A 269,925-nucleotide genomic window follows, 5' to 3' on the forward strand; every position below is an offset into this window, starting at 1 on the left:
TGGTAACTCGTTAAACAACTTCTTCCATGGTGCCCCAAATTCCTAATTAGTTAATTGTTACACGAATAATTTAATCGAGTGACAATTAAACATAGTTAGGTGATTCAATAAATAACAGTCGTACATTAAAGTAAGTCACGTCACGACACTGTACACTACTTGGAGGAGGATGACAAAACTTATTGGCAAACAGACACATTCATTCACCACACTTCTGTTTTCCCTGCACTGCCACTATGGCATCTGGTAATCAATAAAAAATATGTTTAAAAAAGCAACAAACTCAAGTAGCCACAGATACCAATCATTCAGCCAGCAGCCAGCAGAGGAATGATACATCAGGCTATCTTTCTGTTTGCACTGTGTAGTAAAAGCTAGATGTGCTATCTCTTCCTCTCTTGCTCTCTTGCTCTCTCATCCCTCTCTTCCTCTCTTCATCTCCGTTAGAAACCATATAGGTCATCTTCTCTGGTTAAGGCCATCAGCCACAACTCATGTTGTTTTCACTTCCCTCATCAACTCATCCCTGACCACTGACTGTGTCCCCTCTGACTTCAAAATGTCCCGAATCGCTCCCCTCTTCAGGAAACCAACACTCGACTCATCTGATGTCAAAAACGATAGACCTGTATCCCTTCTTTCTTTTCTTTCCAAAACAATGGAGCATGCTGTCTCTGATCAACTCTCTCGTTATCTCTCTCAGAACGATCTTCTTGACCCTAACCAGTCAGTCTTCAAGACTGGTCACTCAACTGAGACTGCACTTCTCTGTGTCACGGAGGCTCTCCGCACTGCCAAAGCTGGCTTTCTCTCCTCTGTTCTCATCCTCCTAGATCTATCCGCTGCCTTCGACACCGTGAACCATCAGATCCTCTTCTCCACCCTCTCGGGGCTGGGAGTCTCAGGCTCTGCACACTCTTGGACTGCATCCTACCTGGCAGGCCACTCCTACAAAGTGATGTGGAGATCTGCTCCTGCAGCTGTCTGCACCACGTACTCACACTACTGGTGTCCCCCAGGGCTCTGTTCTCGGCCCTCTCCTTTTTTCTCTATACACCAAGTCACTCGGCTCTGTAATATCCTCACATGGTCTCTCCTATCATTGCTATGCGGATGATACTCAACTACTTTTCTCCTTCCCCCTTCTGACACCCAGGTGGTGACACGCATCTCTGTGTGCCTGGCAGATATCTCAGCTTGGATGTCGGCCCACCACCTCAAACGCAACCTCTTCCTCCCGGAGAAGGCCTGCCTGCTCAAAGACCTCTCCATCACGGTTGACAACTCCAATGTGTCACCCTCCCACAGTGAAAACATTGGCGTGACCCTGGACAACACCCTGTCGTTCTCTGCAAACATCAAAGCAGTGACTCGCTCCTGCAGGTTCATTCTCTACAACGTCCGTGGAGTACAACCCTATTCACACAGAAAGCGGTGCAGGTCCTAATCCAGGCACTTGTCATCTCCCATCTGGACTATTGCAACTTGCTGTTGGCTGGGCTCCCCGCTTGTGCCATCAAACCCCTGCCTGGTTTTCAACCTTCCCAAGTTCTTCCATGTCACCCCGCTCCTCCGCACACTCCACTGGCTTCCAGTCGAAACTCGCATCCACTACAAAACCATGGTGCTTGCCTACGGAGCAGCAAGAGGAACTGCCCCTTCCTACCTTCAGGCTATGCTCAAACCCTACACCCCAACCTGAGCACTCTGTTCTGCCACCTCTGGTCTCTTGGCCCTCCCACCCCTACGGTAGGGCAGCTCCCGCTCTTCCCAGTCCAAGCTCTTCACTGTCCTGGCACTCCAATGGTGGAACCAGCTTCCCCCTGAAGCTAGGACAGCACAGTCCCTATTACAAATTCCAAAAGGAGTGAGGAGCTAGAGAGCTGACATGCAACAGTGTGTTTTATTGCAGAGCAACATGTCCACAAGAAACAGTTGAACCCAAGGAGTGTTAGATTGATACTCAAGCAGTATAGCATGAGTACTACTGATCTTAGATGAGGGACCTATGGTACTGGGAGAATCATGTTATGGCACCAGCGAGCTGAAAGGTCATCCCTTACACTCACAAAAGGCCAAGAGAACCATTATCTCAAGACAGAGCCGTGCTGTGAGACATTGTGCAGGAGGATCCATCTCTGGTGTATGATGTAGCTGGCATAATGGTGATGCCTTTGTCATGAGCAAAATGCTCAGTTGATTCTCATTGGCAATGGGTCTCAATCTGCTGGTCATAATCTGCTGGAAATATTTTATTGTACATAAAACTACAGAGTCATACGCTGCAGGGAGAGGCCCCTTGAAAACTGTAGCTTCTGAGATCTGAGAAGCATAATACAACATTGAAATTCAATTGTTATAGCAGTGTTTCCCACACCGAACAAGCCAGAAAGTTCCAGTCTAACTGTGCTCCCAAACCATTCGCGTGGCAGAAAAGTAGGCTGCAGTACCATTATGTAAAACATGGAACTCTTAGCTACAACAGGAGCAGGGGACTACAGTATATAGATGAACTATCTCCAATTGAAGCTAGGTGGGCGGCAGGAATATTTACAGTGGTAGGCCTATTGTTCCATCTGCTGTAATGAGTCTGGCTCAGAGATTAGGTTAGCACTTCAAAGCTACTGTCAACTCTGACCTTTTTTGTTGTTGTTGAGGGAATGAGACTTTACTGAATGGTAATAATAATGAACCATTCTAACAGCATACATATCTGGTACAGCCGTAAACTGTGGCCATACTGTAGATAGACAAATGCAATAGCACAGGGGATAAATTGTGTGGAATTTTGCGTTGTGGTTTGGCCTAGGCTACTCTTCCCATGTGTTCATTTCTGTATGTGGAGATTGCACATGCAGTACAGTACTCTGAATGATTTTTGTGTTTGAATAGGCCTACTTATTTTGACTGACAGATTATACAGTGCAATTGTATGTTCTCATACAATCTTCATAATTTCTGTTGTCAAAATGTTCACGGTAATTACATTTTGCAAAGTGCAGAATTCAATTCAGACCAATAGAAGCGCTGGCATATGCAAACAAAAACAAACAAAAAAGATGAGAGAATATACAATGAGACATGACACAAATAATGTCACCTGGCAATCCTTTTACTATGCTTATTACATAGAAGTGAATGGCCTCTGCGCTAACAGCCATATTGCACAAGTTCACATCTCCCTCTACTGGGCATGTTCAGAATATATGGTTCCTTTTTGCTCCTCCCTGTATTTTACACTAGTAGTCGCTGTAACACAAGGTACAACCATGCCACACTACTCCCTTTGGAATTGCATTTGACAGTCTGTCAGTGAAAAAAAAAAAGTGTAATCTCACTTTTGATCTAGATTTATGGAATTTGTAGAAAAGTCATAATCTGCATTTGAAGGGTCCATTGAAGCAATATTCTACATGACTGAATGTTAGAAGTATTCTTAACCCTCAAGCTACCAACATATTTTACATACATCGATTACCAACTATTGGAAAAAGCAACAATCACAGCAAAATATCAACTTATTTCTTATCAAAACATCATTATACATGTAATTAATGGTATCTGAAAAAAAGACCAAAATAGAAAATGTACTTTTTTATTTTATATAATGTGCATTTGTTTTCTCCAAAGTACAATAAACATTCATATTATAAGCTAATTTACCATCATTTGATTATAGTATAATTTAGTATTCAGAATTTTAAAGAAATTATAAATGTTGTCATATTTATGTAGTAAAAACTACTGCCATTTAAAGGGGCAGTACACCAGAATTTGAAATATACTTAATTTTATTGACAAAAAGTGATTCAATTCACTTCAAAAAGTGATACTGAGTTTTCTTTATTTACTTACCCACAGCCAGCATTAGCATCACTGTTAGTGAAACAATGAGAGTGGTACTGTAGGGGCTATCCCACTGGGCTAAAACTGGTTGAATCAATGTTATTTCCACATCATTTCAACCCAAAAAATCTATTTGATGATGTTGAATCAACGTGGAAAACTGATTGGATTTGCAAAAAGTCATCAACATAAGGGTATTTCGTATTTTTTCACACAACTTTTAACCTAAATCCAATGAAGTGGTTACATTTTTTGTTGATTTCACGTTGAATTCACGTAAGTTGACAACTCAAATGTAAATCAAAACTAGACGTTGCACTGACGTCTGTGCCCAGTGGGATGGCAGCATGCTTAAAAAAGCATATCCAAATCCTTTAAGTTGCTTTAAACCAAATGGTATAGCACCCAAAATATCATAAATTGCAAATAAAGAATACTGGAGGATATTATAGGAATTCTGGTATTTACAGTATATAACATTTTCAGTATAATTTTTCTGATAATACACACCAATACAGCACTATGTGTACATTCAGAGGGTAGCTAGTTTCTGTACTACAGTTCTACCAAGTATTCATACCAATGACAGACTTTTATGAGCTGTTTTGACTGCAACTAAGCATATACAGTGGGGTCCGAAATTATTGATACCCTTGATAAAGATTAGCAAAAATGACTGTACAAAATAAATAATTCAAATACTGAGCTATATTGTATGCTAAAATAAATGGATAAATTATATATTTTTATACTAATACAATTGCTCAGAGAAAGAGATTTTGTTTAACAAGTAATATTTCTTCTGAGCTCTTCAATTCAAAGCACAGGTTTTCAATGGGTTTCAAGTTCGGAGACTGAGATGGTCATTGCAAAATGTTGATTTTGGGGCCAATTTACAATTTCTTTGCAGATTTTGATGTGAGTTTGGGGTTATTGTCTTGCTGGAAGATCCACTTGCGGCCAAGTTTCAGTCTCCTGGCAGAGGCAACAAGGTTTTTGGCAAAAATATCCTGGTACTGGGTAAAGTTCATAACAAGGGCCCCAGGACCAGTGGAAGCAAAATAGCCCCATAACATCAAAGATCCACCACCATATTCTACAGTAGGTATGATGTTATTTTCTGCTAATGCATTCACATTTCGATGCCAAACTCACCACTGGTGTGCGTGGCCTAAGAGCTCTATTTTTATGTCATCAATCAGTTTGCTAAACAGCATTGGCATTTGGATTAGAACCGGTGCTTTGGTCAGATGACATGAAAATAGAGTTCATCATTATAGCGCAATAGAAATGTAAAGGTAATTTTCGATTGAGTTGACATATGCAGCCTTTAATGCGTAAACAGTCTCCTCTAACATGGCATTCAGTTTTTAAATTCAATTTCAATTTAATTGAATATTCAAATTTAATATTTGTATATTCAGTTTCAATATGGTAGATTGCATTCATTGTCTGTGTATCAAGTTTACAAACTATAATTTAATATATTCAACTTCTCAGATGTATTCAGATTCAGTTTTCAAATTCAGTTCTCTAAATTCAGATTAAAAACCAGAGACAACATCCTGGTAAAAAAAATAATATATATACCTTAAGGAGTCTTAAAATTCAAAATCAAATAGCTGAATAATCCTTGGTATGACCATCTTAAAACAATTCCATATGTTAGCTTAGAACCCCCCCAAAATGGCATGTTTAATATATTTTCTTCCTATGAATTTGGCTCTAGCGTTTGAACCGTTTGGGCAATAAGCTATTATGACCCCATTCCTGAATGCTGGAACATAGTCGTGCCTTCTGTTCCCCGCTCTATGACGCTCACAGGATGAGCAGGACACATTAGTAGGGAGTTTTCAGGAAGCTAACACAAGTCTTTAAGTCTCTAGCAAGGTTACTCATCAAAAGTGTGGACCTCGGTTACATTTCACCCTTCTTTGATTTCATACTCTTACCCAGACAATGTTACTTTTCAGGTCTCTACATTTTCTGGCGCATAGGAGACCTGGGTAAGAACCCCATGAGTCAAACTAACACGTATTCAGGTCTCAGGCAAGGTTGCTCATCACATGCATTGATCACCAAACCACCTCTGTTGCACTCTCATTAAATGGGGTGCATAGATCCTTCTGCTTCTGAAAGTGTTGATGTTGTGCAGTAGGCCTCAGTTTGAACCCAGTGAGTTATATTGGTGCCGTGGTCTCTGAGTATGAGGTCAAAGGGGGGGTGAAATGTAACCGAGTTCCATGCTCTTTTGATGAGTAACCTTGCTGGAGACTTGAAGACTTGTTAGCTTCCTGAACTCATCCCTATTGGCTTTAGCTAAGTGGACTAACACAGTCTTGAGACATGCAGGAGATCCGGTTCGAACACAGTCAGTCACAAGAGCTAGATTAAATAGGGAGTGGAACAGCTATCCTCAGAAGGGCTATGACAGGGCTATTCAACTACCGGTATATTGTTATGGGGGCCAAATTGCATTTTGTCACACTCCCTTCTAATGTGTTCTATGAGCATCATAGAAGGGAACAACAACCATGTTCAAGAGAGTCCAAGCTTTCAGGAATGGGGTAATAATAGCTTATAGCCCACTGTTCAAACGCTAGAGGCAAATTCATAGGAAGAAAATAATGTAATATACCACACCGGCTTCAGAAACCACCAGAAACCTGTTTAAGAAAGAGAGCATTTGATTCTATCTGTACTCTTCTACCATTCCTTGCTGGCAAAGTACCAGGATGTTGTCTCTGGTTTTGAATGTGAATTTAGAGAACTGAATTTGAAAACTCAATCTGAATGCATCTGAAAAGTTGAATATATGTAACTTTGGTGAACTTGAAATTATAGTTTGTAAACTTGATGCACAGACAATGAATGCAATACCTACCATATTGAAACTAAATATATAAATATTGAATTGGAATATTAAAACTGAATGCAATATTAATTCATTCAATTCAGTTTTAAGTCATGAAATATAAGTTCAATGTATGAATTCAATGATTCAATTTGTGCATTACAAATTCAAAAATATTGAATTTAAATGATATATCTTAATACAAATAAAAACATATTTTATTCAAATACAGCTTCTGTTGGCACTGAAATCGCTCCATACTATAACACTAAACAATAATTTAGATTTATTAAGAACAGGTTGATTGACAGTCATAAATGTGAAGAATTTAATAAACCACCTTTGGACTATGATAGAAAATATGCCTCTGGGGTCAAAATGACCACAGTTGGAAGCTTGAGGGTTAATAATGTTTTATTTTATTTTGATTAAACATGATTTGACATCCCATTGGTAAACTCTCATGGGACGTTCATTGATGGGCTGCCATGGAGACCCTGAAGAAGGCACAGGGAGTTTATACATAGAGTGTGCGACACTCTTTATTTGTTTTTACTGGCATAGAGACCTGACAGCAGACATTGCCATATTTAAATTTTCAAAGTTAAATTTAAGGATATAATTAAGGAAAATGCATGAAATGTTGACATAACAATGTAGGCAAATGTATGTATTCATAAGGGATCATTTATGTATTTCTACATAAGTCTATGTTAATTAAATCAGATGTGGAGGCTAACTAACTTCTCCACAGTTTAATGTTGTATTTGTACACGTCTTACCTACGTGTGTTACCTATGCCTGTAAGCCCTGCAGGAAACTGACTAACATCTATGAGTGAGAAAATCATGCAGGTCTTTGAGAAGTGTGTCTGCCACTGGACAATCCCAACATTATTCAACACCAACAGACCATCACTGTTGGTCAAGGGCCCTGACATTTTTATAGAAGGAAATTCTGGTTTCTGAGTAGTAACATACCTGACCAGTCGTTAGCAAGCTCTGATAAGCACAGAAAATGTACTATTGATGGCCATTGACAATCGTATAAATGTCTGTTTTACATTAGTTAACTTAATTACTTAAATTTAAATTAGTTTTTAAATGGTTGTTCCTTAGCTCTTAAGGTTACTTTAGAATTCTAAAAGGTTCTTGAAATGTATGGAAGCCTGTGGATGTGTCCATTTCATAGCACACAGCAAATTGGCCAGTGTTAACTAGTGTTGATTTTTCAGTGTAACATTTCTAGTGTTGATTCAAGAGTTAAATTAACATTGTAAAGAGTGGTGTAAAAGAACCCAAGTGTTGGTGTTAATAATCAGAGTTTAACCAAAACCATACCCATTATTATCACATTTCACAGCATGCTCTATTGCAGGTAGATTTTTAGAATTGTTTCAATATACAGTATATGTTTTTGATTGAATCATTAATCTTATGCTACTCTAATATAAATAACATATATTTTTCTAAACTATTTTAATCTGTTACTTGGACTTATTGTACTCGTCACTGAAATGGTTGTTCGAGTTTAGATGTTTAAGGTTGTCTCATATCTTAGTCTTCTCAACCCTAGCAGTCACTTTGAATGCAGGTTGCAGGTCAATAAAAATTCCAAATGTTAGATATCCCGACTCTGGCTAGATTCCAATAGGAATTACACATCACCTTGCAAGCCAGCATAATGTGACTTGCAGGCCAGATGTGGCCTGTAAACTATGAGTTTCAGGCCACTGCATTAGGGTAAAACTAGGCCCTCAAAGCAGGCCTCATGAAATATGTATTGTATTGTCTTAAAGAATAACATTTTAATGACAACATATTAACTTAGGATCTCACTTGGTGAACGCCACAGGACTGGAAATGAATGAATGCAACAACCATGTCTCTGTCACAAGCAAACATAGTCACGGATGGTACTGGTAACTCTAAAATTAACTCGAAAGGCACCCTGGAAAATATGCAAATAAGGCTTAAAACACTACAGCAGGGCTATTCAATTCCGGTCCTGGAGGGCTGAAACATATATAGTTTTGGATTTTTGTATGGTTCTTTTAAGAACTATCCCATTTTTGGTTCTTCAGAGAACCTAAAATGGTTCCCCTATGGCATCGCTCTCAAGAACCTTCTTTGGTTCCAACTTGCACCTTTATTTTTAAGAGTATCATACCAGGCACACGAATCAGGGACAGATTTTTCTATTTAATTTTAACTGAAAGTGACATTGATAATGGTTGTGTATTATCAATTTGGCGTAACTAAGGCTAACTCAATACAGTCTACTGAGTCTAGTAATGACATCAGAGTGTAGTGAATGAAATTCCATTCACATTAAGGCTCATGTTTTTTTGTTCTGGGTCAATCTCACACAGTCAATCAGTACTATAGCAGTCTGACCTCATTATTACCCCATTTGGAGAGAAAGGGCACATGAGTCATGGGCCACAGCATATCTCTAAGAGTGGGGTGAAAAACACTAATCTAGCAGTCCATCTAACCCACGTGCTGTGTTTTTTCATCCACGCTATGAGGTCATAGGCAGAGACTTCCTGAACACAGGGTTCATTCACAGAGTCCTCCAGTACTTCAGCCACCAGAATTAGGCTCCAAACATGCTGTCTCCTGGCAACAGGGCTTACAGGGCTATAGTCAACTCCCTTGTTGTTATTTGTTTGAGGGAGGGGTGGGGTTGTGGGGTTGTAAGTGGGTGTGTGTATGTGTGTGTGTGGTGTCACTGAGTTTGTATGTAATAGATGAAGCTGTGGTAAAAACGAACATGAAGAGAAGATAACAGAAACGGTCACCCCATTGATGTGCCAGGCAGGGGGTACAGGTATGGGGTAGTGTAGCATGAGTCAGTGACTGTTAGGGTCTCCCTCACAAAAACCACAAGCAGTCTAAAGACAGACATCAGTGACAGTATTACCTTGCCAACAACCAATGGAGGAAGCAAACATAAGGAAAATCATCAATAAACTTCAGGATAAGGATGACTTGGAAGTATTAAAATGTACCTACTGTACATGTCAAATTAACTGCAGAAAAGCCTTACACAAAAATGGCAAGAACAGTAGTTTTATTGTTTTATGATTTATTGCTAGTTTAAAAATACAAGTTTTGCTTCTGGAAAAATAGATCAGAAAATTACACCGTTTTAAGGAACATACATACATACATCAGATATAGAACAGAAAACGTACAATATCGATTATTAAGCAAAATGAAGACTATGGGGGAAATGATTGCCTGCACTCAAGATGCAGAGATGTGTAAAACATCTGAAACATAAATATAACCTGTTTCTCAAATGCAAACTTCATTTCAACATCACTTATATTAACACAGACAGAGTATAATACCACGTTTAGACAGCTATTTATGGCTTTTTGTATATTAATAAGACACTGGATTAACAAAACAAAAGAAAAAGCAAGAAAACAACTGATGCAGTTCATAAAACATATTTTCTACCATACTCTATAACTTTGAAATTAAAAAAGAGGTTTAACAGAAGCATTTATACAGTTGTAAGCAATTATCTATTTACAGTTAAAGGGGGAAAACTATTCCTTAAAGTATACATTCAGGATATTTCAAACATACTGTATGCTGTACATTGAGAGAATGGCTCGTACAGGCAGATTCAGTCTCTGGATCATTAACTTTTAAATCTCAGTACAAACAGCAATGGCGTGAATGACTGGACACTGTTCAGGTTTACACTTTTTAAAATATATATAATCTAAGTAAAGCATATTTTCTAGGTTTTCAATGGGGTTCATGTCTGGAGAACGAGATGGCCATTGCGAAATTTAGATTTTGTGGTCAATTAACCATTTCTTTGTGGATTTTGATTAGTGCTTGGGCTTATTGTCTTGCTGGATGATCCACTTGCGGCCAAGTGTCAGCCTCCTATTAGAGGCAACCAGGTTTTTTTTGGCTAAAATGTCCTGGTACTTGGTAAAGTTCATGATGCTGTTGAACTTAACAAGGTCCCCAGGACCAGTGGAAGCAAAACAGCCCTACAACATCAAAGATCCACCACCTGATTTTACAGTAGGTATGAGGTACTTTTCTGCATATGCTTCTGTTTTTCAACGCCAAACCCACCACTGGTGTGTGTGTCCAAAGAGCTCTATTTCCTGTCATCTGACAGTAGCACCGGTTCCAATCCAAGTGCCAATGCCGTTTATCAAACTCCAGTCCAGACTTGATCCCCATTGATAATCTGTGGTTTGAATTGAAGAGGGCAGCCCATTAGAGCAAACAAAGCATATCAATGATCTGAAAATATTCTGTATGGAGGAATGGTCTAAGATCCCTCCCAATGTGTTCTCAAATCTCATAAAACATTTTTGAAAAAGGCTGTGTCATTATCCTTGCAAGGGGAGTGTGCTAGAGTATTGAAAACAGGGGTGGCAATAATTTTGACCTGTCTTTTTATTATTTTTTATTATTATTTGTTAAACAAAATCTCTTTCTCTGAGCAATTGTATTATTATAAAATAATATCATTTCCAAAAATGTTTAGCATACAATATAGCTCGGTATTTGTATTATTTATTTTATAACGTCTTTTCGCTCAGCTTCATCAACGATGTCAATAGTTATGGACCTGACTGTACATGCAGGAAATCCTATTGATTATTATGCAAAACCCACCATTTTGCTCAAAAAAGCCTTTTCATGTTTGAATGTACATCAAAATACACGTATAATGACACTGAACAAAGAAATCACAACTCATCTTCGAAATGTAGGATTATCTTGGAAATGTAAGGCACAGTATGTACAGTACAGGTATGAATACTTGGGATGTTATTGTATAGGCAGACACTTATTAGCACTGCCTATACTGTATATTGTTGATTGTCATTGCGGAAAAACAAAAAATTATATAAATTACACAAAAAACTATAGAAATAGGTAGGCAATAATATATGTTATACACATATTATGTACATTTTTCTCTCTGTATGAACCAAAAATGCAAAATATTTTGATAAATGTTACAATCAAATAGGCTACTAATAAGTTGGGCACCCATGAGCAAGCATACAGTGCCTTCAGAAAGTATTCACACCCCTTTTTCCACATTTTGTTGTGGTACAGCCCAAATTTAAAATTGAGATGTTGTGTCACTGGCCTAAACACAATACCCCATAATGTCAAAGTGGAATTATGTTTTTAGATATATATTTTTTTAAATTAATTAAAAATTAAAACCTGAAATGTCTTGAGTCAATAAGTAATAAGAGTTTTTCAGGATAAAAAATTAAGGGAATGGAGCTAAGCAGAGGCAAAATCCTAGAGGAAAACCTGGTTCAGTCTGCTTTCCAACAGACACTGGGAGATTAATTCACCTTTCAGCAGGACAACAACCTATTCAGCAGGACAATAACCTCGAACACAAGGCCAAATCTGCACTGTGTTCCTGAGTGGCCGAGTTACAGTTTTGACTTAAATCTACTTGAAAATCTATGGCAAGACCTGAAAATGGTTGTCTAGCAATGTCCAACAAACTATTTGACAGAGCTTGAAGAATTATGAAAAGAATAATGGGCAAATGTTGTACAATCCAGGTGTGGAAAGCTCTTAAAGACTTACCCAGAAAGACTCACAGCTGTTATCGCTGCCAAAGGTGCTTCTACAAAGTATTGACTCAGGGGTGTGGATACTTATGTAAATTAAATATTTCTGCATTTAATATTCAATACATCTGCAAACATTTCTAAAAACATGTTTTCATTTTGTCATTATGGGGTATTGTGTGTAGATGGGTGAGATTTTGTAAAATATTTAATCAATTTTGAATTCAGGCTGTAACGCAACAAAATGTGGAATAAGTTGGGGTATGAATACTTTCTGAAGGCACTGAAAGACTATTGTAATCAAATGTATTGTAGGCATACACTCAAAAACAATCCTGCTTAGACATCTTTATAACCTGCTAATTTTGTAACTGGGAACAATACGCAATTCAATTCCCCCTAATTCTTTCCTGTGTAAGGATTCGCATTTAACTATTTGAATTTAAGCCTTTTGAGGCTAATTCAATATTCAATAATTAATTGAGAAATGTGTAATCCTTTTTCTCTATGGAGTTCAAAATAATAACCTGTATTAAAACACTGGCCCAGATAAGGCCTCTTTGGCAAATCAACTGCTTATACTGTAATATACATTTTAGTTACATTAAGTTCATCACATGACCCAAACATAATGAGGAAAAAAACATTAAACATTGAAATAAAGACAACACACCATGTAAGAATACACATACACAAATATTCCCCTACTAAACAGTGCATATAATAACTTTGAAAAGCAAGAATATGGGGAGATGAAAATTCAATCAAATATTTTTGGGGTTATTAGCATGGCATTGTGCATCTCCTTTAGAGTAGCGAGATGAGATTATCAAAGTAAGCTCAAGAAGAATTTCAGTCGTTAAATTTCAAAACACAATACACATATCACAGTGTAATGCTGACATGTTGGCATATTTTATGAATGGTGTCATTGGTTGAAGTGTCAACAAGATGGATTAGAGGGTGAAAGTTCATTGAACGGTTTGCATAAGGTTTTAACACCGAGTATTGCCACAGCTACTGCAATGATTGTGACTTGCTTATGAATTTTCACCCTCTTATACATTACACCAAAAAAACAAGGCACAATCTAGTTTCTGATGACCCTAAAAACTAAGAAGATTGTCTTTGGTAGAACGTTCTTTGGCATTGGATAAAAGGCACTGGATTTTTAGCTGAGAAACAGTTATTTGAAGGAAAGGGACTGAACAGCCACACTGCTGGTAGCTGATAGCTGGCGTTGACAGTTGATATGGAGATGGGCAGTTGGGAACACAGGGAAGAAGAAGTTTCCTTGGCGACACAGAGCGAGCTGCAGCTGTCCACGTCCTGTTTCCTGTCGTCTATGTCTGACCTCTGGCCTGCACGCCAGTCAGATCCTTCCTTATGATCTCGTTTACTACAGGGAGGAGAAGAGAAACAAGTACAGGGTGTTAGTTAGTCAGAGTATAAAAGGTATTTGATGTAATACTGTACTGTCAGCTGTTCTTCCCAGGCAGCATTTCACAGCTCCAGAGGGCAATTTTCACTTCTCTTACAACAAATGCTTACAAAGGTATATTACGTCGTAGAAAAAAACATACTGATCCTACAGTAAAACATCACCAAGGGAAACAATACCAAGAACTACTGATTACTCTGTTTCCAGGTTGGCTGTAGCAGTGATAACAGAAGATGCCACAACAGTTCATGAGCTGCATTGGCACAGAGTGTCCACTAGGAGGAGACCCTCATTGTTCCATTCTACCACTCTTTTTATTCCCCATTACTTCCTGTTGTTCTGCTGACAGCCAGGTGACACACAACACAGTAAACTTTCACAGCTTCAGCGTTCTAAAAATAGACTCAGTCAAGGTGTGTGGAGATATGTGTGGAGTGCTTACACACGCACCACGTCGTGTATAAGGTGGGGGAAACACATTTTACACACATTGTGATGTGATGAAATCTGTCCAAAGTTAATGTCTGGGAGCTCTGTGATGAGGGTAAATAAATATGTATTAAATACAGATGACCATCATTAAAGGCCCAGTGCAGTCAAAAACATGATTTTCCTGTGTTTTATATATATTTCCACAAAGTTTGGTGATAATGTCATTTTAGTGTAGGAGCTGTTTGAATTTCAACCTGTTTTGGTTGGATGGAGTTTTGTCACCAGGCGGTAAATTAGTTAATAGACCAATAAGAAAGAGAGTTCCAAACCTCTCTTGCAATAACAGCTACTGTAGTTTTCAGTTTTCCCCTCCCCACTCAAGACCACTCCCAGACAATTCTAGAACAATTCTTGCTTGAGAAATTGCTCTTTGCTAAGAAGCTATTTTTGTTTCTTTTTGACCATTTTATTTGAAAACAATCATAGTAAAGTACTTAATTGTTACCCAGAAATGATTTGATATTGAGATAAAAACAGCTGCATTGGACCTTTAAGTAATTCAGATATATTACTATTTGAAAAAGTCTACAAACATTGATTGTAAGGTTTCTCATTTAGCTTTACATGATCAGTTTGTATGGGGACCATTACAACATATTTATAGGCCTATCGTGAAATATAAAAAATTATGCCTATACTGTGGCTATTCTAGCAAGGTGTCAAACTGAATAATAGTGTCAGACTGCTACTGTAGCCGTAGCTTACACTACAACAGTATTTGATCACACTTTGATTCACATTGACAATAGGGAAACCTGTAGTAAGCTCAGAGGAATGTCCAGCATGATGAGAATGTACTCTGTCCAGATAGGCCACATCCTCCGTACTGCAGTCTGTCTGTCTTTATCAGTAACTAACAGCTCCAACAGGCCTGGAAGCACACTGTGTATACTGGCACTATGACATAAGAGCCTGGTGCCATGGCTTCTTGTTGTGACTTTTAGGGAACATTTTAAGGCATGCCCAAAATGGAGGAATAATAATGTGAAATTGGTTGACAATGACATCAACTGAGTCAAAATGCCTTTTATTCTAGTAGATCCTTGATTTTAAAAGCTAACCACATTCATGTTTATGTGTGGTATACTATAGCAAAAAATGTTGAACATTCACAGGGAGGTTGGGTCTCAATTAATACAGTAGTTTCACTGATATGAAGCATCCTAAAAAAAACTTTTCACTTAAAAGGGATGAATGAGGTAACATAATAAGCAGCACCATGTTCTGTATTGTTTTAGAGTCGGGTTTAGGGGAACTCAATATCCAACAGGCTTTTAGGAGGCCTTTTTAAAGCCTATATAGTGGGATAAGGGAAAGGGTGCTGCCATTAAACAGCAAGTTAAGCGAAAACAGACACCGTCAACCAACCCACACAGACACACTCATCCCTGGCTGAGCAGTGGTGTGTACCAAAGTAACTCCCTCAGAGACTCACAACAGCCCTCACCCTAACTAATACTCAGTGAAACTGGTTGCAAAGTATCCACTAATACTGGCACCCTGTTTGTGTAGTTACAGTTGAGATAAAACAGGTACAGTTAAGATAAAACATGATTCTGTAGTTTTCAATAACATTCTCATGTTATTGCAAGTCACTGAGTTATCTATCAGAGATGCATTTTTTGCCTGACAAACAATTCAGAAGCTGATCTAAAACAGCTTGCCAGCAGAGCAAACTGTAGCCCCACTTCTATCATTAAAAGTAGCTGCTAGTCTATCCTCCTTCCACTCCTCTCGACTCCTTCTGTCTCTGATCATCTGAAAGAGAAAATAAACCATAGCTGTTTACAGCAGCTCAACACTAAGCACACTTTATGGAGCAGAGCAGAGCTGCATCTGAAACAGGGAGGGAGGGCAAACCAACTAGAGCAGCCAAACCAGCCCGGTTGCTCCAGCTCTCTCTGCTGTCGTCAGAACCTCAACGTCCATGTTTATTTGATCCTCTAGTGGAATTCCCTTTGACACCTAATGCCTTAAAGAAACGTTCATCTCCCCAACGGTGCCACAGGATTTTCCTGAGTATAAAAAAGATGGCTTAGAGAGGCAAGTGGTGCTCCAGAGCAAGGCATGCTGGGCAGTTATACAGTAGAGAGCTTTAACTGAGCCTCATGAAGGGTTGGCACGGCCTGGCCATTTGAGGCTGGCCCAGGGAACACTCAGACTTGACCATACAATAGGTGAGTGTCTGGCTTTAGAGTCCTGTACCAATAAACATGTTTGTTTACCAACCAGGGGTGGGAGAGAGACACACGCAGTACAGTAGCTGACTCAGTCACTTCACACTGCCTCCTATGAGGTGGTGGTGGTGGTGTGTGAGTGAGTGAGTGAGTGAGTGAGTGGGTAAAAAAGGGAAATTCTCAGAATACAGTACGCTATAACCCAGTTTAGTTTCTTAACTCTGGTTCTCTGTGTGGGCATGTTGCTATTGTTGTCGTTGATCTGCTCGCTCCTTAGTGGGACGTAAGTGACCTGAAACGAATGTGTGTTCACCAGGCTGTTATTGTGTGCTTTATCTTTGAACAGTAGCTCGCTCTCTCCTTTCAGCTGCTGGAATATTTTCACCTGCTCCGCTGCCTCTGTGGTTAATTCCAGTCAGTTTCACTACAACAACAGCATGAGGAGGCATGGAAAGATGCAGGTACAAGAGTGTATCCCGACTCCCATCCTTCACAAGTAAATCACTTTCTAAGTTGTAGACAGCACCTTCACAGTATAAGACAGTGTAAGCCTTTATCTCGGTCACACCACAGAGAGCAACATTACCAAGATGATACAGTTCTATAATCGAAACCACAGAATCATGACACTCCAGAGTTTAAACCTTTTCGAAATGAGCAAGGTGTGAAAGAGACATCTGAGTGACTCATTTGAGAATCTTATTTCTCTGAAAACGTCTTTGTGAGGTTCAAATAAATGAATGTTTAGGGCATAAACCACACCTTGACATCTAAGTAGTGAAAGACAATGGGACTTTTTGCACTCTCCATCTTCCTGTGCTTTGTTTGTAGAAAGGGTTTGAAGGTGGAGCGGGGGTGGCCCCTAGGTTATGTGTACAGCTACAGTACGTAACTACAAGTGGCACTGGGTGGGTGAATTCACACCCTACAACTGAAGGATGTGTTTGAGAAAAAGTATTCTACTGATGCTCTCTCAAAACTGCACCTATAGCCAACACACTATCACAGATTATCGTGAAATACAGTAGACACAAATGACTTATTCAAAAGTCTTGACAGGCATGCAAAAAAAATACAAGTGTCCACCACACGATTTTCTAAATAACAAAATGTTTGTGTCCACCACACAGTTTTCTTCTTCATAATGCATTCGTGTCCAGTACACGATTTTCTTCATAACGAATTCCAATTTGTTGTGGCTAAAGTTAGCTAGGTTAGCTAAGTGGCTAACGTTAGCTAGGCTAGGGGTTAAGGGTTAGGAGCTAAGGTTAGGGGTTAAGGTTAGATTTAGGGGTTAAGGTTAGGGTTAGGTAACATGCTAGCTAAGTAGTTAAAAATTAGAAATAAGCTAAACCTGAGATATGGCTTCATCCACCTGGCAAAACTCATCTTGACCTTCCAGAATACAACACACACGTTTTCTACTGCCAAGTAGGCTCAAAACTTATTCGATAAGCACATCAAGTCCAACACACAAGGGGAAGAGGTGACAGATCTAGGCTAACCCCAATTTGGCTGGCTCAATATTCAGGTATGCTATCCACGCACAATCACACAGCCTATGGCTGTGATGCTGCCCTCAGCATAAGACAATGACGAGAAAACCCTCTCAATTGGGTAAAAGGAACACTATTATTTTTCTTGCTGAACATTGGACTTCGTTATTATTATATTGCCTATGTTCCTGGACATTTAGACATTGATGACTCCATGCCAATTAATGAAAAATTGACAATATATTGAAGTGCCATACATTGAAGTGCCATACAGACTGGGGTTGCTTCCTTACGGGGCAACAGCACATTGCATCCCTATGGGCTAAACTGTTCAAGATAGATGGCCAGTCCCATATGGGCTTCCACACAATTCCTTTTTGCTAGTTTTTTTTCTTCTCCCCTATGTTTAAGGTAATTTAGAGCATATTGCTAATAATAGTGAGGATATCTGACTGTTTAGGCTTGCATTTCTGTTGCTATATTTAGTCCCCAAAAAATCTTCATTACCCACCCTAATTTATCAAGTCTGCAAACTCAAATGTAAAGGTCTGAAGGAGTAAATGATTAGTTATTTTATCTTTTATTTAATTTACTTTTTACAATACCTTAAGACCCCCCAAAATATATGCTTTTAAGAAATGTAATAGATAAGGGGAGGGAAGGGGGAATGACCATTTGCATTTCTAGTTATAGCCTAATGTTAGCTAGCTAACATTTAACCTAGCTAGTTGGTTAACTTTAGCAACCTGTAGATTCATGCAGGGTAGTAACGTTACAGTATAAATTGGGATTATGGTTCATTGTTTAGCTAGCTAGCTACCTATATGTCTAAACAAAAGACTCCAATATGCAAGTAACCATTTCAATGTACCGTTTACACCTTCTGTATCCTGTGCATGTGACAAATACATTTTGATATAGTGTGTTTACCAGAGACGGTAATGTGAAGAACAACATGACCTGCACCAAAGTCAAATTAGGATATAATGTTAGGCCAACGAGACAGGTTCTAAAATTCTCAGGTAGAAAACCCTGCTTTTATTTCAAAACACTCACAACCATAAGCTATTTTCTATAATTAGCTCGCAATTAACTTGTAAATAATGATCTTGTTGTGAGTTTACTTTCCTGTAATAATGAATACAAATTAGCTAAAGTTAAGACGTTGTCAGCTATATGATATGGTCATTATTTTAACTGGCTAGCCAGTTAACTTAACGTTTGTTAGCTCGCTAACAAGCTAGAAACTAACCAAAACATTGTTTAGAAAGTTGCTTTTAGTTGCCTGGTTTGCTAGATTGACACATACTAAATTCATTTTTAAAAGGATGGGTTTATTGTTGTTAAAATACACCAGTTATGCTATTTTGGAACACCAGGCAGCTGATGTCATGCAGCCTGTCGTTTTTGTGATTATACTTTTTCATAACGACAATGACAAGTTTGATGTCGGACGACAATAGAATGTTCATGATGTCACTGCGACAACTGTATACAGACATGTCAAAAGACGTACAGTTGAAGTCGGAAGTTTACATACACCTTAGCCAAATACATTTAAACTATGTTTTTCACAATTCCTGACATTTAATCCTAGTAGAAATTCCCTGTCTTAGGTCAGTTAGGATCACCACTTTATTTTAAGAATGTGAATGTCAAAATAATAGTAGAGAGCTTTTATTTCTTTCATCACATTCCCAGTGGGTCAGAAGTTTACATACACTCAATTAGTATTTGGTAGCATTGCCTTTAAATTGTTTAACTTGGGACTTGTGGAGGTCTACAATTGTTTTTTCTGAGGTCTTGGCTGATTTCTCTTGATTTTCCTATGATGTCAAGCAAATAGCCACTGAGTTTGAAGGTAGGCCTTGAAATACATCCACACCTCCAATTGACTCAGATTATGTCAATTAGCCTATCAGAAGCTTCTAAAGCCATGACATCATTTTCTGGAATTTTCCAAGCTGTTCAAAGGCACAGTCAACTTAGTGTATGTAAACTTCTGACCCACTGGAATTGTGATACAGTGAATTATAAGTGAAATAATCTGTCTGTAAACAATTGTTGGAAAAATTACTTGTGTCATACACAAAGTAGATGTCCTTACAGACTTGCCAAAACGATCGTTTGTTAACAAGAAATTAGTGAAGTGGTTGAAAAACAAGTTTTAATGACTCCAACCTAAGTGTATGTAGACTTCCGATTGAACTAAATTAATTCATAATGATCAATACAAATTTGGTAGATGACCCCCGGATTCTATGGGATGCCGCCAAAGATTAAAAAAACAATGCAACTGCATTTGCATCTGGGTTGAATAAATAACAATTAAAGAAGATTGCAGAATTGGAAATGTTTTTAACCGTGTTAGAACGTTCTCAACAAACTATTTTCAGACCAAGTAGCTATAACTCTTTCCAAAGTCAAGACAGAATTTAGTTTATTGATAAGACAGAGAGCAGAATTTGCCATCCTTCGAGTAAGACTCAACCATTACTTCTATGGTAATTGTCCCAGTCGTTTACTGGCCAACAAGCTAAGCTGTAAAGATCAATTAGCTGATATAGCAACTATTGAAAAAGGTAAGGATGCCACCCAGTGTTCTCACTATCACCCCCTATCTTTGATAAACACAGACATTAAACTGTTTCCCAAAATGTTGTCGTCCTGTCTCGAGACTTACCCAAATTGATCCACACGGACCAAAGCAGGTTTGTTAAAAAGCATTTATCCTCGCATAACCGTTGACTATTACATATCACAGATGCTTCATCAGAAACAACAGCTCCTTGGGCTGTTTTATCTCTCGATGCAGAAAAAGCTTTTGATAGATTAGAATGGACATACTGTATCTCTGGTCTGGAACATATGGAAATTGGCTCCAATTTCATTAATATGATTAAAATACTATATGCCAATCCCTCAACCATAGTTATAACAGGCAATATCTGCTCTGCTCCATTCAGAATCACTAGAAGCAGCAGACAAGGAGATCCAATTTCACCTATGCTATTCTTATTATCGATGGAACCTCTGGCGCAGGAAATTTGTCAATCGAAGGAAATAACACAAATTATCTCATATCATTATACGTAGACAATATTTTACTATATCTAGACAATGTATCTCAATAGCTCCCAAACGCATTGAAGATCATAGATAAATTCAGTTTCCTCTCAAGTTATAAAATGTATCTAACCAAATCAGCACTACTGTCTCTCAAAACCCAGATGGAGGACTTCATCCCAATCGTTTCCCATTTTAAATATTTGGGAGTAGATCTACTTCTTTAGATAAAACCATTGACAGAAACTTTAACAGAACGCTTAAATTAATTCAATGTGACCTCAGTAGATGGAATAATATCCCAGTTGCTTTAACCAGCAGAATATCTATTGTCAAAATGAATATATTGCCACGGCTGAATTTCTGTAGTTCAATGCTTCCCATGGCTCCCCCTTCCGGCTATTGGGATAAGATTCATAGTGCGTTTTCAAAATGTATATGACAAGGTAAATGATCCTGGATAAAATGTATACATTTACAAAGAGGGAAAGTCATAGGAGGACTATCCGTACCAAACTTTAAATTGTATTTCCAGGCTCTAGCATTTCGCCTCATCCTAAATTGGTTTAGACATGATTATTCTGCCCCCTGGCTGAGTATAGAGAGAAATATGGTGTCTCCTATTGCCCTGGAAGAGGTGGTCTTCACTGATATATCCCTTAAACAATGTAAACTATGCGTTGGTCCTATTATTACTCACACAATTTCTATTTGGCACAAAATTGAAAAACAATGTAACTAGGAATCAAAATGGCATGCACATACTCCAATATTACACAATAATGCCTTGTGATCTGGAGGGCGGACTTTTGCAACCCCCTCAATGGTCCAAATGTGGAATCCATACCCTTACCGATATTATGGACAGTAATGGTTTGAGAACATTCCAAGATTTGAAAGATACATACACATTACCAGGCAACTCCTTTTATCAATATTTACAATTTAGGTCAGCTATGCTGGCCTATGGAGTCCCTTGGGAAATCCAACTACCTAAACATCCAATGATGGGATTTATAAATAAATTATCTGGGGCTCCCTAAAGGACAACTTTTGTAAAGCTCATATTCTGAGCTAGCCATTAAAGTATGGTCCACAGATGTAATTGAATCTGAACCACGCTTTAACTGGAACAGAATATGGAAAAAAATTACTTCATGCATCCTGTAATCTGAACCATCAATTTATACATTATAAGTTTGTTCACAGACTGTATTTAACACCAAGTAAACGTTTTACGATGAAAGCATGGTTTCCGGGTGGGCAGGGAGGATGCGGGTGGGTGGATTGGGACTGTCACGACTTCCACCAAGGCTACCCCCCCTCCTGGTTTGGGCAGGCTTCGGCGTTCGTCGTCACCGGAGTACTAGCTACTGCCGATCCCATTCTCATCACTCCACTTGTCATTTCTTGTCAATCACACACACCTGGTGCTCATTCCCCTAATTAGTATGTGTATAAGTGTTCCCTCTGTTCCCCTTGTCTTTGTGAGTGATTGTTTGTTGTGAGAGCGTGTAGCTCGGTTGAGCTACTATTCTTAGTGTTTATGCCAAGGTGGATGTTTACCCTTGTTAGTTTCGTTTTGACGCTTGGAGGGTTTGATTTATGTAAACGGAATAAACTCTGGACTTCGGTATTTTACCTCCTGCGCCTGACTCCTTCCTTCACACCTCGTCACAGAATCACTCACCCGCTGAATGGAGTCAGCAGGAGAAGACCGCATGCCTGGAGTTGTGGCAAGGGTCCAGGAGCACTCCTCGATGCTGGCCAGCTTGGGGGAAGCGATGTGGAACGAGGGTGGTACCGCGTTGGAGGACTACGGGGAGTTTGCTCGCCTCTTTTGGGCAGTTTTTGATCACCCGCCTGAGGGTCGAGAGGTGGGCGAAAGACTGGTTCATCTGAGGCAGGGGACGAGGACCGCTCAGGACTACGCGCTGGAGTTCTGGCCGCTGGCAGCGGGGTCCGGGTGGAACGAGCGGGACCTGATCAACCATTTCCGGTGCCACCTAAGGGAGGACGTCCGACGGGAGCTAGCCTGCCGGGATGCCATGCTATCGTTCTCCCAACTGGTGGACATGGCCATCCGGCTGGACAATCTGCTAGCAGCCAGAGGACGTCCTGGTAGGGGTCTGCCTGTTCCCACTCTGGACGACTCTGACCCCAAGCAGATGGAACTGGGGGGAGCCACCGGTCGAGAGAGCGCAGGAGGACAGCGACAGTGCCACTCTGGTGGCACGAAGGGACAATCCACCTCACGTCGCAGTCAACGTTCTTTTGGGTCTAGAGGCGGTAGGCAGGGTACTCACGCATCACCCCAGGTAACGAACACCCAAACGTGTTCAGAGCCCTTTGCGGCGCACTGTACTTTATCTATCTCCTTTCCAGATCACCTGAGGCCGTTTGGACGTACTGCCAAGTTGGAGGCGGCTTTTGATAGAGAAATTAACATGAAAAGATCTGGCAACAGCTCTGGTGGACATTCCTGCAGTCAGCATGCCAATTGCATGCTCCCTCAATCGAAGGAAATAGCACCAATCTGTGGCATTGTGTTGCAACAAAATCTGTGTCCCCAGCACAAGGTGCACCTGTGTAATGATCATGCTGTTTAGTCAGCTTCTTGATATGCCACACCTGTCAGGTGGATGGATTATCTTGGAAAAGGATAAATGCTCACTAAGAGGGATGTAAACAAATGTGTGCACAAAATGTGAGATAAATAAAGTTTTTGTGTGTATGGAACATTTCTGGGAACTTTTATTTCAGCTCATCTGACGTTGTTTCAAAGGTACAAATTCAATATATTTGTCTATGTTGAAAATTCGTTACCATGATGACATAATCCTGTGGTTAAAATTTCACACTCAAAACAACAGTTTACGTAGACTTTTTCAAATCCAGTGTATTTCCCACATAGATTCCACATCACAATACGTTGACAAATTACGTTGAAACAACATCGATTTACCAGTTTGTATGTTTAATGAGATTTTTAGGGAGATGGTGAATTGTTCTAGTAGCTACCAGAATAAAAGTCCAGAATAGAGGGAAGACATTAGAGAGAGAGATCTTGGTAGGGAGCTCTCAGATCAACACCTTGTAATAGGGAGGAGCAAACACAATCCACCTCTCCCAGTTACTCTGTGTTAAATCAGAAACAGTAAACGGTGTTGCTGTTTACCGAGGGAAACCCTGTTAGGCCATCGAAAACAAAATTCAACTCGTCCACTGCTGGCCCCTATTCTCAGTTACATTTTTTCCATCCGAACTCAGCCCTTTCCTTTTTCCTGCTGCTGCTGCCTCCCGACTCCCACCCTTAGCGCTATCTTATGGAGATCAGACCGGATTTTCTGGAGGAGAGCAGCTGCAAATAGGATTTTCTTGTGCCAGGTTGGCAGAATCTTGGGCCAAGGATGGAAAAAAGCAAATCCTCCAGTGGGTTCCCCACAGAATTGAGGGGTGTGGGGCCAAGGGAAACCCCAGCCAAGTATAACAAACAAAGAGGCTTTCCTGGGCTCTCTGAAGCAGCCCATTCCACTGTTTGACAATGGTTGCCATGGAACTTGTTTTTCAGATCATAACAGTGTCAACCCATCCAGGCGGTCGGTCCAGAGAGCTGGCTGCTTAATTTTGTCATTTTCTTCTGTGTCAAATTTAAAAAATATATAAATCAGAAGTCTTATTTCCTGGTGTGTGGTGATGCCAGAGAAATCCCCCTCTCTCTCTCTTACTGGGTTGTGCTGAACTGAACAACAGGATGATCCTTCAAACCACAGATCACCAGGGTTACAACACTTCCACATGGTCTGGGACATGACCTGTCACTGACGAGGACTAGCTACCTCCCCAACCAAAGAGTGGTTTAAAGGGACAAAATTATCAGGTCTGGCGATCACACTGCAACAACATGTAGTATGGATGTGGTCTGTTATTCTGATCTCACAGGGTAATAATGGGGCTGACATGGGTAAGTATAAATATATGATTCATAATCCATGTTATTTCCACCTTGAGTGGAAAACTTAAGAGGGACATACGTAACTACATCTCCTGGCCTGGCAACTTGGGAAGGATTGTTGTTAAAGTGCACGTGATTAGTGAAGAATTTATGTTTGTCCATAATTTGAACAGGATTGACCTGTTATGTGAACCAAACTTTCGTTTTATGGTGAAACAATTTCTTTAAAAATATTTTTTCCTAAAGAAACATTGACATCTAATAGTCAAATCATAGTGTAAAAGCAGGTGAGCTGCTTCTAATATTTTTGGCCATTTTCTGGTAGAAAACTGAGCTCGTCAAGCATAACACGTCAACCCTTCTAACCATAGATAGGCTAGGATGTTATTCTTTTAATTTTTTTGTATGCTTGCATTCAATTGTCCCTCCCTGTTGCACACAACAAGCTTCCATTCCCCCTGTCACAACGGGATTAATGGCTGAATTAAGATGAAATTGTCAACCCTGTTACGGTAAACCTTGTTACGGTCAACCCAGTTTCTTTAATTGCCACTTAATTGGCACATACTATAGTATTTTTTTATTTAATAATTTTTTACGCTACAGAGGTTTTGTTTAATTTCAGTGTGCCAGTAGTTTTTAAAGTAGCGGTCACGAGCCAAAGCGGGTCTCAGAAAAGTGTGCACAATTGTGTACAACGTCATCCATTTCATATGATATGGTACGGCCTGAATTTTTTTTACATAAGAAAATGAATATATTCCTGCTATTCGTATATGTTATGAATTCCAATTCATACAATAGGTTACACTTTTGTAAGTGCTTAACAAACGTTTGGACACACCTACTCATTCAAGGGTTTTTCTTTATTTTTACTATTTTCTACATTGTAGAATAATAGTGAAGACATCAAAACTATGAAATAACACATTTGGAATCATGTAGTAACCCAAAAAGTGTTTAACAAATCAAAATATATTTTATATTTGAGATTCTTCAAAGTAGCCACTCTTGGCATTCTCTCAACCAACTTAATGAGGAATGCTTTTCCAACAGTCTTGAAGGAGTTCCAACATATGCTGAGCACTTGTTGGCTGCTTTTCCTTCACTCTGCGGTCCAACTCATCCCAAACCATCTCAATTGGGTTGAGGTCGGGTGATTGAGAAGGTCAGGTCATCTGTCATCAAGGCAAAGGGTGGCTACTTTGAAGAATCTCAAGTATAAAATATATGTTGATTTCTTTAAAACTTTTTGGATTACTACATGATTCCATATGTGTTATTTCATTATTCATTATAGTAAAAATTAAGAAAAACCCTTGAATGAGTAGGTGTGTCCAAACTTTTGACTGGTAATGTATATATATTTTTTATCAAATTACACTACCCAAAAGGCACTCTATTTGTGGAATGACCCGAATACTGTATATGAGATTTAGATTTTTTCACTGGGAATATTTCACAACACTGACCAGACGGGAAACAGGGCAGAGATTACTACACATGTCTCATCTCACATTCAGCTTACATGTGTTTCAATATTCAACAGCTACATACAATTAATTGGTTACAACCTATGCTGTTGTGATTCAGATAATAAAAATAACATGGATGTTACACTACCATGCATCATTCAAGAGCATTAATTATATTGATGTATAAAAGCCTGGCACTAACTTACACTCACCGTCATCAAGGTACATCTGATCCAGGTTCTCCTCCTTGACTGTGACCCGTCCTCCAGGGAGGCTGGCTCTCTGCTCCTCTCCAGGGGGGCATCTCTGGGCCTCCATCCCACCAGGGGAAGACCTGCCCTTGGGCACCCCCTTGGGCACGTAGGGCTGCTGCTGGATCACCGTGGTGGGGTAATGTTGGGGGGAGTGGGCCGAGATAGGGGAGTGAGCTTGGGCTCCAGACTGCTGAGGGTAGCCATCACAGTAGATGATGTGCTGCTGCTTGTCAGGCTGGAGAGGTGGAGGGTCGCCTCCCCGGAGCAGGTGTTGGTTGGTGGGGGAGAACTGGATGATGGAGGGGTGCTGGCCCTGGCCCCCTCCATGCTGCTGCTGCTGGGCCCCCAGCGGGGACGACTGGGCTGGGGAGCCCGTGTGGACCAGGACGGTGCGGTGTGGGTCAGGCATCACCCCCATCTGCTGGTAGAGCCCTCCAGGACTGCCGCTCAGACTCTTGCCCCCACGGGAGTACACAATGGCTGGGCTCTGCTGCTGGAAGCAGGTGTCTGGGACGGGGGTGGGGAGGCCTGAGCGGACCTGCTGGCAGGAGGCCATGCTGGAGACCAGGCCGTTGTCTGGGTGGATGATCCCACGGAACCCAGGGCTGTGGTGGTAGTAGGACTGGGGGGACACACCCAGAATCTGGGTCATGGATAAAGGATAGTCATCCACAGGCTCTGTTTTAATGGACGGGACTGTGGGAGAGATGGAAGACAACAGAGATATGAGTGGGGGTTAAGTTATACTGCTTAAAGTAACTATAATATACTACACCATGCATATATCTTAGTGACATATTACTGACATGGAATAACATATGACTTGATATCATTCCTACATCATTGTATTGCTCTTTCACAGAAGCACCTAAAATAGCACACAGTTCTCTCAGAAAGTCACAGTCACATGATGGGTATTGCCTCCTTATTGCTGATGCTTATGGTACCATACCTGCCAGTGGAGTGAATGTGAAGTGCTGTGGCTGGCTGCGCTTCCTCTTTCCGTTGATGACATAGAAGTTCACTTTGGCAGAATGGCAGATCGACAGGTCGCGATAAGAGGGGATCTCAACAAACAGCAGACTCTGCAAAATGACATCATTTTCATTTCATAATAATCTGTCACATTATTATTATAGATTATATTCAGAGTTTAACCACTGTAGATGTGCAAACAATGAAATTGGTGACAAAGTCTGACATTATTATCATAAAAAAATAAGAAAAAAATAACAAACAATCCACTCAGTATAATCAGTGCACTGGTTTGACCACTGTTTCAGACATTGAGAAGTGGGACATCTGTAAAAGGACTGATACTTACAGGCTGACATTTATCTTTGTCAACGGTTGCCTCCATCTCCCAAATCTGCTGTCCATCTGCAGGGACAGAGAAGGGAAGGGTTGTTTCAGGTCATATACATAATTCAGGGTGAATTACAACATCATGTTGGACACAGCAAAAACAGGAACACAGTACAGGGAGAGGTTATCTAAAACCAATGGTGAGAAAATGTGTGCCATTGCTACTATGCTTTTGATTAATTGCAAACATGCTAAGTTGCAAACCAATTAAAAATTAATTCTAACCAGTAAGAATGTATATCTCAGATGTATCAGTGTGTTTATAGTGAATTAATGAGCTCTATTGTCTCTTCAGCAGGTTGAGCCTGCGTGGGAGGGGATTCTCCGCTTTGTCTCAGAACACAATGCCTTGTTTCAACCTTCACGTCACTGTCTGCCTGCCACTAACCCATAGGCCATATGATTAACATGCAAGAGGAGTTAGAGGAGACTCTTTGTGTCACATAGATTATATATCTACTCTCACCACTTCCTCTTTCACCACTCTGCTCAGCTACAGCCAGAGACAGCTACAGATTTATCATGAAGTGAAACCATTACCTGAACCTATATTTACCATAATATATTGTAAGAAATCATACATAAAATCACATATTTACTGTGTGTCTAGTAATATTGGAATTATTTTAGAGGTAAAGAAAAGTTAGATTCTAAAAAGGTACACTGCTGGAGAGCTTTGGCCCAATGGTTGATACGCACTGGTGATCAAAAATAGGCCAAACCTGTCTGGGTATGAAGGGATTTAGAGGATACTACCCCACTTTTATTTATTTCATTTTTTATTTCACCTTTATTTAACCAGGTAAGCCAGTTGAGAACAAGTTCTCATTTACAACTGCGACCTGGCCAAGATAAAGCAAAGCAGTGCGATAAAAACAACAACAACACAGAGTTACATATGGAATAAACAAAAACAAAACGTACAGTCAAAAACACAATAGAAAATCTATATACAGTGTGTGCAAATGTAGTAAGTTATAGAGGTAAGGCAATAAATAGGCCATAGTGCAAAATAATTACAATTTAGTATTAACACTGGAGTGATAGATGTGCAGAAGATGATGTGCAAATAGAGATACTGGGGTGCAAATAAGCAAAATAAATAACAATGTAAATAACAATATGGGGATGAGGTAGTTGGGTGGGCTAATTACAAATGGGCTGTGTACAGGTGCAGTGATCAGTAAGCTGCTCTGACAACTGATGCTTAAAGTTAGTGAGGGAGATAAGTGTCTCCAGCTTCAGAGATTCAGTCATTTGCAGCAGAGAACTGGAAGGAATGGCGGCAAAAGGAGGTGTTGGCTTTGGGGATGACCAGTGAGATATACTTGCTGGAACGCATACTACGGGTGGGTGTTGCTATGGTGACCAATGATCTAAGATAAGGCGGGGATTTGCCTAGAAGTGATTTATAGATGACCTGGAGCCAGTGGGTTTGGCGACGAATATGTAGTGAGGGTCAGCCAACGAGAGCGTACAGGTCACAATGGTGGGTATTATATGGGGCTTTGGTGACAAAACGGATGGCACTGTGATAGACTACATCCAATTTGCTGAGTAGAGTGTTGGAAGCTATTTTGTAAATGACATCGCCGAAGTCAAGGATCGGTAGGATAGTCAGTTTTACGAGGGCATGTTTAGCAGCATGAGTGAAGGAGGCTTTGTTGCGAAATAGGAAGCCGATTCTAGATTTAACTTTTGATTGGAGATGCTTAATGTGAGTCTGGAAGGAGAGTTTATGGTCTAACCAGACACCTAGGTATTTGTAGTTGTCCACATATTCTAAGTCAGACCCGCCGAGAGTAGTGATTCTAGTCGGGCGGGCGGGTGCAAGCTGCTTTCGATTGAAGTTGGGCTCCCGAGTGGCGCAGCGGTCTAAGACACTGCATCTCAGTGCTTGAGGCGTCACTACAGACCCCCGGTTCAATTCCAGGCTGTATCACAACCGGCCGTGATTGGGAGTCCCATAGGGCGGCGCACAATTGGCCCAGCGTCGTCCGGGTTTGGCCGGTGTAGGCCGTCATTGTAAATAAGAATTTGTTCTTAACTGACTTGCCTAGTTAAATAAAGATACAATTTTAAAAAACAGCATGCATTTAGTTTTACTAGCGTTTAAGAGCAGTTGGAGGCCACGGAAGGAGTGTTGTATGGCATTGAAGCTCGTTTGGAGGTTTGTTAACACAGTGTCCAGTGAAGGGCCAGATGTATACAAAATGGTGTCGTCTGTGTAGAGGTGGATCTGAGAGTCACCAGCAGCAAGAGCGACATCATTGATATACACAGAGAATAGAGTCGGCCCAAGAATTGAACCCTGTGGCACCCCCATAGAGACTGCCATAGGTTCAGACAACAGGCCCTCCGATTTGACACATTGAACTCTATCTGAGAAGTAGTTGGTGAACCAGGTGAGTCAGTCATTTGAGAAACCAAGGCTATTTAGTCTACCAATAAGAATGCAGTGATTGACAGAGTCAAAAGCCTTGGCCAGGTCGATGAAGACGGCTGCACAGTACTGTTTTTTATCGATCGCGGTTATTATATTGTTTAGGACCTTGAGCGTGGCTGAGGAGCACACATGACCAGCTCGGAAACCAGATTGCATAGCGGAGAAGATACAGTGGGATTCAAAATGGTCGGTGATCTGTTTGTTAACTAGGCTTTCAAATACTTTCGAAAGGCAGGGCAGGATGGATATAGGTCTGTAACAGTTTGGATCTAGAGTGTCACCCCCTTTGAAGAGGGGGATGACTGTGGCAGCTTTCCAATCTCTGGGGATCTCAGACGATACGAAAGAGAGGTTGAACAGGCTAGTAATATGGGTTGCGACAATTTCGGTGGCTAATTTGCTTTACACCATGTGATATGTACAGTATCACAATAATCTCACTGTATACCAAAACTCTCATAGTATACTGTAGGACATTGCTTTTTTGTTTGATATTTTTCAAACAATATAAACCATACATAGACAAAAGACAATAGGCAGACACACACAAACATTGATAAAATCTATAGAATTAGTGAAATGTGTCTCTTGCATAATAAATTATGTACATTAGTTTATACTGGATAAGTGTACGTTTTTGTTAACTGTAATTTCGTTAGTCATGTTCCAACACTCCCTCCATCTTGTGCCAATATCAGTTATTTTTAGGTCTTGGTTCCAAAAGTTTATAAGAGATTGTCAGTTGGATAGGCTTTCTGCAAGGTTTTGTATATCTTACCTTTCATGTATCATTTCTGACTCAAATAAAATTCCCTCAACAAGATTTCAGCTCGAGATTTCGTGATATAAAACTTTTAAGTTGCATGTATTTGAAAATGTCTATATTGGTCAGTACAAAATTGCTGTTTAATTCTGTCATTTAAGTTTCTATGCCTTTAGTCTCTATGTGGGCCAATTTATCTGTGAATTCTGAAAAGCTATCCAAGGATTGTTCCATAGGGGTGTGTTTTTAGATAGTGATATTGGTTCTTGTTGAATACGTTTAATTTTCTTCCATATTGTTATAGTGTTCTTAACTATGAAGTTGTTAATGTTCTTAGCTACATCCTTTCAAAACAGACACATTAAAATATTCTGGGGAGGTGCATACACATCTTCGATAGGTACCCATTGTTCCTCTTTAGTGCATTTAACAATATGTCGCAAGTAAAAGCTTTGGGTGGTGAGATACAAATCCAAGTTTGGAAGGTTAAAACCACCTTCAGACTTAGGGACATGTAAAACGTTCTTATTTATTCTATGAGTTTTATTTGCCCATATAAAGTCTTATGGCCGAGTATACTTTTTTAAAGAATGTCTTTGGTGGGGTGATTGGTATTACCGAAAATAAATATAAAAAGCATGCCATTCTAAAGAGTTTTATTATACATGTAAGATTTATGGAAAAAGTGCTCCATTTAATTAGATCTGCTTTCATGCTGTTGAGTAATGGGATAAAGTTATCTTTATATATTTGTTATCACTTATTAAGCTTCCTAAATATTTAATATTTTTTGTGGTCCACTTGAAGGATTGCTATAGATCATGAGTTATTATTTTTCCTATTGCCATTATTTAAGTTTTTCCACGTTCATTTTATATCCTGAGATTTTAGAGTATTCTGAAAATATTTTTAACAAGGGGGGCATTGAGTTTTCAATATTAGTCATTGTATATCAAGAGATCGTTGGCGAATAAGTTTAGTTTATATTCATGTTTACCAATACTGATACCTGTTAAGTTTGGGTCCTGCGCAAACAGGAGGGGGGAGAGAGGACATCCCTGTCTCGTGCCCCTTTCTAAAACAATTTCAGCAGATTATATTCATATAATATTTTTTATGAAATGTATTATTTCACAGGAAAGTTAAAGGCTTCCAAAGTTTTGAATAGAAAAGGCAATTCAAGGCTGTCTAAAGCCTTTTAGGCATCAACAGCCATTAGTGATAAATCTACATCTTGTTCTTTAGCGTATTGTATTATATTGAAACTATTTTTTATAAACCCTGTTTGATTAATATGTATCAAGTCCGGTAAGACTTTTGCCATTCTGTTGCTTATGAGTTTTGTTATTATTTAATTGTTGAAATGTATTATTAAACTTATGGGTCTTGTAATCTGCAGGGGACTCCCCAGATTTTCCTGGTTTTAATATAACTGAAATAACCGTTTGATACATTTAACTTGGAAGCACTAAACTGAGTGACATGTGTGTTGTCATTTGAGTAAATAGGGGTGCTACTTTGTCCCAGAAAGTCAAATAAAATTCTATGGGAAAGCCATCCATACCTGGAGATTTTCTCGGCGCAAATGTTTTAACAATGGTTAATATTTCATTTCAGGTGATTTCTATTTTTAGTGATTATTTTTTGTCTGCTGGGTTATTGAGTCTAAGAAGGCTGTAGGATCAGTCCAACTGTTATTTAATTCTGATTTATATAGATGTTCATAGAAGCTTTTAAAATAGTAATTAATAGTGTTGTTGTTTCTATTTAAAGCATGTCCCCTTATCTTTTAAAATTAAAACTGGTTTGGCATGTATTTGTTTTGTGAGGGCTGTTTAACAGGTTTATTACATAAATAGTATGCTTTTTTTTGTTGAACCTGTAGTTGTTGGCTCTCTTCAAAAGTAAATGATCATATTCTTGCTTAAAGGAAAATTGCACCCAAAGACTATATTTTGGTATTTGTTTCATTAGTACAAAATGTTGTGCTTGTCAGCAATCAAGTTTTCAAGATATGTAACATTCAAAATAAAGAAAGCATCCCCGTACGATGCATTTTGCATCATATGATGCAAAACGCAGAATCATATGATGCAAAATGCTTCATACAGGGATGACTTATGTATTTTGAAAGTTACATACAGTGCCTTCGGAAAGTATTCAGACCCCTTGACTTTTTCCACATTTTGTTAAGTTACAGCCTTATTCTAAAATTGATTAAATAAAGAAATGTCCTCATCAATCTACACACAATACCCCATAATGACAAAGCAAAAACTGTTTTTTAGATATTTTTGCACATTTATTAAAAGTAAAAAACAGATACTTTATTTACATAGGTATTCAGACCCTTGCCATGAGACTCGAAATTGAGCTCAGTTGCATCCTGTTTCCATTGATCATCCTTGAGATGTTTCTACAACTGGTTGGAGTCCACCAGTGGTAAATTCAATTGATTGGACATGATTTGGAAAGGCACACAAATAAAATAAAATGTTATTTGCCAAATGCGCCGAATACAACAGGTTTAGACCTTACAGTGAAATGCTTACTTACAAGCCCTTAACCAACAATGCAGTTTGAAGAAAAATACGTTTTAAGTAAAGAAATGGATAAGTAAAAAATAATTAAAGAGCAGCAGTAAAATAAAGTAACAGTAGGGAGGCTATATACAGGGGGTACCGGTACAGAGTCAATGTGTGGGGGCACAGGTTAGTCGAGGTAATTGAGGTAATATGTACATGTGGGTAGAGTTAAAGTGACTATGCACACACCTGTCAATATAAGGTCCCACAGTTGACAGTGCATGTCAGAGCAAAAACAAAGCCATGAGGTCGAAGGAATTGTCCATAGCGCTCTGAGACAGGATTGTGTCGAGGCACAGATCTGGGGAAGGGTACCAAAACATTTTTGCAGCATTGAAGGTCCCCAAGAACACAGTGGCCTCCATCATTCTTAAATGGAAGAAGTTTGGAACCACCAAGACTCTTCCTAGAGATGGCCGCCCGGCCAAACTGAGCAATCGGGGGAGAAGGGCCTTGGCCAGGGAGGTGACCAAGAACCCGATGGTCACTCTGACAGAGCTTCAGTTCCTCTGTGGAGATGGGAAAACATTCTAGAAGGATAACCATCTCTGCAACACTCCACCAATCAGGCCTTTATGGAAGAGTGGCCAGACGGAAGCCACTCTTCAGTAAAAGGCACATGACAGCCCGCTTGGAGTTTGCCAAAAGGCACCTAAAGGAATCTAACCATGAGAAACCAAGATTTAATTATTTGGCCTGAATGCCAAGTGTCACGTCTGGAGGAAACCTGGCACCATCCCTACGGTGAAGCATGGTGGTGGCAGCATCATGCTGTGGGGATATTTTTCAGCTGCAGGGACTGGGAGACTAGTCAGGATCGAGGGAAAGATGAACAGAGCAAAGTACAGAGAGATCCTTGATGAAAACCTGCTCCAGAGTGCTCAGGACCTCAGACTGGGGCGAAGGTTCACCTTCCAACAGGACAACGACCCCAAGCACACAGCCAAGGCAACGCAGGAGTGGCTTCGGGACAAGTCTCAGAATGTCCTTGAGTGGCCCAGCCAGAGCCCGGACTTGAACCCGATCGAACATCTTTGGAGAGACCTGAAAATAGCTGTGCAGCGATGCTCCCCATTCAACCTGACTGCGTTTGAGAGGATCTGCAGAGAAGAATGGGAGAAACTCCCCAAATACAGGTGTGCCAAGCTTGTAGCGTCATACCCAAGAAGACTCGAGGCTGTAATCGCTGCCAAAGGTGCTTCAACAAAGTACTGAGTAAAGGGTCTGAATACTTATGTAAATGTGATATACATTTGCCAACATTTCTAAAAACCTGTTTTTGCTTTGTCATTATGGGCTATTGTGTGTAGATTGATGAGTGAAAAAACCCAATTTAATCAATTTTAGAATAAGGCTGTAACGTAACAAAACGTGGAAAAAGTCAAGGGGTCTGAATACTTTCTGAATGCACTGTATCTTTGAGACTATGTCAACAATGGAATAATGAAACAAATACCAGTTTTCCTTTAAGTTCAGAAATGTTATTTTCTTCTTTACCTTCTAAGATAGAAATTAAAATTAAATAAAATGTAACACTAACTCAACTTTTGCAGAGTATGAGATTATCATTCCGTGTTTTGAAGATGCGCAGTAGGGCATTACTTGATACCTCAAGGTTAGGTCTTGCTCAACAACGTAACATTAATTACATTTTAGTCATTTAGCAGACGTTCTTATCCAGAGCGACTTACCGGACGCAATTAGGGTTAAGTGCCTTGCTCAAGGGCACATCGAGAGATTTGTCACCTAGTCGGCTCGGGGATTAGAACCAGCGACCTTTCAATTACTGGCACAACGCTCTTAACCACTAAGCTACCTGCCGCCCCATTAATGTGTTGAACATATTTGATGTGCTGGGAACATCCCAACACAGGTGTTGTTGCTGCTATCTGCATTTAGCTGTGTCATTTAATGTTATTACATTACATTGCAGTCATTTACAGTTAACTGGAAAAATAGTATAGGTCAACAACTCAGGTGTTAGAAATTACGCTGATGATGACTTCTTGTCATTGATGATCATAAACTTTCAAAAGCAAGATAACAAACTGACATGTCAACCGAAACACACAAATAACCCCAAATGTTTTTTTGTTATCATCACCATTTTAGACATTTAAACTAGATTTGCTCTCTATTAAAAAGAAACAGCCTAAGTATTTTCTCAAAAGGAAAGAAATTCACTGTTTAGCAGCCTGATATCTGTTTAATGCTATGTGGGAAACTTTTATGTCAGACTGCAAATGAAACGCATATGGCTGAAATGAGTCAGAAAGAGAATGGGGGATTCCATACGTCTTGCCAAGATTTCTTTATTTTATTTTTCTCTCGTTTTATGATCAACTCGCTCCATTTCAGTACACAGTAACGACAGGTGATGACTGTTGCTTTCTTGGCGTTTTACATTTGTTTGTGTTTTGTTCCCAAACTACTCTACGGGATACCCCTTGACTTTTCTTTTTTCTCTGTTAATTAGGAATGGAGGCAGCCAGAAAAACTTGAAGAGGCCCAGCTTGGCTTGACTGGGGGAATCCTCGGTAACACTTTATTTTAAGGGTCCATAATAAACCATGTATAAGGCATTTACAAACCGTTTGCTCACCTTTTATTAATCATTACTCCCTAATTTGTAAGTGTTAGTAAGCTAGTTATTCATATACAGTGGTGTGAAAAAGTGTTTGCCCCCTTCCTGATTTGTTATTTGTTTGCATGTTTGTCAGACTTAAATGTTTCAGATCATCAAACAAATTTAAATATTAGTTAAAGATAACACAAGTAAACACAAAATGCAGTTTTGAAATGAAGGTTGTTATTATTAAGGGAAAACAAAATCCAAACCTACATGGCCCTGTGTGAAAAAGTGTTTGCCCCCCCTGTTATAACACAACTCAGCTGTGGTTTATCACACCTGAGTTCAACTCCTCTAGCCACACCCAGGCCTGATTACTGCCACACCTGTTCTCAATCAAGGAATCACTTAAACAGGACCTGCCTGACAAAGTGAAGTAGACCAAAAGATCCTCAAAAGCTAGACATCATGCCGAGATCCAAAGAAATTCAGGAACAAATGAGAAAGAAAGTAATTGAGATATATCAGTCTGGAAAAGGTTATAAAGCAATTTCTAAAGCTTTGGGACTCCAGCGAACCACTGTGAGAGCCATTATCCAAAAATGGCGAAAACATGGAACAGTGGTGAACCTTCCCAGGAGTGGCCGGCCGACCAAAATTATCCCAAGAGCGCAGCGACGACTCATCCAAGAGGTCACAAAAGACCCCACAACAACATCCAAAGAGCTGCAGGCCTCACTTGCCTCAGTTAAGGTCAGTGTTCATGACTCCACCATAAGAAAGAGACTGGGCAAAAATGGCCTGCATGGCAGAGTTCCAAGATGAAAACCACTGCTGAGCAAAAATAACATTAAGGCTCGTCTCATCTTTGCCCGAAAACATCTTGATGATCCCCAAGACCTTTGGGAAAATACTCTGTGGACTGACGAGATAAAAGTTGAACTTTTTGGAAGGTGTGTGTCCCATTACATCTGGCGTAAAAGTAACACTGCATTACAGAAAAATAACATCATACCAACAGTACGATATGGTGGTGGTAGTGTGATGGTCTGGGCCTGTTTTGCTGCTTCAGGACCTGGAAGACTTGCTGTGATAAATGGAACCATGAATTCTGCTGTCTACCAAAAAAACCTGAAGGAGAATGTCCGGCCATCTTTTCGTGACCTCAAGCTGAAGCGAACTTGGGTTCTGCAGCAGGACAATGATCCAAAACACACCAGCAAGTCCACCTCTGAATGGCTGAAGAAAAACAAAATAAAGACTTTGGAGTGGCCTAGTCAAAGTCCTGACCTGAATCCTATTGAGATGCTGTGGCATGACCGTAAAAAGGCAGTTCATGCTCGAAAACCCTCCAATGTGGCTGAATTACAACAATTCTACAAAGATGAGTGGGCCAAAATTCCTCCACAGCGCTGTAAAAGACTCATTGCAAGTTATCGCAAACGCTTGATTTCAGTTGTTGCTGCTAAGGGTGGCCCAACCAGTTATTAGGTTGTAGGGGGCAATCACTTTTTCACACAGGGCCATGTGGGTTTGGATTTTGTTTTCCCTTAATAACAAAACTGCATTTTGTGTTTACTTGTGTTATCTTTGACTAATATTTAAATTTGTTTGATGATCTGTAAACATTTAAGTGTGACAAACATGCAAACAAATAACAAATCAGGAAGGGGGCAAACACTATCACACCACTGTAAGTATAGTTTCTTAAACATCCTGTGTTGTGTGCTTGTTCTTTTACCAGGTACAGCAGGAATGTCTGCCAATGGCATGCCCATCTTTTTGTGAGAAATTACACTGGTCACGCAAAACATTTATAGTATAAATAGCACTCACTTTAGATTAGGGACTGCAAAAATACTTTACGAATGATTAGTAAATGGTTTATGTGGGAGTAACGATCAATAAATGGTGAACACACAATTTATTAATGCCTTATAAATGGTTTATTACGGACCTTCAAATAATGTCTTACGGAACCCTCCTCTCCTCCTCTCGTGGAGCCATGTCCATGAGATGGAGCCAGAGGAGCCCCAGCCGAAGCCAGCTGTGTGTGTGTGTGTGTGTGTGTGTGTGTGTGTGTGTGTGAGAGTGTGTCTGCTAGAGCCAGAGGAGGCCCCAGCCAAAGCCAGTTGTGTCCCATTCAAAGGGATTTCATAGTCTCACTGTTCCAGAACTCTGGGTCACATGGAGAACCTCTCCAAAACAATGGCAATCCCTATTCTACGCAGATAGAATTTTTTTATTTCCGTCTCCAATACTAGCCATTACTGCAGTGTGTCGTAACCCGACAGTAGGGAAGCCTTGATTTAAAAAAATACTCTGGACAGACACAAGGTCCAAGTTCTAGCTGAAGCAGCCCTCTGGAGAGCCCACGTATCATAGCTCCCCACACTCAGCCCCCTGGAGAGCCCACGTATCATAGCTCCCCACACTCAGCCCCCTGGAGAGCCCACGTATCATAGCTCCCCACACTCAGCCCCCTGGAGAGCCCACGTATCATAGCTCCCCACACTCAGCCCCCTGGAGAGCCCACGTATCATAGCTCCCCACACTCAGCCCCCTGGAGAGCCCACGTATCATAGCTCCCCACACTCAGCCCCCTGGAGAGCCCACGTATCATAGCTCCCCCACACTCAGCCCCCTGGAGAGTCCATGTCTCATAGCTCCCCATACTCAGCCCCCTGGAGAGCCCACGTATCATAGCTCCCCACACTCAGCCCCCTGGAGAGCCCACGTATCATAGCTCCCCACACTCAGCCCCCTGGAGAGTCCATGTCTCATAGCTCCCCATACTCAGCCCCCTGGAGAGCCCACGTATCATAGCTCCCCACACTCAGCCCTCAGACAGGCCATGGATGTAATGAGTCACAACCATATGCTAACAGACTAGTAACAGATAAAGCATCTAAACACTAGGCTACTCTGTTGACGTCCCATGCAGTCCAGAGACTTCTGAGGGCTATTAACAACAACAACTAGAGGCAAACTATCGAGAACCACAAATAAAAACCTAGATGTGATTTATGGAAGGTTATAAACAAAACCTGGATGGCCAAGCTATATATAACAAAAACATAACACAACAGCTAACCAGGAATAAATAGTTACATTAAAACAGTCCCTAGGTTGTGCATCTGGCTTTATAAGAGCTGGTGTTATGGTTAGTGTTTGGGTGACGACTGCCAAGGTAAACCAAGTAGCTGCCGTAAGTGCTGTAGATGGATCAATGAGGGCCACTCTTCCCTCTGGACTCAGTATTGAGGATATTGAGGTGCAATGAGGTGACATAAATTGTACATCCCTCACTACACAGACAGTCTGCAAAGAGCAGCACAACAAAGACTGTACTGAAAACTGTGACTGACAACTATGACAAAGTACATGGTGCTTGCCTACGGAGCTGTGAGGGGAACAGCACCTCCTTACCTTCAGGCTCTGATCAGACCCTACACCCAAACGAGGGCACTATGTTCATCCACCTCTGGCCTGCTAGCCCCCCTACCTCTACGGAAGCACAGCTCCCACTCAGCCCAGTCAAAGCTATTCGCTGCTCTGGCACCCCAATGGTGGAACAAGCTCCCCCACGACGCCAGGACAGCGGAGTCACTGACCACCTTCCGGAGACACTTGAAACCCTACCTCTTTAAGAAATACCTGGAATAGTATAAAAGTAATCCTTCTACCCCTCCCTCCCCCACCCCCCCATAAAAAAAATAAAAAAAATAAAAAAGTGGTTGTCCCACTGGCTATCATAAGTTGAATGCACCAACTTGTAAGTCGCTCTGGATAAGAGCGTCTGCTAAATGATGTAAATGTAAATGTACATCTCCTCAGCATACAATCCTGTAAGCTGTCAATGAAGCACATGAACAATCTGCACAAGATACTAATACTGTAGTAAGCTTGCTGAATAATTGGGTGATGTTCTAAAATAAACCTACAATAAAACCTCTGTTGCTGTGATAAGCTTCTTATCCTAAAAAGGTTGGCACTGTTTAGTATCAGGAGGAATTGGAATGTCATGCAAATATCTGAGTGGTGGGTGAGGAGGAAAGGTCAGGATTCAAATAACAGATCGAAAGTATGGTGTCCTTTGTCACTATTACTCAGTCACATTGATTAATACAGCAATATCTGAGACTATCTCGTAATGGTGATTCTGCCATTCCATTGTACAAGTTAAATAGTTGTGTCACAAGGCCGAACTATGACTGGATAGAGCAGACCAATAAGAATGCAGTAGTACACATGAGTTAACGCGCACTTTAGGTAGAATTCTGGTACTGTGATTTCACAAGTAAGCTTAGTATCACATTTCTAGTTTCCTAATGTACTGAGGTATTTGAAGCTGTCTACAGGTTTGTGTAGGGAAAGGAGATACCTAGTCAGTTGCACAACTGAATTAATTCAACCGAAATGTGTCTTCCGCATTTAACCCAACCACTCTGAATCAGAGAGGTGCGAGGGGGCTGCCTTAATCGACGTCCACATCATCGGCACCCAGGGAGCAGTTGTTGTTGGGGGTTAACTGCCTTGCTCACCTTGCCTGCTCTGGGATTTGAACCAGTGACTTTTTGGTTACTGGCCTAACTCTCTTAACCACTAGGTCCTATTCCACTAGGTCCTATTCCTTAACAGAAGTCCTATTCCATGCACAACAAAAGAAACAGCATAATGATAACATAACACATGGATAACAGGCGGGGAGGAGAGGGCACAGGAGACTGAGGCTGCTGCCTTATCTGATGGATCATGCAAATTATTCATAGGTAAAACGTAGCATGGTAGAGCTATACATTCAATTCAAAGTGGTGCTGTGGCACTAGTGAGATTGAGAAACTGTGTAGCAGAATTTGTGGAGGCATGATCAACCAGCGTAATAATAATAATATAGGGCTGTAAAGTAAATTGCCTCCAAATGGGCATGGGTAATAACTGTCTACATCTGATTATCATGGCTGGTTTATGAGGGTAAATACTGGCAAAAATTTAAAAAGTGAATAAATTCCCATATATTCCTATGTAAAGTTTTCCACATTCCCACAGTTTTGCAATGGAAAATTCCCAAAATGCTTGCAACGCTACTGGCACATATTGTATGAGGTTGTTTTTTTCAACAGAATCTAACAACGGTCAGAAGAATACTGGCAAACATTTCACTCTAGCAAAATAACCGTAACATTTTTCATAGATGAGGCGGCACATCATACAGAATATCGTCCATACCACCATCATTCACTTCCTCCCCCAGAGGTGTTGACTCATATTGAGTAATACTCACCATGGGTTTTCTCCATAAAGATGACCTTGGAGTCGGAGCTGAAGTTCCGTCCCGTCAAGATCATCTGCTGACCTCCCAGGACAGAGCAGCTGTCAATGTCTTGTTTATCCACCATGGGCAGCTCATGGGCGGACCGCTGGGCTGTGAGATGGAAGAGAGAACATGACATTATGACATGACGTTACACACTGTGGTACTGACAGCTCATGTTGGCGTAGTGGGTAGAGGACTGGCTGTAGGACAGGAGATGGAGCATGGCATTATTAGAACATAATGTTACACACTCTGCGGTAGGTCCTTTTGAGGTAGTCAGTTTGATCTCCGGTTGATGTTTGCTTTGAAGTCACAAGGTAATTGTTGACTGATTAGAATGAGGCTCGAACCGACTAATTTAAAAAACATATTTCCTCATTGTGTACTTTAAATATTTGTCTGAATATTAGATTTGTGTAGATATTAATATGGGGCAATTACTTGGTACAGTACAGTAAACCTGGTAGAGTGGGGGGATATGAATGAAGAGATTTTATTTGAATTTGAGGTTGTAATGTAAATTGCGGCTACACGCTACAGGCCTGGACAAACAGAGCACATCATGGAAGTGGGACTCGGTCCAGTGGAAACATATGACAGCGTGCGGTAGCCTACAGTACAGAAAGGGGCGGCGGGAGGAGGGGGAAGGAACATGGAGGGTGGACCTCTCCAACACTTTCATCATTACGCAATGGAGTGTATGTTGGAGTATGTTCAACAAACCCTGTGACCTGTCCATGAAGTAGACACTGATTGGCTGCTGTACTGTATTCTCTCCCGGTACGGTAGATTTCCTGGACTGATAGCTTAATCGAGGCAGTGGGCCTGAAGTTGCAGCCACAGAGACAGAGGCAGCCATAGAAATATAATTACTAGAACGAGCAAGCTCCTCAGACCATGGCAATTCAACTGGAACACCTTTGGGTGCACTCAATATGGCCACCAGTCCACCCATTACAGACCCAGTGACTTAAAAGGGAATTTCAGTTCTAGTAATTATATTTATATGGAGGCAGCCATGTTTAGGGAACCAATACCCGACTACAGCAAATCAAGGCTTGACTCTCTGCTCTTATCTTTTAGTGACTGACCTTATTATTGGGGATCGACTGTCAGCAATGCCAGCATAAGGGGTTACATAAAGGCCAAATGAATCACTTGGGGAATGGACGGCAGATCATGTTTACTACTAGAGTAGTGTGTGGCAATTAAATCTAAAAACATTTTGTACACATGATGAGATTGAGACCAAATGAACGAAAGTTACTTCCTCAAGCTTATCATTATCCCGCCTGAAAATCTATCTCCAGTGAGGCGTGTGAAGTGTAGACAAACAGTTGTGACCTTTGGACAGCCTACTATACTGTGAGTCAACACAGAGGATAATACCTGGAGGCTAGTCTCTTCAAACACACACACAACTGACACAGTTTAGTTTGCTTATTGGCCATTTTAACAGATGTGTTGGGGGTGTTCTATTATGACTGTGCAAACACAATTTTGCACTTGACTGCATGACTGCATACAGTATTTTTATTTTGCTCATCAGACGACAATGTTCTGACACTCCGGAGTGAGATTGCATCTGAGTGTTGGACTGCACCCATTACATAATCTTGCATAGCACAGTGAAGTGCAGTCAGGGTAGGCAGGGTAGGCAGTGCTTACCCTGTGATAATCTAATAAAAAGCCAAATAAAATATATAATTCTATAAATAATTGACATTCTTTTTTGTTATCTAATGTTGTTGTTTTTGTTATCTAATATTTTTTCATAAATGGTTTTTATGCTCAAAATCAACAAATCTGCTAAAACTGCATCAAAACATCAGGACCGGCGCCAGGGTATTCATGTCTTCCTCTCCATCCATTCAAATAGTGGACGCTGCGGCCATTCCTGACTCCAGTCACTGTTTATGGACAGGGTCTAGCTTGAAGTAGCTTCATTTATTGCATTGAGCCGATTTCATATTTTGCGCAATGCGTATTGCCTAAACATGTTGTGTGGGTATTGCCTGGGGTAAGCTACATAATTTGGCGCTCACATCCCTTGAACTGAACGAACTCAAAATGTAGCTACCAAAAACAAACTGACAAATGGACACTATACTGCACCTCAAACAACATTCCAAGTTGGAATACTGTAAGGCGCTCTTTGGAGGGTTTGAAGAGTGGAACGTCAACAATAATGAAAGTTTAGACCAAACAGAGGCAGCATACCTCTACGACGTGACTTTATTCATGACAGGCAACCACCATCTCCCTTACTGCTAGCTGTCGGGCAGGCGAACAGTGAGTACAGGACTGTCCACTTGTCTGAAATGTCATTATGAATTAATACTTTTTACCCAGACTTTTACACATCTTGGACATTTACGCGGTCACTGAGAGGTTCACCCTAAAGTAAAGGGTAGGCCTAAATGCATTTTCCTTTGCAATTTGCGGGTTGTACTGTTGAATCATGAGAATAGACAGCATCCCCAGGTAATGTAATAACACAATGTTCCGGTAATGTTCTTAGGGACTGTCCCGGGATCACGCTTCACATTTCCCGAAAAAAACGTGACAAGACCTGGGAAATTACAACATTTTCCCCCAATGTCGCACTAATGCAATTCCACAAAATACACAACATGCACAGCAGCAGATTGGCAAAAAATAAAATAGCACATTATCCAAACAGATTGTTGCATGGAACCTAGCATATTTACTTCAAACAAAGTCACCATAAATTCAAAGCAAACACATAATTGACACTGTCAGACTGCACACGAGCCCCGAATGCAGTTTAGAGTTCTCATCAGAATTGAAAATTTGATCCTGGTCCGACCCAAGCCTGGTGAGCTGAAGCGTGAGCCCAGGCCTAGTCCGACATCACAAAAATGAAATGAGCCCGAACCCGAAAAAAAGCCTGATTTCTAGAAAACAGTAGGCTATATTGATTTAAACTGGTGTTGAGAACAACGCGGCGGAGGCGGGCGGCAGTGGAGTGAGGACATGAGGAAACAGTGATTGGGCCTAGAAAAAGCGCAGATAGAGGAAAAATATTGGAATAAAGTAATGCAATTGAAGGCTTGTATCAAATTCTTGCTTATACTGAAACTCCCAACGTCATATCCAACCGTTATACTAATTTAAAGCAATACTCGTGTGTGGTCACCTATATTATCATTTAAGCACAGTTTTGATTGGGACAGCGCCATCACGCTGCTTTGAGACAAGCGTGGGGGACTCGTCGAGATAAATCAATCAATGTCAGATTTTACTTTTCACTGAATCTCAGTTTGGTAACAATTAGGCTGGGGAAATGTTCGCTAAATTGAGGTGATTGCTCATTATCATCTTTATTCTAGTTTGCTCATATATTAGCTGATCAGAACATTTTGCTAGCATGTTATACCTGTGGATTTTGCTCTTCATTCGTGTAGTAGCCTGTCTTACTCCCGATCAAAAGCCTGTGACTTTCAATCAATGTGATTTTGTATATTTGGTTAATTGATCTCTGGCTGGACAAGTGGAAGTGGTAGCTCATTTATTCGTTTGCTCATCTATCACTGATCAGAAACATTTAGCGTGCAATAATGTAGACTAAATCAAGTGTATTATTTATCTATTGACTCACGTAGTAGTCTTATATAGCCTTATATAGAGCCTAGGCTAATTTCCTATCGTCCCAATCCCACTGAAACCCAAAATCCTGATTCCTGTCTCACATGGAAATTCCTAACTTTATTCTGTAATCCATTATTAAAGCACGTCTGGCCTATGCATGTAAAAATACCGCTATAACATTTCCCCCGCTTCTCTGCAGTCTCTTATTGCTGTCCATATGAGAGCGTCGGTAGAGAATGCGTGATCAACAAATGGTATGAGAGTACATATGGATTATTATTTTTTAAACAGAGTTGGTCCCCGTTAAGATACATTGATATTTAAACAATTTCCTCTTTTCATCTCTCCGTTATTCATGAGCTGATCTGTTATCTGTATAATCGTCAACTCAATTTTGCCAAATCTGAGATATTCTGTCATTTGATAGTTATCTATCAAGCTTAGCAACTTTGGTCATTTGGCTTTTGTTTGACTGCCGTTACAAAGTTTGTATGATTCGACAACACTACAGCCTACTCGGGGTGCGCTCTGTGCATCCTGAGCGCGCTTTGTGTCGAGATAGCCTACTGATGAAATGCGCTGAATTAATTGAGAAAATTGATGATGCTCTGAATTTATGAACGGCCTGTTTCGCAATTCACAACAATGTCATTGGCAATCAAAGTTACTCTATCATTACTACATATCAGTTTCACTTGCTGTGAAACCTTTGCATAGTGGCGCAGCCAAGCCGGCAATGTGGTGCAGCAACAATCTTATTTTGGGAGAACCCTGGCATAGTGACCATATCTTGGTTTTAAACGCTTTAAATTGGCGGTATTTCCCGGGACTCTCTGGATAAATAGGAATTATTCCCGGTATTGAAACTTGGTAGATTTTCGGGAAAATAGTCATCCCTACTGGACACCTTCTTGCAACGTCAGGCAAATGTTTTATACAAACATTGTATAATAATCAGCACAACTGGACAGTGTTTGTGAAAATGTGTGTTTGTGAACATTTGCTGCCAGCAAACGAATGTTCTGGACATTTTCACAGAACCAATGTTAGTTTGCTGGGTTATTTATTATATACAGTGCATTCGGAAAATATTCAGACCCCTTGACTGTTTCCACATTTTGTTACGTTACAGCCTTATTCTAAAATTGATTAAATTCAATTTGTTCCTCATCAATCTACACACAATACCCTATAATGACAAAGCAAAAACAGATTTTATAAATGTTTGCAAATGTATTAAAAATAAAAACAGAAATACCTTATTTACATAAGTATTCAGACCATTTGCTATGAGAAATTGAGCTCAGGTGCATCCTGTTTCCATTGATCATCCTTGGGATGTTTCTACAACTTGATTGGAGTCCACCTGTGGTAAATTCAATTGATTGGAAAGGCACACACCTGTCTATATAATGTCCCACAGTTGACAGTGCATGTCAGAGCAAAAACCAAGCCATGGGGTTGAAGGAATGTCCGTAAAGCTCCGAGACAGGATTGTGTCGAGGCACAGCTCTGGGGAAGGATTGAAGATCCCCAAGAACACAGTGGCCTCCATCATTCTTAAATGGAAGAAGTTTGGAACCCCCAAGACTCTTCCTAGAGCTGGCCGCCCGGCCAAACTGAGCAATCGGAGAAGAAGGGCCTTGGTCAGGGAGGTGACCAAGAACCCAATGGTCACTCAGACAGAGATCCAGAGTTCATCTATGGAGATGGGAGAAACTTTCAGAAGGACAACCATCTCTGCAGCACTCCACCAATCAGGCCTTTATGGTAGAGTGGCCAGATGGAAGCCACTCCTCAGTAAAAAGCACATGACAGCCTGCTTGGAGTTTGCCAAAAGGCACCCAAATGACTCTCAGACCATGAGAAAGAAGATGCTCTGGTCTGATGAAACCAAGATTGAACTCTTTGGCCTGAATGCCAAGCGTCATGTCTGGAGGAAACCAGGCATCGCTCATCAACTGGCCAATACCATCCCTACGGTGAAGCATGGTGGTGGCAGCATCATGCTGTGGGGATGTTTTTCAGCGGCAGGGACTGGGAGACTAGTCAGGACCTCAGACTGGGGCGAAGGTTCACCTTCCAACAGGACAACGACCCCAAGTACACAGCCAAAACAACGCAGGAGTGGCTTCGGGACAAGCCTCCGAATGTCCTTGAGTGGCCCAGCCAGAGCCCGGACTTGAACCCGATGAAACATCTCTGGAGAGACCTGAAAATAGCTGTGCAGCTACGCTCCCCATCCAACCTGACAGAGCTTGAGAGGATCTGCAGAGAAGAATGGGCGAAACTCCCCAAATACAGGTGTGCCGAGCTTGTAGCGTCATACTCAAGAAGACTTGAGGCTGTAATCGCTGCCAAAGGTGCTTCAACAAAGTACTGAGTAAAGGGTCTGAATACTTATGTAAATGTGATATTTCAGTTGTTTTTTTATATATGTTTTGCAAAAATGTCTAAAAACATTATGGGGTCTTGTGTGTAGATTGATGAGGGGGAACAATTATTTAATCCATTTTAAAATAAGGCTGTAACGTAACAAAATGTGAAATAAAGTTGAGACGTCTGAATACTTTCCGGATCTACTGTATGTGTGTGTAATTATATTTCACATCATAATATTATTGTGTGTGTGTGTGTGTGTGTGTGTGTGTGTGTGTGTGTGTGTGTGTGTGTGTGTGTGTGTGTGTGTGTGTGTTCACCGTGCATTGGAAGAATTGTACATCCAACGTGAAAAGTTATGGAGTTTGCGTTGCGAATTATTCGGATGAAATGTGTCCATATATTGGAATTTTAGTGCCACCTTTTAGTTGTAACTGTGGATGCTACATTGGTATATGGCTGAGCTGAGTTGAGCAGTGTGTTATTTTGTCAGATGATATGAAATATCCTGCCATTGGAGGCTATCGCTTGGCTACATTGGTATTTACATTTGGTGAAAATTGTTTGTCAATTTTGGTTAATAGCATATGTCACTCTGGTTGTTGGAGCTATCTGTTGTATGGTGAACTTGGGCTTCAATGTTTATTTGCGAATAAATCGGGCTTTGATAATAGCCATTGCCTACAAAGCCACCAACCTCAACGCACGTCACTGGCATAGCATATACAGGTACATGGACTTCATGTTCCCTGGACATGTTCGCCTACATGTATGTAATGTTTAGCTTTTAACTAGGATTCAGACACACACACAAACACACACCCACTAAAAGAGTTGAGGTTTGAGAGCTGCCAGCCTAATCATAAAAGAGTCTTTGTATGTCCATGTGCCTGGACTATCAGCTCTACTCCAAGCTTTAGCCATGTTTATTCATTCTGTGTGTTACCTCTGGTTAACATCAGTGCAATGAAAACGGGGAAGAGGAAACATAAATGGAAATGTACTGCATTGTGTAAAATGAAAATGCAGTATAACCACATGTTAAACCTAAACCACATTATAAATCGGGTACTTTGGGTCCTGGATGCTGATTGGCTGAAACAGCATTTCAGCCATGTGTATATCAGACAATATATTATGGGTATGATGCAAAAATACCTGTTTACTGATCTATTTAGGTTGGTCTCCAGTTTATAATAGCAATAAGGCACCACAGGGGTTTGTGGTATGGCCAATATACCCCTCAGACCTTATTGCTTTAATTATAGCACATCTATAGAAGGAAAGACACCACATAGAATCACAGACTATATGTTTATCACACTAAAGAGCACAGGTAATATGTCTGCCTTTGAAAATAGGTATTCTGGTCTCAATGGGACCTGGTTAAATACATTTTAAATAAATAACTATTACAGTGTTGGATGTACTTACAGCACTCAATAGGATGGGAGGCGGTTTGCAGTGAGATGTGTTGCCCATTAGGTTGGGGTATATGCACACGGAACACTAGACGCACACGAGTGTTCTTCCGTCCGATGTCCGTCTCGCCTTTCCTTAGCTCAATGTCAGCATTCCTGAGCTTCAGGATCCCAGCACAGTCGATTCTGTGAGAAACACACAAATAGGAGAATTAACTACTGTAAACCCTGTACAGGTACGCATGTGTTGCATTATGATTATAACTGATATGGTTAATGAGATCAGACCTGGGTTCAATTAGTATGAGTTTTATTTCAAAAACTTGATTGAGCATGCCTTGCACAATGGAACCAATGGAATATTCCCATCAGTGCAAATCCATCCCGCCCATCTGGTGGCACTGGAGACAGGCTCAGTAAACAGGCTCAACGAGTTTAAAAGAAAACAAATACCGTTTGAACCGAAGTCTGCAAAGGACACTGCTCCGTATGAGTGGTGTTTGGCATTAATCACTACTGTAGCTACTCTCACATTGCTTTCATGTCGTTCTTGGGCTCCAGAGGGATCTCCAGGACTTTGGTGGAGTTGATGATCTTCTCGTAGCTGGTGGTGGTGACCGTCTTGCCCGTGATGCGGTGAACCTGGTAGAAGGCGTGGGGCTTCAGGATCCTCTCATCTGCTGTCCCGATGAAGATCTGCAGGCCCAGTGGCTCCTTTCCCCTGTAGCCATGCAACTGGAAGAAACACCAGAGGAAACTCCACTAAAAAATTGTTTTTACATGAAGTCAAGATGTTCACACTTTTCATAATGCGTAATTTTTCAAGTTTCTATTCTGCCTGTTCCACCCCTCCCCCCTTATATATGCCCATTGGTAGGTAACCAGTGTTTCATTGCATAGTTGAATTTATATAATGATTGGTATTTGTCATTATTTTGCCTATAGGGTCATTCAATTTCATTTCAGCAAGCTATGACACCCATCATCTCAGATTGTCCTGAAATGGTTTCTGTAGTTAGAAATAAATACATTTTGTTGAAAGACAATTTGCATCCAGATTGGCCATTTCAATTTATCAATTCATATAATATTCAATAAATATAAAACCCAACATCCGATTTGAACCAAAACTCTTCTTAAAAATGATTTTTAAAAATGACCTGAGGAATCCACCCCAATGTCCAGTATACAGTATCAGTTATCTATGTTTGACAAGTAGTATGAAGCCGCGGCTTGGAGTATTGTTTATTCATACTATGTAATGTATTCTCAGTGAATTTTGTGATATCTTTTTCCCCTGTTCAGGGATATCAGCCATTGAAGTAGCTCACATTTCCCCCATAAATGAGTGTGAATGCCAGGTTTTGCCCAAAAGATGATGCTGTTCCTTCTACTGCCACACCCTTTTATCAAATTCAGCTGGTTTCTTGTGTTTACTAAATGGATCACAATATTTATGTTGCAACTTTGAGTAGAAAACCAATAGCAATTCAGTTGGTCCTTCTCTTAGGCTTAATCTGTGTCCAGGAAACAGACCCTGTGTGTGTGGTTTATTCCCATCCAAAAAAGTCTGGATTAGACCATTCCTGTTGAACAAGCAAACGATTAGGCTACAGCAGTGCTAATGGTTTCAATGTTATGTTCTCTAGCTAAGGGTCTTCAATGTTAAAATTCCCAAACACACACTGTATGGTTTTTTGCAAAGGTAACGGAATTGGGTTGGATTTAATGGTAAAGATGTTTTCTAATAATTTTATTGACTGCCATGCAATGGTTTAGAATTGTATTATTTTATTAGGATTGTCACAACAGTCACTAGCTAATTTCTCCATAAAAAAATGGGGCTTGTAGGAAAAGTCTTCATATGAGAATTTCACCATAGGGATAGCCCTCTCAGAGAGCTGCTATTTGTTGGACTATTCAAGGAGAGTTGGATGAGGCATTAGTTGCTAAGAGAAGGACAAACTGAACTGCTTTCATGGAGGACTGGCTTAGTAGCTTAGTGGTTAAGAGTTAAGAGCATGCCAGTAACTGAAAGGTCGCTGGTTCTAATCCCCGAGCCGACTAGGTGAAAAATCTGTCGATGTGCCCTTGAGCAAGGCACTTAAACCTAATTGCTCATGTAAGTCGCTCTGGATAAGAGCGTCTGCTAAATGACTAAAATGTAAACACAAGAGACCAGAAAAAGGGATAATAGGGTGGCAGTAGCATGAATAGCGGCCTCTAGTGGGCAAAACCTGGTACTTTCACACTAATTTACTTTTCTTTTTTTTTTTCTTTTTTTTTTTGTCATTTAGCAGACGCTCTTATCCAGAGCGACTTACAGTTAGTGCATACATTTTTCATACTGGGGGAAAATGCAAGCTACTTCAATGGCTAATTTCTCTGAACAGGGGAAAAATCCCCATCAAATTCACAGAGCATACAAAACATAGTATGATTAAACTGTACTCCAAGACGCAGCGTCATACTACTTGTCAAACATAGAGAACTGATACTGTATACTGGCCATTTGGGTGGGCTTGGTGTGGGGTTTTGGGGTGTCTGTTGGTGGCTTTTGAACATTTATTTGGATTTCTCAAGCCTTAATCATTGTTAAGAAGAGGTTTGGTCAAAATCAGATGTTGGGTACTATATTTATTGAATATTATATTAATCCTATACATTTAAATTGACAATTTGGGGCCAATCAATTAGCTTAATTTCTCAGAGTTCAAATTATCTTTCACCAAAATAATGTTGCAGGCATGCTCATATTATCTGTTATCTCGAAACAATCTGAGATGGTGGGTGTCGAAATCCTCTTTCTTTAGCTTTTTGAGGTGGAATGACTCTATAACTATGTCTTCTTTGACGGTTTTCTGCTAACAGCTTTGGCTAAACATAAAGCTAACCCCCTGGTAGGATACCTTAGCCTGGTGTAGCCTGGTGGGCTCCCGTGTGGCTCAGTTGGTAGAGCATGGCATTTGCAACACCACGGTTGTGGGTTTGATTCCCATGTGGGACCAGTACAAAATATATATAAAAAATGAAAATGTATGCACTTGCTCTGGATAAGAGCGTCTTCTAAATGACTAAAATGTAGATGCTAGCTTAGCAGACACACTCACTGCTGGAAACATTAGTGTCCTCAACCTTGAATATCAGCCAGCAGCTGTTTGTTCTAAAGTAGCCGTCTTTGGAATTCAAAAGAACTCCATAGGAATCACTATCATTCATTGGCACGCTTATTAGAATGTGACTGCCAAAGCCTTAGTTTGGCCACATGTGCCACGGATACCTTCAAGACAAAAGAAAGACTAGGTCTACGTTAATTCCAGTACTTCTACAGTGGAGTGGTCTGGAGAATTGGATGTGGCCGCATACTAAATGTTTATAACATGATGGGAAACGCCTAATCATAAATATTCATCAAAATCATTGCATACAACTGCAAAGTAGGCGTAGTTGTCGCCAATATTCAGTTAAATAATCAAAGTATGCTTGCAACCTTGTCAGGCGTCTACACTTTACATAGTTTTCTTATCTCACCACTAAAACCCTCTGTCTGTCTCTCACACACACACACAACATTTTCAAGCTCATGATTTTTCAGACAGATAGTTTTATTTGCAAGTTCACGCTTTGTGGTTTTTACATGCTTCCTTCCGAGGTAGTCTCTGGTCTCTCCACTAATCTACGTTTGTTTGTCTCTCTCTGTGTGTGTGTGTGTGTGTGTGTGTGTGTGTGCGTGGATGATACTTTAACAGATACTTTTATTTTCAAGTTCACGCTTTGTGGTTTCTGCATGCTTAATTGTGAGATAGTCTCTGGTCTCTCCACTAATCTCGTGTGTGTGTGTGTGTGTGTGTGTGTGTGTGTGTGTGTGTGTGTGTGTGTGTGTGTGTGTGTGTGTGTGTGTGTGTGAGTTTTACGACAGCCGAACAGGTGAGAAGAGTATAGTGAGGGGGCAGGGTTTGGCTGAAAGAGGCACGGCAGAGATCACATCTCATCTAATTTCCTTGTTGCTCAGACAGACAGACAGCCACAGCAGAGAAACAGACGTGGAGGGACTGACTGAGAGAAAGAGGCACATCCTAGGAAGCTGAGTAGCCTACAGCATAGTGTGCGGTTCCTCTCTAAAGTCAAGTGAGAATTACAAATATTCACATTCACTGTTGTAGAACAGAGCTTTTTCACTGGTGGAACTCCTTACAACTGTTGAATGTAAGCAAAAACTAGAGTGGTGTTGAACACAGCTAGCTGAGTCTGACACAATGAGTAAAATAAAGGAAGTCTATAAGAGAACAGGCCATCTGAGAAGCCGGTTGCCATGGTTGCAGTGAGTGAGTCAGAGCGAGTGGGACTAGGAAAATTAAAGTGGAGGGAGTTCAGAGTCTGGGACTGAGAGGGAGTAGTTTGGCCGTGCCTAGCCAGCCACGTGATCGGACGACACCAGGCACAGCTCACTGACCTCAGCGAGAGCCAGAAAATGGAAAGTGAGAAATGCTTAATTTCTACCCGGCCAGGTTCTGACTATCAACAACAACAAGTAAGCTTTCAAGACGTTGCCTTGGAAACATTAAAATATGAACTGAAAGTTCTATTCCCTACTTAACATATACGAAACGAAGTGGAAATGCCTTCTATTAAGTTCAGCTTAGATTGAACATGTAAAGAAGTGATACTAGCTCAATACAGCATGTATAACAAAACTTAACATTTCTGTTTTTTATATGTTCATATGAGTATGCCTGACTAAAGCTCACCACTCCTGTCTCCAGTGATCACTGGAGTCATGGGACCTGTGTGTATATAGCCAAAAAAACTGAAATCTGCTTGTGGTTAAAACATTGGGCTGTGAGGGGCAACGCAGTGGTGTATTTTTTTGAAAGAAGACAAGCGTTCTCATGACACTTGGTTTGAAACAATTAACACAAAAGCTGTTGCTCATAGTAAATGAAGGCAAAAACAATAATCTGCAAGGGGTTTACTGTAGTAATGGCTGGAATTCAAGTCTGGGAGTTGACTTGAGGAAACAGTAGCTGCCATGCGTAAGATATCAGTGCACATTATACCTCATTTCAGTGAGTTTGGCAGGCTGCTAGGAAGAAGAGCGAGGAGGAGGGAGAGAGATAGGGAGAGATAGAGCGAGAAAGGGAGAGATAGAGAGAGAAAGGATGAGGTAAAGAACATATACTGTAGAACATACACAGTAACACACAGTAGTCATTTTCCTAAGCCAGGCCCTGGGGTAGTAGTAGCACAGCTGTGTATTGACTAGGAAATACCATTACACGCAACAGGCCTTTCTATTAGGGCTGTCCTACACTAAAAGGGGCTACCTAGAACCATAAAGGTTTCTTCGCCTGTCCCTGTAGGATAACTCTTTTTAGTTCCAGGAAATGTATTATCCTTTTTGGTTCAAGATAGATTCCTTTCACCAAAGGGTTCTTAAAAGGTTATTTGAGGGTTCTTCATTTGGTGAAAAGATTCTACCTAGAACCAAAAAAGATTTCCATAAATCAACTCATTTTCTAAGAGTGATACAGAGCCATTCCACTGGGCACATACTGGTTGAATCAACGTTGTTTCCATGTCATTTCAATGAAATGACATTGAACCAAAGTGGAACAGACGTTGAATTGAAGTCTGTGCCCAGTGGGATGCAGCATACCTGGACGACAGGATGACCACCAGTGGGGGTTTTGACCGCACCTCTGCTCCCCTCTGTCTCATAGTGGGCTCGGTGGTGGGGCTTGGGCTGCACGTCAACGTGGAGCTTGTACTGGTCTGTACAGCTGGGGACAGGCCATTCCAGAGGGGGCAGAGAAGACACTGGGATGCTACAGGAAAAAGTGTTAATTTGTCTTGTGCAATGATTAGGCTAGCTAAATTGTGGGTCCTAATGGGTCATGAAAGCTTGGTCATATAAGTCATGTAATACAATGTAATAAACAGATTAACAACTAAATCAGATTCATAATAAAACTGCACGATACACCTATACAGTACAGGTTTCCTACACCATTCACCTGCAGAGGTTGGGGACCAGCTGCTTGGTCCAGATGGGAGGGATCACAAAGAAGGATTCGGCCCCAGTTTTATTCTTAGCATCTTGCTCACAGGACACCAGGTAGTTGACCTCCCTGTGGTTCTCTGGGTAGAAGGCATACGCCTGGTTGGCCGTCTTCACTATCTTGGTGGGGACTAGACCAGGCTGGACAGTGCCGTAGCCGTTCATAGCCTCAGCCAGACTGTTGGGGGTCCCGTAGTGGGCCCCTGCGTTCTGTTGGGGGTGCTCCTCGTGGCCCCTATGGGGGGAGGGACTGCGGGAGCGGATCCCGGTGACCAGGCTGGGGTTCCTGTACATGTCGTAGGTGCGTTTTCCCTGTGGGGAAGCGGAGCGGGATCCTGGCCTGAGGGATGGAGAGGGCGAGCGGGGGCCGAGGCAGCCCTCCTCGGTGTGGGGGGAGGTGCCTGGGGAGGTGCGGGGGGAGCCGGTGTGGATGTTCTGGAAGCGGGGGCAGAGGTCCCCGGCCCCGGTCTGGCCACTACTAGGGGACACGCAGGGGGAGGCCCAGGGGGAGTAGCTCTCCGAGTGCCAACTGGTGGAGGAGTTGCTGGAGGCCGGGCTCAAGCACTGGGGCTCACGGTAGGCCAGGCTGTCGTGGCCCGGGACGGTCAGGGTGGGCCGGGGGCTGATGTTCAGAGTGTGGTTCTGCAGGGAGTCTCGTCCATGGCTGTAGTGCTCACGCGACGGTGTGATCTCGATCCTGGGGCTCAGGGCGATACCCCCAGGCCTAGAGTGGTCCAGGTAGTTTTTGGCCTCCAGGTGCTCATAGCCAGAGAGGCACTCTGGGTTGTGCTCGCTACACTTAATGCTGTAGGGGGAAGCCTCCTCCAGGGTGTAGGCCAGACCAGATGCAGGGCTGAGGACTCTCTGTGAGGAGAGATTTGGCTCATCTACAGAGGGAGGTAGGGAACAAGGAAGAGAAAACACATGAAAGTACAACAAAAAATATAATTTATAAAAGGGACTGTAAAATAATTTCTCACTAAAGATATTCACTTTCCTCAAAAATCTCACATCTTACAAAATGTCCATGTTTTCAATACACATTTAATTGAAATTATGTGTTTATTGAATTAATCAAATAACCATTTCAAATAACCATATTGTTAAATCATTTTTATTCAATCCCTTTGATCAGTTTGATTAACAATCATAGAAAACAAAAGGCTTAGATTTGGGAAAATTACAAATTCATGTTTGATCAAAACCACTCAAAACCACACCCATCATTATCATATTTCCCAGCATGCTCTGTTGCAGGTTGATTTTCAGAATTGTTTGTTTCAATACCTGTGTTTTTGCATGTACATTGATTGGTTGATTCATCTTATGCTACACAAACATAAATAACATACATTTTTCTAAACCAATCCAATCTGTTAATAGTTTGACTTATTGCACCCGTTGCTGAGATGGCTGTTCCAATTAATATGACTTATGTAGTCTCAAACCAAACTTTCCTATCTGGGCAGTCATTCTCAATGCATGTTGCAGCCGATTGATAGTTCCAAAAACAGGTGGCTGGTGGCTCCTTAATTGGGGAGGATGGGTTCAATGTAATGGCTGGAATGGAATAAATGGAAATGTATCAAACACATACCCACTGGGCAAAAATTAAACGTTGTTTCCATGTAATTTCAACCAAAACAATCAACGTGATGATGTTGAATCAACATGGAAAACTGATTGGATTTGAAAAAAAGTCATCAACGTAAGGGAATTTCATATTTTTCCCCCCTAACTTTTAACCTAAATCCAATGACAGTGACATTTCTTATTGATTTCACGTTGAATTCACGTTAGTTGAAAACTCAACCAAATGTAAATCAAAACTAGATGTTGACTGACGCCTGTGCCCAGTGGGTAGTTTCCATGTGCTTGATCCCATTCCATTTATTCCATTCCAGCCATTATTATGAGCCGTCCTCCCACAACAGGCTCCTGTGGTTGCAATTGTTGGATATCTTCACTCTGGCTGGTTTCCAATAATGTGACTTGCGAAGTGATGTGGCCTGTAAAGTAGTGATGGGAAGTTTGGCTCTTTTTATTGACTCTGATCTTTTCAACTCGTTCAGTCAAAAGATCAAATCTTTCAACTCATTTTGTTCATTTGATTCAGTAATGCCCAGATCACGCAGGACCCCCTACCGGTGAACGGTGAACTAAAAACTAGAAAGAATCATGATTCTACAAGCCTCTCGCTCACCATAAGGGGCTTATTGGAGCAGTAATTTGTGGCTATTGGAGCGGTAATTTGTGGCTGAGACTGTGTGCTTCAAACAATGTACATTTGTGATTGCTAACCACTGGACACACCACGTAATTTCAGCGTGGAGAATTGGGTCATATTTGGTTGATATGTTGATCAATGAGATTCCAACCTCAAAAAGACAGTCAAAAGTTTGTTAAATTCCCAATGCTTTCAACCATCTAAAAGCACAACCAAATTCCAATTGAAAATCAATGTCTGATTTTTGGTTTAGTTGTTACCTAAATGTGATATCACTGTGCTTTCAAAAATTGTTTTAATGGGAATACAATGTCAGATATTTTGTTTATTTATACAACAACTTAATGTGTTTTCACTGTGCTTCATCTACTAGCACAACCAAATTACCTGGATTGATTATTTAAGTACATGGTGCAAGTGGTCAATACCGTTTGAGATTCTGTGCAGATTGTTTTATCAGTTGTGAAGATCTCCACAGACCTGCGACATTTCCATGCTATCTTTAACATGCACGGTTTCTATTATTACATAAGAAGACATTTATTGTTACAGTAACCTCAAAATGTGTCCAGGGATGTGTTACTCATTTTAAAGCTGAATAAATACTGTAAGACTTTAGGCTATTTACTGTATTACAAAAGTAATATTGAATTGGTGTTTTGTTGACAACGCAACCAAATATCAACATTTAAAGAAGATGTATCTACTGCTTGGAAAGTTTTATCTGAGCCACTGGCTTAATCCTATTCTTTAACTTTTATTTTAGGTTGAGATGGTTCTGAATCCAAACGTATCATTTATTGACTGGTCAACACGTTAATAGTTCACTGAGCAAAAACTGGTTGAATCAATGTTGTTTCCACGTCATTTCTATCAAAAAAATCTATTTGATGACATTGAATCAATGTGGAAAACTGATTGGATTTGCAAAAAGTCATTAACGTAAGGTCATTTCATATTTAACCTACAGTGCTATGAAAAAGTATTTGCCCCCTTTCTAATTTTCTTTACTTTTGCATATTTGTGATACTGAATGTTATCAGATCTTCAACCAAAACCTAATATTATATAACAAAACAAGGCTATGCCATTGCGTAGGCTTCTACAAGCAAGTGCCACTGCTGAGGTTACTGTCCCTTTTTTAAAGATTGTGTTCCACAATATATTATAATCAGTTGATATTACAGTTTCAATAAATCAATCTTATGCCTGGAATTCATTGCGGCCAGCAGGTCAAACAAAAGACTAAAATTAACGAGTCACTCAGCAAAAAGAATCAAGATTCTAGAGTCAGTAAAAATAGTTGTTCAAAAAAATGAATCGTTCGCGACCTGCACATCACTACTGTAAACCAGTAGTGAAACTTGAACCAGGAGTTTCAGACCACTGTGTTAGGACGCACAGTGAGGGGAAAAAGTATTTGATCCCCTGCTGATTTTGTACGTTTGCTCACTGACAAAGAAATGATCAGTCTATAATTTTAATGATGGGTTTATTTGAACAGTGAGAGACAGAATAACAAAAAAATAATCCAGAAAAACGCATGTCAAAAATTTTATACATTGATTTGCATTTTAATGAGGGAAATAAGTATTTGACCCCTCTGCAAAACATGACTTAGTAATGGTGGCAAAACCCTTGTTGGCAATCACAGAGGTCAGACGTTTCTTGTAGTTGGCCACCAGGTTTGCACACATCTCAGGAGGGATTTTGTCCCACTCCTCTTTGCAGATCTTCTCCAAGTCATTAAGGTTTCAAGGCTGACGTTTGGCAACTCAAACCTTCAGCTCCCTCCACAGATTTTCTATGGGATTAAGGTCTGGAGACTGGCTAGGCCACTCCAGGACCTTAATGTGCTTCTTCTTGAGCCACTCCTTTGTTGCCTTGGCCTTGTGTTTTGGGTCATTGTCATGCTGGAATACCCATCCACGACCCATTTTCAATGCCCTGGCTGAGGGAAGGAGGTTCTCACCCAAGATTTGACGTCCCTTTGATGCGGTGAAGTTGTCCTGTTCCCTTAGCAGAAAAACACCCCCAAAGCATAATGTTTCCACCTCCATGTTTGACGGTGGGGATGGTGTTCTTTGGGTCATAGGCAGCATTCCTCCTCCTCCAAACACGGCGAGTTGAGTTGATGCCAAAGAGCTCCATTTTGGTCTCATCTGACCACAACACTTTCACCCAGTTCTCCTCTGAATCATTCAGATGTTCATTGGCAAACTTCAGACGGGCATGTATATGTGCTTTCTTGAGCAGGGGGACCTTGCGGGCGCTGCAGGATTTCAGTCCTTCACGGTGTAGTGTGTTACCAATTGTTTTCTTGGTGACTATGGTCCCAGCTGCCTTGAGATCATTGACAAGATCCTCCCGTGTAGTTCTGGGCTGATTCCTCACCGTTCTCATGATCATTGCAACTCCACGAGGTGAGATCTTGCATGGAGCCCCAGGCCGAGGGAGATTGACAGTTATTTTGTGTTTCTTCCATTTGCGAATAATCGCACCAACTGTTGTCACCTTCTCACCAAGCTGCTTGCTGATGGTCTTGTAGCCCATTCCAGCCTTGTGTAGGTCTACAATCTTGTCCCTGACATCCTTGGAGAGCTCTTTGATCTTGGCCATGGTGGAGAGTTTGGAATCTGATTGATTGATTGATTCTGTGGACAGGTGTCTTTTATACAGGTAACAAACTGAGATTAGGAGCACTCCCTTTAAGAGTGTGCTCCTAGACACCTGGGAGCCAGAAATCTTTCTGATTGAGAGGGGGTCAAATACTTATTTCCCTCATTAAAATGCAAATCAATTTATAACATTTTTGACATGCGTTTTATTGGATTTTTGTTGTTGTTATTCTGTCTCTCACTGTTCAAATAAACCTACCATTAAAATGATAGACTGATCATTTCTTTGTCAGTGGGCAAACGTACAAAATCAGCAGGGATCAAATACTTTTTTCCCTCACTGTAGCTAGGCCCTCAAAGAAAGGCCATATGTAATGTAGCTAGGCCCTCAAAGAAAGGCCATATGTAATGTAGCTAGGCCGTCAAAGAAAGGCCATATGTAATGTATTGTCATAAAGAGTTTAATTGTAAAGATAACATATTCACTTAGACACTCACTTGGTAATGCTACAGGACTGAAAGCCATTGTCTCTGTTGCTAACAAATACAGTCATAGGTGGTAAGTACAATTCACTCAAAAGGCAAGGCACACTGGGAAATATGCAAATAAGGTCAAATAAATTCTGAAGTTGAATTGTATGGTCACTCAACCTAAAATTATAAGTAGATTGACCATACAATTCAACTTGAGAATGTATGTTGGTTCAGCTATATGTCCAAATGTTGAGCCAACTCACAATCCTGTTGCAGCTGGTTGCCTTACAATTTAATCAACATCTTATTTTACAGTGTGATTATACAATGTATACAAACATGCATAAGAAATACAGGCTCAATCGTATCATTTTTGTCAACGTTTTTATTTATTTTTAGTAATGTTTACTAGAACCACACTACCGGTCAAAAGTTTTGGAACACCTACACATTCAAGGGTTTTTATAAATTTTTAGTACTTTCTACATTGTAGAATAATAGTGAAGACTTCAAAACTATGAAATAACACATATGGAATCATGTAGTAACCCAAAAAGTGTTAAACAAATCAAAATATATTTTATATTTGAGATTCTTCAAATAGCTACCCTTTGCCTTGATGACAGCTTTGCACACTCTTGGCATTCTCTCAACCAGCTTCACCTGGAATGATTTTCCAACAGTCTTGAAGGAGTTCCCACATATGCTGAGCACTTGTTGGCTGCTTTTCCTTCACTCTGCCGTCCGACTCATCCCAAACCATCTCAATTGGGTTGAGGTCGGGGGATTGTGGAGGCCAGGTCATCTGATGCAGCACTCCATCACTCTCCTTCTTGGTAAAATAGCCCTTACACAGCCTGGAGGTGTGTTGGGTCATTGTCCTGTTAAAAAACAAATGATAGTCCCACTAAGCCCAAACCAGATGGGATGGCGTATCGCTGCAGAATGCTGTAGTAGAGCACGGCGCTTGTAACGCCAAGGTAGTGGGTTCGATACCCGGGACCACCCATACACAAAAATTTATGCACGCATGACTAAGTCGCTTTGGATAAAAGCGTCTGCTAAATGGCATATTATATTATTATGCTGGTTAAGTGCGCCTTGAATTCTAAATAAATCACTGACAGTGTCACCAGCAAAGCACCCCCACACCATAACACCTCCTCCTCCATGCTTTACGGTGGGAAATACACATGCAGAGATCATCCGTTCACCCACACTGTGTCTCACAAAGACACAGCGGTTGGAACCAAAAATCTCAAATTTGGACTCCAGACCAAAGGACAAATTTCCACCGGTCTAATGTCCATTGCTCATGTTTCTTGGCCCAAGCATGTCTCTTCTTCTTATTGGTGTTCTTTAGTAGTGGTTTCATGAAAGCCTGATTCACACAGTCTCCTCTGAACAGTTGATGTTGACATGTGTCTGTTACTTGAACTCTGTGAAGCATTTATTTGGGCTGCAATTTCTGAGGCTGGTAACACTAATGAACTTATCCTCTGCAGCAGAGGTAACTCTGGGTCTTCCATTCCTGTGGTGGTCCTCATGAGAGCCAGTTTCATCATAGCGCTTGATGGTTTTTGCGACTGCACTTGAAGAAACTTTAAAAGTTCTTGACATTTTCCGAATTGACTTACATTCATGTCTTAAAGTAATGATGGACTGACGTTTCTCTTTGCTTATTTGAGCTGTTCTTGCCATAATATGGACTTGGTCTTTTACCAAATAGGGCTTTCTTCTGTATACCACCCCTACCATGTCACAACACAACTGATTGGCTCAAACGCATTAAGAAGGCAAGAAATTCCACAAATTGACTTTTAAGAAGGCACACCTGTTAATTGAAATGCATTCCAGGTGACTACCTCATGAAGCTGGTTGAGAGAATGCCAAGAGTGTGCAAAGCTGTCATCAAGGCAAAGGGTGGCTATTTGAATAATTTCAAATATAAAATATATTTTGATTTGTTTAAGACTTTTTTGGTTACTACATGATTCCATATGTGTTCTTTCATAGTTTTGATGTCTTCACTATTATTCTACAATGTAGAAAATAATACAAATAAAGAAAAACCCTTGAATGAGTAGGTGTTCTAAAACTTTTGACAGGTAGTGTAGAAGTGGAAGGAAAATAACATTCTGTCAAAATTACTTCCTGTCTATTTGTTTTCAATGACGACATTGAATTAAACGTTTTTGAGAGAAGAACATAGTGTAAGAAGTAATTTTCGTCATTAAAGTACTAAAACGCATATAAGCGCGTGGGAGACTTGACAAACCTTGATGTTCCCCGGGAATGTTGTGGCAAGGTGGTTCGTATTCAAACAGGTAATCAAACTCCAACTCATCTTGGCAGTTCACTTGACTCAGTTCCTCTTCCAACCCTAACTCACTAGGGTATTTTCCGTCGTAAAACGAGCTCATCTGTCTTATTGAATCAGTTTACTTATGATAAAAACAAAAGGAAATATAGATCGTTTGTAGAATCAATGAAGTTACGCTGGCTGTTGTCTTTATCCACTAAGGCCATGCGATGTCAGAGGCGTTGGAGGTGGAGAGGCTATGGGAGACTATTTACTTGCTCGATTGAAACGATGATGCGCCCCTGATGCATCAGTAAAAAGCTTTGAAAAGTACGAGCAGAAACTTAATAGCAGCTAAAGCTTCCTGTTTCAAACTTTAACCGCATGTTGAGATAAGGCGTGTCTATTTTCATAACATAAATAAATACGATGCAAGGTGTCAAAGGCGGTGTGATCATGCCTCCCTATGATCACTGACAGAACAGCTGCAGGTGCACAACTTCATAGTGACGAGTTGCATCAGTAATGTGCTGCTGCCCCCGGGTGTTTGGCACCAAGCAATTACGCATGACATATATAGGCTATGTATCTTACTGTAACTTTGAATTCAAACTGTAAATATATTGTGCCCAAGTAGGCAAGTAGCTATACTGTAGGCTATTATTGTGCACAATATATTTACAGTTTGAATTCAGTTACAGTAAGATACGATAATTGCCATGCGTAGGGGTTTACTGGATGAGCATCAGAGCATTTTCACCCATCAACACAGATGCTGTATCAATGAGTCAATACATAAAATGAATTATGAATTACTTTTTTTCAGTATTTTTATGTTTGTTCACTGGTATGGTCTATATTCTAATGAATAAATTAATACATTAATTACTTTTAAACCCTTTATAAACTACACTGAACAAAAATATAAACGCAACATGCAACAATTTCAAAGATTTTACTGAGTTACAGTTCATATAAGGAAATCAGTCAATTAAAATAAATTCATTAGGCCCTAATCATGGATCTCACATGACTGTTGGTCACAGATACCTTAAAAAAAGGTAGGTGCATGGATCAGAAAACCAGTCAGTGTCTGGTATGACCACCATTTGCCTCATGCAGCGCGACATGTCTCCTTTGCATAGAGTAGATCAGGCTGTTGATTGTGGCCTGTGGAATGTTGTCCCATTCCCCTTCAATGGCTTTGTGAAGTTGCTGGATATTGGCGGGAACTGGAACATCCCAAACATGATCAATGGGTGACATGTCTGGTGAGTATGCAGGCCATGGAAGAACTGGGACATTTTCAGCTTCCAGGAATTGTGTACAGATCCTTGCAACATGGGGTCGTGCATTATCATGCTGAAACATGAGGTGATGGCGGCGGATGAATGGCACAACAATGGGCCTCAGGATCTTGTCACGGCACCTCAAATTGCCATGGATAAAATGCAATTATGTTCGTTGTCCGTAGCTTATGCCTGCCCATACCATAACCCCACCGCCACCATGGGGCACTCTGTTCACAACGTTCACATCAGCAAACCACTCGCCCACACGACGCCATACACGTGCTTATAAGGACAAGGGGAACGGATCCTTGATTAGCACGTCGATCCTTCTCTCAGACGCTTTATGCATATGGGCCCTGATCTAAATTAAATTGAGCGAGCTGGCCTGCTGGTCCTGGATCAGTTTGTGGTTTGGCATGACAATGAACATTGGAGATTGTAAAACAGCACAGAAAGATCTAGCTAGGGCTAGAGAAAAGTTGACAGATTGCCATAATTTAAACCTCAACCTATGCTCCTTCTGTCTAAACAAGTGGAACAAGCTTAAGACCATGTGTAGTTATTACCCCTGCAAACCCTACTGTATCAGCTATAACAACCATTGTATAGTTATAGCATTGTAATAACATATTGTCATAACACCATACCACAATAGCTATATTGTGAACGTTTAGTGGGGGTCCTAATTGCTCCTAACAGGAATACCTGAACAAGAGTACCATGCAAAAATGAAGGTGCACCCTAATAATGCCTTGATAGCAGAAATGTGTCAAATGGCTTTAAAAAAAAAATAGCCTACACATTTTTATAATTTATGACATGAAGGGCCCGATTCAATCAGATCTGCTTTAGCCCAAATCCGCATAGCTGATGTTTTGAAAGTGTGGGAGGTGGAACTGCGTAGAGCTGTCAAATCTACAAGCTACTCCCGCATTATATTGCCATGTCTGCACCGAGTAGCATTGAGAGAAATCCCATGCAGCCTTGTTTATCAGTTCGAACACTGGAATGTGAGATGTAATCTACACATAATTTCATTTAATTATTTTCCATTAGAGGGTCATTATTTCTATATAGCCTACACTTTCTCGTTGTGAACTTCTAACGCGAGTGGGATGGGTATGGGTTAGAGACAGCGATCACACGAGCAGCTGCTCACCGATTTGACAGCTCCGTCCAAAGCAGTTCCACCTCCCGACACCGCCAAAACATCAGCTACGCAGGTTGAATCAAGTCCTTAATCATCCCAAACCAAACTGTTCAATAGCCATACACACCTTGCCTTGGTATTGTCAACATAGAAGATGAACTCCACAGGACGCACTGAGCGCGTGCACATATCAGTCACAATTCATAATGCAAATGTTTTACCATGTCCGATCCCATAGACTTTAGGTAACGTGTAACAATGCCTATTATACATATTTAGCTTATAGTGTTAGTATGAATTTTGATACCTTACTGCTCATTATAGCCTACAGTTATGAACGTTTTATTTTAATAGTTATGTTATAGCCAATACTGTTCATAAATGTAATCTATTACAACCTGAAGCCTAATTTTCATGTGACTACGATGACGTAAAGCCTACAACTGCAGTAGCGTAGCCTACCTTACATAGCGCTAGTGTTCCCCTCACGGCGGTCCAGGGCAAGTAGGCTAATAGCGGAATCACCATGGTATAGGCTGATCAACTCATGTGCATAAATTAGATACTCAAACCACTAACTGACTGTCAGATATACCACATACGATATATACAACTACACAGTCAATATACCTTATTTTGTGGATTATACAATGTAAAATTATACATCAACACATGTCCAGGACTAAGCTACTCGAAAATCAATAGGTTTTATAAATTACCAGCTTATCACAATTCAGCACGCGGCATCCATACCTTGATCCATCGACCTCATGGTGTGGTACTGTGCCCGTCTCCAAGATTCTCTAAACATTTGAAAATAACGTTTAAAAAAATCTATAAAAATGAAAAACTATTCTCCTATCATATCAGTAGAAACCCACTTGCATAAAACAAAGGCAAAATAAAAATGAAGTATTAGACTTCAAATACTCCTTTATAAGTTAAAAAACATGGAGCTAAAATAGACTCCAGCAAGCTATGGTTATGGTTTGAACTTCTTTTCCTTGCTCTAAGGATTATTTGAGTATCAGGAGCGGCTTCCTTCCCTGCTCTGGGTGTTTATAATGGTCCAATGCTGTAAAATAACGGGATTCCCTCAGTGTTTCCTCCTGTTTATGCGCTTTGCCATGGAAACCTGGAATGGCTCCATCTCGGAGACTCAGGGCTTTCCTGCAAAGCCCACACTCAGGAATCCATGACGTCTCCTGCTCCTGCCCAAGGCATTTCTGTGGCTTCTCGCAGACAGTGGCACACAAGAACTTCATTGTAGGGATGTGAAAAAATGACTGTAGGACAGGGACTAAAAAAAAGAAAACAGTAGGCCTATGTATACTATATACAGTAGTACATAACTTTTTTAGGCCACAATGTTATAATGTTTGCTGGTCACTTTACTATAACTTGTGCCTTAACTGAGTTTAAAAAATAAGCAGTAGTCCAGGTAGAGGTCTTCTCAGGTCAAAATAGTTGGATATTGACCTGAACGGACCCGACGACAACCAGACCTAGACACGACCCAAACCCTAACGGGTCCGGATGTAAACCAGACCTGATTGGACCCGAGTGACACATTTATTTTTATCAGCCAAGTTGCTCTTCTGGTTAACGAATAGGTCTTTATATGTTGGCTAGGCCTTCTATAAGTCAATAAATTCACTGTATTAGCGTAAAATAAATATGCTATATTCTGTGCAGCGCTGTGGTCGGGTCCACTTGGGTCTATCTGCTGTAGTTACATAGACCCTATAGCCGCAGTAAGTAGGAGTACAGAGGGTGCCGCAGCACCCCCTGAAAAATCAGAACAAAACAAATAAAAATAAACAATTTGAAAAATTAGTGCACTGGGCCTTTACTAGTCCTGTATTAGCAGACCGATATAGCCATCTGTAGCGTCAGCAAAACATTTTTTTCTGCGGTGCCCCATCTTCCCGCCCCTATGATAGACCCGAGACCTGATGACAATCAAACAGGACCCAACCCAGACCCGAGGGGAAAGTTTGAATTTTGGACCCGGTCCTGGGTCGGGTCTCGGGTATTCGGGTTCGGTTGGACCCGTGAAGACCTCTAGTCCGAGGCTTCCCAAAAACTGGATGAATCAACGTTGTTTCCATGTCATTTCAACCAAATGAATCAATGTGCTGACGTTGAATCAACGTGGAAAACTGACTGGATTTGCAAAACATCATCAACATCAGCATTTTGTCTTTTTTTCACCCAACTTTTTACCTGAAACCAATGACATGGTGAAATGTTTTGTTGATTTCACGTTAGTTGAAAACTCAACCAAATGTAAATCCAAACAAGACGTTAAACTGACATCTGTGCCCAGTGGGTTATGCCTTAAATTCAGTCTGGTTGAATGGCCTGCTTGTCCTGTTGAACATGGAATATTTTTGAGGAATTCTCACAACCACTAATACTATACATTTTCTATTGGAAACTTGCTGTTAATAAGTTGTAGTCTTGTGTCTTGAAGTCACAAATGAGGTGATATAAGACTGGAAAAATTACAAAATCATAGACAGCTAAATTGACCACAGCAAAAATTCCCATTGCAAATAAATGTGGCTTAAGTTACCAATGGAAATAAATGTTTGACTGGAAAGCATCTTACAAAAAACTGAAGATAATTTATAACAGCTAAATAAGAAGAAAGATTGAACTTTTACAAAACATATACAATTCACAGGCACTTGACAGATTAGCCTACATATTACATACATTTCCCTTATGATAGCATATTTCATTTAAGAACAAGACCCTATACTGGCTTCTATGCCAATGGTCAACAATGGCATGTCATTGTTTGGATTGGATGGGATTTTGGCAACACAGTCAGCTCCAGGGGCATCGTCCTTTTATGGACTTTTATTCTGTACATTTGCTACTGTAAGTCTATTCACACTCAATACACAGTTACACACACTGCCAATTAATCACATAATCAAGGTCTAACTGATGCATTTATATCTTGGAAAGGTTTAAGTCATGGGGACCGGGTAACTCAAACCAATAAATGTTTCAAGAAAACCTAATTCAGCGCATTAACAAGTTCACTGTGGTGCCCAGTGGAGTAAGCTGAGGGATGGGACAGAGAAGCCAAGGTAAACTTAGTGGACATAAGTTACAACAACATGCAGGTCTGTATCAGCACTTAATCTCTTGCACACTTCAGTAGCTTGATTCCTTGGCTACATAATACAAAGATAGCTGATTAGATGTAATAATACCTTGTAACAGGATGCACCCAGAGTAAATGGATTACCGTTCACTCATATGGTTGATATACAGGGTAATGTAGTAGTGTATAGCTCTGGGAGGACTTACTTGCCACCATGTACCTGTACCTGAACTCCACCAATACATTTATGGTCTCTCGGGCACTCTTTCAATTGCCAAATGTAACTATTTTCCCACACTCTATAATGACTGTGAGATCCTATGGAGGCCTTCAGAAATCTTTTAAAGTTCTTGTTCATTTAAAGTGGGACTTCCAAGTATCTTTATACCCAATGTGGTATACGTTGTACATTATAGAGAATTAGGCTACTAATTCAGTGCTGACATCAGTGACGTGAGCAGCAGAGCTATCCATAGGAAAATCTGTGTATTATAAGGGACATAATCAGGGATCTGTTTCGAGTTCTGACTTGGATTTAGATGGGTGACTGAAAGGATTTGGGTGGTAGACCCAGACTATCGGGTGAACTAAGTGGCTGCAGTCAGTGACTGTGCTGTAAACCACATAATGCAGAGCATTTATTTTGGGGGTAGCCTAACTCTTCGACCGTCCGAGTTAAATCCCTTGTCTACCAGATGTAAATTCCTCCACAGTTACGTGACTCTTATGTAACTCAAATTATGAATGAGTAAATGAATATGGCATAAGTTTGAGAAGGGAAAACTGACTAAGCCTGTCCAGACGGCCGAGTTTGCACTTCCGTTTTTTTGCCATTAGAACCCACTTTTTCCAAGTTCATGCAGGATTTTCCATCACTGTAAAACAGCTAATTTAGGGAGCGTTGTCTGGGTTATAGCATTACCCCATTTTAGTTTTCCTAGTGCAACATGTGTGTTTCAGTTTTTAAACTAGTGGAGCAGTGGAACTTTGACATGGAAATGCATGGCACATTATAATCATGTCTCATGGAAAGCTTTCGAAGGAAATTCAGATGGCTAAAGGGATGTGTAGACATTTGGCTCCATTTTAGATTCTCCCTAAGAAATCCATAATTCAATTGTCTTATTAAAGGTAGACTCAGCAATATGACATCATCATCGACAAGACTTCTTGCTTACAGACATCAACAACAACAAAAATCCAATCTGCCAAGACTGCCAGCACCCTCTCCCCTCCAATATTGGCAGATTATAATTGTGTTATTGATTTCTGTAAGCAGGAAGTCGCCCCAAATATGATGATGGCAAATTGCTGAGTCTACCTTTAATGTGTTACTTATAGAATTAGGAATTAGTATACTAATAATTACTAGTAATTTAATAATATCTCTATGGTGGTACTGCTGTTTTGTCTTGAGCTTCATTATTTACATAGTTGTAGTGTGTAGCACATTACAATTTACACTATATAGATGTACTAACCAATAGAGAAGCCTCTTGTAAAAAATCCACATTCCTAATTCATTTAGATTTCTGTTTGGACTTCCTGCTCCCTGTTTCAGCCAGTGTTTAGAACTTAATTCCTAAAACCTTCTAAAGTTCTATAAAACCATTCCAAGTTCTTAATGTTGCTGCTTTGACAGAACACTAGTTAACTTAATTAAAATGCTTGGATAGTAGAACCGGGCAGTATATTATGTCATGTGTAATAAGGAATCCTGTTTCTGTTCTGCCACAACTTGTCAGCTCTGGAAAACATTTCCTTATTTATTTTTCCAACTCAATGAACTAATAAGTTCCGTATCAGTATGGAAACTACATGTCCACATCAGATGAAACAATCCACTTATGTAATAGGAGTTTGATCGATACTCTATGTTTGTATAACACATTTCTCTGCTTTAGTCCATAGCTCATGGATTTTTCCCTCTTGAGTACAGGCAACGTTATGAAATCCCATGAAACAATATCCCCTCAGAAAACACTATTCAGTGTCGTAGTACCAAATTTCCGATCCTAACTCATACTGTAACTCCGACATCCTTCGATCACCCATTCGTTAGAAATGCAGAGGGATGACATGTTTCTCTGTTTGTTTCCACGGTAGCCCAGAGGTGTGGAGTTCTTTGGATCAATGGTGAGACTTCTTTATTCAGTGATACATGATAGAGAATAAGCAGCCAGAAACCAAACGTTCAGTCACCTCTGTGCTGTGCCCTGTGCCACTCCTCCACTCAGGCTAACACCCATGGTAGACACCTGGGACCTTGAACTGTCTATCCACCCAGCACCTCAATAACAATAACAACAATGACTACAATAACCTCTGACTCCTATAGGAAGAGCTGCATCTCCTACTTGTAGTACAGTACTACTTCTACCAAAGATGGTGGATAAATGAAGATAGTTCCCTCAGGCATTGTTTGTTTAAGTGGGTGGCTCTCCCATAGACACCAATGTGATAGCAGTCTGCTTAGTTCATTGACTTCCATTGAAACAGGTGTTATAGAAGATTACAATAGGAGGGAATATACAGCAGCTCATCCTTTGCAGTAGTAGTAGGTGCTTAGACCAATCAAAGCATTCCAGTCCTGCCAGGCTATAAATAGCTGTTGAAAAGGGTGTGTGCATGCTCAGCACACTTTCCTATGGTATGTCATCACCAAAATCCGTTGTTTACACTGGGCCAAATAGAATGTGTAGTTGATTGAAGTGCATTGACTGGTTTGTTATGATCTGTCACTTCTGATTTATCCCCACAGTACAGCGAATAGGGGTTTTACATATTTTAAATGAGCTAGGTCGTCCTGCTAATAAACATTTTTTATTTATTAAAATGCTTATTATGCAACTAGCTTCACATCATTGTTTACATGTATTGACTCAAGCCAAAGTAGTTCCTTGGCTTAATATAGTAATTAAAAAGACATTGAAATACAACTGACCTTAACAAACTGCTCCAACAAGGGGCTCTGTTGAACGCTTGAAGCTCAGATGAAAGAGTTCTAGGGGGCATTGCTGTTGATTCTGGGGTGGAATTTCAGTTTTCATGTGGCTGATTAACTTAAATGGTTTATTTTAATTGTATAACCTACGCATTTAGGCCATGGAACAAGAAAAAGTTGGACAGAGAAGCAGGATTTTATTATCCATGTTTTACAGGTTGGACTGAGGCTTGGTTCCAACTAAAACCATTTCTTGAAATCTTGGGAGATTCAATACATTTTAGCTTGTGCATGTTCTAATTTGGTGTGAGGTTTTTCATAAAAAGAAACTGAAAAATGTATTTTATACTAACTGTATTTTATCAGATTAAATCAATCCCATATAACTCCCTATTATGATAAAATCCCTATCTGACATTACATGGTCAAAGAGACAGGCCATAGACTCACCCTTCCACACTGATTGCTACAGGATCTGATTGTCAGAAAGTGTGGCTGACTGTATGAGGACAGCAGCTTTTATTGAGTGTCAGGGACTCCCTCCTCTGGTGAAAATGAGACACACACTGATTTACATAAGGAAGATTTCCTCAGCAGTACAGCCCCAGTCCAGTCTGAGTATACTATAGGCCTAGTTTTACTGGAGGAAACTGTTCTGCTGTACCAAAACCAAGTACTTCAACTAACTCACACAAAGCTAAACATATCAGAAAAAAATTACTACAAAAAAGGATTTCAGAGAAATGACAAGTGGTTTGGTAACTAGAAAGGAAAACAACATGAGATTTATTTTATCACCACCAATATTCACAATTCAACACGATCCTCCCTTTTTGTTCTGCAATTATACCAACACAAAATGATCAAGGTTAATAAATAAAAACGGATTATTTACAATTATGCAAGGCAAAATACTTTAAAAAACAAAACTTTAGAAAGTCAAATAATGTAGTGTCATTCTATCACAATTGAAGGTTTGAAACCTCCAAAGTCCACATTCGAAGAAAAAAAGCATTTCAAATTCAAAGGGTTTGAATAATGTTTGAAATGTCAACTAAAATAAGGAAAGATGAACAGTAGGTCACACACTACAAAATGACTGTAATTCCAACTGAACAAGAAAAGCAGTGAATTGGTAGTTATGACACACTGTATGTAGTCCGACACAAATTATTCACTAATCCTAACAGTAACCCCGTCATGGTATTAGGCTACATCTTTATAATACGCCACATTAGCGAACATAATAGAAATGGGGACATTAGCCTACAACACAATTATTTACACTTTTACACTTTTTGTACCAGTCGTCTCTGAATGTACTGTATGGTAGGAATTGTGAGGAATAGTATGTGAGGAATTCATTACATATTTTTCTTTAAAATGTGCACTAATACGTATTGAAAATCAACACATTCTACTGGGCCATTCACTCTGAGCAGGTGAAAATTGTTCTCTTCTATTCCAGACATGTCTGTGAGAAGAGAAGCACAGGGAATTGTGGGGGCTCAGCTCTAGGTGAGGGGAGAAGGCAGCCGGACAGTGGTCAGAGTATTTTCAGCTATGGCTTGAATTGGCTTCATATCACAACTAAAGTGAATCATGCAATGATACAGTGTGGCCAGAACTGGCGTCAGGAGTGGGCAGTGACCACATGACAGTGTAGCCTACAGACTCCCTGACCTAGTGGACATACAGCTAGTCCGGGGGCCAAAGTGGAACATACGGCTTGGCTACAAAAAGCATCCTGTTAGTGGCTGAATATTGACCATGCTCTTCAGTTTAGACACAATCTATTTTACCATTCACCGTCCCAACGTACGAAATGACAAAGACACACCCTTTGACATCTGAGACAGTGGGTCATCATGCTATAATAAAGAACCAAGCCACCTCCACTTGGCTGGGTTATAGTCGTTGAGTGACGCACAAACAAATACACAAACAGAACCTGATCAGTGCACTGGTTCACTTTGAACCACAGAACTGTTAACATAAAATTGCATCAAGTCCTTGAGAAACGCTACTTCAATGCCAGTGTTAAACATTAACATAATGTGCGTAAAAAACCTTTGAATCTGTAATGCAACTATTATGTTGTTGTAAAAAAAAAAAATATGTATTTCACACTATTTTCCAATGTAACTATAACGATTACTGTTATAAATGTACAATTAAAACATAATTACCAATTCAATGCATTTCAGACTGACAAGCTTGTGTTGTTTTTTATGCAAGTACTGTATGTTAGTCAAATCCAATCAAGCGTTCCTTGTTAGTTCTCTAGGCCTGATGTTTAGATATCAAACATGATTTATATTGTTAATGAGTCCCTGATTAAGAAGTACACAACCCTCTGTTAGATCATTTTGGCACATATTTCCTGATGGTATTCACACATTTTAGACCTGCGACCATGATAAAACACAGAATTCCGGTTACGGTAACCACCAATCCAATCAGTCTGTAAACATACTCAGTCATACTTGTCAGTCTTTACATCTAAACAAGGAAAATAATGTAGACTTACACAACAACTTTCTCTCTTCTCAAATCAAACATTTTTTCTTCCCACACCATCTCTTCCAATTGCACATGAACCTTTAAGAATAAATTAAAGGGGAAGGGAACCCTTTAGGTTCTTATAAAGCGCAGGCTCTGTTAGATGAGAGAAGTACGGAGGAGTTCGAGCAGAGACCTCTCTCCCCATGCACAGAAGCAGGGCTGGGGTTACTGTATGATGGTGGTGGGGACCGTTGCCTCCTCGTCCCTCTCTAGGAGGTGAGCTTGGAGTAGTTGGGCGGTGAGAAGCGTCTGCGCAGGTACTTGAGGATGTAGAGGGGTAGACAGCTCACCAGGGTGATGACTGTCACCTTCCACAGGAACGACAGCGTGGCGATGAAATATACATCTAGAAACAGCCAAGGAAAGAGAGGGCAGGATGGTGGGTCATTTAAGCAAATATGTTTTATATATGAGGAATTGAGTATGTATGACTTAATGTAATCAGGTTAGTATGACTACTGTTTGTATTTCAGTTGCCACTACTCAGTTCATTTAGTGACTAGGGGGGAGACCTAGCATCTAAATATATATGGCAGATGAGGGAAATGGCTTGCCATGTAACTGACTTGCATTCAAGCTGTTCCATTCAAGGACATAATGTACCTTTGGTGTCACTTGTGACGTTAAAAGTTTAAATGGCCTCTCTTTTACGATAGAGAAGGATGAGAAGGGCACTTTTGACCACGTTCAAGTCATAATGCTCAGTGGTCTGAAATTGACCTTCACACCCCACAAAAAGGTCTAAAATAGCATTTGGAAAAAGCAAATAGAGACTGTGGAGTAAATTATTGGAATCTATGCAACTACTGCATTTGTACACAGCCAGCCTAAGAACCCAAATCTGATTTTCTTTCTATATCAAAATATTTTTTTCTGACTGTCCACACTCAGTTTTACATGTGACCCATATCAGATTTGCGCATTCACACAGATGTAGCCTCTGAAGTAGCACACAAATGCAATGCTCATTTCATGTCACTGTTCCTTTACATTTGGGGTGGTTGTCATGGTAACAACAGGTCATGTCCAAAAAAACAACAACACTTGAGCAAAAAAATCTTATCCGAGTGCCAGACAGAGGTCACATATGGAGGATCCGGTTTGTATCAGGATTCAGATCCACATATGGAGGTGGTGTAAATCGGAAGTCAAAAGATCAGATTCCATGTGGTTTTTCACTATTTACCCATTAGGGAAAATATCAGAAAGGTATCAGATATGCAAATAATTGGCAAAATATCTGAATTAAGCTGCCTGTGTAAACAAAACCTTAGGCTTTTTAAGTGACAAACCACGGTTTGCATAAATAAAACACTCAATTATAGCTTTATAAAATTCTATAGAAAGCAGAGTGTGATGTTCGACATGTGGTACAGTAGTTTCTGAGCTACAGCCTCTGTTTGGTCATAAACACAAAGACCTTGGCCAGTGTGTGTGTGGTAGCTGAAGCAGGAAACTAACATGAGACTTTGGCATTTCCACTTCAACACTCTAGCATGCCGGTGGCTGGCTGCGCTCCTCTGGTACTATTTGTTACTTTATTCACCTTTAGCAGGACTTCCTACTGACAGTACATTCCAGGTCCCAGCCAGCCCAGGGCTAACTGGACACCAGAGGCACTGTATACATGGAGAAGACCCTGTCATCACTGAATGCTGACGTAAGAATCCAAGGGCAGGGACTCTGGGAAAGCCCATTACAATCAATCTATCACTGAGTACAGGTAAATACAATTGTGGCTGCATTATTTTGCTTCATCAGTATCAAAATTCCTGACATAGGAATTCTTTGGCCATTAAAAGTGTGGGGGTGTACGCATGAGCGTTTACCCACATATGAACTTGTGCAGGAAGACGAGCAAGGCAACGTAACAGGCTACGCTGAAGAGTCTGTGTGTGTGTGTGTGTGCATGTTTGAGCACAGTATGTATGTTTACGCACCTATGAATTCGTGCAGGAAGACGAGCGAAGCGATGTAGCAGGCCAGACTGAGTAGCTCGGCTACGATCATGAGCCAGTGCCATGTCTGGATGGTGAGCGCCACCATCAGCAGCTCAGTGAGGATCAGTGAGGTGAAGGAGATGGCCACGATGTGGACAAACTCTGACTCAAACAGCAGCAATGCCCCATACATGATGATACTGCCTAAGGAGCACAGAGAACAGGCAGCACAATGTCAAGAGCACTGCCATTGCATTGGTGTGTAGCTGTATATATGTTTGTTAATTGTCGAATAAATGAAATCAATCAATCAATAAATCAAACAACCGGCAGACACTTTGGAGCCATTAAAAAGCTGATTGAGTGGCTAAATATGTTGGATCATAATTTGACCAGTTTCTCACAGGAGTAAAATGACTCCTGCAGCAGGAGGATTTGATTATAAAAAAATAAGTGATAACTACCGGGAAATTCGTTTTGATAGGCTACAGTAGGCTATAGTTTAGGTGTTAGATCTAGTGAGAGAAATGATAACTGCGGGTTTTCAGTAAATGTATGTAAATCACAAGGCTCATTTGAATTCATGCGGCACAAGAAAATTCTCTGCGACAGAGTGACAAAATTAGATACAACACCTGTAACTGTAATGTTCAACATGAACCTTGGCTCTGCTTATTCTGTTATCTTATCAAGAGCAATGGACAATTGAAATACAACTAAGAAAGTTTTCAACACAGTACAACCAGATGTATATATTTTGCATTAAAAAAATAAGGGAATCGATGTCAAGATTTCTCACAGTTTCCCATGTCAGGAAGAGGAAAAGGAAGTTTTTCACTTTTCCATCTTTTTTTAACACTTCCATAACCTCTCTGATTGTTAATGTGACCTTTAAAACGGGACGTAAAACCCCACTTCCTGCGATTGAAAATGTAATTAATACCAACAGACCTAACATGGGTTGTATCATAGTTATGAATTGAATACAGCAGCATTCTCATCACTGAGTAAAAATTGTGGAGGGGTCAGGACCAGACAGAAGTAATTTTTCTGTTAGACATTCGTATACATTTGACAATAAAATAATATTTTTCTCATTATTATTATTTTAAAAAAGCATACAAAACATTGCCTCCGTGGAAAACTGTAATGGAATAAATACCAAACAACCCACCAATGGCCTTAAACACAGAAACCAGGCCCACTCAATGGCAAATAAGAATCAAAAAGGATCATGGCTAAGGATCTTCCATCAACTGGAATATTCTGCCAAACAAACTATTTGGAAAGGGAAAGGTGGGAGGTAGGGATTGAGCACTGAGCGGTAGACAAAAGGTTTAGGGGTGTAGCTTTGGATGATTCTGGCAACGCCTTTGCAACACAAATGGCCTGTGTTGGAAAACAACCTTAGGTTATTTAACATTTACAAAGCACAGACATAAATAAACTCTACTACTAGCAATTAAGAAGAAAATATGTGGGCTGGTGGGGAGCATCATGGATCCTCCACCACAGGGCAGGGCCGTTTCTAAAGTAGTAACTGTGTGAGAGAGGCCTAAGGGATTAGTTGTTTTCCAACAACAAAACATAACAAAATCCCTATCTATAGGAATGCATATCAACAAATACTCAAGCTACCTAATGTATCATTATTTCCACAACCAACTTACCTTGATAAATACTTATTAGTACCCATATCAAAAACGTCTTAAAGGACAGAGGTCGACCCTGAAAGGAGGAATAATAGAACGATTTGAACAATTAATCCACACACAATAACTAGTAAAGATTTAATGAAAACTGAAATATGTGCAAATATGTGTTTGTAAAGTATTCTCGAGTGTGAAGAGAAGTTTATGCAGTATGTATTAAAACAATTTTTGCCTGCTATAACACAATGCAAATGATACAGCCAATAAAGACATGAATTACCTTTAGGAGATCCTTATATAACTCAGGATAGAGCATGGCTACTTCTGACTGCACATCTTTATCCAACACAAGGGAGAACACAGGGAACATGGTGTAGATGGTGGAGTAGCTAAAATAAAGAACATTCACAAAAAGTATTTGCAGATTGCAGACGATAGTAGAGAATTTGAAATGCTATTATTAATTTTTTTACAAAAAGAACATGAATTTTCTCAGGCACCTCATTACCAGACATTAACTGCCATAGAACATTAACTGTAGAATGTAAAATAGTTTACTTTAGGATTGAAGCTTCACGTATGGTTATGTGGCTACTAATATCAATTGTCACATATTTCAGTACAGTTCTCTGACCTCCATTCTAAGGCTGGACAGAGAGGGTTTTGATGAGTCAGTAGGGTTCAAGTCATCTCATAGTAGTTTCATAGCAACACTACGTCAACACAATCTAAATATCAACAAAACATGGAGCTAACACATAGCTGAAATGCCATTGTGAAGATCAGCTCACCCAATAATGAGGAATCCTTGGTAGAGGGGTACAGAGGCAAAGTAGAAGACAGAGGAGAACACAGCCTGGGGGAGGAAGAAGAGATCATGAATGAGTAATCATTACTGTATGTAAAACTTGTGTGCTTAACTTTGTATTGAGAACTGTAATACACAACACCATTGACACGATTTGCCCAAACTATCTACACGTTACTTTAATCTAAAAATGAGTTAATTGATTGAAGTAATAGCCCTAAGAATAGGTTATAAAAGTGAAGTAGTAAACCTAGTATTATCACTCTGTCGAGGCACTACTTCTACTACGTAGTTTAGAACACTGACTAACACTGAATACTAGTATGATGCTACATGGTTGGAACAGCAGCCAGGCATAGAGCTGGGCCAGCTCATGCCCTATACCAAACAGTTAACAGCTGTGGTTGTGGGCAGCGTTAATCCGAGACACATGGGGGCCTCCCCTAACTAGTGAGTCTATGGCCTGGTGACTCACATGGCTTTCCCTTTTTCCTTGGTCTGGCAGACTAGCAGGCTGAAGAGCTGGGGCTGGATGCTTGGGCTGTGGTACTCACAAGGGCTGAGGCTGGGGGTTGACACTGAAGGCTGGGGCCTCCCAGAAGAGCTCCTGGGGTCCCCTACTCTGACTCACTCTCCACTCTGCTCCAACTCACTATGCCTGGCCCTAGGTACCCTCACTGCCCACTGGAACTGGGGCTCTGGGGCTGGTGCTGCAGGCTCACAAAGAAGCTTCTGGCACTCCGTATCCTGACTCACTCCACAACCGCTCCACCCTTTGGTACCCTGGTCCTGCCTACCTGCATGGTGCTGATGCACAGGCTCCGGTGGATGACAAACTGGGAGAGGCCGGCGGATCTCTTGTAGCTGTTTCGCCCGTGGACCATGAGGAGTCGGCCCAAGTGCTTGAACTGAGTCACAGAGAAGTCTGCAGCCAGAGATGCCTGCTTCCCTTCCTGTCAACGAACAACATGGTGGTGGAAAATAAGATACATTTTCAAAAGGTTAGCAAAGGTCTTCTTTAACCAGAATAACACTTTTTACGAGTGTATATAAAGAGTAGTTGGTCCAAAAGTTTAGAGGAAAAGTTTAAACTAAGTGATCAACTGAAAAGTGGAATGCCAAACTGCCACTTTGAGTAAATATAGTTCCCTATTTCTGCCAATAATTACCAACTATTGAGTTTATGTGGAGCTGTTGTCTGTATTTGCTGGAGCAATCTGTCAATGATGTAGGAACTCTGCATGGTTGACCTGTCAGCACTACAGTTCATGCAGTCCCAATCAGAACAGAAGACAATACCACTCTGTCACATTCATTTCCTCTACACCCATGACATGCTTTCACACAGTCAAAAAGGAATCATCTGTGCATGATATGACATAAACAAGTGACAAATGTATGTTAAAAGATGCTCTGGCCAGATGGAAGCCAACTCTCAGGAAACACACAACACATTCCGATGGCAGAGAGAGAGTGTGTGTGTGAGTGAAAGCAGAGCATCAAGGCGACAGGGACAGAGAGATTCTTACTTTGCCCTCCACTCCCACGCCACAGTCGGCTTCCTGGATCATGCTGACATCGTTTCCTCCGTCCCCTAAGAGAAAACAAACAGATATCAGTGGAGGTGTCAGGAGGAATACGTCTGTTAATGTGACTCACAAGAGAGAGGGCTCTGTGTGTGTGTGTGTGTGTGTGTGTGTGTGTGTGTGTGTGTGTGTGTGTGTGTGTGTGCGCGACTCCCTCGATCTGACGTCTGCAAACTGTTCATCAAGTTTATATCATGAAAACAATACCATTCAATATCTTTAACGTACAGATCAGTAACCCTGCAGTGAAATGTAATTGGAGAGTTTCAGTGAGCTGAATTGTTAACTCTGTAACTCTGTAATGTCCCAATAGAGAAAAGCTTGGGGCTGACACTGGGGAGACTCACCTACAGCACAGGTGAGTTTGCCTGTGCGCTCCTGCAGCAGCCGGACTATCTGGGCCTTTTGGGTCGGAGCGCAGCGACAACACACCACCGCAGGACACTGACACGCCAGCTCCATAAACTCATACTCATAGAACTTCAGACACACCTGCAGGAGAAGCAGAGTATGACAAAGGAGGTTTGAACAACAAGCCAGGGGCCAATGACCAACTGTAGCTTATGTCTGGATCTTTATCAATGATATAGGTTCCTTCCTCAACGTCTGCTACATTTATGTAGGAAGTTGTCAATTGAGACCCAAAACAATGCAGCAGTGTGATTGGATAAGACTCAAAACAAGTTGAGGTTTCTCAAGTGTTTCAAGTGAGACTTTTTCCCATGTTAGACTGACTCTTACCAATACCACAGCCACCACTAAAGGCCTCTTCAGTAACAGTGCTTTGGTTTGGTTTACACAGACAAGGTCAAATGTTCAGAGTGAGGACGGTGCTCAGCTTACCTCCAGTGAGTCCCCTGATATGACCAGAGCACAGTCGTGTTTCCTCCTGAAAGCGTTGAGCTCCAAGTGGGCCTCTCCTCGCGTCGTCACCTAGGACCACAGACAGTACAGGGCTTACCATCACGGTCACAGACACACAGACATACAGATGGCTATCTAACCCACAGCAGCAGGAGTAGCTGCTCTCCTTACTGCAACTGTCATCCACACTCCAGATTAGCATCAGGGTGAACTGATCAACTGTCAACTGAGCATACAAACCATAGCCATAACTGTTGAACATGTGATTTGAAATGCCAAAGTAAGTTATAAAACCATAAGGAGAACCAGGACATGAACCAGCTCAACCATGGCTCATTTTGTGGGTTTCTATAGACTACTATTTATTATCAAATATGGAGGTTGATTGTGCTGACATTGCAATAGGGCACATTAACAAGAAAACATCCCATTGTTTCTGCAACTCTGTCAAACTTATATGTGGACTCAAAATACCAGAAATGTGGAACTGGAAATGACCACAAGACATCAATCTGTCAACCAATGTTCTGCACTGGTATGGCTATATTCCTCTCCTATTGCCTGTTCATACGGCAAGTCGTCAACCCAGGTGCCATTTGTGTCAAACCAGGAAGCCAATAGCAGATGCCCTGGCTATTGGACCACTCAACAGTCACAGCCCCTGCCCTGCTCCGCTGGGAGAAGCAAGGGGACTGTTTTCATGCTGTGCCAGCCATTGTTATCCTCTTCCAGTAACAACTGTTGTACACAACTCCTAACATTCCTATTTCAGGCAAGCTCTCCTTTTCTGCAACTGGAGATCAGCCAAAAGGGAAGTCAAAGGACTATCAAAGCAATAGTGCAGTTTGAGAGCTAAGCCTGCAAAACAAATTAGGAAGTTAGGTTCTCTGTCTTTGTGTTCCCCCAGGGAGTGGTTCAGCTGGTCCTTACCGGCCTGTTTCCAGACCTGGGTTCAAATACTGTTTGAAATCGTTCAAATACGAGTGTTTGCTTTAGCCTGCCTGGAGCGTCGGGTTGGCAGGGTTTGTACTTCTGGGACCTATCTATTGGTTATATTGCAACAGGGAAGATCATTCAACCAAAGCTAAAGTATATTAAATGATTTCAAATAGTATTTGAACCCAGATCTGGAGAGCTCAGGTCTGTTTTACACTGGCTTGGATTGGATGCTTATTCCTGTGTGAGGTATTTATTGTTGGGCCTGCCAGTTATCCAACGGATCTTGGCTGGGCTGGGGGACTACATTACCACCGCTCTGGGCATTCACAACACAGAGGATGGATGTCCCAATAAGGTCAGGGCAGACAGGAAACTGTGGATGGCCCTGTGAACTAGGAATTACTCTTTATGCTAAAGCTATTTATTCTAATCCACAATATATATGATATTCAATTTACAGTTATTAAACAGAAAAATGCCCTCTACTGCTTCTCCACTCACCGATCTAAAGATGTGAATGTCCTGGTTGCGGGTCACCAGATGGGCGTTCTTAGCCGTGCACGTGGCTGTTTCCAGCTTGTCTCCAGTTAACATCCACACCTACACAGGTAATAACGTTTTTAAATGACATTTCTGTGTGATTAACATGTTTTACTTTTCTTATCCACATTCAAACAATGACACAACACATAACAACAGCTACAGAGGCCACAAAGCCCAGGGATAAATAAAGTGTATTGAAGTGAAGTGCTAAGTGTTGTTGCTATGCGTCAGTCTCCCCCTGCCCCGGTGACCCCTGCCCCCTGACCTTGATGCCTGCGTTGCGTAGGATCTCCAGGGTGGGCCGTACATCAGCCTGAAGCTGATCCTCTACCCCCGTCAGACATAGCAGCTCCATCTCCATCTCCAGGCTCTCGATCACTGTGGCAACCTTCAGAGACCGGTCGTGCACACTCAGCTTGGCCTGGATGTATCGGGCCTGTGGGTGAAGAAAGTAACAGGGGAGAAATATGGAGAAAAGATTTGGATTGGATGCCTAAAATATGTGAATATAGCATGTTGGAGTTTAACTAGATTGATTTATCAACTGTCAGACATACAAATTCGTCAAATGTAACATGTTCTGGGTGGTTAGAGGAATAACAACAACATCGATCAGCAAGTAAACGCCCAGCAGTCTCCAGCTCAGAAGGCAATTTTCAGAGTGAGATAAAGCAAAAACTATCTGAGTGACTCACTCAGGAACACAAACTCTGTGTGTGAGTCACTTAGATAGTGAGTCACCACCGCCCACCAGCCAGCTCACAAAATTATACACTCCAGCAATGGGGCTGGGGCTGCATGGGAAACACTGACTGCCCAGCTCGCCCTGAGAATGTGTGTGTGTGTGTGTGTGATCTGAGCACCAAACAACACACTGACATTTGAAGAACAATGGTGAAAGTATCTGTGGAAACTATTTCGTTTTTGTATTTGTTGTTGTTGGCAGGTACTAGGTTGATATTCAGGACATTTTTTTTATTTTACTTTTATTTAACTAGGCAAGTCAGTTAAGAACAAATTCTTATTTACAATGACGGCCTACACCGGCCAAACCTGGACGACGCTGGGCCAATTGTGCGCTGCCCTATGGGACTACCAATCACAGCCGGTTGTGATACAGCCTGGAATCGAACCAAGGGGTCTGTAGTGACGCCTCAAGCACTGAGATACAGTGCCTTAGACCGCTGCGCCACTCGGGAGTCCTAAGGAAGGACATGACAAAACCTGTACAGTGCGTGCTTTGTTGAGGAATATAAATGAATTAGTTATAAATTGAGTGTACAAAACATTAGTTACACCTTCATAATATTGAGTTGCACCCCCTTTTGCCCTCAGAACAGCCTGAATTAGTCGGGGCATAGACTCTACAAGGTGTTGAAAGCGTTCCACAGGGATGCTGGCCCATGTTGACTCCAATGCTTCCCACAGTTGTGTCAAGTCGGCTGGATGTCCTTTGGGTGGTGGACCATTCTTGATACACACGGGAAACTGTTGAGCGTGGAAAACCCAACAGCGTTGCAGTTCTTGACACACTCAAACCAGTGTGCCTGGCACCTACTACCATAACCCGTTCAAAGGCACTTACATATTTTGTCTTGCCCATTCACCCTATGACTGGCTGGCACACATACACAATCCATGTCTCAATTGAATCAAGGCTTAAAAATCCTTCTTTAACCTGTCTCCTCCCCTTCATCTATACTGATTGAAGTGGATTTAACAAGTGACATCAATAAGAGATCATAGCTTTCACCTGGATTCACCTGGTCAGTCTGTTTTGTACACTCAGTGTATATTATCATCCTACAAAAAATTATTTGACTGAAATCTCCTCGAGATTGTGAGGAGTGGTAACCAACACAATGATTAACTGGGGCACAACAACACAAGAAGAGAGAGTTGCATCAACTAGTAAAAGTTAACAATGAATGTTGTTATAACTGCTATAACACACCCGGTATCATCTTACATTCTCAGAAATCAAAATGAATTCCCCTTCTGTTTATGACCCTGTCATAATAAAACCAATACCATGTAGGAATTAACCTACTGAGTCCTTTTGACCTGCTATGTGGATGTGCATACAGAAGCCAACTTAAACCAAGATGGATACCCTGGGCTTCAGTCTCACTAATGAGTTTGCCAAATGGATATGAAACACTGAAATGTCAAGGTCGCTGACGGTGGGCTTGGTTACTCAGGACAGTCAATTCATTCTCCATCTAAACAACATCCTCCTTCTGTTGGCTTTGGTTATGGCACAGTCCCTACCATTAAGTCCCATACCCTATGGATCAACGTGATGACAGTTACATTTAAGCTCATTCAAAGACAGAGAGGGAATGCTACTAACCTCAAAGTCTTGGTACTGTTCCTCTGTTAGAGACTTCTTAGAAACAACCAGGACCCTCAGACCTTCCCTGGCCATATTTCCACACTGGAAGAAAGCAAAAAGCAAAAGCATCACCAAAATATTAATATCAGAACAAAATGTTCAAAACATACACAACGTCTCTGAACCATCCCAATAAAAAGGGTAAATTGACAGCTACCGCTATAGATGACCGCAACACGATATATAAAAATCATGGTGGTCTTTTATTCAAACTAAAATGACTTGTTCTAGACTAGAGGAAGGAAAACATACCTCTTCTTCCAGCCAATCGTTATACTGGACGATGCCAGCCATCACCACATCTGCACCCTTCATGTAGAAGCTAATCTCTCCTGTAGACTCATCCTGTAAAACAGACCATTCACTGTCATTACCTTAATTCCATGCTTGACAAACAAAATAGAAGAAAAACATTCACATCAATCAATAAGGTACACTCCGGGGTTTCCCCCTGACTCTCAGCACTTGTGTAGGGATGCACATAAAATATGAGTTTATTATTGTCGGTTGGTTGTTTAGAAAGGGAAACTTATTTTGGTGTTGATGATCACAAGGGGTCTCAGACGTGTTTGAAAATATTTTCTCGAGGAACCCAAGTTCAATCCCATGCTTCCTGAAGTAGAGTTATACCATGTCTATCCAAGCCAACAACAATAGTTAGTCATGCAGACAGCACAGAGACTTAGTCATAGGGTTCATAGCCGGGTAAAGTCTTTCTCAGATCAGTCTTCGTCTTGATGGATCACTGGATCAATGCCCAGGTTCAAAAGCCATAAAATGTATCTTTCAAAAGAGCAGTTGGCCCCAACCAGTTGGCCCCACTGGTTTCAGCTATAGAATCGATCTTTCAAAAGAGCAGTTACGTCCAAACACTAACAGTTGGCTGGCAATCAAGCAAAATACAAATCATCTTCCACAATACATTAGTTGACCTCAGGAATGCAAACACCTCTGGCAATTGTAAATGAATGACTCAAATTTGCATTTTCAAACCAAATTCATTTCCCAGTCAGCAGCACTCACTCGAACTATGATTCCCATCCGCTTGCTCTCATAGGTGAAGGGGAATATCTGCAGGATGGTGAAGTTCAGGATCTGTCCACTAGGAGTCCTCAGCTGCATGGAGTTGTGGTCCCGTCCGACCAGGGTCAGTCCAACACTCTCAGTCCACTGCACCAGCGACACCTAGCAAGGCAAGGCAGAGGAGACAGTTTGGTGAATGGGTGGTTATAAAAATAGATCCGTTGGTGAGGTAAATGGAGACTGGACCATTTTAACATGATGTACCTTTTCACAGGAAATAGCAATAAGCAGGAAATATTAAACTGAGCAAAGAGCACAGTTCTACTTCTGCTCAAATCAATTATAAAAGCATTTTCTGCACTCAAAGAAAATTGATTGATAAATTGATTGACAAACTAGGAAGATAATCATTTTAAAAGCCACATGCTGCATGTTCTTTCTGGTTTCTTTTGAAGGACACATGACGATAAAGCCAGATGACATTTAGAATCATTGAAGGAATCATTTCCGGAGGGTCAGAAGTTATTATTGCCCCATAACTTCCAGACCACCAGATATTAGCACAAGATCAAAAACACAATTCATCCCTCATGCCTACACTGACAGGTCTCTAACAGTGTACAAAACATTAAGAACACATGCTCTTTCCATGACATAGACTGACCAGGTAAATAAATCCAGGTGAAAGATATGATCCCTTATTGATGTCACTTGTTAAATCCACTTCAATCAGTGTAGATGAAGGGGAGGAGACAGGTTAAAGAAGGATTTTTAAGCCTTGAGACAATTGATACATGGATTGTGTATGTGTGCCATTCAGAGGGTGAATGGGCAAGACAAAAGATTGAAGTGCCTTTGAACGGTGTATGGTAGTAGGTGCCAGGCACACCGGTTTATGTCAAGAACTGCAACACTGCTGGATTTTTCACACTCAACAGTTTCCTGTGTGTATCAAGAATGGTCCACCACTCAGAGGACATCCAGCCAACTTGACACAACTGTGGGAAGCATTGGAGTCAACATGGGCCAGCATCCCTGTGGAATGCTTTCGACACGTTGTAGAGTTCATGCCCCGATGAATTGAGGCTGTTCTGAAGGCAAAAGGGGGGAAGGTGTTCCTTATGTTTGGTAAACTCAGTGTAGATCTCAGATGGACAGAACGAGGCATCAGTTGGCCCCTAAACACCCAGAGTCCAGTCCCAAACCAAGGCTCCTCCAGCTAACAAATAATCCTTATTTTATGCTAATATTTGGCCTGAGGCTATGCTTGGCCCTGATCTGAACTCCATAAACATCAACACAGCTCTGACTATCTTGTTGGTTTCGAAACATCAGGATTAAAAAAGATTGCACTGTCATCGGCATCGCGCCAACTACTGTGAATGGTTCAGACTTCACTGGAGCTGGTGATCAATATGGACATCCTGGGGATGAACTGTGGTGGGTTTTACTGATCCCTGTCCTGGTCGTTTGCATTGGCATTGCTTGCTGGTGTATCAAGAAGCGCAACAGAAGTAGAAACTATGTCATACAGGCCTCCTGTAGCTCAGTTGGTAGAGCATGGCGCTTGCAACGCCAGGGTTGTGGGTTCGATTCCCACGGGGGGCCAGTATGAAAAATGTATGCACTCACTAACTGTAAGTCACTCTGGATAAGAGCGTCTGCTAAATGACTAAAATGTAAATGTAATACAAGTTGGGGAGAATGAGGAGTTTGACTTAGTCATGGTAACATTAGAAGGCTACATTCACTGTGGAGGCATGCAGTAAACCAGCCTCCACCACAACAGCCCCACTTGGTAAGGGGAATGTCTGGGCCTGCTACTGGCAAATGGCTGGAGTCAAAACCACAGCTTGGCATAAACTAAAGTTCTTATTGGTCCTGCTTGGAAGTGGAACCGTCAAGAAATACTTGATACTCTTCTGGCTTTTTGTTATAGGAACACACTTCTCTTGAGTAGATATCACAATCAATATGTTAGACATAATATGTATGATATACTAAATAAGCAGATGTAAAAGCATAAGCTGTGGAAAAATTACTCCACACAACAACCAGGACTCTTCATTTTGATTTTATCAACAAAAAAAAAACGAGTTCATGTCTGGCAAACAGGTATCACATCCAACACAACAAAACAAGTTAGATAAATGGCTTGTGAATGGATTCCTACCAAAAACCACACATTCAACTGTCACTGGCATTGTGACCACTTCAACTGGCAGCCAACACCATATCTATATAAAGACTTCCTGAGAAGCCATTGGAAAACAAACTGAATTTGAGTCTAGATCATATCAAGCTGATAAAATATACCTATAGTAACAACAGCAAAAACATTCAATCAAGAAAGGAAATAACTACACATTGACTGATATTGTAACCTATGAGAAATGTTACCCACAATTCAATTTCTGGAAAACAATGCTCGTATTGCATGAAGTTGAGTATACACTAGGCCTCAACTCTCTACAAAGCAACATCTGTGGGCCATATCAAAGTATCTACAGTGAAGGTAGGAGATTCAAAGGGTGGATAGGGTAAGCCCAATGGACTGGGGAGCACATTAAGGAAATCCGTATTTACACTGCAGGAAATGGATCAAGCTGAATTCCCCCTCAGCCTTTTTCCTGGAGTTCAAAGGATTCATAGTGATCCAGGACACAGCTAGGTACATGTGGAATGTAATTTGTCTCCTCAAGGTTTCCTTCAAGGGTAGCAGGTAGTCCACTGCATGGACCGATAAGGGTTCAAACTGCAAAACCATTTGAAGTGACTCTCTCCATCTTTTAATCTGGATTCCATTCTTCTACTGTCACCATACTGTAATGGCGTAGTGACAATTCCCCTTAAAATTTCTGAGGCTGTTGAGTAGACAACTCACAGGCTATTTTGGTATATGTGGGTCTATTTTTAACGAAGGAGTATATTATAACTGCGCAGAGCAAAATACTAACTACCTCCGGTTGCTGTGTTTATGGACAGCTATGTCTAGTATTGAGGGTGAGCCGTTGTGTACCTCATCTGGGCTGGCGGCCTGGTAAACTCTGCAGGTGTCCTCATAGTGCTGCTCCGCCTCGGCCTGGTCCGTCACGCCGTTGGCCTCGTACACAGGCGTCACACAGTGCACCAAGGCGATGGCCTTCACTGCCTCATGCACACGGCTGCTGATGGTCTTACGAACCTTAGTGGCTGCCGGAGCTCTGGATGCTGGAACGTCGTGAGAGGGCTGTGGGGAGGAAGGTATACAAAAGAAAAGTTAGCCAACTGAGTTGGAGTTGGATTATAAGCATCTATCTACCTGCAAGGTTTTCAATCATTGGTAGAGCGTTTAGTTAAACCTAACTTTTTTCCCAGCTATTCATTGATTGACAAACAGTCAGTGGTGGAAAAAGTACCCAATTGTCATACTTGAGTAAAAGTAAAGATACCTTAATAGAAAATAACTCAAGTAAAAGTGAAAGTCATCCAGTAAAACACTCACAGTATTTTGTTTTAAATATAGTATCAAAAGTCAATGTAATTGCTAAAATATTCTTACGTATCAAAAGTTAAATAATTTCATATTCCTTATTTTAAGCAAACCAGGCGGCATGGTTTTCTTGTTTTTTTTTTATTTATGGACAGCCAGGGGCACACTCCAACACTCAGACATCCTTTACAAACAAAGCATTTGTGTTTAGTGAGTCCGCCAGATCAGCGGCAGTAGGGATGACCAGGGATGTTCTCTTGATAAGTGTGTGAATTAGACCATTTTCCTGTCATGCTAATAAGTATAAGAAATGTAACGAGTACTTTTGGATGTCAGGGAAAATGTATGGATTAAAGTACATTATTTTCTGTAGGAATGTAGTGAAGTAAAAGTAAAAGTTGTCAAAAATATAAATAGTAAAGCACAGATACCCAAAAAAACGACTTAAGTAGTACTTTAATTTACTTTACACCACTGCAAACAGTCATCAGATAAACACATTATTTGTGGGAAAAACATGGATCTACATGTGCCTGTGAGCTGTCTTATCACTATGGTAACCTAGTCAAAGTATACGAAATATGTGTTTTGTAGTGCTAAAGAAATAACACTTCTCTGAACTGACTCAGTTCTAAAATGACTACCACACAAAGCCATTTGACTAACCCTTCCCTATACATTCATACCATCCACAGAGACACCGACGGCAAGTAAACACAACCAGATGTGTGAAGAAAGAAGAAATACAGTTGAAGTCGGAAGTTTACATACACCTTAGCCAAATACATTTAAACTCAGTTTTTCACAATTCCTGACATTTAATCCTAGTAAACTTTACCTGTCTTAGGTCAGTTAGGATCACCACTTTATTTTAAGAATGTGAAATGTCAGAATAATAGCTTTTATTTCTTTCATCACATTCCCAGTGGGTCAGAAGTTTACATAAACTCAATTAGTATTTGGTAGCATTGCCTTTAAATTGTTTAACTTGGGTCAAATGTTTCGAGCAGCCTTCCACAAGCTTCCCACAATAAGTTGGGTGAATTTTGGCCAATTCCTCCTGACAGAGCTGGTGTAACTGAGTCAGGTTTGTAGGCCTCCTTACTCGCACACGCTTTTTCAGTTCTGCCCACAAATCTTCTATATGATTGAGGTCAGGGCTTTGTGATGGCCACTCCAATACCTTGACTTTGTTGTCCTTAAGCCATTTTGTCACAACTTTGGAAGTATGCTTGGGGTCATTGTCCATTTGGAAGACCCATTTGCGACCAAGCTTTAACTTCCTGACTGATGTCTTGAGATGTTGCTTCAATATATCCACATAATTTTCCTTCCTCATGATGCCATCTATTTTGTGAAGTGCACCAGGCCCTCCTGCAGCAAAGCATCCCCACAGCATGATGCTGCCACCCCCGTGTTCCACGGTTGGGATGGTGTTCTTCGGCTTGCAAGCATACCCCTTTTTCCTCCAAACATAACGATGGTCATTATGGACAAACAGTTATATTTTTGTTTCATCAGACCAGAGGACATTTCTCCAAAAAGTACGATCTTTGTCCCCATGTGCAGTTGCAAACCGTAGTCTGGCTTTTTTATGGCGGTTTTGGAGCAGTGGCTTCTTCCTTGCTGAGCGGGCTTTCAGGTTATGTCGATATAGGACTCGTTTTACTGTGGATATAAATACTTTTGTACCCGTTTCCTCCAGCATCTTCACAAGGTCCTTTGCTGTTGTTCTGGGATTGATTTGCACTTTTCGCACCAAAGTACGTTAATCTCTAGGAGACAGAACGCATCTCCTTCCTGAGCGGTATGACGGCTGCGTGGTCCCATGGTGTTTAAACTTGTGTACTATTGTTTGTACAGATGAACGTGGTACCTTCAGGCATTTGGAAATTGCTCCCAAGGATGAACCAGACTTGTGGATGTCTACAATTTATTTTCTGAGGTCTTGGCTGATTTCTTTTGATTTTCCCCATGATGTCAAGCAAAGAGGCACTGAGTTTGAAGGTAGGCCTTGAAATACATCCACAGGTACACCTCCAATTGACTCAAATGATGTCAATTAGCCTATCAGAAGCTTCTAAAGCCATGACATCATTTTCTGGAATTTTCCAAGCTGTTTAAAGGCACAGTCAACTTAGTGTATGTAAACTTCTGACCCACTGGAATTGTGATACAGTGAATTATAAGTGAAATAATCTGTCTGTAAACAATTGTTGGAAAAATCGCTTGTGTCATGCACAAAGTAGATGTCCTAACCGACTTGCCAAAACTATAGTTTGTTAACAAGAACTTTGTGGAGTGGTTGAAAAACGAGTTTTAATGACTCCAACCTAAGTGTATGTAAAGTTCCGACTTCAACTGTATGTGTCACGATCGTTGAACGGAATGGACCAAGGCGCAGCGTGATGAGCGAACATACTTTATTATCAAAAGTGATAACACGAACAAAACAAATAAACGATAACGTGACGTCCTAGGTCTAATACAACCAACACGGAACAAACCAAAAGGAACAAGATCCCACAACAACTGTGGGAAAACAGCCTGTTTAAATGTGGTTCCCAATCAGAGACAACCAGCACCAGCTGACACTCGTTGCCTCTGATTGAGAACCACACTGGCCAACATAGAAATGAAACAACTAGAACTACAACACAGAACACAAACACATAGAAACTACACACCCTGGCTCAACATATAGAGTCCCCAGAGCCAGGGTGTGACAGTATGAACAATCAGCATTAGCATCTTGCTGCGGTTATTTTTAGGCCAGGCGTCATGTTTCCACAGGGGTTAATGGTGGCGCCATTAAACTAGGGCCGGTCACTGTTAGTGGGCTCTGGGGCTAGTGGCTAATCCGGTTTCCTGCTCCACTAACCTCTGGTGTCAAAGGGACAAAAACTGTCATTATTGGTCGGGAAGCATTCAGCCAAACAATAATCATATAAAACAATATGCCCCTAAGACAAGGGTTTTTGTTACTTGTTTTGACACAGAATTTCAAGCATCGACTGTCCCACCGATTAGTGATACATTCGTTACACACAGCCCATATGGACTGATGCAGAGCCATAGGTCTACATAGAGAGTTTGGCCATTGCCGTTTCTGTCAATTACTTTCTATGTGTGCCACAACTATCCCTATATTAGTGCTGACCCCAATTATTCGACTGGTCGATTGTTTGGTCGATAGGCTGTTGGTCGACCAAGATTATTTTAGTCGAGCAGTAGCAAATATAAATATATTTGCACCCATCTCAGTGAACTAATCTATTGCAGAGACTAAAAGCCAAATTATGCTTGATCTGACCACATTGGAGGCTCCATATGGATGGTGTGCCGCAATTCCGGAGCCTCTGGAGGCATGCAGAGGCCATATCGAGCTCCGTACCGCAATGTGGAGGGCTCTGTATAGCTCCGCATTGACATAATTGGTTGACGGTAGGTGGGGGCGGTACATCCTGTATAAACACAAACTCACTTCCTTGACAACTTCCTTTACAACAGCTCTGCACTGCTCCGCGAAGCGCAAGAAGTATGAATGCCCTTACTTCTGCCACCACTAATGAGCTGTGGAGCTTCTCAAAGTAATGTTTTCTTCACCTCAAAAAGCAAGCAAATAAAGTCTGTTTTTACATCCACTGAGAATGACTATAGTTCTCTCACTTTCGATAACCACTCAGCATGAAAGGGAAACATGTCATACTCTGATCCAGTGGAAACGTAATAAAATAGGCCTACCGTTATTACTTCTAATCAGTGCTTGACTTGGACTGAAATAGGTTCTGGTACTCATTTTGGGTGCTGGTTCTGTTTACATTTAGGTGTAGGAGCTCCACAATAAGTTTGAACTAATATGCTATAAGAGGAACAGGAGCTCAAGCAGTAGATAATTTGAGGTGCCGGTACTCAGCTCCGGTGAACTCCTTCCCACGTCAAGCACTGCTTCTTATCCCTTGCGCAAATAGCCTACAGCTGTGTCACGAGCTCACTGGCACGGGAAACTCTGAGGGCCCAGAATATTTAATACAATGTCGCTAGAGCAAGCTTCGGGCTGGACCCAAGTTAATCGTTGATAAAAATGTTCACGTTTTTTGCAGAGAGGCCATGCGTAGCCAATGTGATTTATAGGATTGTATTTTTTTCAGGATATTTTCTACCTACAGGCTGCAATGTTTTTATCTGTTGGCTTTATGTAGTGTTTTTACATAGTTGGCAAAGGCAATAGAAGTTACTTTTTAGGTTTGTATCATTTTCATTTAGATTTGAATAGAATTTTGATTAACCACATGACAATGATTTTCAAATATGAAGACGTTATTATAAATTAAATGAAACTGTTCCATGAAAATTTGCATATGATCGGAAGAAATGGTAAGATAAATTTGGCATTTCACATGAGAAAGGTTGCCAACTCCTTGTGTAGCCTATTACCGCCAACTTCAGGAGAGTAATGGCCGAATCTGCGAAAACCAGCAGGAGCAGGAGGAAAATGGTTGGGTCAGGTTAAGTTTTTTTTTCTTCCTCTAGATCTCTGGCTCCCTCGAGTCATTTGCGTCTTACTTCATCAAACAGTAAGCTTAAAGCATCAGACAAGCTCAATGCATATAGTTGATTTTATTAAAACACATAGGGTGTGTCTATATATGGAAAAATACATGTTAAAAAATTTGGTCGAAAGAACAGACGACTTTCGGACTAGCAAGTTTTTTTGTTGTTGTCGGGGACAGCCTTACTCTATATGGTTGGTGGTGATGGTTATTGTTTACCTGTGTGTAGGCACTGAACACGTGGCTCTGCACCTCATCCATGGAGTCCATTCCATAGGCCACCGTTCCAAGATGGAGGCGACGGAACACCATCTCATTCTGGGTGAGAGTCCCTGAATCAAACACACAACCACAATGTATTCTATTTGTAACATGTCTACTGAAAGTGGGGTTATACTCATTGGTGTCAGAAGTGCTGGAAGCCACATGATAGTGTTGGTGTTAAAATGATTATAATAATTTAAACTTTGATTTTTAAACAGTTTACAACACTCACACTAAGTCGCTGCTCCTGACACCATTTCCATGCTTTCAGTGTCCTGGCTGTCCTGACACTCACTTTAAAAGCCCCTCTCTCTGTAGGTAGTATTTCAGGATGACCGGAGAGGCCCCTACAGCACATACATTAGACTGACCTTTGACCCCTATCGCCCTGATCACTATGTGGGAAAATCCAGTATAATTTTATTGGCGGTCAGGGTCGTAAATTGAAGAGGGGTACAGGCCAGTTCCTGAGGGTGTGTGTGTGCGTGTGTGCATGCATGCGTGAAAGTGTATTTTAGCTGTAAGGAGTGTGTAGAGACAGGAGACTTCAGGCCCGTTTTGATTTAAAGCTACAATAATTAGCATGTCTCTGAGAGTCGCACACAGCCCAAAGCCCTAGGGACGGGTCAGCCCTAGCAATGTCATACTGGACACAACCTTAGCACATCTTCAACACTATCATCTCACATACAACAGACTAAGATGTTGGGTCAATTTCCTCTTCTGACCACTAAAGCAAGATACATACATTTGGCATTCTCATTATGTAGCCACTATACTCTTCCTGTGCACTACAACATTAAGTTGTTTTATGCAAACATTAAATACTACACTCATGTTTTATACCACAGTTACGTCTGATGTGATATTGAGGACAGTTACATGCACACAATAATATGATTATTGTGGATAGTCAGATTCATATAATAGTTTGTTTAAAACGTTTACATGCTTTGCAAGAAGAACGATTTCCCTAATAATCCTGTTTACATGGACACATCTGAAATCAGGCTACTGATGGGCCTTTTGATAAATGCAGAAAATCGGCAATAAAAATACACGTTCTACCACAGTGACCATGTTATTTTTGCGAAGACCAGGGTTGGGTAGGTTTAGGTTCTAAATGTTATTCCTTACAGTTACTAGTTGCCCATCCAAAATTGTAATCAGTAACATAACTTTTGCATTTCCCAAACTCAGTAATGTAATCTGATTACTTTCAGTTACTTTTAGGTTAGTAGCTGGCACAGCCACAAAGTCATTAAATCTGATTTTAAACCTAACCTTAAACACACTGCTAACCCTAATGCCTAACCCGAACATTAAATAAAGACCAAAAAATACATTTTTGTTTTCATACATTTTTACAATATAGCGCATTTTGACTTTGAAGCTGGCCCATCTAGCGGAAATCACTCAGTTCTGCCTCAAGGACCAATAAACATCAACCTTGCTTCGAGTTGAAAAATAAATGCTGCTCTCGGAATGGCATGCTTTGAGCACTACCAAAAAGTGCTATTTGCATTTTAAAAATGTATTCCATATGCTGCATTTGCTATAGGCCTATTGTTTAAGTTTTTGTTGGTGACACTTTGATATCTGGATAATTTGCAGCTGTTTGTCTACGAAAAGTGCACGAGTTGAGCATGTGTCTGTTCGGCCTATGGTAAAACAATTATAATCAGAGTTTCTATTGGACAAATTCTGGTAGGTCCCCCCTTATTCACTACACCGATTCTGTTGCAAAATGTTTCTTAAACGGAAGCAAATGGAACGAAACGGGGAGGGACCTACCAGAATTTGTCAAATAGAAAGTCTTGTTTTGCTCTGTTTGCTTCCGCTTGGTTCTTAAACGGTAAACGGTTTCCGTAATGAATACACCTCTGGTCTCAAAAACAATGATTAATAGGCAGCTTAAACTTCTACAATTCAACCATTATTGGGTTAGAATACACATATACATTTGTGAACAGCCATCCACAACAACCACAATCCGTAAGGCGCAAATAGCTAAATGAGAGAGCAGCAGTGTGATTCACATTAATGCGCTATGTAGCCTATAATAGGCTTAAGTGATATCCGTGTCACCCGTAGGCTACACCACTGCTGTCGTCCTTACCTCCAAGCGTTTAATCAAGTTCGATAATCTTTGGATGCCAACAGCAGTCGCACCATTGGAAGACATAGGTTGGACTGTAGCCTACAAAAGCCTATTCCTGCTCTTTTCCCACGATCCATCAAACACATTTGGTGTGCCATCAGTGGTCTCTGACTCAACAAAGGCACAACAAACTTAAACTTGTGCCTTTTTTTAATGCTGATTTGAACATCATTGAGAAAACAGAAAGGTGTCCAAAAAAAATTGTGCAAACATCCTTTCTGAATGTCAAAGTATCTCGTTTTTCAAAAGTATCTGTAATCTGTTTACAATATTTTTGCATGTAACGTAACGGATTACAGTTACAGATGTATTGTAATCCGTTACATGTAATCCATTACTCACCAACCCTGGCGAAGACTATTTGATTCTGAGTTTGAACATATAAAGTTTGTATGTGAAAACTATTTCTAAGATGCATCACCTCCCGAGTGGCGCAGTGCTAGCTGTGCCACTAGATATCCTGGTTCGAATCCAGGCTCTGTCGTAGCCGGCCGCGACCGGGAGACCCATGGGGCGGCGCACAATTGGCCCAGCGTCGTCCAGGGTAGGGGAGGGAATGCCCGGCAGGGATGTAGCTTAGTTGGTAGAGCATGGCGTTTGCAACGCCAGGGTTGTGGGTTTGATTCCCACGGGGGGCCAGTATGAAAATAAAAAAATAATGTATGCACTCACTAACTGTAAGTCGCTCTGGATAAGAGCATCTGCTAAATGATGTAAATGTAAATGTATAAATGTATGCATACTTTTCTGTTTTTCCAAACTCTCTTCACTCGCGCATAAGATGGAGGCTTGCGCTACCAGTGCTGGCACATGCGCAGATCAAATACACAGCTGGAACGCGATTAAGCCGTTTACATGCCCTAATAATGTGAAAGACTTCTCAGAAAACCAGGTGCTTTAATCCGCGTATGCTTACTTCGATTATGACCTAATGCCGATTAAGATAAGCAGAATAAGATGTTTACATGACTAATGCCATACTCTGCCTTCTGCCATAATCAGTTTAATATCGAATTATTAGTGTGCATGTAAACGTACTCATTGACTAAACTGACAGTTTATGGAAGCACTCTCACCTCATAAGATCAATACAGAGTCCACAGCCACATAGCCATGATAGTCCGGCGGCCCGTAATTACATATTTATGTCTATAAACCACAAAAGTAGCAGACTCACCTGTTTTGTCAGTGAGCAGGTAGGAGATGCGTCCCAGTTGTTCAGGTATAGTGCTGGCCCTGACCACAGTACCTGGGATCTTAGAGTCTCTTCTGATCATCCAGCTGAACACCATCTTGCCCATGTCCAGGTTCACACGCAAGCTGGACACAAGGTTCACATTTTATTTATTTAAAACAAGACTCCCAGTTACATATTTTGGATATCAATGGTTTTAGGTTGTCCATCAAACATATTCATAAGCATATGTAGAAACAAATAAGCAAGGATAGATGTTGATGTACATAAACCCCAATTGAAAATACCACCTTTTGGTAACACTTACTGTGCTCAGTTATTACAAGTGTAACAACATGGTTACATATTACCTTATTAATTGCTTTAAAATTATCTAATTTAAATGAGATAGAAAGTGAGTTAAAACGCCTACCTGATGGGGACGATGTTAGAGAAAAGCAGTAGGAAGCGGAAGATCTGCAGATACCAACGGCCGGCAAAGTGTTGGAGGGCCACCATGACCAGAGACACCACCACCAGAGCCCCAAACAGGATCTTGGTCAAACAGTTCACTTCCAGGTCAAAGAGGCCAACCTAGAAGAACCACAAGGAGAACATCATCAGGCAGTACAACTCTTTTGAAACACTCTTAGAACAGTCTCAGTACTATATTACAGAAAAGAAATTGACAGAAATTATACTAATATTAGTAGCACTTTATTTTATGGTACAGCATTTACTAGGGTATTTACTAAGAAATTACATGATAAAATGATAACCTATTAACCCTACAGATAATGTACATGTCTTTATCTACTAAAGGAAAGCGCCATGTGCAGGGTGTTTTACTGTGGCTAACACTAATATACCTTGTGCCTTGGGTTTGAGGTGTTCATCACACTCCGGAGCTCCTTGCCTGTGTAGATAACTACTCCCACCACAGTGCCTACAGAGAAAGAACATTATAGTAATTGGCTGAGACTTTTAAGTCTGGAATCATAAACCATAACATGTAATATAGCATATAGCAGCAAGCATATTTTGAAATATATAACGACAGTAGGAATACGTGAGACAGACTGCCAATTTGCCAAATGACTACCATTTGTTATATAGGTTAGACTCTGGAATCTCTATGTAGTGTTTTTTTCCTTTAGGAAAACGTTGTCTCTTATGGTTAACTGCCCCTGAACTGTTTCTAAATGACCAAATGTTTGATTGCACCGGTGTGTGTGTGTGTGTGTGTGTAGGAGGACAAATCATCAGTACATCAAGTGTGGAGGAAGCAATGCCTCATCACAGCTCTAGGGATGGAGGGAGGGAGAGAGAGATGGAGGGCGGGCTGGTACTAGTTACTTCCATGTTATTAGCTGCTTCAGTGGAGAGACAGAGCACACCACTGGGCGAGTTGGTATTTACCAGAGGCGATGACAGTGCTGGCCCACAGGGTATTCTCAATACTGAGACTCTCGTTGACTGGAGGGTCTCCATCCTCCTAAAGCACAGCACATAGGACACAAAAAACAGAGTAAGGGGCATTACTCTACGAAAACAGAAGGCAGTCTTTCTTCAAAGTTGACTAGATATAGTGGCAATTATCTTTATGTGAGTATTTAGCAGGTCTTATTCAAGAAAAGTCAAATAGAATTGTCCGGGTAAACACTCACCCTGGTGAAAGTGCCAATAAAGTTGTGGATGTCAATGTTTGGTTCCTCTGCATACACATAGGATCTGATCTGGAGAAGGTCCTGGAGGAGCAATCACAACATGGTCACTTGATAACCGATAACAATTCTAAGAACATCCCCAAAAAACATGAGATGTGGCATTACTTTACTAAAAATGTCTGTAGTCAGTGCAGTGCCAACATTGCACTCTACTACAGATATAGCGGAGCAGCCATTTGGTCTGGTGACTCACAGCAGCAGTGGGCAGTCTCTGAGTACAGGCCACTGGGAGGCGTAGTTTCCAGTCCGTCTCTCCATCCAGCTGGTCAGTACGCAGGAAGCAGGAGCCTGGGATAAGGGAGGAGAAGAACTGATGATCTAGAATGGAGTCACAAACACCTCCAGGGGGCTCTACTGTATAAGCTTTAGAGACCGCAGACGCATTCAGAGTTTTAGGGTCTCTGTGGTACCAATAACTTATTTCTGTATATCTAAAATAAAAAAGTAAATATGTCTTACCCTATCAATTTTGTAACTTGCTTCAACTTCTGGCCTTATTTTATTTGGTGCATCCTTTGTTCCCTCTATCTTTCAACATAAACATATCTTACCGAATGACAAAGGTCATCTTATTACAAAATAGTGTTCATATATGAATTGTGCCCAACTGCACATTACTCTGGGGATCAACAAGTAGAGGCATCCATGCCGACCCAGCCCTCATCCCCCACAGCCTCCAGTAACCCAGCCCCCAAACCTCAGCCCGCCCTGCGTCATCCTGCCTGCCTGTCTGTAGCTGAGAACACTGAGCATAGCTAGGCCCTTCATAATTGACATAATGGCCTCCATGTGTTATAGAGATAACCAACCAACCACTCTTTCCAGTAAAAGAAACGTGTTTTTTCCATAGAAAAGCACAACCAAGTATGCTTCATTTAGTTTGTGTTACTCCAAATCAAAATGATAAAAGTGTAAGGTTATGGTGTTTTACTGCACATTTTCAATGGATCCCAACCGCTGCTAGTTATCGAGGGGGCAGTGCTGTATTTGTTGTGTACAAGACAATAAGCCTGTCGGAGACAGCATTGTTTTGCATGGGAGCAATTCATTGTGTTTCTGTCATCACTCTTCCAAATCTCATTCAATTCCACATTTGTTTATTCAGATTAGGCTCCATCTTTGTACCTTGATTCCCCCATCTTCTCTTTGCATTTGATATGTTCTTTCTATTCTACACTTTGCATATCTTGGTGATTTTCCTTAGGATGCAACTTGTAATTTGAAAGACAAAAATGGTCAATCGAGATCTTAGGGAAAATACATGGCCCATGCTTCTTCTACCACACCCCGTCATCACCATTCAACTTAAATGGAAACAAAAAGGAAGCAACCCCCCCAAAAAAAAAAAAAAAACCTGGTTCTAGACTAATCCCTTCACCTCACCACCCTTTTTAAACATGCCAATTCCCCAACTATCTTGTTTTGGAGATTTGGATGAATGACCAGCAGATGTTTACCGTTTCTTTCAGAGGTCCTTAAGAAGATCATGTCAGCAGGAACTCGCTGGTTCTACAAAGAAAAGACAGAGAGAAGAAAAACATGACTTCAACTTGCATCCTGTTATAACCCCCCTCCTCCTCCTTCTCTAACTGTAGACGTTCAGACTTTTGCCTTTAATGTACATTACCTGCATTCAGCTAGTCATAATAATAAGCCCTGCAGCAAATCATCCAGCCTTACTTACCCTAACTGGGAGCCTGACCGTGCTTTACCCTCTGTTTGACCTAGACTTCACTGTGACTGAGTCCTGGTAAGAGTTATTGGAAGATTAATTCTCAATGCTATTTAAGTTGACAGACTTCAAAACATTGAGCTGGACATGGATTATTTTAAGTGGTCGATGGGTTTAATAAAGATTTACTGTGGCACTTCAGATCCATGCGGCGGTACAAATTTGGAATGTTATATATTTTGATATTTTAACAAATTTCATATCTGAAGATCATAACAACAATTCAGAGTTTGATTTACTTTGAATGTCTCTCAGTCATGGATAAAATATATCAAATGTATAGAGAACATGACCTATCCTTCAGCTGTGTTTAACTGAACCTTTCAGAAAGAAGTGGCCAGTTGGTAGCTGAGGACTCCCGTCTCATATTTCATGTACAAAGACTCCCAGAATCTACTCTTTCTACAATAGCCAGCAAAAAAGATGATGAGGCAACTGGCCAAACAGATTGGGAAGTCTGTTAGAATTACTTAACATACTTTTAACAGCAACAGCATAATGTTACCAGTGTTGTGACATTCAAATTAGCCTCACAAATGGCATCAATAGTATCCCAATTGATTGCTTTGTTTTAACTTTCCTACATGGATATGCCAAATTAACTTAATGTATTTTTAAGTGCAACTATCTGATAAGACTTTATTGGTATTTTATGGGTTGTCTATATCCTACAAGTTTAGCCTACATTTTTTTTGTCAATGGCATCAATAATCAAAATGTCACATAATTTGGGGTTTTCTGATCCAATTAAGAGCATTTCAAGTTTGCGTCAGTTACGTCTGCATTGAGTTTGACATACTCAAGCTCAGCAGCATTGATCACAAGATTACAAAATCTTTACTAACTCCTTTCACCTCAAGTCACCAGTCTAGCGCAGCAGATTAACAGGCCGTCATTAGTCTTTGTCATATAAATAGCAACTTGACGGTAAGTAGTAGGCCTAATTCATTGATGCAGTTGAGGCGAAATCTATGAAGTGATACAAACCTTGTCCACGATTATAAGGTCTCCAACTTGAATGCCACTGCTTTTCACCTTCACAGTGCCTGAAATAAAAACAAATGTAAAATTAATATTCAATAAGTATTTTTAGATTGCAGAATGTTGAGTTGAGGTGCCCAAATTCATTTTGATAATCATAATCGTATTGTGGTTAGACCAAACAAAGGATGAACAGATATGTGTATACAGTGAGGGAAAAAAGTATTTGATCCCCTGCTGATTTTGTACGTTTGCCCACTGACAAATAAATTATCAGTCTATAATTTTAATGGTAGGTTTATTTGAACAGGAGAGACAGAATAACAACAAAAAAATCCAGAAAAACGCATGTCAAAAATGTTATAAATTGATTTGCATTTTAATGAGGGAAATAAGTATTTGATCCCTCTGCAAAACATGACTTAGTATTTGGTGGCAAAACCCTTGTTGGCAATCACAGAGGTCAGACGTTTCTTGTAGTTGGCCACCAGGTTTGCACACATCTCAGGAGGGATTTTGTTCCACTCCTCTTTGCAGATCTTCTCCAAGTCATTAAGGTTTCAAGGATGATGTTTGGCAACTCGAACCTTCAGCTCCCTCCACAGATTTTCTATGGGATTAAGGTCTGGAGACTGGCTAGGCCACTCCAGGACCTTAATGTGCTTCTTCTTGAGCCACTCCTTTGTTGCCTTGGCCGTGTGTTTTGGGTCATTGTCATGCTGGAATACCCATCCACGACCCATTTTCAATGCCCTGGCTGAGGGAAGGAGGTTCTCACCCAAGACTTGACGGTACATGGCCCGTCCATCGTCCCTTTGATGCTGTGAAGTTGTCCTGTCCCCTTAGCAGAAAAACACCCCCAAAGCATAATGTTTCCACCTCCATGTTTGACGGTGGGGATGGTGTTCTTGGGGTCATAGGCAGCATTCCTCCTCCTCCAAACACGGCGAGTTGAGTTGCTGCCAAAGAGCTCCATTTTGGTCTCATCTGACCACAACACTTTCACCAAGTTCTCCTCTGAATCATTCAGATGTTCATTGGCAAACTTCAGACGGGCATGTATATGTGCTTTTTTGAGCAGGGGGATCTTGCGGGCGCTGCAGGATTTCAGTCCTTCACGGCGTAGTGCGTTACCAATTGTTTGCTTGGTGACTATGGTCCCAGCTGCCTTGAGATCATTGACAAGATCCTCCCGTGTAGTTCTGGGCTGATTCATCACCGTTCTCATGATCATTGCAACTCCACGAGGTGAGATCTTGCATGGAGTCCCAGGCCGAGGGAGATTGACAGTTCTTTTGTGTTTCTTCCATTGTCACCTTCTCACCAAGCTGCTTGGCGATGGTCTTGTAGCCCATTCCAGCCTTGTGTAGGTCTACAATCTTGTCTCTGACATCCTTGGAGAGCTCTTTGGTCTTGGCCATGGTGGAGAGTTTGGAATCTGATTGATTGATTGCTTCTGTGGACAGGTGTCTTTTATACAGGGATGTAGCTCAGTTGATAGAGCATGGCGTTTGCAACGCCAGGGTTGTGGGTTCGATTCCCACGGGGGGGCCAGTATGAAAAATTAAAAAATAATGTATGCACTCACTAACTGTAAGTCGCTCTGGATAAGAGTGTCTGCTAAAAACAACTGAGATTAGGAGCACTCCCTTAAAGAGTGTGCTCCTAATCTCAGCTCGTTACCTGTATCAAAGACACCTGGGAGCCATAAATCTTTCTGATTGAGAGGGGGTCAAATACTTATTTCCCTAATTAAAATGCAAATCAATTTATAACATTTTTGACATGCGGTTTTCTGGATTTTTTTGTTGTTGTCTCTCACTGTACAAATAAACCTACCATTAAAATTATAGACTGATTATTTATTTGTCAGTGGGCAAACTTACAAAATCAGCAGGGGATCAAATACTTTTTTCCCTCACTGTACGTTGTTTTATGGACATTCCATTCCTTTTAGAAGGGGAGGAATAGAGAAAAATGACCCAAACAAGTAAAAATCTAAAACGTCCATGTAAATGTTCACATAGCTCAAACAGGATCTATGGTAGTGAGACATCCTGGTATCATTAACGTCATTCAAAGACACAGTAGTTAAAACCCTACTCTTCAGACTCCCTACTTCTCTTCTCATGGCCCTACATACAGAAATACTTTAAATTTGATTGTTTATGTCCAACTGTCTCCTCCTGGTTGCCTAGCAAATGTGGACAACTGCTGTTATAGATTTCCTTCCGCTAAATTTTGGGAAAGTAATTTTCCATGTAGGCCTAGATCTGAAAGCATGTTGGGAGAGCCTTTTCTTTCATTCCATTTGGAATGAACAGGCAAAAATAGTTTGGAGGGGGTCACTGACCCATGACCTTTGCTGTGACCTCATGTTTTTGCATATGTAAGACATTAAAGGACATTAATTTTGCTATGCATTTAGGTTTATGGGACTCTAAAAACTGTTCTGTTTCACAAAGATAATTAAACTGTAGGCTAGCTTGCTATTTACAAATATCTGATGGAGGGCAGCTTATCAATATTTAAAAAAACGTCCCAATACATTTCTGTAATAATCAGTCTGAAATCAAAATCCTAAACATAAATTAAGAATGATCTACTTTAAATGATGAATACTGCAATTATACAGGATGAAACAAAAATCCTGGGTAAACAACAGTTTGTTTTTGCTTTTGACAAAGTACTTGATCAGTCAGAGCAGAACAACAATCTACAGGCATCTCATGCCATTGGCTCTCATTCCCCAGACCCCATGCAGCAAGTCACTGGGGGCACTATCATGGAAGCAACCATTAATTGTGTTTATGAGTAAAACAAGCTGCCAGATCAAAGGGGAAAAGTGATGGAAACCACAAGAGGTCTCTTGGTTTTTATTGCTGGTAGCACTTTATTCCAAGCCCTCTTACGTGTACACTTTTACATCTCTGCTTTGAATTAGGCATCACTCCCCTCCCAGTTTAAACAGGACACGACCAACCTTCATACAGTTAACTGGAGACACCCACTATTCAAATTCAACTAGGCATTTACATTAATCTGAATGGGTGCATCAGAAAACTTGGTGGTTTTGATTTGTATGAGTGGTTACTTTGGACGTTTTGTTGATGGTATTTATGTTATTGTTCAGTCTCCATATTGTGTGCAATGACTGAAAACAAATCCTTACCTCTTGTTGAGAGCTTGCTATATATCTGTGAATTCACTTCTTTGTCTCGACAATAACATCGGATCTCTTCAACTGCTTCTCTCATGATGGTTATGATCAAAACAAATCCCTGAAAAGCAAAAATAAGACAAACCCAATTAAACAATATTGTATTATTAGCAAGTGAGTAGTGGATCACGTGAAAACGTAATGCTACATGACTTGACATTTAAAAAACGCTGCTTACCAAAGGAACCCAGTAGGTGTACAGAGCACCTAGCCTGAGCTCATTGACAAACTGAGAGCATGCCAGGAGCAGAAAGTAGAAGTTGAAGAAGTACTTGAACTGATTAAACAGCACCTGAAAACACACAAATGAACAATATGATTTCGCATGAACACAAGAACCAATCATCAATGTGTCTTTACACTATAGGAGTCTAGAAATATATGCATGATGTGTTAATCAGGGTCATGTTCATTAGGCACAAAAACTGAAGACTAAAATAAGCTTATAGTTTGCAATTGTGTGATTGTTATTTTGTTGCTTGCCATATGGTTCCACATACATATCCACACACAAATACATTCTATATGATACACTACATGACCAGAAGTATGTGGACACCTGCTCGTCGAACATCTCATTGCAAAATCATGGGCATTAATATGGAGTTGGTCCCCCCTTTGCTGCTATAACAGCCTCCACTCTTCTTGGAAGGCTTTCCACTAGATTGGAACATTGCCGCGGGGACTTGCTTTCATTCAGCCACAAGAGCATTAGTGAGGTCAGATACTGATGTTGGGCGATTAGGCCTGGCTCGCAGTCGGTGTTCCAATTCATCCCAAAGGTGTTCGATGGGGTTGAGGTCAGGGCTCTGTGCAGGCCAGTCAAGTTCTTCCACACTGATCTCGACAAACCATTTCTGTATGGACCTTGCTTTGTGCACGGGGGGCATTGTCATGCTGAAACAGGAAAGGGCCTTCCCCAAACTGTTGCCACAAAGATGGAAGCACAGAATCGTCTACAATGTCATTGTATGCTGTAGCGTTAATATTTCCCTTCACTGGAACTAAGGAGCCTAGCCGAATCATGAAAAACAGCCAGAGACCATTATTCCTCCTCCACCAAAGTTTACATTTGGTGGTAGCATTCTCCAGGCATCCGCCAAACTCCGATTGGTCCGTCGGACTGCCAGATGGTGAAGCGTGATTCATCACTTCAGAGAACACGTTTCCACTGCTCCAGAGTCCAATGGCGGTGAGCTTTACACCACTCCAGCCGAGGCTTGGCATTGCGCATGGTGATCTTAGGTTTGTGTGCGGCTGCTTGGCCATGGAAACCCATTTCATGAAGCTCCCAACAAACACATATTGTGCTGACGTTGCTTCCAGAGGCAGTTTGGAACTTGGTAGTGAGTGTTGCAACCGAGGAGAGACGATTTGTACGCGCTACAGCACTCAGTGGTCCCATTCTGTGAGCTTATGTGGCCTACAACTTCGCGGCTGAGCCGTTGTTGCTCCTAGACGTTTCCACTTCACAATACAGCACTTACAGAGATATGACGAACTGACTTGTTGGAAAGGTGGCATCCTATGACGGTGCCACATTGAAAGTCACTGAGCTCTTCAGTAAGGCCATTCTACTGCCAATGTTTGTATATGGAGATTGCATGGCTGTGTGCTCAATATTATACACCTGTCAGCAACAGGTGTGGCTGAAATAGCCGAATCCACTAATTTTAAGGGCTGTCCACATAGTTTTGTATATATAATGTATGTCTTAACACAGATGGACATTAACTTTTTCAGTGCCACCCACAGTCAAGTATAGATTTAACAGTCACACTACACCTTGGCTGAATTTCATTACCACCAATGTGCAAGATTAGTACAAAGGGAAAGCTTATGTTCTCTCAATGCTACCGTGAGACATTTCCTCAACTACTGACAAGTGACAGCATACAACAACAATAATGTGTTTATTTGAGACTTTGACCTCCATATCTATAAATTTCATGACATCATCTAAAGTAAATAGATATTATCATAATTTGCAATGCAAAAAAGGACTGGTCTTTGCTTTTGTTATTCCAAACAAATCTGGACTACTTTTAATGCGCGACCTCATATCCAAAAAAGGCACAATGTTTTAAGACTAGCAAATGTCTGAAAAGCTAATTCATATGAAAATTAGGCTCTGAAAATCTGAAAGTGAAACAAAAACGCTCCTTAGTATTTTTGCAGTGGTTTCGCTCCACTTGTAATGAGAAAACAATAAAGAGACTAAGCAACTAGAGCAGTAGAGGCTGCTGAGGGGAGGACGGCTCATCATAATGTCTGGAACTAAGCGAATGGAATGGCATCAAACACATAGAAACCATGTGTTTGATAACATTACACTTATTCCGCTCCAGCCATTACCACAAGCCCGTCCTCCCCAATTAAGGTTCCACCAACCTCCTGTGAACTAGAGGCACATAGGCTACACAACACAGGCTAACATGACTGCTCATTTGATTAGAATAAGAGTCCATCAACCAACTATTTTTTATATCTGAATCTATGGGGTCAGCCCTACTGCTCACTAAGTACTTACTCCACTTTGCCACTGAACTAATTCAGGCTTGTTGTGTTGTGTATGAGGAGCAAATTACGGTTGCTTGGTTGACCCGGAGTCCCTGACACTCACCCCTGGGAGGAAGGTGAAGAAGTTGTACTTCTGGTTGTTAATGACATTCCGGGGGTACCTCTGCTCCCTCTTCTCTGGGTGGCCCAGCCACACTGTCCGCGGCCGAAAGTCCCCCATGCCGCAGCACCTTGACCATGGGCAGCACCTGAGGAACACCAGTGTAGTACATTATTAGGGCTGGTTTCCTGGACCCAGGTTAAAGGGATACTTCAGGATTTTGGCAATGAAGCCCTTTATCTACTTCCCCAGAGTCAGACGAACTCGTGGATACCATTTATAGGTCTCTGCGTGCAGTTTGAAATAAGTTACTAACTAGTGTTAGCTCAATCACTAACTAGCGTTAGCACAATGACTGGAAGTCTTTGGTAACTGCTAGCATGCTAGTTAGCATTGGCTTGCAAACCTACCTCTAACTTCCTTCATACTGGATGCAGAGACATACAAATGGTTTCCATGTGTTCATCTGACTCTGGGGAAGCAGATAAAGGGCTTCATTGTCAAAATCCCAAAGTATCCCTTTAAAGATTCACTATGCAGAAATCGCTCTGCCATTTTCTGGTTGCTCAAATTCTAATAGTCCCCTAATTTCTGTTTATGTGACAAAACAAGCAAGTATAGTGTAGAGAATCATTGTACAATCTAAACCGCTGTGAAATATATTTTCATTAACCAATTGTTTTTATTTTCAGCTGGTGTACAAAACCGAAAGTAAAAGATGCAAAAATGAAACTGAAGAATGGGAAGCATAGAAATAGCGCACATAGAACAAATCTACAGCTTCTTAGACTTGCTTTCAATGAGAATGACAGATCTATAACTCACATTTCTATGTGAATTTAGTCAGGTCGCTCAAAACGCTACTTGCACCAAACGCACGTCAAAAAAACAACGTAAGTGGGATATTGTTTTTCAACATGAAAAGTTAAATAGCTGGAGTGTGTCTAATGGCACCCTATTCCAGCACCCTATATCAGCTTTAAGCCTACTCCTGGACCTCTATTCACAAAAAGTCTCAGAGTAGTGCTGATATAGGATCAGTTTTGCCTTTTAAATCATAATGATTATATGGACGGGGGGGGTTTGATCCTGGATCAACATTCCTACTCTGACACTTTTCAACACGGGCCCTGGACTAAAAAGCATGCTCAATTGAGAAATGCCATTACAGTGCTTTTTAGTCCAGAACTAGGCCTAATCTGTGTCCGGGAAACTGGCCCTTTTAGAGTTTCCCTCTCACTGAAATGCCACTACAAAAGTACGCAAATAATATGTTTCTTTACTATGGTGATGAGCAAGGCTTCAGTCAGTCAATAGGACCATTGAGGTGGGCCCCGACTCAGTAAATATTGGCTTTATGTGCTAGGCAGCAATACCCTAGTTTCATACACCTTTCTCAAACAAAGCATTCCACTTCATCTAGGCAAGCAGTCAGCAGCTGACCTAATCTTATGGCTGCCATGTGTCATAATGTTCTATGCCTTTTACAGATCACATATTCTACACATATTGTAGGGACTGAATACCTGGATAATGAATACTTGACTGCGGATTGACTGTGGACATAACTGCGGGAAGTAGTTTGGGCGATGCAGATTTTTTTTTTACCCGCGCTACGGACGGCTATATTGGTCCGCTAATACAGGACTAGTAAAGGCCCAGTGCACTACACATTTTTTCAAAAAAATATTATACAAAAACAAATATTAATATACTTGTTTTATTCTGATTTTTCAGTAGAAGGATGCATGAGCAGAAAATAACCCCATACCTACTGTAAAATATGGTGGTGGATCTTTGATATGGGGCTATTTTGCTTCCACTGGTCCTGGGGCCCTTCTTAAGGTAATTTTAGCCAAAAACCTGGTTGCCTCTGCTAGGGTGCTGAAACGTGTCCGCAAGTGGATCTTCCAGCAAGACAATAACCCCACGCACACATCAAAATCCACAAAGAAATGGGTAATTGACCACAAAATCAACATTTTGCAATGGCGATCTCAGTCTCCAGACTTGAACCCCATTGAAAACCTGTGGTTTGAATTGAAGAGGCAAGTCTATAAGCGCAGACGAAGGATATCAAGTATCCGGAAAGATTGTGTATGGAGGAACGGTCTAAGATCCCTCCCAATGTGTTCTCCAATCTCATAAAACATTTCAGACAAAGGCTCAGTGCCATTATCCTCGCAAGGTGAGGTATTGAAAGGTATTGGAAACAGGGGTGCCAATCATTTTGACCCCTATCTTTTTTAGAAAAAAAGTATTGCTTGTTAAACAAAATCTCTTTCTCTGAGCAATTATATTAGTATAAAATAGAATTTTCCCATTTTTTGGAACATACAATATAACTCAGTATTTGAAATATTTATTTTATACAGTATTTTTTGCTCATCTTTAAGGGAGCCAATAATTTGGGGCCTGACTGTATATATTTTGTTGCATATCTTAAACCTACTCATTTGCAATTTATTTCAATCCTAAAATTGAAATGCTCTGACAAGCACCATCTCTGAGATTGACTTTTCCTGTCTGAGGGGATGATGGGTACATAAGGGGATGCCCAGACATGTGTGCAGGCTAGTCTTGTGTAGCCTGTATTATGACAGATGCATATGCGTTTTGTTTTGCCAGATGTCTACCCTGCATTTTCAGTACTTGAAGCACTTGCTTCGCTTTTCAAGTAGCTAAAAGCCACCTAGTTGGATTCTGTGTGTACTTCCGTTTGTACCACCGCACCGTAAAGCAACGCAACCCCCAACGTAGCATTGCGGACTGCTCCATTGACAATGAATGACTTCCACCGGAACACAAAGAGTTTGATGCATCTGGTGGACATGAGACATTAGGCTTTACAATTGGTGCAATTCTATGACGCAATATTATCATTGCATATGATATCAGCAATATGAAATATGTGCCGGTACTCAATTTGGGTGCCGGTATACTGTTTATATTTAGGTGGAGGAGCTCCACAATACTTAACAAATATTCTGAGGTGCCGGTACTCAACTCCGGTGAGCTCCTGTCCAAGTCAAGCACTAGCTGTCCCCCAATTCTCATAAGGCCTGCCCTGTCTGGGGCTGGGTCAACGCAATTGCATTTTAATCATTTAGCAGACGCTCTTGTCCAGAGTGCATACATTTTTTTTTTTCATACTGGCCCCCCGTGGGAATCGAACCCACAACCCTGGCGTTGCAAGCGCCATGCTCTACCAACTAAGCTACACGGGACTATGACACAACGAATGCCTGTCAGCCATGCTACCTTACCCCACCTTATTTTTTTAGGCATAATGATTGGGGTGTTGTTTTGCCGTCCTATAGGCCTATCTAGTCCAGATACTAAACAAACAAGACGATTAATAGTGTAACGTTAGGCCTACTAGCACAGACAGTACAGACAGCACCCGGAACAAGGATGTCAGTCATCCCTTTCGCTACAATGAATGACTCATTTTCGATTACACATTTATTTCCACAACCAAGGCAAATCCCGTAAATTCGTTATGAAAAAGGCCATTTATCGTTAACGTTTAGAATGAACGGTTACAATGTAGCGAGTATATTCGTCCGCGGTTTTGTAAACAATTCATTCTGTTATTAGCCAACGAGCTAAATAACAGCCTAACATCCGCCTCATATCGTTGTTGTCATTTCTACTTACTGTGTAAACGTTTTTTTTGTTCTTACCCATTCCTGTTTTTATTGTCGTGTCTTTTTTTGTGTCTTACTGGTTGTAAAGGAATATTGTCCGTCATTCCTGCAGCCCTAGTTGACGGTGACGCCAGGCAAAAATCCACCTAGCCGTCTCTGCGGGTTGTGACTAGATGGAGTACAGCTATGGACGGAAGTGACTGTCAGTCCAAGGTCCACAAATATTGGCCTAGGCTTGTCGAGAGAACTGAATCAGAAAACTTCAACCCAGTAGCCAATGCTTGAGTCTTGACCCCTGTCAATATAGTATACCGTCACCCTGCTCTCCATGTCAAGAGACCCACATTGGAATATGTCTACACCTGCAGGACATGGGGATTATGTCATTTTAAAAATGGTTGGATAAAGTAATTAGGCCACACAAAACCGATATTGTTAGCTTTGATTGTGGGAAGAAAATGAGAACAGACATATGGCGAGTTGGAAATGCAAATTAATTTAGTTGATGCAAAATGATCTGGGACCAAACATTTATTTCTGGGACACATGTGAGATCAACAACCAAACCAACAACTCCAAGAAAGTCATCTGAAGGAGACAAGATGGAAATCAGGGATGTGCACAATGCAAATGAAAGAAAAGTAGCAAGAACAAACCCATGAGGTAATTAATCCACAAAGTCCATGCTGAGAGGACAGAGCAGATAGTTACAGTCCTGCAACTGAAATGCTAACTGTTCCAGACAGAACTAAATAAATCAACTTCAAACAATTAAATAAAACACTCAGAAACACATGATTTTCAGAGTAATTCATGGCATGCTGGGAACTGACAAAGGAATGCAAACCAAAGTCGGAAAGGTCACCCTGATTTCTATTTTCATAAAGACCAGAAAGTAACATTTAGGTGATAAGGAAACATAATGAACAAAGAGAACATTTACATTGTAAACAAGCCTACACAGGCTCAACATTTATTGAATTGTATAGACAACCTCAAAGCAGTTCTGATGCATGGTTTGATTTCTAAAACAAGGCACAACTTGGTAAATGCATTTCAATGGAAAATGTACAGCAGGATTATAGAGTTAATCTGTGCATTCTGAGTTATGCAAAGAGTCCAGTGATACATTCATTACTTACACAACTCAGTAGATTGTGCGAAGAATGAAAGCATATCATTGCTTACTCAGAATGTATCAGAGAGTGAATGTACCCATTGCGTTAAATTTGAGGGTAGGTGGAGGATAAACTAATATCTAAATGAGGTAGAGAGAGAGTTGCCCCAAAAGCTCTGGCATCGTACACAATATAAATAACAAAACAAAAAAGTTTAAGATTCCACAGTTGATAAAATAATGTATTGTAGATTCCCAGTCAATGGAGAGAATTATTGAAATATGTCAAACTTAACACGGTTGGGAATTGAGTTAAATAGAGTAAAATTCTGAATTCAACGTTTCCACGTCCTCAAACAAAGAAAAGATGATGCAATCGCTGATGTGCCCTCTTATATGAAGATCAAGGTATATGTCAATATGATGGTTTTGAAATGTAACCATTAAAATGACAAGCTTACCAAAAATTGTGAAGAAATAAAGTGCAGGCATGATTGAGAGCATTCAGCATTATATGGGTTGTGTCCCAAATGGTATCCTATGCCCTATATGGTGCACTACTTTTGGCCAGGGCCCATGTATGTAGAGAATATGGTACCAATTGGGACATAAACCCTAGCCTTCAGAACAAAACCACCAAAAGACGCAGAAGCTCTACAAAAATGAATATTTGGAGCAAAAATATGGAAGCAGAAAAATATTTCCGGAAACAATGCAATATGGAAAAATATAGTACCAGTCAAAGCACATACAGACAAATATAACCTTCATTACAATCTTGTGGTGCTTTAAAAAAAGACAATACAGCAACAATTCAAATTCAAGCTAGGCACTTGGCATGAGGTTTTTCAGTTTTAGAGAGAAAGGCAAATAAACTACTTTGTCTCAGCATGTGTAAACTACCTGGAAACATTATCAACATCCAAAATGGATGACTGAGCAAATCAGTAGGCCTGTCTGGATCAAACAAAAGTACATGACACCCGACAGATAACTCTCAGCAGACCACCTCAGAGCATCTCCAAACAACTTGAAATATCAAACTCTTTCCTATGAAATATCATTACAAGACAGTTGGCCATGTTGAAACTATACAAATGTCATAAAATGTATGGCACACAATAGGAGGAGAGCCAAGTAGTTATGTACTGTAGAGGAATCAGGACAACCACTGGTTTATCGGCACTAAAACAATGGTGTCCACAATCGGTCATACACTGAAGCTTTTCTAATGCTAGACAAAATCCTTCAAAGTACAGTTTCTTCCGTCAAGGAGAGAGACATTCTGAATCAAAGCGGTTTCAAGAAGGCCATACATTCAACTTCTGGATACAAGACTAAAAAGTGTCACACAGAAATACCCGCATATATTATGGAGAAAAATATATATATAACCGTAAATACAACTACAGTAGTTATATCAACTTCAACTAAAGGGGTGAATTGTTCAAATGAAAGGAAGAGCAGCACCATTTAAGTTACTGAGAGTTCCAACTAGGCTTTGCAAAAAGCAGTAATATGTTCAGCAAGGGTTATGGACGATCTCTTGAAAGTATTGGAATAGCACGTGTTGATTGTACCCGTCAAGGACCAAGTGGCAATGTTAGCTAACATTGCTACTATGAACATTCAAAATCTGTACACAATAGATGAAAAAACTATAAGCAAAACAAAAACAGATAAAACTGCCTTGTTCTTCCATTTTACTACTAGTTCACTGCAATTTTCCCTTCCTCCATGAAATGTTGGAACTGAGATCTGGCCACGCACTCAGAGCCATTCCTTTCCATCTCTGCCATGGTGGCAGGCAGGCCAGAGTGGGAGCAATCCATTTTCATCAGGCCTCCAGTAGAGCGGACCATAGGACCACCGGCCAGGCTACCAGGCATGGGCATTCCGCCATTTTGGATCACAGAGATCTCGTTAGTCTTCATGGACAGGCCGTTGGTGAAAGCAGCAGTGTACTGGTTCCACAGAGACTGGTCGAAGTTCATTGGCGGAGGAGGACCCAGTTCCTTGGGAGGAGGCATCATATCTGGCATCATGTTGCCAGACTCTGAGCTCATCGCCATCAGGGCCATGGGGTTGTCCAGAGAGAGGCGCTGGCCGCGCCTCGCAGAGCTGTTCCACATGTGAGTACCAACGTGCACCTAAAACAAGCATGGCATAGATATTACTACAGAAAATTAGGTCAGACTTATTTGGACAGTCCAATATAGATGGTCATACTATTAAACTATCTGTTGATAAGCAAATGCTTGCTAAGGTTAGGGTAATGTTTAAGGTTAGGGCTAGGATTGAGGTAAGGGTTAAGTTTAGGGTTAAGGTTAGTTAATCGAAATGTTGACAGTTATTGAACATCTACTTGGGACAATCCAGCCACGTAGGCATGGGTGGGCCCAGACCCAGCCAATCAGATTAAGCAACAAAAAAATATAATGATCTCTACTCATGTTCCAAACAGGACATTATTTGTATTTTTACCTAAACATCAGATAGAATTCATAGCAAGCAGTGCACTGGAATGACATTCACTCATGGGATGGGTGGACATAAATAACTGAAAGCCACACCCCCAATTATCCATGAATATGACTGCATTGAGGCATATGTCACTGTGCTTCTATGGCTATATGCACCATGCCACCGCCTACTTCATTTGTTCATTTAGCAAATACAGCTCATAATCCAGTGCATTTATCACAGTCAACACACCAAAGAAATTCTCAGCCTCATGTCAAAATGTGTAGAATTGCATGAGATTAGCTACAGTGGGGAGAACAAGTATTTGATACACTGCCGATTTTGCAGGTTTTCCTACTTACAAAGCATGTAGAGGTCTGTAATTTTTTTATCATAAGTACACTTCAACTGTGAGAGACGGAATCTAAAATAAAAATCCAGAAAAACACATTGTATGATTTTTAAGTAATTAATTTGCATTTTATTGCATGACGTAAGTATTTGATACATCAGAAAAGCAGAACTTAATTTTTGGTACAGAAACCTGTTTGCAATTACAGAGATCATACGTTTCCTGTAGGTCTTGACCAGGTTTGCACACACTGCAGCAGGGATTTTGGCCCACTCCTCCATACAGACCTTCTCCAGATCCTTCAGGTTTTGGGGCTGTCGCTGGGCAATACAGACTTTCAGCTCCCTCCAAAGATTTTCTATTGGGTTCAGGTCTGGAGACCAAGATTTTGCGATACATGGCCCCATCCATCCTCCCCTCAATACGGTGCAGTCGTCCTGTCCCCTTTGCAGAAAAGCATCCCCAAAGAATGATGTTTCCACCTCCATGCTTCACAGTTGGGATGGTGTTCTTGGGGTTGTACTCATCCTTCTTCCTCCAAACACGGCGAGTGGAGTTTAGACCAAAAAGCTCTATTTTTGTCTCATCAGACCACATGACCTTCTCCCATTCCTCCTCTGGATCATCCAGATGGTCATCGGCAAACTTCAGACGGGCCTGGACATGCGCTGGCTTGAGCAGGGGGACCTTGCGTGCGCTGCAGGATTTTAATCCATGACAGCGTAGTGTGTTACTAATGGTTTTCTTTGAGACTGTGGTCCCAGCTCTCTTCAGGTCATTGATCAGGTCCTGCCGTGTAGTTCTGGGCTGATCCCTCACCTTCCTCATGATCATTGATGCCACACGAGGTGAGATCTTGCATGGAGCCCCAGACCGAGGGTGATTGACCGTCATCTTGAACTTATTCCATTTTCTAATAATTGCGCCAACAGTTGTTGCTTTCTCACCAAGCTGCTTGCCCATTGTCCTGTAGCCCATCCCAGCCTTGTGCAGGTCTACAATTTTATCCCTGATGTCCTTACACAGCTCTCTGGTCTTGGCCATTGTGGAGAGGTTGGAGTCTGTTTGAGTGTGTGGACAGGTGTCTTTTATACAGTTAACGAGTTCAAACAGGTGCAGTTAATACAGGTAATGAGTGGAGAACAGGAGGGCTTCTTAAAGAAAAACTAACAGGTCTGTGACAGCCGGAATTCTTACTGGTTGGTAGGTGATCAAATACTTATGTCATGCAATTAAATGCAAATTAATTACTTAAAAATCATACAATGCGATTTTCTGGATTTTTGTTTTAGATTCCGTCTCTCACAGTTGAAGTGTACCTATGATAAAAATTACAGACCTCTACATGCTTTGTAAGTAGGAAAACCTGCAAAATTGGCAGTGTTTCAAATACTTGTTCTGTATAAAAATGCACATTTTTATTTTTGCCCCATGGGAAAATGTTTAGAATTGCAGGAAGTTAGCCATTTCATACCAGGCCACAGAGTCCATGAAAGACAAAGGCTTTAATAGCATTTATTTTATATAAAAGTCAGCCTTACCTTGAGGTTGCCTTTAGTGGTGAAGGCCCTGCCACAGATGGTGCAGCCGAAGGGCTTCTCGCCAGTGTGGGTCCTCTCATGGATCTGCAGGGCGCTGGCAGAGGAGAAGTTTTTGCCACAGGAGTTACACAGGTGCTGCTTGCTGGATCTACGGTGAGCACTGGAGCCATCCTGTGGTTGCCCTCCCGCTCCCTGGGGCATCTGGGAGACAAATAGAGGGCCCATGCCCATGGATATCTCTGGCGGAATCTGCCTCTCCAGTTTGACCAGACTGGGAGGCACCCTCATAAAAGGAGGCAAATGGCTGGGAGCTGTTGAGAATAAAAACAAATCCAGTTAATAAACAATAATCAAGATTACTCCAAATCCTACAGGGGATGTGATTGATTTACAATACAGCACATTCTAATCAAAGGGGTTTATACACTTACCATACTCCCCATTAGTGAAGAGCAGGCCAGGCTCTTCTTTGATGGTTTTTGGGGTGAAGCTGGGTGCCGTCAGGTCCAGAGCTCCATTGGCATCCTGAGAGCTGCTGTCAGAGTCTGTTCTAGGCCCATTTTGGGTGTAATCCTCAGGGATGGCTGACTCGGGGGACTTGGACTGGCTGCTGCCTACATGGCTGTTGACTGGTGATGAGGAGTGGAAGGAGACAGAGTCTGAGATTGCAGGGCTGCGGCCGTTCTGGTACTCTTGCTCCCGGATGCACTCGGAGGCTGAGGGGGACTCTTTGGGGGGCACTCCATCACACTCCGCGGCAGTGCCGCTTTGGCGTTGCAGGTTGAGAGCCGAGGGGAGGTTCTTCATGTGGATCTCCTGAGCAGCTATGCTGGAGAACATAGAGGATGGAGGAGCCTGATTAGGTTGGTGCAGTTCCTCAGAGGAAGATGGTGCGAGAGAATCTGAGGTGTTGCTTGGCTTTTCTTGAGAGTCAAGCTCTGTGTCTTGGTCTTCCATGCATGCAAAGCCATTGGTGTCCATGGACTTCTCATCGGGCAGAGAGGAGTCAATTTCTTCAAAGGCCTCAAACTGGGTCTCTGGCATGGGGGTGTTGGGGATCTGGCCTCCCATATGCATGCGGATGTGCTGCTGAAGAACCACAGCATTGGTGAACTTCTTCTGGCAGATGGGGCAGGAGTGCTGCATCTTGAGGGGCGTGTTGGCCCGATGGACACCGTAATGAGCTTTGAGGTTGCCATTGGTAGAGAAGGCACGGCCGCAGATCTTACACTTGTAGGGCCGCTCACCCGTGTGCGTACGGTAATGCATCTTCAAGGAGCTCTGGCAGCTGAGCACCCGGTGGCAGATGTAGCACTCGTTTGGGTCATTGGTCCTCTTTTCCAGCCCATCCACCATCTGCTGTAGTTTGGCAGTTTCAGAGCTGTTGTGGTCGCCAGGAAGGCAATTGCCATTCATGTGATGCAGCGCTCCCAATAGCTCTTTAGATACATGGTGGTCCTGATCAGAGCCCATTTCGTGATTGAACATGTTTGAGGAAATTGATGCGCAGTCACTTCCTGATGACGCTCTTTGGGAGAATGGGTCACTCCTGAAACCATCAAATGAAGGCTTGAACCCCTGCAGTGCTGATGGGTGGAAACCTGGAGATGGGAGGCAGAGCATTGGCTTCATGTCCACCATGTTGGATTCTTCAATGGGCATTGACATGCCGTAGGGGATGCCGCTGCTGGTGGGAATGTTGTCAAGGTGTTCTGGCACCGGGTGTGGGTTCATCCTGATGTAAGGGTACTTCTCCTTGTGTCTCTGGAAATGCACTTTGAGGTTTCCTTTGGTTGTGAAGCGGTTTCCACATATGTTACATTTAAACGGTCTTTCTCCAGTGTGTGAGCGCAAATGGATCTGGAGTGCGCTGTCGTTCCCGAAAGTTTTCCAACAGTACTTACACTTGTGCTTGTACATGCTGTCGCCACCAGACCCGTTTTTAGACTCCGGCATATTTGGGATCTTGCTCTTTACTTTCTTAGAGGGATCCATCCCTGATGAGAGGCCAGTGAAGGGACTTTGGAAGGCCATGGAGCCTGGTGAGTGAGGCAGTAACGCTGGTAGGTGGTTGGCCAGGTCTGGGAGCCCCTTCAATATCTCGGCTTTGGAGGGCATCGGACCCAGGCCTTGAGCCAGTGAGGTGGGAATGCAGTTGGACGGAGGTAGTTTACCCTGTTTGAGTGACTCTAGTGAGAGGCTCTGGTTGCTAGTCCTCTTGCCGATCAGGGCTGCTGCAGCAGAGAGCTGCTGGGAGAGATGAACTCCTAGGGCTTTGAGGGGGTCGACTGCTGCCCCTAGGGCCGAGTGGAGGCTCTGTGGAGCCATCATTGCCACCTGGATACGTATCTGCTCAGTCAGTTGGATCTGCTGGAGCTGCTGCTGCTGGAGGGCCACCAGCTGTTCCAGGATCATGGGGATGGCCTGCAAGGCCTCCTGGGTGGCCTGTGGAGACTTGCGGTTGTTCGACCCACTGTTTGATGAATGCTGAGTGACGGCCACTTTGGTGCAAGGCATTGACTCCAAGGTGACGTTTGAATCTTGGGGTTTGGCTGAGGCTTGGTGCTGATGGCAACTCATCTCAGGCCTGGGACTGTCAGACATCTCCACCTGGTCTTGTTTGGATGGTTGTTCCTCACTGTTTGATTTTGGTTCTTCCTCCATCCTTTCCATAGACACTGCATTGGACTTTGATAGAGTATTACTGCAGGACTGGCAGTCACTGTAGTCACTCTGGAAGTCACCGGGGGAGCCTCCTTGTGAGAACTCTTCTGGTACTTCTCTCCCCTCTCCATCTTTCATGATGACCATCTCATTACTTTTAGTGCAATTATTCTGATGTTTGAAAAAGTCAGCCTCATCGATGAGTTCAGCACAGCATTTGTTGCAGACCTTCGTCTCATCCATTCTAAACCTCTTCACCTCATTCCCATCCTCTTCAGTTTGACCGTCTTGTAGAACCCCTGTAATGATAATAAGCAGGAAAATATCAGGTTAAAACCACTTAAATAACAATAAACCAACTAAAGTCACCAAGTATAAATAAGTCTGGATAATTAAACATAGCCAGTATAAGTACATTCTGTAGAATTGAAATTCAATCATTTAGAGTTATCTTTTTCAATTTCAGTCAAACAATACATTTCTATATATATCCCTTATCAAACTTTAATATATATACACATACACTAAAGGTGGTATTCAAATACTTTAATAATTAGGTTAATCTATATTAGAAATTAATATTGCTTGGTGGGCAAAACTTGAATAAGTCATTTACATTCATGAAAAGCTTTTCTCAATCACATTTCCATTCAATGCATTGCTAGCATGAGGGTTTCGTGTAATTTCGGCTCAGTGCACAACTGAGCCAGCAGAGGGCAACATTGACAAAAACATCAGGGGCAAGCGACCAAGGTCTCCTGTAAAATAAAAAAATGAAGACAAAGACCAGCCTGGCTCTAATGACACTCATTTCAATTTAGAAACTGAAATGAATCCCTATAACAGAGCATACTTTATTATAAGGCCACATGTAAACCAACATTCATATTGTGTGGGCCTGTAATAAGCCTGAATTTGCCACAATAATTCAAGTCTGGGAAGTATGGTGTGAACTATAAACAAAGATGTAGTCTACATTACCTGTACTTGAATGTAACTTCACACCAAAATCTATATAAAACAAACGACTGTGTGCCTATGCTCACAATAATCAGTCAGAGCAGCGGCTTTATATAGAAGACATCAATCGATTTGCCTTTAAAACCCAGAAAATATCAGGGGCAATCGTCTCGCATATCAACTTCTCATTTACATGAAAAGTACATTCTAGCAAAATGGAACATGTCGGACTGGAATAAATGTGATTATTTTAATTTGTCTGCCCACCGAGAGGCCATTTCACAACCAGTCGCATTGTCAAACGCTAATGTCCTCTCTCTGTGGGGTAGACCACCTGTCTGCATTCTTCCAACGAAACTGTTGCTGGACTTGTTAATCACCAGGCAACTGGAGTGGGGTGGAAAAAATGGCAAATGGCATTGTATTCAGAATCCGTTAATTGTCAAACAAGTTGGCAATGTTGTTGCAGTGCATAATAACGCAGTAGGCAGAGAACGTTACCTTATGACTCCATATGCAAAAAAGTGGGCGATTTTGAGAGACGCAACTAATCAAGAACAACCCGCAAAATGAAGGGAAAACAAGTGAAGAAATATATATATAAATAACATGACTGACTTCCCCACTTGTGTCAGGTATTCATTTGACCACTTGGTGGCACATAAATTGTATCAGATCACCAATATGGCACGGGGTGAAACTACACAAGGGTTGCCACTTAATGAGTACATTGATAGCCTGTATTAAATGGGACATGTCACCATTCTCAGATCAAAGAAACACCGACAAGAAGTTATCGAACATATGCACGTTCCCAATCAAGCAGCGTAGCCTAAATGTATGTAGAATCAATATATATATCATTCCTAAAGTGATGTTCATTACCATGGCATGCTTTACATGGCAACACAAGCCGCACCCCCAACTCTTGCTTGCCTACAAACCCCCTCACCTTAAGTCAGCTTACTTCTGAGTCACATTTCATACTACATTGTCGGACACCTTTGTTATAAAATTGCTCCCAAAATACAGCACAAAAATATATGCCTTGTGTTTGAGCACAAATAAAACTTCTACAGTCAAAGCAGGAGAAACAACACATGCAATCAAATTATGATGCGCAACATGGATAGTTGTTCAATTAGGCCTATGTGAAAAGATCAAAAGACGTGCAACTGATTTGTCTACAATTATTTTTAATCTTCTAAAAGACAGCCAACCAAACATTCACATATTCTAAAATAGCCCACAGCAATAACCACGTTAGTGATAGTCACCCAGCTATTCCAGTTTCGTATTCCATAGGTAACACTTTCGAAAAACTTAGATAAAAGTTAAGGCATCATGTCGTTTACAGTGGACTTTCTGGCTCACTATCAAACAAAACGCAATCGATTGATCAATTGATGTTCAAATCGATTAAACCGTATTTTATTCACACGAATGTTCACGAATAAACGCAAAAGGTTTCTAATCAAGAAACTCGCTTATACAATTTCAAAAAGTCAACTGTATTTTGGCAAAAATAGTAAAACTTCACACAAACTCGCAGGTTTATTCATAAAAAAGCATGGTCAGTTCCAAGGGTCATGATCCAACCAGGTCAAAGTGCAAGGAGAAACAACGTATAACTTTCCAAATAAAAATGTTGCTATCTTGCAACATTGTATAAATGTAACCCTGCGCGACTCTTTCCAAAAGTGGTTTATCAGTCCAAAAACTCACCATTTTCTGACGAACCGGGCTCATCGGAATTGATTTGCTGTGGCTTAGCTTGCTTGCGCCTCGACATGGTGCAACCATCGGGAGCAAATAGTAACGCAATTTTCTTCCCTTCTTTACAAATTCTTCGGGTTGGAAAATTAGCCCCTGAAGTGGAATTGCGCATGTCAAAGTAATTATTATTATCAATAATGCATTGCGATTTATCATGGTCCTCTGACAGCTGATTGGCTCCACTCCAAGTGCTTACACATTATTCAAATAGGGCCCATTGATGAGAAAAGCAGAATGCCATGAGGGGGCGGGAGATGCGATACTAGTGGATAGGCAGCAATGGAGGGAGGTAAAGGAGTTACAGAACTACCTAATCTGCTATACTTTATCTATGGACATATTGTCACTTGAATAATCATTTCATTCAACTCAAAGTTTGTTTAGGGTACTCATTAGAAAAGTTAACTTCATCATGTAGAACATTTTTAAATACCTTTGAGAAATTAATAATCCCATGCAGACATTTTAGTTCATTTTAATCTGTCCTTTTCTTCCAATATCCAGTCAAATATTTTGTTTATGATCCATAAACCCTGCACTCTATCCTTTGAATTGAGATCTAGGTGAGCTGAATTAAAAATTATTATTGTGAAATCATTATTTACAGTGCCTTCAGAAAGTATTCACACCCCTTGACTTTTTTCACATTTTGTTGTGTTACAGCCTGAATTTAAAATTGATTAAATTGAGATTGTGTCTCTGGCCTACACAAAATACCCCATCGTGTGGAAGTATGTTTTTAGACATTTTTACAAATTAATACAAAATGAAAAGCTGAAATGTCTTGAGTCAATAAGTATTCAACCCCTTTGTTATGGCAAGCCTGTGTGCAATAATAGTGTTTAACATGATTTTTGAATGACTACCGTCTCAGTCGAGCAGTGAATTTCAAACACAGATTCAACCACAAAGACCAGGGAGATTTTTCAGTGCCTCGCAAAGAAGGGCACCAATAGATGAGTTAGCTGACAACGTCACGAAAACAAAAAAAGTTGTTGTGATAGCTACCAACAATGACAAGAAACTGCCATTTGGGGAATCGTATGTGACTAGTTTCAGCTAATTTCATATTGTTCTTGATACCATGTCTTGTTTTGGTTCTTGATACCATGTCTTGTTTTGAGGTGTTTTGACTGATTTCATGCCAATGCTAATATGGCTCAAATTCGCTAGCTAGCTAACCAATGACTGTAACGATGTATTTGAAAGACGTGTTCATTGTGCAAATGTATTTATGTGTTCAATAAACATTGGAGATGAAATATAGTTAACATGTTGTCAACAATCTAAGCCAACCCTGTCTGTTTTGCACCATAGTTGATAAACAACCAACCCGTCTATTGGTAGATGGGTAAAAAATTAAAGCAGACATTGAATATCCCTTTGAGCATGGTGAAGTTATTAATTACACTTTGGAGGGTGTATCACTACACCCAGTCCACTACAAAGATACAGGCGTCCTTCTTAACTCAGTTGCCGTAGAGGAAGGAAACCGCTCAGGGATTTCACCATGAGGCCAATTGTGACTTTAAAACAGTTAGAGTTTAATGGCTGTGATGCGGAGAAAACTGAGGATGGATCAACAACAATGTAGTTACTCCATAATGCTAACATATTGATAGAGTGAAAGAAAGCCTGTACAGAATTCCAAAACATTCATCCTGTTTGCAACAAGGCACTAAAGTAATACTGCTTTTCAAGCATAGTGGTGGCTGCATCATGTTATGGTTATGCTTGTAATCGTTAAAGGACTGGGAAGTTTTTCAGGATAAAAAAAGAAATGGAATGGAGCTAATCACAGGCAAAATCCTAGAAGAAAACCTGTTTCACTCTGCTTTCCAACAGACACTGGGAGACAAATTCGCCTTTCAGCAGGACAATAACCTAAAACATAAGGCCAAATATACAGTGGAATTGCTTACCAAGGCGACATTGAATGTTCCTGAATGGCCTAGTTACAGTTTTGACTTAAATCGGCATGAACATCTATGGCAAAACTTGAAAATAGCTGTCTAGCAATGATCAACAACCAACTTGACAGAGCGTGAAGAATATTTAAAAGAATAATGGGCAAATATTGTACAACCCAGGTGTGCAAAGCTCTTAGAGACTTACCCAGACAGACTCACAGCTGTAATCACTGCCAAAGGTGATTCTAACTTGTATTGACTCAAGGGTGTGAATACTTACGTAAATTAGATATTTCTGTATTCATTCAAAAACATGTTTTCACTTTGTCATGATTGGGTATTGTGTATAGATGGATTAAGTAGATATTTTTATCTCCCATTTTGAATTCAAGCTGTAACACAACAAAATGTGGAATAAGTCTAGGGGTATGAATATTTTCTGAAGGCACTGTACATGATCGGTTTTGTCATTGATTCAGTTACCAATAACTTCTGTGAAGGTGTTTCTGGTAACTGAAAATATAATTATTCTTATTAAAATTATGAAAATACATTTACATATCACATGTATATTTCAAGGTTGGTTTAAATCACATGCAAGAGAAGTACAGACAGACAAGACTCTTCCTCAAGAGAGACACCTTTGGCCCAGACGTCCAATCACTGACTTCCCAGCATAATAGTCAGGGTCAAGATCCCTACTGTCCAGAAACTGTAGAATATCATTGTAGAAACTGTGTGGTGAACCATACTGTAATAATTATTTAAATGCTATAATATACAGTATATGTGGGGGATGTCTTTAAGCTGCATATACTTTATGTATAACATATATATCTCCTATACAATGAGAGGATATCCAGATTGTAAAAAAAAAAGTTCAAGAACGATTCAATTTTATCTAGAATTCCCTCTCAAAAACTCAAACACATGGTCAGAGCTGCAATCCCTGAAGCTCCTCCCATATTTGTCATTAGACCATTCTGGTAAATGGTGAGGTGAGAAATAATGTATTACCCACTGTACTCAGAAGAAAATAGGCCAATCTATTTTGCCTACTCAACCCACTGTCAGCCATCTTCACAAAAAGGGGACTGCTCTCAAATAAAATGGGATGGGGGGGGTAGGCATTCAAAGCAAAAATGTAAAACTAAGTAAGGACATGGGTAACTCCAGATTTCAGACCACCCCATTGGCCTCGATGTTGTTGTGTGCATGTGGTGGAAGGTGTTCAAGTTTTCCATGCAGTGAGGACATGTAATTGATTCCATTCTGTAGAGAGATGACAATCACACCAAGCAGCTAAAAGGCTATACACATTTTAGCCAAGGTAAGCTTTAGCCACAGCGGAAAGAAAAAGGTTAATTTCACATCCAAAGCTGCATTTCCCCCTGAAATATAGTAAAGTTTAATTACAGTAAATAAAGTCTAAATCGGAGTGAAATTTGAATTTGAGGGACATCGAAATTCAGTAGGTCCAGTCTATGATTATGTGTCGTTGCAGCTCTAACAGCAACTGTCTAATGAAAGGGAGTTTTAAAAAATGGCTTTGTTGATAGTTGTGAGACAAAGAAAAGTCCATATATCCCGAAAAACAAATGCCTTTTACTTAGAGACCGACTGAAGGTGAAAAAGAAGGGAGGGTTGTCTAGACGCTTTATAGCCCCAATAATAAACTATAATTGAACACAGTGTTTCTGCTGTTTTCAAACTAAACAATTCAAACTGCGGGCTCTTGTGTCATAAATCTGAAATGGTGGGAACCAAAGGGATGTAACCTATAGCCCCTTCTTTTGGAAAATGGACAGATGTCATGTCTTATCTGAGATGACTCAAATGGTAGCATTGAAATCGCTCTATAGTCTATTATACACCCTGGACTAGAAAGTACATGGAACTGGGACAAACGTTTCAAGAGTAATTATCAATTTCCACCATTAAATGTTGTAAAATTGAATATAATAATTACATATTTGAATATTAGAATATACGCCTATTCGCACAAGCTTTTATAACTGAATGCAAAAATAATCCCACACGAAGAGCTATCACACAATATGTGAGAGAAATATTGATGTTTGCTGTTGTATTGTAAAATTTGAATTGGCCAATGTCAGCAGTGTTATTTCTTTTAAAAATGTGTAGAAGGTAGCATAATGGCAGTGACATAGATATTTGACCAGGTCAAGGTTTTCTATCAATTGTACGTTTGTACATAGGGCAACTCTGAAAGACAGTGTCAACAGATGGTCTTTGTATAAAATCTGTGAAGTGGCAAAAGTAACCATTCCTTCACATTTCTAGATCCTGATCATTTTAATCTATAAACATGTTGCTAGGGGTCATATAAAACATATCAAATAAAGTTGACTTTAGGAAGCATTATCTAAATGTAAAAAAAAATCATACATTAGTCAAAAGCTGTGAATGCTACTATGCTTAAATGTGAGAGATGGAGAGATATGTGTGAGGTTTCTAAAATATCCCTATACTTTTAACCAGGCATTCAGCAACTAAGCAACCATTGACAATGGCAACAGCTATACTGGATTGTAGTGGACAAACAATAACAGTCTAACACTTGGAGAGGAATTGTAAATTGATCATTTGTTTTTTAGGACTCAGTAAAACATGAAAGACGGTAGACCAGTCTGGAAAGGTTGAGATATTTCACATCAGCATGATACTCCCACAACCAGGAGGATGGGTAGGCTTTCATTTTCATGAAGGTAACCTTAACCTCTCATTTTCACTGATGAAGAGACATATAGATGAAAAGACAGAAAACAGGTGATAGATGGTTAGCAATTGAATGCAAGCTTCCCAGATGGGTAGACCTATAGGAAAGTAAGGAAAGAGAGGATGCATAAGTTGACATTTTCATTTATATATTTTTGTTATGGTGGATTTTCTATTCATAGCCTAGTGTTAATCATAGTGTAGGTGTAAGAGATCTGTTGAACCCTGCTTAATGTGCAAAGCAGAAAGAATACATATGTTGAAGGGATGTTAACAAAAAAATCTAACATTTCATCAGTGCCAGCATGAGCTTGTCAATACCAATGCATCACTAAGGAATTACATTTACATTTATCTCTAATGATAGTGTTGAATTGTTTATCAATCAACTGTAAGCACCAGCAGAATCAACACCATAAGAGAAAAGTAATGATCTCTTTAGCTCAATATTTGATGTACTTATTTGATTAGGACAGGTAGCCTGGCAGGTAGGAGCGTTGGGCCAGTAACCGAAAGGTTGCTGAATCGAATCCCCGAGCTGAAAAGGTAAAAATCTGTCGTTCTGCCCCTGAGCAAGGCAGTTAACCCACTGTTCCCTGGACATGGATGTCGATTAAGGCAGACCCCGCACCTCTCTGATTCAGAGGGGTTGGGTTAAATGCGGAAGACACATTTCAGTTTAATGCACATTTCAGTCCCCCTTTCCCTTCAGGACAGCGTTTCCCAAACTTGGTAGTGGACGTTTTGGTTTTTGCCCTAGCACTACACAGCTGATTCAAATAATCAAAGCTTGATGATGAGTTAATTATTTGAATCAGCTGTGTAGTGCTAGGGCAAGAGCCAGAACGTGCACCCCTTTGGGTCCCCTGGACCGAGTATCAGAAACGCTGGATTAGGATATACAAAAGAATGAGTAAAAATAAATACATCTACTGAAATGACTTCACGAATCATTCTAAGACCACATTTTAGTTTTGTTACTATAAACTGTTACATTAAGAGGTGAACCAAGCAAAGAATGTGTCCTCTTATGTTCCCTTATTTTAGGAAACAATGCATGGCTTGGAATTCATCTTCATTTAGTTTTGTAATGAAATGTGTTTACTTGAGGCACAATACTTATGCCCATACTTTTTAAACAACATAAAATTCTAACAAGAGTCACAATTGTGGTGGTATCTGTGGTATTTCAGAAATCCCACTTTCTAATCAAAATGTAGGAGCCTGCTTTATGAGTTGCTTTAAATGAGTTGTTTCTTTGTGTCCATAGTTCCTGCACTCCAATCACATACTTTGATGAGTGATTGATTGCAGAAAATTACCAGCCAAACGGCAACTTAGTATTGTGCAGAAACATGAAGAAAAGGGCATCCTCTTGAGGAGTGACCTTGTGTGAAATACAAAGACATCCAGGGTCCTCTGACCATTTCACCAGTTATTATTTTATTCCTGGAGTGAAGCCGGAAACTACACAGGCAGTCTTCTTGGGGAGCTTTTAACGGTTACTAAGGTACTCAATCACCGACTTCAGATTTTCTTATTGAGTGTGTCCCCAGATCTAATTATTTTCTGCTCTCTTTGTGTATCTTCTTTGGTTGTCTCTGAAATGCTTCATCCCCACTAGAACCATAAATAACACCATTAAGTCCACACAAAGGAGAGAGCAACAGTTTACATGCAAGAATTGATTTCCAATAAAACGGATGAGCAATGTTGAAGAATGAATGAGAGCAAAAAATAAAACAGTTTGGGGGCACTTCTTTTATTTTACATTTTTTACATTTTAGTCGTTTAGCAGACGCTCTTATCCAGAGCAACTTACAATTAGTGAGTGCATACATTTTCATACTGGCCCCCCGTGGGAAACAAACCCACAACCCTGGCGTTGCAAGCGCCATGCTCTACCAACTGAGCTACAGGGGACTTTTATGATAGTCTTCTAAATTATTTTGTATTTTATATACAGTTGTCAGATTAGGTTTTACCATGACTGGAAGTGTAGAACTTTGAGTAGTGGAGGCCATAGCTTTCATTTCCATTTGGTTATTTGCTTTTGTTCACTATGATCGTGCAACCATCTATACACGCAGTGCCAACCAGCAAATCCAAAGGCTTTCATCGACCGATCTATAGTGTTAGGTGGTTTTCAATATCGATCGGAAAACACCCGTTGAAACGTTTCCCTTTTCATGAACACATGTATGAACCTCTTTTGTTGTGCAACTTTAGACTAGAAAATAGATTGAGAGCATTGAGGCGTAAAGGCAGGGCACATGAGAGGGTTTCACAAGATGAAGCTCAGAGTTTATCTATTGTTTGAACAACCAGTGCTTTGTCACTGTTGTGAGGCACAATGGTGACCATAAATTATTAGCAAATTGTTTCAAGTATGAATTTGCTGTATAGAACCACAATATTTCTCAGTGGAAGAGTATTTTTCTTCAAACTATTGAAGACTAATCTCTATAAGTCCTAAATTTACATTAAGCGCATTCCATCTCTCAGGAAGGATAGTTTCAGAGAGCTAAGTGCTTAATAGATGCAGAAATGGTTGTAACACCTGGGTGAAACATGACGTGAACTGAGTCCCACACAGGAAGTGAATTTACACAGGCCTTCAGATAGAGATGTGAGTCTTCAAAGATAACAAGATGACTTCTTATTTGTCTCACACCACTGAATGGGAGATGGGGGTTGGGCTGCAGGAGGAAATTATGTGCCATGGAATTCCACAAACAACTCAGCAGTAACCTCTTGGGCTTCTGTCTTTTGAGTCGTCTGTCTGAGTATTGTAAGTAGGTGTGGACAGTGCAAAACTACAAACTTTATGACATAATTGACTGTAGTTGCTTGAGAATTACAAGGCCAGCACATTTAATAATAGGGTCGCTCCACCAATTCGGTGCCTTTTGAGAAGTGTAACTTTGATTTCACCTATTTTTAACATTCTTTCATAAAGAGCACATGTTCAACTTCAAAGGGCCTGCCACTTCATAAAAAACAGGTTTTCCCATCTCAAGAGGTTAAATAAAAAAAGGAATATAGTAAGTACCTATTAAGTGCCAAATAAAGTAACAGGGTTGATGATTTCATTTCAAATTAGCCATAAATCCCCGTGTTGTGTGCAATAGGGAGTGGCAGTTGAATGCAAGCTTCACAAAAACATTTGTTTAAACATTTCTAGCCTGTCAATCTATGGGTAACAGGGTTGACGTGTTAGGCTTGACCTGCTACAGGGTTGACGTGTTAGGCTTGACCTGCTCAGTTTTCCACCACAAAACACCAGAAAATGGCCAAAGAGTAGAACCAGCTCACCTGCTTTTACACTCTGTTTTCACTATTAGATGTTCAATGTTTCTTCAGAATGTTTTTTTTTTTTTTAAGGAATAGTTTCACCATATTAAAACGAGAGTTCAGTTCACGTAACAGGGTTGACCTTAAAATGAGGGACGGACATAAAATGAATAATAATATTTAGAAATGACTGTCAAAGCAACAAAATAACTATGGCTTTACAACGATGGTGAAACGTAATTTTGGGTTAAGTGGGTTAAAATCGTCCTTGAAGTGACAGAGGGTGCATGGAGAAACATTAGAAAGTATTTATTTATATTAAAAATCAGATTTCTTTAATTCTCCATGTGGTCTATATTAAAGGGCACTTCATTTAATAAAACAGGCTTTTAAAATGCAATATTCTACTTAAAATATCAAAGGGCAAAAGGCACTCTTTTAGTGGAACGACCCAATACATTTTCATTCTCTTAGTGGTTCATCAGTTCAGGATCCCACACATGGCTGTAATTTAATGGAGAATTGCCCACCGGGTTCCTGTCCAGAGGTAAACACACTAATAGTCAGGCTTTTGTTATTGCACGACTATGACAACTGCTTCTATCAACAAAAAATAAAGTGTTGAGGGAACAAGGAGTCACTGTATGTGTGGAGGGACCCTGCTGTGCACACTTCTCACTTCTCACCTCCAGTCGATCATTGACCAGAGATTATTTATGAGTCTATATTTACAAGCAAATAGTAAAACATGAATGGACTGACTGCATGGGATGTGAGATCCATTTTCCGTTTTTCCATTCAGAAATTGAAATCAGCATACTGATTATTTCGACTTGAAAACACAGAATAGAATGCTCTTGGAAATGTATCACAAATATAGTGATCACTGAAATGCTGCCAGTGTCCTTTGCTGTGTCACTAGCTACCTTGGCATTGGTTGATGTGGTGTTGGATACTGAGAGAAAAAAAGTGCTAGAGAAATTGAGACACACCAAACACACAGGGCCAGGCAGTCACCATCAAGCTGTGAGTCAACAGGGGGCCAATCCTTCAAATCTGAGATGCAATCTGGGGCCAGAGAGCTATAAACATTTACTGGGTGGGAGGTGTTGCTGGGGAGGGAGAGGGGCTGCAGGAGAGGAGATCAGCGCCGTCCCTTCTTTAGTTAGCCTATGGTGTTCAAATAGTATTGGTTTTCTTTCAAATACTTGAGCTGTGCTAGATTGAGATTGCCTGGCACAATGGAACCAATGGAATAGTCCCAAACGTGCAAACCCCGTCCATATGTAACTCCCAGGCAGGCTCAATCAACGCTCAATGCATTTGAAAGAAAACAAATACTATTTGAACCCTGGTCTGATGGTGATGATAGTCTATCAGTAAAGCAGCATATCAAGCCCTCTCATCTCCTAGTTAGTTCTTAGAGAGGATGGATTTGATTGCCTTTCCTGGTTGGTGCATGAGAGGTGAATCATATGAGCACAAGCGCTCCCACATGGTATGTGCACACACATTGATTGATTAGCTAATATGTAGAAATTGCAGCCAGATGGTAAAGTGACTCGTTTCTGGTAACGTGTGATGCTGACTAAACATTGAATGATTGTAAGGCATGCACACACAATGTTTTGGAAAGTGTGGTGATGAAATATGGATGCACTGTTTCGTACCACAGATATTGTTTACAGCACAGGCAAACCTCTCCATCTGTTGCTACGGAACCAACCCCCGAAATGTACATACTTATTTACATGGTGTCTGTCAACTTTGGTGGTTTCCTTACATCAAGCAAATAAAACAATTATAGGAATTTTAAATTGTTCTTTAAATGTCAGCTGTTCATACAGGATTCAATGATTTACATGCACAATCCCCCAAAAATAAAATCCACCTGTCAACATTATTCAGTAGAGTCCCTCCAAACAAATTGGGAATATTCCTTTTTAGCGGCTAAAATGTATTATGAGGCAAATGGGCTACAAACAACGAATCTATCGTATCTTTCATCTATTTTCAAGCCATGCCCGAAATTTCTCCTCATTTAAATGTTTTATTATGTAAATAAATATGGTTATTACATTATACCTCCATGTATTTTACTTCATTTTTGAGCACGCAACATGCACATAATGCGGTGACTACGTTTGAAACCTTAATGTTTTGTCTTTTAGTTGCAAAGTTTTTTTTATTTTCTATAACACTCTGACTAGGTTACTGATAGAGGGGAAATATCATGCTTGTTTGGTTTGAAATGACCATTTTAGTAGGTTAGTAGACATTTCAGAGTCAGACTGATAGGCCTCTATAATTCCTAACCAATTTATTCTAAACAGCATTATGCCACAGCACCATAAGCCACCAAATTCCATTGTGAAAAGGAATGGTCCATTACCCAAAATCCACTTGTGCTTCTCTCATGTGTGTGTGAAACACATTCATTTAGAATACTAAAATAGAACCCATAGTATCTATAGTTACTATTGTGTCAGCGTTTTGTTTCTGTATGACTCTTCACAGAATTGTTTTTAGCTACAAAGCACTTTTAGGTACATGTCTTATTTCATGACTGCTACACCAGATTTTGTGCTTTTGTAACCAGGGGTTGGAACCGTTTCATGGAACAGTTTGAAAACCAGAAAATAACAAACATTTTCGAGGAACAGAATCAAAACCGGGAACGAAAGTGATCTATAATGTTCTGGAACAGAACCGTTATTTTAAAAGCATCGGAACCGGTTAATAGCGTTACGATTGGAAAATAATTACGGTTCCAACGCCTGGTTGTAACATAGAAGTTTGAGGCAAATTTATACTTTTAATGACAAAAATGTTTCACGTCTGAATGTAGTTGTATTTATTGATGTTTCCATCCTCTCACTTCTAATAATAATTTGGAGGGTGCTTATATTTGTCCTGTTACACGGGAATGTTTATTTTTTTGGGCATAGCCCAACTCCCCCTGAGACATCCGCAGGGAGTGGGCTTACGGCCAGGGTCGCCATTGTACAGCACCCCTGGTGCAATTAGAGTTAAGAGACAGATAATTTTTCCCACCTTGTCGGCTCCGGTATTTGAACCAGCAACCTTTCGGTTACTGGCCAAACCAGAATAACACAAACATAAGATCAACACATATAAACACAAACAAATAATGAGATTGCAGTCATAACTAACGGTTACTTATTCCAATACGCTTAAATTAGCCTACACACAAAGACATAAGACTACATACTCCTAGGTAGCCTTCGCAGTAAAGTGACTTGAATCAAAAACACACCATAAGGCACTTGACAATGAGTGTGTCCATTATCCTTGTGCTCAAAGCCTCAAAGACACCAGTGGTGGTAGCGAAATGGCGAGGGAGAGGCTTGGATGGGCTGGGGAGAGGGTGGGATGGGCTGGGCTGGTGAGCTAGCAAGGGTGGGGTGGTCTGGACAGCTGGTGGGGAATTATCCCTGGTGGATGGGCTCGAGCGGGAGGAGCTGGTAGAGTGGTGGGGTTTTCTGGGCACTTCACTGAGGGTTTACAACAGTCCTAGAAGCACAAATACACCCCTCAACCTTAGGGCTACAACTTCCTGAAAGGATTCAATAGAAATCAAATGTGGGAAACTGCCACTTACTGCCACACAATACATTTTATTTGTATTGTGTGGCATATACATTTAACCTTTATTTGATCAGGGAGTCATTTTATAAAAGCACACTCTTTTGAAGCTAGTAAACCATTGTATTATTTGATATTTCTTTGAGGTTTAATATTTAATGGAATCTTTATCCAATAGTACAAAGGCTATATTCTCTGAAATTTTTGAATAGTTATGATAAATTGTTAATATCTGTAAATATCTAGCCATTCTGCCATTGCATAGTAGGATATATGCAAACGTCTTTACTAGGCTTACTTTGGCATTGTTTGTTGTTTGGTTTCCGTCCTCTGTCAACAATACCAGCTATGATCTGATGTCAAATTAGCATGCGCACTGCATGGGGAAATTGATAAATGTCTTATTATTGTCATAGCAACCCTATAAATGGCCTCCTTGGCGGAGCTGAACAATGGTCAGATGGGACATGGGGAGGTCTAATAGCCCTTTTATTTGTATTCACATCCACATCTGCTGCTCCCAATTCAGAGCTATGGGATGTTCTGCTGATTATGTTCTGTCATGCTCCCCCCTTTGAAAATTGACAGGCTGAAGAAATTAGAAGGAAATTAGGAATTCTGTCACCATCTGTGTAAAGAAGTGCAATTTGGTTAGATTTTTGCTCGTTTTTGCTCAAAAAGGAAATGATACATGGCAATTTACATAAACAGTGTTGATATTTGGTGGTGTTATTTCCTAGACAAGGTTCCCCAACCTAGCCCAATCATTAACATATACGGTGTATAAATGACACCTTGGCCTATATGATCCTCACTCCAAATATCTCAATGTTAAGCAGTTATGGCACTAAGCATTTGTGTTAGCAGCCACCCTCTGGTTAGCTGTTCACTTCCATTCACAGAATAGGCCTGCAGAGTATAAAGAGTTAACTTCTCATTGTATTCTATAGGTTTTACCTCGGAGGTCTACAACTGTAAAGTCCATGTAACTGGGTAAGGATGCTGTATCACATCATGTTATCATATCATAGTCTTTCCATATCATATCATGTTTTGCATTCATTCAAGTGACCTGGAATTCACTCAAAACCTGTCGCGTGCTAAAATACATTGCATGTATAAATCAGTTTTAATTGTTTCCCCTTTGAACAAGAAGGTAGAAAACAAGTGATCTACCTGTGATTATTAACCTGTAAATCACCAAGCAGGTTGTATGAAATTATCATTCATCTCTAAGAAAGAGAAGAACAGTTAACATAATGCCATGGTCAATTCAGCCAGTGTCCGAACTTTGTCCCTCGGCCTTAGCTTGCCCTGCTTGCGAGAGGAGGCGGGGATACATAGCTTGAAAGAAAGAAAGTAAGAGTTGTAAATAAGAAAGAACCCATAGATGTCAATTGTCCCTGAATTCCTGAAAGACAGCAGCCTTGCCGTTGGAGACAGATAGAATGGGAGTGAAAACACCTGCCTGTAGCCTACTCTAAGCCATCACACATTCAATGACAGAGAAACTCCTGTTGCTGTCCTACATGACAGAGCAAGGATTGAAGCTTTTGGAGAGGGGATGCACCCTGTAAAGCATTCACACTGACTGATGTAGTGTTTTACATGACATCACAGTGAAGGATTTGTACAGTAGGCTCAACTTCTTTTCAGTTGACACTAAATTCACAATGCCTGAGAAAAAACTATTATTCTGCCCCTCATCTTGATTGAGTACTTCAAACTGGTGTGACTTGTTGTAATAATCGCCAAGCTTGTTTCCCCACATTTTATGTGTGGTCATTGACTCCTCACCTTAGCCTAGCCTATGTATTCTCCTTATGCAAACACACACCAGTGACCGATGATTCAGAGAGATGAAAAGGGGGGGAAAGAAGAGTGTACATGAGGAATCCAAACCCGGCATCCATATTGATTAAACAAATTTGCCACAAATCATTTTACAAATGCCCAGTGGGGGGCTATAGAGGCTGGTGGAAATGCCCCTATTCAGATACCCTCCTCCCCCGCAGGGAAGGAACCCTGACTCTTGGCTCGTTGAAGCGTGCTGACAGACAGACAGCCTCTGATCCTCTGGCCATCTGCAGGGAGGGTCGGCCAGCCCAGTGCACCGCCATGGGGTCTTTGTGTCCCCAAACCTTAGGAGATTTAACAGTGACAAAAAAATAACATTGGCCATCATCAGGGAGGAATGGAGCAAACAAAATGTCATTCAGAGGGCACAGAATGTGTAGTATAATTAATTCAAGGGATATTTCTTGATGTTACCTATAGGCAATTATGAGTACAAAAACAGAAATACTGAAAACAGGTGTGCTCCACTGCTCACACAGAGTTCAAGTACACATCAACCTCTAATATTAAACATTAATTTGTGTCCTGGACATATAAATGAGAGCAGTGGACCTTAAAGATAACACCATAATGAAAAGCGTATTTTTATTATTATGTGCTGGATCTGAGGGGTAGCCCCACAGGGGAGGTAAACAGGAAGTACCAGATGTAACAGACTGACCTAACCATGCACGTACACGCACACAATGCCTGCCCTGTCACCAATGGTGAGTAGATGTGGCAGCTAACCTACAATCTCTCTATCAGTAATGACTATAGGGATAACATAGGCCAAGTTTACAGATCTCAAAGTCTTACTGTACCTTGATGGGCAGAGCTGGCCTAGTAAAATGACCTGTCCTGTAACCTCTTTTTTAACCTTTGACAGGAGTGATCACAAACCAGATCCATTTAAAGTAAAAAACAACTATTTCATAAACAAAAGTCATGCCATCCACAAATTGCCACAATACTCCTCAGTCCCTCACAAATGATGACTGTCATAATGAATGGTTTTTATTATTGTCTTGATTCTCATAAGATGGGAGCTTCCGTAAAAGTTCCCATAGCGCTTGTTTGGTCCTTCCATGTTGGGGGCCTGGCCATCCTTCCCCTTCTCATAACCTTAAACATGTGGTCAGCTCCTATTATTTTAACTGCTTCCAGTGGCTTGAGATCCTGCTCGACCTCAGAGTGCAATCAGGAACAGGAATGGCCACATTAAACGTCCAGGCTGGGGACAGCTTAGGTTACCATAGTTATGAAGACTGGAGGGAAGAAAACAAGAAGGTAAAATGGTGGCAATAACCGTCTAAAGTGCCTGAGCAATGTGCCTCACAATCAATCATTCTCTCATCTTGGAGGTCGTCTATTGATTTGATATAGGGGGTTAAAACTAATTGAAAACAACACAACATATGTCCAGAACACTTTCACAAACAAATGTCTAAATATCAATATCATATTTAGGTATGCCCAGAACTTGCAAAGATATGGAGGTCAAAGTCTCAAATAAACACATTATTGTTGTTGTATGCTGTCACTAGTCAGTGGTTGAGGAAATGTCTCACCGTAGCATTGAGAGAACATAAGCTTTCCCTTTGTACTAATCTTGCCCATTGGTGGTAATGAAATTCAGCCAAGGTGTAGTGTGACTGTTAAATCTATACTTGACTGTGGGTGGCACTGGAAAAGTTAAATGTCCATCTGTGTTAAGACATACATTATATATACAAAACTATGTGGACAGCCCTTAAAATTACTGGATTCGGCTATTTCAGCCACACCTGTTGCTGACAGGTGTATAAGATTGAGCACACAGCCATGCAATCTCCATAGACAAACATTGGCAGTAGAATGGCCTTACCGAAGAGCTCATTGACTTTCAACGTGGCACCGTCATAGGATGCCACCTTTCCAACAAGTCAGTTTGTCAAATTTCTACCCTGCTAGAGCTGCCCCGGTCAACTGTAAGTGCTGTTATTGTGAAGTGGAAACGTCTAGGAGCAACAATGGCTCAGCCGAGAAGTGGTAGGCCACACAAGCCCACAGAACGGGACCGCCAAGTGCTGAAGCGTGTAAAAATAGTATGTCCTCAGTTGCCGAGTTCCAAACTGCCTCTGGAAGCAACGTCAGCACAAGAACTGTTTGTCGGGCGCTTCATGAAATGGGTTTCCATGGCCGAGCAGCCGCACACAAACCTAAGATCACCATGCGCAATGCCAAGCGTCAGCTGGAGTGGTGTAAAGCTCATCACCATTGGACTTTGAGGCAGTGAAAACACGTTCTCTGAAGTGATGAATCACGCTTCACCATCTGGCAGTCCAACGGACAAATCTGGGTTTGGCGGATGCCAGGAGAACACTACCTGCCTGAATGCATAGTGCCAATTGTAACGTTTGGTCAGGAGGAATAATGGTCTGGGGCTGTTTTTCATGGTTCGGGCTAGGCCCCTTAGTTCCAGTGAAGGGAAGTCTTAACGATTCAGCATACAATGACATTCTAGAAGATTCTGTGCTTCCAACTTTGTGGCAACAGTTTGGGGAAGGCCTTTTCCTGTTTCAGCATGGCAATGCCCCCATGCACAAAGCAAGGTCCATACAGAAATAGTTTGTCGAGATCAGTGTGGATGAACTTGACTGGCCTGCACAGAGCCTTGACCTCAACCCCATCAAACACCTTTGGGATGAATTGGAACGCCAACTGCGAGCAAGGCCTAATCGCCCAACATCAGTGGCCGACCTTACTAATGCTCGTGGCTGAATGGAAGCATGTCCCCGCAGCAATGTTCCAACATCTAGTGGAAAGCCTTCCCAGAAGAGTAGAGGCTGTTACAGCAGCAAAGCGGGGACCAACTCCATATTAATGGCCATGATTTTGGAATGAGATGTTCGACGAGCAGGTGTCCATGATATTTCAGTTCTATGAAGAAGATGATTATGCTCAGCGGAAGCAGCTTTAGTTGGGGTGGTGAAGGATAGCCAACTAGTAATGTTTACAGCAGCTGTAATTACCACCAAGAGAGCCATGCACTTCCTGCTGAGAGGGGAGTAGACCATTACCATGGCTACACAACACAGAGAGCAGCTCTATTGTCATTACAACAGAAAACGCACACAGAAAACAACACACGTGCCAACGCACGCACACACGACACCTTTCTTCTTCACATATTCCTGTTTTGAGAGGTTTATAGATTGTGCGAGTAAAGATTGTGCGAGTAATGAGCGGTTCCACACAGAAACCTAATCCAGCCTTATGGCCCGTCGTTCATAAAGATGCCACATGAGTGATGTGAGCAGAGAAAGTTATTGTGACCTTGGGACACACAACTCTTCCCCTCCTGAAACACAGAGGAGATTCCTCTGATTTGTGCTCACCCCAGATCTCAGAAGACTCACTGTCACATCAGTTGCTGGTTGGCACCGCCACTGCCCATAAAAACATGACAGCTTATGTTCGGGGGATGGAGGGAGTCATAATACTCAACAGCTACCTCAAGTAATATCCACTGGAGAAAGATGAGAACATGTGATTGTATGTATTTAAAATTGTGTAAGCCAATATGTTGCCAAAGTTCTGAAGACTCATAACATTGTTAGTCGATATTTATAAGAACAAGTAAGCAATTGAAGAAAAACCGCTCCCCAAAAAACAACAGGGATCAGTATGTAAGTGTGACCATTTTCATTGGAAAACATAACATTCATTATGGTTTATGAAAGAGGAAACTAATTTGCTGTAGATCAGTGTTTGGTAGTGTCCACATGTGGACAGTCACACCCTCATCCCATGTTTTTCCCCACTGAGAGTCGGATGTTACACAGGCTCCATGCCTCCTTCCAGCCAGCATCCACACAATGAGAAAAATATACTCCTCTACTCTTGCCTGCAGATTTTTCTCATAAAAACCCTTTGATAGTTTAGCCATCTGGCCAGAGCCAGAAAAAAAGTCCTCATAAAAGGGGCACAAATAAGGTCAAGGGTCGCCGCCTCCCTGGGTCAGGGCTTTGAAGGTTGTTATAGTGGACTTTACTAAAATTGTCAGCCTAGATCCCCTTGACAAATTAAAGCACATTCTTCTATTTTTAACAAGTATTCCATTACAGTTGACAACCACCAAACATCACCAAAGGAAATGTTGGTCATAATGTCTGTCATCACTATAGTAGACTGCTAGGAGAGCAGAGGATAGAAGTCGGTGATATAGATACAGTCAGTATATACAGTGCTTCAGAAAGTATTCAGACCCCTTGACTTTTTCCACATTTTGTAGGTTACAGCCTTATTCTAAAATTGATTAAATTGTTTTTTTCCTCATCAATCTACACACAATATCCCATAATGACAAAGCAAACACAGGTTTTTAGAAATGTGTACACATTTATAAAAAATAAAACACTGAAATATGACATTTACATAATTATTCAGACCCTTTACATTTTACATTTACATTTTAGTCATTTAGCAGACGCTCTTATCCAGAGCGACTTACAGTTAGTGAATGCATACAAGGAGTTTTTTATTATTATTATTATTTATTTTTTATACTGGCCCCCCGTGGGAAACGAAACTACATCCCTGCCGGCCAAACCCTCCCCTACCTTGGAAAGACGCTGGACCAATTGTGTGCCGCCCATGGCTCTTTACACAGTACTTTATTGAAGCACCTTTGGCAGCGATTACAGCCTTGAGTCTTCTTAGGTATGACGCTACAAGCTTGGCACACCTGTATTTGGGGAGTTTCTCCCATTCTTCTCTTCAGATCCTCTCAATCTCTGTCAGGTTGGATGGGTAGCGTAGCTGCACAGCTATTTTCAGGTCAGGGCTCTGGCTGGGCCACTCCAGGTCATTCAGACTTGTCCCGAAGCCACTCCTGCGTTGTCTTGGCTGTGTGCTTAGGGTCGTTGTCCTGTTGGAAGGTGAACCGTCGCCCTAGTCTGAGGTCCTGAGAGCTCTGGAACAGGTTTTCATCAAGGATCTCTCTGTACTTTGCACCGTTCATCTTTAGTCTCCCAGTCCCTGCCACTGAAAAACATCCCCACTGCATGATGCTGCCACCACCATGCTTCACCGTAGGGATTGTGTAAGGTTTCCTCCAGACGTGACGCTTGGCATTCAGGCCAAAGAGTTGAATCTTGGTTTCATCAGACCAGAGAATCTGGTTTCTCATGGTCTGAGAGTCCTTTAGGTGCCTTTTGGCAAACTCCAAGCAGGCTGTCATTTGCCTTTTACTGAGGAGTGGCTTCCGTCTGGCCACTCTACCATAAAGGCCTGATTGGTGGAGTGCTGCAGAGATGGTTGTCCTTCTGGAAGGTTCTCCCATCTCCACAGAGGAACTCTGGAGCTCTGTCAGAGTGACCATCGGGTTCTTGGTCACCTCCCTGACCAAGGCCCTTGCTCAGTTTGGCCGGGCGGCCAGCTCTAGGAAGTCTTGGTGGTTCCAAACTTCTTCCATTTAAGAATGATGGAGGCCACTGGGTTCTTGGGGACCTTCAATGCTGCAGACATTTTTTGGTACCCTTCCCCAGATCTGTGCCTCGACATAATCCTGTCTCGGAGCTCTACAGACAATTCCTTCGACCTCATGGCATGGTTTTTGCTCTGACATGCACTGTCAACTGTGGGACCTTTCCAAAACATGTCCAATCAATTGAATTTACCACAGGTGGACTCCAATCAAGTTATAGAAACAAATCAAGGATGATCAATGGAAACAGAATGCACCTGAGCTCAATTTCGAGTCTCATAGCAAAGGGTCTAAATACTGATGTAAATAAAGTATTTATGTTTTTTATTTTTAATAAATTAGCAAAGATTTCTAAAAACCTGTTTTAACTTTGTAATTATGGGGTATTGTGTGTAGATTGATGAGAAAAAAATATGAAATCCATTTTAGAATAAGGCTGTAACGTAACAAAATGTGGAAAAAGGGAAGGGGTCTGAATACTTTCCGAATGCGCTGTATGTATGTATGTATTCAGTGTTGTGAAAAGGTACTTGCCTGCTTTCTAATTTTCTCAATTTTTTCATATTTCTTATACTGAATGTTATCAGATCTTCAACCAAAACCTATATTAGATCAATGGAACCTGATTGAACAAATAACACAACAATGACATGCTAATTTCATTTATTTCATAAACAAAGTTATGCAAAACCCAATGCCCCTGTGTGAAAAAGTAAAAAGTATAGTCCCGTGTAGCTCAGTTGGTAGAGCATGGCGTTTTCAACGCCAGGGTTGTGGGTTTGATTCCCACGGGGGGCCAGTATGAAAAAAATATTTATGCACTCACTAACAGTAAGTCGCTCTGGATAAGAGCGTCTGCTAAATGACTAAAATGTAAATGTAATTGCCCCCTTACACTCAATAAGTGGTTGTGGCACCGTTAGCTGCAATGACGCCAACCAAACGCTTCATGTAGTTGTTGATCAGTCGCTCACATCGCTGTGGAGGAATTTTGGCCCACTCTTCCATGCAAACCTGCTTTAACTCAGCGACATTTGTGGGTTTTCAAGCATGAACTGCTTGTTTCAAGTCCTGCCACAACATCTCAATCGGGATTAGGTCTGGACTTTGACTAAGACACTCCAAAACTTCAAATGTGTTGCTTTTTAGCCATTTTCATGTGGACTTGATTGTGTGTTTTGGATCATTGTCTTGCTGCATGACCCAGCTGCGCTTCAGCTCACAGACAAATGAATTCTCTGATACAGAGCAGAATTCATGGTTCCTTCTATTAAAGCAAGTTTTCCAGGTCCTGAGGCAGAAAAGCATCCCCAAACCATCATACTACCACCACCATGCTTGACCGTTGGTATAAGGTTCTTACTGTGGAATGCAGTGTTTGGTTTTCTCCAGGCATAATGGGACCCATGTCGTCCAAAAAGTTATACTTTTGACTCATCTGTCCATAAAACATTCTTCCAAGAGTTTTGATGATCATCCAGGTGCTTTTTGGGAAACTTGAGTCAACTTCTTGGACGCTGCCTGCTTTATATAGCAAGCCACGGCCATGTGACTCACTGTCTGTAGGACCAAACCATTTTCATGAACGGGGTGGTGTACCTAATAAACTGTGTATATACACTGAAGAAAAATATAAACGCAACATGTAAAGTGTTTCATGAGCTGAAACAAACAAACAAAATAAAAATTCAATTCGTACAAAAAGCTTATTTCTTTAAAATGTTGTGCACAAATTTGTTTACATCAGTGTTAGTGAGCATTTCTCCTTTGCCAAGATAATCCATCCACCTGACAGGTGTGGCATATCAAGAAACTGATTAAACAGCTTGATCATTACACAGGACAATAAAAGGCCACTCTAAAATGTGCAGTTTTGTCACATCTCAAGTTTTGAGGGAGCGTGCAATTGGCATGCTGACTGCAGGCATGTCCACCAGAGCTGTTGCCAGATAATCTAATGTTAATTTCTCTTCCTCCAACATAGTTTTATAGAATTTGGCAGTACGTCCAACTGGCCTCACAACCGCAGACCACGTGTATCCACGCCAGTCCAGGACCTCCACATCCAGCTTCTTAACCTGTGGGATCGTCTGAGACCAGCCACCTGGACAGCTGATGAAACTGTGGGTTTGCGCAACCGAATAATTTCTGCACAAACTGTCAGAAACCATCTCAGGGAAGCTCATCTGTGTGCTTGTCGTCCTCACCAGGGTCTTGAACTGACTGCAGTTCGGTGTCGTAACCGACTTTAGTGGGCAAATGCTCACCTTCGATGACCACTGGCACGATGGAGAAGTGTGCTCTTCACGCATGAATCCCGGTTTCAACTGTACCGGGCAGATGGCAGACAGCGTGTATTGTGTTGTGTGGGCGAGCGGTTTGCTTAGTTCAACGTTGTGAACAGAGTGCCCCATGGTGGTGGTAGGGTTATGGTATGGGCAGGCATAAGCTACGGACAACGAACACAATTGCATTTTATTGATGGCAATTTGAATTCACAGCGATACCGTGACGAGATCCTGAGGCCCATTGTTGTGCCATTCATCCGTAGCCATCACTTAATGTCGCAAGGATCTGTACACGATTCCTGGAAGCTGAAAATGTCCAGTTCTTCCATGGCCTGCATACTCACCAGACATGCCACCCATTGAACATGTTTGGGATGCTCTGGATCGATGGGTACGACAGCGTGTTCCAGTTCCTACCAATATCCAGCAACTTCGCATAGCCATTGAAGAGGAGTGGGACAACATTCCAGAGGCCACAATCGACAGCCTGATCAACTCTATGCAAAGGAGAGGCAAATGGTGGTCATGCCTCAATTATATATTTTCTGGTATCTGTGACCAACAGATGTATATCTGTATTCCCAGCCATGCGAAATCCATAGATTAGGGCCTTATGAATTTATTTCAATTGACTGATTTCCTTATATGAAATGTAACTCAGTAACATCTTTGAAATTGTTGCCTGTTGTGTTTATATTTTTGTTCAGTATATATAGTATAAGATATCTTAAGATACCTTATAGGGTATTACTATAGTGACAAGCATTTGTGCCCCTTTCAGAACAAATATATATGTATATATTTCAACTTTGTTTGAGGTTAATATTTGCTAACTATCTAAGCATAGAGGAATAAATGTGTGCCAGGCTACAATCTTAGAAATATGGGTACGGTTAGGGTACAGTATTGTTCCCGGGGGTACAAAAATATGAAAATACACAATGTACCTTCAGTTTAGAGGTACGCACATGGTATTGTTCAGTACCTTTTAGGGTACATGTGTGGATAATCTAGTATAATTGTTAATTTATGTACCCAATATTTTGAATAGAAAAAAGGTACAATCACACCCCATGCCCATCATTATCGTATTTCCGAGGATGCTCTATTGCAGGTAGATTTCTTTTTTTATCGTATGTTGCAATATGTGTGTTTTAGAATGTACATTGATTGATTTTATTCTACACAAAGATAAATAACACATTTTTCTAAACTAATCCATTCTGTTATTAGTTGGACTTATTGGACTCGTTACGGAGATGGTTGTTCCCGTTTAGATGGTTTAGGTAGTATCATTTCTCAATTTTCCTTACCTTGGCAGTCATAGTAAATGCAGGTTGCGGGTGATTAAAAGTTCACATTTTTGGATATCTTGACTTCTATATAGGATTTACATATAACTTTGCAAGCCAGCATAACGTGACCTGCCAGATGTGGCCTGCAAACCAGGAGTTTCAGACCACTGTATTAGGGTAAACCTATGCTGTCAAAGTATGGCCTTATGATATATGTAATGTATTGTCATAAAGACTTTAATTTCAATGATAAAATATTCACTTATAGGCACTCACTTGGTGAAGGCTACAGGACTGAAAGCCAATGAATGCAACAACCATGTCTCTGTCACTAGCAAACACAGTCATGGGTGGTACTGGTAACTCTAAAATTCACTTGAAAAGGCACCCTGGGAAATATGTAAATATACTGAATGTACAAAACATTTCCATGACATAGACTGACCAGGTGACTCCAAGTGAAAGCTATGATCCCTTATTGTTGTCACTTGTTAAATCCACTTCAAATCAGTGTAGATGAAGGGGAGGAGACAGGTTAAAGAAGGATTGTTAAGCCTTGAGACAACTGAGACATGGATTGTGTGTGTGCCATTCAGAGGGTGAATGGGCAATACAAAAGATTTAAGTGCTTTTGAACGGGGTATGGTAGTAGGTGCCAGGCACCTCGGTTTGAGTGTGTCAAGAACTGCAACGCTGCTGGGTTTCTCATGCTCAACAGTTTCCCATGTGTATCAAAAATGGTCCACCACCCAAAGGCCATCCAGCCAACTTGACACAACTGTGGGAAGCATTGGAGTCGACATGGGCCAGCATCCCTATGGGATGCTTTCGACACCTTGTAGAGTCCATGCCCCGACGAATTGAGGCTGTTCTGAGGGCAAAAGGGGGTTCAACTCAATATGAGCAAGGTGTTCCTAATGTTTTGTACACGCAGTGTAAGCCTTTACACCCTACAGTGTCAAAACAACACCCAGAAACATTTTTAGAGGTACATCTTTGGCACTTAAAAGGAACAAGACGGCTTTGTCACTGTGGTGGTACCCTAAACAGGCGTACGTACCTGTACTCTCCTGTCCCCTAAGGTAAACTAGGGTACAATTATGTACCTATAACTAAAGGTACAAAGGACGTACCTTATAGGGTAATACTACAGTGACACGCATTTGTACCCCTTTAAGAACAAATCTTTATTTCTGAGAGTGTACATCGGTCAGGGATGCAAAATCACTGTGGTTTGTCTGGATAAACATGGTTCTTGCTATTTTACTACTATGAACATATCAGTTTCACTCATATGAAAGCTATATGGCTTTAGAGGCCATTTTACATCAACACATAGTACATTAAAGATGCAATGCCAGCCTGTCATTAACCCTGACCTGTCTGTGTCTGGTCTGATGGACCAGGATGAAAGGCTAGGATTAGTACTTATCACTGAACCACTCATTTTGGTGGCTACTCCCTATAGTTGTCAGAACCTCTGCTGACCTACACAATACCGACACTGTCCTGTGAAGTTTGTTGCGAGCACTTTACATTCAAAATCCCAATTTTAAACGTCCAACGAAAATAATTCAACAGACAGAGCTAGAGTAGATGAGACATTATGTAGCTTCAAGGTAGCGCCAACATTCATCTTTATGCCCTCACCATCTTGTGAACGTTTTTTTCTTTTTCTGGGTTGCAAACATGAGAATGTGTTTGGTTCTACTCCACGAGCGTTCAAAAAGCCATCCAAAAAGTTAAACAAATGCTCAACATATGACAGCCCCATAACGCTGTGTGGAAGTATGTGACAAAGGCATGTGTTTTCCAGCTCACAGCTGCTTAGCCCTGTTCAGGAGGAAAACTTGTGCTGATTATTGCCTGGCTCTTAGAAGAGGTGATAAAGTCCTTGCTCCATGCTCCACTCTCTTCCTAAAAAGGTGACAGTGAATGATACATGGTGGGTAAGAAGTGTCCAGTTTCGGGGGGAAATGGTCAGAGAATTGTTGAAACGATGAGCTTCATTAAACACCATTGAGGAGCCGGACCTCTTAGACCTCTTAAAAAGGAAGTATAGCATAAGCTACAGATGGAATATGGGTTAGACTCAAGTGTCACATCTTATAAAGGTGTTATTTTGTAATTTCCTCTTAACGCATTAATGTGACTACACCCATCTATGCAATCTAGCAAATCATGTAATAATAAAGGATGTATGTGTAATAGAAATGAGGTAACAAGCTATACACAAGGACATGAGACACTAACCAGCAAATGACAAATGTAAATGTAACTTTTAAAGGGAAAATCAAAAAAAAAGAGACTGGAAATACACATCTGTAAAATAAATCAGCTTTATCTTTAAACATTCTCACTCAGTTTCCTTTGTAAATTAATTGATGACGGAAGGTGATGGAAAAAAAGCTGATTTATTTTATGTCTCCAGTTTCTCATAATCAGCATAACTATGAAGGGGGAAAACAAACAAACAATTTTCTCACAGAACTTTGCCTCAGGGAGCTCTGTTTGGCTAGGGAGGGGCTTCATCAGTGCACACCATTATTAATCTTTCTTATACTCACAAAGTAACACAGCTGGATTTTTCATCATTAGACTTTTGTTTATGGAAACTGAGATTAGGCTAACAACAACAATTGGATGACAAAGTCAAGCGAAAACATCAAGGAAGAGCATTAATGATAAGTGATCATAGATCTGCTGTAAAAATACACATCTAACCATACGCTTAACTGCGATAAAAACATGGTTTGAGGGGCACGAATATACAATGTGTGAACGAAAACAAATTACTTGTGTATTTCAAGTGGAGTTGTATGCCCATGCCGACCAATGATTCCTTTGGGTTATTTGCTTTATTTATCAAACGTTATATCGTCACATTCTTGTTGTGCATAATCGCTCTTACCACATCTTTTGACTTTTTGGGTAATAAAAGAGGGGAGTTGGCTAGCTAGGTTGTGTGGAATGCCTTGAATGCCTATGAAACAGCTTGCATTCCACATGTTGCACAGTGATGGAATCCTCTTTTGAAAAGGAATGCATCATGGTGGAATGATTGCCCTTACTCCTCTCTGGCCACTTAGTTAAAAGGGATTTAGATCTCTCTGCACCACCCCTCCTCCTAGCAGGCAAAGAGGAGGGGGGCATTAACATAAAAAGGCCAAACAGTTTTTTTCTCTCTCCATGGTATGGCTTATCCACAGTAAGATATACAGTATCTGGGCTATTGGGCGAACAATTTTCCGGATAGAATGTGTAATTTCAAGTTTCATTAGTCACGTGTACAGGATACACATGGTATACACCGTCCAATGAAATGCTTACTTGCACGTTCCTTCTTGACAATAAAACAATAAGAAATAATAAAAGATAAGCATACAAATAAAATAAAATGTTATTTGCCACCTGCGCCGAATACAACAGGTGTAGACATTACTGTGAAATGCTTACTTACAGCCCTTAATCAACAATGCATTAATTTTTGTATAAAAAAGTAAAATAAAACAACAACAAAAAAGTGTTGAGAAAAAAGAACAGAAGTAAAATAAAAGAACAGTAGGGAGGCTATATACAGGGGGGTACCGGTGCAGAGTCAATTTGTGGGGGCACCGGCTAGTTGAGGTAGTTGAGGTAATATGTACATGTGGGTAGAGTTAAAGTGACTATGCATAAATAATTAACAGAGTAGCAGCAGCGTAAAAAGATGGGGTGGGGGGCAGTGCAAATAGTCTGGGTAGCCATGATTAGCTGTTCAGGAGTCTTATGGCTTGGGGGTAGAAGCTGTTGAGAAGCCTTTTGGACCTAGACTTGGCGCTCCAGTACCGCTTGCCGTGCGGTAGCAGAGAGAACAGTCTATGACTAGGGTGGCTGGAGTCTTTGACAATTTTGAGGGCCTTCCTCTGACACCGCCTGGTATAGAGGTCCTGGATGGCAGGAAGCTTGGCCCCAGTGATGTACTGGGCCGTACGCACTACCCTCTGTAGTGCCTTGCGGTCGGAGGCCGAGCAGTTGCCATACCAGGCGGTGATGCAACCAGTCAGGATGCTCTCGATGGTGCAGCTGTATAACTTTTTGAGGATCTGAGGACCCATGCCAAATCTTTTCAGTGTCCTGAGGGGGAATATGCTTTGTCGTGCCCTCTTCACGACTGTCTTGGTGTGTTTGGACCATGATAGTTTGTTGGTGATGTGGACACCAAGGAACTTGAAGCTCTCAACCTGTTCCACTATAGCCCCGTCGATGAGAATGGGGGCGTGCTCAGTCCTCTTTTTCCTGTAGTCCACAATCATCTCGTTTGGCTTGGTCACGTTGAGGGAGAAGTTGTTATCCTGGCACCACATGGCCAGGTCTCTGACCTCCTCCCTATAGGCTGTCTCATCGTTGTCGGTGATCAGGCCACTGTTGTGTCGTCGGAAAACTTAATGATGGTGTTGGAGTTGTGCCTGGCCATGCAGTCATGGGTGAACAGGGAGTACAGGAGGGGACTGAGCACGCACCCCTGAGGGGCCCCCGTGTTGAGGATCAGCGTGGCAGATGTGTTGTTACCTACCCTTACCACCTGGGGGCGGCCCGTCAGGAAGTCCAGGATCCAGTTGCAGAGGGGGGTGTTTAGTCCCAGGATCCTTAGCTTAGTGATGAGCTTTGAGGGCACTATGGTGTTGAACGCTGAGCTGTAGTCAATGAATAGCATTCTCACGTAGGTGTTCCTCTTATCCAGGTGGGAAAGGGCAGTGTGGAGTGCAATAGAGATTGCATCATCTGTGGATCTGTTGGGGTGGTATGCAAATTGGAGTGGGTCTAGGGTTTCTGGGATAATGGTGATGATGTGAGCCATGACCAGCCTTTCAAAGCACTTCATGGCTACAGACGTCAGTGCTACGGGTCGGTAGGCATTTAGGCAGGTTACTTTAGTGTCCTTGGGCATGGGGACTATGGTGGTCTGCTTGAAACATGTTGGTATTACAGACTCAGTCAGGGACATGTTGAAAATGTCAGTGAAGACACTTGCCAGTTGGTCAGGGTATGCTCGGAGTACACGTCTTGGTAATCCATCTGGCCCTGCGGCCTTGTGAATGTTGACCTGCTTAAAAGTCTTACTCTCATCGGCTACAGAGAGCGTGATCACATAGTCATCCGGAACAGCTGGTGCCCTCATGCATGCTTCAGTGTTGCTTGCCTCGAAGCGAGCATAGAAGTGTTTTAGCTCGTCTGGTAGGCTTGTGTCACTGGGCAGCTCGCGGCTGTGCTTCCCTTTGTAGTCTGTAATAGTTTTCAAGCCCTGCCACATCCGACGAGCGTCAGTGCCGGTGTAGTACGATTCAATCTTAGTCCTGTATTGACTCTTTGCATGTTTGATAGTTCGTCAGAGGGCATAGTGGGATTTCTTATAAGCGTCCGGGTTAGAGTCCCACTCCTTGAAAGCGGCAGCTCTACCCTTTAGCTCAGTGCGGATGTTACCCGTGATCCATGACTTCTGGTTGGGGTATGTACGTATGGTCACTGTGGGGACGACGTCATCGATGCACTTATTGATGAAGCCAGTGACTGATGTGGTGTACTCCTCAATGCTATCTGAAGAATCCCGGCACATGTTCCAGTCTGTGCTAGCAAAACAGTCCTGTAGCTTAGCATCTGTGTCGTCTGACCACTTTTTTATTAACCGAGTCACTGGTGCTTCCTGCTTTAGTTTTTGCTTATAAGCAGGAATCAGGAGGATAGAGTTATGGTCAGATTTGCCAAATGGAGGGCGAGGGAGAGCTTTGTATGCGTCTCTGTGTGTAGAGTAAAGGTGGTCTAGAGTTTTTTTTCCTCTGGTTGCACATTTAACATGCTGGTAGAAATTAGGTAGAACGGATTTAAGTTTCCCTGCATTAAAGTCCCCGGCCACTAGGAGCGCTGCCTCTGGATGAGCGTTTTCCTGTTTACTTATGGCCTTATACAGCTCATTGAGTGCAATCTTAATGCCATCATTGGTTTGTGGTGGTAAATAGACAGCTATGAAAAATATAGATGAAAACTCTCTTAAATAGTGTGGTCTACAGCTTATCATAAGATACTCTACCTTAGGCGAGCAAAACCTCGAGACTTCCTTAGTATTTGATTTTGTGCACCAGCTGCTGTTGTTTACAAATATACACAGACCGCCACCCCTTGTCTCACTGGAGTCAGCCGTTCTATCCTGCCGATGTAGCGTATATCCCGTCAGCTGTATGTTGTCCATGTCGTCGTTCAGCCACGACTCGGTGAAACATAAGATATTACAGTTTTTAATGTCCCGTTGGTAGGATAACCTTAATCTTAGGTCATCTAATTTATTTTCAAATGACTGAACATTGGCTAATAGGATTGATGGAAGAGGCAGTTTACTCGCTCGGCGTTGGATCCTTACAAGGCACCCCGACCTATGTCCACGATATCTTTGTCTCTTTCTCCTGCGAACGACGGGGATTTGGGCCTTGTCGGGTGTCTAGGATATCCCTCGCGTCTGACTTGTTGAAGAAAAAATCTTCGTCCAATACGAGGTGAGTAATTGCTGTCCTGATATCCAGAAGCTCTTTTTGGTTATAAGAGACAATGGCAGAAACATTATGTACAGAATAAATTACAAATAGCGCGAAAAATCACACATAATAGTACAATTGGTTAGAGGGCTGTCTCCTGCGCCATCATTTCAACAAAAAGTCAATGGCTCAGTAGAATAGAATAAACATGTATCAGAGAAAGGGGGGATTGGGGGGCAAGTGTTTAAATTGTGCAGTATTAGCAATAGTAAATAAGAGTCTGGTAGCAGCAATTGTGGTGTGTGTGTGTGTAGCATGAATGTGTGTGTGTGTGGATGTGTGTGTGTGGATGTGTGTATGTTTGTGTGAGTGAGTGAATGAATGTGTGCTAAGGTGCGGAGAGTCAGTGCAGGTGGTCAGTCCAGTGCAAGTGTTCAGCAGTCTGATGGCTTGTAGATAAAAACTGTCTCTGAGCCTGTTGGTATCAGACCTCATGCTCCAATATCGTCTGCCCGACGGTAAGGGAGTGAACAGCTCGTGGCTGGGGTTTGTGGGGTCCCTGATGATGTTGTGGGACTTCCTCAGGCACCGTTTCAAGTAGATGTCCTGGATGGGTGGGAACACGTCTTCACCACCCACTGAAGGGCCTTGTGGTCGTGGACGGAGCAATTCCCGTACCAGGCCGTGATGCAACCAGTCAGGACGCTCTCGATGGTGCAGTGGTAGTATTTGGAGAGGACCTGGGGTGGCATGCCAAATTTCTTCAGCCGCCATAGGCAGTAGAGGCGCTGTTGCGCCCTCTTGAAAAGAGTGGTGGTGTTGGTCCATGTCAAGTCCTCGGTGATGTGGATGCCAAGGAACTTAAAACTGCTGACTCTCTCTACTTCAGTCCCGTTGATTTGGATCGGGGCATGTTCCCTCCTCTGCTTCCTGAAGTCAACAATGAACTCCTTTGTTTTGCTGACGTTGAGGAAAAGGTTGTTGTCCTGGCACCACAATGCCAGTACACTTACGTCCTCCCTATAGGCTGACTCGTCGTTGTTGGTCATCAGGCCTACAACCGTGGTGTTGTCAGCAAACTTGATTATGGAGTTGGTGTCATGCAAAGCCACGCAGTCATGGGTGAACAGGGAGTACAGCAGAAGGCTGAGGACACACCCCTGGGGGGCCACTGTGTTAAGAGTCGGTGTGGAGGAGGTGTTGTTGCCAATCCTCACAGCCTGTGGTTTGCCCGTCAGGAAGTCTAGGATCCAGTTGCAGAGGGTAGTGACCAGAACCAGGGCTTTGAGCTTGGTGACAAGCTTGGAGGGAACAATAGTGTTGAATGCTGAACTGTAGTCAATGAAGAGCATTCTCACATAGGTGTTCCTCTTGTCCAGATGTGTTACGGCCGTGTGAATAGCGATGGAAATGGCATCTTCCGTGGATCTGCTGGCCTTGATGTGGGCCATGACCAGCCTCGAAGCACTTCATGATGACAGCGGTGAGTGTTATGGGGTGATAGTCATTTGGGCATGTCACCTTGGTTTTCGTGGGCACTGGGATGATGGTGGTCTCCTTAAAGCAAGTGGGGACTACAGCCTTGCGACAGGAACAGGTTGAAGATGTCCGAGAAGACGCCCGCCAGCTGGTCAGTGCACACTCTTAGAATGCGGTCAGGGATGCAGTCTGGGCCGGCAGCTTTGTGAGTATTTACCCTTTTGAGAGTTTTGCTCACATTAACCTAAGAGAGCGAAAGCACCTGGTCGTCCAGAGCATTGAGATCCTTCCTGGATGGCTCGGGATTGTCTGCCTCGAACCGAGCATAGAACATGTTAATCTCATCTGGGAAAGAGGCTTCGGTGGGCCCCACACAGCTGGATTTGACTTTGTAGTCTGTGATAGTCTGTAGTCCTTGCCACGAGTCACGAGTCTGAGTTGTCGAACATTGATTCAAGTTTGAGTTTGTATGGTCTTTTGCATCCCTAATGGGTTTGCGGAGCTCATACCTGCTTGCCTTGTATGTGTCGCGTGTCATCGAGTTGCCGGGTTCATTCTGCTGACATTGAATGCTGCAGTATGGGCTCTCAGCATGGTAGGGATTTCTCAGTTCATCCAGGGTTTTTGGTTGGGGTATGTCCATATTGTTATTGTGGGTACAACATCATCAACAAATTTCTTAATGAAGTCTGTGACTGACGATGTATATTCCTCAATGTTGATGTATGAGTCGTGGGTGGATGAATCTTTGAACATATTCAAATCAGTATTCTCAAAACAGTCCTGCAGCATTGAGTCTGCCTCCTTTGTCCAGCTCCTCACTATTCTCTGTGTTGGTGGCTACCTCTTGAGTTGCTGTTGTAGGCGGGGTTTGTGTGGGGACTAGTGGGAGGTCCAAGTGGTCTTTGGCGTTCTCCTTGGAGGCCCTCAGGAGAGGAAGACCTCTTCTGTCCAGAGAGAGGAACCCTGGGCTACTGGAGTGACACGCCACAGCCGCCGCTCGTCTCACTCACGACCTCAGAGTGGCCACACACACTGCCGACACACTGACGGCTGGCTGATACAGTGCATCGCGGAATCATCTCAGCTGGATGAGTATACTAAATGGATGCTAATTGTTCAGTTTAGTCAGTTTAATATTACTGAAAGGTATTTTAGTGTAAAAATAAGTGTATATTATACTGTAGTATTTTTTATGTTTGGTGGAGAGGAATGTGTTTGCAGGTTGAACAGGTTTCAAAGCCAGGTGGGCTGTGTTCCAGTTGACAGATGGCCTTTCTGTCAAGTTATGACTTCTAAGAAAGACACTACAGGCATCTGCTGTGATGTAAAGACTGTCTATTAATTACTCAGTTATATTTTCCTATAGGCTGAGGTCCACAAGGGATTTGGCAGGCTTTAGGTTCAGTTTGCTTTGCAACAGCACCACTGTTGGTGTTAGAAACACACTGCAAGGAGATTTGATAACATTGCTTACATCCATGCCATAGCATGCTATACTGTTTGGAAGTATGTTTGGTATATACTTGTGCCTGTATAAATGTATACCAAGTAACAGAAGTGAACAAAAAATAAACTTTTCTCAAGGAAACTCATTTTCATCCAGTGCTCATTGTATGATTGTGATGATTCCCCCCCCCCCCACAAAAATCATAAATGAATCAATCAAATGTATTTATAAATCTATTTTTATATCAACAGTTGTCAGTAGAATCAAATCTCTTCTAGAATCCTATGAAGCGGCACACGTCAACCCCTCGGCTTGTATTATCATGGTCCTGTGATTTCTCCAGTCCCATTGAGCCAGTCCTACGATCCTACGTAGCGCCTTCACCCCCACTGAGGGGCTAATTAAAACAGTTTCAGGGACAAAAGAGGAGATCCATTGTATCAGCCGGCCATCAGTGCAATGGATATGGTGCCAGAGGGGCACAGTTGTCCAGGATTAGTGCCCCTTCAGAACCACACATAGATGGATTTTTTATTTTTATTTTTTTATTTAACCTTTATTTAACCAGGTAAGCCAGTTGAGAACAAGTTCTCATTTACAACTGCGACCTGGCCAAGATAAAGCAAAGCAGTGCGATAAAAACAACAACACAGAGTTACATATGGGGTAAACAAAACATAAAGTCAAAAATACAACAGGAAATATATATACAGTGTGTGCGAATGTAGTAAGTTATGGAGGTAAGGCAATAAATAGGCCATAGTGCAAAATAGTTACAATTTTGTATAAAATGTAATGTAATTGTAACGTAAATGTATTAACACTGGAATGATAGATGTGCAAAAGATGATGTGCAAATAGAGATACTGCGGTGCAAATTAGCAAAATAAATAACAATATGGGGATGAGGTAGTTGGGTGGGCTAATTTCAGAATGGCTGTGTACAGGTGCAGTGATCGGTAAGCTGCTCTGACAACTGACGCTTAAATTTAGTGAGGGAGATAAGAGTCTCCAGCTTCAGAGATTTTTGCAGTCTGTTCCAGTCACTGGCAGCAGAGAACTGGAAGGAATGGCGGCCAAAGGAGGTGTTGGCTTTGGGGATGACCAGTGAGATATACCTGCTGGAGTGCAGACTGCGGCTGGGTGTTGCTATGGTGACCAGTGAGCTAAGATAAGACAGGGATTTGCCTAGCAGTGATTTATAGATGACCTGGAGCCAGTGGGTTTGGCAATGAATATGTAGTGAGAGCCAGCCAACAAGAGCGTACAGGTCACAATGGTGGGTAGTATATGGGGCTTTGGTGACAAAACGGATGGCACTGTGATAGACTACATCCAATTTGCTGAGTAGAGTGTTGGAGGCTATTTTGTAAATGACATCGCCGAAGTCAAGGATCGGTAGGATAGTCAGTTTTACGAGGGCATGTTTGGCAGCATGAGTGAAGGAGGCTTTGTTTTGCGAAATAGGAAGCCGATTCTAGATCTAACTTTTGATTGGAGATGCTTAATGTGAGTCTGGAAGGAGAGTTTACAGTCTAACCAGACACCTAGGTATTTGTAGTTGTCCACATACTCTAAGTCAGACCCGCCGAGAGTAGTGATTCTAGTCGGGTGGGCGGGTGCAAGCAGCGTTCGGTTGAAGAGCATGCATTTAGTTTTACTAGTGTTTAAGAGCAGTTGGAGGCTACGGAAGGAGTGTTGTATGACACAGTGTCCAATGAAGGGCCAGATGTATACAAAATGGTGTCGTCCGCATAGAGGTAGATCCGAGCGTCACCAGCAGCAAGAGCGACATCATTGATATACACAGAGAATAGAGTCGGCCCGAGAATTGAACCCTGTGGCACCCCCATAGAGACGGCCAGAGGTCCAGACAACAGGCCCTCCGATTTGACACATTGAACTCTATCTGAGAAGTAGTTGGTGAACCAGGCGAGGCAGTCATTAGAGAAACCATAGATGGATGGATATGTCAGCCTCCTCCCAGCACTGATGAAAGGTTCAGTCAACCCAATGGACTGCCTCAGATGTGAATATGGTTGATATGCTGGAACTTTCCTATGGTGGAATCCTAGCCTACAGTGACTTTAATGTTGTTAACCTTGATTAAGATTAAAAATCAAATGCAAAGTGCAAACCCAATTATGTCTATCTTCTGTAAATGCATTGGTTATATTTAGTTGTACCAACCCAAAAGAAACTGAATTGACAGATTTAGAGCAACAATAAACCAAACACTCCCAACATCCAGGCTTTCTTTTGATGGTTAATTTTCCCATTCCTGAGTTGTGCAAAAACCAACCCCCCTTCCCTTTCCCAAAAGAGAGAGATAAACCTGCTGGTGACAAATCTTCCAACTTCCTGTCTTTTCTTTTAACTTAAGCAAAGGGCTAATCAATTGGATTTTTCATCTCCTGAGCCACAGCCCTGATGCCATAATATTTACGCTGGCCATTCTAAAGCTACCCCCCATTTAACTGGGTCTCTTGAGTCACAGCTCTGGGTGACCTCATTAAGTACTGACTAATAATCTAAATATGGGAGTGTCTGTGGTAGGAAGTGGAACGTTGAGATGCAATCAACACAACACATCTCCCATCTAATAAAAGCTGCAGGCATTTTGGAAACAATTAGTTAGAACCGGAAAATCCACAGGTACTGCAATAAAATAAGATACATGATTCTCAGAGATTATTTGGAAAGGTATTAATGAATATTTATAATAAATAATAATATTTCAATGTCTATTACTTCACCATCACCTTGTATTTGCAAATCTATTCGATTTTTATACATTTGACATCTGTTAGGATATTTTATTCCTTTTTGCAGATGACTGACCAGACCAAGAGACTTCGATTTGATTTGACTGAAATGACCGCAAGCCTATAGGACTGAAACTGCCCAGCACTTTTTTTGTTTTTACACTGCTGCTACTCTCTGTTTATTATCTATGCATAGTCACTTTACCCCTACCTACATGTACAAATTACCTCAACTAACCTGTACCCCTGCACATTGACTCGGTACCGTTACCCCCTGTATATAGCCTCATTATTGTTATTTTATTGTGTTATTATTTTTTATTTTTTTACTTTAGTTTATTTAGCAAATATTTTCTTAACAACATTTTCTTAAAACTGCATCGTTGGTTAAGGGCTTGCAGACGCTCTTACCAGAGTGACTTACAGTTAGTGAGTGCATACATTTTCATACTGGCCCCCCGTGGGAAACGAACCCACAACCCTGGCGTTGCAAGCGCCATGCTCTACCAACTGAGCTACAGGGGACTACAACACCTGTTGTATTCGGTGCATGTGACAAATAACATTTTATTTGATTTGACATTAATCTGGGTTCCGAGCTACAGTGGGGAAAAAAAGTATTTAGTCAGCCACCAATTGTGCAAGTTCTCCCACTTAAAAAGATGAGAGAGGCCTGTAATTTTCATCATAGGTACACGTCAACTATGACAGACAAATTTAGGGGAAAAAATCCAGAAAATCACATTGTAGGATTTTTTATGAATTTATTAACAAATTATGGTGGAAAATAAGTATTTGGTCAATAACAAAAGTTTCTCAATACTTTGTTATATACCCTTTGTTGGCAATGACACAGGTCAAACGTTTTCTGTAAGTCTTCACAAGGTTTTCACACACTGTTGCTGGTATTTTGGCCCATTCCTCCATGCAGATCTCCTCTAGAGCAGTGATGTTTTGGGGCTGTCGCTGGGCAACACAGACTTTCAACTCCCTCCAAAGATTTTCTATGGGGTTGAGATCTGGAGACTGGCTAGGCCACTCCAGGACCTTGAAATGCTTCTTACGAAGCCACTCCTTCGTTGCCCGGGCGGTGTGTTTGGGATCATTGTCATGCTGAAAGACCCAGCCACGTTTCATCTTCAATGCCCTTGCTGATGGAAGGAGGTTTTCACTCAAAATCTCAGATACATGGCCCCATTCATTCTTTCCTTTACACGGATCAGTCGTCCTGGTCCCTTTGCAGAAAAAACAGCCCCAAAGCATAATGTTTCCACCCTCATGCTTCACAGTAGGTATGGTGTTCTTTGGATGCAACTCAGCATTCTTTGTCCTCCAAACACGACGAGTTGAGTTTTTACCAAAAAGTTGCATTTTGGTTTCATCTGACCATATGACATTCTCCCAATCCTCTTCTGGATCATCCAAATGCACTCTAGCAAACTTCAGACGGGCCTGGACATGTACTGGCTTAAGCAGGGGGACACGTCTGGAACTGCAGGATTTGAGTCCCTGCCGGCGTAGTGTGTTACTGATGGTAGGCTTTGTTACTTTGGTCCCAGCTCTCTGCAGGTCATTCACTAGGTCCCCTGTGTGGTTCTGGGATTTCTGCTCACCGTTCTTGTGATCATTTTGACCCCAAGGGGTGAGATCTTGCGTGGAGCCCCAGATCGAGGGAGATTATCAGTGGTCTTGTATGTCTTCCATTTCCTAATAATTGCTCCCACAGTTGGATTTCTTCAAACCAAGCTGCTTACCTATTGCAGATTCAGTCTTCCCAGCCTGGTGCAGGTCTACAATTTTGTTTCTGGTGTCCTTTGACAGCTCTTTGGTCTTGGCCATAGTGGAGTTTGGAGTGTGACTGTTTGAGGTTGTGGACAGGTGTCTTTTATACTGATAACAAGTTCAAACAGGTGCCATTAATACAGGTAACGAGTGGAGGACAGAGGAGCCTCTTAAAGAAGAAGTTACAGGTCTGTGAGAGCCAGAAATCTTGCTTGTTTGTAGGTGACCAAATACTTATTTTCCACCATAATTTGCAAATAAATTCATAACAAATCCTATTATTATTATTTTCTGGATTTTTTTTTCTCAATTTGTCTGTCATAGTTGACGTGTACCTATGATGAAAATTACAGGCCTCTCTCATCTTTTTAAGTGGGAGAACTTGCACAATTGGTGGCTGACTAAATACTTTTTTGCCCCACTGTAGGTGTTGAAGCTGGACATTTAATCTGCATTGTTGTTATCTCTCTGTGGCCCAGGCCCAGCCAGCGCATACTTATCTAACAAAAAGGAACTGTATGTAACCAGAAACAATAGACATGATTGAGTGCATTCCCCAATTGGTGTCAGGTTACGACGGCCACTTTAGTAGATGATATCTGTCGAAGTTCTGCATTTGATCTTTATCAGTCTTTCAGAGCTTAGTGAAAAGTGGTATGCCCTACATATGCTAATGAAGCATCTTCTATTAAATAGTGCTAACAGGAAACACCTCAGAGCTCTGTGGTGACAGATGGCAATCCAACAGTGACTTTAAGTCTGAGAATAAAATGACATGTATTTAATCATTTATACAGTCCAAAGGTCCATTGATTATTATAAATATTAATTATAAAAGTTATAAATGCATATACATTGTAATGCCTAATTTATTTTACATGTTTACAATTAATTAAACACGTATTGATGATCGTTTATGAATCATTTATCAATGTGTATTCATTAAAGTTATCATAGTTTAAAAAAAATAGTAATTGGTAACACTAAGTGATGTTCAAGAATACACTAAAATGATTGGCTTGTACTGCATTGTTGAGGAGAGTTAGCAAGTAAGCATTTCACTGTACTGTGTGCATGTGACCAATAAACTTTGATTTGATGTAAACAAATTAAATTTAAAAAATGTGGGAAATTTATAGTAGACAGACCCCTACTGAACTTTGAAAAGACCCATTAATGTTATTAGCGTAACAAAGGAAGATATGCTAATGGTAATCTTTTGGGCCAGCAATGTGTGCATGGGTGGGATCCATGTGAAACGACCTGAGAATGACTCGGCTTCTAAAGAATTTCCACACCAATGAGTTCCAGGGGAACTAGAATGAATGGTTAAAGAATGAAGTTACAATATTCACATGTACAGTATATTGCTTGTTTATTACATTTAAGAATTTGTTAACAGTATATGATCGTTAGGGTTATGATTATTATAATATTGTCATAATATTATAATAATGATTATTATTACGTTATTATCGTTAGTAGTAGCCCATTTTTGTTTTGGTTAATCTTAAATCATCATTAGTATGTGTGATAGGTGTGTAAGTACAAGTGCAATGCTGAATTGGTGGATCCTGAAAAATGTATGCACTCACTAATTGTAAGTCGCTCTGGATAAGAGCGTCTGCTAAATGACTAAAATGTCAATTGGATCACTAAAATGTCCTTTAACAGTATATTGACAAAACTTAAATCAGACCACCAACAGATTCCGTTGGGGGTGGGATCACATATGCTAATAAAGCAGATGTCCGTCAGCAGTCCTCAACACAGTCCAGCCTATAAAAACAAAGCTTCTTTCTTCCGTGAGGAGAACACAGCTGACTATCAGCTCTTTGGGTTCAGAGAGCCAACAAGATTATTCTTTGATACTGAACTACCCTCTCACAACTATACAAAATCAACCAAATCCCAAAGGATACTGGTAGCAAACTGTCTTTAGACTAGATGACGTGTGGTTTAACTCAGGACAAGGTCCATATAAACAATAACTAAACTCAAACATGCACATGAGTGGTCACTGTCCAGTCAACCACAAGTACAGTAATTTGATCCGCAGACCAGGGCAGTTCTTTCCTCATTCTGAGCAGTGTGTGTGTGTGTGTTTGGTCAAGGTGTGAGTTGAGTTCCTTCTGGAACTTTCCATGACACTGGCTGGAGGTTTCAGACATGTCTCTCTGTCCACTCTGCTCTTCTATACACCCAGCAGATAATCCATAAGCCATTGTTGTCTCCACAGGCATTTAGGATGTCACCGCAAACATAAGCTTTGTCCTTAGATGACTGATCACGGATCAGCTAAAGTTCATGAACTTATGAGTTCCAACGGTAAATATAAATATGACTTAAAATCATTGGGGTTGGGTTGCTGAACATTGAATTTGAATTTTAAAAAGGTGAAACCCATTGTTGATACTATAACTCTTCAACACAATACAATTCTCAAATACAATACACTAATCTCTTTCAGGCCCTCATCTGACCATCGTATTTCCTTGTTCACTCAACCAACTGTGACTAACAGCATTCTACATCAAAAAGACAACAAGACCATTTCCTGGGTCTCAGAAAGAATGTGTTCAATGCAGTAGCATAGCACCCAGTTCAACACACACAATGAGACATGAGGACAGAGAGACTCACGTGTCTCATCTTCAAATGAAAACAACAACAGTGCAATATAAAGATGAAAGTATTTGAAATATTTGAACATTTAAAAAAAGGCATGGCTCTTCTCCTTTCTCATCCCCCCTCTCTGAACAGAGGTCTATAGAAATGTAAATGATGAAAAGGTTTCAAAAAGGGCCTAATGCTATCCATGCATGCAGGCCATGGAGTTTAATGGTGTTTCTCCTAAAACAGAGAACAAAAGAGATTCTTCCTGTCGACCCATTAAGGACGGTGCTCAGTAAATATGCATCATAAGAGAAGAGCAATCGCACCCACCCTTTCACATCTCAATATTCATTCAATCATGGTGTTGCTGCAGATTCCTGATAGTATAAAACGTATTAACACTTTACTATAGGCACACAAATAAAGCCTTACCAGTGTATTTATGAAACACTTTCTAAAAGCCTTATAAGTGTCTTATGATACAAATATAGTGGATTTTAACGCTTGCTATAAGCTGTCACAACCCATGTAATTATAACATCATTATAGCAAGTCGTTATACTGGGTCCTTATTATAAGCAGCAAAAATCACTCTGGTTTGCTGTCAGCTTGTGTAAGGATTCAATCACTTTCGGCTGTGTGCATTTAAACCAGATAAAGCAAACACAGCCTTTAAAACAAACACAGACATAGCAAAGAGTAGGAGCCCTAAACAGCCAGGAGACAATGGTCTATATCTGTGAAGATTTCCATCATGTTTGTTTTCTTAGGATAATGCATGCGTGAGCAAAGAAAATATTGTGCTTGCTCATGACCATCTGTTGAAAGCAAAGGCATCTTTAAAATGGTAAATGTTAATTAGTTTAGATATGGAATAGATTCAACTGTGAGAATATTGACCATATAAGTATGAATGAGCATAGTACCTTTTCAACTATTTCTTCAGCATTGTTATACCACCAGCCATATGCCCATTCTTCATCAGTGTTGTTGCATCAGGAATGTTGTATACGTGAGAGTTCTTCAGTGGATTGGACAGCGACATTGAAAACAAAGTTTGGTTTGGCCGGTGTAGGCCGTCATTGTAAATAAGAATTTGTTCTTAACTGACTTGCCTAGTTAAAGAAAGGTAAAAAACAACAACAACAAAAAACATATCTAACCAGACAAAACTGTGATTGACTGTCCCTCCAAATCTAACACAAAGCAACCTGCTGACAATGAGAAAATGATCACAAAACAAAGCAGAAAACCACACAAATAGTATGTCTGACAAGAGAATAACAATTGATTGCAGGAGACAGTAACCAATAGCCAATTGATATAGAAACTGACAAAATAATGTGAGCTAAAGAAAAACTTTAAAAAGAAAAAAGAACAATGGCTAAAGTCCTTCACATAAAAACACCCAATCACAATAGGTTTTTATGTTCACAGCTGGGTTATCTGGCACAGCTGGGTTATCTGGCACAACATCACATTTATCATAGGTCATTTCAAAATGGTATATCTAGAGCGCAAGTCACAACAAATTATATTGCTGAGAGTGTTTAAGAGCAGGAGATACTGTAGCATTCCTTTGTCCTTTAAAGGATTTTTATGGGCTTTGGCCAGCGACACACCGGACCTCCCCATTGGCTAAAAATTATACTTATTTTCCTGTCCCCCTGAGGACTTCTTTTAAAACACTGCTTTCAATCTTAAAGAAACAACAACAAAAAAGCCTATCAGTGTAATGCTTCCTGACAGCCCAGGATAAGACATTAAGACAAAAACACCACAAATACTAACGTTTTGAATGAATTTACAATTTACACTACCCCAGGCCTATTTTTTGAAGTTAGTGTTGTGGGGAGAATATATCTTTACTTCATGAGTAAGAATATGGAATAAGTTATATAATAACTTTTATATATATATCATTATTTTCGATATGCTACTTTTTACTAAATGTATTTACTGAATCAAACATCGAGTTGTTTTATAAAGACATCAGACCTAAAAACATTATTAGCTGTAAAGTGAGTGGCTATCCCATTGTTTTGTCGCCTCTCATAATTCCAATATCTGAAATGTGACAGGGTGGTCTGAGAGCTGAATAGAACAACATGATCAATCACCATGTATTTCTATTGTTAAAGAGGACCAAATGGCAGCCTAATAATCCCTGACTGTTACTAACACAAAATATATCTGATAACAATCACAATTCAAGTGATAAGACCCTGAAAGGTCTGGAATACAGCTGTTGTCATCCCTACCTGTAGTCTTGCCTGTAGTTGGTTCAAAATACTTGAAATCTGAAATAAGATGGCATAATAAAGTCAATGGCCTTCATACTTTGACAAATAATTACACTGCATCCATAAAGACATACAAGTAACTTGTACCACTAAGCACATTGTCCACTTGTCAAATGTAAAGTCTAATCAAATACGTCTGTATTTTGTATTTCAAACACATACTGTATTGAATGAGGGGCAAGATAAAAGCCTCTCATGTTGTGAGGAATCAAAACTCACTTAAAATGTCAATAGTGTCAGGAGAAAATGATGCTAGCATTGGAAAACAAATCCATATAAACTCTGAACTGATCAGTTAATTGCATTAAGGGAATTCAATGCCTTTTACTAATGGTACAGCAAATTGTGTGCAAACAATTCAAAGGTCAAAACATTTGCACACAACAAAGAGTAAGGTATTTAGATAGTGGAACATCACATCATGGGACGTTATAGCTTTAAAAACATATGTAAAAAGGAACCTACGAAAGAAATCCAAACCCTTTGTTAAAGAAATCCAAACTTATCTTCCACGCTGTCCTAAATATTTATCACCATATTACTGACAGGAGTGAGATTAACCATAAGGGCAGAATATTCATTAAGTTTTATAATATGGACCTTTGACATTTTCACACTATTAAAAGTGGTCAGATACTACTGTTCTATGTTACAGAGGGAAGGCTCCCCAGTATTTCCCGTCATTCATTCTCTCCATCACTTCGCCTTTTCTGGCTTAGTTTATGTCCAGAAGGAATGCATCACAAAATACGACTTCTTTAAGCAGCTGTGAGTGGAAATAGCTTTTTCTGGAGACATTTATGACCCCATTCAAAGGCCTGACATCTCAAACACAGGAAGGAAGGAACTCAGAAGTGCCATACAGTATCAAGAGGTCCATTTATACTTCCTGCTATATCTTTTTAACAAAGCCCCACAAAACGCACCTTTATTCAAAACAGAAATGTAGGATTATGGTATAGAATGGTGAATGGACCTGGTTTTACACACACACAGTAAATGTGTTTGTGGATGTATACATGTTGTAAGTGTGGATGCTATTTTATATTAGCCATTTCAAGTAACTTGTCAAATGGCTGTGTCGAACTTTGATTAATTACAAAGGGATTTACATATATCAAAAAGCAGAGAGAGAGAGAGAGAGAGAGAGAGAGAGAGAGAGAGAACTTAACCCACCTCCTATGACGTCGCATGTAGAATGGTAGAATGTGTTCGTTGGGAAGCAGGCCCTCCTCAAGGGTGCTTGGGATTGGAACCCTGGAAGTCTCTCTGCTCTCTGCCTGATAATAGATCAAAGAGATGCATAAGAGAGCACTTCTAGTTTTAAAACACTTTTCCCACATAGCAGCCAGTCACCCTAATGCATAATGGAATTTTACAAGGCCTCAGCAATTATGGCTTCAGCCAATGGACTCTAGTAATAAAACACCATGTAAAGATGGCTTAAATGAGATCATTAACCCCACATTATAAAACGTAAAAAGGATACACACTAGGTGCGTTATAATATTGCTGTCTGATTATCACTCATATAGTCATAATACTACAACTACATTTTGTATAATACCTATTGAGATAGAAAAATGTACAGGGATGAAAATAGACAAGAATAAAATGTTTACAGATGTGAATAAAAATGTGGCAATGGTTCAGAAGGATGATTTTAATGTTGGATACTTACTGACCCCCAGAGGCAATCTAGGGACATTACACCAGAGCGCTGGAGCCTTATGTCAGATGTCTTGTTGCCTCGGACACCCAGGCCTCACTGAAGTGACGAGATGTCTGAATATAGAATGGTTAAAATATAAGCATACATACAACAGAAAAAAAATCATGTTTAATGTTTACATGAGAAATCTTATAGATCTCATTAAATAACAACAGTACGCGCCACATCAAGACCGGGACTTCACAGATACTAAATCCACCCTTTATCGATCTCTAGATCCTTCAAAAGGTACAATTAGTTCCATTCTACAGAATCACAAAGCGACATTCCATATATTCCATGACTCTGAGATCTCCTCATCCTCATTATTGGAAGAGCAGTCAGAGCATCAGCCAGCTAACGATTTGTTCAGATTGTGCCCATCCACAGCCAGAGAACGCAGAGGGGTCACAGTTGAGCTTCTAAAGCCATTAGTGATGAAAGAAAAATCAATGGTCAACTGTGCCTGAGAGACTCCTTGGCTACGTCCCAAATGGCACCCTGTACCATATATATGGTGCACTAATTTTGACCTGAGCCCTATGGTCCCTGGTCAAAAGTAGTGCACTACAATAGGGTGCCATTTGGGACGTAGCCCTTTTCAAGCACAGCCTTCACTTCCCTGCTAACACTAAGGACTTGAAGGCTGAATGTCAAAGTGGCTCCAGGAGGAAAATAGCAAACAACAAACAGAAGAGGAATTCAATCAAATGTCTATTGACTATTGTAGTTAGTAGTTGGTGCTTTGAAAACATAAACACCTTGACATATGTTCAATTATGAAACAAACATGCAATATGACATACAGGAGGAAGACTTCTCATTTGGAAATTGAGGCACATAGGAGATCATTCTTTATCAGGTGAATTGACACAGCATTGTACCAATACCAAATTGAAATGTACAGTGCTTTGCAGAAGTATTCATCCCCCTTGGCATTTTTCCTATTTTGTTGCATTACAACCTGTAATTTAAATGGATTGTTATTTGGATTTCATGTAATGGACATACACAAAATAGTCCAAATTGGTGAAGTGGAATGAAAAAAATAACTTGTTTCAAAAAATTCTACAAAATAAATAACGGAAAAGTGGTACGTGCATATGTATTCACCCCCTTTGCTATGAAGCCCCTAAATAAGATCTGGTGCAACCAATTACCTTCAGAAGTCACATAATTAGTTAAATAAAGTCCACCTGTTTGCAATCTAAGTCTCACATGATCTCAGTATATATACACCTGTTCTGAAAGGCCCCAGAGTCTGCAACACCACCAAGCAGGCGGCACCATGAAGACCAAGGAGCTCTCCAAACAGGTCAGGGACAAAGTTGTGGAGCAGTACATATACAAAAATATCCGAAACTTTGAACATCCCACGGAGCACCATTAAATCCATTATAAAAAAATTGAAAGAATATGGCACCACAACAAACCTGCCAAGAGAGGTCCTCCCACCAAAACTCACGGACCAGGCAAGGAGGGCATTAATCAGAGGCAACAAAGAGACCAAAGATAACCCTGAAGTAGCTGCAAAGCTCCACAGCGGAGATTGGAGTATCTGTCCATAGGGCCACTTTAAGCTGTACACTCCACAGAGATGGGCTTTACGGAAGAGTAGGCAGAAAAAAGCCATTGCTAAAAGAAAAAAATAGGCAAACACGTTTGGTGTTCACCAAAAGGCATGTGGGAGACTCCCCAAACATACGGAAGAAGGTACCCTGGTCAGATGAGACTAAAATTGAGCTTTTTGGCCATCAAGGAAAACGCTGTCTGGCGCAAACCCAACACCTCACATCACACCAAGAACACCATCCCCACAGTGAAGCATGGTGGTGGCAGCATCATGCTGTGGGGATGTTTTTCATCGACAGGGACTGGGAAACTGGTCAGAATTGAAGGAATGATGGATGGCGCTAAATACAGGGAAATTCTTGAGGGAAACCTGTTTCAGTCTTCCAGAGATTTGAGACTGGGACAGAGGTTCACCTTCCAGCAGGACAACGACCCTAAGCATACTGCTAAAGCAACACTTGAGTGGTTTAAGGGGAAACATGTAAATGTCTTGGAATGGCCTAGTCAAAGCCCAGACCTCAATCCAATTGAGAATCTGTGGTATGACTTAAAGATTGCTGTACACCAGCGGAACCCATCCAACTTGAAGGAGCTGGAGCAGTTTTGCCTTGAAGAATGGGCAAAAATCCCAGTGGCTAGATGTGCCAAGCTTATAGAGACATACCCCAAGAGACTTGCAGCTGTAATTGCTGCAAAAGGTGGCTCTACAAAGTATTGACTGGGGGGGTGAATAGTAATGCACCCTTTTTTTTTGTTGGTCTTATATCTTGTTTGTTTCACACACAAAAATATTTTGCATCTTCAAAGTGGTAGGCATGTTGTGTACATCAAATGATACAAACCCCCCCAAAATCCATCTTAATTCCAGGTTGTAAGGTAACAAAATAGGAAAAATGCCAAGGGGGGTGAATACTTTCACACGCCACTGTACATATTTACCATGACTCTTTGCCAAAGCCATGAAAGGCTGCCATTCTGTAAAGATACAAAGAACGGTAAGCAAATAGCTTGTGGACACTAGGAACATCTATTGACAGAAATAATGGGTGACTGGAAAGCATAGGTAGAAGGTAATGGCAAGGTATTTTCTGTCTATAACTGTCTAGGTTTTTTATGTAAGTTATCAATTTCTAACTTTGTAATGTATTAATACTCGTTCATGGTCAACGACAGGTTGGTTAAAGCAGAAACATACACCAAGGACAATACATTTCAATTATAATTTTAAAAACAATAGGAAAGTAGCACAGAAACACAAGCAGATATTGTTTTAATGTGTTTTTCTGAAATGCCCAGTTTCATGACACTTTAAGCAATGCATGGCCTTCGTGTTCATCTGAATTGAAAAGTTCATGATTGGGAAACATGTCAAAGATGAAAATAATCTGATTTTCACTAGGTTGTACCGAACATTCTTCATTCAAGCCTGAATTTATGATTAACAACTAAATTAATCTAAGCATGAAAAAGCTATGACATGAGTCAAGAGTCATCACTCAATTTAACTTGTACATGAGAACATTCTGTAACGGAACATTAGCTGCCATCTAACTGTTTGTTATAAATATATATTTGACCTGTTGCAGACCTACAGTAATGGTGGTCTAGTCAGTCTTGGAGGCCGTCCATGGTGTGTGTCCCCGACACTGAATAAAGGTTCTGTGTAGAGACTGAGAGTTGTTCTAGAACAGGCTGGTTCTGGGCAGTCACCACCAGAGGCAAGCTGTGGATGACCACTCCCTGGCTGCCTAAACTGATGCTAGGGACCATGAGACTACTGTCCTCCTCACAGGTGGTAATGCGATTGTCCCCAACCCCGTGCACCACTGTTACCTGTGCCTGCTTGGCCAAGTCTTCCGAGGGGCCACCTTCGCTACACATCATATCCGGGGGCGGGAACATGGAGGTGGCCGTTGCGACTAGGTTACCGTGGTTTCCTCCCTCCGTCACCACAGTAACCTCGGTGCCTCCCTCCTGGATGAGAGCGTTAAAGCCCTCCAGGTCTGAGCAGGTGGTGATGAAGGTCTGTGTGCTGTGGGCTGTTGAGGAGACCTGGGAGGTAATGGCTGTCTGCAGTAGGGCCTGGTGCAGAGGGTTACTGCTGTCCTCTGGGGAGAGGTGTGTCAGCAGGACCGTCCCAGGCTCCAGACCAGCGCCCTCTGTTGGACCTCCTATTTGCTGCATAGGCATGAGGCTCAGGTTGACCTGATGGATCATGGAGTTGACCACCATGTCCTGGCTCTCTGGGCTCAGGAGGCTGGTGGAGGAACCCTTGGTGTGATGCTGGTGCTGCCCATTGTCAACACCCATCCCAGCCTGCAGGGGAAGAAAGGAGCCCTCCTGACCCAGAGGGTGGGATACTATGATCTTGAGCTGGGCACTGCTGTAGGGGGCCAAGGGAGCCAGGGGGACATGGTGGAGGGGGAGCTGGGTGGTGTGGCTGTCCTGCCTGAGTAAAGGGCTCACAGTCACACTACTGGGCTGGGAGGTGATGGGCTGGAGCGTCAGGGAAAGAGTCTGCTCAGAGCCTGAGTCCCGGTGCTGCTTCCTGTGGCTGCGCAGAGAGTCCTCCCTCACAAATGACGCCTTGCACAGGTCACAGCGGAAGGCCCGCGTCGCGTCCAGCTTGGCCCGGTACCGGGAGCTCACAGGCTTGGGAGGGTCCTCTCCATTACAGACACCGGCTTTGCCTCCTTTCCCACTGACACATGCTCCTTTCTCAGGCTTGTCCGCGTGGCACTTCTTCTTGTGGATGACAAGATTGCTGCGCTGCTTGGTGGCAAAACTGCAGAAGTCACATTTGAAGGGTCGCTCCTCAGAGTGGATCCGCTCATGGACCTTGAGTGCCCCCTTGCTGGAGCAGGAGTAGATACACTTGGAGCACTGGATGGGTTGAGTGGGCTGGTGCTCTCGCGAGTGCTGCCGCAGGGCTGTCTTATTGGTGCACTGGAAGTCACAGTCAGGGCAGTGAAAGGAGTTGGACGTGCCGTGTTTTATCTGGACGTGGGATTTCAGGTTGCCCTTCATGGCACAGCGGTACTCACAGAAGTCACACTTGTAAGGCTTCTCACCCGAGTGGATGCGGATGTGTCTCTTCAGGTCAGAGTTGATCTTGAACTTTGCTTCACACTGAGTGCATTGGAAAGGTGCATCCCCTAAAGTAGAGAAATATATATATTTATAGAACATCCAACAACAACAAAAACTTTTCAGAAATCAAAAGTGGTCTTATACCGAGATAAGTCCATGTCCCATATTTGAATCCCAAATTAATGGGAAACAATGTAGACCATTTAATAACCAGATTTCAGAACCAGACTTATACAACTTGTGAACACCAATTCCATGCTTGAGTGTACTAATCAACCCAAGTAGTGAAGGGAAAGTAGACCCACCAGTGTGTGAGCGGAGGTGAACGGTGAGCTGGCTGGAGTTGCGGCTGGCGTAGGGGCAGATCTGGCACTTGAAGGGCCTCTCGTCATAGTGGATACGGAGGTGTTTCTTCAGACTGCTGCTGTCGGCCGCAGCATAGGGACAGTACTTGCACTTGTGAGGCTTTTCTCCCGTGTGGGATCGGAGGTGCATGTTCAGCTTGTCCCTCCGGCTGAACCGCTTTTGGCACAGCTCACATTCAAACGGCTTCTCACCTGGACACACACAAGCACATATACACAAGCACACACACACAGGTTGATTGGAGGACACATTTATGTCACGACTGCAATACATACTAGGATGAGCATAGATCAAATTTGAATTATAATCTAATAATACATGGTATTGTTACATACCAGTATGCGTTTTGAGATGCCGCTCCATGTCTTTTTGACCGTACTGTGTCTTGAAAGAGCAACCTAGGGGCAAAGGAATAAATTATGCATTTGATTAGAAAATTGATTGATTCATGCAGCCTGAATATAATAGTGTTGTTTGAACCACATTTCAAGACCACTACTGTAGAAATAAGTTGTGTAAAAGCCAGCTATAAAAAGGTAACTGTGACCCAGAAAATAGCTAATTGGTTGCAATTGACCAGCGGACAATGTGCTTCCTCCCTAGCAGCAGTATGGAAGGAATGTGTCAGAAGAGTAATAAACGAGGAAAGAGGGAGTGAGGTACCAACCTGAGAAACAGCAGCTGCGTCTCTTTGAAGTCAGGGCAGGTTTTATTTTTTTGGAAGGTGTTTTCGGGGCTTTGGTCAGGATCTTTTTGACACCTCTCATAACACATGTCTGGTAGGCTTCCTCAAAAAACTCTGTGCTGGAATCTGGGGGAAAAGGGGGGTACAGTATATTCTGACTGTAAAGGATACATTTCCAGTAACCAAATAACAAAGGACTCATTTTTTTTACTTGAAAATATATAGACTATGCATTGTTCCAACAGTATATTAAAGGAGTCTGGGGTAGCATTTTCAAACAAGACTGTGTAGGGAGAGACATCTTATGGTCTTACCTGTAAGAGTGGGTGCGGAGTTAGATGCTGATATGTCAGAGGAGGGTATATGGCAGCCATTTTGCTTGTGGGCCAGAAAGACCTCAAAGTTATTGTACTGCTGCTTACAGAAGCCACATATGTGGATATCTGGGCTCACTTCCACAAGTACATGGTTCCCTCCTGTTGATGAGGAAAAGATGGGATAAAACCCAGCTTTTATTCAAGAACTTGATGATTATTGATAACCATAGCCTACCCTGCAATACCAAGACTAGTCCTACCTTTGAGTAGGCACTGTATTTGAATGTAACGTTAGGCCTACTTTGCAACTTGTAAACATAGCTATCCATATTTTCATATAATTGCAAACAAAACAGACTGATAGATGATACTAAAGGCATTGGATCTTTTTTTAGCACCGATATTTAAATGAATAGTTTGACTACCAAGTGGACTTTGTTTTGAACATTTGTTATGAGTTTTCTTACCCCCTCCGTTGAATGATGCCATATTCACGCTATTATAGCTGGATATCAATTCAGTTTAGAGCTCCCCATACGTAGGCTACCGACTTGGGAGAGGAGCCTCGATTGGAATTAATTCAACATAAGTATACAATACATAAAGCGCCTTTGAAATAGAACATGTTAAACGATCTATTGACTTTTAGCTCTGAACTCTCTACTGGCAACATTGTTGCAACCATTTTACGACAGGCTCCCTTCACTTTTCGGCAGTACACACTTTTCCTCGCGCGGATGTTTTTTTATTTTCTTCATTTGAGCGCATTACTGCCATCTAATGACTCGGTGGTCTCAGTTCACAGCATCCACCACAGACTTGAATCGTAACCAAGGGCTTTATTCTAATGAAATCCAAAATCTTTGAAGAAGTGCTTTAAAAAAAAAAAAATTGCAAACAAAAATAGGATCCAAACAAACAAATGTTAGAGAGGAAGTGGTGAAGCGAGAAGGTTTAGCATTCAAAATCTGTCCACGTTAAGCAGATCATTGATTAATTATTAAGCTAATTATTCGTTTTTGAATGGGGGCAAAGAGAGAGTGTCGAATTTAGTCAAGATAAAAATGTATTGCTATTTTGATACGATTTATTTGATATAATAGAAGTTTCATAATTCTTAGGTTGTTACGAGTGTACTGATATAAGTGTGTTGCACGTGACATCCTGGCAACTTTGAGAAAAAAACACTTTATATTAGAGTTGTACCTGTTGAAATTCGAGAGGCTAGCATAGCATCTCACTCGCCATTGAATGCATGCGGTTGACGTAAACAAATATTCAGAAAAGTATACATTTATCCACCAACCCGAAGAGAGGAATAAGCGGGAGCTTGACAGCCCGCCGTTCTGCTCTATGGACAGCGAATCCCATTGTTAGGGCGGAGACATAGGCTTCTCGTCATTATATCCAGTATCTCTGCAAATGTCCCTTTTTGCCTCCATCAGTTGACTCGAATGACGTACACAGGTCAAAGTTGACACAGGTAAAGTCAATCACAGGACTATTTAAAAGTGACATGTCAGCTGAACTTAGCCTATTCCTCTCTGTTCAACTGCGGATGGTGTACTGTTTGACAGGTGAGTGGTCAAAACGCAAAAGTTACATTTCTACTGCATGTTGTTGTTGTTTATTTACATTATTATTATTATTTTTATTTATTTTTTTAGTCATTTAGCAGACGCTCTTATCCAGAGCGACTTACAGTTAGTGCATACATTTTTATTTTTTATACTGGAATCGAACCCACAACCCTGGCGTTGCAAACACCATGCTCTACCAACTGAGCTACATCCCTGCCGGCCATTCCCTCCCCTACCCTGGACAATGCTGGGCCAATTGTGCGCCGCCCCATGGGTCTCCCGGTCGCGGCCGGCTACGACAGAGCCTGGATTCGAACCAGGATCTCTAGTGGCACAGCTAGCACTGCGATGCAGTGCCTTAGACCACTGCGCCACTCGGGAGGGCGACTTGCCCCAGTGTAATACATCTGCCTCATCGGGCCAAACCGACTACATGATATAGCCTATTAGGTAGGCCTAGGGCCCCTAGGGCCTAGGCCTAGATCAGCGGTGGGCAACCTTTTTGGCTATAGGGCCACATCGGGATTTTGAAATTCAACGGAAAGAACATCACTTGGGCCGGATTGAATGGGTTCACGGGCCATAGTTTGCCCTTCCTCTGACACCGCCTGGTATAGAGGTCCTGGATGGCAGGGAGCTCGGCCCCAGTGATGTACTGGACCGTATGCACTACCCTCTGTTGTGCCTTTCGGTCAAATGCTAAACAGTTGCCATACCAAGCGGTGATGCAGCCAGTCAAGCTGCTCTCAATGGTGCAGCTGTATAACTTTTTGAGGATCTGAGGGCCCATGCCGAATCTTTTCAGCCTCTTGAGAGGGAAAAAGCGTTGTCGTGCCCTCTTCACGACTGTGTTGATGTTTGTGGACCATGATAGTTCCTTAGTGATGTGGACAGCGAGGAACTTGAAGCTCTCGATCTGTTCCACAACAGCTCCGTCGATGTGAATGAGGATGTACTCGGCCCTCTGTTTCCTGTAGTCCACGGTCAGCACCTTTGTCTTGCTGATGCTGAAGGAGAGGTTGTTGTCCTGGAACCACACTGCCAGGTCTCTGACCTCCTCCCTGTGAGCTGTCTCATCGTCGTTGGTGATCAGGCCCACCACTGTCATGTCGTCTGCAAACTTAATGATGGTGATTGAGTAGAACATATTCCAGTCTGTGCTAGCGAAACAGTCCTGTAGCTTAGCATCCGTTCATCGGACCACTTCTGTATTGAGCGTGTCACTGGTACTTCCTGTATGAGTTTTTGCTTGTCAGCAGGAATCAGGAGGATAGAGTTATGGTCAGATTTGCCAAATGGGGGGCGAGGTAGAGCTTTGTATGCATCTCTGTGTGTGGAGTAAAGGTGATCTAGAGTTTTTTTTTCTCCTCTAGTTGTACAGGTGACAGGCTGGTAGAAACGAGGTCAAACAGATTTATATAATTTCTATCTTTGCTAAAAGACACGTATCTGTAAATTGTAGGCTATGTATGCAACAACTGCTGATGTTAAAATGGTTTATGAAAAACTCTAAATAATTAATACTACATGCATGCGTTATCTAATCTTTCTCATTGGTCAATTTTGTTTTCCCAGATGTAGATAGCGAAAAGCCATGATCTACAGCTGATGGGTAAGTAAAGGCCAGGGTTCTGAAGATTTGACTCTCCTATTTACTTTTCTTCCCTCTGAACAACAAGTTCTTCACCCTCCCTTCTCTCCCCAGCAGTGTTTGTGTGATATTTGTTTCAGTCATCTGTTGTTGACTATTATGGATGGTAGTGGCAGTCTGAACCAAGCCTGGCTGATGCGACCCACATGGTACAAAGCGAGGTACAGCTTGACCAAGCTGCTCTACCAGGACAACCAGCTCAAAATCCAAGCGCTGTATAAAGTAGGCCAATGAGTGAAAGGTTCATTGGTGACCTGTCATTCATTCTATTATGATCACCACCTGTTTAGTAAAAAAAATAAAAATAAATGTTTTGCATGTTTTTGTTGCCTGTTTTCCATGTTATTTTGGCATTAATACGTTTCACATATCAGTTTGCAAACAATGTACAAAAATATATAATTGAGTTTAAAAAGCCACATACAAACATGGTCTCTTTTTTGCTTTCTTGAGTAGGGCAGCTTCAAAATGCAGGTGTTTCAGCCTAGCTCAGTGCTTTCTGTGGTGGTGGGGCAGCCAGCTGAAAATACAGAGCGTAGGGATTGGTAATGTTCTCTAGTTGCGCCGTGATTGGCTCAGTGCTCTGTCAGTCATGGGGACATTACATCACTGCAAAATCTACAGGGAGAGCTCAAAAAGTCAAGCCCCTTGGGTGCTGCCATAGATTTACATTAGAAGTGCCCATCCAAGAAGTCTCAAGGTCATTGGCCAAAGATAAAATGACATCAAATCACGTTATATCTACGTAGCTTTGATTGGACTGATCATGTCAACATCATACTTTCACATTCTTAGCTAGCAAGCTAGACAAGCAGTCATCATCATGAATCAAGTTGACAATTTACTGGCAAATCCTTTTCAATTCTTGTCATATGAAGAGAAATTATAGATAAAACGTATCGGTGCTCATCGGCCATTGGACATAAACATTTCACAACAAGTTGGAAATCGCAAATTCAACAATGAGTGGTTTGGAAGGGATCAGTGGCTAACTGCAAGCGTTTCAAAGCAGTCACTAGCCTGCTATTCAGTGGAGAGGGTGTGTGGTCCATGTCTGGGTTTAAGGGTCTCTTTTCCAAGCTTAAAAGGATTAACATTCACATGCAACACCATGGGCCAGAAAAGGTTGAATACATTGGCCATGCTGTCAATCCAGCATGACTTCTGCCGTGTTCAAAACAACTGGAAACTCAGAACTGGGAATTCTCAGACTTCAGTGAGTTCAAGACAACTGGGAACTCGGAAGAATACGAGCTCCGACTGGGAAAATACGTTTTGAACGGTCATCCAACTCAGAATTCCAAGTCGGGAACTCTGGCCTCTTTCTAGAACACCGACCTGAAGATCCCTGACGTCATGATTCAACCTTGTTTTTTTCTGAGTTCCCAGTTGTCTTGAAAGCACCATATATCCAGAGAATGCCAGACTTTGATGACAAAATATGATGACAAAATTTGCCCACAAGGAGGACTGCCGCACCACCTTCCTGTTCAAGTGATTACTGCACAACAAGGTGATTCCAAACATTTATTGTATGCTGCTGCATAAATTATGTAATATGCCAGGGAGATATGTATACTGTAGCTAAGAAAGTAATACTAAGTGTATGTTGTGTAGTAAGCTGTTAGTAGCCCATGTGCCTCACCCTAATAATTGTGTCCCTTTCCCCCTCATAACTTAGCCTACTGTTCTGACTTGGTCGTGCACATGTAGCCTATAGCCTGTTTTAGAGAAATGTCATTATCAAATATTGCAAGAGCTTTCATTGTCTGCTTATATGCCCCCTTTATTTATCCTACGGTTCAGACTTGGTGTACAGGGAGAATACTGTAAGAACGGCCCATGTTCTGAATTCTGTGGCTGTATATTTCAAAAGTGCTGAACAAATAGTTATATTGACTACGTCCGTCTTAGCTCGCTCATTAATGTCTTAATCAAAATTACGGATTGCCTCTTATTCGCTCATCGTTCCCCTATGCCACATTTGTTTAAGCAAGTCAACCATATCATCTATGTTTTAAAAAAGGCAATAAATGAGGCTGAATGAACTGATTCGCTGCCAGACAAGGCTCCGCTGATAGCCAGGTATAGTGGTGGTAAGGATTCACTCCATGGTGCTGAAAAGAAAGCTCTGCTGTTGGGACAGCTTTATGTAGGCCCTAACAGTTTGTGGGAACCGTTTGTCACTGTTATAGTGCAATTAATGTATTGTTTAGTGTTGTGTAGTGGCTTTGCTGGCATGAATAAACAGTTTATGGGGGGAGTATGCCCCACCAAGATTTACATGCTAAAACCGCCCCTGGAAAGGTTTAGTAATGTTTATATGTTCCTTCTATAAGACTAGCATACATATGTGATCAAATATTATCTCTGTGACTCTTACAGTAAACGAAAATGAGAATGTAATGAGAAACGAGAAAGCAAGAGGGTAGAGATGGAGTAACTGTAAGCCATGAGAGTGAGTGACACACAACTCCATTTCCAGTGACAGGTCCTTAGTTGCCTGATCGCCACCATAAAGCTAAGGAATTTCCTTACTTTGACTTTCCTGCATGGCAATGCCATTTAGCTGATTCCTTCCTTGCTGAAGCAGCAAATCCTTGAAAGAAAGACACATGTGCACACACACACACACACACACACACAATGGGCTGCTGTTCCATACGCACAATTATGAGGTTGACTGGTTCCATAACACTGCCTCACCCTGATCACAGTCACAGCTTCTTGACTTCTTGATTTATACACAGTACCAGTCAAAAGTTTGGACACACCTACTCATTCAAGGGTTTTTCTTTATTTTTTAAACTATTTTCTACATTGTAGAATAATAGTGAAGACATCAAAAGTATGAAATAACACATGTAGTAACCAAAAAAATGTTAAACAAATCAAAATGTATTTTCATTCTTCAAAGTTGCCACCCTTAGCCTTGATGACAGCTTTGCACACTCTTGGCATTCTCTCAACCAGCTTCATGAGGTAGTCACCTGGAATGCATTTCAATTAACAGGTGTGTCTTGTTAAAAGTTAGTTTCTGGAATTTATTTCCTTCTTAATGCGTTTGAGCCAATCAGTTGTGTTGTGATAAGGTATGGGGGGTATACAGAAGATAGCCCTATTTGGTAAAAGACCAAGTTCATATTATGGCAAGAACAGCTCAAATAAGCAAAGAGAAACGACAGTCCATCATTACTTTAAGACATGAAGGTCAGTCAATCCGAAACATTTTCAAGAACATTGAAAGTTTCTTCAAGTGCAATCGCAAAAACCATCAAGCGCTATGATGAAACTGGCTCTCATGAGGACCGCTACAGGAAAGGAAGACCCAGAGTTACCTCTGCTGCAGAGGATAAGTTCATTAGAGTTAACTGCACCTCAAATTGCAGCCCAAATAAATGCTTCACAGAGTTCAAGTAACAGACACATCTCAACATCAACTGTTCAGAGGAGACTGCGTGAATCAGGCCTTGATGGTCGAATTGCTGCAAAGAAACCACTACTAAAGGACACCAATAATAATAAGAAGAGACTTGCTTGGGCCAAGAAACACTTGCAATGGACATTAGACCGGTGGAAATCTGTTCTTCGGTCTGATGAGTCCAAATTTGAGATTTTTGGTTCCAACCGCCGTGTCTTTGTGAGACGTAGAGTAGGTGAACGGATGATCTCCACATGTGTGGTTCCCAACGTGAAGCATGGAGGAAGAGGTGTGATGGTGTGGGGGTGCTTTGTTGGTGACACTGTCTGTAATTTATTTAGAATTCAAGGCACACTTAACCAGTATGGCTACCACAGCATTCTGCAGCGATATGCCATCCCATCTGGTTTGCACTTAGTGGGACCATCATTTGTTGTTCAACAGGACAATAACCCAAAACACACCTCCAGGCTGTGTAAGGGCTATTTGACCAAGGATAGTGATGGAGTGCTGCATCAGATTACCTGGCCTCCACAATCACCCAACCTCAACCCAACTGAGATGGAAAAGCAGCCAACAAGTGCTCAGTATATGTGGGAACTCCTTCAAGACTGTTGGAAAAGCATTGCTCATGAAGCTGGTTGAGAGAATGCCAAGAGTGTGCAAAGCTGTCATCAAGGCAAAAGGTGGCTACTTTGAAAAATTTGTTTAACACTTTTTTGGTTACTACATGATTCCATATGTGTTATTTCATAGTTTTGATGTCTTCATTATTATTCTACAATGTAGAAAATAGTAAAAATAAAGAAAAACCGTTGAATGAGTAGGTGTCCAAACTTTTGACTGGTACATGTACAGTAATTCGTTCATAAACCATTGTACAGTAATACCACCATGACAAGGCCTAAAGCTTAGCTTACCAGTGTAGGAGTGACTGATCACTTCAGATCTCAGAGAAGGTGACAACACTGTGCGTGACAGCACTAGCTGTAGTGCAAACCTGTGTTACCTCTGCTATATGTGACACCCCTGAGTTCATTATTCCGATTGGGGAGTAGATTCTGAACTGATTTAGGTTATATCGGTTAAGTATTTATATATACACTAGATGACTGACAGGGTTCAATGTTTTGAATCCACCGCACCTCAATTTGGGTACTCCCCCACCATTGTAAAAAATAAATAAAATAAAATATATAAAAACATTTTCCTTTAAGTATATTTGTTTGAAAGTAATGTTACTGTCCCCACTACAACCCCCAAATACTTAACTACATGTAATTTTGTCCTTGAAAAATGTAATTGAAATACTGTAGAATTTCAATAATTCCTATGGAGGACTGCATCTTTTGCGGTGTACCAATATGGCCGACCAATATGGCCTCTCATGGGTAATCCAGGGTTTATATACATAATTGGGTAAACCCTGTGACCCTCAGGTAACTGGCAAGTGGCAATACAATTTGAGTAAGGAAGTTCTTGATGTCCTCCACAAATTATATTGTGAATCATTAGGATGTTTGAATGAGGTGTTGCTGCTATTCCCCTTATATTCATACAGCCTCAAAGGTCCCCATGTTGATACTTTTGATGACGCTCACTTGACTGAAGAGCATGCAAATCATTTTCACATAAATCCTCAAAAACAAATACAGTTAAATGTACTTCAAAAGGCCTTTTATAAAGTTTGTGGCAGTCTGGCAGACAAATGACTCATAGAGAGATGGGGTAATTAAACAGACATAAACCACATCTCATGCCTTAAGCATTGTGTAGGCCTCTTCTGACTTTGATCTACAGTATGTATAATTCACAGCTTTTACAATTCAAAATATGCTACTTGCCACTCAATACTCCAACATTTAGGCCTATAGCATTTTTTATTATGTGTATAACACCCTCCTATCCATATCCATTGTCAATCATGTTCATTTCTATCAATGATTTTTATAAACAAATTATATTTGTATCTTCAAATGCGAAGGTCCCACTTATCAAATAATGGAAATAATGCTCTACCAATTTAGTGTTGCCTCATTCTCTCTCCGGTCATTGAGATCCATAAGATTCCTCTCCCTGACTTAATGTCCTTCTTTATTCCCTGTGAGACAAGGGCAACAATAAGGGGGAGTGGGGCCTCTGTCATATTATTCCCCCCACACCGAGGCACGCCAGCTGCTTACAGTGTCTTAATGGCAACGAGCTGTCACAGCCCATGACAGTATACCGCCACACAGGAGCGGCAGATACTGTAATTGCAGAGTGACTTGTTGGTTGTCAACTGCAATTAAAGCATGTTTCCACCTGAGGGCACCCGAGGATCACCGGCAAGCCTGGACACAGCGCTGCCCTAGACTTGCATTAGTGCAGCAGCCTGGTTACAGGCTTACATGAGAGCTGCTGAAAGCAAGCAAGCAAGCCAGCCAGCCATCCAAGCAGGCCAGATGTAGTAGAATAGTCGTATAGGTAGGTGCAGATGGCCCTACAACTTGGTGTTTATTTCAGTGAAGGTTTTTTCTTCTTTTGAGGACCTGATCATGTGATGTCCATTTATTGGTCCAGATTGACAGACAGCTAAATAATATCCCCACAAAATTAGAGTACTTACTGTAGGAAGGTCTGTGTCAGGTGTTTTTCTATTCTCCCTGAATGTCTAGCTTTTATTTAGCTGATTGTGAGTTCTCAAAGATTATATGATAAAAAATATATTATCCATTATCTTTTCTACATATTTTATAGCTGGTTTTAGTCATTTAAGTTAACACTGAAAGTGTTTTTCCATCCCGAAAATGTTTGGACTTAGGCGACCCCAAAAAATGCTTAGGTGGTCCGCCCAAGGATTCCATGGCAGAAATATCCCTGGGTGTGCATGCAGAATTTGAGTCATTTTATTAATTATTTATTAATGTCATTGTTTTCTCCTGTGTGAGTCAGGGGAAGCTCATTTGCAGTTGCCAAGTCGTCCTCAGGTTGTTATCACCCAGACAGAGCAACCAGTGTGGTGCTCTGAAAATGTATAGGTCCAACTCCTTAGTCTGAACTGATGTGTGAAGATGTTCTTGTTCATTTCTATGAAGGGATATTGTAACAAAATACTGTCTGATGAAAACATAGTAGATGGATAATATGCACATACCCATAAGCCTGCTCTATACAGTGAGACACACGTTATAGTCATCATGCAACATTAAATCCAAACATAAACATATAGGCCAGCTGACATTTGTCCTAGTTTAAAGAGGGAGGAGAAAGATGTCCCAAAGTTCCATGTTTGGTTAGAGCTGCATGACAAATTATACACACATGTAGGAATTTCTCTAGTCAACAGCTGCCATCTTAGCATCAGATAAAACAGAGCCGAAGTCTGGGAAACATCAGATGCCTCGGGAATCTACTTCATCAGGCGCAAGCACGGACACACGCACAGACAAATCAGGACTACTTCATTGTATCTGCCAAGTGATGCACATGATACGCTTATAGATGAGGACTAACTGGAAGGGCAGTGTGTGTGAATCTGTATGTGACTTCATAGAGAATTGTATAGCCTTTTGGGGATTGCTCCCTTGCACAAGGGACATTCTGTATACATTTTGCCAAACTAAGACGGGAATGTAAATACTCAAGGAGATCCATTTTTTACTGTAAATGTATGTTTAACCAAGAGCCTATGATGGAACTTGATTATCTAAGCAACCTATACTTACTATAGTTTATTATAGACATAGCTACAATGAGGATACTCGCTGCAAGTATTTCGCTTCATGTACACTGAGATCCGGAAAGCCTTGTTTTCTTGTGTTGTTAAATAGTGTCAGTAGGGGGGAGTCCAATAGCAGGCTGGAGAAGAGGCTACAGTACATGGTTGTACAGGGACACTGTTCTATTTGGTTGTAGCTGCTGACATTTTGGGACCAGCGGGTCAGCAGAATGATGAAGCAGTAGACATGAATCAAAGCACTGTAAAGCAGAGGATGTGTTGATCATGGGACAAATGAATGTAATGATTATCTCACTATGATAGATTACCTAATTAATGTTGTTGTGGACTGGTTATGAGCACCATTTCAACTTTGCTTGATCATCACTTTGTTATCAATTATTCATTTACAAATACAAAATCAGGCTGTTGACCAAAGACAGTGATTGAGACAAACCAGCTTAGACTGACCTATGTCTGGAGTCTGACAAAGGGATGATACAGATGATGTCATGATGTAGAAGACTTAGAGTACATAGATAGTTACGTAACAATAGATGGACGGTCTGAACTGTCCGTTCAGGGAGGAGCCACACTCTATCACCAGCCCACTGGTTGTCACTAAGGGAGCAAGCCTCATAATTGGACAGAGGTGTCGTGAGATAATGAAGCCAGAGCTCACACCTGCCAGACCTCAGGGATACCTCTTGACTGGCCACTTAAATCTTCTCCACTCCGTCTCCACCGCTGGTCTTAAGGGCAAGAGAGTGAGTAATAAACGAATGGGAAAAAACAGGGTGCTGCTGTAGGGGAGGATCCCTGACTGTCAGGATGAGGATGAGAGCAAAGAGTACCCCCCCCTCCCCCACCAGTTATTCACTACATAGCTGTAAAAATGTAAAAATGTCAAGAATCTTCAGACAAAATCTTGGAAATGCTGCACCAGCTATTTTGTTTCAAACTCTCAAAACACTCCTCACTTCGTTCAGTTCTCCCATGCAGGTTGTCTTTGGTGACAGCATTTTGTGAGAAAAGGCATATTGTGCCAGCTTTCAGCAGACTACCCTGTAACAAAGTGAAGGAAAGCAGACAGACTGAGATAGAGACAGTTTGAATGGAGAGAGTGCATAGATTTTGAATCAAGATTTCATAGAGTCTTTAGGGCTAGGGGATACGTAGCTGATGTAAGTAGGTATCCACATACATCAGATGTCTGACTCCTTCATGGTAACTGAGAAACATGATAGAGGTCAAGTAAGCAGCAGTGATCTAGCATAGCTAGGTCTATGGCCTACATGCAGGCAACAAGTCACTTACTAAAGGCCTTTGAGTCTGCACTAGCAGAACCCAGACACTGAGTAGACAGCAGCAATGGACAAACAAAGTCTGCCAGAAATTGACAATAAGTGTACTTAGTAACAATAGACCCCACATCATTGTTACGTCCATCTCTTACAAGCTTTGAAAAAGAGTGCAGATATTTCCTAATGTGGATCTAATTTCCTAATCGCAGTGATAAGCCATGTTGAAATGCACCCTGAAATGAAATCGTACTGAAACCAAAAGCTTATCAAGATGAAACCATGCAATTACACCAGAATTATCAATCACCATCCGTCATGTACGTATTTGTTTGCAAGAAACTGGTTACACACACACACACTCCTGGATCCTAATTGAAATATTATTTTACCTTCATTTGAATTATTTATGGCGTATGACTAGATTGATACTACAGTACAAAGTGCACACAACATGAACACACATTATGTGATGTAAGTACACTATATATACAAACGTATGTGGACACCCCTTCAAATTAGTGGATTTGACTATTTCAGCCACACCCGTTGCTTACAGTTGTATAAAATCGAGCACACAGCCATACAATCTCCACAGACAAACATTGGCAGTAGAATGGCCTTACTGAAGAGCTCAGTGACTTTCAACGTGGCACCACCATAGGATGCCACCTTTCCAACAAGTCAGTTCGTCAAATTTCTGCCCTGCTAGAGCTGCCCCGGTCAACTGAAAGTGCTGTTATTGTGAAGTGGAAGTATCTAGGAGCAACAACGGCTCAGCCGCGAAGTGGTAGACCACACAAGCTCACAGAACGGGACTGCCGAGTGCTGAAGCACGTAGCGCATAAAAATCGTCTGTCCTCGGTTGCAACACTCACTACCGAGTTCCAAACTGCCTCTGCCAAGATAAAAATGTATTGCTATTTTGATACGACTTAATTGATATAATAGAATATTTTATATATGCTCCTAGATTTTATTTCATTTGAGCGCATTACTGCCATCTAATGACTCGGTGGTCTCAGTTCACAGCATCCGCCACAGACTTGACTCGTAACCAAGGGCTTTATTCTAATGAAATCCAAAATCTCAACAGGTGAGTGTTCAAAATGCTAAAGTTACATTTCTACTGCATGTTGTTGTTGTTTATTTACCAGCGACTTGCCCCAGTGTAATACATCTGTCTCATCGGGCCAAACCGGCAAGATGATGAAGCCTAATAGGTAGGCCTAGGCCGAGATCAGGGGTGGGCAAACCTTTTGGCTCTAGTGCCACATCGGGATTTAGAAATTCAATGGAGGGCTGCACATTTATTTTTAGTTTACCGATTTGTTTGTCAAAATCAATTTGTCGGCCAGAAAAAGGGCAGTTATTTGAAAATATATGTCCATTATAATTTCTATGTACTGTACTTTTATCTAGTTTTAGACAATAAAGAGTTCCCTGGAGTGTTATTTTAACCCAAAATAATAAATGTATTCGAATCATTTTTTAAATTCTAATAATTGTTATAATCATCTTTTCTCAGGCCGGATTGATTGTGTTCACGGGCCATAGTTTACACACCTCCCCCCACACTCTCTGTGTCCATCTGTTTTGTTCTTTCTTGCAGTCTCTCCTTCAAATAATCAATCTCTAGTTCTTTAAATCAAATCAAATACAAATCAAATTGTCACATGCTTCGTAAACAACAGGTGTAGACTAACAGTGAAATGCTTACTTACGGGCCCTTCCCTACAAAGCAGATATTTCTTTTTTTAAATAGTACAAAAAATGGAAGAAAAAAATAATAAAAATGAATAAATAACACGAGGAATAAATACACAATGAGTAATAACTTGGCTATATACACGAGGTACCAGTAACGAGTCGATGTGCAGGGGTACGAGGTAATTGAGGTAGATACTTTTCTATATATAGTTTATGTGGACACCCCTTCAAATTAGTGGATTCGGCTATTTCAGCCAGAGCCGTTGCTTAAAGGTGTATAAAATCGAGCACACAGCCATACAATCTCCAAAGACAAACTGGCAGTAGAATAGCCTTACTGAAGAGCTCAGTGACTTTCAACGTGGCACCGTCATAGGATGTCACCTTTCCAACAAGTCAGTTCGTCAAATTGCTGCCCTGCTAGAGCTGGCCCGGTCAACTGTAAGTGCTGTTATTGTGAAGTGGAAACGTCTAGGAGCAACAACGGTTCAGCCACAAGCTCACAGAACGGGACTGCCGAGTGCTGAAACGCGTAGCGCGTAACAATTGTCTGTCCTCGGTTGCAACCCTCACTACCAAGTTCCAAACTGCCTCTGGAAGCAACGTCAGCACAAGAACTGTTCATCATGAGCTTCATGAAATGGGTTTTCATGGCCGAACAGCCGCACACAAGCCTAAGATCACCATGCACAATGCCAAGCGTCGGCTGGAGTGGTGTAGAGCTCACCGCCATTGGACTCTGGAACAGTGGAAACACGTTCTCTGGAGAGATGAATCACGCTTCACCATCTTGCAGTCCGACAGACAAATCTGGATTTGGCAGATGCCAGAATGGTAGCAAGTCCCCGCAGCAATGTTCCAAGATCTAGTGGAAAGCCTTCCCAGAAGAGTGGAGGCTGTTATAGCAGCAAAGTGGGGACCAACTCCATATTAATGCCCATGATTTTGGAATTAGATGTTCGATGAGCAGGTGTCCACATACTTTTGGTAATGTAGTGTATGTATGTGTGTGTGTGTGTGTGTGTGTGTGTGTGTATCTTATATATCATTCAAAGCAAAGAGTCTTACTGTAGCCATATAGGAGGAAATCAAAAGGTCCTTTACTTTGATATAATTTGCTGTGGATTCCACCAGCCTGAGCTGTCCATCGTCGGAATACCATTGCTAATGAGATCGGGGGTAAAACCTAGAGTGGTGGGCTGGCTGTCATCCGCTAGGTGATGGTTTTAAGACTAAGCAGTGATACTTCATTAATTAACCTTCACATTGTATGTAGATCTGCTCATCAAGATGCAGTTAATTAAAGAAAGGTCATTCCAAGGGCTGCTGGGTAGCGGCAATATTACAATAGAGGGATGGCACTGCTCAGAGTGAGATAACACCCTGGGGAGGGGGCAGGAGTAAGCCAGGGGGACATTTTGAAGACATTCAGAACTAAAATGGCCAATTGGCAGTGGAGTGCTAAAGCCAGGCTTAGACTTTCTACCACCTCTCAGACCCTCTTTGCGAACATATTTCTGTTTTTGTTTTTCATTTCACCTCTTTTATTTTTTATTTCCTGTCAAAAAGCTCTAATGGATAAAACAGGAGTTAAATATTCATCACTCTCAATTGACAGCATCTATCTTTTAGCGTCTATATATATATATTTTTTTCTTTACAGTTCAGTGTCTTCCCCCCGGTTGAAAGCGCTAACACCACTTTCTTTGACCTTGCTCTTTGTCCAGAAAACTGCCATCTTAAGTAAATAAAAGGCCAGGAACTGAAGCACGACATGAAATAGTGATGGTTCATCTGTGAGCGAAATCCACTTCCAGTTGGCGACTTATTAATTTTGATATCTGTCTATCTTTACCTTAGTCCTTAAAGGCATCATGCATGATTTGCAGACAGCCTTGTATTATGAAGTCATAAAGTGGACATCAATTCGATTTGGACGTTTGCCATAAAAAATCCCTTCTTCACAAAATATGCATTTACTTAAAGGACAGTTACATAAAGGTGAACTACTGTAGTCCATTCCCTGAACATAGGTCAGGATGCCAAATTTTGAATATTTAAATGAACAATGACAAAGGAAGCTAAGGCTAAAGCCTGTCAGACAACCACAATGAACTAAATGTGTTCTCTCATACTGGCTCAGCTGTTTGAACCACTATGACCCCATCTTTTTTTGAAAATCAATCAATCAATGTTCTAATATTTTCTAGTCGTAACTGCCTCCCCCATGTTCATTCAGCCCTCCCATGGACATACATGAGTGTTTTTAAGAATCACCTCCAATTGCTGATGGAGTGAAAAAAGGTGGATGATCGGAGGTGGAGGTGTTTATGTATATCCCCTACCCCCCCTTACGATACAGTAACTGCTGACCCCGGACACAGCACCATTACGACAGGCAAGGAGGGGCCGGGCTCCCCCCCCTGCCTCCTCACTGGGGCCGAGCGACGGTTGCTAGGTGGAGAGACATTACCGCGGGCCTCTGCAATAATTTATCGTAAGAGCGCGGCGAGCCGTCATCTAGCCACTGACAGAGAGCTGCAGTACTTTATCAGCCTGCCGGTAAATCAACCATGTGTGGGTGCAGACGGCAACATTGTTTGATCTCTTTCAGACACTCTAATAATCTGCTCCCCTGATTGATACCTTCACACAACAAAGCACATTACACCAGAAAACCAGAGGAGCCATCAAAGTGTGTGTGTGTGGTCACCAGTATGGCCAGTGGCCTGGAGAAGGAAGGAGGGAGGGTAAGGGAGGAGAGAAATGAGTCTTCTGCAGAGACACAGGGTCGTTTTCAGTCTCTAAACGAATGACAGGCTAACGGGTTCACAAAACGATCATTGGTTGAAGGGAGGGGCAAGGAAAAGGACAAAGTCAGTACAGCCATAACCCTCAACAAAAAATACCCTGAATAGACAGGAAGAGCTATTGAAACCGTTCTGCAGCAGAGATGTTTCTTTATAGACCAAAGGCTACTATACATGTATTTCATACTGAATGTCGCTTTTGATCATGTATAGTTTTACATCTCTTAAGAAAAGAACCATGAAAAGAACCATAACTAATTCAACATATATCTTGTCCCTTAGATCACATATGCTAATCCATATGCATCTAAACAACAATAATCTTAAAGAAAAAAAGATAGCTGTAGTTGGCTCGTCATTCCAGTAGGGTGAATTTGGATAGAGTGGGACATCATAAACTGTGACAGCTTAATCCTGACTAGTTTATTTCTTGATCTGAGGAGAATATCTAAACCTATTGTTACTAAACCCTTGCAGAGAAACCACATGATCAAAAACACATCACTTCATTGGTGTGACATCATTGAGGGGGCAGAGCAAGCTTCAAACAGGAAACTCATTCCGTGAAGCACATGGTAATATCAGTGAGATAGCTTTTTTTTGTTTTGATGTTAATGTTATAAACTGTCATAAATAATGCACTGTGCCAAATTGTGATTTAAATGTGCATACTATGTACTGGTGCATCTAAATACATAAAACAGTTGCCAAAATTATGTTTCAATTTTGTAATTCAGTTATTTATTTAGTTGTCCCACTTTACCAACCAAAGCTGACTAAAGTAGGACAGCATGGAGTAGTTAATGGAGGAAAGTGATCCAGTTTACAATAGAGACCCCCTGCACGTAGGTTAGGCTGGGCTCTGGTTCTTGTAGTACTATATCCTGTTAATATTTTCTTGTAGTACTGTTTTAGTACTGTTATTTGAGTGAATTCAGAAAAAGGGGGACACTTTTTGCATTTCTGTCTTCTGTAACCTCTTCAGACATCTATCCAACATATAAGCCTAACACATGATCTATTTATGAAATCCTCAGATGTTTCCTAATCACACAAAACTGAAAATATGGTTTTGGCTCAGTGTACACAAATGGGTGTGTCATGATTCCTGTGGATATGATATCAACATTCGTTTTTTTGTGTGATTAGGAAACATATTGTAACGACTTCCGCCGAGGCTGCCTCCCCTCCTTGTTCGGGCAGGTTTCGGCGTTCGTCGTCACCGGCTTACTAGCTAGTGCCGATCCCATTCTCATCACTCCACTTGTCATGTCTTGTCTTGTCAATCACACACACCTGGTGCTCATTCCCCTAATTAGTATGTGTATAAGTGTTCCCTCTGTTCCCCTTGTCTTTGTGAGTGATTGTTTCATTGTGAGAGCGAGTAGCTCGGTTGAGCTACGCTTCCATTTTGTTATTGCCAAGGTGGAATATTTCCCTTGTGATAGTTTCGTTTTCACGCTTGGAGCGTTTGATTTATGTAAACGGAATAAACTCTGGACTTCGGTGTTTTACCTCCTGCGCCTGACTCCTTCATTCACACCTATCACACATATTGAGGATTTCAGAAATGTGTTGGGCTAATATGTTCGAAAGATGTTACAGAATACGGAAATGCCAAAAGTGTCCCATTTATTCCGAATTCATACTACATATATTCCAGTGGAGGCTGGTGGGAGGAGCTATAGGAGGACAGGCTCATTATAATGGCTGAAATGGAATAAACGGAGTCAAACGTGGTCTCCATATGTTTGATACCGTTCCATTTATTCCATTCCAGCCATTACAATGAGCATGTCCTTCTATAGCTCCTCCCACCAGCCTCCTCTGATATATTCATATCTCAGATTGGAATGTTCATACTGTAACAACCACACTGAGTTTACAAAACATTAAGAACACCTGCTCTTTCCATGACATAGACTGACCAGGTGAATCCAGGTGATCCCTTATTGATGTCACTTGTTAAATCCACTTCAATCAGTGTAGATGACAGGTTAAATAATTATTTTTATGCCTTGAGACATGGATTGTGTATGTGTTCCATTCAGAGGGTGAATGGGCAAGACAAAATATTTAAATGCCTTTGAACAAGGTATGGTAGTAGGTGCCAGGCGCACCGGTTTGTGTCAAGTACTGCAACGCTGCAGGGTTTTTCACGATTAATCGTTTCCCGTGTGCATCAAGAATGGTCCACCACTCAAAGGACATCCAGCCAACTTGACACAACTGTGGGAAGCATTGGAGTCAACATGGGCCAGCATCCCTATGGAACGCTTTCGACACCTTGTAGAGTCCATGCCCCGACAAATTGAGGCTGGGGTTGGGGGTGTGTAACGCAATATTAGGAAGGTGTTCTTAATGTTTTGTATAATCAATCTGTTCAAACTGAGTGGTTGTATATTTTTGGTAAAATGCAGATTTTTCTGTTTCATTCACAGCCTCCCATCAAATCAAAGTGAAATGCATCCTTCCAAATTGCATTCCAACTCCTCGGCGATATGGCTCATATGCAATGGAGAGCAATGTCCCATTCAATACCCCACAATACCCATAGCACTTGTGCTATAGTACTCTGCTTCAAATTGTCATTGATTTGAGTGTGACACAAAAACATAACTCTACCTCATCCACCATTCGGTGATATTAGACATGGCTCCCAATTATTCAGCTCCGAATTCAATAGCTATTTTCTGTGCAATGAAATATAGTGGTTTCAATCCAATCCAGAGAGTGATGCCATAGAGACCATTTCAAAACAGCTTGCTGCCTCAGTAAATAAATGAACATGGAGGGACTCATTGGGCTTGAAGAGGAAATGGTGCCTATCTCAGTATCTCTGCCAGCTTACTGTTTGATGATGAGGAGAATCGCTATACTCATAAATTAGACATTAGTGGTGCCCACTGTGTGTGCATCCATATCAAAAAATGTTAATTGAGCCTCTTCACTGATTTACTTTCTCCTTTGATTGACAATGCTCTCTGAAGAATGTGAGTGCATTTACAACAATCAATAAGAGGATTCTAAATTAGAATTCATAGATATCTTACGGTTGCGGAGGGCCGGCAGACAGACATTCACCATTCTGTTTGAAGAGCATTAAAAAGTAGCGTTGAACAATAAAATGCAATTATAAGTGGTTTGTGTGTTGTGTATGGAGTATCAGTAGCCCACCCAGGCCTGATAATGAATGTGATGCAACATGCGCTCAGCGAGCCGTGCATGCGTATAGACCCAGCCCTGCTCAATGCATCTCTGAAAATAAACAGAGCAATGGAAATGGTCTCTCATTAGTGTTCTCTTCATAATAAGTCCCTTAGACAAGGTTGACAAACCAGGCCTCTCTGGGTCTGGCTATATCGATCCTCAGGGACCATCCCTTTAAGAGAGCAGAGGGCCTAACAATGGCTACGTCCCAAATTTCAACCCTATTCCCTATATGGTGCACAACTAGTGCACCACACTTTTGAAAAGTAGTGCACTATTAAGGGAATAACGCGCCATTTGGGATGTAGCACATGTACAGCCTCACCAACCAACCCCATCCCCACCGCCTTACATACTCATCCTCTACCCTTCTTAATTCACTGTGGAGCAGAAGTCTGCAGCACAAAAATCAAATACACTAGAAATATCTAATAAAGAAGAAAATCTAGTTGCATAGATGCTATATCATCACTAGGCATATCAGGGACAATATGTCTGTTTTGCAATTCTGGGTTTTGCTGTATGTGAGAGAAGTTATGTTGTGCTCTGGAGACTGGATGAATGACGCTGTTTGGGGTATTTAAACAGGTGTTCCGGCTCTTACCATGTGTTCAGATTGTTTCATGTGCACCTGTTTCTAAATCGCATACGTATTCAAAACCGTATATTAATCATAACAGAAGGAGAGTATCCTCTTGCAGTCTCTTTATGGAGTAAATAGACATGATGTTCTCGTGTGTCGATCAAGTTGCTATAGAGGTCACAGTATCAGAGGTCATTCGAATCGAAAGAGAAACAGTTGTTGAACATAGATGTCATAAATGCCCATCAATAGTCACTGGTTTATCCAATGCAAACTCCAAAAAGACCATGTTCAAATCTCGTTTTTATCTAATATCTAAAGTGGATCATCTAGATACAAAATCACCAGTAATCTTCTCTTTGTGTCTCTTCATACCTCCATCCCGTTCCTCCAGCACCCAGCTACAGTACCTGAGCTGTGATTTGGCAGGACAGACACATCACACTGCTGCTGTCTGGAGGGCACTGTAAATATCACCTTTCTTGTTATCTCCAAGACCTGTTTTTCCCGTAAAATAGGGGAACATGTAACTCAATATACTGTCGGATAAAGCCATTCGCTTTCGGAGGACATTGTAGGTGACATGCCTTAGTGCCCTGGATGGGTATGAACATAAACATTTATAAGTCATGCAGATACTGATAATATTTTCCTTCAGATCCCCTTTTTATGTTAGATTAAAGGTACTGATCACAATGGAAGTGGTAATGCTAAACGGATTGTCAGAGAACACAAAGTGCTTTGTGTTATTATGGATCATTTTTTAAAATCCAATTCTGTGACATCACAGCACTCCAGTCTAGAGTCTAGAAGGTGTGAATTATTTTGGAAAAGTGCCTATAATCTCTTGGCCCATTCAGAATTCACAAACTAACATACATTTCTGCTCTGGACAATCGTATTGTTATTTCAAATGACAAAGGAACAAAGGATCTGACAAGTCCCTTAATAAGTTGGAGCAAAAATAAAGAGCCACTGAATATTGTATGATAGTGATCATGAAAATTATATTCACTACTAAGTATTAAACATTCAGCAACTATATTCAACAACTATATCTATTTTATAACGCACTTGATCATTTCAATGCATGAAATTGCTGGAAGTTATGAAGATGTTTCCAATTTTTTAAATGTATAGACAATAGAATAAAATTGGAAAGCAATAACCCACTCTCTGAAATGAAATGGCATTTCCCTCTGTAATACCCTTGTCCCCCTGGCACTTTGTTATTTGTTGCTATTGTTGTGTTCACCCATACACTGTTATATTACGGTATTGTTTCATTTGAGCTGCAAGATAAAGTTATATTTCATTTTGTGGGATTAACTTACTGCAGGTATTTGTGTTTTGTTTTAACAGTGCATTATTTAGAGGTAAAACAAAAATAGGATAGTGGCTCTCTTTTCCAGCAACCTCAGTCCCAGGTTTAATTTGTATTGGTACCCTGAAAATGCATCCATCCACTATAACCAGGATTAGGTGGCTGGCTAAGTAATTTCCCTAAAGGATGTTGAATTGGAGCATAACAATGACGCATAAAAAAATATAAAACATTCAAGTGAGCAAGTACAGTATGAAAACACGTCTGTAGCACCTTGAGGCCTTCAGAAAGTATTCACACCTCTTGACTTTTTCCACATTTTGTTGTGTTACAGCCTGAATTTAAAATGTATTAAATTGAGATTTTGTGTCACTGGTCTACATTGCTTTTTGCAATAAGTCACTAAAGTAAAGCAAACAAATTAACTTTATTTATGTCCTGAATACAACGCGTTATGTTGGGGACAAATGCAACACAACACATCACTGAGAACCACTCTTCATATTTTCCAGCATGGTGGTGGTTGCATCATGTTATGGGTATGCTTGTCATCAGCAAGGACTAGGGAGTTTCTTTTAGGATCAAAATAAATGGAATAGAGCTAAGCACAGGCAAAATACTAGAGGAAACTTGGTTCAGTCTGCTTTCCAACAGACACTAGGAGACAAATTCACCTTTCAGCAGGACAATAACCTAAAGCACAAGGCCAAATATACACTGGAGTTGCTTACCAAGAGGACATTGCACGTTCCTGAGTGGCCTAGTTACAGTTTTGACTTAAATCGGCTTGAACATTTATGGGAAGACTTGAAAATGACTGTCTAGCAATGATCAACAACCATTTTGACAGAGCTTGAAGAACTTAAAAAAATAATGATGTGCAAATACTTTTCAATCAGGTGTGCAAAGCTCTTAGAGATTTACCCAGAAAGACTCACAGCTGTAATCTCTGCCAAAGGTGATTCGAACATGTATAGACTCAGGGGTTGTGAATATTTACAGTATGTAAATGAGATATTTCTGTATTTCATTTTCAATAAATTTGCAAACGTTTCTAAAAACATGTTTTCACTTTGTCATTATGGGGTATTGTGTGTAGTAATAATATATTTAATCAATTTTGAATTCAGGCTGTAACACAGGAGCGTCAAACTCATTCCATGGAGGGCCTAGTGTCTGCAGGTTTTAGTTTTTTCCTTTCAATTAAGACCTAGACAACCAGGTGAGGGAAGTTCTTTATTAATTAGTGACCTTAATTCATCAATCAAGTACAAGGGAGGAGCGAAAACCCACAGACACTCGGCCCTCTGTGGAATGAGTTTGACAAGTGCTGTAACACAACAACGTGGAATAAGTCAAGATGTATGAATACTTTCTGAAGGCACTGTAGCTAAAGTAACTTGTTGTGTTGAGTATTTTGCTCTCAGGCAACTATAACCAGTTACTAACCACACTATCAGTGTTTGGTTATATATTCATCTACATACCATAGTTATGAAACTCTGCAGGTCTATTAATAAGACTACCCCTGAGTATCTTTATACTTTTTAATGTTTTTAACAAAATGCTAATGGTCTTCCACATGCACCTGAGCAAGGATAAAAGTGCCCTAATTCCCATTCCAAAGGTCAGGAAAATGAGTTATAGTGGTGTAAGCACCTGAAAGCTATTCCCTTGTTAGATTTGACAAAGAGAGGCTGCCAGTTTCCCACTTAAAATAGTGTGGGGTAATAAATGATCATTTGTGAAAGTGTGAGTAGCTACCGGCACAGCAGTGACTTTTGACATAACTTTAATGCTGGCTGATTTTACATGCTGAAAATGTCCTCAACATGTTTAGAATTAGCATTTATTCATGATCCCCAATATGTAGGCATATTTGACACATATTGTTTTATAATACCGGAAACATCTTATTAAAGGGCTATTTAAAAATGTCTAGATCACTGCATGCAACATAGTCATCCTAATCCTCAGTAGAATGAGCAACACTTGCGTGATACCAACTAAAGTGGGGAAAAAAAGTATTTAGTCAGCCACCAATTGTGCAAGTTCTCCCACTTAAAAAGATGAGAGAGGCCTGTATTTTTCATCATAGGTACACGTCAACGATGACAGACAAAATGAGATTTCTTTCCCCAGAAAATCACATTGTAGGATTATTCATGAATTTATTTGCATATTATGGTGGAAAATAAGTATTTGGTCAATAACAAAAGTTTCTCAATACTTTGTTATATACCCTTTGTTGGCAATGACACAGGTCAAACGTTTTCTGTAAGTCTTCACAAGGTTTTCACACACTGTTGCTGGTATTTTGGCCCATTCCTCCATGCAGATCTCCTCTAGAGCAGTGATGTTTTGGGGCTGTCGCTGGGCAACACGGACTTTCAACTCCCTCCAAAGATTTTCTATGGGGTTGAGATCTGGAGACTGGCTAGGCCACTCCAGGACCTTGAAATGCTTCTTACGAAGCCACTCCTTCGTTGCCCGGGCGGTGTGTTTGGGATCATTGTCATGCTGAAAGACCCAGCCACGTTTCATCTTCAATGCCCTTGCTGATGGAAGGAGGTTTTCACTCAAAATCTCACGATACATGGCCCCATTCATTCTTTCCTTTACACGGATCAGTCGTCCTGGTCCCTTTGCAGAAAAACAGCCCCAAAGCATGATGTTTCCACCCCCCATGCTTCACAGTAGGTATGGTGTTCTTTGGATGCAACTCGGCATTCTTTGTCCTCCAAACACGATCGAGTTGAGTTTTTACCAAAAAGTTATATTTTGGTTTCATCTGACCATATGACATTCTCCCAATCCTCTTCTGGATCATCCAAATGCACTCTAGCAAAGTTCAGACGGGCCTGGACATGTACTGGCTTAAGCAGGGGGGACACGTCTGGCACTGCAGGATTTGAGTCCCTGGCGGCGTAGTGTGTTACTGATGGTAGGCTTTGTTACTTTGGTCCAAGCTCTCTGCAGGTCATTCACTAGGTCCCCCGTGTGGTTCTGGGATTTTTGCTCACCGTTCTTGTGATCATTTTGACCCCACGGGGGTGAGATCTTGCGTGGAGCCCCAGATCAAGGGGAGATTATCAGTGGTCTTGTATGTCTTCCATTTCCTAATAATTGCTCCCACAGTTGATTTATTCAAACCAAGCTGCTTACCTATTGCAGATTCAGTCTTCCCAGCCTGGTGCAGGTCTACAATTTTGTTTCTGGTGTCCTTTGACAGCTCTTTGGTCTTGGCCATAGTGGAGTTTGGAGTGTGACTGTTTGAGGTTGTGGACAGGTGTCTTTTATACTGATAACAAGTTCAAACAGGTGCCATTAATACAGGTAACGAGTGGAGGACAGAGGAGCCTCTTAAAGAAGAAGTGACAGGTCTGTGAGAGCCAGAAATCTTGCTTGTTTGTAGGTGACCAAATACTTATTTTCCACCATAATTTGCAAATAAATTCATTAAAAATCCTACAATGTGATTTTCTGGATTTCTTTTCTCAATTTGTCTGTCATAGTTGACGTGTACCTATGATGAAAATTACAGGCCTCTCTCATCTTTTTAAGTGGGAGAACTTGCACAATTGGTGGCTGACTAAATACTTTTTTTCCCCACTGTATATTCACGTCACCTAATAATTGATTACTGTTTTGCAATGAAGGTCTACAGTTGCCTCAACAGCACTCTGTAGGGTAGCACCATGGTGTAGCCGGAGGACAGCTAGCTTCCATTCTCCTTTGGGTACATTATCTAGGAGGCTCATGGTTCTCACCCCCTTCCATAGACTTACACAATAATTATGACAACTTCAAGAGGACGTCCTCCAACCTATCAGAGCACTTGCAGCATGAACTGACATGTTGTCCACCCAATCAAAGGATCAGAGAATGAATCTAGTACTGAAAGCATAAGCTACAGCTAGCTAGCACTGCAGTGCATAAAATATGTTGAGTAGTTGACTCAGCGAGAGAAAGACAATAGTTGTCTGAAGGAGAAGAGATAGAGAGAGAGCTATATTTCGTCATTTTTTTTCTCACGTTCACTTACTTAGCTAGCAAATGCAGCTAGCTAGTTTAGCCTACTCAAACACCCTGTCTCAAACAGAGGGATGCTATGTTAGCTAGCTGGCTATGACTATCCAACACTGGAACTCTTCCAAGTGAAGGTAAGCTTTTGGTTTTACTAATTTATTGCCACCGGGGGACGCCGATGTAACTGCTAAACTGCTTACTGACTGTACACTGTACTGCATGATTGTAACGGGTTTACTAACGTGTTAATTCTATTAGCTATGTTGACTATGATGTTACTTTAGCTAATATGGTGACAGCAATGAAGGCTGTAAAGTTTATTTTTGCCTGGTAACAGACAGCTGATGTGTTGTGCATTGAAGTCTACAAGCAAGAAGGAATACAACGTGGCTGCTATGAAAGTGAACTGTGTTTACGTGTGATCAGGGGTGTATTCATTACGCTGATTCTGTTGAAAAACTTTTCTTAAACGGAAGCAAATGGAATGAAATGGGGATAAACATACCTGCATTTGTCCAATAGAAACTCTCGTTTGCAACTCTTGGACTAATGATTACACCCTAGATCAGCTAGGCGCAGGCAAGAGTGTGCAAGGCGTTTTTGAATGTTTCACTGTCTGTCCATGTGTCACTATCTGTCACCTCAAATGTTTCTCTCGACCTCTGTGCACCTACGTTGTAAACTTGACTAGGTTGTAGCAACCTCATGGTGGTTATAGGAAAAATTAAAGTATCATGTAGTAGCCTAAACCTATCGGTGTTACATTGAACTGGGTGAATGGAATATGAATGACAGTCATCCAATATTCTGAAAGAAATTAGGGCAAGAAATAAGGCCATGCTCATTTTATAAAATATATAGTCCTCCCTCATCTTAAACGGCACCAACCGCCACTGCAGTACAGTAGCTGGTGTTACTGATGTGGACACAGGGCCTTAGAACAGGGATCAGTATGACAGTTTCAGGTGCTGGAGTCTATTAATAGTTTACCTCTCAGCCTCAGCATTTCATCATTCTGCTGTCCGAGCTCTGAGGATTTCCTGGTCCTGCAACAAAAAAAACCAGGAGGAAGTTTTGCATCTCCATCTCACCCCCCCATCATATTTCATTGGGTGGAGTATTATAAATAAAGGCACAGATGGTGACCTGTGCTATTAGTTACACAGGAACATGTGAGTATCCGGTAATTTGTCTTCTGTCACGCCTTCAGTGTTTATCCTTTGCAATCCAACAGGATTGGAATCAGAGACGGTGGCATTCATTCAGCATGAGAAATGACCTGTCGCTCCCAGAGGTGAGGAAAGGGAAGGAGGGACCAGAGAATAACAAAAGACAACAGCAGCAAGACATCATACACTGTTCTTTAGTCCCTAAAGTGGCCTACACACAGAGAGAAAAGCATTCTGTATAGTTGTCGTTTTACAGCACCAAGTCTGTTGCCAAAGAAAGAAATCAGGAGGGAACCAGGTGGGAGATTTGTGCCTTCAAACAGCAGGTCAGGATGCGGGTCATCTACAAGTAGTGGTCTAGCGCTAGCTAGCTAGCTATTCTTTCCTCCCTGTACGACTCTCTTGCTATGAGTAAATTGAAACCTCTCACCCCACCAATCCCCAGGTCTCTCCTCTCCAACCCAGCGCTAGGCCCAACACATTGAGACAAGGCTCTCTGTGGTTCTAGCCGTTAGATCTCCCTGGACCTTTGATCTCTGACAAATAGAGAATATGGTCTGAGTGCTGCAGCCTGAGGGCATTACCAGGCACCAGGAAATGGCATCATAAAGGGTAAAATTCAGGGAGACACTAAAATGTAGGCCTTATTGGCCTGATTAAGGCTACTGTGGTGTGACAATTACATTATCCATGCAAAATGAAGCTTTGTTCTCCCATCATCAGGGAAATGGGCATTGAGGTTCAGCCCTGATGAGTTTTAAGCTAAAGTGATGGATGTCAATCAGAATATATTCGAATACAGTTGAAGTCGGAAGTTTACATACACCTTAGCCAAATACATTTAAACTCAGTTTTTCACAATTCCTGACATTTAATCCTAGTAAATATTCCCTGCCTTAGGTCAGTTAGGATCACCACTTTATTTTAAGAATGTGAAATGTCAGAATAATAGTAGAGAGAATGATTTATTTCAGCTTTTATTTCTTTCATCACATTCCCAGTGGGTCAGAAGTTTACATACACTCAATTAGTATTTGGTAGCATTGCCTTTAAATTGTTTAACTTGGGTCAAACATTTTGGGTAGCCTTCCACAAGCTTCCCACAATAAGTTGGGTGAATTTTGGCCCATTCCTCCTGACAGAGCTGGTGTAACTGAGTCAGGTTTGTAGGCCTCCTTGCTCGCACACGCTTTTTCAGTTCTGCCCACACATTTTCTATAGGATTGAGGTCAGGGCTTTGTGATGGCCACTCCAATACCTTGACTTTGTTGTCCTTCAGCCATTTTGCCACAACTTTGGAAGTATGCTTGGGGTCATTGTCCATTTGGAAGACCCATTTGCGACCAAGTTTTAACTTCCTGACTGATGTCTTGAGATGTTGCTTCAATATATCCACATAATTTTCCTTCCTCACGATGCCATCTATTTTGTGAAGTGCACCAGTCCCTCCTGCAGAAAAGCACCCCCACAGCATGATGCTGCCACCCCCGTGCTTCACGGTTGGGATGGTGTTCTTCGGCATGCAAGCACCCCTTTTTCCTCCAAACATAACGATGGTCATTATGGCCAAACAGTTCTATTTTTGTTTCATCAGACCAGAGGACATTTCTCAAAAAAGTAAGATCTTTGTCCCCATGTACAGTTGCAAACCATAGACTGGCTTTTTTATGGAGGTTTTGGAGCAGTGGCGTCTTCCTTGCTGAGCGGCCTTTCAGGTTATGTCGATATAGGACTCGTTTTACTGTGGATTTAGATACTTTTGTACCTGTTTCCTCCAGCATCTTCACAAGGTCCTTTGCTGTTGTTCTGGGATTGATTTGCACTTTTCGCACCAAAATACGTTAATCTCTAGGAGACAGTACGCGTCTCCTTCCTGAGCGGTATGACGGCCGTGTGGTCCCATGGTGTTTATACTTGCGTACTATTGTTTGTACAGATGAACGTTTTTTTCTGAGGTCTTGGCTGATTTCTTTTGATTTTCCCATGATGTCAAGCAAAGAGGCACTGAGTTTAAAGGTAGGCCTTGAAATACATCCACAGGTACACCTCCAATTGTCTCAAATGATGTCAATTAGCCTATCAGAAGCTTCTAAAGCCATGACAGAATTTTCTGGAATTTCCCAAGCTGTGTATGTACTCTTCTGACCCACTGGAATTGTGATAAAGTGAATTATAAGTGAAATAATCTGTCTGTAAACAATTGTTGGAAAAATTACTTTTGTCATGCACAAAGTAGATGTCCTAACCGACTTGCCAAAACTATAGTTTGTTAACAAGAACTTTGTGGAGTGGTTGAAAAACGAGTTTTAATGACTCCAACCTAAGTTTATGTAAACTTCAGACTTCAACTGTATATCATGTAATTTTAATGTGCAGAACGTCTATACTCCTTTAATTTAATTTGCAGTTAATTTGCTAATTGTTTTATTCCAAGAGGAGAAGTTACCATTTAACCATTAAAAATACACAATCATTTTGCTTGGGGAGCGTCCCTAAAAATGTAAGATTTTTTTTCAAGACCACTGTCAGTTAGCAACCACCTGAAACCCTGCATTGACTTTCCTCCAATAGATTGCAACTCATCCATTTTTTTAATTGTGTTTTATTTTTTACCTTCAGGTCCCACAGGGGAAGGCTGCGGCGGTGGTCACTGTCATCCATCTGCCGTGAGAGAGAGAGAGAGAGAGCGAGAGAGAGAGAGACCCCCCCTACCATCCACCCCAAGCTGATGTGTCAGGCTTATCACCCAGCCAAGCGATCCTGAGGTGACATACTCCACTGAATCAGTGACATTTCACGGACGGTGCAAATCTATCCATCTTTGTCAAGCGTCTACCTCAATTTTAGCATTCCACGAGTTAGCATATTGATCACCGAAAACCGGTCAAGTGAGGAGGAGTTATTTTTCTTCTTCTAGCTTTCTCCCTAAACTGGGCATTGTGAGTCCACAGGATTCCTGTCACTGTCCACTGCATTGGTTTTTAATCTGACCAGCTACATGTACCATGATATAGGTCATTTATCATTCAAGTCCAGGATGCTTTAGGGTTTTCGTTCTAAAAACATGGTAAAGTTAAAGGAAAGCATCAGAACAGCATCACTTTGTTGCAAGGGGCTGACAATAACAATTTCAATTGGTTATGAGGCATCAGTCAACATTGATTCATACGCCAACACAGGAAGTTACAACATGTACCCTTTGAATAATGTAGCCCTTGTGGCAAAAAAAGTTATGTGAAATAATTTTATTCAGAACACTGTTTCAGAACACATAGATTCATTATGGAATGAAAGAGCAGTTTACCGGAAACACTTGTGCAACCATGTCATGAGATGCTTTGCTAGCTGTCAACATTGTGTGGGTGTTTTTTGGCACAGATGTGTTCAATAAACCAAAGATCCATGCTTCCCTGAGCTTTGTTTCTCTACAACAATGAAGTTCCTTTCCACCGGGTTTAAATTGCTGCAATGATGCATCACCAATAGACAATAGACAAACTTACAACAATCAGACATCTAAAACACCACAGACAAACAGAACATATGTTTATGATAGTTGTTTAAGATAGTAAAACCACCTGGGTCCGATAGTGATTTTAAACTATCACTCACCTTTGTGTGTGTAGTAGATCTGTAATGGAATAATTGATTAATATCAACACAAAGCTTTGGGGAAAACTATAGCCTTTAAATGAGAGCCCTGATTGTGAATGTGCAAAACAAAATGAACAGTGACAGAGGGACACCTGGGACTACAACATCTGCAGTGTGTGGTGTCGAGGTTAACTTGTCCTGTGATTACAAAACTCATTTTCCCGGGAGCAGGTGTTGCATTGACACAGTTACTAACATGTAGAAATGCACACAGCACTCACACAGGCACAAACAAGCAGGCACACACACACACACACACACACACACACACAAAGAGAGGGCTCCAGAGCGGAAAAAGAGAGGAGAATGGTTGCCTCCCCAACCATATACTTTTGGCCCAACGTCTCTGCTGTGAGCCTCGTGTGAAAACATGAATGAGCAGCCTGCAAATCGATAGGGACAAGAGATCTGGTGTCGAGCAAATCCAGTGCAGACTGACATGTTCCCCATGTAATCTCCCGCATTGTGCTGCGAGGGGAAAGATTATCTTCTTCTGACTGGCTGCTAAAAGGTTGCTTTGCTATAGTTCATGTCTTTCTGCTCTCTGCGAAGGGAAAAGAAGGAAAGGGAAGGGAGAGCATGGTTGCATCCCAAATAGCACCCTATTCCATATTTAGTGCACTACTTTTGACCAGGGCCCATAGAGCTCGGGTCAAAAGTATTGCACTATATTGGGAATAGGGTGCCATTTGGGACTTGAGCATATGCCTCCTCTGTGAATGTGTACTCTCCCCCTCCTCCTTGTCAGACGCTGGATTACGGCCGACATTATCCCTCCCTGACTCTCCAACAAAGGAGTGTTCTTTCTGGTCTTCTTTCAAAATCATTGGATTTATGACACAGGATTCGGCGAAAGTTCTTCTGCGCCAATTTTGATGCCTGCTAAGTATCCCATGCAGGATTAAAAGGCCCTTTGATGTGATGTGCTCTCTCTTCAGTGTAGAGCTACTATTGTGGCAGGAGTTATCAACTGAGGAAATATAGCAATGTACAGCATATAAGGCTCATCGTGACCTACGAACCCTGAAATCAGTGTGCTTGTGTGTGTACTACTTTTGAACATAGAATGAGATGGAAGAAACATAATAACACTTGTAGGTGAAATGTCAGCATCACGATTGGCACTTCTATTGCAAAAAGAAATGACCGCTTACACTGGCAGTAAAGTGAAACTCAACACTGCGGCACAATTTATAAAGCTCTAATAAAACGCAGCGACTGGCTCAGGATAGTCTTGTAAAACAGCAATACACATGTAGTAAATTGTAATGAAATACAGGAATGACTTTGCCGCTGATCTAGAAATAAACTGAAAAAGTTTGAAATCTGATGCGTGATTTATTTAGTTGTAGAGTGTACAAGCGTGTTCCATACACAACAGGCAGACAGTCACCTTCACAGCCAAGCCAGCTATCCTTCCAGCACAGTTAGGTACACATGCATTTCTGCCTGCCTATGCAGCTTGGTGGGCTGTGTGTGTGTTTGTGACGCTGCCTTGTTGGCTGTAAACTTTGCTGAAGCAGGTTTGACTAGGCTCCTCGTCTGACAGCCTCTGCCTCGTGCAGGTGTGAGAAGAGAATAGGATTGTCTGATCAGACGGGGCCTAGACTCAGTTAATAAATGCCCAGCCAGTACCTGTTCCTGTGTCTGTCTGCCCACTGCCCTTGGAGATCGCTTACATCAAAGCACCAATCAAAAACTGGTGCAGATATAATTTGTCATCAGGGATTTCCTGCTGGAGAATTATAGAGAAGATACAGGGCCGGATCAATACTATGGATTTTCACTGCAGTGGCTGATTGTCCAATTGCCGTGAAACATGTGCCGAGATAAAAGGGCACGCCTGCCATTTTGTAACAGACTGCAGAGTCAGCATAAGGCTCTGGCTGTCAGATACTTATAGACTGCTGTTATAGAAAATGATCATGCTGCAGTGTCCAAGTCCTATTTAACACACTGCTCTCTCTCTCTCTCTTTCTCTCTCTCTCCGTCTCTCGCCGTCTCTCTCCGTCTCTCTCTCTCCATATCTCTCTCTCTCTCTCTCTCCCCATCTCTCCCTTCTCTCTTCTCTTCTCTCTCTCCCGTCTCTCTTCTCTCCTCTCTCTCCCGTCTCTCTTCTCTCCTCTGTCTCCCGTCTCTCTTCTCTCCCCATCTCTCCCGTCTCTCTTCTCTCCTCTCTCCCTTCTCTCTCTCTCCCCATCTCTCCCGTCTCTCTTCTCTCCTCTCTCTCCCGTCTCTCTTCTCTCCTCTCTCTTCCTCTCTGCCTGCTTTTGAATAGGCATCACTTGGTGTCACTGCTGAGTACAGCTTTGGCCACACATTCATGGAGCTGACAGAACCAGACACACCATGGATGCCAGTGTAATACAAGCCTTCCTTTACAACATGTCTGAAGAATTAGTAAAGATGTGGACTGAATCGGCTAAACCACTACACTGACCTCTGAGTGCATTTAGCTGCCCTATAATAATCTCTCATGTAAATGTTCAAGATTATCGCCTTGAAGAGCTGTTGCTACCATTGGACTTGTAACTTTATCCAATTGCTAGAGCACCAACCATTTGGTCGTGCCATTTGGTTGTGTCAATGATATTCAATTGCTGGCCCTGTGTTGTCAATTTCTTTGGAATCTGTATCGAACCATCTCAATGGCTAATTGCTTCATCATAGCATCCTTTAGATCCTCCGGGAGTACAATGTAGGCCTGTGTATAATGAGGACATACGTTGGGTATACAAGGACATACGGCATGAAAGGACATATGTAGGTAGGCCACTAGGCCATGACCGTGGAGACAGTAATATCTGCCAGTTCTTTCCTGTGTGCCAAGTCTCAGGGCACCATGCCAGGCAGTGAAAGTTATAAGCACATGCACTGACCCCCATCTAAGTAATTGAGTGTGAATGTACTGTGGCCCCTAGTCTAGTGTAGCCTTGTTGCCAGAATGTGTCTGTATTCACCTTGTTGCATGATTGGATGGTTGGCTAAAAACAGACAGGCACCCAGGCTACCCTTCATCACGTGATCATAAAGAAAGTTGCCTGGGTCACTGCAAAACCAAAACTTAACAGTACCTCGTAAGAAACAAGCAATGGTCAGTATGTCTCTCTACGTGTGTGTCCCTGTGTTGTACTGTACCTCAAGTGGTTCATATGTTTGAGGGAACGTGTAGAGAAAAAGTTGTATACTGTGTCATAGAGCAGAAAAGAGAGTTTATATATAAACAAACGTCATAATGATGAAGACATGCGTGTGCTGTAATTGTTGTTATTGCCACACGCAAATTGAAATGCATAACCTGACTGACTCCAGCTATCAGTTGTCATTACGTGAGAAAACATGCCCTCGTTGCAGATAGCTGTCTGCTGACACCCAAAGTAATTGAGGAGGTAGTCTGACTGTTAAACACACTCAAAGGGAAAAAATAAACACTTGATCAGAGCATTTTTATGTCTTTGGAGATGATTTGATTTCACATAATGTCTATTTTACAACCAGAGTTGCCGTTCATTTGCATGATAGCGAGTCAAAATGTGACAGTTTTATTTAGACGTTCCACCAATGTTTGGAGGACAATTGGATGGTGTTTTTTCTTCTGTCAGTCTCTCAGCGTCGCAGCCTCATTATATCATATCTAACAGAGCACTGAGTAGCTGCCTCTCGCCACACATTGCTGTGTCAGGTCAATGTGCCATTCTTTACGCAGTGATGGGGGGGGGTTGGTGTGTTGTTGACAGCAAGTTGATTTCAGACTGAAGTCTTTGGTGCTATACTGTATTTACGAACAATAGGCTAAACCATGATGGGGAGGGGAGAAGAACAAATATTTTTTGAATCAATAAATAACTCTGAATGATGAGAGATTTTAACACACAACATTTTAGTGAGTTTGCCCATCCATTGCTGTAAAAAAAGACCACTGTGTTATAACACAAACCACAATTAGGTTTTAGAGCATGTAAACACTGATACACTATATTTTTGTAATTTAGCAGACGCTCTTATCCAGAGCAACTTACAATAGTGAGTGCATACGTTATTTTACATTTGCGTACTGTTTCCCGGTGGGGATCGAACCCACAACCCTGGCATTGTAAACACCATGCTCTACAAACTGAGCCACACTACATGCCTAACATATGAGGTGTAAATACATTGTAAATAAGCAACATTTAAATTCAAAGTGAGAGGATACTTTTGTTTTAGTTAGTCTGCCTCCATATAGCCTGCCCATGTTCTCTCCCATTAGTTGATCCTGGCAGACAGGGCAGGTCTGTGCCTGGTGCCTCAGCCTGTAGCCTGGTGCCTAGTTCCCGGTACAATGCCGAGGCAGAAGGGAAGCGCTGAAGCGGCAACACAGGGCTTCTTTCCCATGAACTGGAGCCAAGTGGCAGCATTTAAGGTGAAGGGCCGAGGCACTAGAGAAGTAATTTAATCTGAGCCTCTGCCCGAGTTTAAGAAAGGTCGCGCACAGAAACAGGCACCGGCGACCCCTTCCCAATTACGGGGTGCTACAGCAGAACATATCACAGCACCGTCTGGAGTGACAGTCATTTAGCAGCAACTCATCTGAGGGGAGGGAAGAGATGGATGATAAGGAAATATAAAATTATTTGCCAGGACCTGTTAGCCACTTCTCTTTCTATGCCACCAGGACCCGGCCAACTGCTCCCTGCTTCAGCTCCCCCCAGCACTTCCCTCCTCCTCCTTGTCTCATTCACACACACTAACTCTCACACACTCTCTCTTTTCATCTCTCCATTCCTCTCTCCTCTCTTGCCACCCCTGCTGCCCATCTCTCTCCTCCCTGGCACTCCACAGACACGTGACGACTCCGCATGATTATTGGCACAATCACTCATGTAACAGCCTGCCCAGCTTTCCGTGGGGGCTCCAGTATTTGTCACTGTCACTTCTCCAAGTGCTCCGCCATTGTCTTGGAAATTGTATGTGTAAGGCAAGAGATGCCTGTGACCCACTTCGACAAGGGAGCCGGCGATGTGAGGGCGCTCATCACACAGAAAAAACAGCAGTTTGATGTGTCCTATTATGTGTCTCAGCAAGAGCCATAAATAATTGTGACAAGTTTTTTGTTGCGAGTGAAAGTCCTTGACTCTGCCTCCTGTTCCAGCACCTCCTCTCTGGTCGAGACGCTGCCAAGCACCCCCGATGATAGATGGCACGGTGCAGCAAATGACAACGGGATAGATTTTTAGTTTGTGCTTTGGAAGGGATCAGTAATGGTGCTTTGCTGTACGAAGCAATAAAAGAGAAGGACAAGAGAGAGAGAGAGAGAGAGAGAGAGAGAGAGGGAGAGAGAGAGAGAGAGAGAGAGGAAGAAAGAAAGAGAGAGGGAAAACCAAAAAATAAAGATCCATATGCAGTCTGGAGGAGGAGAAGAATGATAGCCACTGAAGCATGATTTCCATGCGTTTGAGCACTTAAATAGATGAAATTAGAGTTTGTTAAACTACATGATTTAGGTTTTTGGGCCATCAATGACCACACAATTCAGGAAATAGACTTTATTGCATCAGATACTACACTTTCATTATTGCTATAATATAGTGCACAATTTTTTGTAGTTACTTTGTGGGTAGACCTAAATAACTAGCTTCTAGATGTTTTCCTACTTACATTTAACTATAAACATCTCTTCAATAACACACATCAATGTTTTAATATTTATTTTTATTTTTATTAAAAAAAAATTTGGGGGGGGGGTAGTAGATCAGCGTTAATATTGCAAATCAAAATATATTTTATATTTGAGATTCTTCAAAGTAGCCACCCTTTGCCTTGATAAGAGCTTTGCACACTCTTGGCATTCTCTCAACCAGCTTCATGAGGTAGTCTCCTGGAATGCCTTTAATTTAACAGGTGTGCCTTGTTAAAAGTTTTATTTCCTTCTTAATGTGTTTCAGCCAATCATTTGTGTTGTGACAAGGCAGGGGTGGTATACAGAAGATAGCCCTATTTGGTAAAAGACCAAGTACATATTATGGCAAGAACAGCTCAAATAAGCAAAGAGAAACGACAGTCCATCATTACTTTAAGACATGAAGGTCAGTCAATCTGGAAAATGTCAAGAACTTTGAAAGTTTCTTCAAGTGCAGTAGCAAAAACCATCAAGCGCTATGAGGAAACTCTCATGAAAAACGCCACAGGAAAGGAAGACCCAGAGTTACCTCTGCTGCAGAGTTACCTCCGCATTAGAGTTACCAGCCTCAGAAATCAGCAATTAACTGCACCTCAGATTGCTGCTCAAATAAATGCTTCACAGAGTTCAAATAACAGACACATCTCAACATCAACTGTTCAGAGGAGACTGCATGAATCAGGCCTTCATGGTTGAATTGCTGCAAAGAAACCACTACTAAAGGACACCAATAAGAAGAAGAGACTTGCTTGGGCCAAGAAACACGAGCAATGGACATCGGTGGAAATCTGTCCTTTGGTCTGATGTGTCCAAATTTGAGATTTTTGGTTCCAACCGCCATGTTTTTGTGAGACACAGAGTAGGTGAACGGATGATCTCCACATGTGTGGTTCCCACCGTGAAGCATGGAGGAGAAGGTGTGATGGTGTGGGGGTGCTTTGCTGGTGACAGCGTCAGTGATTTATTTAGAATTCATGGCACACTTAACCAGCTTGGCTACCACAGCATTCTGCAGCCATCCCATCTGGTTTGCGCTTGGTGTGACTATCATTTGTTTTTCAACAGGACAATGACCCAAAACACACCTCCAGGCTGTGTAAGGGCTATTTGACCAAGAAGGAGAGTGATGGAGTGCTGCATCAGATGACCTGGCCTCCACAATCACCCAGCCTCCACAATCACCCGAACTCAACCCAATTGAGATGGTTTGGGATGAGTTGGATGGCAGAGTGAAGGAAAAGCAGCCAACAAGTGCTCAGCATATGTGGGAACTCCTTCAAGACTGTTGGAAAAGCATTCCAGGTGAGCTGTTCTTGCCATAATATGGAAAATAGGGCTATCTTCTGTATACCCCCCTACCTTGTCACAACACAACTGATTGGCTCAAACGCATTAAGAAGGAAAGAAATTCCACAAATTAACTTTTAAGAAGGCACACCTGTTAATTGAAATGCATTCCAGGTGACTACCTCATGAAGCTGGTTGAGAGAATGCCAAGAGTGTGTAAAGCTGTCATAAAGGCAAAGGGTGGCTATTTGAAGAATCTCAAATATAAAATATATTTTGATTTGTTTAACACTTTTCTGGTTACTACATGATTCCATATGTGTTATTTCATAGTGTTGATTTCTTCACTATTATTCTACAATGTAGAAAATAGTAAAAATAAAGAAAAACCCTTGAATGAGTAGGTGTGTCCAAACTTTTGACTGGTACTGTATATATATATATATTTTCCTTTACTATTTTCCCCAAACTCTACCACCCCTCCCCTAATTGGAGTAAACCAATGGTCAACAACACTTAGGCTTCTAATTCCAGCGTATACATACTATAGACATTTTATGGACAAAGTATATTTTACAATAGTTATCTTTTGTTTGTTTCTAGTCCCATCCTTCAGCTACCCTCCACCCCTTCCATCTATCTCTGAAGACCATCCAGTTTTGATTTCTATTTGCCATATCTTTTTTTTAACTGTGCTCTTTCAAAAAAGTTCTGAAACTACAGTGGGGAAAAAAAGTATTTAGTCAGCCACCAATTGTGCAAGTTCTCCCACTTAAAAAGATGAGAGAGGCCTGTAATTTTCATCATAGGTACACGTCAACGATGACAGACAAAATGAGATTTTTTTCCCCAGAAAATCACATTGTAGGATTTTTCATGAATTTATTTGCATATTATGGTGGAAAATAAGTATTTGGTCAATAACAAAAGTTTCTCAATACTTTGTTATATACCCTTTGTTGGCAATGACACAGGTCAAACGTTTTCTGTAAGTCTTCACAAGGTTTTCACACACTGTTTCTGGTATTTTGGCCCATTCCTCCATGCAGAGCTCCTCTAGAGCAGTGGTGTTTTGGGGCTGTCGCTGGGCAACACGGACTTTCAACTCCCTCCAAAGATTTTCTATGGGGTTGAGATCTGGAGACTGGCTAGGCCACTCCAGGACCTTGAAATGCTTCTTACGAAGCCACTCCTTCGTTGCCCGGGCGGTGTGTTTGGGATCATTGTCATGCTGAAAGACCCAGCCACGTTTCATCTTCAATGCCCTTGCTGATGGAAGGAGGTTTTCACTCAAAATCTCACGATACATGGCCCCATTCATTCTTTCCTTTACACGGATCAGTCGTCCTGGTCCCTTTGCAGAAAAACAGCCCCAAAGCATGATGTTTCCACCCCCATGCTTCACAGTAGGTATGGTGTTCTTTGGATGCAACTCGGCATTCTTTGTCCTCCAAACACGACGAGTTGAGTTTTTACCAAAAAGTTATATTTTGGTTTCATCTGACCATATGACATTCTCCCAATCCTCTTCTGGATCATCCAAATGCACTCTAGCAAAGTTCAGACGGGCATGGACATGTACTGGCTTAAGCAGGGGGACACGTCTTGCACTGCAGGATTTGAGTCCCTGGCGGCGTAGTGTGTTACTGATGGTAGGCTTTGTTACTTTGGTCCAAGCTCTCTGCAGGTCATTCACTAGGTCCCCCCGTGTGGTTCTGGGATTTTTGCTCACCGTTCTTGTGATCATTTTGACCCCACGGGGTGAGATCTTGCGTGGAGCCCCAGATCGAGGGAGATTATCAGTGGTCTTGTATGTCTTCCATTTCCTAATAATTGCTCCCACAGTTGATTTATTCAAACCAAGCTGCTTACCTATTGCAGATTCAGTCTTCCCAGCCTGGTGCAGGTCTACAATTTTGTTTCTGGTGTCCTTTGACAGCTCTTTGGTCTTGGCCATAGTGGAGTTTGGAGTGTGACTGTTTGAGATTGTGGACAGGTGTCTTTTATACTGATAACAAGTTCAAACAGGTGCCATTAATACAGGTAACGAGTGGAGGACAGAGGAGCCTCTTAAAGAAGAAGTTACAGGTCTGTGAGAGCCAGAAATCTTGCTTGTTTGTAGGTGACCAAATACTTATTTTCCACCATAATTTACAAATAAATTCATTAAAAATCCTACAATGTGATTTTCTGGATTTCTTTTCTCAATTTGTCTGTCATAGTTGACGTGTACCTATGATGAAAATTACAGGCCTCTCTCATCTTTTTAAGTGGGAGAACTTGCACAATTGGTGGCTGACTAAATACTTTTTTTCCCCACTGTATATACATTTTACGGACACAGTTTATTTTACATGAGTTATCTTGTTATTCTTTGTTATTACACACATCATTATTTTTTGTTTATTACACACATCAACGTTAGATGAAGTACCACCTCCAGGTCCTCAGTGCCAAGCAGGCAGGATACTGGTAGAGAAGATGATCATTCATGGTAATGACAGTAGGTCGACATGCTCCACTGTAACAGGATTTATGAGGCCTCTCCACCTTCAGTTCAATCCTCAGCCATTACTTCACCTCTCTCCTTATCTCAGAGCCAAGCTGTGATGATCTAACAATGTAATCTCTGCCTTACTTTCTCCCTGCTTTTACTGTGAAAGGTTGTGGTATGTGGCAGAAGCTTCTCTTGAGATAAATGCATTCGAAGGACATCAGGTTTGACCCTTGTGGTCTTATCGTAATGTGAGTGAACTCCTTTGCATGATTTGCTGTGAAAAAACACTTTTAAAATATGTTGTTTGTCTATTATGTATTGTTATCTACCACAGGAGGTTGATGGCACCTTAACTGGAGATGACAGGCTCGTGGTAATGGCTGGAGCAGAATGACTGGAATGGTGTCAAATACATCAAACACATGGTTTCCATGTTTTTGATGCAGTTCCATTTGCTCCGTTCCAGATATTATTATGAGCCGTCCTCCCCTTAGCAGCCTCCACTGTTATCTACATTATAAAACCATACAGTTTCAGCAGGATCTCGTGTTTGTATACTTGTATAGTCCACAGATCCTCGAACACCATCTATTCCAGCTCCTCAATCAACATGACTAATTAATCTCCTAAACGCACTGCAGTGATGATGAGGATCATCCATATTGTTGCATCCGATAGTTAAGTCTACTTCCATAAAATCCATCATGTACATCAACGAACATTACAAAGCTAATTAAACAAGGGGCTAATGCCTGCAGACACCAAAACATCTAACAGTGATCACTCTCTCCTTAAAGAATGCATATAATCTAAAATATAATGTACAAGAAAATGGGATCAACAGAAGAGGAAAAAAACTCCCCATACACACAAATGAAAGTGTAATTTGGCTATTTTAGGGGTATCTGTATCTTCATATCTTAATACAATGAAACTGACTAATTATTTGAAATATACTGATTACAATAGGCTGAGAATGTGGCATTAAAATAATTACTCCTGAGAACCTCTGTGTGTACATTTAGCACTGTAGCACCATTATGAATAATCTGTCCAATTAAAGGATGTGTAATTTATTAAGTGCACATTCTGTGAACAGGAGAGATGGGAGAATTTATCAACCTGCTGAAATATGACCTATCTTGTCCAAAAGACTAATATCTTTAAACAAAAAGATGAAAATTGATGACAGCATTATTTGTAACAAAATGCTCACTGTGCAACTATGATGCATCTGTACTTGGATTCAGCATCTTAGGCATTGTCCTTACAGAATCGGTGATGTATTACCCTGAGCTGGCTGGCAATAACTTTCAATGAAGGGCGCTTCTTTGCCTATCCACTGAAATAGTCTGCTACTTTGTGTTATCACTTGAAATCTAGGCTGTTCACTCTGTAAACATTGCCAGCAAGACAACTATGTGTCTCTTGATAATATGCCTCACCTTTGCATAGATAAATACTGCCTGAGGCTTTACGAACAAGAAGTACAACATGAAGTGATCCATTAAACTCTGGTTAGTAAACAAGGCTACTGTAACTTGGCATGGAATGAACATCCTGAAACCACCACCGGAAGTGCATCAGAGGAAACATGGGGAGTCATTTATATTGTTTCTGTGTGTGTGTGTGTGTGTGTGTGTGTGTGTCTGCCAGCATCACAAAAGAGCCTGATCAGCACTACAGAGTACAGGCCATTGAGTGCCATCAGATTCTAACATAGGAACAGTGTGAAGAAGATGCTGCACTAACAATACTATATTTGACTGTTGACACAGCTATCTGATAATTTGTGTTGAATATGTGGCTGTAAAAAGTTACCTATGACTTTCACAGCTACAGGTATAAGATCTTAATTTGAGCCAGTTTGCTAATCCTGAAGCAACAGGAAATGTGAATTATGTGGATTATAATTCATGGACATTTTTGTAGGGGTTGATACATTTTTCGTAAGGGAAAATCAACTCTGAAATTTCAAAGTGGAAAATACAAACTTCAGAAGCCTTTTTAAACCTCAAGAAATGTATTTACATTTTTTGTCATTTAGCAGATGCTCTTATCCAGAGCGACTTACAGAAGCAATTAGGGTTAAGTGCCTTGCTCAAGGGCACATCGACAGATTTTTCACCTAGTCGGCTCGGGGATTAGAACCAGCGACCTTTCGGGTACTGGCACAACGCTCTTAACCACTAAGCTACCTGCCGCCCCTATGTATGTATCCTGCAACAGGGTGATCAAATTAAGATCCTACATCTGGTCAGGGGCTACCTTGGTCACAAGTAACAATGTCCAAAACGCTCCACATCTGTAGCTGTTGCACCTGGGAGAAAACTTAAGCCTTCCCTCTTGTAGTGAAAGACCCAGAGTGGACAGATTTTTGTTGTGTAAGGGAATTCACAAAGACAGGTTTGAATGTGAGACTATGTGCTTGAGGGCTTGATGGCAGCCCGGCCCTAGCATGCACTAACTCCACCCCCCCCACCACCCCACCTCCCCAAACTGCCATCAGGAAGCAACCAGCTGACAGCTCCAGTACCGGCCAGGGAGAAAGGAGAGAGGCCAAGACGGGGGAGGCATAAATCCTATGTCCTATATAAAAAGAAATACTATCCATGTCAGTAAAGGTGGGATGCCCTAAAATGAATGATAACTGACTCATTAAAAATAACGGCTGCCTAAACGATAAATGACCTGCCTTCTGAAAAAAGCACAGAATGGTGACCTCGCCAAATTAAGACTACAGTGTTCTGTTAAAAGTGTTATTTTCCCTCTCCTCGCCTCTCATACAAAAATCTCAACCGGCAATGATACATGTCCAGTGACACAAGTCCAGTTTATTACTAGTGTTACGACATAGCCTTCCCATTTTAATTTCCTAATTTGTAAATTAAAGTTAAAGGAATAAGAATAAATATATACGTAATATCCGTATATACAGTGGGGAAAAAAAGTATTTAGTCAGCCACCAATTGTGCAAGTTCTCCCACTTAAAAAGATGAGAGAGGCATGTAATTTTCATCATAGGTACACGGCAACTATGACAGACAAAATGAGGAAAAAAATCCAGAAAATCACATTGTAGGATTTTTAATGAATTTATTTGCAAATTATGGTGGAAAATAAGTATTTGGTCAATAACAAAAGTTTCTCAATACTTTGTTATATACCCTTTGTTGGCAATGACACAGGTCAAACGTTTTCTGTAAGTCTTCACAAGGTTTTCACACACTGTTGCTGGTATTTTGGCCCATTCCTCCATGCAGATCTCCTCTAGAGCAGTGATGTTTTGGGGCTATCGCTGGGCAACACGGACTTTCAACTCCCTCCAAAGATTTTCTATGGGGTTGAGATCTGGAGACTGGCTAGGCCACTCCAGGACCTTGAAATGCTTCTTACGAAGCCACTCCTTCGTGCCCGGGCGGTGTGTTTGGGATCATTGTCATGCTGAAAGACCCAGCCACGTTTCATCTTCAATGCCCTTGCTGATGGAAGGAGGTTTTCACTCAAAATCTCACGATACATGGCCCCATTCATTCTTTCCTTTACACGGATCAGTCGTCCTGGTCCCTTTGCAGAAAAACAGCCCCAAAGCATGATGTTTCCACCCCCATGCTTCACAGTAGGTATGGTGTTCTTTGGATGCAACTCAGCATTCTTTGTAATCCAAACACGACGAGTTGAGTTTTTACCAAAAAGTTATATTTTGGTTTCATCTGACCATATGACATTCTCCCAATCCTCTTCTGGATCATCCAAATGCACTCTAGCAAACTTCAGACAGGCCTGGACATGTACTGGCTTAAGCAGGGGGACACATCTCGCACTGCAGGATTTGAGTCCCTGGCGGCGTAGTGTGTTACTGATGGTAGGTTTTGTTACTTTGGTCCCAGCTCTCTGCAGGTCATTCACTAGGTCCCCCCGTGTGGTTCTGGGATTTTTGCTCACCGTTCTTGTGATCATTTTGACCCCACGGGGTGAGATCTTGGAGCCCCAGATCGAGGGAGATTATCAGTGGTCTTGTATGTCTTCCATTTCCTAATAATTGCTCCCACAGTTGATTTCTTCAAACCAAGCTGCTTACCTATTGCAGATTCAGTCTTCCCAGCCTGGTGCAGGTCTACAATTTGTTTCTGGTGTCCTTTGACAGCTCTTTGGTCTTGGCCATAGTGGAGTTTGGAATGTGACTGTTTGAGGTTGTGGACAGGTGTCTTTTATACTGATAACAAGTTCAAACAGGTGCCATTAATACAGGTAACGAGTGGAGGACAGAGGAGCCTCTTAAAGAAGAAGTGACAGGTCTGTGAGAGCCAGAAATCTTGCTTGTTTGTAGGTGTCCAAATACTTATTTTCCACCATAATTTGCAAATAAATTCATAAAAAATCCTACAATGTGATTTTCTGGATTTTTTTTCCTCAATTTGTCTGTCATAGTTGACGTGTACCTATGATGAAAATTACAGGCCTCTCTCATCTTTTTAAGTGGGAGAACTTGCACAATTGGTGGCTGACTAAATACTTTTTTCCCCCACTGTAATTAGTATCCATAAAATGAGTATGTACTGTATATTTCCTGCTTCAGATTGGAAAAGCTATTTAGGTGTGATAGATACCAAATGATGAAACTAAACTATCCCAACAAATTCAAACCAAACCCACTATGTTGGACAGTAAAAATGTATATCAGTCAAATGTAAATATTTAATCAAGAGGGACATAAACAGATCCCACCTTTCTAAATACTCTAGAACAGACTCCGATCCCATGGTTCTCAGGGGGAGAGACTGAGAGACTGAGGAATGGACGTCTCGTGTGAGTTCCTGACTTCTCTACTGATAGACGTCCAGTTCAGAGCAGCCAGTGCTTGCGAGTGGCAAAACAGACATGTCAGTGAGCGATCCATCTCACTGTCTTTTCTGTAAACACTGGCATTCCGCAGACATGAGAACATCATCTGGCAAAATCTTGGTCGAGATTTCAAAGACCTGCGAAGACAAGAGTTATGGAGCTCATTCCGTCTAGCCCGTTGAAGCTCAAACACAAATCACCAAATGTATGCAGTTCAGTGCTTCCAGTAGATAATTATATAAAGGGATATATATATAGGCCTAAAAGGTACTCAACTTCCAATTGCTTTCTGGAGATACAATAATTATGCACATAGTGTTGTTAAAAGGCATTATTTCTACTGCATGGCCAAAGTATTTTAAATGCTAATGTTTTTGCCCTCAAACACAGTTGAAAGAAGGTAATGCTACATACACAACCAGTCAAAAGTTTGGACACACCTACTCATTCAAGGGTTTTTCTTTATTTTTACTATTTTTTACATTGACGAATAATAGTGAAGACATCACAACTATGAAATAACACATATGGAATCATGTAGTAACCAAAAAAGTGTTAAACAAATATATGTTATATTTGAGATTCTTCAAATAGCCACCATTTGCCTTGATGACAGCTTTGAACACTCTTGGCATTCTCTCAACCAGCTTCATGAGGTAGTCACCTGGAATGCATTTACATCTGCATTGCTTGCTGTTTGGGGTTTTAGGCTGGGTTTCTATATAGCACTTTGTGACATCTGCTGATGTAAAAAGGGCTTTATAAATACATTTGATTGATTGATTATAAATACATTTGATATTTAAGGAATTTATTTCCTTCTTAATGCGTTTGAGCCAATCAGTTGTGTTGTGACAAGGTATGGGTGGTATACAGAAGATAGCCCTATTTGGTAAAAGACCAAGTCCATATTATGGCAAGAACAGCTCAAATAAGCAAAGAGAAATGACAGTCCATCATTACTTTAAGACATGAAGGTCAGTCAATCTGAAACATTTCAAGAACTTTGAAAGTTTCTTCAAGTGTAGTTGCAAAAACCATCAAGCGCTAAGATGAAACTGGCTCTCACGAGGACCACCACTGGAATGGAAGACCTAGAGTTACCTCTGCTGCAGAGGATACGTTCATTAGAGTTACCAGCCTCAGAAAATGCAGCCCAAATAAATGCTTCACAGAGTTAAAGTCACAGACGCATCTCAACATCAACTGTTCAGAGGGGACTGTGTGAATCAGGCCTTCATGGTCAAATTGCTGCAAAGAAACAACTAGTAAAGGACACCAATAATAAGAAGAGACCTGCTTGGGCCATGAAACGCAAGCAATGGCCCTCAAAATTGTCAAAGACTCCAGCCACCCTAGTAATAGACTGTTTTCTTTGCTACCGCACGGCAAGCGGTACCGGAGTGCCATGTCTAGGTCCAAAATACTTCTCAACAGCTTCTACCCCCAAGCCATAAGACTCCTGAACAGCTAATCATGGCTACCCGGACTATTTGCACTGCCCCCCACCCCCGCCCCCCACCCCATCTTTTTACGCTGCTGCTACTCTGTAAATTATTTATGCATAGTCACTTTAACTCTACCCACATGTACATATTACTTCAACTACCTCAACTAGCCGGTGCCCCCGCACATTGACTCTGCACCGGTACCCCCCTGTATATATAGCCTCCCTACTGTTATTTTATTTTACTTCTGCTCTTTTTTTCTCAACACTTTTTTGTTGTTGTTTTATTTAACTTTTTTTATTAAAAATAAATGCACTGTTGGTTAAGGGCTGTAGGTAAGCATTTCACTGTAATGTCTGCACCTGTTGTATTCGGCGCATGTGGCCAATAAAAATTGATTTGATTTGATTAGATTTTTGGTTCCAACCGCAGTGTCTTTGTGAGACGTGGTGTGGGTGAACGGATGATCTCCGCATGTGTGGTTCCCACCGTGAAGCATGGAGGAGGTGTGATGGTGTGGGGGTGCTTTGCTGGTGACACTGTCTGTGATTTATTTAGAATTCAAGGCACACTTAACCAGCATGGCTACCACAGCATTCTGCAGGGATATGCCATCAGATCTGGTTTGGACTTAGTGGGAGTATCATTTGTTTTTCAACAGGACAATGACCCAACACATCTCCAGGCTGTGTAAGGGTTATTTTACCAAGAAGGAGAGTGATGGAGTGCTGCATCAGATGACCTGGCCTTCACAATCCCCCCGACCTCAACCCAATTGAGATGGTTTGGGATGAGTCGGACGGCAGAGTGAAGGAAAAGCAGCCAACAAGTGCTCAGCATATGTGGGAACTCCTTCAAGACTGTTGGAAATGCATTCCAGGTGAAGCTGGTTGAGAGAATGCTAAGAGTGTGCAAAGCTGTCATCAAGGCAAAGGGTGGCTATTTGAAGAATCTCAAATGTAAAATATATTTTGATTTGTTTAACACTTTTTTGGTTACCACATGATTCCATGTGTTGTTTCATAGTTTTGATGTCTTCACTATTATTCTACAAATAGAAAATAGTAAAAATTAAGAAAAACCCTTGAATGAGTAGGTGTGTCCAAACTTTTGGACTGGTATTGTACGTCTTGATGAGATATAACATTTTGTGAATATGGGTTTGGTCTGTCCTTCATACATACAGTATGTTCTCTCTCTCTCTCTCTCTCTCTCTCTCTCTCTCTCTCTCTCTCTCTCTCTCTCTCTCTCTTCTCTCTCTCTCTCTCTCTCTCTCTCTCTCTCTCTCTCTCTCTCTCTCTCTCTCTCTCTCTCTCTCTCTCTCTCTCTCTCTCTCTCTCTCTCTCTCTCTCTCTCTCTCTCTCTCTCTCTCTCTCTCTCTCTCTCTCTCTCTCTCTCTCTCTCTCTCTCTCTCAGCCAGGCAGACAGACAGAGGAGTGAGCTAGAAGACTCTAGATACAAATACAGCCAAAGTAAGTCAACAACAGCACTCGTCTGTAGGTGAACACACCACTACTACTACTACTGTGCCGTATGTGAGAGGTGCTCAGTGGACTATGGTGTTGACTGTAACAATGCTCTCTACTTGACAGCCTCATACCACAACAGACCCTGTCAGATAAAGCCCACCCTGATCCAGACATGTCAGCTGGGTGTCTGAATGCTCACAAGACATTCTCATGGAGAGTGTTTCTGTGCTTGCTGTGTTGAGGGGAGCCCAACCTCTTTTAGCAGGGACATGACCATCCAAATCAGTCAGCTCAGAATAGGTCTTAGTTGTTGTTCTTGTAATCATTCATCAGTCTAGAGCCATTGTAGGAGAGAACTCATGTGAACTAGAAGAGAACGTTGCCTCAAAAGGTTGAGCGAAGAGAACCCTAGTCAATGATAGGCCACTGACCATGACAGAGATTTGAGAGTTCCAGAACAATAAAATAATATCACGTGTTTAATCTTATAAATGTCATAATTCAGAACCCTAGACCCACCTTAGATGGGCAGTAAAGTGCAAAAATATAATGGCTATCTGACATAGTGTATAGCTCACATCACAAGCACTGTCTCCTCTCTAAAGAATGTTAAGTGCAAATACAGACGCCTCTCGTGGGAGAAGAGACACCGTACATTTTGCATAAGTGTAAAACATATGTTTTGGACAAGGAGCCGTCAGTCATTGTTCATTGTTCCCAATATGATCATGCTAAAGTTTATTGTCCAACTTGAAGTCTAGTGTTTTAGCAATGTTGTCACCTACACTTGGATTGTCATCATAAAGACAAAATGCCATTGGATGCCCACATTTTGAGGCCTTCAAAGGGTGTGTGTGATCATGATTTAAACATGGACTATCTCAAGCTAACTAGCAGTCTAAAGGCTTCTTATACTTTGTTCAGAGAGAGAATACAAACAAAGTCTTATTCCTCATCACAATTTTGCTCTAACAACACCCTATAATGAATGAAATGGTCACTTCCAGAGAACCAATAATGAAGTTGTGTACAATGGTTGAAGCCAGGGGAAGATAAAGGTTTATATGTAGTTCATTCTAGTACTTGTCCTGCTTGATTTTATGTAGCAGTGTGATATTGCTTCATTGAAATTAACAACAAGCCATCCTCTACCATATGGAGTCACCAAATGGTGATCACAGCCTGGCAAAAGCAATCAGCGTTTTAATTAACAGAATTAACAGTGCGATGTTAAACTATAATGACAGCAATAAAAACACTGGATGTGACAATCACGCCACAAAAAACATCCATAACTGTTATTTTCATTAGTCCAGGAAAAAGACAATAGAACTATATGGGAGGATGGAGAACACTCTCTAACCCCCCTGTGACCACTCGTACATTAGTAGAATATAATGATATTGTGCTGATGATGGGCAATAAAACTAGGGATGGAGTTCACCTGGACCTTCAATTTAATGTATTTTATTCTTTAGGAAGATGGTGAAATGTTGTTCGTCGGTCATACATCTTGAGCCCCTGCAAAAGGGTCCACGTCAATAACAATAACCTATTCAATCCCCCTCTTTTTCAATGTCACTAATCAAATAAAATAGACGACCTGATTGGCTTTAGAAAGTCATTTGCAGCTGTTGATTGACTAATACGATCACACACATGTAAGCACACACAAACACACTCACACACATTTACATTTTAGTCATTTAGCAGACGCTCTTATCCAGAGCGACTTACAGTTAGTGCACATGCAAGCACACACACACACAGGAAGATAAACCACACCACAACAAGGCCCGCTGCAGCAGGAGCAGGACACAAAAGAAAAGTCAAATTATTAGAAATAATGAAAAGCCATCAATAAGAATTCAGCAGAGACTTGTTTCATTCTGTTTTCAACTGCGCTTTTCAACCCATTATTTTCTGTAAATGTTAACATCGCCCAGCCTGCTCTATCGATTCTATTCTTTGTGACCTTGCATTAGTGTCGGCTAATCTCGCATGCCATAAAATTTCATTTCCTAGTGAAAAATACTCAGAGGCCCTAAGGGTGAGTTATACACAGGTTGTGGCACCCTTGGGATTCAGAAGTGCACACGCGGGTAAACAAAACGTACATTTAATGTTTCTTAGATGAGTGAGCAGCGCTGGGGGTTTCATTTCTTCTCCAACTTGAAGGTTTTTTCTTTTCAGGTTTTTCTTTTTTTGCATGGTGGCTCAATGAGTGGTTTAAGTAGGTACGGAGTCTTCCAACTGGATATTGTTTTTCTCTCTAGCATTCAGGGGTTGAGAGGAATACTGATCCAATGACCCTATAGGCCTGCAGTAGGCCAAAAGTGTAACTAAATTACCTTTGCATCGACAGGTTATGATTTGTGGTAGTCATGGTTTCAGACCATTTTTGGAGATGACCTACACTCGACCAATGATGACTTCATTAGAATGACTCATAGGTAAGAATTACATAACAATGTGAAATGTGTCACTATATTCTATGTTAGTGGACAACAAAGAGGTCCACAAACATAGATCAAAGCAGATAACTAAATCTCTATCCATTTTCTGATCCTATGTTTTGTCCCTGTACCTGCACAATAATCTGGATTTCAACAGAGCTCACAGGGCAGAAAAGAAAACAAGGATGATGTAATGGTACGGGGATTATTGTTTGGATAAGGCAGGAGCTGCAGAGTAGTCTATGGAGGTACCCTTACGACTGGGGATGCCAAGGTCTAACCATACTGGAGATCATTTGATGTGGACAAAATACTCAAATATTTTACTCAGAGTTCACTTGAGTTCAGGAAGTTTTGTTTCTGTCAGCCATAACAGGGGACATTCAAAGCAGACATGATGGGGGCCTTTAAGATCATGAATTCCATTTTTTTTTTTTTACATTGTTATACACTATAAAATAGGATGGGTTTTTCCAACAGAGATACTGTTTTTCCTAGTGATTTTCCAGCAGAGGATGCATGGGTTGTGTGGATGTCACTTTGTTTAATAATCGCCTACCAATCCTTCAACTCTGGTGTACGTTCAGGACGCTTCAACCCATGAAAACAGCTGGCTGTAAACAGCCCAACTGTCAGGGTCTCCTTTGCTGTCCATGATGGAAATATTAACCCAGTGAGCCGTGAATGGATATCTCAATCTGAATCCTACTCAGCTCTGCTCTAACAGTACTTTTTCAGACAATTCATGCAAGGTAGACTCAGATTATGAACAAATAAGGCACAGAAACTTCTGCATCCATTTTCTGCTCGGAGCACGTGGCCAGGCTTGTGAGGATGATCTTCAACTGATCTACTGTGCTAAATCCCCACAATATAACACTGAAAACTGTTTTTGTTTGTTTTTATATACGATTGTAATCGTCCATTCAAAATAGGTACATGGTTCTCTGGACTATTTTCAGATATAGAACAAAGTACTGAAGTGAATGAAAAAAAACTGAGTACAATGATGCAGTCAATGGAAAGCATTCTCTCAAAAGCATTGTGTTTCAGAAATAATGTCAATTTAGAGTACAATGCTATTGGCATTGAGACCACATTTCCATTTTCAGTATCTGTTGTGAAGCACAAGACAAGGACACAATGGTCATGTGACTCCATATGGAGCATGTCCAGGTTCTATTCCTCCTCTGATGTTTTGCACAAACAAACACAACAGCATTGGACTTTTAGGTTGAACAGTTGAACAAGATAAATATAAGAGAATCACACGTTTGTAATGGTTTAATTAGCTATATTGTTAGAAGCAGACCGCTAATAATAAGTGTTGCATTCTGTTGACCACAAACGGTCATTTAGCTGGTGAGATTGCCTCAACACCCATTGTGTATGGGAATCGCATAACGAAATAGAGCATACAGTGCCTTCGGAAAGTATTCAGACCTCTTGACTTTTTCCACATTTTGTTACGTTACAGCCTTATTCTGAAATTGATTAAATTGTTTGTTTCCCTCATCTATCTACACACAATACCCCATAATGACAAAGCAAAAACAGGTTTTTAGAAATTTTAGCAGATGTATTAAAAATCCAACTGTACTGGAGTGTGGGCCAGAGACAGGGAGAAGCTAAATCCTACCTGCCAGCCCCGTTGCTCTTAAAAAAATATATTTGAAAGGAAATATAACATTTACATAAGTATTCAGACCCGTTACTCAGTACTTTGTTAAAACACCTTTGGCAGCGATTACAGCCTTAAGTCTTCTTGGGTATGACGCTACAAGCTTGACACACCTGTATTTGGGGAGTTTCTCCCATTCTTCTCTGCAGATTCTCTCAAGCTCTGTCAGGTTGGATGGGGAGCGTCGCTTCACAGCTATTTTCAGGTCTCTCAAGAGATGTTCGATCAGGTTCAAGTCCGGGCTCTGGCTGGGCCACTCAAGGACATTCAGAGACTTGTACCGAAGCCACTCCTACGTTGTCTTGGCTTTGTGCTTAGGGTTGTTGTCCTGTTGAAGGTAAACCTTCGCCCCAGTCTGAGGTCCTGAGCGCTCTGGAGCAGGCTTTCATCGAGGATCTCTCTGTACTTTGCTCCGTTCATCTTTCCCTCAATCCTGACTAGTCTCCCAGTCCCTGCTGCTGAAAAACATCCCGACAGCATGATGCTGCCACCACCACGTTTCACCATAGGGAAGGTGCCAGGTTTCCTCCAGACGTGACACTTGGCATTCAGGCCAAAGAGTTCAATCTTGGTTTCATCAGACTAGAGAATCTTGTTTCTCATGGTCTGAGAGTCTTTAGGTGCTTTTTTGCAAACTCCAAGTGGGCTTTCATGTGCCTTTTACTGAGGAGTGGCTTCCGTCTGGCCACTCTACCATAAAGGCCTGATTGGTGGGGTGCTGCAGAGATGGTTGTCCTTCTGGAATGTTCTCCCATCTCCACAGAAGAACTCTGGAGCTCTGTCAGAGTGACCATTGTGATCTTGGTCACCTTCCTGACCAAGGCCCTTCCCCCTCAATTGCTCGGTTTGGCCGGGCGGCCAGCTCTAGGAAGAGTCTTGGTGGTTCCAAACTTCTTCCATTTAAGAATGGTCCTCTGTAGCTCAATTGGTAGAGCATGGTGCTTGTAACGCCAGGGTAGTGGGTTCCATACGTAAAAACGTATCCACACATGACTGTTAGTCGCTTTGGATAAAAGCAGCTGCTAAATGGCATATTATTATGTTATAAGAATGATGGAGGCCACTGTGTTCTTTGGGACCTTCAATGCTGCAGACATGTTTTGGTACCCTTCCCCAGATATGTGCCTCAACCTAATCCTGTCTTGGAGCTCTATGGACAATTCCTTCGACCTCATGGCTTGGTTTTTGCTTTGACATGCACTGTCAACTGTGGGATCTTATATAGACAGGTGTGTGCCTTTCCAAATCATGTCCAGTCAATTTAATTGACCACAGGTGGACTCCAATCAAGTTGTAGTAACATCTCAAGGATGATCAATGGAAACAGGATGCACCTGAGCTCAATTTTGAGTCTCATAGCAAAGGGTCTGAATACTTATGTAAATAAGGTATTTCGGTATTTTATTTTTTATAAATTTGCAAATATTTCTAAAAAACTGTTTTCACTTTGTCACCATGGGGTATTGTGTGTAGATTGATGAGAAAAAATTAAAATGTAATCCATTTTTGAATAAGGCTGTAATGTAACAAAATGTGGGAAACTTAAAGTGGTCTGAATACTTTCCGAATGCACTGTATGTGTCTCTGTGGTTGGAATGTAATGTTTGTTTATCTTTGGCACTCCACGTCACCAAATTGTGTTTTCAATATGATGCAAGTTGGTGATAGAATGATTGAAATGCCTGGAGCTCATCCAAATGTAACAAACCAAACCATCTCTTCAAGATAGACAACCTTACCTTTAGCCCCCATTGGTGCGACAGTACAATGCCTCTCTAAGGGAAAATAATGTCATAAATAAATGAGCGGACGAATTTGGTTCTGACAAGTGAGGGACATGGCGTACCAGGCACATTTTTGATAGTGATCTAATTAATCTGGCAGCCGTGGATGTTGATTAAATCAGAATGTCAGCCACTTGACAAGACGAGACACAAACCGACGTGGAACCTGTTTGAACAGTGTGAACAGTGCAAGATGGCCAGGGAGATTTGCTCCAGAGCTGCCTGCATGTCTGCTGAACATTGAACACCACAGACACACACACACACACACACACACACACACACACCATCCTGTTACCGTCACTTTCCACAACACGTCCAGAGGAATCTACCGAGGCCTACGTACCTCTTCTGTTCTCTCTCACAGTCACTACCATGGCTACTCACTCAAAAGGATAACATCAGCCCTCTCCCTGACACTCCTGGCTGAGAGGAGGGCTCCTCCTGTCCTAACACACACACAATCACACATGCACGCACACATACCCACACACGGGCATGGATATGTTCCCTTCACTCACTCCTCTCTGTGCTGGATGCCACCATGAAGTATCTCTGACAATGGCAGACAGACAGAAGGCAGGACGTGTAGAAATAACAGGGCCTGTAATTACAGTATGTGGAGAACAAAGCTTTTCTGAGTCCGTACTCAGTATAAAAGACCATCCATGGAAAATCGTTCAAATGGCAAGAGAATAATATTTGGGGTTGACACATTGCCTACACGACACAATGGGACTATGGTAGAATGGGGGTTTGGTGGAGAACATCATCAAGATATGTTACAAGTCAATGGCTAGTTCTACAGAATTACTATATCAGTACAAAAATGAGTGACTACTCTTTGAAAATATGATCTGCAACTATTTTGTCAAAACATGACAGGATGCAGATGAGGTAATCACACCGAACAATAGTAATGGGTCATACAGTAGCCTACAATACAATGTTGAGAGGATAATGGGAAGAATGACTAACATCAGATGTTTTAAAATGTGTCTCTTTCTTCTAAGTCATTTTCATTTGAGATATGCTTTAAACACTGATCACATAAAAAAAAGAATTTCAGATCATATTCAAAAATGATTCTCTATTATAAACTAGATACATACAATTAATACAAATACAGATTATTCTTACTGGAGTAGATGCTGTGCTTGGACTACCCAGCATCTTCTCTCCTCCTTAACCCAGCCTCCTGTTCTCCTTCCTGCCTGCCTGCACAGCCCCATGGAGGTCAAAGTTACATGTACAACGTCGCTCTGCTAATCTTCTTTGTCACTCATAAAATTTACACTACATCTCCCTCTTGGATGCCTGTCATTTTGGTGCTGCCTTTGGCTGTCAGCGAACACAGATAATTACTCGCAGGGTTCCAAGAAGGCCTTGATTATTTATAGGTCTGGATCTGGATGTGCTGCTATATCCTGCTTTGAATTATTTCACATTAGTAATAATACAAGAAAATTAAGCTTAGAAAGAACTTCAGGATTTTTTTATGTTGTGTCAGTGTTTAAATTATGTAATCCCTACAGGTTATTGCTTCTGTCTTTTGTATTTTAGCCATTGGAAGGATTGATTTACAATTCACCAAACGATGTAGACGAGTACAAACACAGTTGGCCTTGAAAACTAACGTCTCCACTTCCCTTTTCCTTGGGTTGACGGAAGAAAAAATGCATAACTACAAGCCAAAATCATTCATACATTATTTTCTTCTGTCCCAATCAAAATGAATGAAGTATTAAGATTGTAGGAAACATGCTTTCTACAACACACAGAAAAGGTGCTATAGGTTAAATCCATTTGAATTAATAAACTTTTTGACAGCACCCATTTTGATTTGAACGAAACCTTCCATACATATTTGCCCATTGTAGAAGTGCTCAGAAAGTGACTTTTTGGACCTGAATGCCAAGACATTCAGGACATGAAGGTGTTCAAAGTTGACCCATTTTGCATGTCTTCATCACTGGAAAAGTCAAACCGTTGAGATTGATATAATTTAAAAGCTTACAATTAGGGTTGTCAAACTATTGTATAATTTCTGGATAATAAAAAAAAATAGTACAAATCATGTCTTTTGTTAACCATTAACATCAATTATTTAAAAACGCACATGTTGTAGCTTAGACCCTATTTTACATCTAAGGTTGCTCTTGAATACAGGGTGGGTGTCATGTTTTGGCTGATAAATGTACTTAAATGGGAATTAATTGCTGGTTGGAGGTCCAGACATCAGAGAATGTTGACTTGAACGGTTGTATTAAATTATACTGTCAATCCTCCGTAGGAAACCTATTGAAATCATAGAAATCATAGAAATATAGATAATAGAATAGACATGACCATTTAAGTTGACATTCAACGGTGAGGGGACCGGCGGCCATTTTTGTGGTAGTAATTGAAAGTTAAAATTTCAATTCAATTTAAATTTCAATGGTGTACCAGCTAAATTGCAGAGGTCTGAAGAGATAGGTCCATTCTATGAAAAATATTTATATGATTGAAATGTCACCCACCCTGTATTCAAGCGCATATTGTGTCTCAACTGTTGGTGGGCAAAACTAAAAAAAACTCAGATGATGTAAAGTAGGGTCTAAGCTACAACATACGCGGAGTTTACGCGTTTTTAGATAATTACGTTAAAGGTTTAAAAATTACATACTTCAATTTTTTTACACTTATTTGTAAGCTTTTAAATGATATCAAACTTGACCGTTTACCTTTTAAGGGATGAAGATATGGATGGATGTCTCATGTTATTGTGGGGTATGCAAAATGGGTGAACTTTGAGCACGTTAATCTCCTGAATGTTTTGGCATTCAGGTCCAAAAAGTGACTTTCTGACCACTTCTTCCATGGGCAAACATGTATGTAAAGTTTTGTATAAATTGTATGAATTCAAATGGATTTACCCTATAATATGTTGCCCTTCTTTCACAGCTCTGACGTCCTCCACAATTTGACTCGTGTTGTCGGCTGTCCTTCACCTGAAGACTCCCTGTCTCATCCACGTCAGGTCAGTTGAGCCCTTCTGTCCAGTAGTCAACGTATTGTTTTCTACCATCTACAGTATGGCATGACCTCATGTCCTGTCACTCAATGAGTCACTCACAATTATAGCAACATGTAAAGCGCACAACATGAAGAGAGATAGAATGGGCAAAAGGGTAATGTGGTGTCAGTTATAAGTGGCTTGTGTCAAAATTATGCCAATATCTTTGTCATATTAGTAATTTGAGAGCTTGGGACTATAAAGTTATATCTGGATTTTTGTCAAAATTGAGTTATTGATATACAGAAGTAGGATCTTAATTTGAGCCAGTTTGCTACAGCAGGAAAATAATCCTGCAGCAACAGGAAATGTGAATTATTATGTGGTTGATACAATTTTTGTTAGGGCAAATCAAGTCTGACATTTCAAGTGGAAATGACAAACTTTAGAAGCCTTTTTAAAACTCAAATACACTACTGCTGCTGTGCAGGAAAATTCTCAGCAACAAAAGAGTGATCAAATTAAGATCCTACACCTGTAGCCTTGTTCGGTTCAATGTTCTCTACCTATATAGTACTCTAAATACCCCAATTAATGTAGAAATACAAGATACATGGTGTTGACACCATTCAAACCAATAAGGGTTCAGAACTTTAAAGCCAATTATCTCAGAATCATATTTTTACAGATAGAACCTTATAGTCCCAAGCTATCGAATTGATGCAGTCACAAATGGGAATGATTCATTTATTTTAAATACATCTGCATATTTGAATCTAATACATCTTAAATACAGGAATAATAAGAGATGGCAATTCTGTGTGCAGTCAATTTGGTGTCCGTCGGGACTTAAAAGTGCATGTCATACCGTAAGAGTCAAGATCAAGCAGGAGCAGGTTCCTTTTCTTTAGAATCACAAGGAGAGTTAGAAGACAGTCATGCATTTACAATTAGCTTCATCCTGGCGAACATCTTAAGGTTTGTGACAGTGTCTCTCTGGCCTTCAGTAAAGGGCATGTGTGTGAAACCATGAATGTCTTGCGACAGCCCTATGAAACCAGAGAGGCTATATTTAGTGAGGATAACTAGTACTGCACGGTATAATCTGACATTTGTACCACAAGGGAGTCATACTGCATTGCTCACAAATGACAGTGTCACTGTTGGTTTGTGTCCCCGGTGGAATAGGTTAAAGAGAACAAAACATGTTTTTGCAGTGGAGTGCTGCTCCGCAAGACAGATCTAATAAAACTATATTTGATTGTGAGGATATAATCTGACTGTGCTGTCACTGGTGAGTGAGCCCCCAGAGCTCCCAGACAGCAGCAGTCTGGCTGAGGAAGGACATAGAGTCCCTCAGAGAAATCTCAGTCGACTCAGGAACAGGAGTCTGCATGACTGGCCTGCTTTTGATGGCTGACTCCCAACAGTGCATTTCAACTTTCCTCTGTTGCCTTGCTCTCGGTTGGCCTGAGACTTGGTACAAAGACAAAGCGTGCTGTTTCTGTCATTTTAATTATGGAGATTTGATAGGAGTTTATTATTAATATTTAGGAAATAGATACATGGAATAAATGTAAAAACATCAGTTATTGATTGTAAAACATTGTAACAAATACATATAATCATTCCTGCTAGTGCCGGTGGTAATAGTCTATATACATTTTAGTCATTTAGCAGACGCTCTTATCCAGAGCGACTTACAGTTAGTGAGTGCATTCATTATTATTATTTTTTTTATATATTTTTTTTCATACTGCCCCCCGTGGGAATTGAACCCACAACCCTGGCGTTGCAAACGCCATGCTCTACCAACTGAGCTACATCCCTGCCGGCCATTCCCTCCCCTACCCTGGACGACGCTGGGCCAATTGTGCGCCGTCGCATGGGTCTCCCGGTTACGGCCGGCTACGACAGAGCCTGGATACGAACCAGCATCTCTAGTAGCACAGCTAGCACTGCAATGCAGTGCCTTAGACCATTGCGCCACTCGGGAGACTTGAGACAACATTTTCAACTCTACATTGCTTCAAACTGGTCCTGATATCTTAGTTTAAACTAGAATCGACAACTAATTAACATTTGAACCACTGTCAAACCCTGATAAAAACAACAACCATGATGAAAGTGTTCTCAATGAGGCAATTCATTAGCCAAAGTCAAACAGTGGTCCTCTTCAGTGTTGTGTTGTGCTCCCCTGTGTTGTGCTGTGCTCCCCAGTGTTGTGTTGTGTTCACCAAGGTGATCAAACCTGCGTCAGCCTGCACCTGCCTGCCTCCTCTCTAGAGGACCCAACAAAGGTTGCACAACAAAGCTGTAGTGGCAAACTAGGGGAGTTCAGCTAGCATCTCCTTCAATCACATTCTCAGGGCCAATGGAGGATTTCAAATACCTGGAAAATACATTTGGGGGGACTGCATCGAATTTGAGGAATGGTTTAAGATTTAAACAAGCTGATCAAAGCTTGTTTAAAGTAAATAAATTACTTTACCTATACCCAGGTATGGTCCTTTTCCACAAGTATGCACTGTATTTTCCGCCAAGCAATAATCCTGTATTGTCTTCCATTCAGTATTACACTCCATGTCCTTCTTTTCTTTCCATACCTTGCTTGCAGAACAAGGACCTGCAATGCACAGACTGAATTGAGAACATCAAATTATACTCTCAGAGAGCTCTTTATTGTGAAGAAGTAATACTGTGTATGCTAAAGTAATATAGTACAGTGTTCCCAATTGAGGTTTTGGGGATTAGTAACTGGCAGGCTTTTTTTCAATGATATGTTTGAATTATTTCTCATGGGTGTGCATAATGGTGATATAAATCTTTTTGTGTGTGCAATTACAAAGACTGGCATGGTCTATTCCCCACTGGGTGATCGCCTGCGAACAATGACATATTACCGGCTGGCCGGCAATGGTCATTAAGAACTGATATGGGATTTATGGGCAGTCTTTAAACATGAGATGGTATTAAAGAGATTTGAATACAGACAAAATGGCGCAGCAGCAGATGATTCTGCCTGCCTGAGCTAAGATGTAGCTAATGAAGTGTGGTTGGTTGAAATGCTACGGGATAAAGGAGTTATTTTGGGTAGGACCAATTTCTCATTGAGCAAAATGAGTCTGAATTTTTATCATTGGTCATCATAGTCCATAACATGGTGGATGGTTATTGTTATTTTTGTCATTAGTGTGGTTTACTATTGCTTTAATGAAATGATGAAGACTATTGGACATAATTAGCACATTGTACTGCTTATTGATTGAACATTTGGTTGCATTTTATTTTACAGTACTTTCCTCTGGTATTTGTGTGGTGTTTACTAGAAAATTATGTGGTAACGATGACTTTCTGGTACTTACACTAATGGTAAATACCTGGTACTTACTGTTGCCAGATGTTGCTTGATTTAATTAATCCTAAGAAACAATTAAGTAATTAATAGGTTATTACTGTGTAATTACCATAATACCATTGACTTACCTGGTAATTTCTGTACCGTACCAGAAACGTAACATTTGTCAAAATATGTTTCATGAATAACAAATGTTTAACAATCAAGAGCATAATAATAAAACTATCTTGGCCTGCAACTGGTCATGAGGAGCAAATGCTAAGCCATATGCTACAGTACCTATACAATATAATAGGGAATCTCTCAGTCCTGCTGTATCCTCAATAGCTTTACAAGCATCTGACTAATTTACAGAAGCAATTAGGAGCCTTATACATTGCAAACTGCGCTGCTCCTACCGCTGCTACCTCTGAGTGAATGTAAGGAGCTTAAACATGAGACGTGTTCATTGGAAAGTGAGAAATAAAGCCTTTGCCTCATCACATTAGTGCCAGCCCTTAAAGTGACTGTTTATCATGAGGTAGTGCTCACAGCTTTTAATGAGCCCTCTGCATGTTCTAGTATCATTCCAATTAGGCCCCTCTTCTCACACTATGGCATGATTACCACCCCTCTCTCTCCAGATAAAATCTTGCGACTTGTGATGGCAGGCCGCCCAACAACCTGCCCGCTTGACCCTATCCCCTCCTCTCTTCTCCAGACCATCTCCGGTGACCTTCTCCCTTACCTCACCTCGCTGATCAACTCATCCTTGACCGCTGGCTATGTCCCTTCCGTCTTCAAGAGAGCGAGAGTTGCACCCCTTCTCAAAAAACCAACACTCGATCCCTCTGATGTCAACAACTACAGACCAGTATCCCTTCTTTCTTTTCTCTCCAAAACTATTGAGCGTGCCGTCTTTAGCCAACTCTCTTGCTATCTCTCTCAGAATGACCTTCTTGATCCAAACCAGTCAGGTTTCAAGACTGGTCATTCAACTGAGACTGCTCTTCTCTGTGTCACGGAGGCTCTCCGCACTGCTAAAGCTAACTCTCTCTCCTCTGCTCTTGTCCTTCTAGACCTGTCTGCTGCCTTTGATACTGTGAACCATCAGATCCTCCTCTCCACCCTCTCCGAGCTGGGCATCTCCGGCGCTCACTCTTGGATTGCGTCCTACCTGACCGGTCGCTCCTACCAAGTGGCGTGGCGAGAAGCTGTCTCCGCACCACGTGCTCTCACCACTGGTGTCCCCCAGGGCTCAGTTCTAGGCCCTCTCCTATTCTCCCTATACACCAAGTCACTTGGCTCTGTCATATCCTCACATGGCCTCTCCTATCATTGCTACGCTGACGACACACAACTAATCTTCTCCTTTCCCCCTTCTGATAACCAGGTGGCGAATCGCATCTCTGCATGTCTGGCAGACATATCAGTATGGATGACGGATCACCACCTCAAGCTGAACCTTGGCAAGACGGAGCTGCTCTTCCTCCCAGGGAAGGACTGCCTGTTCCATGATCTCGCCATCACGGTTGACAACTCCGTTGTGTCCTCCTCCCAGAGTGCGAAGAGCCTTGGCATGACCCTGGACAACACCCTGTCGTTCTCCGCTAACATCAAGGCGGTGACCCGATCCTGTAGGTTCATGCTCTACAACATTCGGAGAGTACGACCCTGCCTTACACAGGAAGCGGCACAGGTCCTAATCCAGGCACTTGTCATCTCCCGTCTGGATTACTGCAACTCGCTGTTGGCTGGGCTCCCTGCCTGTGCCATTAAACCCCTACAACTCATCCAGAATGCCGCAGCCCGTCTGGTGTTCAACCTTCCCAAGTTCTCTCACGTCACCCCGCTTCTCCGCACACTCCACTGGCTTCCAGTTGAAGCTCGCATCTGCTACAAGACCATGGTGCTTGCCTACGGAGCTGTGAGGGGAACGGCACCTCCGTACCTTCAGGCTCTGATCAGTCCCTACACCCAAACGAGGGCATTGCGTTCATCCACCTCTGGCCTGCTGGCTCCCCTACCTCTGCGGAAGCATAGTTCCCGCTCAGCCCAGTCAAAACTGTTCGCTGCTCTGGCACCCCAATGGTGGAACAAGCTCCCTCACGACGCCAGGACAGCGGAGTCACTCACCACCTTCCGGAGACATTTGAAACCCCACCTCTTTAAGGAATACCTGGGATAGGATAAAGTAATCCTTCTACCCCCTCTTACCCCAACCCAAACCAAAAAAAACAACAAAAAAAAACATTGTAAAGTGGTGATCCCACTGGCTATAAGGTGAATGCACCTATTTGTAAGTCACTCTGGATAAGAGCGTCTGCTAAATGACGTAAATGTAAATGTAAAATGTGAAGCATCAGACACCATTGTTTTAGGTACAGCAGTGAATGGAGCCCAGACTGTTTGATCTGTTTCCCCTGTATGAGCCAGCACCTGCCAGGTGAATTACACCTAGTAGCGTATGATCACACAGGTATTGGTTAATTAATACAGAGGATAGCAGTGTACACATCCCTTAGGTCACATGTGTGTTATTCTCTACAAGTGGATGGAGGGTACGTGTCACCACAACTTCAATCTTACAATAAATTGGTGCAGTTTGAAGGTTCTTTCAATGGTGGATGAATGTGGAGACAAACTGCATGGAGACAGACTACTCTTTTGTAGATTAATCATCAATTCACCACAGGTACAGCCATGCATGAACTGCCTTACTTCCTGTCCTCTTTTTAACCATCAACTAAGTCTGACCAATCAGAACAGAGCAAAGTAGTTGCCAGGTAGATAAACCATAACTGTACGAATTGCAAAGAACTGATTTACCTGTCTTTAGAAATAAAACAGTGACACAGAGAAAAAAAAAACTCTCATAAAATAATCCTACATTGGTATTAGACTATCCTAGAATCATGGATTGACTGACATTAGTAGAATAGATTTTGAATTACATCATTAGATCTTTGAGTATGTGATAACAAACCATCACTAAGAATAGAATAGGCTGATCCAGTTTACGGCTCCCACATCAAGATGGTTGTAGTTCTCCAGGAATTGTACCCTCTTTGCCCATTTTACCCCATTATTTTTGTCTTATCCTACAGTTGGGCCTATACTGTGTCTGTGACAATTCTGATATGTCAAGAAACACACTACCCTGACATTAAATCATTGATACCGTGTCACAAGAGAATGCTGTGGGAGTGTTTGATGGACACAATTATGTAGGCTACTTTAGTTTAGTATAATTCAGGGAAATACAATTAAACAGACATAATGACAATGGCTAAAACCAACACCAGATTTAGATTTACCCTAGATTTGACACTCATTCAGATGAAGAAGAGACAGGGCAAAAAATGATAATATGCAGAGAAAGCCCTTAAAATAATCAATTTGGCAAGGTGTCTGGGAATGTGACTTTATCGGGCGCTGTGGTTCCGACTGTCTCCCAGAAAGAGTGGGATGACTGTCTCTCTTCCACACTGACAGGCAGACTGGGGCCAAATTGACAGTCCTTTAAAGTGGCTGACAGAAAGCGGCATTAATTATGTCATTGCTGGACTTTAATTGTGTTAAGAAGAAGAACAAAAATCTAATATGAGAAAAGGTTACCAAGTCCTCTCTGGTGTCAGATTCTTTACTTTCTATGAATATTAATGTGCCTAATGAAGACAATATTTTCTTCATCTCTTTCATTGTTCTATATTCAGGTGCCAAGCTTCCACCGCTATTGATTGGTTGTTAAAGAACAAATATGTCACGGGGGAAATGACAGTCACGTCTTTTATCTGAAATGTATCAAAATGCCTTTCTTTTTACATGATGGGATTTTCTTTTTTTGTGGATTATTTTTCATGCATATTTTATTTTCAAAAACAGATTTGAGTGTGTATGTAATAGTGCTATATTGGATAAACTGGATAAGCAATATTATTTTATGGTAATTACTGCTCATATAATCACACTATACCACAATAAACATACAGTGCATTCGGAAAGTATTCAGACCCCTTGACTTTTTCCACATTTTGTTACGTTACAGTCTTATTCTAAAATGGATTAAGTAAATGTTTTCCCTTATCAATCTACACACAATACCCCATAATGACAAAGCTAAAATAGGTTTTTAGAAATGTTTGCAAATGTATAAAAACAAAATAATAATACCTTTTAAAATAAGTATTCAGAACCTTTGCTATGAGACTCGAAATCAAGCTCAGGTGCATCCTGTTTCCATTGATCATCCTTGGGGCGAAGGTTCACCTTCCAACAGGCCAACGACCCTAAGCGCAAAGCCAAGACAACACAGGAGTGGCTTCGGGACAAGTCTCTGAATGTCCTTGAGTGGCCCAGCCAGAGCCCGGACTTGAACCCAATCGAACATCTCTGGAGCAACTTGAAAATAGCTGTGCAGCGACACTCCCCATCCAACCTGACAGAGCTTGAGAGGATCTGCAGAGAAGAATGGGAGACACTCCCCAAATACAGGTGTGCCAAGCTTGTAGCGTCATACCCAAGAAGACTCGAGGCTGTAATCGCTGCCAAACGTGCTTCAACAAAGTACTGAGTAAAGGGTCTAAATACTTATGTAAATGTGATATTTGGAGAGAAAAAAATCTAAAAACCTGTTTTTGCTTTGTCATTATGGGGTATTGTGTCTAGATTGATGAGGGGAAAAAACAATCAAATCAATTTTAGAATAAGACTGTTACGTAACAAAATGTGGAAAAAGTCAAGGGGTCTGAATACTTTCCGAATGCACTGTAGAGTTCAAATGCCGAGACTCCGAGATCAGCTAGGCAATTTTGTTAATGAATATAGGCTACAAGATAGGGCAATTCACCTTTTACAAACAGCCTATGTGAATACAGCTGTCTTACCAAAATAATGCGAATTAAATGCTGAAAGTAGTAGCCTACGGTTATTCATGCATGCAAACAAAAAAAGTGAATAGCAGTTTGGCTTAGAATACCGACACAACTGTGAATGTGAATGAATGCGAACAGAACAAAACAGCAGTACCAAGTAGTAGGCCTAGCACAGGAGGTTGGTGACACCTTAATTGGGGAGGACCGGCACGTGGTAATGGCTGGAGCGGAAAGGTATCAACAACATCTAAAACATGGTTTCCATGTTTCCATGTGTTTGATGCCATTCCAATTGCTCCATTCCAGCCATTATTATGAGCCGTCCTCCCCTCAGCAGCCTCCACTGAGGCCTAGTAAGTAAAATATCAGATCGATGAAGGCAATCTATATTTAGTCTAGATATATTAACTGTAAACAAACGCAGTACACAAAAGGAGAATGTAGATCCAAATAACCAAAACATAACCTACAGCCTACTACAGTGAAATGCAGCTATGCACAGCTGTCTTGCCTAATAAATAGGCCTATAAATGCCCGCTTCAAACATGGAAGATAATGCTGCTCGCTCATGAGATCAGCAACACATTGTGATATGGCACAATACACTTCTGTGAATCAAATTCGACCCACATAATCAATAAACAAGTTTCCAATAAGTACAGTTCCATTTACAGCAATGAAAACCAATAGGCTACCAAGAAAACCATAATAGCATCTGCAGTAACCGAGTATTCCAGCTACTCTCTTCCTATGAACCAGTTGCTATTAAATTAACGTTTTTGGACAGAAAACCTGCGGCTAGGGTAGGATTCTAGGCTAACCTGGGCTGGCTCCTCTGTTCCAAGATCATCAGGAACAGTTGGAGGGGGAGGCGGCTGTGGAGCCATTATCCTGGCGGTGCTTGTGGAAGGGTGGGTAGGCTCTGCACATGGAGCTAGTTGGAGCTCGGCAGCATCATCGCTGCTGGGCTTGGCGGCAGCCTCAGTGGTTTAATGATGCTACTACTGCTCATCGGTCTCCTTCTTCACCTTTGTTTGGGAACTTTGGCAAAGCCAATTTCTGAGATCAATTGTGGCAGACTAGCTGGTTCGAGCTAGCTAAATAGGCTAAGGCTAATAACACTAACGCTTTTTACAGCTAGCTAGCTAAGAGTGAAGCAGCTTCAACTGTAAACTTGACACCGCCCTTATAAATCAAAATCAAATATTACTGGTGGATTTCCAAAGACCCCCTACACACACCATGGCATGCGCTGTCCTTTGTGCTGACATAGCGCAGCGGACATAAATAATACTTTTTTTCCCAACCTGACACTCAATAATATTTTATTTTTTGCTATTTTTATATGGGGACATAAAACTAAAACTGAGGGGGCTAAGCCGAGCCCGACACCATTTATTAAACAACAAATAAACAGGAAACCACCAGAGCAAAATTCTTATAAAGTCAATTACTGTTTGGACTGGTCACACTATACTATATAGCAATATTTTTTCCAAAATCCAAAAATGAACACAACGATTCTCTTTAGTCTAAGTAAATGAATATTAAAGAAGAAATACTATATAAGCCTGAAGATCATCAACTTTGCAAGGTGGGGGAGTGCAAATGTCGGCCATTGTTGGCAGATAAAGTTAGGTGATAAGATGTTTGATGACAAGTTACGTGTTCCTTCTGCATGCCATGGGGCCCTGGGGGAGGAAAACACCAAGCGCTTCCCAAACTTCAATATTAACCAAGCATCATGATCGCCAGCCTCAATGAAGAGACAGAAATTCAAATGAACTTCATTCTCCATGATAAGGTGACCTGAGTCCTTGTGAAGGATGAGCTATGGCTATTTCTGGAGAATGAAGTGCTGGGTCTTTGCCACAGGGCAAACCCTGAATAGCCAAGGCTGGAATTACTTGAAAAGAGGGACAGGGCTGATGTACTCTCCACTTGTCATTGAAGGAGTGTCTTTTGTTCCCAGAGCTCATAGATCAACATGGAGAGGGAATGTACAAGAGGACTAATACACTAATACATTGGTGAAATCTGATGTGGGAAATGATCCTCCCAAAGTCTCAAAAAATACAATGATACAATGAGGACATTTTGTTTTTTGATAGCTAGTTGTTTGATTTGTGAGTATCCTCCTAATAAAAACATATGTTTACACTAATATCATCTAAAGTACATCTACGTGTAAGATAAACTGTATGTCATTGGTATCACATTGTGCACTCAATGTGAGTTGTAAATATAATCATTGTGACATGGGGTGTTTTAAGGATTTCTCAGAAAAGTCTAAAAAACGACTGGGAATATTAAAATGCCTGTTTTGTTTTAAACACGTCTGGTTGAGGAAGGATAAACTGTCATAATATTAATATCGCCATATCTCAACTGAATTTACCGTTCAAATTTGGAAAAACTTGGCCACGTTCAGATAGTCTTTTTCCAGATGTCTTTCTTTGTCTTGAATGGTTAATAAAAAGGAATAATCACCGTAGCTAATTTATGTCTTGGAGTGGGTGCATACAACTGTGTGTGAAGGATGGGAAAGTATGTGCCTGTGGTCTTCGCTTTACTGCATCTGACAGAGATGACTTTTTAATGTTGTGTCATCGTCTGTACTGTACTGTGCATGTGGGAGTTCCTACTCTGTAGTTCACATACTTTCCCACCAGAGGAGATACAGGAACACACAAGAGATTCAGTCAAAGCTGCAACAAGAAACTTTTGGCCATCATCATTGAGTTACTATTTTGTTCAATAGAATTCATGTTGATGATTTGAAGTGTTTTTTTGTGAAATAGTAATTCAGGCCAAGATGATATTTTTCATAGAAATGACAGAATAATTTAGGAGGATCAAGAGGAAAACTTCTAATTTCTTGTGAGTCTACTATAGATTTTTTGGGGGTTGGTAGTCTTATGTTCCACTCCCCATCAGGAGTTTATGTGACAAATGGTGCCACAGCACACTCATCTTAAACGATTTAACAGAGAATATATATCTCTGCTTTAATGTTTTACTTTGCACCATTCATTGGTTTTTGTTTGAGAATCAGCTCAACCTTAGCCATTGTACGGCATACCAGCCTGTGACAAATTGATTCTGTTGATTCAGATACAATTACAATATTCCTTTTATTATTTTCATCCATTTACTTCCATGGTTTTGAGAGTAAAGTTGTGAAAGGTTGTTCTCCTTTCCTGATGAGTGATTGTTGAATAATCAATGTTCTCATCACAACGTTTATTGACTTGCATGTCAATACTATTACACTTTATTAGGTAAACCACTGCAATGGGACATGCAGGATATCTCATTTAAGTTTCTTTACCTTCTTATGAATGTATGAATTCCTGCCCACTGGGCACAGAAGTCATTTCAATGTCTAGTTTTGATTTGCATTTGGTTGAGTTGTCAATTAACGTAAATTCAATGTGAAATAAAAACAATGTTGATTCAACCAGTTTTTTCCCAGTGGGTGTGTGACGTTTGTTTTTCCCTCCGATCTCTGCTGTGCCACAGACGACCCAGGAGACTGTGGGAAGCATCTGATCAGAAGGAAAGTAATGATAAGTCCTTCAAAAACGCTTTGTCTTTCTTCCACAAGCCTAGTCTGGCCAACCTATTAACACTTCCTTTAAATTATTCATTCTGATGGATAAAACACCTCCACAATTAATTGCATGTGAGCCACCAGCACCCCCCTGAAAACTACTGATAGGGCAGATACTGTAGTCACTGCATAGCCAACCACCATTAATTTACTTTTAGGCCTTTTCAGGCTTTTTCAGGCTTATTTGTTGTAAAACAAATAGAATAGCAATTGTATACTTACACTATCTCTTTGGATGCTTAAATGAATTGTATCATGTATTCGGTAGGCTACAGTAGATAGACACAGTAAATTGAGGTCTAGTGTCACATTCTTTCTTCATCTTGGCTTGCTCAAGTAATAATGTGCATTGAAGAGAAAGAAAGAAAGAAAGAAAGAAAGAAAGAAAGAAAGAAAGAAAGAAAGAAAGAAAGAAAGAAAGAAAGAAAGAAAGAAAGAAAGAAAGAAAGAAAGAAAGAAAGAAAGAAAGAAAGAAAGAAAGAAAGAGATATGAAACTTTCCGAGCTTGTATATTCTGTTTGATGGACAGAACTTCAGAGCAAATGAGCACCATACGTCTGACATGTAAATTAGATTAGATTAGAACCCCAACCTTGAGCCCATTGCTATGCAAACGGCATTTAATTTTATATATTAATTATAAACATTCAATGGATGCAGTATTAATCGCCCTACTTATTTAAGAATCTGTCATTTACTGTAAAAGAGGGTCTGTTGGAGAGTTTTGGGATCACACTTCATACTGTATGCATGTGTGTTCTTCAAACCAAACTCAGTGGGGTGTCATTTTCCCCCACACCATGTATCTTGACTATAAGCACATATCTGGACAAAACCGTAAAATGTGTCCATTTGAACAGCATCTTAACTAATTCATTTCAGTGATCAACCACTTTCATGTGTTTCAGACACAGGAGGTTGATGGCACCAATGTGGTAATGGCTGGAGCGGAATAAGGGGAATGGTACCAAATACATCAAACACATGGTTTCCATGTGTTTGGTGACATTCCAATCACTTCGTTTCGACCATTGTCATGAGCCGTCCTCCCTTCAGCAGCCTCCTGTGATTTCAGATGCAATTCAACAAAAATGTAATCAAACATTTGAACCATGATTTTGTCAATGTTGTTATTAACATTGAATAAACACAACTTTTCTTTAGTTTTGTTCTGCATGTTGGGCTGTAGATTCTGTATCATAAGACATAAAATACCCAGAATAATTAGATTTTTTTTTTTTTACAGTCAACTACAGTATACATCCGCCAAGCTAAGGATAATGTGTAGCCCAGCTCATTATTGCTATGCTGCTGTTGCAACACCATGCATGTAGCCTAAAAGGCTTCAAATCATTGGGGAGATTGCAAGGCTTCTGTGGAAATTACGGAAGTGCAGGGGGAAATGGACGAGCAACACTTCATAACAATTAATCAGAGTCCGCTGATTAATAAAGTTCATTTTTTATTCTCGATGATTCAGGGGATTATCAAAAGGACACTGTCCTTGTCATTTTGATTAACAAACCCATCCTCGCTCTACAAGAGGACGCACTGAAGGGAGACGCGCTCTCTCGCCCATAAAATAAATATTGAATGAGAATATTAACTCGTTAACCTTGACAAGTATTTGTAATTTTCATAAGGGGTAAACTCGCAGATTCAGCATAAAAAATGCTGTGGGGGTTTGAGAAAAGGATGGGAGGGGGGACGACAACACACAACAAATGAGAGAGAATGAAGAATGCTACTGCATGAATCCTGTCATTTTTATGGGCCGCAATGATTAATTTGTTTGTTCAAATTATCAATTAAGTCAGGAGGAACTGGGGAGAATTAGAAAACGACAGCAGTGCAGTGCTGTCTTGGCTTTGCTAGCGCCCAGGGGAAAGACACCACATACAGTACATAGGCCCTGGGTCAGACTGTATCTACTGTACATTGAAGACAACTCACAAAGGATGAAATATAGGATACATACAGTACATACAGTGGGCATCATAAGTACTCATCCCCCTTGGATTTCTTCACATTTTATTGTGTTACAAAGTGGGATTAAAATGGATTTCATTGTCATTTTTTGTCAACGATCTACATATATATATATTTTTTTTCTAGATTAATGAAAAAGAAAACACTAATATACCTTGATAAATAAGTATTCACCCCATGAGTCAATACATGTTTGGCAGCGATTACAGCTGGGAGTCTTTGGTAAGTCTCAATCTAGGCTTTGCACACCTGGTTTGTGCAATATTTGCCCATTACTCTTTTAAAAATTATTCCATTTCTGTCAAGGTGTTGGTGATCATTGCTAGACAGCAATTTTCAAGTCTTGCCATAGATTTTCAAGCAGATTTAAGTCAAAACTGTAACTTGGCCACTCAGGAACATTCACTGTCTTCTTGGTAAGCAACTCCAGTGTAAATTTGGCCTTGTGTTGTAGGTTATTGTCATTCTGAAAGGTGAATTCCTTTTCCGGTATTACTTTAGTGCCTTGTTGCATACATGATGCATGTATTGGTGTCACGTTCGTTCACAGACGGGACGGACCAAGGCGCAGCGTGATATACGTACATGTTTATTTAAATGAATAAACAACCGACAAAACAGCAAACCAAACGAAACATGAAGTCCAAGGTACAACAAACAACATACCTCACACGGAACAAGATCCCACAACCTACTAGTGCCAATAGGCTGCCTAAGTATGGTCCCCAATCAGAGACAACGAGCAGCTGCCTCTGATTGGGAACCACACCGGCCAACATAGAAATAGACATACTAGATTCTACAACATAGAACTAACACAACAAGGAATACACACACCCTGACTCAACATATAAGTGTCCCCTGAGTCAGGGCGTGACAGTACCCCCCCAAAGGTGCGGACTCCGACCGCGCAACATAAACATAACAGGGTAGGGGCCGGGTGGGCATTCCGCCTATTCTCCGCCTCCCTGTTGCGCCCCTGGTCTGGTCTGGACCTCGGCGCACTGCTTGCCCTCTCCTTCCTCCCACGAAGTACCAAGCCCTGTCCGGACCCTGGTGTTGGAGACCCCGAACCTGGAGAGGGGCTGACGTCTGGGTCTGGACTGGAACCGCTGCCTGGAGCTGAACCCGACGACGGTGGAGCGAACTGCTCTGGCTCCGGAGTAGAGCCACTGACTGGAGCTGGATCAGGCACCGGTGGAGCGGACTGCTCTGGCTCCGGAGTGGAGCCGCTGACCGGAGCTGGACTGGACCCCGGTGGAGCGGATTGCTCTGGCTCCGGAGTGGAGCAGCTGACCGGACCTGAACTGGGCACCGGTGGAGCGGACTGCTCTGGCTCCGGAGTGGATCCCCTGACCGGAGCTGGACTGGACCCCGGTGGAGCGGATTGCTCTGGCTCCGGAGTGGAGCAGCTAACCGGAGCTGGATCAGGCACCGGTGGAGCGGACTGCTCTGGCTCCGGAGTGGAGCAGCTGAGTGGAACAGGCACGGGCCGTGCCGGACTGGACACACGCACCACTGGTCTGATGCGAGGAGCAGGGACGGGCCGGACCGGACTAGGAACACGCACCACTGGCTTGATGCGAGAAGCAGGAACGGGCCGGGCCGGGCTGGCGACGTGCACCACTGGCTTGGTGCGAGGAGCAGGTACAGGCCGGGCCGGACTGGCGACGCGCACCACTGGCTTGATGCGAGGAGCAGGAACGGGCCGGGCCGGGCTGGCGACGCGCACCACTGGCTTGATGCGAGGAGCAGGAACGGGCCGGGCCGGGCTGGCGACGCGCACCACTGGTCTGGTGCGAGGAGCAGGCACGGGCCGGACCGGACTAGGAACACGCACCACTGGCTTGATGCGAGAAGCAGGAACGGGCCGGGCCGGGCTGGCGACGCGCACCACTGGCTTGGTGCGAGGAGCAGGAACAGGCCGGGTCGGGCTGGCGACGCGCACCACTGGCTTGGTGCGAGGGGCAGGAACAGGCCGGGCCGGGCTGGCGACGCGCACCACTGGCTTGGTGCGAGGGACCGGAACAGGCCGGACCGGCCTGGCGACGCACACCACTAGCTTGGTGCGAGGGGCAGGAACAGGCCGGGCCGGGCTGTGAAGGCAGACTGGAGGTCTGGAGCGGAGAGCTGGCACAACCCGTCCTGGCTGGCTGCCCACTTTCGCACTACACGTGCGGGGCGCTGGCACAGGACGCACTGGGCTGTGCACGCGCACTGGCTCGTAGAACTGGCGCAGGATATGCGGGACCGAGGAGGCGTACTGGAGACCAGGAGCGTTGAGCCGGCACACCCCGTCCTGGCTGGATGCCCATCTTCGCACGGCACGTGCGTGGTGCAAGCGCAGGACGTACAGGACTGTGCTGGCGCACTGGCGACACAGTACGTAGCTCCGCATAACATGGAGCTTGCCCAGTCATACGCCTTCTCGCGTGAGTACGGGGAGTTGGCTCTGCTCTAACCCTAGGCTCCGCCAACCACCCTCTTAGCCCCCAAAAATTTTTTTCTTGGGGCTGTCTCTCGGGCTTCTTCCTCGACCGGCTTCCTCTGTGCTGCTGTTGCTCCTCTCCTGCCTGGGCATCTACCTTTGCCCATGGCCCTTTCCCCGCAAATATCTCCTCCCATGACCACCATTTGCCCACCTGTGACATGGCAATTCGCTCTTCCTGGGCACGCTGCTTGGTCCTCGTTTGGTGGGATCTTCTGTCACGTTCGTTCACAGACGGGACGGACCAAGGCGCAGCGTGATATACGTACATGTTTATTTAAATGAATAAACAACCGACAAAACAACAAACCAAACTAAACGTGAAGTCCAAGGTACAACAAACAACATACCTCACACGGAACAAGATCCCACAACCCACTAGTGCCAATAGGCTGCCTAAGTATGGTCCCCAATCAGAGACAACGAGCGACAGCTGCCTCTGATTGAGAACCACACCGGCCAACATAGAAATAGACATACTAGATTCTACAACATAGAACTAACACAACAAGGAATACACACACCCTGACTCAACATATAAGCGTCCCCTGAGTCAGGGCGTGACAATTGGAATATTTGTATTATGTATATTCTTTTCACTCTGTCATTTAGGTCATTATTGTGGAGTCACTACAATGTTGTTAATCTCTCCTTAGTTTTCTCCCATTGAACTCCATAGCTGTTTTAAAATCACCAACCGCCTCATGGTGACATCACTGAGCAGTTTCCTTCCTGTCCTGCTACTCAGTTCAGAAGGACGACTGTATCTTTGATGTTTGTGGGTGCCCAGCAAACCAAAATTGGTTCTGTGAATGTTCCCAGAACATTCGTTAAGTAGTGGCAAATGTTCTCATAACACAAATACTTTCCAGTCATGCTGATGGTTATAGAATGTTATAGAAACATTTGCCTGATGTTGCAAGAACATTCCTAGAACACATTTAATCTGTTCTTTAAAGGTTCCCAGAATGTTTCATTAGGTTGTGGGAACAGTCTGGTGAGAACATTATGGGGACATCACGAAAGACAGGTTCCCAAAAACACACAAACTGTCCAGTTGTGCGGACAGTTGCTTCTTTTAGGGTGCAAAACTGATGTCACAAGAATGTTCCCAGAACACATTTCATCTGTTTTTATAAAAGGTCCCAGAATGTTTATTTAGGTAGTGGGAACATTGTGGGGATATGACAAGAGATAGGTTCCCAAAACACAAAAACTGTCCTGTTGTGCTGACATTCAGATAATGTTTGTATCAGGGTGCACAAAACATTCCTTTGAAGTTGCAAGAATGTTGACAGAACAGCCTTTCTGAAATCTTTAAAGGTTCCCAGATCATTTAATTAGGTTGTGGGAACAGTGTAGGTACCTTACAAGAGATAGGTTCCCAAAATATAAAATATGCTCAGTTGTGATGAGATTCATACAATGTTTAAATTTGCACAGGACATTTCTTATAATGCTGTAAAAAATATTGGCAGAACACCTGGTTTAAGTTCTTAATGGTTCCCAGAAAAGTTATGGGAGTTGTCTGGGATGTTGCAAGAATTTTGATGTGATATTCACATAGGTTGCACAGAACATTCCCACTATGTTGCACAATGTTCCACAAGTCCGTTTTTATGATGTTCATAGCATATCTTTTTTAGGTTTAACATAATATTCCATTGATGTTCACGCAATATATATTTGACCTTGTCTTGGAGGTCCTCAGAACATTTCAAGAACATTTAGAAAATGTTATATTTAAGTTTGACCTAATATTACCACAACATTCTCAGCATGCAAATGTGTAGCTCCTTAAAGATTAAGAAAGCATATTGGAATACATCCCCATTATGTTTCTCTCCAGATTTAATGGCAATTTGCATTTCAAGGTGATGTAGAGACACATGGCATTGTAATTTCATTCATAGGACATTTGAACAGCATTTAATCATACAAACACAACCATATTCTTTACACTTCATATGTGGACAATCTGCACGTGTTTTTTAAAATCCTCTGTGCCACCAGGGAAGCTCTCTTACATCTTGTTTTTCAGTAAATAGCCACGGCAGTATGGTCAATCAGGAATTCCATGCTTCATTTTTAGCCTTCTTAGACATAACTAACCCAGAGAAATACTGGTAACTGGGTTATTCACCATCACTTCACCCATCCTTTTTTATATGCTGCGTACCTCTGGGCCCATATTTACAAGGTATCCAAGACTATGAGTGCTCATCTAGGATCCATTTTTCTTTTCAGATCATGAAAAATAAGAGAGGGGGGGACCATGTCAAGTGTCTCAAAGTAGGAATTATTTTCGGTGCGTTTGAACAGTACATTTTTTACACAATATTTTATTTTTTACAGTTAGTCTAAATTCTGCATTTCTGACTGGATTTATAAATCTTGACGAAATAAAGAGATGCTCTCATTTAATATATCTGGTCCTCAATTTCACTGTTTAAAAAAAAAAAAAAACATGGTTAAAGAATGTCGGATTGAACCAGATCATTTACCCTCTGTGCCGCCAGGGGATATTTGTGACCTGTTATTTATTTTTAATATATATTTTTTATATGGTCAATCAGGACACAACACAATTTCTGAGTTATAAAATGTTCCTATCCTCTTCATATGCGGTGTACTTGTAACACTGCATTTTATGATTTTGCTGTTTAATATTGCACTTCTTTTGCATTTTAATTGAAAACAATCACAGTAAGGTATGCAGCATATAACGTTGGTGGGTGATGGTGAATAACCCAGTTACTAGTATATATCTGGGTTAGTTATGTCTAAGAATGGTAAAAAGGAAGAATGGCGTTCCTGATTGACCATAAAATAATATGTCAGAGTGCTTCCCTGATGGCGTAGAGGATGAAAGACCTGGCTTGGGAACCAAACTTTGCAGTTTCAAACCCCACATTCAGATCCTCAACATAAAATACGGTTGTGTTTAAACTGCTGTTAAAATGTCCTATGAAATAATGTGCAGATATTAGGTCAAACTTACTTTTTCTAAATGTTCTGAGTGCCTCCAAGACAAGGTTAAATGTATATAGCGTGAACATCAATGGAATATTATGTTAAACCTAAAACAAATATGCTATGAACTTCATAAAATCTGACTTATTTGGAAATTGTGGAACATTATGTGGCAATGTTCTGTGCACCTTCGTAAATATCACAATAATATTCTTGCAACATTAAGGGAATGTCCTGTGCAACCTAACTTAAACATTGTATGAATGTCATCACAACTGAGCATATTTTGTGTATCTTGTAATGTATCTACACTGTTCCCACAACCTAATTAAATGTTCTGGGAACATTAAAAGAACTCAAAGGCTGTTCTGTCAACATTCATGCAACATCAAAGGAATGATTTGTGCACCCGGATACAAACATTATCTCAATGTCCGCACAAATGGACAATTTCCCACAACCTGGAAACCTTTTAAAGAACAGATGAAATGTGTTCTGGGGACATTCTTGCAACATCAGGTGAATGTTTTTTTGCACCCTAAAATAAACATTGTAGAATCATCTGCACAACTGGACAGTTTTTGTGTTTTGGGAACACATCTTTTGTGATGTCCCCACAATGTTCCCACCAGACTGTTCCCACAACCTAATGAAACATCCTGTAAACCTTTAAATAACAGACAAAATGTGTTCTGGGAACATTCTTGAAACCTCAGACGAATGTTTTATACAAACTTTGTATAATCATCAGCACGACTGGACAGTTTTTGTGTTACAGTATGAGAACATTTTGCCGCAAGCTAACGAATGTTCTGGGAACTTTCACAGAAACAATTTTGGTTTGCTGGGAAAACATTACTGGTACTTTGCGTTATTACATTACCCCCGCCCAGATGTTGTATGTATGGGGGATAGAGGATGGAGTAGTCATGAAAAAATTTGAAATCCAAGGGGGATAAATACTTATGATACCCACTGTGCATATTTACATAGGACTACAAATGGGATTAAGTCACATAACATAGAATAATGTAAATAAAGGGATATTTATTCCTCCTGTTACTGTTATGTCATTGTGCCTACTGTATTTATTTGTCCAGGTTTCTGGATCAAGGGTAATGCTCTTAAAATGTCAGTTGTTCTATTCAAAATAAAGTACAGCTCACCACACACAGCAGCCTTGGCGTCACAAACACAGAAAATAAAATATGGAGCTTGCGTTTCCTTTTCCCCAGAGGACCAGTGCACTTATTATTTGTCAGAGTGACAGATGTTTTTCAGATGACGGTGTCCCGTGTGTGTTGAACCTTTACCAAAACTCTACCAAGAGAGATCACAGCATTTTGTATACCATCTGATTGAAGAAGCCTCCATGAAATGAGGAGTCTCATGAGTCTGAGGGAAGTTCTTCTGGTTGTAAAGATCTCCAGACACCAGCAGAGGATCTCTTGGCTGCATGACTTATCTCTCTTGTTCCCATTTTGCCTTTATTTTATTTTTTATCTTTATTTAACTAGGCAAGTCAGTTAAGAACAAATTCTTATTTACAATGACGGCCTACACCGGCCAAACCCGGACAACGCTGGGCCAATTGTGCGCCGCCCTATGGGACTCCCAAACACGGCCGATTGTGATACAGCCTGGAATCGAACCAGGGGGTCTGTAGTGACGCCTCAAGCACTGAGATGCAGTGCCTTAGACCGCTGCGCCACTCTGGAGTCCTACCTCCCGCAGTTGCACGTCTACAGGACTCACCCACTACCCATAGCACCCTTTTCATCAGCCTTTCTCTTGGAGTGGATTTCCTCCTCCACCAAAGCGGCCTCAAGCTGACTACCGCTTCTGACTGCGAAGGTGTTATACAGATGTCAAAATGCTTAGCAACGAGGATCAGATTTGCCTTGATATATCAGTCTAATACTTCCCAAGTGGGTTTTTCTTCAAATGCTTTCACTTTGATGTCCATGGCCTTTTTTTATTTACCCTGTGACTGTTTATGCAACTTTCCACTTCGCTTCAGAGTGATTTGAGCGACTACAACAAACCTTGGACACAAAATCCCGGACATGCCCCCATGTTGGTACGTTCCCCAATAGGGAATCTAAAAGTCGCTCAAAAGAAAAAGGGAACTAACAAATGAGTCACTGACAACCAGAATGAAACATGTGGGGTTTTAAAATGGGTTCTGAAAGGCATCCATGGGGGGCCTACTGAGTGCTGGCCAAGCATCTCCAGTTGGGTCTTAAAATATCCCCTCCATGGACACCCACTGGATTTGTCTGATATCAGAAAAACTAAAGTAAAAAACCCACACTTACATAAGATAGGTCGTGAAAACAAATGTGGAGCAAACCCAAACAAGGGAAAACAAAAAGGTAAAGGCTTCCTATAGCGGAAGAGCTAAACATAGGTTTAACGCTTCCAAAATAAATTCTTCCATCTGAGGTACTGGGCCAGAAGTCCTTAAATATCAGCTTTGCTAGCACAGGTTAAACACCTTCTGACTAACGAGGACAACAGGTGCAACACATTCTGATCAACAAGGATGATTCCAATCAGTATGCCACACCCAAAGAGAGCCAAACCCGAAATGTTTATGAAATTGAGAGAAAAAACAGAATCTGTAACACAGAGGAACAGCAAGTTCTAGTGAAAATATCACAAATTATAGTGGACAAAACAGCCACTCTTAGATTGTACATGGAATTGGATGAGAGGTACTCATCTGTTCCTAGAACATCTCTGAGATGGAGACTTCACATCATTCTTTTCAATGATATGACAACATTGATGCATTTAGATGACGTATAATGCTAAGTGTCTTGGGGGCAACCTGTACAGATATTGTTGATCTTATTTAAAAAAATAATTACAATCCTTTACTGTCCACTGCAAGCCTTACTCAACGTTAGATCATCAAAACGTTGCCTGACAGTAAGTGTTTTAGCATTTGGCATACACTACAGTTTCCTAAAAGACAAAGCGCAACTCAATTAACCCATTTTGGATCATTTTATGATTTTCCTAATGAAATCACAGTGAGTTTTCCAGATCAGTGGCTACATTTAACGGTGTTGGCCACCCTTTCCTCCAAAACTGATTTGATTTGAGTCACTTCAAACTGCCAATGTGAACAAGGCTTAAAAGGTTCTTGAAATGTATAAAAGCCTGCAGATGGGTCCATTTCATAGCACACAGCAAATTGGCCAGTGTTAACGAGTGTTGATTTTTCAGTGTAACATTTCTAGTGTTGTTTCAAGAGTGAAATTAATACTGTAAATAGTTAAATTAACACTCAGTGGTTGAACCAAAACCACACCCATCATTATCATATATCCCATTCATGCTCTATTGCAGGTAGATTTTTAGAATTGTTTCAATATCTATGTTTTTGCATGCACATTGATTGATTAATGAATCGTATGCTACTCAAATATAAATAACATACATTTTTCTAAACTATTCCAATATGTTACTTGTACCCGTTACTGAAATGGTTGTTCAGGTTTAGATGTTTAAGGTAGTCTCATATTTTAGTCTTCCCAACCTGGCAGTCATTCTGAATGTTGGATATCCCCACTCTGTCTGGATTCCAATAGGAAATACACATCACTTTGCAAGCCAGTATAATGTGACTTGCAGGCCTGACATGACATGTAAACTATGAGTTTCAGACCACTGTATTAGGGTAGAACTCTCAAATTAATTAATTTTAATGATAACATATTCAATTAGGATCTCACTTGGTGAAGGCCACAGGACTGAAAATGAATTAATATAACAACCATGTCTCTGTCAATAGCAAACACAGTCATGGTGGTACTGGCAACTCTGAAATTCACTTGAAAGGCACCCTGGGAAAAATGCAAATAAGGCTTAAAACCCTACAGCAGGGCTATTCAATTCTGTTCCTGGAGTGCCAAAATATTTCTCGTTTTGGATTTTTGTATGGTTCTTCAAAGAACCATCCCATTTATGGTTCTTCAGAGACCCTCAAATGGTTCTGTAATGAATACTCGGACAGAGTGGTAAAATCCAATCGCAGAATAGCGATGCTTTATTAGAGTACAGACAAGGGAATAGCTTAATCGTGGTCGGGCGGGCTGTGGTCAAAACCGGGCCAGGCATAGACAGGCAGAGGTACCAAAGGAGCGGGCTTAGTCGTAGTCGAGGTCACAGGCACAGGATCAGAGAACGGTAATCACTGGGGCAGACAAGCAGAGGATTAAGCAATACGGGGAGTCAAACAGCAAGGCACAGGTCGGATACACGGGTAATCAAAACAACAAACTCTCTCTCTCTCTCGGAACAAAACGCTTAGCAAGTCACAACACCTCGCACTGACTGAACCTCTGAGCACACCTTATATCCTACCCTAATTACGGACAGGTGTGCTCAGAACTCAGGTGAACCAGATCGAGTCTGATGACTCCCCCTCTCTGTAGATCGGGGAAGTGTCAGACTCTGTCTAGACCCAGCCAACCCCCGATCCCTTACAGTATCCCCCTCCCCAGGGCCGGCTCCTGACGGCCTTCTACCTCTACCGGGTGGTCTTCCTCTGGGTCGGGGTCCGGGATGATCTGGGTGTTCAGCGTGGAAAGTGGCCTTGAGAGCGGGGTCTAGTATGTCCTTAGCAGGAACCCAGGACCGTTCCTCCGGTCCATATCCCTCCCAGTCCACGAGATATTCGATGCCCCCTCGTCTCCGTCTTGACTCCAGTATCTCGTGGACTGTATAGGTGGTGTCCTGTTCATCCTCCAAAGGTGGTGTAGTAGGTTGTTGAGCGATTGGTGGATACATCGGGCTATAATGAACAGGTTTCAGCAGGGAGACGTGGAACGTAGGGTTTATCCTGTAGTGTCGAGGGAGTAACAGACGGTAGGTGACAGGGTTAATACGTCTCTGTACTTTGAAGGGACCAATGTACCTGGGTTGGAGCTTCTTGCAGCTCCGTCGGAACCGCAGGTCTCGGGTAGACAGCCACACTCGTTGTCCGGGTTGATAAGTGGGAGTAGGTCTCCGGCGTCGGTCGGCATAGGTCTTTTGCTGCTGTGAGGCTTGACTGAGATGTTGATGGGCCGTCTCCCAGACCTGCGCACTCCGACGGAACCACTCGTCCACCGCCGGTACCATCCCGGGTGCGGTATCCCACGGAAACAGGGGTGGTTGATACCCTAGAACACACTGAAAGGGCGTTAGACGTAGGGAGGTGTGAATGAGTGAGTTCTGAGCATACTATACCCAAGGAAGGAATCGGCTCCACTCTTGCGGCTGCCGCGAACATTGTTGCCGTAGATACTTCCCAATTTCCTGGTTGAGCCGTTCGGTCTGCCCATTGGCCTGGGGATGATATCCGGAGGTGAGGCTCACCGAGATACCCAAGCGTTCGCAGAAGGCCTTCCAAACCCGGGATACGAACTGGGGTCCCCGGTCGGAAACAATATCCTCTGGAACACCAAACTGCCGGAACACCTGGTTAAACATAGTCTCCGCCATCTGAGTGGCGTTAGGTAAACGGGTCATGGGTACTAACCGACACATCTTTGAGAATCGATCGATGACCACGAGAATAACAGTATGGCCCTCTGATTCTGGTAGGTCGGTAACAAAGTCCATCGCAATGTGCGACCAGGGTCGTTGAGGGGTTGGCAATGGCATCAGCTTACCCTCCGGTAGTGCTCGAGGCGTCTTGGACTGAGCACAAACTGGGCAGGATAATACGTAGTCTCGGACGTCATCTGTGAGGGAATCCCACCAGTATTTTCGACTGATGAGTCGAGTAGTTCGAGTGATTCCGGGATGACCAGATCCTAGCGACGTGTGGCACCATTCCATCAGTTGAGGTCGAAGCGGAGCTGGTACAAACACCTTCGACACCGGGGTTTCTGGAGGGGCTGGTTCCGCTTGTAGGCTCTCCTGAATCGTGTCATCGATAGCCCACCTCACAGGGCCAGCACGGCAACTCATGGGGAGGATAGGTTCTGGTTCAACCGGTCTGTCAGCGCGCTCGAACCGTCGGGAAAGCGCGTCCGCCTTACAATTCTTGGACCCGGGAATATAAGAGACAGTGAATTGGAAACGATTGAAGAACAAAGACCACCTTGCCTGTCGGGAGTTCAGTCGTTTAGCACTGTGAAGATACTCCAGATTGCGGTGGTCCGTGAGCACTTGGAACGGATGAGCTGCTCCCTCCAGCCAATGTCTCCACTCCTCCAGTGCTAACTTCACCGCCAGCAATTCACGATTTCCCACGTCGTAGTTCTGCTCGGCCGGATTCAGCTTCTTAGAAAAAAAAAAGCACAGGGTCGTGATTTGGGCGGCTCACCTTGGCGCTGGGATAGCACGGCTCCAACTCCAACCTCCGAGGCGTCCACCTCCACGATGAACGGCAACGTAGGGATCCGGCTGACACAAAATGGGAACGGTGGTAAATCGTTGTTTCAATGTCTCAAAGGCCCGCACTGCCCCCTCCGTCCATTTCAGACCACGCCCCTTGTGGCTGGTCATCGCCGACAGGGGAGCTGCGGTGGTGCTGAAATTACGCACGAACCGTCTATAGTAAATGGCAAACCCCAAGAATCTCTGAAGCTCTTTCACCGTCTGGGGTTGAGGCCAGTCTCGTACAGCTTGTACCTTGGATTCATCCAGTCTTACCCCGTCGGGAGTGAGTATGGCCCCAAGGAAGGAAATCGTCGTGACATGGAATTCACTCTTCTCGGCCTTCACGAACAGAGAGTGTTGGCGGAGTCGGTCCAGAACCTGTCATACATGGGACACATGTTCACTCAGAGAGTTAGAGTAGATTAGGATGTCATCAATGTACACCATGACGAAACGATCAATCAAGTCCCTAAAAATGTCATTCATGAACACCTGGAACACAGAGGGCGCGTTAGTAAGTCCATAGGGCATAACACAATATTCATAATGTCCTCGATGGGTGATGAAGGCGGTCTTCCATTCATCCCCCTCTCTAATGCGCACCAGATTGTACGCACTCCTGAGGTCCAGTTTACTGTAGATGGAGGCTTGCCCCACCTGCTCGAGGGCCGCTGGAATCAAAGGAAGGGGGTAACGATTTTTTATGGTGATATCGTTCAAACCTCGATAGTCTATGCAGGGACGTAAGTCCGCCATCCTTTTTCTTAACAAAGAAAAACTGGATGCGGCGGGAGACGTAGATGGGCGAATGGCCCCTTGCTGAAGTGCCTCATCAATATACTTGCTCATTGATTCCCGTTCCGGCTGAGACAAAGGGTAGATTCGTCCGCGAGGAGGGGTAGCCCCGGATAGCAGATCAATAGCACAATCCCAGGCCCGATGCGGTGGTAGCACGGAAGCCCTCTCCTTGGAGAACACCTGCGCGTAATCCTGGTACTCTGTAGGAACAACAGTAGACACCGCACCCTTCGCATCCTCCACAGTAGACGTTTTGCAAGGTAAAATGAGGCACTCAGCCCTACATACCTCACTCCAAGCCGTGATATCGCCAGATTTCCAGGAGATGACCGGATCATGGGTAACGAGCCAGGGGTGGCCAAGGACTAGCGGCTCCCGTGGGGCGGAGATGACGAACAGAATGATGGTCTCATGGTGCAGGGAGCCCACTTGTAACTTGATTTCCCGGCACGGTGCGTAATGAACCCAGTGCCCATGGGCTCACCGTCTAGCGTTGACTCTCAGGGGAGGTTGAATTGGTATAAGTTGAACTCCCAACTCCTCAGCAAGACCCATATCCAGAAAGCTGGCAGCCGCTCCGGAATCAATAAGTCCCTCCAACCTGCGCACTTTCTCTCCGACAGATAAGGTGACAGGCACATACATTTGTTTAGATGTAATGTTCAACACTGGAGTCTCACTCACCGGTTTGGCAGTTCCGAGGCGATATCCTGGTGTACGGTTAGGTCGTACCGGACATTGACGAACGAAATGACCCGCCTGACCACAATACAGGCATAGTCCGTCTTGCCGATGTTGTTGTCTCACCGAACCTGGTAGAGGTGACCGTCCCAGTTGCATAGGTTCCTCCTCAGATTCTCTCCTCCGCTCTGTCGATTGCATAGCACCAGTGATCGAGGGCTCCCGGACTGTGGATGCCTTGTGTTGCACTATAAGATTATCAATAGAGATGGCTGTTTTGATAAACTCATGTAGCGCAGTGATATCTCCTCGACAAGCCAACTCAGTCTGTACGTCTTTGCGCAGCCCTCTTCGGAAAACTGTGAGCAAAGCAGTTTCGCTCCATCCGCTACCGGCTGCTATAGTACGGAACTCTAAAGCGTAGTCGGCTACTGTGCGACGGCCCTGCTGAAGTTCGCATAGTTGGTCTCCCACACTACGCCCAGATACTGGGTGGTCGAACACCTCTTGAAACAGTCTCTTGAACTGAACTTCCGCATTCAACTCGGGGACCTCAGCTGCCCAAAGCGCAGTAGCCCAATCCAGTGCTCTTCCCGTTAGCAGAGAAATCATGAAATCCACCCTGCTACGGTCATCGGAAAACATAGTACTATTATACGACATATACAGGGACATCTGGAGTAAAAACCCCTGACATTTGCCAGGTTCCCCGTCGTACCTTGTCGGTATAGAAATCGGAGGTGCCTGACGAGGATTGACCATACTCGGGGTGGTGCCTTCCGCTGCACCAGCGTTGAGTAGCTGTAGGAGTTCATCCATGCGTTTCTCCTGTATCTCCCATCGCCTCTGTAATTCCGCTGGATCCATGGTAAGGGCGAGGTATTCTGTAATGAATACTCGGACAGAGTGGTAAGATCCAATCGCAGAATAGCGATGCTTTATTAGAGTACAGACAAGGGAATAGCTTAATCGTGGTCGGGCGGGCTGTGGTCAAAACCGGGCCAGGCATAGACAGGCAGAGGTACCAAAGGAGCGGGCTTAGTCGTAGTCGAGGTCACAGGCACAGGATCAGAGAACGGTAATCACTGGGGCAGACAAGCAGAGGATTAAGCAATACGGGGAGTCAAACAGCAAGGCACAGGTCGGATACATGGGTAATCAAAACAACAAACTCTCTCTCTCGGAACAAAACGCTTAGCAAGTCACAACGGAACAATACCTCGCACTGACTGAACCTCTGAGCACACCTTATATCCTACCCTAATTACGGACAGGTGTGCTCAGAACTCAGGTGAACCAGATCGAGTCTGATGACTCCCCCTCTCTGTAGATCGGGGAAGTGTCAGACTCTGTCTAGACCCAGCCAACCCCCGATCCCTTACAGGTTCCACTATGGCATTGCACTCAAGAACGTTATTTAGTTCCAACTTGCACCTTTATTTTTAAGAGTGTATGAACTATGAGTTTTTAGCAAATTCATGAATTTGTATACATTTTAGGGTGTTACTGGTCAGCTTTTGGTCCTTTTTAACTTTTTGTCCTGGTCAATCAGAGAGCTAAAGTCATGTAATGCTAATCATCTTGTACATCTAACTATGATTCTAAAACACCAATCCCTTGTTTCCACATGTTTAATACTGAGGTATGTCAAAGCAGTGTGTATTTATGGGGAACATTTGCGGCGTATGGAAAAGGGGGGAATCAATTTCCCACTCCTACTGATAATTGATGGCTTTTCTGAGTGTGCTCCTGGAGGGAAAGATGACAAGCCAGGTCTATCATATTTGGAACGGTAGTAAAGCTGCCAGGGCCTAATTTCCTGGAGGCTTCTGACCCCTGAGCAACCCAGTGTCTGTCTTAAATGCCTAGAGCCAACACTCATTCATCAACCAGGCCTGGAACAGGTCCAAAGTGTCAATATCACTGTCACACATATTTTTCTATCTATATGTACTGTATGTGCCCTGTGTAGCTCAGTTGGTAGAGCATGGTGCTTGCAACGCCAGGGTTGTGGGTTCGATTCCCACGGGGGGCCAGTATGAAAATGTATGCACTAACTGTAAGTCACTCTGTATAAGAGTGTCATGTAAAAATGTATGTATTTATCTCTGTATGTGTCAAATCAGAGATTGTAGATTTCTCTGTTTTACACATTTACCATAACATATCTATGTATCTACAGTATATATATATTTCTATCAATCTATTCATCCAATCTACACTCTCTAATCTCTAATCACAGTAGAGTGTAAAACCATTGGTTAGATTTACTGCTTAACTGCATTTGTCTGTTTAACATTCTCCAAAACACCTCATCAGTGAGTCTGCCATCTCAAAATAATTGTCTTCCTGTAAATCTGTCTGTCTCCAAGGGAACCTGATACTTTTAAAGTGACAATAACGATGACCTTGAGATTTATTTTTGTCAGACCCAAAACTGTCTCCCTCAGCAGTGAGAGATGTGCCTGTCCAGATGGTTTTGCGTGGCACCGTCTTGCTAATTGTCAGTGATGCCATCAAAGGGATGTAGCAGACCTGACAACATAGCTGATGAGCAATGAGATGAGCATGATGAAATTAGAGCCGAAAAACATGTGACAGTTATTTTGTGCACCTTATACGCTATAAAGTACATGAAAATGACAACTTACACTCCTGAATTTTAAGACAATTTTATTTTTATCCCCCAAAGAGATGAATGATATTGTAATGTTCAACACTTCTTTATGATGCTTTGTTCAGTTAGCAGCTATAAAATCTATCATAGAGTATTTAGCTAGTATTAGCTAGTATATTAACACCTATTAAAGTATAAGGCATCATTCACTGTCAAATGGTAACACTTTATTTGAAGGATAGCTACCTACATAAGGACATCATAACACATTCCTAATACCCAACATACCCCATTCATAAACAGAACAAATAAATATCAAACATCAAATTAAGTGTTACCAAATAGGGTACTATAAGATGCAACCCTAACCAATCCCATGGCTGTTCCTGCTGATTGTATTACGTACAAGACAAACCATATGACACGCAGGATAATCCTGACCTCAGACTGACATGTGCTAAAGTGCATTATAGTTATTACTAGGATAAAGGTCATGTAGCCTGCTGTTATAAATGAAACAGGACAGTTCCAGCATATATGCAGTGTCAAGTGTGAGGAGGTCTGAAGGGAAATCCCCTTGGATCTTTTAGGGACACATGCAGAGATCGTGTTTCGAGAGATCTCCCCTTCCGTCCTTGTGATTAGCAGACACTTAATCATCAAATTTATTAGAGAGAGAGCAAAGTATTTTAATCAGTTCATCATATAATAGAGATATAATAGACATGGAGATGCTGTGCCTCTGTGTTTAAATGTGACAATGCTCTTTTGATTTTCACTACTCTGTCTGAACTAGAAGGTTTGAAACATGCCAGGCGGTCATATGAATACTGCATCATGCAGGAACAGTTAACGAATAGTTCATACTGGCTAATTCATCTCTGCTCCATGATATTGTCTGGTCATCATGTAAATTCTGAGGTCTTATTTATTCTATTTCAGAATGTATTATATCTACATATTCATTGCAGCCATAATGGTCTGTCAGCTACCATGTCAGGAGCAGCCAGTGTGCAAGCAGCAGACTTTTGCTCCGAGAGAGAGAGAGAGAGAGAGAGAGAGAGAGAGAGAGAGAGAGAGACTTGAAAGTAAGTAAGCAAATTAATGCAATGCCTCATTAGCAGGGTTTTATTTGACCGTGGCCAATTAGAGAGCATCGGTAATTTAAAACATTCAACCTAAATAAAATAAAACGTATTTAACCAAGAACACATTTTTCTCATGGGACTCCATCTTTGCCTTGTTTTCATTCAAATTAAGTTTTCCCAGTAATACAAGTGTTACTGGAGTGTATAGAGATATTGCCGTTGGTATATTCAGACTCAAATGCATGTAGATGCCTTACAGTATCTATCTACTTTGTAACTATGATGATAGAGAATTGTGTGAATACTTTTGAACTAGGACCGGGACGATACCTGTATCGTGATACTCATTAGTATCGTGGCAAGTAAAGGAAACACGAAGCAGATTTAACGTCTTTAGGAAAACAGACCTAATGTTGAAAACAAACATCATTCTGTTGTCATCCAGAGTCACATTTATTTATTTTCCAAGCTAAAGCACAAAATATTTTACATACAGCAAAGAGTTGGTCTGCTTCATGTTTTTGAATTTTTGCCATAGAAAAAATATCACGATACTGGTATCATCCCGGCCCTACTTTGTACATGAGGTCAAGGTTAGGGCCAGAAATCACAAGGCTCACGTCTGGCTGACATGTTTGGCTATTGCTCTTTGTAATCAATATCTTTGCCCCTGTTTTAAGCAACGGACACTTGGCTGAAATATTGGTGGACAGCCCTAACAACAAAACGTGCAGCTCTGCTTGAGACAAAGTTGCAGTCAGAAATAGATTGACAGCCAGTTGGCCGATAAATCACTCCCTCACTGAAGATTAACATGGCATACCTCACAATCACAAACAGAGACAGCAGGGACTGAAAAATTGATACAAGAACAGTATAAGACATGGCAATTGATCCGCACCAATGATAGCATTACGACCAAAACAAGATCCAGATCCCAAATGCTTATTGTGCAGCAGACTCAGAGCCTCAGCCACGTGAAAAATAGTAACACCTGTATTGCTTATACTGGTTGTTAAGCATTGGAATAAAATGTTGTGCAATATGCAAAACCAAATGCTGGAATAATGAGCCATCTGTATGTGTGGTCTCCTCCTTGGAGATGCCAGGAACGGAGCCATCTGTGAGGCTGCTACCAGCTGTTTTCTTTCTTATTACATGTTTATTAAAAGCTGGAGTTGTTGTCCTCTTCAAAAAAAGGAAGAAAACAAAATATGGGTGGCAATGTCTGTCTGTAATCTGATTGCCTCCGTCATCGCCATTAGACATTTTTGAGGGGATTAATTTCCAACTCCCATAAAATATTAATTAACAGTTTTAATAGAACAGTGGCAATGCTGATTAAATATTTGTTGTTTTCTTTTCAGTGAAAATTTAGATTTCCGCCTAAATAGAAATACACAAAAGTAATTATTTATCATGAGAGGGCCATAAACAATACCTAGTAATGATTATACTGCCAGAAATACTTAAATCTCACCTTTTTGGTAAAACATTTTTATAAATTACTGAGGTGTAGTCACTTTTGAGGACACAGTATGAATATGATAAAAATAGGAAAATCATATATATATATATTTTTCCTATTCAACAAAAGTGGGGGAATATGGCTTGAAATTATTGAAATGCTTTCTAAATACACTGAGTGTATTAAAAATTAGGAACACCTTCCTAATATTGCATTGCACCCCCTTTTGCCCTCAGAACAGCGTAAATTCATCTGGGCATGGACTCTACAAGGTGTCGAAAGCGTTCCCCCAGGGATGCTTGCCCATGTTGACTCCAATGCTTCCCACAGTTGTGTCAAGTTGTCTGGATGTCCTTTGGATGGTGAACCATTCTTGATACACACGGGAAACTGTTGAGCGTGAAAAACCCAGCAGCGTTGCAGTTCTTGACGCACTCTTACCGGTGTGCCTGGCACCTAGAGTGCATTTGGAAAGTATTCAGACCCCTTGACTTTTTCCACAGTTTGTTACGTTACAGCCTTACTCTAAAATGGATTACATTGTCCCCCCCCCCACCCCCCCCACCCCATCAATGTGGTCCTCTGTAGCTCAGCTGGTAGAGCACGGCGCTTGTAACGCCAAGGTAGTGGGTTCGATCCCCGGGACCACCCATACACAAAAAAAATGTATGCACGCATGACTGTAAGTCGCTTTGGATAAAAGCGTCTGCTAAATGGCATATTATTATTATTATTATATTATAATGTACACACAATACCCCATAATGACAAAGCAAAAACAGGTTTTTAGACATTTTTGTAAATGGATTACAAAATAAAAAACGTAACTATAACATTTACATAAGTATTCAGATAATTTACTCAGTACTTTGTTGAAGCACCTTTGGCAGCGATTACAGCCTTGAGTCTTCTTGGGTGTGACGCTACAAGCTTGGCACACTTGTATTCCCCCATTCTTCTCTGCAGGTTGGATGGGGAGCGTTGCTGGACAGCTATTTTCAGGTCTCTCCAGAGATGTTCGATGTCTTGGCTGTGTGCTTAGGGTCGTTGTCCTGTTGGAAGGTGACCCTTTGCCCCAGTCTGAGGTCCTGAGTGCTCTGGAGCAGGTTTTCATCAAGGATCTCTCTGTACTTTGCTCCATTCATCTTTCCCTCGATCCTGACTAGTCTCCCAGTCCCTGCAGCTGAAAAACATCCCCACAGCGTGATGCTGCCACCACCATGCTGGTGCCAGGTTTCCTCCTGACGTGACGCTTAGCATTCAGACCAAAGAGTTCAATCTTGGTTTCATCAGACCAGAGAATCTTGTTTCTCATGGTCTGAGAGTCCTTTAGGTGCCTTTTGGGCAGTGGCTTCCGTCTGGCCACTCTACCATAAAGCCCTGATTGAGATGGTTGTCCTTCTGGAAGGTTCTCCCATCTCCACAGAGGAACTCTGGAGCTCGGGTTCTTGGTCACCTCTCTTACCAAGTCCCTTCTCCACCAATTGCTCAGTTTGACCGGGCGGCCAGCTCTAGGAAGAGTCTTGGTGGTTCCAAACTTATTCCATTTAAGAATGATGGCGACCACTGTGTTCTTGGGGACCTTCAATGCTGCAGAAATGTTTTGGTACCCTTCACCAGATCTGTGCCTTGACACAATCCTGTCTCGGAGCTTTACGGACAATTCCTTCGACATCATGGCTTGGTTTTTGCTCTGACATGCACTGTCAACTGTGGGACCTTATATAGACAGGTGTGTACCTTTCTAAATCATGTCCAATCAATTGAATTTACCATAGGTGGATTCCGATCAATCTGAATGGCACACATACACAATCCATGTCTCAATTGTCTCAAGGCTTAAAAATCCTTATTTAACCTGTCTTCTCCCCTTCATCTGCACTGATTGAAGTGGATTTAACAGATGACATGGATTCACCTGGTCAGTCTATGTCATGGAAAGAGTTTTGGAACATGTTCCTAATGTTTTGTACACTCAGTAACAATCTAATTATAAACAACTTACTATATTTCACCTATAAATATGATCATGCTTAGTGATAGTACAAAATTGGAACCATTTCACATAACTGACGACAGAGATTTTTTGGAGTGACGCAGAGATGCCATTCTAATGCCTGCTTACACGTTACAACTTCAGCTTTCAGCACAAAGTGATTTCGTCCCCCTGTGACCAAGAGAAAGTGGGTTGTTTAAATTCTACAAAATTATTTGATATATTTTCATGTTGAGAGCTCTAAATCCATCTGAGAACATCACAGCGAGATTAGGCAACCGCTCTCCCGTTTCATATTAAGTATTGCAAGCTGAGCTGCGAGGTTCACAGCAAGAGGAAATCTATACTTTGTCTGGATAGGCCACAAAATGTGACGTGTCACTCCCTATGGAAATGAGGTGTCAGATTTCACATACTGCATCTCAGCTGAGTGCGGAGAGTGGCATGTGAAGCGGGACAACCAGAGCTTTTACAGAGTGCACAGCAATTTATGGTGCGCTCTTCACAGATTGTTCTGTACATAAAAGTGTTGGTCGGAACCAGTCCAGAAACTCTCAAAGTCTTTACATCTAAGATGTTTTAAGAGAGCTATGCAAAATAATTCAGAGTCACTGTAAACACAGACACAAAAACGGGAAAGATATTAATTAAATATCACCTATGACTTATGATACTATTTGTATGATACTACTTTATTAACTGGGTCGTATCTTCATTATGCACAATTATTATTAAAAATCTCATCATGAGATAAAATCAAATTACTTTCCATTTTCAGAGTCAATTAGCAACATATCGATTGACCACAATCAGGCATTTATGCACAGCAGGAAACCTCCAACCTAAACTCCTCAAGTTAAAATCAGATCAGATCTCCCGTAATTGAGGGTGGCAGAACTGCAGACCACCCTCTGTACCTGTCAACAAATTTCAGGAGCTCAAAGTAAGCTGCATCAGGGATGCATCCTGCCATCCTGCCTGGGCTGGGTGATGGACACAGAGAAGGAGCACTGGAAATGTCCATCAGCATCCTCTAGCCAGTGCCATGTGCTGAACAAGACAGGTCAGGTCTGAACTGACACTGACAAACCCAGGGTGGACACACTGTCGACACAGACTAAAGCAATGCCATGGGACAAATGACAGGCTGCTTTGATGCCTTACCTAACTGCTCACTGCAGTAGGCCCACATGCAAACAGGGAGGCAGAAATAGGCACACGGAATGGATACTCTCATGAATGTGACTACACAGTACTACACACGCACGCACAGAACGCACACAAGTACACACACGTATGCATGCACAAGCACACACACGCCACCCACACACACACACACACACACACACACACACACACACACAGACACACACAGACACACACAGACACACACACACACCAAGCCAAGCCAGTAAAAAAGTCATATTACAACCTATGTTGTGATAATAACCCATTTGTTCATACACCACCATGATATACAATAAGGCCGTGACAACAAAAAGACAACAGTCACACAGTGGTGGAATAAATTCAACTATACATACGTTTGTTTCATCACAAAACCGGAGCGCAACATCTGTCCAGTGAAGTCCACAAAGCAAATATTACATACCAATATCACCCCCCCCTAAAGATACCAAAACAATTTTGTCCACTCAATGTTGCTAAATATCATGTGGCTGTCCATGGGACTGATTTTTATGTGTGTATGTGTGGTGTGTGTGTGTGTGTGTGTGTGTGTGTGTGTGTGTGTGTGTGTGTGTGTGTGTGTGTGTGTGTGTGTGTGTGTGTGTGTGTGTGTGTGTGTGTGTGTGTGTGTGCGTGCGCAAGGAAAACAACATTTTGGACTCACACTACTAGACTAGTTTAAAGCCAATGCCATCCTCTTTCATTTTGGCAAAACGGTCTATGGCTCTGTCATACACTACACTTTTAGTTTTTGTTGTCATAAGCTACCTAGCTAAAATGCTTGCTAGCCTGACTTCCTCACATGGGCAACAATGAACCAGCAAAGTTAGCTAGCTAGCTAACGTTAGTTAATGTGAGACTACTAGGCTACATCTAGGTTACAATCGTCTCAGGCCAGTGGCACAACATATTCACTTATGGTTAGATCAGAATTGGTGTCATAATCATTGTCCTGGATAGAGAATTAAGTCAAAACCACAAGTCCAAATCCCCATCTCCATTCATGGCTTAGGAAAGGGCCGATATTTAGCAAGCTTGCTACCGCAGGACATCAACACAAGGAGACCAGAAACAGACACGTATTTCAGAAAATGACATTTTGCAAAGGAAGTGATTTGATTGGTGTTAAGCCAAACCCAAACTAGCCTCCTATGGGGGGTGTTTTGCTGCGCAAGGACAACCCACAGTTGAGCTCAGCTCAACACTGATTTGCTAATTATTATTTTTTTTTTTATCAAGGGTGGCCAAATGCTTGCTGGCATCAATCAATCAAATGCTACGGCGGCAACATGTTATATGCTCTTTTGGTCCAGACAGCATCAGATACATGGGCTACACATACTGAGACAGTGGGGCGCTGTTTTCCTCGCTCAGATGATTTCTCCGGTGAGATTCAGCCACTTGCGAATTCACCGAAAATTATAAAAAATCAGAGAGAGACGAAAGATAAATTATTTAATAATTTTCATTTATTTATTGGTCAAATATTTGGGGAAACCTGGCTTCACTTGGCATCCATGAATACACGCCACTGACACACAAACACACCCACACACACACACACACACACACACACAAACACAAACACAAACACAAACACAAACACAAACACAAACACAAACACAAACACAAACACACACACAAATGTTACTGTAAATTTACCCTAAAGATACGTAAAGGCCATCACAAATGTTTCAACTCTGCAGATTGACAGACTCAGAGAAAGGCAAAACGATGTACTAACAGTAGGCCTACAGTTCACCAACATGTACAGTGCCTTCGGAAAGTATTCAGACCCCTTGACATTTTCCACATTTTGTTACGTTACTGCCTTATTCTAAAATGGATTAAATTAATAAAAATCCTCATCAATCCAAACATAATACCACATAATGACAAAGCGAAAACAGGTTTTTAGACATTTTTGCACATTTATTGAAAATAAAAAACAGAAATACCTTATTTACATAAGTATTCAGACCCTTTGCTATGAGACTCGAAAATGAGCTCAGGTGCACCCTGTTTCGATTGATCATCCTTGAGATGTTTCTACAACTTGATTGGAGTCCACCTGTGGTAAATTTAATTGTTTGGACATGATTTGGAAAGGCACACACCTGTCTATATAAGGTCCCACAGTTGACAGTGCATGTCAGAGCAAAAACCAAACCATACGGTTTATGAATTGTCCATAGAGCTCTGAGACAGATTGTGTCGAGGCACAGATCTGGGAAAGGGTACCAAAAACTTTCTGCAGCATTGAAGGTCCCCAAGAACACATTAGCCTCCATCATTCTTAAATGGAAGAAGTTTGGAACCACCAAGACTCTTCCTAGAGCTGGCCACCCGGCCAAACTGAGCAATCGGGGGAAAAGGGCCTTGGTCAGGGAGGTGACCAAGAACCCGATGGTCACTCTGACAGAGCTCTAGAGTTCCTCTGTGGAGGTGGGAGAACGTTCCAGAAGGACAACCATCTCTGCAGCACTCAACCAATCAGGCCTTTATGGTAGAGTGGCCAGACGAAGCCACTCCTCAGTAAAAGTTTGCCAAAGGGCACCTAAAGACTCTCAGACCATGAGAAACAAGATTCTCTGGTCTGATGAAACCAAGATTGAACTATTTGGCCTGAATGCCAAGCGTCACGTCTGGAGGAAACCTGGCACCATCCCTACGGTGAAGCAGCATCAGGCTGTGGAGATGTTTTTCCTTGAGAGGATCTACAGAGAAGAACGTGGGAAAACTCCCCAAATAAAGGTGTGCCAAGCTTGTAGCGTCATACCTAAGAGCGGCAGGTAGCTTAGTGGTTAAGAGCGTCGTGCCAGTAACCGAAAGGTCGCTGGTTCTAATCCTCGAGCCGACTAGGTGAAAAATCTGTCGATGTGCCCTTGAGCAAGGCACTTAACCCTAATTGCTCTTGTAAGTTGCTCTGGATAAGAGCGTCTGCTAAATGACTAAAATGTAAGAAGACTCGACGCTGTGATTGCTGCCAATGGTGCTTCAACAAAGTCATGAATACTTCTGTAAATGTCTAATCACCTTTTTTTGCTTTGTCATTATGGGGTATTGTGTGTAGATTGATGAGGGGGGAAAAACGATTTAATCAATTTTAGAATAAGGCTGTAACCTAACAAAATGGGGAACAAGTCAAGGGGTCTGAATACTTTCCGAAGGCACGTTCATTGATGTACAGCTCTAGACTTGGTAAGCTGGAACAGTGTGTTCAATGCTCAGTAATTTAACAAACAAACTTTTTAGGCAATTACCTGCCACAGGGTAACCTTAGAGGATCAAGTGAAATGTTAGAGATAAATCGTTAAAGACACTGACAGGGTATTTATCTTCACTCCTGCTTTAATGCCTTAGTACACACACACACCCCGACCTACACACACTCACACTGAACCCAGTGGAGGAAGGTGGAGTGTTTTCGAACAGCTCTGCTGCCTTGTCCCAGTGTGCCTCAATGTGTGTGCTTGTAAGAGCACTGTTGCGTGTGTCAACCTCCAGTTGAACCATGTTCTTAAAGCGCTTCATTTTAAAATCAAGCATGAATAATTAAGTCATTTCACGAAGCTGCTTTAACGATATATTACAGGAGAGGAAATAGGTCAAGCGGCTCAACGGTAAAAATATTGTTTGAATAGGATATTATTGGGTTAAAAATACACACTTTAATCTGGTAAACAATAACCTAACCTCCCCATTCTCTCTCTTCCCAACACCACAACCACCTTCAAAATTGACTAACAGGTTTGATTTATGCCAAAACTGATATATTAGGATATATTTTCCAAAGCCATTGTTTAGTTAATGACTCCGTCCTTTTAGATAATAGACACCAAATGTAGATTTAAAAACAACAGAGCTATTTAGATCCAAATACAATATTCTTGACTGTAAAGCAGTGTCACTCTCTAACATGTTAGTCTTGGCGAACTTTGACAATTATTCCTCTCAATGAAGCATCTGCTTCAAGGATAGCAATCTTAGCATAAAACAGTAAACCATTGTGTTAGTCATTGTCATAAATACATGCATTTCAATTTACTCTAAATTGTGCAAATTGAATCCCTGATAATACCCAAAGTTCTCATGCACAGCTAATTGTAGTATAGTTTGATGTTTAATTCAAGCTCTTTGTCCTTTTAGCTCATTTTTTTTCTTCTAACTAGGTTATATTTATTAGATTTTTAAATCGGCATCTGCTGTTAACAGTATACATATGTTGTTGTTCTACTTTGAAAATTATGACTCTCAAGACTTCAATCACCGGCTGTCCGTCTCACATGAAATTTCAGCTTTGAATCAAAAACAGGTTTGGATTCCCCAGGCTTTCCTCCTTTCATCATGGCTAGTGCATTTTAATTAGACTGGCTATGCAGCTCGGATTTGTAGCAAGCCTGCGTAACTAAATAGTTGAACCACAAGATGCAAATGAGTACTGGGTTGTTGGGTTCTTGCAATATTGGAAACAGTCAGGAGGAGGTGAAACTAACTGCTCTTAGTGAATTTTGGGACACTGATTTGCTGAAATAAGAACACCCATGTTCAACATGAGGTCGTGTTCAAAAGGTTTTTATTGTGTTTCACATATGATATTGGTTTCACTTCATTTGAATAGTCCATCCGTAGATGCTCTACCAACTATTTACAGACAGTAACATTTCAACTAACTATCTACTAACCCTAACCCTAGCCCTAACCCTAACCTTAACCCTTATCCTAACCCTAAATGTAACCCTTACCCTAACCGTAGCCCTAACCCTAACCTTAACCCTTATTCTAAACCTAACCCTAACTGTAACCTTAGCAAGCAGTTACTAAACAGATAGTTTGTTGATAGTATGACCATCTGTAGAGCATCTACAGATGGACTATCCGGACTATCCGAATAAAGTGTGACCCACATATCCTGCTGCGTGGTATATGCAGTATGTACTGTAGTTCATACAAAACAAAAGTGATTCAATCATGGTTGTGCAATGCAAAGGTAGGACTATTTTACAGGTCAAAGGTATACTGTACAATAGGTACATGGATTGACAAGAATATTATAATAAAATAAATGTATACGTTATATAATCATGTTGAAAGAGTAAACTGTAAACATTAAACAGAGACATTTTAGAGAATTTTAGACAAACCAAATTGGACTGATTGATGTATAAGTACATGTTTGTGCCTTTCTTGTGTTTAGCAAACATCAACATGTTTCATCGTTGAATGAGTACGTGAGCAACATAATCTGAAATGAATTTCAGGTAACAAATATGTGATTTGATTTCATAATGCTGGGGCTTTGATATCCTCAGACAGACATAGTTAAAACTATACACACATCAATGTGTCTTTGTTAACTGCATTCTCAGCATGCAGGCAACACAATGCATCTAATTGCTGCTACGCTGAAAATGATGGAAGGATAAAGCCACAAGTAGCCACAGTTTGAAAAAAAAAATCCCACTAAGATGTTTGTTACCATATGTTATGGTAATGGATCATCAGCTCTGTGGTGGAAAATCCATAAGCAGCCAAGTAAGAGAGATGCAGCCATGTAAAAATGAAATGCTCGACAAACCTGGAAGATGTGGGACCGTACTATTTCATACACTACTGGCTACTAGTTTCAGTAGTTTGCAACAATATCCCATAGACTTCAATGCATGATTTACGCAAAACGTCTCACATTTGGACACATTTCACACTGTTTTATTCACACACACACACACACACACACACACACACACACACACACACACACACACACACACACACACACACACACACACACATACAGAGGATGGATACAGATAGATAGCTGGCGTTCAGTAAGAAGATGAAGTCAGGCTGGGATAGCTAGGTGTAAAGCTGCAGTGGAGGGAAGCATGGCATGCTGGTAGAGCAGAGAGTTCACTCCAGATTGAAAGCAGAATTTTATGTTATTGTTACACGTGTATTTATTTCTTATGTTAATTTTTTTCTCTCTGCATTGTTGGGAAGGGCCCGTAAGTAAGCATTTCACTGTTAGTCTACACCTGTTGTTTACGAAGCTTGTGACAAATACAATTTGATTTGATTTGGTTTGACTTCGAGATTTGACGTTTGGAGAAACGTGGAAAAACGTCTAATTCTGAGAGCTTGATGAGGAGAAAATAGAGATAAGCTGAACTGAGGGGTGGTGGGTGATGGTGGTTGTGTGGGACCTGTCTGTCAGTGTACACGCACATGCTTTTTTTGTACACACAGTCGGGCCAGGGTGGGTCTTAAAAGCTGTCAGACAGGTATGACTGGGGTTGGATCTAAGCCATGATTGATCACACAGGTTCAGGACGATTTCAGTGGAGGTTTCTGGGATTGTGGGCAAGATAACTGACATCCACATAAATGGGATGACGGAATATTATTAGGAAGCAATTTGTAATGCAGGGATGAACTAGCCAGGGCAAACCAGTTTCTCCAAAAGGGCCAAATTCATGAGATCATGTTGCACTGGGAGGTCTGCCGAAGTAATCCATCATATCACCTAGACCTGGTTTCTGATTAGGTCATAAGTAGCTTCTCTACGTCATAGGAACACACTTTGTCTAACTATACAGGTACTTACTTACCTCAATAATCTAGAAGTGAGGACAGTGAAGCAGTTGGTCAAGTTATCCTGCAGCATCGCAATTCTCACACAGTTCATACTGTACAGGATATTTCCAAAATATTAGGGTTAGGGTTACACCTGCACACACAAAACATGAAAGCTTACCTATTACAATACATGTTTTTATGAGGGTGAATGTGAGGTTGATGAATATGATGCTGCACAAGAGTCACAGATTACCAACATATATACATGCAGGTGTTGTACACTTGTTATACAACTCTATAACCTCATAATATCCCTGCCATATACCAGGTGGTGTCAGTACATTGACCCTTTCTGCACTAAATCTTTTGAGTCATCACATAAGCTGCTGCTACTGTTTATTATATATCCTGTTGCCTAGTCACTTTATCCCTACCTATATGTCAGTGGAGGCTGCTGAGTGGAAGATGGCTCATAATAATG

At 41.5% G+C, this 269,925-nt stretch overlaps 4 protein-coding genes across 5 annotated transcripts; all 4 read right to left on the bottom strand.

Annotated features, from left to right (window-relative positions):
- Positions 1-12,520: 12,520 nt before the first annotated feature.
- Positions 12,521-63,066, bottom strand: LOC121545782 (nuclear factor of activated T-cells, cytoplasmic 2-like). 2 transcript variants are annotated; one of them, XM_041856608.2, is made up of 10 exons: positions 62,759-63,066; positions 55,118-56,048; positions 54,760-54,928; positions 49,636-49,838; positions 49,117-49,289; positions 41,659-41,799; positions 27,971-28,026; positions 27,599-27,731; positions 26,605-27,342; positions 12,521-13,689 (listed from the first exon to the last, which is right to left on the bottom strand). In XM_041856608.2, exons 1-10 carry the CDS (start codon positions 62,901-62,903, stop codon positions 13,634-13,636), a joined length of 2,745 nt encoding a protein of 914 aa, XP_041712542.2. In that variant the 5' UTR covers positions 62,904-63,066; the 3' UTR covers positions 12,521-13,633. The 2 variants fall into 2 exon arrangements, with proteins under 2 accessions (XP_041712542.2, XP_041712543.2); XM_041856609.2 differs by having other exon boundaries at positions 26,599-27,342.
- Positions 63,067-72,043: 8,977 nt separating this feature from the next.
- LOC121545781 (probable phospholipid-transporting ATPase IIA) lies at positions 72,044-111,480 on the bottom strand. Its single transcript, XM_041856606.2, has 28 exons — positions 111,195-111,480; positions 107,512-107,656; positions 105,067-105,180; positions 104,841-104,949; positions 101,675-101,733; positions 100,413-100,464; positions 99,149-99,243; positions 98,896-98,976; positions 98,648-98,723; positions 98,098-98,174; positions 97,662-97,822; positions 97,232-97,374; positions 93,849-93,961; positions 88,624-88,833; positions 85,605-85,766; positions 84,834-84,926; positions 84,540-84,623; positions 82,452-82,622; positions 82,145-82,243; positions 80,684-80,773; positions 80,188-80,332; positions 79,784-79,848; positions 79,052-79,207; positions 78,238-78,302; positions 77,727-77,835; positions 77,465-77,522; positions 75,795-75,998; positions 72,044-74,200 (listed from the first exon to the last, which is right to left on the bottom strand). Exons 1-28 carry the CDS (start codon positions 111,260-111,262, stop codon positions 74,064-74,066), a joined length of 3,141 nt encoding a protein of 1,046 aa, XP_041712540.1. The 5' UTR covers positions 111,263-111,480; the 3' UTR covers positions 72,044-74,063.
- Positions 111,481-111,674: 194 nt separating this feature from the next.
- LOC121545780 (sal-like protein 4) lies at positions 111,675-122,134 on the bottom strand. Its single transcript, XM_041856605.2, has 4 exons — positions 121,981-122,134; positions 117,063-119,594; positions 116,632-116,942; positions 111,675-114,425 (listed from the first exon to the last, which is right to left on the bottom strand). Exons 1-4 carry the CDS (start codon positions 122,045-122,047, stop codon positions 113,985-113,987), a joined length of 3,351 nt encoding a protein of 1,116 aa, XP_041712539.1. The 5' UTR covers positions 122,048-122,134; the 3' UTR covers positions 111,675-113,984.
- Positions 122,135-167,906: 45,772 nt separating this feature from the next.
- Positions 167,907-171,811, bottom strand: zfp64 (zinc finger protein 64 homolog (mouse)). Its single transcript, XM_041856604.2, has 6 exons — positions 171,579-171,811; positions 171,109-171,270; positions 170,777-170,920; positions 170,445-170,507; positions 170,049-170,300; positions 167,907-169,808 (listed from the first exon to the last, which is right to left on the bottom strand). The coding sequence occupies exons 1-6, from the start codon at positions 171,598-171,600 to the stop codon at positions 168,262-168,264; spliced, it is 2,190 nt and encodes a 729-aa protein (XP_041712538.2). The 5' UTR covers positions 171,601-171,811; the 3' UTR covers positions 167,907-168,261.
- Between the last annotated feature and the right edge of the window lie 98,114 nt (positions 171,812-269,925).

Source organism: Coregonus clupeaformis, chromosome 30 (genome assembly GCF_020615455.1).
Source record: "Coregonus clupeaformis isolate EN_2021a chromosome 30, ASM2061545v1, whole genome shotgun sequence".
NCBI lineage: Eukaryota > Metazoa > Chordata > Actinopteri > Salmoniformes > Salmonidae > Coregonus > Coregonus clupeaformis.

Bases quoted from the DNA above. Each gene is read 5' to 3' on its own strand.
- LOC121545780 (XM_041856605.2), bottom strand. From the start codon at position 122,047: ATGTCGAGGCGCAAGCAAGCTAAGCCACAGCAAATCAATTCCGATGAG. The intron at 119,595-121,980 runs GTGAGTTTTTGG...TTATCATTACAG, and splicing joins GCCCGGTTCGTCAGAAAATG to GGGTTCTACAAGACGGTCAA. The intron at 116,943-117,062 runs GTAAGTGTATAA...TATTCTCAACAG, and splicing joins CTTCACTAATGGGGAGTATG to CTCCCAGCCATTTGCCTCCT.
- LOC121545781 (XM_041856606.2), bottom strand. From the start codon at position 111,262: ATGACGGACAATATTCCTTTACAACCAGTAAGACACAAAAAAAGACAC. The intron at 105,181-107,511 runs GTGAGTGTCAGG...GTGTGTTTTCAG, and splicing joins TCTTCACCTTCCTCCCAGGG to GTGCTGTTTAATCAGTTCAA. The intron at 104,950-105,066 runs GTAAGCAGCGTT...TTTGCTTTTCAG, and splicing joins ACACCTACTGGGTTCCTTTG to GGATTTGTTTTGATCATAAC.
- zfp64 (XM_041856604.2), bottom strand. From the start codon at position 171,600: ATGGCATCATTCAACGGAGGGG. The intron at 170,301-170,444 runs GTATGTAACAAT...GTGTGTGTCCAG, and splicing joins GCATCTCAAAACGCATACTG to GTGAGAAGCCGTTTGAATGT. The intron at 169,809-170,048 runs GTGGGTCTACTT...TCTCTACTTTAG, and splicing joins TCACCTCCGCTCACACACTG to GGGATGCACCTTTCCAATGC.
- LOC121545782 (XM_041856609.2), bottom strand. From the start codon at position 62,903: ATGAGCTCGTTTTACGACGGAAAATACCCTAGTGAGTTAGGGTTGGAA. The intron at 56,049-62,758 runs GTTTGTCAAGTC...CTCCCTCTGTAG, and splicing joins CATTCCCGGGGAACATCAAG to ATGAGCCAAATCTCTCCTCA. The intron at 28,027-41,658 runs GTGAGTATTACT...CTGTCCCTGCAG, and splicing joins CTTTATGGAGAAAACCCATG to ATGGACAGCAGATTTGGGAG.